Source organism: Peromyscus californicus, unplaced genomic scaffold (assembly GCF_007827085.1).
Source record: "Peromyscus californicus insignis strain IS unplaced genomic scaffold, ASM782708v3 Scaffold_9__1_contigs__length_137607984, whole genome shotgun sequence".
NCBI lineage: Eukaryota > Metazoa > Chordata > Mammalia > Rodentia > Cricetidae > Peromyscus > Peromyscus californicus.
The window spans coordinates 86374840-86601736 of NW_026294617.1; the positions used below are offsets into that span (position 1 = coordinate 86374840).

The 226897-nt window shown below is 47.5% G+C and overlaps 6 protein-coding genes, 1 long non-coding RNA gene, 1 other non-coding gene and 1 pseudogene across 18 annotated transcripts; 6 read left to right on the forward strand and 3 right to left on the reverse strand.

Annotated features, from left to right (window-relative positions):
• The first annotated feature begins 12207 nt into the window (after positions 1-12207).
• LOC128105816 (40S ribosomal protein S21-like) lies at positions 12208-15421 on the forward strand (annotated as a pseudogene).
• Positions 15422-19169: 3748 nt separating this feature from the next.
• Psma5 (proteasome 20S subunit alpha 5) lies at positions 19170-45524 on the forward strand. Its single transcript, XM_052731138.1, has 9 exons — positions 19170-19312; positions 22677-22743; positions 30817-30943; positions 33940-34007; positions 35134-35241; positions 35380-35438; positions 36860-36962; positions 39512-39598; positions 45285-45524. Exons 1-9 carry the CDS (start codon positions 19284-19286, stop codon positions 45360-45362), a joined length of 726 nt encoding a protein of 241 aa, XP_052587098.1. The 5' UTR covers positions 19170-19283; the 3' UTR covers positions 45363-45524.
• Positions 45525-49963: 4439 nt separating this feature from the next.
• Sort1 (sortilin 1) lies at positions 49964-132300 on the forward strand. Of its 4 annotated transcripts, none has more exons than XM_052731134.1 (21): positions 49964-50300; positions 75791-75850; positions 78147-78220; positions 90788-90890; positions 92139-92303; positions 94111-94184; positions 97066-97115; positions 100784-100911; positions 104313-104457; positions 105332-105487; positions 108487-108593; positions 114181-114283; positions 115022-115190; positions 115957-116147; positions 117870-118059; positions 122557-122673; positions 124546-124654; positions 126413-126511; positions 127206-127312; positions 127740-127851; positions 128310-132300. In XM_052731134.1, the coding sequence occupies exons 1-21, from the start codon at positions 49998-50000 to the stop codon at positions 128322-128324; spliced, it is 2577 nt and encodes an 858-aa protein (XP_052587094.1). In that variant the 5' UTR covers positions 49964-49997; the 3' UTR covers positions 128325-132300. The 4 variants fall into 4 exon arrangements, with proteins under 4 accessions (XP_052587094.1, XP_052587093.1, XP_052587096.1 ...); XM_052731133.1 differs by having other exon boundaries at positions 49965-50300; positions 100781-100911; XM_052731136.1 differs by lacking the exon at positions 126413-126511 and having other exon boundaries at positions 49966-50300.
• Positions 132301-134602: 2302 nt separating this feature from the next.
• Mybphl (myosin binding protein H like) lies at positions 134603-148222 on the forward strand. Its single transcript, XM_052731186.1, has 7 exons — positions 134603-135365; positions 144111-144199; positions 144738-144933; positions 145111-145250; positions 145406-145565; positions 145670-145806; positions 147262-148222. Exons 1-7 carry the CDS (start codon positions 135218-135220, stop codon positions 147499-147501), a joined length of 1110 nt encoding a protein of 369 aa, XP_052587146.1. The 5' UTR covers positions 134603-135217; the 3' UTR covers positions 147502-148222.
• Positions 142802-144876, reverse strand: LOC128105871 (uncharacterized). The gene is made up of 4 exons (XR_008216524.1): positions 144771-144876; positions 144576-144633; positions 143346-143656; positions 142802-143157 (listed from the first exon to the last, which is right to left on the reverse strand). It is a non-coding gene; the product is annotated as an uncharacterized LOC128105871 (long non-coding RNA).
• On the forward strand, positions 146848-158277 carry Psrc1 (proline and serine rich coiled-coil 1). 5 transcript variants are annotated; one of them, XM_052731184.1, is made up of 7 exons: positions 146848-147448; positions 148906-148949; positions 154304-154353; positions 154434-154491; positions 155104-155548; positions 156243-156357; positions 156508-157374. In XM_052731184.1, the coding sequence occupies exons 3-7, from the start codon at positions 154335-154337 to the stop codon at positions 156855-156857; spliced, it is 987 nt and encodes a 328-aa protein (XP_052587144.1). In that variant the 5' UTR covers positions 146848-147448; positions 148906-148949; positions 154304-154334; the 3' UTR covers positions 156858-157374. The 5 variants fall into 5 exon arrangements, with proteins under 5 accessions (XP_052587144.1, XP_052587142.1, XP_052587145.1 ...); XM_052731183.1 differs by lacking the exons at positions 146848-147448; positions 148906-148949 and adding exons at positions 157408-157501; positions 157701-158277 and having other exon boundaries at positions 152590-154353; positions 156508-156750; XM_052731182.1 differs by lacking the exons at positions 146848-147448; positions 148906-148949 and adding an exon at positions 157408-158277 and having other exon boundaries at positions 152589-154353; positions 156508-156750.
• A 2504-nt stretch (positions 158278-160781) lies between these two features.
• Positions 160782-185381, reverse strand: Celsr2 (cadherin EGF LAG seven-pass G-type receptor 2). Of its 2 annotated transcripts, XM_052730399.1 has the most exons (34): positions 182067-185381; positions 176651-177298; positions 174366-174588; positions 173905-174020; positions 173633-173721; positions 173031-173188; positions 172507-172670; positions 172221-172346; positions 171709-171875; positions 171129-171416; positions 170866-171040; positions 170517-170658; positions 170245-170365; positions 169637-169820; positions 169375-169476; positions 168603-168697; positions 168216-168425; positions 167502-167685; positions 167237-167365; positions 166973-167153; positions 166703-166870; positions 166484-166610; positions 166180-166380; positions 165683-165857; positions 165295-165407; positions 165072-165151; positions 164859-164985; positions 164640-164762; positions 164094-164221; positions 163798-163886; positions 163505-163690; positions 163197-163364; positions 162853-163087; positions 160782-162506 (listed from the first exon to the last, which is right to left on the reverse strand). In XM_052730399.1, exons 1-34 carry the CDS (start codon positions 185374-185376, stop codon positions 162479-162481), a joined length of 8760 nt encoding a protein of 2919 aa, XP_052586359.1. In that variant the 5' UTR covers positions 185377-185381; the 3' UTR covers positions 160782-162478. The 2 variants fall into 2 exon arrangements, with proteins under 2 accessions (XP_052586359.1, XP_052586360.1); XM_052730400.1 differs by lacking the exon at positions 163505-163690.
• Positions 185382-197774: 12393 nt separating this feature from the next.
• On the reverse strand, positions 197775-215158 carry Sars1 (seryl-tRNA synthetase 1). 3 transcript variants are annotated; one of them, XM_052731213.1, is made up of 12 exons: positions 214933-215158; positions 208403-208473; positions 207273-207353; positions 205550-205708; positions 204553-204696; positions 203145-203300; positions 200421-200642; positions 199823-199952; positions 199424-199581; positions 199109-199150; positions 198453-198582; positions 197775-198174 (listed from the first exon to the last, which is right to left on the reverse strand). In XM_052731213.1, exons 1-12 carry the CDS (start codon positions 215066-215068, stop codon positions 198023-198025), a joined length of 1581 nt encoding a protein of 526 aa, XP_052587173.1. In that variant the 5' UTR covers positions 215069-215158; the 3' UTR covers positions 197775-198022. The 3 variants fall into 3 exon arrangements, with proteins under 3 accessions (XP_052587173.1, XP_052587172.1, XP_052587174.1); XM_052731212.1 differs by having other exon boundaries at positions 199109-199180; XM_052731214.1 differs by lacking the exon at positions 199109-199150 and having other exon boundaries at positions 214933-215156.
• On the forward strand, positions 212465-212596 carry LOC128106796 (small nucleolar RNA SNORA70). Its single transcript, XR_008216844.1, has one exon. It is a non-coding gene; the product is annotated as a small nucleolar RNA SNORA70 (small nucleolar RNA).
• Positions 215159-226897: the final 11739 nt, after the last annotated feature.

The window sequence follows — 226897 nt, forward strand, 5'->3', positions numbered from 1 at the left end:
GCACCAAATCAGGTGGCCAGGCTTCTTGGCAAATGCCCTTGTCAGCTGAGCCACCTTGCTGGCCCTGTGTACAGTATGTTTTGAGACAGGGCCTTGCCTGGCTGGCCTAGAACTTGCTTTGTAAAACATGCCTCAAACTCACAGCAATTCTGTCAGCCTCCCACCTGCTAAGATTTCCAGACACGAGTCACCAAATCCAGCTCATCACGGCCATCTGTTTGTTTTGTTTGTTTGAGACAGTCTCCAGTGGCTCAGTTGGATAGGTAGCTGAAGATGACCTTGAACACCTGATCCTCTTGCTTTTATTTACTGAGTATGGGGATTACAGATGTACACCACCGTACCAAAACCATGTTATTAAAGAAAATGTGTGGGCATGTGGGTTTTGCCTGCAAGTATGTCTGTGCATCTGTGCACCCTGCATGCCTGGTGACCATGCCAGGCCAGAAGAGGGCATCAGGTTCCCTGGGACTGGAGTTACAGATGGTTGTGAGTCATCATATGTGTTGGAAACCCAACCCACGTCATCTGGAAGAAAAGCCAGTTCTTGTAACTCCAGAGCCATGGCCCCATCCCTGTTCATGACTTGTTATCTGCTAATGACATTTCAAAGGAATTTTGATCTTGGTATTATCTTGCTTAAATTCTTCCAACCAGACTCCTGTGATTTCACCCAAGTCTGTCCAGTCATCTCCTGCTCTTTTCCCCGTGTTTACCAAGCTGCAGACACCCTGGGTTTCTCCATTTCCCCAGCATGTCAAGCTTTTGTGCGTCTGTGCCTCATAGTATCCATATGTATAACTCCTTATTCTTTGAACATGCTGGACCATATTTCTATCTCCACTTACTATGTGACAAGAGCTGCTCCATGAGTAAGGCACAGCCTTCTCCTCTTCAGGAGTTCATATATTTGTAACCTCTCCCTGGGAAAAAAAATTAAGTGCAATATGAAAAATGCAAGAGAAGCATCACCAAAGGAGGAAATATTTAGCCCTCTGTGAGCCAGGAAAGGGCACAAAAGTAGAAGCAGGAGCGTGGTCCAGGATAGAAGAAAGAAACACAAATGATACTTCTGGGGGAATAGAGGGAGGAAGAGGTGGGAGATGTGGTTGGAAATGGTTTGCATGCTGTGGAAAGAGGCTTATTTTGTAGAATATGCAAAGGCAGGGTCCCTCACAAAACGGTTTTATGTAGAGAGCAGATATAAACAGACATCAACCAGAAGGCTATCACATTGTCACATTGTAGTAGTGGGGGTGGGGAGGAGGAATACCAAAGTAGTCCAAGCAAGTGATCACAACTGAATTGAGGTGGAGATTGTGGGGATGGAGAGAAGACAGGTAAAGAAACTTTTGAGAGGTAAACTAAGCAGAACTTGGTTACTGTGCAGCTCAATTATAGAAGTCACATCATACACCCAATAGGTGACTGCATATATGAGATAATGCCTACATTGTTATAAACTTGGGTAAATAGAGCAGAACATGCTGGGATGCAAGGCAGGAGGATCATGAGTTCAAAGACAGACTGAGCTACTTGGCAAGTTCTAGGCCAGTCTGGGCTACATAACAACACCTTGTCTCAAGAACAAAACAAAATATATAGAGCAAAGTGAAAGCATAGCAAATGGAATAGTTACTTTAGATAGACGGGTTCCCCAAGAGAAGGTGACATTTCAGCAGAGGCCTGAATGAGGTAAGGAAGTGAGCTGTGTGGATATTAGGAGAAAAGGCCTTCCGTCAGAGTGAAGAGTCAGTACAGAGATCCAGAGGCAGCCATGAGCCTGTCATGTGGCTCGGAAACAATGACACTATGGTAACTGAAGCCCAGAGGGAAGGAAGGGGCGAAGAGGAGGGGAGAAAGTCATAATGTAGAAAGAACTCTGAAGTGTGTGCTGGCTAGTTTCGTTTATTTGCTTTAAAAATTTTTTTTTGATATAGTCTTGGATGATTTGAGAAGAGCGAACTTCAACTGAAGAAATAATAATGATTGATGTAGGAGAGCCCAGACCACCAAGTACAGTGATATGCCTGTGCAGGTAGTCCTGGGTGGTCTAAGAAAGCAGGCTGAGCAAACCTTGGAGAATAAGCCAGGAAACAGAATTCCTGTGTTGTTTCTGCATTAGTTCTTGCCTTGACTTCCCTATGTGACAGACTACAACTATAAGCTAAAATAAACCCTTTCCTCCCCAAGCTGCTTTTGGTCATGATGTTTTATCACAGCAATAGGAAGCTGGGACAAAGTGTGATGCAAATCACTAGAAAACTTTGACCAGAGGAATAACACCTCCTTATGTACTGTAGACTATACTGGATGAAGAGTAGAAGCAGGATGTCAATTAGAAAGAAGGGGTACAGGAGCTGGGAGATGGCTCAGTGGGTAAAGAGCCTGCTGCAATCGCACAGAGACTTTAGGATCCTAGAACCCACGTATAAGGCAGGTGCAGTGGTTCATGATTGTAACCCCAGACCTGAGGCCTGAGGGCCCTCTGGCCAGCCAGTCCAAAAGAAATGGCAAGCTTCAGGTTCAGTGAGAGATGCTGTCTCAGAAAAAATGTGGAGAGAAATTAAAGATGACAATCTGGCTTTACATGTGCCTACACACATCAGTGCACCCACCTTCACACACAATGCACACATACATTTTTTTTTTAAAAATAAAGAATCTGACTGAAAGATGATGATGGATCAGGAGAGACACATGGCCAAGGTAGTGTGAAGTCATTAATGAGATTTGAAGTAGAAGGCAGGGCTGGCAAAATGTACTAAAGTATTCAATGAAGATATTAGGAAAATAAAAGAATTGGTAGTCCCCCCAAATTCCTGGTCTGAGTAACAAGATGAATGGAAAAACCCTTACCATATTAGATTTCTCATTGCTCTGACAGAATGCCCACCAAAAAGCAACCTAAGAGAGGAAGTATTATTTCAGTTTGCAGTTTGAGGGTACTGTCCATCATAGAAGGAACGATATCGTGGCAAGAGTGGCTGTGGCTTGGGGACAGTAGCGTGAGGTGGCTGGTCACATTGTGTCCGCAGTCAGGAAGCAAAGGCAGATGAACGTTGGTGCTCAGCTGGCTTCCTCCTTTTTTTTTCTCCAGTCAAGGACAGCAGTCCATGACTCTTACCTCCTCCCTAAACAGCTGTGGAAACACCCTCATAGACACATGAGTCTTACCTCCTCCCTAAACAGCTGTGGGAACACCCTCATAGACACATGAGTCTTACCTTCTCCCTAAACAGCTGTGGGAACACCCTCACAGACTCTCTCCTGTCCAGTCAACTTGACAATGAATAGTGACCATCACCGTTACTGAAATAGGGATGAGCAAGAGAATAAGGGTTGAGCACAGGAAACTGAAGCTCAGGGTTTGAGAATATATTCTTGATTTATATACTTTTGTGTGGGTGTACATACGTGTGCACCTGCATGCAGGCAGCTGAGGTACCAGATGAGCACCGGCATTCATCTATCTCTGCCTCCTGGGAGAGAAAAGGGCATTGGATCCCCTGGAGCTAGAGTTACAGGAAGCTATGAGCCACCCGGTGTGGGTGCTGGGTGCCTTTTCTCTGCATCAGCAGCAAGTGTTCTTGGAGGTCTTTAGTTGGCATGATCAGGACATCCATGTACGGCGGCCAGTGGAGATGAGTCGAGTTTCAAGGGACAGCCCGAGGCTGGAGACACAGACTTTTGGAAACAATGACACAAATGACTCTCTTTTAGGCAGGGTCTCTGTGCAGTCCTGGATAACCTGAAAACCACTATGTAGTCAGGCTGGTCTCATACTCACAGAAATCCATCTGCCTCTGCCCCCTCAGTACTGGGATTAAAGCTTTGTGCCATCACACCTATCTGATTTTTATTTATTTTTGAGACAGTATCTTGATGTGTATCCTTGGCTAGTCTGGAACTTCCTATATATATCAGGCTGGCCTTGAACTCACAGAGATCTATCTGTCTCTGCCTTCTAAGTGCTGGGACTAAAGGCATGCACCACCACTGCTGGGTTTTTTTTTGCTATTTTTAATTATATGTATGTGTACGTGTATGTGTATGTGTATGTGTATGTGTATGTATCTGTGTGTGGCTATGTACATATGGGCGCAGGTGACCCAGCAGACAAGAAGAGGACATTATATCCCCTGGAGCTGGAGTTCCAGGACATTGTAAGTCTCTGGACAAGGGTGCTGGAACCAGACTCAGGTCCTCTGCAAGAGCAATGTATGCTCTTAACTACTGAATCATCTCTCAATCACCTATAAATGGTATTTTTTTCTAAGAAATGAGTATAAAAATTAAGTATTGGGGCTGGAGAGATGGACAGTTCAGTGGTTAAAAGCACTGAGTGCTTTTGCAGAGAACCCAACTTCAGTTCCCAGACTGGTGGCTCACAGTCATCGGTAACTAGTTCCAAGGGATCTGATATTCTTTTCTGACCTCCACAGGTACCAAGCATGTGTGTGGTGCACATACACACATTGTAGGCAAAATCCTCACACACATAAATACAAATAAATAAATCTTAAAAAATAGGTATTAGTTCAAGAGTGGAGTACTAGAATATACACCTCACCTGCCCCCCTTTTTTTAATGTCAGGGTTTCACTGTGTAGCCTTGGCTGTCCTGAAATTCACTCTGCAGATCAGGCTAGCCTCTAACTCACAGAGATCTGCCTGCCTTTGCCTCCTGAGTGTTGGGATTAAAGGCATGCGCCATCACTACCCAGTGCAAATTCTTAAAAGTTAAGAGAAATGGGGATCTAATGAAGAGTTTGGGAAGGAGGTCTAGTGAGGTGGGAAGAATGTCAATGGACAGTGGAAGTCAAGATGTCTTTCTAGAAAGAAGTGGTCAGCAGGCTAGCTGCTGTTTGGGTCAAGTGAGTGAGAACTGGGGTAGACAGCATGCAGACTATTTGTGATGTGGATGAGAACAACCTCAGAAGAGTAATGGGGGCGAAGCTTCAGTGGACTAGAGTAAGATACAGCAGAAAGAAAGGAAGTGAGGCATCTCACCACATGAAGGGAAGCAGAGAAATAGTGTATAAACTGGAGGGCACAGGCCATCGAGGGAAAACTTCGTCAAAAGGGAAGAAATATGGTGATTTTAGGAGCGGGTGCGACGGCAAAATCCTCAAGTAGATGAGTTTTTAGATTGTGGATCTTTAAGTCAAGAGCTCTATAGAGATGTGGAGGTTGGAGACACAGGCGTTGGGATGCTTAACTTGCATATGACAGGGACAAGTGTGAGAATGAATTAAGTCATTTAGAAAGAATGTATAAAACATGGGAACCAAGGACAAGTTTTTTTGTTTGTTTAGTTTTTTTTTAAGGGTTAGGGAATAAGGGGCAAAGATTGAGGATTAAAAAAAACAAACAAACTTAAAATCTATTTTCCAGATTTTGAATGCCCATACCACAAGACACATTGTGGTCCATTCTGTCCCCCCTCCACCCTGAAAAGCCTCCCCCTCCCTGGATTTCATCTCCATCTGTCATAGTACTTTATACAGATCTTTATTAGCACTTACTTCATTGCATTTACTTTATGTATCTGCTTCTTCAAACAAAATCTAAGTTCCTCCTCCTACCTCACCCCCCCATAAACCCCTTCTATTCACCATTGTATCCAAAATATTAACATTATGCCCTGAACATAGGTGTGCTCAATAAGTGATGCAAGGGGACAGGAGATGTGAAGCCACAGAGAGAATAAAACAGAAACATTAGAGAGTGTGAATATATCTTTTATGTCTTTCTAAAAGCAGTGTGTATGTTGGAAAGAATTCATCAGTGAAGCCATCTGGAGTTTTCTTTGTAGGATGGTTTAAATTATGAATCCAATTCGTTTAGAATATAAAATTTTCTGTTTGTTCTGGTGTCAGTCCTGATAAGTTTTGTTTTGTAATCTAACATTTCCCATTTCATGTGAATTGTCAAATTGGCACCAAGTTATATATAGTATCCTCTTATGTTTTTAATGTCTATAGGACCCATAGTGATGTCACTTTCTTTATTGCTAATATTAGTAATGTTCTCATTTTTTCTTAGCTAGTCTTGACAGTTTATTTTATTCCTTATTATCTTAGAAGATGATTAAGTTTTATTTTGTTGATTTTTCTCTCACCTATTTAATAAATAATAAATATAATATTTATGTATTTTTGTTTCATTGGTTTCTGATTTTATTTTTAAATTTTCATTTATTATTACTGCTGCATGTGTTTTTGTGTGGGCACATACTACAGAGCATGTGTGGAGGTCAGAGAATGACTTTTCAGAGTTGGTTTTCTTTTCCACCGTAGGTTGTGAGGATCAAACTCTGGTTGTCAGGCTGGCTTGGCAAGTGCGTTTATCCACAGAGCCATCTAGCTGACCCTACCTCTTTTATTTTATCTGCATTAAATATGCTGTTCCTAGGAGGGAGGATGGGCCCATGAGTCCTCAGCCTTAGCTGAGGAGCTACTGACAGGTGATGCTTCTGGGGTCCCGAGAGTCAGTTTTCTCTAAGGGTGTGGCCTCTGGTAGGTCGATCGTGCTCCAATAGACACCCTCCCACCTGTGAGTATATAAGTACCACAAATTGAGTGTTATTTTAAAAAAAGAGAAAAAAGAAGACATGAGGTTGGGAGAGTGGGGAGAAGGGGGTGGTAGTGGACCTGGGAGGGGTTGGAGGAAGATAGGGGTGAATATGATCAAAATACATTTTAGGAAATTCTCAAAGAAATAATAAAATAATACATTAAAGTTGAGAAATTTCTATTATTCTTCAAATATCCCTCTGAAATCTAAAACTTATGTGTAGTTCCTAACCAAATCAGAACATTAGTTGGATCCTGAGTCTTGCAGGAATGAGCCTGCACTGGTACTCGGCCATGTTAAGTCATTAGCTAGGAATGGTCTCAATAGGAAGTGTGGTCTCAATCGCCAACACAGTGATGGATCCTGAAAGTCAGCGTCTGGGTTAATCAATTACCTGTGACCCGCAATAGACAATCTGAAAGGACTGTTTTCATATACATCACGGTCACTACCCACAGATCTACTCCATCATGCAGGTTTTGAAAAGCTTTTCCATGTTCCCATAGGTTTATCTTCTTAAAGGGAAACTTCTAGAGCAAAGTTAGTGGTATTAACTAGAACATTTGATCTCAGACGACACAGCTGATACTGTCTTTCTCTCCTCTATGACCCTCTCTAAATTCTCCCTGCCCTTAGTATCACCTTGGCTGGTCTTGGTGAACTATGTGGTGATATGATCCAAATCTTAACTCATGACAATTCAGGTCTTCTCTGGTCATATTTGTTCCATGTGCTCACTCAGTTACAATAGGCCATAAGAATAATAGGAGACATCTAAATGTATCACCTGGGCTTTGACCAGGTCTCTGTCCTCCTACTGGTCAGAGCCAGTTATCTCTGTCATGATAGTGACACCTCTTTTTACTAACTGGTCTCTGGACTTGAGTCTAGGGTGTCCCTGCAGCAGTCACTGCTTGTAGATCACTAGATACTTGCTGTGTTTCTTAATTAGAATGTAGTCCCATTGAGGGCTAGCTCTGCCAAGCCCAGGTCTGGGATACTGGAAATAGTGGGTCCCTAGTAGGAAAGGTAATTGGGGCTGTTCCAGTATCCAGTCCTTGGGTAGTGGGCATGCCTCCTTTCCTCATTTGGGTCATAATACGTATTAAACATCCTGATTCTTTCAGAGTTGCCTTTGAACAGCCCTTCACTTTCACCTTAATAAAATCACCCTAGCTCTCTATGAGGCAAAACTCTTGCATGGTATTGTATGACCAGTGGATTCCATGAGCCTACACTTGCATCTCAGCTCTTTTTTTGGGGGGGGGGGTTGGTTTTTTGAGACAGGGTTTCTCTGTATAGCTTTGGTGCCTGTCCTGGATCTCGCTCTGTAGACTAGGCTGGTCTCAAACTCACAGAGGTCCGTCTGGCTTTGCCTCCTGAGTGCTGGGATTAAAGGCATGCACCACCACCAGGCAGCATCTCAGCTCTTCCATGCTAAAGTAAAAATCTGCTTCACAGTGTTCTATGCTTGTGGATTGGGTCTACAATAAGCTTCCTGACAGTGGGAGTTATAGTAACAGTTCTACCTGAAGATTTGCGGGTAGGAAAAGAAAAACAATACCCAGAACAGGTGATTACCACTGTGAAAAGGGACCTCTGTCCCCTCCAGAATAAAAAGCAACCCAATGTAGTCAACCTGTCATTAATAAGGCCAAGCGATCTCCCCGAGCAATAGTGCCATACTAGGCCCAGAGGTGGTCTCCAATATTACTAAATCTTCATTACTGTAACAAATGCCTGAGAAAGAGATTAACCCAGTAGTCAGCCATCTTAAATGTTGAGTGAAGCATACATTAATCTTCTTAGAGTCTCTTCCCTCTGTCTTTGTACCTACCAAAGATCTGACTGACTCCTAGTCCCTCAAGAGGGAAAGGGAGAGGGACAGAGATTAAGAAAATAATTGCCTCATGTGACTATGGAAGCTGACAAATCCTAAGATCTCTAGTCAACAAGATGGAGACCCAGGAGAAGCAATGTATAATTGATTCCAGTCTAAATGCACAAGACTTGGGAGGACAATGACTCAAGTCTGAGTCTGAAAGCTGGAAATCCTGAGAACTAAGAAGAACTGATGTAACTAGCTTTCTTGGATTATCTTTGGATCACCAGCCCCCAAATAATGACAGAGATTTAATATTAATTATGAAAGTTTGGCCTTTAGCTTAGGCTTTTCCCCAACTAGCTCTTTTAACTCAAATTAACCTGCTTCTATTAATCTACATTCTCCCCATGTAGCTTGGTTACCTCTCCTCTGTACCATATGTCCGACTTGCGCTGCATCTTGTTGGCATCTCTGCTGTACCTAGAATCTAACCCTGAGTTTCCCTCTGCCAGGAAGTCCTGCCTATTCTCTCTTGCCTAGCTATTGGCCATTCAGCTCTTTATTAAACCAATTAGAAAGTGCCTTAGGCAGAGACACATCTTTACAGTATACAAAAAGATTATCCCACAACAAGCTGATCTTTTTGTTCATGCCTAAAGGCCAAAAAAAAAAAAGTCTCACCTTAAGCAGCCAGGCAGGTGGTCCCTCTTATCAATCTTTTTGTTCTATTCAGGTTTTCCACCGATGGGCTGAGGCTCAAGACAGAGGGAAGGCAAAGTGCTTTACTGAGTCTACCAATTCAAATGTTAATCTTATTCAGAAACACCCTCACAGATTTACCTAGAATAGTCTTTAATCAAAGTATCTGGGAACTCAACAGCCCAGTCAGATTAACACAAAAGCAAGCACCACAAGCCCCAAAGTGCATCTTTTCACACCTCCGACACTTTCAATATAAAGCTCTACTGGACAATGTGGCCAAAGTGGGGGTGATGGTCTCTAACAAAGACCAGGATCACTCGGACCTTTCTACAGTTTCTCTTGCCACATCTTGTAGGTCTTTATGGTAATTGGATCTCATAGAATCTGGTGACTAAACAGCACCATCTGGCCTCCATTAATGGACATCGGAGTGATATCATTCCTATAACTATGAATGAGTCCCAGCTCTGTCAGGGATTCTCCAGTTGTCAGCCCTGTACAACCGAGACCTTAGTGACACTGTTGCCCCTATTACCAGGGCATTTTTAGTGGCCTTCATAACTGCTGTTTCTTTTGGACTCTTCTGTGAAACAATGATCTGGTCTCATACAAAGTGCCAATTCTTGTCCCACATTTCTATTTATTTCTCTGTGAGGTACTGGGGCAACTCAAAAACATTTCTACTTTGCTCAGCATTGACCATAATTTCTCTAGGCTTCTATGACAATTCCAGCAGTGACTTTCATTCTCCTGTCCTTGTTAGGGTGTTAAATCCTATGTCTGAAGAAGTGCCCCCAAGTCAATGAATTTTGTCTAGTTTTATATGCCAGCCTCTTTGACCAAGCAACCTCAAAATTAAATTCTGGAACATTCCCTTGTTTTCTGCACATTAGTTAACTCATTTAGCTCTGCGATATAAAATCTCCTTTATCAGGTCCCAGCTGTGTTTTGCTTGGAGCAAAACCTGGCAGCCAGGAGAGGAGGTAAGGACAACTCGTGTGGCTCTTGTGGGAGAGTGATGCTGTAGTCACTCTTCCTACAGCTGTTTTAGAGAGGCAGACCATCTCTGCCATCTTTGAAAGTACTTGAGACCTGCAGAGCAAGCATCCTTAAGGATGCCCACCTAGACTTCCTACCCATTGTTTCAGGGTTTCTTCGCTTTTTCAAATAGGGGTCTAACTCTGCAGCTCTGTGACTATCAAGTCTATCTGGGGCTCAACTGTGTCAGTTCTTTAATTACAAGGACAAATTTCTCGGTAAACTACCAAAGAGATCCTCAGTCTTTCAACCTTGGTCATCCACCAAAGAAGACTCTGACTTTTCCACTATCCCTCTTTGGAGTCTGGTTAGCAGTAACCAGACAACCCCACTGTCCTTATAGGTATCATCTTCCAATGAATTTCAAATTCCTGAAGTTATACTTACAAGGGCTTTCCCTCTACTAGCCTTTCCCAGGTCAACAATGATAGAGCCTTTAGCAAGTGGGTTACCACCTTGTGCTAGGAACTACTCATCTTCCTTAGCATGCCATCCTCTTTCACTAGCAGGAGTGAAACAGTCATTAAACTTTTAACTTGTGTTTTCTCACATCTCTTCTACAACTTGTGTTGGTCTGAGTACACCTACAAGCAAATATCAAGTTGGAATCTGACATGCGTGCTAATTTCCAAAAGCTGCCTAAACAAAATAGTACAGGGTGTGTGACTTGGACAAAAGAAATTTGTTTCTCATAGTTGTGGAGGCTAGATGTCCAAGGTCAAGGTAGTGATGTGTTTCTTCTGAGGCTTCTCTTTGTGGTGTGCAGATAGCCATCTTCTTGGTGTATGCAGACACAGCCAGTCCTCTCTGAGCGTCTATTCCTGGTAACTCTTTGTGTGTCCAAATTTCCTCTTTTTATAAGGATGTCAGTCCGAGTGTATAGGGGCCACCCTAACTGGCTCCTTTGAAAGCCATTTTAAACACCCTACCTGTATCCAAATACAGTCACATTCTGAGGTATTGAGGGCTAGAGTTAAATTTTCAGAGCTCAGTTCAGTTCACAAGTTCTAATATATGGAGAGGGAGAGAGAGGGAGAGAGAGAGAGAGAGAGAGAGAGAGAGAGAGAGAGAGAGAGAGAGAGAGAGAGAGAGAGAGATCAGTATAAGATAAAAGGGAAGAGAACAGAGAATGCAAGAGCCTGCAGCCTATGATCCAAGTCTGACTCCATAAGAGATAGAGCAAAGCACCGGGCAGCATATGCATTGGTTATTTGTCTTCAAGCATCAGCCTCAAAAGCATGGAGCCCCAAGTTTATGAGAGCTCTCCTGCTATGCTCAGTCATCAGCCAGGACTGTCAACTACTATTTCCGGAGACACTTGCGAGAATCAAAGCTAGATGAAACTCCCAATATCTTTGCATTAAGAATGGTTATTTTTAAATATTCCTACAAAATGATTGAGGTTAAAAAAAATCTCATATAGGGAAGCAGCCAAATCTAAAATGTCTTTTTATGTAAATAACAAATTGTAGCTGCTAGAGATAAATGTAGACAGATGGATTTGCAGAACATAATATTTAAGAAGAGCAAAGAGACTTCAATTGATTTGAAATCACTTTAAAAATTCCCCACATATTTCCTGCATTTTGCCTAGGAATGTCTGACATCAAGTAATCCTATGTTACTAACAAATAACTCTATTTCTCTAATATTTATTGAGCAATCAACTTCAGAAAAACCATTTACTCCCAGTGGGATGGCAAGGCTTCTAATCTATACTTGGGAAAGTATCATGCTTTATTGTAACACAGTTTGGATCTTGTGCTATATCTATAAAAGAATTATGAGGACATTCAATTAAGGGGCCCCTTTCCTTTCTTTGCAAAAATGTCCAAAAAAGTACCAAAATGTGCTGGGCAGTGGTGGCGTACGCCTTTAATACCAGCACTCGGGAGGAAGAGCCAGGTGGATCTCTGTGGGTTCGAGGCCAGCCTGGTCTACAGAGTGAGTTCCAGGACAGGAACCAAAACTATACGGAGAAACCCTGTCTGCAAAAAACAATAATAAAAAAAAAGTACTAAAATGTTTAAGAGCTCTCATTCTGTGGATGAACATAGAACTTTATATCTAAATGACATTTCTCCAACAAGCAACAGTACTCAGCTCACAGCAGTTCACTTACAAAGGTTGCTCCTAACCGCCCTAGTTAGGTTTCCAGTGCTGTGTTATAAAACACCATGACCAAATGCAACTTGGGAAGAAAAGGGTTTCCTTTATGAAGGGAACACAGGGTGGGAACTCAAAGCAGGAACCCGGAGGCAGGAACTGAGGCAGAAATCATGGTGAAGTGCTGCTTATTGGCTTGCTCGGTTGCTTTTTTATATACCCCAGGACCACTTGACCAGGGATAGCACTGCTCATAGTGGACTGGGCCCTTCTGTATCAATCATTAATCAAGAAAATGCCCCCTTTCTGCGATCTCACTGGCCTAGTGAGCAGCCACCGCCTCGACATGCAGAACGGTGCCGACAAGTTCGACGACCTGTACGTGCCCGTGAGCAACCGCATCTTTAGTGCCAAGGACCACACATCCATCCAGATGAATGTGGCCGGGGTTGACAGGGTCACAGGTCAGTTTAATGGCCAGTTTAAAACCTATGCTATCTATGGGGCCATTCTCAGAATGGGCGAGTCAGATGATTTGATTCTAAGGCTAAGGCTGATGGAATTGTCTCAAAGAACTTTTGATCAGAAGAGATCAGGGAATATTCGTCATAAACAAAAGTGAAAGTTTCCTCTTCCCAGATAGTCCTACCTTGTGTCAAGTTGACAAAAAACTAGCCAGGACACTAACAAACTTCTGTACTTCTGTCCATTTTATTTAGAAAATACTTTAAAAATTAAAACTGGCAATATGAAATGCTGTACTTTTTCACTTCAAGTCAGGTGTGTAGCTTGCTGGTAGAGGACATGCTTAACATACACAGGGTCACTGGGCAGTGGTGGCGCACACCTTTAATCCCAGCACTCAGGAGGCAGAAGTAGGAGGATCTCTGTGAGTTTGAGGCCAGCCTGGGCTACAGAGTGAGTTCCAGGAAAGGCTCCAAAGCCACACAGAAAAAAAACCTGTCTCAAAAACAAACAAACAAACAAACAAAACAAAAATATATATACACAGGGCCCTGGGTTTGATACCAGCATCTTCAAACCCAGCACAACAAAAGCCTTCTATTTCTCCAAGACACACATTAATTTCCATGTCATTGGAGTGTTTATTAGCTCTTGTTTGTTTTTTCTCAACAGATCTATCTAGAGTCTCTGACATATTGGGTAGTATTTGGAGTACTGATCCTCAAAAGACTCACATTTCAGTCACCTTCCTTTTTAACTTTAAACTGCACATAAGATGGAATTTATCCACCTAACAAGCTTTAAACGTGTCTGTCAGTGGCACTAAGTACATCCATGTTATTGGATTACCGTCACCACTGTCTTTCTCTACAACTTTTCTTCTAGAAAAAAACCTGCCCATTCAATCATGACTCTTCATTTCTGCCTCCCTACGCTTGGTAACCACTATTCTTTCTGTGACCTTGACTATCCTAGGTATCTCACATAAGTAGAATCACATATTTGGCCTTTTGGGTCCCACTTACTACACTTAGCGCTTCTTCTTTCTTTTTTTTTTTTTTTTTTTAATTTATTTATTATGTATACAGCATGTATGACTGCAGGCCAGAAGAGGGCATCAGATCTTGTTACAGATGGTTGTGAGCCACCATGTGGTTGCTGGGAATTGAACTCAGGACCTCTAGAAGAGCAGTCAGTGCTCTTAACCTCTGAGCCATCTCTCCAGCCAAAAGTTACAATTTTTTTTTTTTTTTTTTGGTTTTTTCGAGACAGGGTTTCTCTGTGTAGCTTTGTGCCTGTCCTGGAACTTTACTCTGTAGCCCAGGCTGGCCTCGAACTCACAGAGATCCGCCTGCCTCTGCCTCCCGAGTGCTGGGCTTAAAGGCGTGCGCCACCACCACCACCCGGCACTTCTTCTTTCTTACCTCTTCCCAACTCTTTTGCACAGTGTTAGGGATCAAACTCTGGGGCCTTATGTGTTGTGGAATAATCATTTTATACATTGTGAAGCTGTGCTGCTCTCATTGGTTTAATAAAGAGCTAAACGTCCAACAGCTAGGCAGGAAGAGGTTAGGTGGGACTTGCCGACAGGGAGAGAGCTCTCTGGGATGAAGGAGGGCAGAGGTGCCAGATTCAGGGAAAAGCCAGCCAGACACGGAAAATGGAATACAGTTAATAAAGCCATGAGGCAGAAAGTAAATTCATAGAAATGGGTTACTTTAAGTTATAAGAGCTGGTTAGAAACAAGTCTAAGCTATCGGCCAAGTATTTATAATTAATAAGTCTCTGTGTGGTTATTTGGGAGCTGCTGGCTGATGGGAAGTCTACCTACTCTTATGCATGCATACCCCTAGCCTTAATATAAACATCCAAGTTGTAGGAAATATCAGAGTTTTATTTTTTTAAGTAATTTATTTAAATTTATTTTATGTGCATTGATATGACAGTGTCCGATGCCCTGGAACTGGAGTTACAGTTGTGAGCTGCCATGTGGGTGCTGGGAATTGAACCTGGGTCCTCAGGAAGAGCAGCCAGTGCTCTTAATGTGGAGCCATCCCTCTGGCCCCAGTTTCATTTCTTTTAAAGGCTATGTACATATGTACATGTTATTTTCAACTAATTTTAGATATTTTTTTGTTCGATTTTTTTATACCGAGTCTCATTATACAGTTCTGATTTGCCTAGAACTCACTATGTATAGCAGGCTGGCCTTGAACTTGTAGTGATCTTCCTTTCTTGGCTTTTCTAGTGATGGGATTACAGGTGACTACCCACACCAGGCTTTAAAAAAAAAAAAAAAAAAAAAAGACACCAGGTTTTAAAATTACTTTTAAAAGGCAGTCTCTCTAACCTCCCATTAGCTGCCCAGGGGCCCATTCTCTGCTTTTGTTAAAACCATGCAAAGTTTGAGGTTAAGTTTCAGAAACATTTCCCTTTTTACTGTATGTCTTTATCAAAAGTTATTGGAACAGTAATGCACTTTTCGGAAGCTATTTGAAAGTAAAAATTTCTCAGGATGTGGTGGTGCACATCTTTAATTCCAGTACCCTGATCTACAGAATCAATTCCGGGACAGCCAGGGCTACACAGAGAAACCTTGTCTCAAAAACAAAACAACAACAAAAGGAAGTAAAAATTTCTAGTTTACATATAGTCAGATAGACTTGCAAGTTGGGTAATTATAGTTTTTTTTTTTTTTTTTTTTTTTTTTTTTAAAGAATCCAAGTTCTTCCTAATGACTTCTTTGGGGGCAGAGATGGGCAAAGTTCAGTGGGTCTAAACCGCAATGCTGGGCACTTGAGCCTGCCTGGATTACTGTTGAGAAAAGTTGGTAGCTTTTATTTATTTTTTAACTTAAATTATATTTTATTTATTTTGCCTGTGTGTGGACACAAACCATGGAATGTGTTCTAGCTCACTCTCTGTTGTAGTGTTAAAACACTTTGACCAAAAGCGACTTGGGGAGAAAAGGGCCTGTCTGTCTTATACTTCCAGGTCACAGTCTATCACTGAGAGAAGTCGGGGCAGAAACTTAAGTGGGAAGTAGAAGCAGAAGCATGGAGGAATGGCTTGGCTTGTCACTCACAGGCTCGAGCTTAGCTAGCTCTCGCACACGGCCTAGGAGCACACAGCTAAGGAAGTTGGGCCTGCCTACATGAATCAGCAGTCAGGACAATGTCTGCATACATGTCTACAGGCCCGTCTGATCTAGGCAATTCTTCAGTGGAGGGTCCTCTTCCCTGGCGACTCTAGGTTGTGTCAAGTAGACAACAAAGAGTAACCAGGCAGTGTGTGTGTGGAGATCAGAGACAATTTGCAGGAGTTGGTTCTCTCCTTCAGCCTGGTAGGTCCTGGGGATCAAACTCAGGTTGTCAGAATTGGTGGTTGGTGCCTTTTACCACTGGCCCATTTTTCTGGTCTCCAAGTTGATAGGTTTTAGCCTATAAGAAAGTAAGAATATAAATCAAACTTCTGCATGGTTAAGGTTATTTTGCCAGGCATTCCTTGAATTCACACACATACCACCACCCCATACAAGTTTCAGATCTGATGATCCAGGCCTCAGGACCTAGGGTTCAGACTGATCATTACTTTTTCTGTTACTTATGAAGAATAAGAGTCTTTCAGTCTGCCTTCTGGTTCCTTTATTATTTTCCTGGGAGGGACACCTGGCTTCACTGTCAATGAAAGAGTTATTTATTGAATATTCATAGGCAAGACATTCTGTGAAATGTCTTTTAAAAAAATGTGATTATGTGTGTATGTGAGCACATGTAGCCCAATAGTTAAGAGCATCTGACATCTGTGCCTTCCTCTATTACTCTCCACTTTATTTTTTGAGACAAGATCTCTCACTGTACTCTGAGGTTGAGAGAAAATAAGCTTTCCCCTTTTCCCCACAATGAGCTACCTGTGAACCCCCAGTATTGCTGTCTATAGAGGTGAGACAGACATTTATCACTGCATTGGCTATTAGGAGAGGCTGTAAGTGTCTTTCATCCCCACGTTTTCTCTATACTAAAAGTATTTCTAAACAGCAGGTATGGGGAATTTAGAACCAGCAATTTTCCAATAGAAAGCTACTGACAAGCTGAAAGAAAATCTTGTCAGATAGCTGACAAGAAAACTAAAAGGTTAGCAGTCTCTTTTCAGTGACCTACAAGGACTTTTTTTTAGAATTTCTCCTCAGTTTTATTAATGACAAATACCTGATTGGCTAGAACTACAAAACTAAAATTCCCACAGGGGTTGGGGGAGGGGGGGATGTGGCCAGTAAATAAATGGTGGGGATACAGATACTAAGAACCCAAACAGACATTTCTACACTCCCCTTACTGCTGAAATGCCTTGGTGACTTATGAACCTAACACACGACCAAGTAGGAACTCTAAGTATGGCCAAGGCAGTTTAAGCACTTGGCCAGCGGCACATGCTCAATAAACTGCAGCTGCATTTGGGATCACACACCTGTAATCCCAGGAAGACTGCCTTGAGTTCTAGTACAACCTGAGTTACACAGTTAATTCTAGGCAAGCGTGGGCTAAAAGTGAGTACTTGTACTAAAAACAAACAAAACTAGAGATTTCCCTTTCAGGCAAAAGAGCCCATTACACAACTTCTTTCCTCCTCCTATGCCTTCTCTTTTATTAAGGTAGAACTGACAAGCACAGTTGCTTACATTTACAATGTACAAAATGATGTTTAAAAAACTTTTTTTTTTTTTTTTTTTGGAGACAGGGTCTCTCTACATAGTCCTGGCTGGCCTGGAATTCACAATTTAACCAGGCTAGCCTTGAACTCACAGAGATCCTCCTGCCTCTGCCTCCTGAGTGCTGGGATTAAAGGGACCATCACACCCAACCCAAAATGATGTTTTTAAAAAAGATTTTTTTTTTGTGTGTGTGTGTGTGTGTGTGTGTGTGTGTGTGTGTGTGTGTGTGAGAGAGAGAGAGAGAGAGAGAGAGAGAGAGAGAGAGAGAGAGAGAGAGAGAGAGAGAGAGAGGTGTGCAGGTACCAGCAGAGGCCAGAAAAAGAAAGGCAGTGAATCCCCTAGAGCCGGAATAAAACATGGGTTATGAGCAGCCTGACATGGATGCTGAGACCCAAACTTGGATCTTCTGGAAGGGCACACGGTGCTCTTAACTGCTAAGCTATCTCTCCAGCCACCAGAATGATGATTTGATATATGTATAGTATCACGATTAACTTAACATTCACTACCTCCTACCTTTTTTTGGTAGTGATTAAAATCTATCTTAGAAAATTTCAAGCCGGGCGGTGGTGGCGCATGCCTTTAATCCCAGCACTTGGGAGGCAGAGGCAGGCAGATCTCTGCGAGTTCGAGGCCAGCCTGGTCTACAGAGCGAGTTCCAGGGCAGTCAGGGCTGTTATACAAAGAATCTCTGTCTCGAAAAAGCAAAGCAGAAAAAAAAAAAAAATCAAGTATAAGATATAAACTTGCCACCCTGCTGTACAACATATCTCCACTAGGAATTAATCTTACCTGAAATTTTGTGCTCTGACCACTCCTTCCCCAGCCCACATCTAGAACGCACCTCCTCCTCAAGACTGGGGTTCAAACCAGGGGTTTAAGCATGCTAGGCAAGTACTCTGCCACCGAGTTACATTCCTAGACAGCCACGACTTCTTAACCGCCTATCTTTCTTTGACATAATTCATTTACAATGTTTCTAAAAAGTTCTCAAGCTGCTTTTCTAACCTTAAGAAAAGGAAACAAGAAGCACACACACCAAAAGAAGTTACTCATTCTTCACGGAAAAAGCAGTGACTAATCTAAATCTCGGGTCCTGAGCTCTGGATCTTTGGACCTGAAACTTGGATAGCTAGTGGTGGTGGTGGTATGCGTGTGAATCCAGGGACAGCTTGGTAAAATAACCTTACCTGTGCAAGAATCTGAAAAACTTCCTTGCAGACTAGAGTCTATCAACTTTTTAAACTTTTTTCAACAACAAGCCAGGCTGGCAGAAGCGCCGGGCGTGCGGGTGCAGTCTCTGTACTGAGGCGCACACATCTCTGCCCAAGTCAAAGTCCTCAGCAAAGCCGGTTCCGGGTGTCACAGAGCCGGGAAGACCGTGAAGAGCTGGGTCTGCGAGCGCGAGGAGGAAGAGACCCGTGTCCCCGGCTGCAGTTGCGAGAGCTGGCAGGACTTACGTCACGACCCCGACAACCCAACTATCAATCCGAGTCTTGCAGCTGTCCATCTCGCAGCGGGCTCAACTTCTCTGAGCGGTTCACTCTCACCACTTGCCTCGAGTCCCAGCGCCCTTAGCAACCACCGGAGATGGAAAGCGGAAGGGCGCCTTGGTCCCGCCCTCCCCGCCTTAACCCAGGTCCGGCGAGGAAGCGTGTCAGCCCAATCACCGCGGCGAGAATCTCGATCATCCAATAGAAAGGAGGCACGAGAGGCGGGCTAAAAGGGTCGCGTGCGCACGCGCAGACCGGAGCAGGGTCCCTGGTGCTGTGGCGGTGCGGTTGACTAGGGTGCTACCTGGAGTCGTGTGGCCCTTGAAAACCCCGCGTATCCACCGCTGCCTCCTCTTGTCCTCGCCATGTTCCTCACTCGGTCCGAGTACGACAGGTTCGTACGGCGGGGAGCTGCAGGGTCTAGATTACGGTGGGCGGGCCCGGCGCCCGGGCCGCGGCCTTGGTTCTGCAGTGTCATGGGGCGCTCCGGGAACCCAAGTCTGGCGGGACCCGGGGAATCTGGTTCCCGAGGCGCCGGGCGGGATTCCCCAAGCTGGACTGGAGCGGATCGGGCGCACTTGTCCTACCGCTGAGTCACCGTTAGTCCTGACTCCCTGGGGAATCGAGAAGCTGGGGTTTGTGTTTGGGGCAGGCGGTGGAGAGGGGTCCGGACTCCGACCTTTAACCTGCGGGAGGATTAGGAGGGTCACCAGCTCTGCGTTCATCTTTTCAAGCTAAGTATGACTGCTTAAAGAAAAAAAAGGTGAAATGAGGTGCCTTGAATAAAAAGCCACCAGAGACTATTGAATGAGTTTGTGGAAGAAGACATGCTGTGCTCTACATTTTTGTCTTTTCAAAAGCGCGAAGGCAGTTTCAGCTGTGCCGGATACATTGCCTGCAGTCTGGTTTTGTAGAAAACAGAATGTAGAGTGGTTCTCAGAAGAGTTGTAATATGCTGATTCCATTTGAAACCCCCCCCCCCCAAAAAAAAAGTTGAAAGCGTTATTGTAGTGTTCTGTTGAAGGCCAGATGTTTTGTAAAGTCAAAGCTGTGTGATTGTGTTTATTAAAACAATCATTAAAAACAAAAAACTTTCAGGTCTTGGAAATGCTAGCTAATACTGCTATAAATGCTGTAGACATTTTAACTTTCAGTTTCTGTTTTGGTTAGTTTTGCAAGCTATATTAACTTCCTTTAAAAGTTAGGGAAAGCAGACATTTTCTTTGTTCCAGGCTGTCTGAGAAATTGCTGGCAAGTATATATTGATCCTGTCAGAATTGTAGCACCTTGGATGGCCTTTTTCATCCTTTTGCTGACTCATAGAAGATATGTGTGAAGTTTTAAAACTACTTCCTGCTGTCAAGTAAAATGGTCGTTAACACTTGGCTTCCAGGGTATTGAAGAGAATCATCTTTAGGTGGTTCTACAGCAGTGAGCAGTGAGCAAAGTCAAGGTCCTTACTCCCCTGTTTAGAAGAGTAACTAGTATGAGAGAGAAGATGCCATTGGAGGAGTCTGAGAGTGTCAGAAGTTCTGATGGGAGGTTGCATTCATTGTTAGGGCTGGGGAGCACTTCACAAAGAAGCTGATAATTCAAATGGGTCCGGAGAAAGTAGAATCTTAATAAATCAAGACCAGGAGAGCCAACAGCTTTGTTGGATAATAAAGTATGGACAGAGGAGGGCCAGTGGAAAGGCATAATGCATATTTGAAAAGAGTCCAGTCTGGTTACCACAGATGTATGATGCATATTATGGGGCTAGTGAGTGATACAGGAAAACTGGGATGGTGCCAGATGCTGATGGCTTTAATAGAATGTTACGGATTTGGGTCTCTGTAGGCAACTGTGTGCTATTAATTTTTTTTCTTTTTCATCTTTTTAAAAAATGAATTAAAAAATTGGGGCGGGGGAGTGCGTGTACTTTTTACATGCCTGGTGTCCTTTGAGGCCGGAAGAGGGTGTTGGATCTCCTGGAACTGGAGTAACAGATGGTTTTCAGCCACTATGTCAGTGCTGGGAATCAAATCAAACTCTTCCTCTGGAAGCCCCTGGAAGCCCCTAGCCATCTCTCCAGCTCTCTTTTTGGTCTTTGTTGTTGTTACTTTTTAAAGACAAGGTATCATTTATAGCCCTGGGTGACTGAGCACTTACTGGCCAGCCTGAGCTGGCCTTTAATTTGTGGCAATCCCTTCTGCCTGGGTGTTCTGAGTTCTGGGCTTATATTCATGAGCCACTGTGTCAGGCGTTAATGTTTTCTTTAAGAAGTTGCCTCCTCACAATTGTTTTTATAAAGATTAACCGACTGGATTAGAAGAACAAGTCACCAGTTAGGCTATTGCAATAGTTAGGTAAAAGGTGACAAGGACATCGAGATGGAAGTGATGTTACCATAAAGGAGGAGTTGATAGGAGTTATGGCAGCGTGTGGTAGGAGAAAGGAGAGGGTAGGGAGTAGTGAGTCAAATCATTCAGAACATTCGGTCCTAGAGCTTTTGACCCCAGTTTTCTGTCTGTGATTTTTAGACTGTTCTTCAGAACCTTGGACTTCCTTCTGAGCGGCTTTAGTGATATTGATTGAGGATCAGATGAGGAACTGGATAGTGAGATTCTCTCCTTCTCATTTAGTGAGAAGAATTGTTAGCAACACTGTAGTAGAGTAGTTGAAAGCTTGGTGTTTGTAAGTAAGAATTCGTGAACTCTGATTCGAGTTCTGCTTCTTTCATGCCAAGTAGCTTTGAGCAATTTATTTGAACACACACACACATACACAATTTCTTTTGAAGAAAAAATTTAAAAGTTTTGGTTAAAATTTGAGAAAACTGTGCTGTATGCACACTGTTGAGAAGTTTAGAATTCATAAATTAAGGCGTGCAATCATTTGATCATTTGTATTCGTTCATTCAAACTTTTTTTTTTTTGGTTTTTCAAGACAGGGTTTCTCTGTGTAGCTTTGCGCCTTTCCTGGATCTCGCGCTGTAGACCAGGCTGGCCTCGAACTCACAGAGATCCGCCTGCCTCTGCCTCCCGAGTGCTGGGATTAAAGGTGTGCACCACCACTGCCCGGCTCATTCAAACATTTTTAAATTAAATGTAATTAATTACATTTTTAAATGGTAATTGTGTATGGAAAGCTTCTATAGCTAACAGTATGTTAGGTGCCTCTTCTCCACAGGGATCACCAACACACTGGTACAAACAAGAGGGGCATATTTGAGAGTAAAATAGTCTGGCCTGTAATCGGCATGAGTATCTGTTTAGTAAGGAAAGAGACAGGCTTTAGTAACTGTATGGATCTTAGTCTGTGGTTAATACAATATCTCATAGGTAGAGAAATGTACTTTTAACTGACTCCTACAAAAATAGCAACATCAAATGCACATAATAGGAAGAAAGGAAAGGGGGAAAAAAATGACATTTTCTTGGAAATGGCCTGATAGCTTTGGGGCATGAATTTATCAAAGGAATTGATAGGTTGGCTCAGAGTTCATTCAGGTTGATTCAGGTCACCTGCTTTCATTTGATCCGTTTGGTTAAGATTTTGGTTAGTCTTGGGAGTAGGGGCGAGGCATTCTCTGCATAGATTTGAATGCCTTGAAAACACCAAAAGATTGAAAGGCTTGCTGTGGACAGAGTGATGGGCAATTTGCACATACCCCCGTCAATCTGAGCTAGTTGGTAAGGAACTTCGTTCCACTGTCTGTATCCTTCTGACAATTTCTAATACCGTTTTTGTTTTGGTTTTTTGTTCTTTAATTGCAGGGGAGTGAATACTTTTTCTCCTGAAGGAAGATTATTTCAAGTGGAATATGCCATTGAGGCTATCAAGGTATAGTAGCAAGTAAAGGTTTGGAAATTTCGTAACAGCCCTCACACGTTGTTTGCTAGAAGGACATTTGGGATAAGTGTGTTTTAGCCGTTTTTTTTTTTTTTTAGAAAATATTCTTACATTCCTTTAACCAACTACTATTTTTGTAACAGTTTTCATTAATACTATTTTCGAGGTCCATTTTGAACAGATAACTGCTTCATAATTATGTGAGTTTTTTTCTTCAGTGAGAATGGAGGGACATGGTTTTGTTTCACATCTTGACTTTACAGAGGAATGTAGAAGTCCAGCGTTCGCCCCTGTGTTTATATGTGTGTATGAGCAGGCATGTCTGGGCCAAAGGTTGACGCTGGGTGTCCTCAGTTGCTCTGCCATGTTTTTTGATACAGGGTCTCTCACTGAACCTGGAGCTCTGATTGGCTAGACTAGCTAGACTGACAACCTCAGACCTTCTTTCTCTGCTGTCCCAGTGCTAGGATTACAGGGTATGCTCCTGCACTGGTTCTGGGACTCAAACTCTGGTCTTCAAGGCGTGAGTGGCAAACACTGCCAACTATGTCATTTCTTCAGGCCCTGCTGCCTTCTATATTTTGTTTTCTTGAGCAAATCATATAACTGATCACCTGCAGTTTTGTTGGTAAAATTATGAATTTGTAGTAGATACTGGGGACTAAAAGGAGGTGTGTCCTGTAATCTAGAAACAAAATCAAATGTAAAGGGCTGAGAGTATAGCTTGGTTGGTAGAGTGCTTGCCTTGCATGCAATCTCTAGACAGACGACAGACAGACAGACAGACTTGGTAGAGTGCTCGCCTTGCATGCAATCTCTAGACAGACAGGCAGGCACACACACACACACACACACACACACACACACACACACACACACACACCCAGACATGTAGTTCACACTAGTATTCTCAACATTAGAAGGCTACCTGTACCTGAAGTTAGAACTAAGTATGTGGAATTATGAATCACTTAAATAGCTTTTCCTTTGGTAGATAGTTAAGAGACTGTTAGAAAACCAGGGTTGTAGGAAACATGAATATCTGTAATCTTGGAATGAAGTATTGAAAAGGAATGCTTAGAAGAGAGAAAGAAAGAGATGTCCTGGTCCCAAACTAGAAAATGTGCTTTTGGTTTCTGGGGTAGCTCTACACAGTAGGTCCAATTCCTCTAACAAGGCCTGGGAACCACGGAAGTGGTTTGTCTCTTAACCGCATGCTTGCATCGTCTCGCTGTCACCAAACAGTGTCTGTCTAGTCCCTTCTGTTTGTATAGTTCTAGTGCCATAATGCTGTCTCACAAAACTGCTCCTCACTGGTGGAAGTGCTTGCCACCAAGCCTCACCACCTCAGTCCCCAAGTCGCACGTGGTGTAAGGAAGGAACTGAGTCCCTCAGGCTGTCCTTTGACTTCTGCAGTTCCCCAGCACACACTTGTATTTGCACACAAACATGACACATAAATATGATTAAAGACATTTTTTTAAGAGATAGCTCATTTTGTTGGAAACAGTTCATGATGGAAAACTATTAGCTTTCTGGAGTTTCTCCAGCCTTCTGGAGTTTCCTTCCATGGGGCTTAGTTTGCTTTTGAACCACGTACTTCTCTTTCTGTATTGAAAACTCATGAGTATGAAGTGCTAAGCTATCAGAATTCAAACTGTAGTATTAATTTGTGCTTCATCCTCGACAACAGTTCTGCTTAAGGCCAAGAGCTGTCCTGCTTTAAAAGCTCTTTAGGGCTAGTAAGCTTTAGGTTATCTAGAGATAATGAGATAGTATTTGATCTCCGTAATCCTAGCTGGGCTAGATAGTAATGTAGCCTATAGTAGTAAGACCCAACCATTATGAAAATTCAGGTGCTTTGGAGTTTAAATAACCTGCTTGTTGCTTGTTGCTTTGGTGTCTTCTGAGAAGCCTGTGAGAAGGCAGTTTGGTTGCTGTATGGCTTGGATAGCATGAGAAGACCTAGAGAGTGGGGTTGTGAAGGTAGCTCACTCAAGATGTTTGCCATGTAAGCACGAGGGCCTGAGTCTGGGACCACAGCACCTACATGAATAGCCATGGGGACACACCCTTTGCACGTGCACATCAGGAGAATGACTAATAATTCTGGCTAGAAGTGATGAATCATTTGGAGGTACTTTATAAATAATGCAGGGTGGGATATAACCAGCAGTGGTAGGGAATGTACTGTTAGAATAGGTTTCTCAAACCTGTGATAATATCAAAGTTATCATCTTAAGCATCTGACACTGGTTGCATTGCTGAGTTATATTCGAGGAATCGTATACAGATGCAGTTCAGAGGTACCCTTGTCTCCTCTACCTTTCCTCAGTCTACAAAGGTGGTTAGGAGGAGAAATTTAGGCAGAATTAGAGTATAAAGATACATTGGAGAGTATAAGTGAAAAAAATCTTGAACTTTGACACTGTGTGTGTGTGTGTGTTTACACACGTGTACACAATCTGGCGTGTATGAAGTTAGTGGACCACTTCCGGGAGCTATTTCTCCTTTTCCCATGAGGTACAGGAATTGAACTCGGGTTGTCAGGCTTGTGTGAGGGTCTTTTACCTGCTGAGTCATCTTGCCGGCCCTTGATGTATTTTATAAAATAGCTTGTCTCAGAAATAGTGACCTATTATTATTATTATTATGAAATTGGAATCCAAATTGAGTAGACTGACAATATGTGTTTGTGCTGTGAAAGCAGGTTTTCTACATGATTGAACTGAATAACTTTCCAGTGTGGGGCCTTCTGGTGTGGCCACTACTGGTTAGATGCCAGTAGCACTTGCCGGCAAAATTGTGTAGACTTTGTTGAATGTTGGTGGGGGCAAGAGAGCCCCCATTTGAGAGTTGCCCCACTAGAAAAATTTAGAAGTAGATGGGGATTTGGCTCTGTCTTGTGCAGTTGAGGATGCAGGATCCTCAATAAACAATTACAAGTAGATGCTGTGGATGTAGTCAGTGGTAGAGTGCTTGCTAGCAGATGAGAGGCCCTAGGTTCAGTCTGTGCCCAAATTTAAAAATTACGGCAATTAGGGAACACGTAAGTCTTATATTTAATTTTCTGGGCAATGGATTCATATTTATTAAAACTGTTATTATTTTAGTTTTTCAGGGTATGCACCTATGCAGTTTTAGAGTCAAAGGTAAAATGGCTGTATAAATTGTGTAATAAGAACAGCAGTCCCTTAGGCTTGTACATCTGTTCTCAGTTTCCCAGAGGCGGCACTTTAAACTCTTTTTTCTTTTCTAGATTAATTATATTTTTTTATGTGTATGAGTGTTTTTACTTGCATGTATTTGCACCACTTGTGTGCAGTGCCTTTAGAGGCCAGAAGAGGACACCAGAACTCTTGAGATTGTAATTATAGATGTCTATGAACCACCCACCACGAGGGTGCTGCCAACTGAACCCAAGTCCTCTTCAAGAGCCAAAGTGCTCTTAACTGCTGAGCCTTCTCTAGAGCCCACTTCAACTCTTTTATTTGATAATGTTCTTGCCATCCACCGTGTATTTAGAACACAGGCATTGTTAGGCATTATCCACACCTCTTTCATTATGTGAAAGTCTATTGAAGATAGACTTCGGCGATTTTCTGCCTATCTGTTCTCTGCCCACCCACAGTTGCCTAGAGGATTGGGAATAGTGAGTTGGGAATAGTGAATACAACCCTCCCAATAGATATCTTACACAAAGCAATTTCTGTAAAATTAATGAACAGTTGTGTTAATAAAACTGTTCAAAATGGTTGAGCCATTTTGTGTTCTGTGATTATTTTTTCATTCCTGTGGCCTTTACTCCCTGCCTCCTCAAATAGGGTTTTATGTATCTCAGGCTATCTTCAAACTCGGTGCCCCTCAAACTTCTGATCCTCCTATCTTTAACTCCTGGGTGCTAGGACTGTGTGGGCCATAGGATCTGGTTTATGTGGTGCTAGAGTGCATGCTAGGCATTCTATCACTTAGCTGTATCTCAGCTTTTCTTTTGAGCTAGGGTTTCACTATGTAGCCTAAGCTGCCTGGGACTGGTATCTTCCTCCCTTCATCTTCCCAACAGCTAGAATAAGAGGCGAAGATCACCAAACCTGATTTGAACATTTCTTTCTTAAGGGATAGAGCAGTAGCTATGAGAATACCTTGTCCATAGTATTGACCTATGGTTTTTCTTTTTCATGAATCTTTTTTTTTTGTTTGATAAAATTATGGTAGTTTTGTGTGGGATTATAGTTCTGATATATTTCTTAGTGTGAATTTTTGCCAGATTGTAAAAACTACTGCTCTAGAGAGAAGTGCTCATTTCAATATGTTTCTGGCTCCTGCCTTTGAGATCTAAGTAGGGAAATAGCTTGAGATTCTTAATATTGACTTCATATATTTCTACTTACTTACTTGGTTTTCAGTAATAATACTCAACCCTTTGACTAGGCTTAGAGCTCCATGATCCAAAGACTGCTTTACCTTTTCCATACAATAAACCTAGGGTCTTCTGCATGAACAGTGGGGAGAGAAGCCATTTAGCTTTTCAAAATAAAGAAGGTAGCCTGGGATCAGTTTCTTCTTTCATTTCTGGCAGTACTGGGGAATGGACTCATGGTCTATGGTGTGTATTCTACCATTAATCAATAGCCTCAGTTCCCCTTTAGTTTTAGTTTTGGTTTAAGACAGAATCTAGCTGAGTGTGGTGGTGCACGCCTTTAATCCCTGCAGTTAGGAGGCAGAGGCAGGTAGTGCTCTGAGTTTGAGGCCAGCCTGGTCTACAGGGAGTTCCAGGACAGCCAGGACTACACAGAAATCCTGTCTCAAAAAAATGAAAACAAAGAAACAGAATCTCACTAAATTGTACAAGCTGGCCTTGGACTCAGTGTGTAGCTTAGGCAAACCTTGAACAAATGACCCTGTTTACTCAGCCTTCCCAGTAGTTGGGATAATAGGCCTGAGCCACCAAACTTAGCTGGAGTCTGCTTAAAGCAGACATTAAATTGTTTTACATCTTTTAGCTCTCCCTTTTTGTCCACATGCAGAGGTCCTAGTCACCTACATCTCCTTCCCAGAAGTGTCCATGGTAAAAATCAGGTTAATTACCACTTTCTTTTAAGCGTTAGAATTTTATTACTGTTTTCCCATTCTCTTTGTCCTAGTGGGTTTATGTCTGTTTTAGAAGGCCTTTATTTATATTCACAGATTTGAGGAAGAAGTAGAGCTTATGTGTTCAGTCAGCATTAGTAAGAAGTAAGGGCATTCTCTAGTTACAGAAGAGTTTTTGGCAATCTATAGTTTCACAGGTATCCTTTGTTTAAAAAAAGGGGGTAGTGGTGGTGGTAATGAAAGACTAAGGCAGGGGAATCATAATTGTGAGTCTAGCCTCGACAACCCTATCTTAAAACCAAAACTAATTGACTAAAATGAAATAAGAAGCTGGTATACATTAATGATACTTCTAAATAAAGTTAGAATTGTATAAATTTGAGAGTAATATATATGTATGAGACATGACGTACTCATTAGTAATGATTGTCAACTTCGCAGGATCTAGAACCACTGCAAAAGCAAGTCTCTGGGGCTTCACAATAAGTTATGAGGGAGGTGGCAGTCTGTGGGCTTTGGTCTTGCACTTCATAAAAAGAGAGAGCTTGCTGAGCACTGGCAGTCATTGCTGTCCTTCCTGAAGGTGTCTGCAGTGTGACCAGCAGCCTCCTGTTCCTGTCCCCACGCCTTCCCCACTGTATGGACTGTATCCCTCCATCTGTGAGCCAAAACAAACCCTTCCTCCTTCCCCACTGTATGGACTGTATCCCTCCATCTGTGAGCCAAAGCAAACCCTTCCTCCTTCCCCACTGTATGGACTGTATCCCTCCATCTGTGAGCCAAAACAAACCCTTCCTCCTTCCCCACGGTTACGGACTGTATCCCTCCATCTGTGAGCCAAAGCAAACCCTTCCTCCTTCCCCACTGTATGGACTGTATCCCTCCATCTGTGAGCCAAAGCAAACCCTTCCTCCTTCCCCACTGTATGGACTGTATCCCTCCATCTGTGAGCCAAAATAAACCCTTCCTCCTTCCCCACTGTATGGACTGTATCCCTCCATCTGTGAGCCAAAGCAAACCCTTCCTCCTTCCCCACTGTATGGACTGTATCCCTCCATCTGTGAGCCAAAATAAACCCTTCCTCCTTCCCCACTGTATGGACTGTATCCCTCCATCTGTGAGCCAAAACAAACCCTTCCTCCTTTAAGTTGCTTCATGTCGGTGCTTTGCCAGAAATACTTTGACAACATTCAGTCTAAAGATGTGTTAAACTCCAGGCAGTGATGGCCCATGTCTTTAATCCCAGCACTCGGGAGGCAGAGGCTGGTGAATCTCTTCGAGTTCAAGGCCAGCCTAGTCTACAGAGTGAGTTCCAGGACAACCAGAGCTGTTACACAGAGTAACCCTGTCTCCAAAAACAAAAACAGACAAAGGCATGTCAAACATGCTCTGTGTGTGGATTCATGGAGGAGTTAGAAAGATGGGTCAGTGATGAAGAGCTCTTACTGCTCTTCCAGAGTTCAGTTCCCAATACTCATGTTGGGTGGCTCAAACTGCCTGTAGTTCTAGACCTTGGGGATCTGATACCTTCTTCTGGCTTCTGCAGGCATCCTCACTAAGTGCGCGCGCGCACACACACACACACACACACACACACACACACAAAAGAAAAATAAATAAAAATGAATTAATTTTTTTTTAAAGATCCATGGAATCCTGTGGGTCTCTCTCTTTTTTTTTTTTTTTTTTTTTAACAATAACAGGCTTCATCAAGTCTGATGCTCACAGTTGACAGGCCATTGTTTTATAGAACTAAGAAGATACAGTGGGAATCCAGGGGATAAAGAAAGCATGGTCTTAGGAGGCTTTAGGATAGTGGGTAAATTTGGAGAGGCAGAAGGAAGAATATATTCCACAGGAGACAGCTTTAGGAAGGGTAGTAGTGTTACTGATAATATGCCTTGAGGGTTGAGCACTTATGGGTTTGTCATTTAATAGTGATAAAGTTGGAGGTGAAAGATTATGATTATGAGAAGCTCGTTTGGTTTTTAACTTACAGGCAATACAGAGTATCAGTTCTTGAGAGAAATATAGTGAAAATAGCATTTTTTAAAATCTGTATCAATAAAAGATATATTCAGATCAAGAGACTTAAGATGAGACAGAGATGTGGAGTGTGGCTCATGATTTGGGAGGCAAAAGCAAGCCTGATCTACGTAACAAATTTCAGTCCGGCTAGAGTTACATGATGAGGCCTTTTCTCACAGGAGAGGTGTGGGGAGGCTATATGACAGGAACAACACTTGTTTATTGCGGGGTAGGCACCATTTTCTTGATGCAGCTATTATGATTGTCTTCATTTTGCAGACAGAAAATGGAGGCACACAGTGATGAGGTATGCGGGGGTGACTGGAGTGGTGATGTGGAGGTGAAGAGGTGAATTCACTGTATTGTGGACTGCTGGTGACTTGGATTAAGCTGGTACTTTACTGTGCTTATTGAGCATGGTGGTCCTTTCTCTTCCTGTTCTTTTTTCCTCTTTTTCTTTTCCAGAGATGACATGGGTTCGGGGAGCATAACCTATTGGACAGACCAATATATAGTAGAGGTAAAAGCCACGAATTCCAGGGAAACAAAGATAAAACCCAGAAAACAAACTATGACTAGAACTGTAGAATTCTTCCTCCCAGTATTAGTGTTAGCATGCATCATTTTCCAGATGTGCTCAGACCTTACTGGATACCCCACCCCATTTTTGGTACTGGGGACTGAACCCAGAGCCTTACTCATTCAAGGTAAGCACTCTGCCATGGAGCTTCCCTTGTTCCCCCAAGTCCCAGACTTCCTCTTCTAAAGTACAGAATTTTGTAAATGCCTTTGCTAGTCACAGAACAGTATAGTGTTTATTAGGTGCTCTCTGTTCTTCCTGTGTCCTAGGTATGGATGACTGAGCTGCTTGTGAAGGAGTGCAGGGATTTCTTTGAGCTGTCCGTTGTAACTGCAGCATGCCTTTTGTTTGTTTGTTTGTTTTAGCTTGGTTCTACGGCCATTGGCATCCAGACATCAGAGGGTGTGTGTCTAGCTGTGGAGAAGAGAATCACCTCCCCACTAATGGAGCCCAGCAGCATTGAGAAAATTGTAGAGATTGATGCACACATAGGTAAGTAATAGGCGAAGTTATAGGATCTGGCATGGGTTTATTATCTTCTGTGATCCAAGGGCGGTTCACATGGTAAATGGCTTATCTTCTGATTCACTGTTATTTTCAAGGCAGGAGGCCAGTGTACATAAATTTAGGCAGTAGAGCAGTCTCAGGACTTACTACGCTTAACCTACTACCAGAAATTCTTTTCATCTTCAGATTTGCTGTATTTTACTTTTTGCAGTGCTTGGAATTGAACCCAGATGCTCTCATGCTAGGCAAGCATTCTACCGCTGAACTAAAACCCAGCCTTTGGCAAATATGATGATATTTAAATACATAAAGATTGGCTCCTAGTCGAGTTCCAGAGATGGCCATGTTACCCTGGTAGTAAGCTAGCTGGAGCCGAGATAGTGTGGAAAGTTGTAATGTCCACTGAGAAACAGTAATTCTCAAAGATCTTTGGAGAGTTTAAGGTTCAGAGTGTTACAAGAATCATACAAACTTTGACCAAATCAACCCTATTCCCGTGTGTTAGATTTAATTGTTTTTCTCCTGGCCCCCTTCTTATTGTTTTTTTCCTTCTTTCTCTGGTCTTTAGTATAATTTTCTTGCTTTGGCTCTTGACAATGTAGCATTGAAAGATGTGTACTTTTACATTTTACTGCTTTGTGTTATAGTTGGCTATCCAAATTTGCTTATCTTATTTACTCAACCCAATTAATACAACATTTGCAAAATAATTAATTGCTTAAAGGCCATAAGAACTAAATGCCATGGTAGCTGTGGGAGCTTAGTATTTTCTTTCATAGCTAGAGAAGCAGATTCTACAATTAGAACATTATGTCTGCTGTATCTCAGGTCAACTGTCTTTTGGAGGTAGGTCAATGTCACGTCATTCAAAGATAGAAAACAGTATGCCAGACTCCATGGCTATAGACAGGAGGCAGACATGGTACTTGTCCTCCAGGAACAGGTGGTCTTATTTGTGGTGGTGCACAGTGTGTGTTCAGGGTGTAAAGGAGGAAAAAGAGTTTTGTCTGGGTTCAGTGGTGATGGGTATTAGTCACTTTTTCTACACTGTGACCAAATGTCTGCCAGTTTAAGAGAAGGAACCCTCCTTTTGGCCCACTCACAGTTTCAGAGGGTTCCCTGTCATCGTGGTGAAAGCATTGTGAACATCTGTGTTTGCATCATAGTAGACCTGGAGTAGAGAAAAGAGTGCTGGTGATGGTCCCTGGCTTTCTCTTTATTCATTTTATTCTACCTATGGCCCTAGCCCAGCTACCCACACTCTAATGGGTCTTCCCCGTTTAGTTAATCCTTTGGAAACACACACACACACACGCACACACACACACACGCACACACCGACACACCAGGAGGTATTGTCTCAGTCTCCCCTGTGATTCTAAAGCCTGTCAGTAGAAAGTGAAGATTAACCATCATGGTTGAGCTTGCCAAGCCTGGCATTGTAATTCCAGCTGCTGGGAGGCTGACAGCAAGACTTCAGCCAGTCAGGGTTTCAGAATGAATTTAAGGCTAGTCTGGGCAGTTTAGGGAAGACTCTGTTACAAAATAAAAAAATAAAAATAGGGCTGGAGATGGATGTAGCTTAGTGGAAGAACATGTGCTTAGCATGTATAAGACCTTAAAAGCAAAGCTATCTGCTATAAAAAGAGATGAGTCTGGAAGTCAGAGAATAGAAAGCCCCCACCCCCACCCCCCAATCCTGCTAAAGGGCTTGGACTTTACTTTTGCATTGCTAGGAAGGGATCCAAACAGTGAGACACTGCAATCCCAGTAGAATTTTAGAATATGCTCATGATAATTTCTGAAGGTAGGTTGATGGGGGCTTAGAATGGAGGCAGGGGAGTCAACAGTTAAGAACATTTTTAGTGTAGCACTCAGGAGGCAGAGGCAAGTGGATCTCTGAGTTTGAGGCTTGGTTGGTCTATAAAGTGTGTTCCATGACAGACAGAGCTGTTACACAGAGAAACCCTCTCGAAAAACTTTAAAAAAAAAAAAAAAAGGCCCCTGTGTAAGGATGACATGTAAATTCATAAAACGTTTTACAAAACAAACAAACAAAGAAAAAGAAAGAAATTTAATAGTTCAAATATTTGGTCATCAGTCAAATTATGAAATTCTTCAACCAAGGCAGTGGCCAAAAGAGAACTTGGGATCTGATTGGTTGTGAAGGCCAAGGAAGACAAGGGTTCCACAAGGGAAGTGGGTTGAAACAGTGGTATCCAACTAGATGGACTGACAGTCATTTGACTTTGTAGGTCTGACGCTTTGGAGAGAAACCCAGACTGAGATTGAGATTTGAATCATGGCGTATAAGTAGCAATTACAGCCATTAGTAGTCTTGGCACATTCAGCCATTAGGCAACTTTCTAAAATAACAACTTGCTTTGTTGGAGTAGGGAACTGAAGAGGCTCTTGATGTTTTCCCGAAGTCTTCTGCTGCAGTCCATAGGGAGATAGTTTCTTCTTGGGCTTGGCTGTAGTGTTTGCTTAGCTCAGAAGTGCGTCATGGGGCCAGCAAGGTGTCTCAGTGGGTAAAGACACTTTCTGAATAAACCTGATGACTGGGGTTCTATCCCTGGAACTCATGTAAAGGTTGTCCTGACCTCTCCGTGTGTACTGGCACATTGCACCCACTCTCATACACACTAATCACATACACACAGATAGGCCAATAAATGATGAAATAGATGTTAAGTGCATCGTGCTCTATAACATTTGCTAAGGGGATTCTTTGGCTGCAGTCTGTGGACATTCGTGTTTGTCTGGCTTACTATCTGGACTTGACTGTAAGCATGGTTGGTTTTCTATTTGTGTGATCATTATACCTATATTCGGTGGTCATCCTTTCCCGTTTATTCTGTTGGGTTGATTGCTGTGAGATTGTTGCCATGGTTCCAGGCCAGATTTCTAGTATTTACTTAGTGGATGAAAAGTTCTAGAAGGTTTTTGGCCGATCGGTCACTGTTGCTTTTACATTACAGGTTGTGCCATGAGTGGGCTAATTGCTGATGCTAAAACTTTAATTGATAAAGCCAGAGTGGAGACACAGGTAAAATCAGCATCTTCTCTGCTTTTTACTGGTGCATGCGCTCCTTGTTTAATGATGATAGAGCTACCTGGGTTACATTGCAGGTGTCTGTGTTGCTATTAGACATGGTTCTTGGGAGTATTTTGGGTCATTTCTCCTGCTACAACCCTCGGGACTTAGGACTTAGCTCTCCAGACATTGCAGCTTAAAGCAGGCTCTAGTCAGTATACCCTACAGTCTCTTGCTTCTTCCAGGTTGACCTTACATAAAGCATGCACTGTATCCCCTGATTGGCTTTCTGTGGAGCATTGTGGTGGGATGTGGTCATAGTAAAAGGCCTTTTCTGCCAGGCTTATAAAATTGTTCTCATCTGGTAAGCAATGATTTGTACCAGGTGACATTTTAAGAATGGCGATTTTCTTTAATAAAAGAACAACAACAACAAAAATACAAACAAATCCATGGGTATCTGGTTTGATTGTAGCAGGGTAGTATAAGAAAAAAAAGTGATTGCAAGGTAGAAATTTTTGCACTTATTTTCTCGCTTGTTCTCCATTTAACATAAACTTAACAGGATAAGATGAGTATTTAAGGAAAACTGACACTTGGTTACTAACATTGACTTTGTAGAAGGCTAAACTTGCCGCTTTACTTTAGATGTTAAGCCTAGTTTTCGAGGGTAGCAGCCTCTAGGTCATCTTATTTCCAGAGCTTATCTGTGTGCACATGCATGTGCTCGCTCACTCTGTCCTCTTCTCCCCTTCATTTTCCCCTGCCCCCTCTTGAGACACATTCTTTTTGTGAACAGCCCAGACTGGCCTTGAACTCATGATCCTTCTGATTGAGTGGATCATGGGCATATACCGTAGCACCTGGCAATCAGAGCTGTTCCCCTCTGATATAGTCCAGAGTATTCAGTGGCTAGTATTAATCAAGAAGAAAGTGTTGATCTGGGCAGGTGATCTGTCTAGAATCCTAGCCCTTGGGAGGATTGCAAGTTCCAAGTCTGTCTGTGACACATAGTGAGACCCTGTCTCGGAAACAGAAAGAGGCATGCGAGCCTTTGCTTTCAATTGGTAGAGAGGTGGTGAACTGTTTGAGTTTCCTGCTTCTCAGGAAGCAGTATTACTCTTTGCCCTTTTTCTAGAACCATTGGTTCACCTATAATGAGACAATGACGGTAGAGAGTGTGACCCAGGCTGTGTCCAATCTGGCTTTGCAGTTTGGAGAAGAAGATGCAGATCCAGGCGCCATGGTGAGTTAGTCCAGATGCTTGTGTTGAGCCTGCTTGCTATCCTGTAGGACTGAACGTGTTTGCCCTCTGCACATGTTTTCCTGGGCTCTCGTTCTCATTACTGGTAGCCTCTTCTAAATGAATTCTTTTTGGTTCTAGTCTCGTCCCTTTGGAGTAGCATTATTGTTTGGAGGAGTTGATGAGAAAGGACCCCAGCTGTAAGTACCATTCTTTTTCCCCCTGCTTTGGGAGTGTGTGTGTGTGGTGGGGGGTGATTATTGTGATTTGCAGTGTGGTCTACTGAAGAGCTGCAAAGAGTTAGAGCTATAACTCGATTAGAGTGCTTGCCTATTATACACAGAGCTCTGGGTGTCAGCCCATCACCACACAAAGCCAGTGTGCTAGAGCACGCCTACATTCCTAGGACTCTGAAGGTGTAGGCACGAGGATACATTTAAGCTTGTCCTTGGCTACAGTGAGTTCCAGACCAGTCTTGAGCCACTCTGTTTTAAAAAGGAGAGAAACAACTGGGTGGTGGTGCACATCTTTAACCCCAGCACTCAGGAGGCGGAGTTTGAGCTCCCTCACCCCTGGTCTACAGAGTGAGTGAGTTACAAGACAGCCAGGGCTACATAGAAACCTTGCCTTGAAAAGCCAACCAGCCAACAAACAAATAAATAAATTAAATTTTAAAAAAGTGAAAAGAAAGAAGCAATTATTAGGAAAAAGTAGGGCTTCTGAGTCAGTGTTTGTGTGCTGTTTATGTGAGAATTAGAGATCCATGAAGAACCTCTGCAGAACCAATGCTAATTCTCAGAAGAATTAGAAGTTACCTTATTGCTACTACCATCTGATCTTCATTCTCACCTTGGTGTATCAAAGATAAGACGATTGACATAAATACCGTGGTCGTTCTGTTCGCGTCTTAGGTGTGCATAAGTGCCATGGTTATGTATACTCACCCTGTCATTCTTCTCTCCCAAAACCCTGAAGAAGCCAGTGATTTTCTTAACCAACATTTTCTTCTTTTTTTTTTTTTGTTTTTCGAGACAGGGTTTCTCTGTGTAGTTTTGCGCCTCTCCTGGAACTCACTTGGTAGTCCAGGCTGGCCTCGAACTCACAGAGATCCACCTGGCTCTGCCTCCTGAGTGCTGGGATTAAAGGCGTGCGCCACCACCGCCCGGCTCATTTTCTTCTTTTTTAAAATAAAATATTATTTTAAGTGAATTTTTTGGTTAGCACACAAAGTGGGTTTCATTGTGACATTTCCATGTGTACGTGGATGTATATATCGTTAATAAGGACCTTTAAAAGAACTGTTTCTCAAAACAAAAGTTTGAGGAACTGTGCCTCTGTACTGCAGTAGCGTGTCCTGCTGCAGGGTGAAATGCTTAGACTTCTTAAATCTATTTTTTTTTTTTTTTTCTTCGAGACAGGGTTTCTCTGTGCAGCTTTGCGCCTCTCCTGGAACTCACTTGGTAGCCCAGGCTGGCCTCGAACTCACAGAGATCCGCCTGGCTCTGCCTCCCGAGTGCTGGGATTAAAGGCGTGCGCCACCACCGCCCAACTGCTTAGACTTCTTTAGGTGAGGTGTTTGTGGCATAAAATGCTTCTCTCTTAACATTGTTGTCCTTTTCAGGTTCCATATGGACCCATCTGGGACCTTCGTACAGTGTGATGCTCGAGCAATTGGCTCTGCTTCAGAGGGTGCCCAGAGCTCCTTGCAAGAAGTTTACCACAAGGTAATAAACTGTTCTCACAAATTTCATCATCACTTTTTAAGTCAGTGTTTAACTTCTCTGTAATTAAAACTATAGACCTTAAGAGTTGTGTTCTAAGTTTTGAGAGTTGGGTCACCTTGGAATCACAACCTAAAATAAGACATGAAACTGATCGATTTATTAACGTCTGCCTCTGTCTCCTGGGTGTTGGGATTAATGGCATGCACTGCCAACCCAGTTACATGTTCACTGGAATAGCACTTTGAATTACCATCAAAGCTTTTCCTCTTGGGCCTAGAGAGATGGCTCAGCAGTTAAGAGTACTTACTGCTCTATCAGAGGACCTGAGTTCAGATCCTAGTACCTATCTGGTACTTGTAAGTGCCAGTAATGCCAGCTCTAAGGGATCTGACACCCTTTTCTGGCTTCCATTGGGTACCCACACACACAAATGAGATCACTTTTTAAACAGGGCCTTTCCCTTCCTTTCACAGCTTGCCTAACTGTTTAGCACAAGAGGCCTAGCTTTCAGCCTAACTCAAATTTTGATAAACTATACTGAGCTTTATCATTTTTAGTTTTTGGTTTAAAGTGAGAGTCATGTGACTTTTCCTTTTACTGGTATCTTAGAAGTCATTACAGTTATTAATTGACCTCATTTGAGTGTTATTGCGTCTTGGAATGTAGAGAAGCCCCAGAAGAGATGGGCTGTAGCTCAGTCAGAGACCTGCTACATTTGTTAACGTTAGCATCGTCTGTGAGGCTGTGGCACTCCAGAACAATTACAGCAAGAGCATCAAAGGTGACTTGCTATGTTTCAGGGACCCTTCTTAGTAAAGTCCTTCTCTTGTAAGCGTGATTCCCCAGAACCCACATTAATAAAAGCTGGAGAGATGCCTCTGGTTAAAGAACACACTGCTCTTACAGAGGACTGGAATTTGGTTCTCAGCACCCATGTCAGGTGACTCACAGCTACCTGTAACTCCAGCTCCAGGGGATCTGACACCCTTTCTTTGGCTTCTGTGGGCCTCTGCACTCTTGTGTATACCCACACAGAGACATACATCATTAAGAAAAAGGGAGGGGCAGCCAGGCCTTGTAAGACAAGCTTGTAACCACAGTGCTCGGAGGCAGGCAAAGACAGGTGGATCACTGGGGCTCACTTGCTAGGCAGCCTAGCATACTTGGTGAATTCCAGGCCAGTGAGAGCCTGGTTTCACCAATTTTAAAGGTGTCTGAGGACTAACAGAGAAGGTTGTTCTCTGACCTCCACATGCATGCACACACAACCCTACCCGCCCCCATGAATCTGCACACACATGAACATCACACACAAAGAAAAGAGAGGGAAAAAAGGTGATAATATTGAGGGTAAACCAGGCGGTGGTGGTGGTGCACGCCTTTAATTCCAGCACTCAGAGGCAGAGGCAGGTGGATTTCTGAGTTTGAGGCCAGCCTAGTCTACAGATCGAGTTTCAGGACAGCCAGGGCTACACAGAGAAACCCTGTCTCAGATAACAAAAACAAAAAAACATAACAACAACAACAAAAAAAAAAAAACAAGAAAGAAATTGAAGTTCAAATTATTGTGAGAATTAGAAATAACACAGAAACACAAAATAATTTTCTGCTTTTAGAAAAATTTCACCAGTAAGCTTGTTGAGCACAGGGTCACCACAGACTTACAGACCTGACAAGTGCAACAAAAGAAAGCACAGTGAATGCATGCCCTTTGCCTGGAATGCAGATCTTGCCTGTGCAGGAAATTAGGTGTTAGTTCGCGTCCTAGTTGGTGCCTGTTTTCCATTTATTTACTTGGGTGTGTGTCAACCTGACACACGTTAGAGCCGTATGGAAAGCGGGATTTCAGCTGAGAGAATACCTCATCAGACTGGCCTCTAGGCAAGTCTGTAGGACATTTTCTTGATTGGTGTGGGAGGGTCCAGCTCGCTACGGGTGGTGCCATCTCTGGGCAGGTGGTTCTAGGGTCTATAAGAAAGCAAACTGAGAAAGCCAGGAGGAACAAGCCAGTAAGCAGCATTCCTCCACAGCTTCTGCTTCATTTCCTGCCTCGACTTCCCTCAGTGATGGAGTGTGACCTGAGAGTTCTAAGGTGAAATAAACCCTTTCCTTCCCAAGTTGCTTTTGGTCACGGTGTTTATCACAGCAATAGGAAACTTAAGACAGGTAAAATAAAATGAAAACTGAATTTTCTGAATCATTGGATTGCCTTTTTAGGTCGATTAGGCATTATTAGAATGTTACCCAGGTTATGTTACCTTTTAAATCAAGAAATTTAATAAACACTAGAGATGTACAGCCTTTTCCTCTTTCTCAAAGATCATTTACCATGTAAAAGTTAGTAGCTCAAAGTAGGATACTGTTCTTCTGAATGAGTATATTCTACTTGCCTTATACTTGAATATTTATATTATTATATAGTGTAGTACATTATACAAATTTAGATGTAAAGTTTACTAATACTGGCCAAGCTGCTTCTTCAGAGAGATGAGGGAGAGGGCTGAAGGAAGGGATTATGTTCACTAACAGCTCATCTCATTCTGTTCAAGTCTATGACACTGAAAGAAGCCATCAAGTCTTCACTCATCATTCTCAAACAAGTCATGGAGGAGAAGCTGAATGCCACTAACATAGAGGTACTTTCCTGCTTTCTGTGACTTTACAGGTGTTGGAGCTCCACTGGTAAAGACTGAGGAGATCCAGAAAACCAATCTGAGTGCGCTGTTCTTAGGTCATGAGAGCATTTGAGTAATAATTAGTGTTAGTGAGGTGGTGGGAGCCAGAGTACAGTGAATTTAAGAATGAAGAGAAAACAGGGTTCTTACGACTGATAACATGAGCAGAAGGCAGTACTAAAAAAAAACAAAAAGAAAAATTAATGTAGGAAGTTGTAAAAAGGTGAAGACAGTACAAATACAGTGTTTCAAAAAGTAAAATTAATTCATCATTGTTCTTGAGACCCCAGTATATGGGCCCCAGCTTTGTTTTACGTAGTATGCCAGATGCAGGGAAAGAATGTAGGAAACCCAGTCCTAGCTAAGCACTGTGCTGTGCAGTATAAGGAGCACACAGATAGTTAAGGTGTGGGCGGAACTTCTGATGCAGTAAGAACAGATTTCCATGTGAACCTGTGACAGAGTAGGGCGTTAGGAAAGCATCCTGGAAGAGGCGCTGTCTGGAGGAGGGAGGCGAAGGATAACCCAGGAAAAGAGAATAATCGCATAGGCGGTGGGTCAAAGGACTGGGACTGTGGGCACAGCTCAACAGTAGAGTGAAAAGTAAAACTCAGACAGCGTTTTCTCTTTCCTTTTCTCTTTTTGCTGGGTTGTAGAATAGAGGGGTGGCAAGTAATAAAGATTGGGAAGCACAGATCCAATTCTGTGTGATCTTCGTTAGGATGTTCAGAGTAGCTAGGGAAGGTAATGATGAGTGCACATGAGGTTTGGAGTGAATGGAGAGAGATAGCGTGTGTTTGCCTAGGGATTGCTAGGTTGTTTGCCGAGTGGGTGAATGCTGCTGAAATGAAGGAGAATGGGCGCTATTGGAGTAGAAGACGTTACAGATAGGAAAAAAGGAAGGAGGAGGAAAATGATAGCCAGACTGCACTTAAATACTAGCTTAGGCTAGAAGAGAGGTTATCCTGAGAGACATAATATATATGTCTATTTCTGTTTTTTAAAAAAGTTTAAAACGAGAGCCAGGTGGTTGTGGTACACGCCTTTAATCCCAGCACTCAGGAGGCAGAGCCAGGCGGATCTCTGTGAGTTCGAGGCCAGCCTGGGCTACAGAGTGAGTTCCAGGAAAGGCGCAAAGCTACACAGAGAAACCCTGTCTCGAAAAACCAAAAAAAAAAAAAAAAAAAAAAAGTTTAAAACACACTGGCTGTTATAACTAATACTATAATCACAAGTCAATATTAAACCAAATCAGCACCAACCAGGATGTTTGCTGGGTTGAGTGGTAGGATTAACCCTGAAGGAAGGTGGATTAGTTACAGATCAGCATGGGGAGTCTGGGAATCTTGTTGGTTTCATAGGCTGCCACAAAAGGGGCAAAGCTGGGTACTAGAAACAGGTCCAAGGAATCCAAGGGACTGGCTGTCTTTGAGTAGAAGTAGGAAGGAGCTTTAATATGGTTCTAGAATTTCATGTAAGTGGGGTTGCATAATGTGTGCTCCTTTGTGTCTTAATTTTGACTCAGCATAATTTTGAAGTTCACCTGGTTGTATCAGTTGTCTCTTAGATTTTATTGCTGGGGGGTATTCCTTGAGCCTACTTTATAACATGTATTGCTAAGTCTTTTTTTCCAAACAGAAGCTATATTCAGTATCTTGTCTCCTTACTCATTCCTTAGTCATTACCATTTATTTCTGCTTTTTATTTCTCGAGACTGACCCTTGCTGTGGTAACTCCTGCTTGTCAGTATTTCCTGACAACTCTAGAACTCTCATTTGACCATCTAATACTGTCACCCTGCTTGACAGTCCGAAATAAAACCATTATCTTTCCAGAAAAACCACTTCCCCTTCCAATATTTCTTTTTTTTTTTTTTTTTTTTTTTTGGTTTTTTTTTTTTCGAGACAGGGTTTCTCTGTGTAGCTTTGCGCCTTTCCTGGGACTCACTTGGTAGTCCAGGCTGGCCTCGAACTCACAGAGATCCGCCTGCCTCTGCCTCCCGAGTGCTGGGATTAAAGGCGTGCGCCACCACCGCCCGGCTCCCCTTCCAATATTTCTAATCCTGGTTGATAAGAAGAACCATTGTGCTTGCCATTCACAGCAGAAACCTGGAAGACTTTGACCTCCTCTCTTGTGGCCAGATCTAGTCTCTGCTGCCTTATAGGGAACTGTGTTGATGGTTCTTCTCCATCCCAGTGTCTAGAGCTTTGCCTTCTTAACGGCTGCTGTATGATTGACGTTTGGACCCAGATCTAATGTTTAAGTCCTTATACTCAGTCACTGAGTCACTGACTCAGCCCAGCTGAGTTTATAGGTGTGTTCCACCACAGCTAAGGTTCTAGACTTTCAAACTGCTGTATGCCCTCTTCATCCCCTTTGTCTAATTGTCCATCCCACCTGTCCTTACAGAAATGTCATGGTCGTGTTTGTATGCATTTGCATGTTCAGCCTGCGCTTCCTCTGCTTGTCTGTCCAGTTAATATACAGCTCAAAAGTGTCCTCGTTCTTGACTCCTCCTGGGACCTTTGGGCCTCTCCTTTCCAAACACTCAGCGTTATTCTAACAGTCAGGTGACATTGAGAGCCTCTGGCACCCTTAGTAAGCGAAGAGCAGGACTTTATCTCTAGTCCTGTTTTTTAGCACCTATAGCTAGCATTGTAACCCCTGGATTATTGATAAAGAGAGAAAACATCTGCATACCTGCCTCATGGAGGTTTTATAAAAGTAAAATAACTAGAAAACAGTCTTATTCATTATGTAAATGCATATCATTATGCGAATGATATGGGTTATTTTTACTTGCCTAGTGATGAGTAATTTCCTGAAGGCAGTGCAGGGTTCAAAACCCATTAGTGTTCATTTACCTCCTGGTTCTATAGGATTTTTTTTATTCAGTTTGCCCAGTTACTGTTTTTAGCCCCTGTAAGCTTTTGGGAGGATTACCCCTGGGACATGCATGACCTCACAAAACAATCCTGTAGTCTTTTTTTGTTTTTGTTTTGTTTGTTTTTATTTGCATTGGTGTTTTGCCATGGGTAATTGTCCCCTGGAACTGGAGTCACAGATAGATGTGAGCTGCCATGTGGTTGCTGGGAATTGAACCCAGGTCCTCTGGAAGAGCTATCAGTGCTCCTAACTGCTGAGCCATCTCTCTAACCCCCAATCCTATAGTCTTGATTCCATTTATTGATACTGCATCTCTGTCCTCACTGACATTGCTCAAGAAAAGATATACCTTAAGAGAAGTGGGAATTCTATTTATATTTATAGTACCGTTATAATAGAACTCATAGGCTATATGAACTAGAATACATTGCTTAATATGTATTTTTAAATATATTTGAAGTTCTTCAGACATTTTCTGTTATTGGATATATCTTTTGGGAGAATCTACTAGGCAGGCTTTGTGATGAAGGCATTTATTTTAATCTTTTCCCAGATCAGAATGTTAGATGTCTTTCCCCCCAAATTTTACTTATTTAGAAAGAATAATAATTGTAGAACTAGACTGTGCTAATTTTGTCTGCTAACTTCCAAATAAATCCTATTTCTAAATGCTGTAGAGTGGGGCTTGGAGATAGCTTAATCAGTAAAATACTTACAGAGATCGATTCTGGTCTTCAGAATCCATGTAAAAATGCCAGGCATTGCTGTGTTTAGGAGGCAGAGATAGGCAACTCCCTGGGGCTCACCCGCCAGCCAGCCTACTTGTTGAGTTCCCAGCCAGTAGAGTCCACATCTGAACAACAACCAGGTAGACCGCAGTCAAGGAACAACAGCCAAATTTGTCCTGTGGGCCTCCATGTGCACATATACCTGTTCACATGTACAACATACACTGTGTACAGTTTTAAAATTTAAAAAGACAGAATGGAAAAAATGACATTAAAAACAAGCACAGAGGCCTGGAAAGATGGCTAGCAGGTAAGAGCACTTACTGATCTTGCAGAGGGCCCAGGCTTGTTTCCCAGAACTCATATGATGGTTTACGACTGCCTGTAACTCCAGTTCCCGGTGATCTGACACCTTCTGGCTTCCACGAGCTCCTACACACATGTTGTGCCCATGAAATCATGCAGGCCCCCACACATTGGCTTAAATTTTAAAAACAAATCCATCTTTAACCACTGGCAAATGTGAATGGACACCTGTTTGTCAGGGCTGCCCCGTCCTGGGGTTTGTGCTGCACAGAGATGATGCTGTCACTACATCTGGAGTGTAGTGCTTGTTTGGGTTGGTGTTTGGTCTGCACTACCAGTCTGGTTATCACCGATCAGAATGATTTCCCATGTAGTGCTGCTGGAGTCTTTTTATCCCCTAAACAACCTTTGCCACAGAGGCAGCTGTAGAGAAAACATCCAACAGTGATAGCTAACAGTTGTTTGGTCTTTCTAACATTCTAAACACTTTGCATGGATTAACATTTAATCCTCACTGCTACTTTATGGATATTTAGTGTTCCCATTTTACAGGTGAGAAAATAGAGACACAGGCTGGCCAAGTATTCCAGTGTCACACAAGTTCACTTTGGAGTTTACAAATATGCCTTAAATGTATTTCTTTGGGGCTGAAATAGTTCAGTGTTAGGGCACTTACCTAGAGTATGTTGGACCCTAAGTTTGATTCCTACATTCGTGTGTGTGTGTGTGTGTGTGTGTGTGTGTGTGTGTGTGTGTGTATACACTTATTTTATTTTCTATGTGTAGTATGTGCAAAGGCAGGCAGACATACCATGGTACATTTGTAGAGGTCAGAGAACTTTTATAGTCAGTCTGTCCTTCCACAGCAGGATCTGAGGATCAGAGGATCAGACTCAGGCAGTAGTCAGGCTTGGGTGACAGGTGTCTTCACTCCCAAGCTATCTTGTGGGCTGGACTGTACTTTAAATATACTCCTAGGGCCTGAAGAGATGGCTCAGCAGTTAAGAGCACTGGCTGCTCTTCCATAGGACCCAGGTTCAATTCCCACACCCACATGGTGGCTCACAACCATCTGTAGTGGGATCCGATGTCCTCTTCTGGCTTGCAGGCATGCCTGCAGACAGAGCACTCATATACATAAAATACATAAATAAATCTTTAAAAAGAACTGAATTATATATTCCTATGTATAATGAATAACACATACATACATATTCATTCATTCCTGAAGGAATCTAGCTGAAAGCAAATGTACTGGCGCTGTGTGGTTTTTTTTTTGGGGGGGGGGGTTGAGACAGGATTTCTCTGTGTAGTCCTGGCTGTCCTGGAACTTGCTCTGTAGACCAGGCTGGCCTCAAACTCAGAGATCCACCTGCCTCTGTGTCTGGGGTGCTGGGATTAAAGGCGTGCGTCACCACCTCCGGGCCTGGCTCTGTGTACTTTGCTGCTACTTTTGTAATGTTACTGAAGTAACTTCAAGAGGTAACCGTGGTGTCAGTTTGGGTAACTGTTAGGTGGTGGATTAACCTCAAAATAGAAAAATTGGTCAATACGAATTTTTATTTTGGAGTCAGAGTTATTTTAGGGACCTGCTGCCTGTAAAGGATACCCCAGGACAGCAGATCCTTAGTTCCTAATGAACAGCTGCCCCACCAGCACTCTGACCAAGCCAGGGCCATCAGCAAGGAGCCCAGCCCAGCTTACTAACCCTTTCTGTTTGTCTGCAGCTCGCCACGGTGCAGCCCGGTCAGAATTTCCACATGTTCACAAAGGAGGAACTGGAGGAGGTGATCAAGGACATTTAAGGAGGAGCCGTCCTCAGACATCTGTGGGACACTTTCGGTTCTCCTAATCGCCCTTAAACTTGATTTCCAGCTCTTAAGTCATGGAAAATATTCAGTATATGTGTGTTTTTTTATGATGTCTGTACATAACAGCAATTCTGAAATAAAAAATTTTAAAATATTTGTTCATAGTCTGCTCTTATAATTTTAAGTGCTTAGGTTGGTAGGCAAAAAGGGTAGTGATTAATACCCCTGTTTTGTGAACATGACTGTTCTAAAATTATTGCAGTGGTTCTCTGCAACGTCAGCTCTAGCAGTTGGTGCTAGAGATGAATTCAGACTAGTCCAGCACCTCCCAGTGCTTTGTAGATGTTAATACCACTGTAAATCCATTGTGGTCTGGGTGTCTCTTAAGGAAACACACTCCTGTTGCTTCCTTTCTATGAAGACACTGCTCATTGACCATCAGAAGACTGTCCTGGGGGCCTCCCCAAAACATTGATGAGTTAGGATAAGTCATCCCTAAGGCTCTACCTTTTCTCTGTATCTTGATGGCCAGTCTGGGAAGGGTACCCTTTTTATGAAGTTAAGGACTATGAAAAAAAACAAAAAACAAAGAAATGGTCTTGACCTCAGTAGCAATGAGAGTTACGTACCTAAGCTGTATAAGTAAGAAACTAAAATTCAGAAGTAGTTTCAGTTAGACTTTGGAATGCACTATGACCTTCCTCCACTGGCGCTGCTCTCACATGCTTGGATAAAATTAACAGGCATTCCATTCTAGCCTCGGAAATGACCATAGGAACACTTCTAACAGATGAGGAACCTAAGGCTATGACAATGGTCATAGGAAATTCAACTGTTGTGGGGCTGGAGAGGTGGCTCAGTGGTTAACATCACTAACTGCTCCTCCAGAGGACCCAGGTTTGGTTCCCAGCACCCGCATGGCAGCTCACTATCATCCATAACTCCAGTTCCAGGGCCTCCAACACCCTTTTCTGGCTTCCTCAGGCACCAGGCATACATGTGATGCACAGACATGCAGACAAAGCATCCATACACATTTTAAAAATTAAAAATTGTGAGTTCCAGGACAGCCAGGGCTACAGAGAAACCCTGTCTCGAAAAACCAAAAATAAATTATTTTAAATTAACAATGAAAATCCTGTTGAGATTTGATCTGAGATTTTTAAGGTTTCAAGTCTTGAGTATCAGGCAGTTTGAGATGTGTTTGCACTGTCTGAAGCATGGCTAGTACTTAAGGGTGGTAAAGAATCAATGCAGTTCATTGATAGCATAAGAATTATTTGCTGGGCTTGTGTACTGTTTCATTAGGAAGCTGTACTTTGTTAAATAGTAATTATTTGGGTAGCTATTCATAGTGTAGTGAAAAGTAGCTTGTGCTGATGTACATTTGAAAACTGCAGTTCACTGGAAGGAGGAAGTTTTGCCCCATGTGTACACACACAATGAAAACAGAGAACTAGGTTTATTATCAACATTGCACAGATTTCTAGTGATGTTAATTCTGTTATAAAGTATGGTGTGAGATTCGTTTAGCCCCTGGACACTGTTGAATTAAATTGTAGAAGATACCATTAAAAATCCTGTATCAGGCCGGGTGGTGGTGGTGGCGCACGCCTTTAATCCCAGCACTTGGGAGGCAGAGCCAGATGGATCTCTGTGAGTTCGAGGCCAGCCTGGGCTACCAAGTGAGTTCCAGGAAAGGCGCAAAGCTCCACAGAGAAACCCTGTCTCGAAAAAACAAAAACAACAAAAACAAAAATCCTGTATCAGAGGGAAGGTGGGGTAAGGGAGTGGGAGGAGAGGAGGGAAGGAAAACTTGAGTCCGGATGTGAAATAAATGAATAAATTCAATTAATAAAAAACATTTTAAAAAATCCTGCATCCACTTACTTGTTTAAGAAATTTATTGGGACGCTGTCTACTATATGTTAAGTAATGCACTGGGGATAGATCTGTGAAAATGCCATCTGTGGTCTCCATACGGTCTATGAAAATTACATCTAGTGGGAAAAGAGGCAATACTCCCTTTTCATTTGTGTGTGTGTGAGCCTGAGTGTATGTGAGGAGCCTAAGAAGACCTGAAGAGGGCATTGGATCCCCTGGATCTGGAGTTACAGGTGGCTGTGAGCTACCATGTGCTGGGATCTAAACCTGGGTCTCTGCAAGAGCAGCCAATGCTCCTAACTGCTGAGCCATTGCTCCAGTCCCAGTAGTACTTTTTAACACTGTGATTACTGCGGAAGTGGAAACGAATATATCACTTTGAAGAGGTGAAATGCATCAATCATGAATATAAAGAGGAAAAGGAGCTAAGGAAAACAATGTAGCTCTCCCGGCTTACAGTTCTTCCATTTCCAAGGCAGGGTGTCTACACTTTATAACTGAGAAAAGAGTAAATGCCATACCAGCTATAATTACAATGTGCATTGTTCAAAGAGAGACAATTTTAATTTTCTTAAGAATGTTGAGGTTACTTGTATCCCAGAAATGACCTTACTGGGAAAAGGAATGGCTTTGTGATAACTGCCTATTAATATGTTTGCTACAAATAAATTTGGGGAAACTATAGTTTTTCTAACTTTACATGTTTGCAAAATTTACATACTCCTGGGGATAAAGATCTCATGTGTAGTATTTTCTACCTCAGAGGTGCAGCACTTGTCCAATACGGGTAAGATCCTGGGTTTAATCCCCCTTGTTGCAAAAAAGAAAAAAAAATCAGTGCATGGGCAAGTTACATGTCAACAGTTTGAGGGAATCCAGTACACTGTTAAGTATATAACTAAAAACAACATATCAAAAAGTGAAGGTTGATTCAGGAGTGGTAGGTAGCACATGCCCGAAGTCCCAGAACTTGGGAGGCCGAGGAAGGAGGATCAAAGATTTGAAGCCACTTTGGACTTCAAAAACAGACACCCTCCATTCCTCTGATAATCCGACAAAACCTAAGTAATTGTACCAAATAGCTAAAAGATGTATCTGGTGGTTTCTCCAGCAGATGGCACTGTTTAGTTAGCGTTCCTCTTTCCCCATAGTAAGACAATAGACCATTCATCTTTGTCACCCAAACAAAGAAATATCCCTTTGTAGCCCCTCTTCGCCCCTCCGTAACTGATCACATGCTACTGGAACTGACTGCCTTGTGATCTAATCCATAGTTGGCACGAATTAAAAATAAGCTGTACTTAAAAAAATAACGTGACATTTATATTTATGGAAAGAAACACATTCATCATTTTTCATCTTGTTCAGTAGCTCAGAAACCGGAGGACTTTTTCTGTTGATTTACCATCCTGCTCAGCACTCAAAGGCTTCACATCTCAATTCTTATTGTGGTTTTGGGGAAGGGAAAAAAACCCTAAATATGTAAATAGTTTTGTTTGCAACGAACAAAACCAGTACTTTGAAGTACACGCTGAGGTTGAGGGTATCATTCCTCTGTACAGCAAAACTCATTTGGGTTTACTGTTTACTTTAAAGTTAAAAGTAACTTGCAGTTTGCTTTTTTTTCTGGTATAAATTTTGCATACTTTGTATCTTTTTATTTGGCTTTGTATGTTGCTACTGAACTACTTGAAGCGTTGGGAAGAGATGAGGCTAAGGGTTTAGAACTGGTTTTACCAGCACTGCATGTTCTGGAAGTTGTGTGTGCAGCTTCTGCGGTGTAGGGAACAGTGGAGGTTTTATTTACTGGAGGTGGGGTACTAATTTAGGAGGCATCATATTCTGAGAAGGGACTGGTGCGATGCACTCACTGCAGGATTAAGGGTACTTTAATTAACTAAAATCACAATGTGCCTGTATCGAAATGATCATATATAAAGTAGGCTTTAGGCAACTTTCTGTTTACCTACACTTGATGGCAAAGTTACCTACATTTCCAAGTCCAGGGAAGCCAGTAAGTAATAAGTAATTTCGCCTTTGGACTACCTCCCTGCAGACGAGGAAGGTGACTGAGGCCAAATGTGTTGGAAAGACTTTTGCGGCTTGCATGAGTCACGAGTGTAATGATGTTCATCTGCCTCCATAGGATTTTCGCATTCACCTTCTTGGCTCCTTCAGCAGACAATGGGCGAGCCAGAGAGCCAGGGTTACAATCCTGATGCACCAGTTTACGTCGGAGCCCCTTTTCCAGCTGAGAGTAGTTCAGGAATTCCCTGACTTTTCCAGGCGCAGTTTCCACCGAAGGAATTTTTAGGAGCATTTCAGGGGCCGGGGGCGGGGAAAGAAGGCAACGTGACCCAATCTTAACCCGAGGGTCTCGGGAGGCGCCGCGAACCTGGGGGGCGCCGAGCGGGAAGGTGGGGGAAGCCCCCAGGCCAACTCCGGGAGCCCACCCCGCAGACGCCGGACGACGGTGGGGAATGACCTCAGCCGTCCCTGCCACGTTCCAGCCAATCAGTCCCGCATCTTGGCATCCGAATCCAGGACCCCCGAAGCCGGAGGCGACGCGAGCCAATGAGGAGTGGGCCGGGGAAGAAGGACAGGCGGCCAGCCTATGGGGGCGGAGAGGCCCGGCTGCGCGTATCCAAGCAGCGCCGGGCCGGGCTCGGGGGTGTGGCGCAGCGCCGGCGGGGGTGGGCGGGCGCGCCGGGTGGCAGGTGTCAGCGGCGTCTGCATTCGGCGGCGATGGAGCGGCCCCGGGGAGCTGCGGACGGCCTCTCGCGCTGGCCCCTCGGCCTCCTCCTGCTCCTGCAGCTGCTGCTGCCGCCGGCCGCCGTCGGCCAGGACCGGCTGGACGCCCCGCCGCCGCCCGCGCCGTCTCCGCTGCGCTGGGCCGGGCCGGTCGGGGTGAGCTGGGGGCTGCGCGCCGCCGCGCCCGGGGGCCCGGTCCCCCGCGCTGGCCGTTGGCGCCGCGGCGCGCCCGCCGAGGACCAGGGCTGCGGCCGTGTCCCGGACTTCGTCGCCAAGCTGGCCAACAACACGCACCAGGTGAGCGCGCGGGGCCCGGGAGCCCCCCCACAACGGTGGGGCCGCCCCCCCAAACCACCCCCGGTCCGCGGTCCCCGGCGGGCGCCCCGCTCCGCCTGCACGCTACGAGGCTGGCGCGAGATCCCCGCTGCGGAGGGCGGCGGGGCGCGGGGGTGGCGCGGGTCGGGGTGGCTGCGGCCCGCCGGGCTGTGTGTCGTCACAGCCGAGGCAATCCGAGACTTTCACTCGCCGCATTCTTTGCTTCTGCTTCTTAAGTTGTCAGAATCTTCCGGTCATCCCCGTTTCCCCCCCAGCCCCCACCCCGAATGTAGAACATCGCTGTTACCTACCAGGAAGCTGGAGGCATAATTACCCCTTGAGTGATTGCAGGAGAAGTTGGGCTGCCCAGAGGCAGAGGTGTGCCCTCTTCTGGGTCGGTACTTTCGGGGTGGTGAGGCTGGCGTCCAGAAACCATCCCACAGCAGTTGTTAGGTCACGGCTTGTGTTTCCATAGTTAAAGGAACACGCATGGAAACGAAGATGACATTGAAACCCAGCCATAAAATGACATCTCTGCTGCTCCTAAAAAAACGGTTCAAGATTGTATTCTCAGGATGCAAGCACAGAAACCTCTGACCTGACCCAAAATGACCTTGAGAAGCTTCCCGAACCAAAAACCAAAATCCTGTGTGCAGAGCCCAGAGAACAGAACAGGGCCTCTAGGACCTAGATTAGAAGCAGTTGCAGGACAGACCAGAATTATCCAGAAGTTCCATCTGGATGGCCTCACAGCGTTACCAGCTGTCCCAAACAAGAGTCAGGGTTATAACCTGTCACCTCCTTTCCACGCACCCCAGGCTCTTTAAATTCCTTTGCTCCAGATCCATTCAGGAAATAGGCTCCAGTGTGTCATATTTCCTTGTAAGTGGACCTACGGTGAGACTCTCTTTGCGGAAGTACTGGTCTGGTATTGGCGTCTGTGTGTGACCTGAGATCCTATGCTCTGCCTTACTCCTTCAAAGCTGACTGCTAACTAACCTCGTGTTGAACCCTGATCTGGACTGCTCTATCTGGTCCTGATTTCTACTAACTATGAAACATACTGCAGAAAGTCTGTCTTAAGCCTGCTCTTGGTCAAGACTTTCAAAGTTATGTTGCTTCTGTTTTGGGGCACAAGTATCCGAACCTTGACACATTGCTGCATTGAGAAACTGTTAGGAAAGTCTTGGTTCAGCACAACTAGGGCGTTTTCCTCCTCTATTTTTCTAAAATTAACAATTGTTGCAACCCACACATGGGAAAGGCATTTTTTTTAGTTCAATGTGTTTTCTCTGTTATGGCTTTTTTTTTTTTTCCAAAGACAAATTGTACACCGAGGTGGAAGTGGGTGCTGGTGTTCTGTACCTGTTCTGTCTTTGTTTACATTCCATCTCAGTATCACTGGAACCTCAGTGTCCCCTTGGACTTCCTTTTGAGATCCATACTTGTTAGTGGGACATAATTCTCCAGTCAGGGGACACCGGGCAGCTGATGAGCCCAAGCAGCAAACTGTAAGAGGGTAGTTAAGGGATGCTAAAGGGTGGGACTGGTTGTCGCAGATACAGTGGAATAAATACAGGAAAATCTTCCTATTTGATGAAAGAAAAATTGTGTAAACTTCACTTTCTCGGTAGGGTGTTGAGAAGGAATTTACGACACTGATAGTTTGTACAAATTGTGCCAGGCTTCCTTGCACCAGCCAGACCCAGCATTCTTACCCCATACCTCAGAGTCTCCTCTTGCTGCCTATGACCCATCTTCAGGTGTGCAACAGTCCCTGGTTGAATGTGTCGTTAATAATATACCAATTCCAAAGGAAGAGGCGAAGAAACCCGGTTGGAGAGACTCAGAAACCTCCTTCTTTGAAGTTCATATGCAAAGGGTCCTCGATTTCATTTTATTTAGTTCCAGCTTGTTCGTTTGTTTTTCTTCAGTCTTCTTTATTTAAAATGACTCCCTCCCCCCACCCCAGTCCTTACCCTTCCATAATTCTTCTTGAGAGAGTTTATTCTTTTTGTAATTTGAATGCCTGTTTTGTTGTTGTTGTTTTGTTTTTGCTGGCAGGGGGAGTCTTTGTTAACCACCTTCACCTTAGCAATCATTTAAGGTAGTTTTCAGAAGCTCAGCTTCTCCCGGAAATTATGAAGTAATCTCTTGAGTTTTTCAATTCTGCATTTCTCAGATGTCATAATAACAACACGCTACACTGGACTGAAGCAATCTGGTATTTGGGGCCCCTTTATAACAGGGTGAAATAAAGGTGTCAGCATCACAGAACGACTTTATTTATTTATTATTGTCAGAGACATTGGATGTTTCCAGACAGCTGGAGGAGGAAGGTGTTCTTTGGACTAATTTTTTTTTTCTGTACAATGTGAAAGAATTCAATCCCTGCTCCCCCCGCAAAACCCCACAGAAGGTCTTAGTTCTCATTTCAAATCTTACCATGAGTGTATGTGAATGCTTTCCCAAGGCATTGCCTGAGATGGGGTGGGGGGAGGGGCTGCCCAGTTACAAAGGTAATTCCAACACGACAGTGCACAACTCTAGAAGTTTTAGCGGGTCTCTAAACTGGCTGCTATAGCTTATAAGAACTTATTCCATTGGGGGGGGTGCTGGGGGTTAACCCCTACGCCCTGCTCATACTAGGCAATAGCTTGCTCTACCACTAAGCCATATTCCCAGCCCCAGCATTTAATCTTAAGAAATTTACAAAGTAAAGGGTATGCCTTTATAGTGTGCCTTTCACCCTAGGCTGTGACCTGGGCTTCTTAACTCCTGAAACCCAATAGGTCGTCCTTGTCCCCACCCCCACCCCCACCCCCCCAGCCTCTCTGTTCCTCCCAAGGTTTCCTTTCACGGTCTTTTCGATCTGGGTTTTAAGTCTGTTTCAGGCATGTTGTATTTATTTTGATGGCATATGTTGTTCACATAGGGGCCATAATGATTTGATGCTCTGTGGGATTTAAGTGAGAAGAGAAAATACTTTTTTTTTTCTACTTACAGTATTATCAATAAGTACAATAGACTGGTAGGAAAGTGGAAATAAAAAATATTGGCTGTTACTGAAACAGCAAAAAGAATGGCAAGAAATCAAAGTCGGAAGATCACTGCTTACATCTTGCAAAAGATTATACTTCCTGATCTTGTTCTGAGGGTTTGGCATGCCATGGAAAGGCACTACAGCCCCATGGGGCAGGCTCTGGGCCAGCCTTGCCTGCATTTGAGTCCTCACTATGTTATTATGTGATCTTCACCAAGTTCCTTAAGCCTCCACGTCTCATTCCTAATCTTAAAAATGGAGCTAAGCATGCCTGCTTAGGAGAAATAAACAAGCATGCATAAAAATACACTCTGTATTAGAGGATTCAAAGGCTGTGATACGTAGCACTCACTTACAAGCATTTTCCACAGACTTTCTTAACTTCAATAATCTTTTTTTAAGATTATTTATTTATTTGATGTGCACTGCTGTTTTGCCTGTAGTGTGTTCACATTCTGTGTGATGGTGTCGGATCTCCTGGAACTGGAGTTACAGACAGTTGTGAACTGCCCTGTGGGTGCTGGGAATTGAACCCGGGTCCTCTGGAAGAGCAGTCAGTGCTCTTAAAGCTCTGAACCATCTCTCCAGTCCCTCAATAGTCTTCTTTTGCTCTTAACTCCAAACTGTTGTCAGGCCTCAGTATTAAGCAATTGTTTCCTTTATGTGCTTGGAATGGTCATAGCACATATAACCTTTGTACATGGAGAAATTGAGCAGGCCCAGAGGATTTTATTAATGTTGGTTGCTAAGTTGAGTTGCTTCAAAACATTCCCCCCATAAGCACCCCTTGGAGGGTAGGCATGAAAGTCTGTCTTAAAGAAACAGTAGAAATGCCTTGGCCAGAGTCACAGCGGTGGCTGACATAATTTCCTTGCTTCTCATTCCTGTGTACAGGCCATTTGATAATTTCCTTAAAAGTTCTTAAACTGATGATTAATAGGGTTGGGAGCCGTGGCTCACCCCTCCCTCTGCTCGGGTCACTAGCTACTTCTTTACACAGAACTTCCCAACTTCTACCCGGACATCAAAGCCTCTGGTTCCTTGAGCAAACAGGCCCTGTGGAGAGGCTGTTGTGGGCCTCAGCCCTGAGAAGAATGCGAGTGTTTGTTTGCCACCCTGGCAGGGCTGAGTCCAGGCTGACAGGACTCAGTGTGTCTGCCGGCGGCGCCTTCAGAGAGCTGCTGCTCTCAGCCTGTCAGAGATCACCAGACCTTTGGAACACCCGAAAATCTGAAGGTTGTTGCCTTTAGCTGTCCCAGAATTCCCTGGCTGCCTCATTTGTCCCAGCAATTGCCCGCCTTCCTTCCGCCCTCACCCCCACCCTCCAATACTCCACTTGTGCTCTCCAGTTTATCTCACTTCTTACAAGGCCCTTTCCACTCAATTCTGGGTCAAGGCGTGGGCATTCAGGAGGCTGCCCTCTTGGTCCCGGTTGAGCAGAGGGAGCCATGGCCTCGGGAAGAGCCCTCTCCGGTACGGACTGGTCTGAGGGTGATGTTAAAATGGCACATGCTGGGCTTCCCCGAGGAACCATCAGCAGCTGTGATGAATTCTCACCTGCCTGGGGAAAGGCTGATCTCCTGAAGGGCTGAGCTTTGCTTGACATGAAGGGGAACGTCTTGCCAGGTGTGACAGATGGTTCAAAAGGAATAGCGTGTAATAGGTAAGTTCACCGCTGGCTCCAATATTTGCCCCTGTGAATTGCAATCTTTAATTAGAAGTTCGAGTTTTCTCTCTGCCGGGAAAGGTAACTGTTAGCAGCAGCTTCTCTGGTCAGTTTCTAAAGGCTCTTATCTTTCTGTAGCCATGTTAGCAACAGACTCTGCTCTGATACTCTGTTCTGCTTTTTCGTGTCAGGCTCAGGGAGGCTGCCCCCAGCTTCTTTGGAGCTCTGTCGTTTGCAAGCAGCTCTTGTCAGCGGGCATCGGTCTCCCAGTGGGTGACTGTCATGTCTGTGCTCCTCAGTTTCGTCATGGGTGATCTCTTACCCTGTGTGAATACCATATGGCGTGTAAGGCTTAGCACCACTTGTGGGCATCAGCCGGAGAACTTCTCTCCTGTTCCTCGAATCTTGTCCCGTCTCCCACTACCTCGATCTCTGTTATCAGGAAATTATAGCTTCCTTTTGAGGCAGGAGAAACGAGGCTCGGCTCTTTTATGTGATGAGGAACTAATGTTGAGGCAGTAAACCCATCCAATCTGACATGTAGCCCCCTCTAGAAAGAGCTATATTGTGTTGGCTCCAGAAATCCTATGAAATAGCTACTGTGTTTGTCAGGATCTACAGCTTCCCAGTCCTCTGCCCTGGTAACCAGAATGTCTCTTGTGTCTTTTTCCCCCTCCTTTTAGAAATGTGGCAGACACACTTGTTCATCCCACTTTGTGGCCTCAGGGTCTGTGTGTAGGTGGGTTTTCGGGGGTAATGGTCCTGGAAGAACAAAGCAGTCTGTGTGCATCTGGTCGAGGTGTTTCATTGTTGTTTAATGGTGGCTCCATTCAGAAACGGGTTAGTAAATGTAGTTTTGAGCGAGTTTGGTTGAAAGTGTTCAGACAAGACTCTTCATATCAATAGGCTGTTCGGTGAAAGCTGGGCCCGTGGGTCTCTTTAAATATTGAGCTAATGCATTCTCTCTACCCTGAATCCAGTCTCCAGAAACCACTATAAAAACAGAGCCTGTGGTGCTCTGCTGAGAAAGTCCTCTGTGATGTAGCTCACGTTCCGTTTTATGTTTCAGTCTCTGCCGCTCAATTCCTCGTCTGGGATGTTACAAGTTTTGGATCAGCACAGAAATGTTCTTAAAGAATTCTGTGGCCCACATGGAAGAGGCCAGAGGCTGTGATCACAAGTGTTTATTGGTTGATTGCAGGTCCAGAAGCCAGTGTTGGCTGTTAGCTTGCACATAGTGTGGATTTCACATCTGGAGGCGGTGCTCTGCCACTCGCTTCAGTGAGATGCGAGCGTTCCCAAAAGAGAGTAGGATGCTTTCCAGGCAATTAGGAAGGACCTTTGCCTCTTATTTTAGGGGTAGTAATGCTTTATTGTCCCTTGTTGCCTGGAAATTTTTTTTTAAAGATTTATTTATTTATTATGTATACAGTGTTCTGTTTGTATGTATGTCTGTATACCAGAAGAGGGCACAAGATCTCATTATAGATGGTTGTGAGCCACCATGTGGTTGCTGGGAATTGAACTCAGGACCTCTGGAAGAGCAGTCAGTGCTCTTAACCTCTGAGCCATCTCTCCAGTCCTGCCTGGAAATTTTAACGCTAATAAAAGTTACTAGTCTATAGCCCAAACACGAATCCAGTAACTATGTAGCAGTAAACATGGGGCTTGTTGTGGTCTGTTTTTTCTTTTTCCTAAACTCGGTTATTTGTTCTCTTTCCAGCAAACCAAGTATTTGAAAATATGTGGTAGACTTACTTTCAGCCTCTGCATGTGTGGAAACTCAATTGTGATTAACAGACTTGATTGGCTGTCATCAGAAAATGCGCATTGGTTCCGTGTGTGTGTGTGTGTGTGTGTGTGTGTGTGTGTGTGTGTGTGTGTGTGTGTGTGTAGGGGTCTCTGGCTATTCGCCCCCTATGTTGGCTTTAGTTAGGGTTTTGCTCTGTATTAAGCTCCAATGTTATGCTCCTGCCAGTTTTTGAGCCAGGTTCAACTCCCCTAAGGGCCGAGAGATTGAACTAGGAAAGGCATTTCCCTTTAACTCTTCTCAGACAAGGTAGCTCTAATCAAATGTTTGGATGGCACTTGCTCTTTGCAGGAGGGATCCAGAACATCAATTAGTTACATACAAAATGCCCAAGACATACCTTAATATGCAGACTTGAGATATGGCTCTCCTGCATTCATGGTTCTTGATCATGGAGAATTATTTTACTTCTCTTGACCTTCGTAGTTTGTTTTGGTAAACTAGAGAGACACACACTGGTTGTTCAAAGGATCAACTAGGAAGTTTTATCCAAGTATTGTATTAAATGTAATGTACTAGGTAGGTGCCCAGTTCATGAGCCTCTTACTATATGTTGAGTGGAACCCAGGGGTTGTCTTAACAAAGCTAAACTATCAATGTCTTTGTACAGATTTTGGTGTTCAGAAGTGGCTCTCAGGAGTGTGCAGGAAGGCAGAACCTCACAGAGCAGTGCTCTGGGGAGGCAAGGTGGAGAGATCTGTAAAGACACAGACAGGAGATATGAGACCGGCTCTGGGGATGGGTGGTGGAAATATTGTTTTGGAGAGCGATAATAAGACTAATGTTTCCATGAAAGCACATGGAGAAGTAAAACTGATAGCCGTTCAGGAGAGAGGAGAGGGGCAGCAGGCAGTGTGGGTAGGGTGTTTTGAAAGATCGTGAGTGAAAGTGTTTTACCTGAAAGTGCTAGATCTGAGGCCAGAGCTGGAGAAACCAGAGGTGGCATTGGAGAAGCAGAAAGAACATCCCTTGGGGACGCTGCCCATTGCTGTGGACTGAAGGATTATGCCCAGCAAGAGAGATGAATGAGAACCAGGTGGTTCTCGGGTTCAGATGCTCTAAGGAACACATTCTGACTCTAGACATTTAAAAAAAAATATTGTGTGTGTGTGTGTGTATGTGTGTGTGTGTGTGTGTGCAGGCACACATATGCCATGGCAAGCATGTGAAGATCAGAGGACCGCTCTCAGGCGTCCTTCTTTCCTGCCATGTTGTAGGATCAAGCTCACGTCATCGGGCCTGAGTGCAAGCCCTTCTCTCTACCTGCTGAGCCATCTCACCCCCCCACCCCCCCAATGCTGGATATTCTTAAAGGAGGACGGGAGCCACAGGATGAGAAACCTGGATGCCCATGACCGCATTTGTTTAAATATTGCTGGCTGCTCGAGGACAAGGCTCAATGCTGGCTGCTCATGTGTTCTGTGGCTTGGACAGGGTGCCAAGCTTGTTCATTTGTCACCACCCTTGCATCTACTGTGGAAGCCAGACGACCTGTTGAGTCATAGATCGTTAGGTCTTCAGCTGGTCACATGTGTCACTTCTACTGTTGAGGCTAGAGGATAGCTCACTGGCTGAGAGCTGGGAGAGAACCCAGATGTCCCAACGTGATGCTGTATTTGGAAGTTCACAAACAGGTTTTAAATCAATGCCTCTGCCACAGAGGTGAGGCAAGGCCGTAGACTCCATTTCTAAGTCGTGCAGTTGCGAATCTCTCTCCGCTCCCTGAAAGTCACAGTGCCCTCGGTAGAAAGAACTCAGTCTTTCTAAGGCTCCAGTCCCCCTTGCATGAAAGGTAGTAGTTACCACGAGGCTTTGAAGAGAAAGCGTAAGTGAATATATTTTGGAAACCTTTAAGTATCCTGTAAGTGTGACTAGTATAATTTCTTAATAAGCTTGTTGATGGGCCGCAGCCTCCACAGGGCCCCGTTGTCAGCTGCATGACCCTGATAAATACAGCCATTGAACTGACTCCCAGGAAACGTGTGCATAAAAGGAGATGGATGAGGCAGAGATGCATTTCTCTCTTGGCAGGGTTGGTTGACAGGCTTGGGTGAGGGTGGCACAGAGGGTGAGTCAAGGTTGGCAGAAACGTAAGAAGCATGTGTTCGAGAGTTGTTCTGTTTTTAACCTTCGTGACTGCATCAAGTTTTAACTTGTTTGAGTTAATAACTGAAGGTGGGTGTGGTACGGAATTCCAGGTATTAGACCTGGATTTGAACTTCAGTGGTAACCATGAACACATCAATCTTTCTTAACCTCAGGTGTTTTTTTTTTTCATTGATAAAAAGGGAAATCTGATATCTACCTTCTAGGGTCATTGTACAGTAACAATTTGAGATTTAGCATGAATCCATCTCTTTTTTTTCATAATTTAAAAAACTGATTTTGTAAATTTCATACCATGCATGCTGATCCCATTCATTTCCCAGTCCTTGCATATCCACCCTCCACCCTTGTAACCTTCCCCCAAAAGAAAAGAAAATCTCGCTATGGAAGCCGCAGTGTGTCACGGTGTGTCAGCCAGTCCACCCTTTTCCTAACAGCTTTCCTTGCAAGCGTTCATTGCAATGAGTCATTGGTCTGGTTTGAGGCCTCTGGCTTCTGCTACACTATCAATACTGGATCCTAACTGGGACTCCTCTCGAATACCCTGTTGTGGCCCTTTGTCATGGAGATCCTGCAGTTTTGGGTCTGCAGGACCGGCTCCTTCACCAGCTCCCACAGCTCATAGATGTGGGAGATTTAGGAGTGGGCCAGCTCAAAGCCCTGGATCTGGGTCTAGGTTAGCTGAGATGGTCAGCCCACCAGCTCTTCTGTGCCTATGCCACCAGGACCAGCTCTCCCACACTGTCCAGGCAAGGGACAGGGCCAGCTCTCATGCCACCAGGGCCAGCTCTCCCCTCTTACTGTCTCTACAGTAGAGGATGTCTCTACAAACTTCTGATGCATTACCAGTTAAACACTTAAATATTTATTTACACATTTTTATAGCTACAATATTCTTGGAGATTCATTCAGGGTACTCACAGGAGCCAACTCTGTATTAAGAAATATGTATATTGGATTCTCAGTATCTGTGGGTTCCATACCTATGAATTTAAAGTGCTTTTTCAAATTGTATCTATGGGCTAGGGAAATAGCTCATCCTGTAGAGTGCTGGCCAGGCAAGCACAGGGACGTGAGTTTGATCCCCAGAGCCTGCATGAAAAGTCAGGTATGATGGCACTGGACAGGCAAAGACAGGTTTCCTGGGACTTACTGGCCAGCCAGGCTACTTGAATGAGCAAGCTCCAGGTTCAGTGAAAAACCCTGTCTCAAAAAATGTGAAGAGTGATCGTAGAAGAGAGTGGATATCAACCTCTGGCCTCAACATGCATGTGGACACACATTTGCACCTACTCACAAACACATATACACCCGGGCACCACACACACACACACACACACACTCATTCTCTCTAGCTCTCTTTCACACACACACACTCACATTCTCTCTCTCTCTCTCTCTCTCTCTCTCTCTCTCTCTCTCTCTCTCTCTCTCACACACACACACACACACACACATATACACACATTGCATATAGAGTGAACATGTATAGACTTTCTTTGTACTTACTCTCTAGACAACATCACAACTGGTATTGGTTATTACAGACGGAGATGATTTACAGTATATTAGGGAAGAAATAGGTAAATTTTATGTTAACACTCCATCATTTACTATAAAGAACTTGAGCTTGGTAGATTTTATTATCCAAAGGAGACAGGGCAGTGCACCTGAACTAGCTTTCCTGGAATACCAATGGGTGACCATGGTGTTTATATCCTTGGACTTGGTAAAGGAGGTGGGTAAAAGAATCTATCCCTCCCTTCTTCCCTCCTCCCTCTGTCCCTTCTTCTCTCCCTTCCTCCCCTCCCTTCCTTCCTTTCCTTCCTTCCCTTGAGACACAGTTTCTCTGTGTAGCCCTGGCTGTCCTGGAACTCATTCTGTAGTCCAGGCTGGCCTCGAATGCACAAGAGATCCACCTGCCTCTCTCTGCCTCCCCAGTGCTGAGATTAAAGTCATGTGCCAATTCATTCAGGAGTTGTATCCTTTCAAACTGATTTTCTGTTTTTAAAATAGTTTTTATTTATTCTTTGGCAATTTGATCATGTATACAATATATCCTGATTGCATCCACCCCTGGACACCCCCCTCAAACTGACTTTCTTGACACTACGGATGATGGACGCAGAATAATGATCAAATTAGCAATCAGGAAAAAAGTCACCAGATACACACTTATTTCGTTAAGATGGTTTCAGGTACTCAGTGGGTTTTAAATAACTTACAATTACGTCTAAAGACTGCTTGTAGTTTAATAACGACTTTTCTTCACCTTTGAGTTTCAGTTTATTGGAGTTAGTGTCTGTGAGGAACGGGACCTTCCTTGCGTGTCTTAGCCTTTCATCAGCCGAGCAGCCATGGTAGCTTTTCACCCTACTTATGTCAGTGAGGACTAGAGAAATATCAGTTAGATATGGTAGGTACTTCTCCGGCCTGTGCTTGGTAGGGTGTTAGAAGAGAATGCTGAAGAAACTTGTTTATTATAAGCATGTGTCTTTAACCCTATCACAGCTTCCTTCCGGGCTTATGTTAATCCTCCACTCCAGTTAAAGGGACTCTGGCCAGTCTCTCTCACTCTGCTGTTCACTACCTTTGTTCTAGGGGCTCTCAGCTTGTCTCAACGCCCTCCCGATCCCGGCCGCATCCTCCTGTTCGCTCCTGTAGCGGCCACTTGTACCACAACACAGCGCTTGAAGTGTTCTGTCTTGTGTTCAGTTTGGTTTCTAAAAGCATTTCTCTCCGGATTGTAAACTCCTTAAAGGCTGTGTCATGAGTTCATTTTGTCTCAGAGAGTGTTGGAGCAAAAGCGGCGTTTAGATGTTATCTGGAGTTGGACAGATAGGACTTTGAAACCATGTCCTGTCACTTACCAACTGAGTGACTTTGGGCAGATTATTTAGCTTCTCTGAGCAACTTTCTTCATTTATAATGTAGCAATGATGCTTTATAATAATATATAGTACTGCATTAAAAATAAATAAATAAATAAATAAATAAATAAATAAATAAATAAATAAATAAATAAATAAATAAGGGGCTGGAGAGATGACTCAGCCGTTAAGTGCACTGGCTGCTCTTCCAGAGGTCCTGAGTTCAATTCCCAGCAACCACACGGTGGCTCACAACCATCTATAATGGGATCTGATGCCCTCTCCTGGCCTGTGGGCATGCGTGCAAACAGAGCACTAAAACCAACATAAATAATATATAATACTGCTCTAACATGCTCTGTCAAGGGGCAGGGCATGTGCCTCAGCTGGCAGAGTGCCCGACTGCCATGCATGAGTGAGGCCCTGAGCTTGATCCTCAGCACACACCCGTCATCCCAGCACTCCAGGGGTAGAGGCAGGAGGACCAGAGGCTCAAGGTCATCATACGACACATAGGGAACTCAAGGCCAGCATGGGACACTGAGACCCTATTAAAAAAAAAAAATTAAACACTTTTGTTTTTAATCCTCTAGTGGTTTAATGTGCACACATGTGTTAGGTATTATACCGGATCCCAGATCATGGGAGCTGATACAGAAAAAAAAAAAGATAGCCCTCTGTCTTTACATTTATATTTTATATCTGTGTGCTTTATGAACCAATGGGAAAACGGCCAACAATGTATAATTATAAATATGGTAGGAAAGAAGCAGCCACGGGAGAATAATTGGCAGAGGCCCTCTTATCTGGGACACTGAGGTCTTGTTGAGACCTTCGTTGCTTAAAACCGATACTGAAGATGAATGGGATTTTGCCAGGAGGAACACCCCAGGCAGAAAACAGCATGTTCATAAGGCCTGGGGCAAGGAAGGGCTTGGTGTACCCGAGATCTGGAAGAAAGCCAGTGTGGCGTAGCAGAGGACTTGAGGGACTCAGTCCCCACCCCAGGGGGTGAGCAGCCCGCTCTACAGTCCTGCCAGCATGACCCACAACCAGCACGTGGCTCTTCCTCATTGGCCTTTGCTTTGAGTCAGGACTTGGTTGTAAAAAACGAAATGGTAAACATTGTGAAATGTATCTCATTTTATTGGGTAGGATTAGAAATCAATTGTTTCAAGAAACTGGATTTTTAAAAAAAAAGCCTACTCCTTGAAGTGCCAAAGACTTTGTTCTTTTTAATGAAATTTTTTTTTTTTCTAAAATTTCTTGGCCTTATTAGTCTATTGTACGGCCCTGGAGCATTAAGAAGCTAGATCAGGCTACCCCAGAACTCGAGTTACCTTGATGTGATGTGTTGTTTAATGTCTACAGGGCTATCCAGAGAAGTAGGGCTGTTTTCTCTGGTATTCTCTGGCCTATATGCTCAGGCTGAGCACTGAAGTCTGCTTGCTTAAGATTTTGTTTGCTTGTTTGTTTATTCTGCAGAAACGATGTTCTCCTCGAAATATCCTGCCTCTTGCTGCTGCTGCCCCTGTCCATCTCTAGGTTCACCCTTCCCCAAATTTAATTTGTTTCCTCCATAAGCTAAGAAGACAGATTTTGGTAAACGGGATTAGAACGATACCATGCAGTTTTCTCACGCAGGTCTAATGCATAGCTTCATAACACATGCATTAAGCTGTACCAGAGGTCTGCACCACTTCCTTTCCCAGGATGTCCTGCTCCTCCGAGCAGCTGAATAATGCAGGCTTGCTCTTGTAACATGGGTATTGGGATTAGGGGGCCGGTTTGTGGCTTTAAAAACAACAATTCCCAGCTCCTTAGCAGTGGGAGAACAAGCCGAGAGGCTGGAGTATTGCTGAGTCACAGAATGGCAATGCTCTGGAGCAGAGACCTTGCCGCTGCAGCACCCTCCCCCACCACCGGGATGGTAGACAGCAGTGCCCAAGTTCACAGGGCTTCTGGCAGAGCTGAACATAAACCCCGGGCCGCCTGATTATTAGCCCAGTGTTCTCCCTATCATCCTGCCTCTCAGAGAACTCTGCATGATTGAATAGATTTTGAAAACTTGTATTTTTTTTTTAACGTTTAGGTTTTTTTCATTTCTAAGAATAGCTTCCATGAGAACTGGAACATTTGTGATCTTATTTTTGGCCCGTGTTTTCCGATGCTAGCAATGCCTCATTTGACAGAACTCAATTCTGTAAAGATTGTCTTCCTGCCCGCAAAAGGGTTGTGCTGCAGACCTTTCCTGCATGTCATGCATCCGGTCCCCATGTCCTCTTGTTGGAATTTGGAAGCTTAACTCTGGATTCCCAGTCTTGGAAGGCTCACCCATGAAAGCTGTGCCACCGGATTCCTAGCCCTGTGCGTGGAGAAGGAGGAGGAGGAGGATTCATTTTTACCCTCAAGGAAATGGATTCCCAAGAGAGAAGATGGTCTGTGTCTTCTTTCCTCACTGGCTGTTACTGGCCTCGGTGGGATGTGAGTTTGTAGGCCGTTTTCCATGCACTGTGACAGGCATCTTCCCTAGATTGTCTGGCTTGGTTAGCCCTAAGGCTTACATTCCTGCAGGAGAGAGGTCTGTTTACAGAATCTGAGGGCACAAACCCAGAGCCTGTATTATCCCTGCTTCTCCCCCACGGATTGGAATAGGCTCTAGCACCTGAGGGGTGCAGAAGAAGAGTCTGCCCTTGCAGTTCCGGGTTCTGCATTCCCAGATTCACCTAATTTTGAATTTAAAAATTTCAGGAAAACAATTTTTTGCCTGTATTGAACACATACAGATGTTTTTGTTGTCGGTATATCTTCAGTGACCCAGTGTGACTGTTTATTATATTTAGCACTCACATCATATAGGTAATCCAGAGCTGATTTAAGGAACAGAGGATGTGTGGGGGTTATGTGTAAACACTGTGACATTGGATTTAAGGAACTTGAGCATCATGGATGTGGTATCCACAGGGGTCCAGGAGCCCATCCCCCACAGATACCGAGGGCACATGGTTTGTTGAAGGAAGGCAAGTTTATGGCAGTCCACCATTGCATTCTCCTCTTTGCTTGCCAAGAGAGGCTGCTCCTGACAGTAAGATTGCCTTAGCCTACAGCCCACTCTGGTAAGCTGGCCTCATGCTCACTGGGGCAAGCATTAATTCTTTCAGTATTTGACTTTTAGATCAGGTGTAACTAGATAGGCACGAATTTCTCATGATTGAGTTTTGCCAAGTTATGTGACTCGTTGGAGCAGCGTCAAGTTCTCCGAGCTTACAGTAACGGTGACTTAATTAGGCTTCCGGTTTAATTAGATGTGAAGATGAAGTTATTTCTGTAAAGATTGCTGTGTTTTGTGGGTCGGTCTTCACCTCTGACAGAACCACGGATTATCCACATGACTGCAGAAGGGGACATTGTGTTATCCACAGTCTCAAGTGTGTGGGCCTCCGGAGCTAGGACGGCAGGAAGTGGGCGGGTGAGGCTTGCATCACCAGCTCTCAGATGGACATCTTCAGAGAATGGAGTAACAAGCTGTCCCCAAGTTTCTAGCCTGGTTAGAAATGTTTCCTGAAAACCCGTTCCACAATCAGATGATAACCATTGATGCCAGCCAGTGACTTCCTGCTGCCCAGAGCTCCTCTAGTTCCCAGAGTTCCGACAGGGTGAACAAAAAGCTCAGAAAGTGACTAGGAAGGTAGATCGGTGCTTCTGCGAGTGACAAGGTTAGGAAGTGAACTAGGCAATCTGCCTTCCAACAAGGCTGCCTATGTTCTTCGGACTCTGTGTGACAGGGGCTCTCTGACCCTGTCCTTAGCCTTCTGATGCATCCGTCTGTTAGCCAGGGTGACATAAAGAAGAGGAAACGAATATGGGGGAGGGCTGGAGAAATGTTTCGGTGGTTAAGAGCACTTGCTGCTCTTACAGAGCTGGTTGAGGTCCCAGCACTACGTTGGGTGGCTCACAAACCACCCAGAAATACGGCGCTGAAAGCGATAAAGAGGAATGTGTCCCCTAAATTCTACTGTTCATGTTTTATTTTACTTTCTATATATATATGGGTGTTTTGCCAGTCTATATGTCTGTGTACCACATGTGTGCCTGGTGCCTGCAGAGGCCAGGAGAGAGTGTTGGGTCTCCTGGAACTGGAGTCACAGACACGTAAGAGCTGCCATGTGGGTGTTGGCAATCAAACCTGTGTGTTCATATTTTAAATGGAATTCTTCCAGATATTTTTTTTTTCTGATAAGAAAAGATTGTGGGACAGATTTTCACGGGTAACACAATGTCCACTTCTGCAGTCATGTGGATAATATGTGGTTCTGTCAGAGGTGAAGAAAGACCCAGGCTGACCTTGAACTTTTGATCTTACTATCTCCACCTTGCAAGTGCTGTGATCACAGGCCTGTGTCTCCACATCTGAGATCCTTGCTTTTTCTGGTTGGTTTGAAAACTCTTAATCTAACAATATTTTGTCATAGTGCCAATAACTTTTCCAAGCTTTTTTCAACCTTCTCTTTGGAATGTTAATATATAATTTCAAAAATAGTCAAAGTAAATCCTCACGGGTTCTGGTTTGTGTATCACTTTTGGCCAAAGCCTTCTTAAGGATTATGAAGGTGTTCACTCTGTTCTAGCGTGCTGAAGCCTTTGCTCTGTTTAGAATGTGAGAGGGAAGTTAAGAATCAGCATTTACTTATCCCCCAATTCCTTTGCACTGACCGGAAGTGCTAACCTTGTCATCTGCTAAAAGAAACCGCGTCCACTCCTGCCCTACATCTGCCCCAGTGATCTCTCTTGTCTGCTCCTAGGTCAGTAGCTGAGACAGGAAACTAAGAAATCTTTCTGGGAGCTGCAATCATTTCATGTTCATTTGCTCTTAAAAGAATCAAACTGATATTCTGGCCGAATTTTTGCCTGGTGGGTCTCGTACACTGCTTTGTACTGTACATTGTATCACTGAGTGATCCATGTCACCGTCTGCTCCCCGCCTCCTCTGGATTCTGGTTTGGGGCTGTTAATAGAGAAACAGCATAGTTACAAAGATTTTGTTGTTGTTGTTTTTTTTTAATTTTTTTTTTTTATTATTCTGGCCTTTTTCTAGAGCACACATTTGGTTGACCACACAGCTCATGTTCTCTTTGTGCTGAATTATTTACCTCTTCAGGATTCTAGCTTAGACTGATAACCTGTTGTCTACCAGAAACAGTGTGCTTCAGCTCTCCTACAGTTTAGGGACTTGTGTACAATTAACATGGAACTTTAAAAACATATTTTCCCGGGGTCTTGTTACATACGCGGAGCTGGCTTTGATCTAATTCCTCCTGCCTCAGCCTCCAGAGTGCTGTCACAGGTGGGCCATCACACGTGGCCGTGACATCTTTTTGACAATACTGCTTGAGATAGACACTCGTTCATTTTTCTGTTTGCTGGCCTCCCTACCCCTAAATGTTATTATGAAGTTTGGGATTTTGCTTCTAGAATATTCACTAGAAATACTATTAGAGATTTTGAGTTTTCCTAAAAGAATTATTCTGTCTTTGAGGTTTTTCTAGCCACAAAGCTTTATTCTTTGATCTCATATTTTTTTATTCTTTCTTGATTAGAATAAATGAGCCAATGGGTTGATTATTTTCAGCTCTTTATACTACTGAAAGTCACTCCTGGTTGATAAATGATAGATGGCCTCAGATCAGCTTTCTTTGGGTCTTTCAGGCAGAAATTCTACTTCTCAAGCATCAGACAGTTTTCTTTTTCTGTGTTTTTATTCTCTTTCTGGTTTAAACTTAATTTGATTTATTCTGACCTTGAAATTATTTTACCGAGTGTTTCTGTAGCATTTATTGTATACTTAGCTCTACTTGGTGATATTAATAACATTTTGCTTGTGTTTTCTACATCAGTTATTTGTCTTGTTGCTTACAGAACACCTGACAGAGCAACTTAGAGAGGAGGGCTTGACCTTCCTCACAGTCCGAGGGCACATGCCCTTCACGATGGGGAAGTTGTGGGTGGCAGGGACTTGATCACATTGCATCCCAGTCTGGAAACAGAGAGATAAACGCTGGTGTTCAGCTTGCTTTCTCCTTGTTATTCATTCCTAGCCCCAAGTGCAGGAAATAGAGCCAGCCACATTTAGGGCAGCCTTTCCCACCTCTCTGAACCTAATCTAGAGATGTCTCACAGATAGGAGCAGGAGCTTCGTGGCCACGCCGATCCTAAACCCCATCAAGTTGGCAATCAAGATGAACGCTCCCAGTTTTCAAAGACTTGCATGTATGCCCCTGTGTGTTCTACCTGTGCAGCTGCCTTCTGGCATGTTCCCACTTCTGTCTGTAAGGTCTTATATCTTCGTACAGATCTTCATTTGTACCACATCGTGATGTCTGCCATTAAGAATTCACAGAGCAGAGGGTGTAGCTCTGTGCAGAGCGCTTGCCTAGCATAAACAAGGCCCTTTGTCCAATACCCAGCACTGGATTTAAAAAAAAAAAAAAAAAAGGAAAAAATGTAATTTGAAAAGTGGGTAAATACGTAAATAGTCTTAATACAAGAGATGACCATAAGAACTATGAGAGTAATACCTAGAAAGAGATCACACTGAGCGTTGATGGTTATGGACTAGAAGAGCTAATTATTTATTTATTTATTTATTTATTTTCAGCAAGATTGGACTTAGCTCCCTTCAGATCTTTCCCACTGGTTCAGTCCCCTTCCTTATGACTTCAAAAGGAAACATCCAGGTTGGGCAAGCTGGTCCATGCCTGTAATCCCATTACTCAGGAAGCCAAGGTAGGAGATCTGTAAGTTCAAGGCCAGCTTGGACTATAGCAAGACCTTGTCTCAAATATATGCATATTAAATTATAAGATAGCATTTTGACAGGGCTACAGGTTTGGGCTATCATGTCTGGCACCCCCACCCCCACCCCCCACTAGCTTTTTGGTTGTCTTTTTCTTTAGAAAACAAATCTACTGCCATTCTTTACTCCTGTGTATGTAGACATCTGAACATTTTCGAGATTTTTCTCCTCAGTGGCTTCAGACTACTTGAGTATGATGAGCCTCGATGTGGTTTTCATCTCCTTTCCTATGCTTAGGGTTTGTGAGCTTGTCTAATCTCTGCTTTTATAGTTTGAATCAAAACAAAGGAATTTGGTTGGGTTTTGAGACGGGGTCTTGCTGTGTAACATTGGCTGGCCTGGAGCTGTAGAGATCTGCTGCCTCAGTCTCCTGAATGCTGGGATTAAACTGAGGGCTATTTGTTTCCTTTTTCTGGTCCCTGCACCCCAGACCTTCTCTAGGTGTCTAGTATATTTGCGTAACTATCTGTGTCTGTGTACCTGTTAGATCGCTGGACGCTACCGTGTAGCTCACGCTCTGTCCTTTGCTCTACACCCTTTCTCTCTGGCTTCACCTCACTAGGGTTATACTGGTATTTCTTCAGGTTCTCTAATCTTTCCTGTATTATCTAACCTCCTTTTGATCCATCACTGTCTATTTTTTGTTGTAAACCTTCTTCTTTCTACAAATCTGGCTTGGGCATTGGCTTTTCTGTTCTCTTCTTTCTTACTTTTCTCCTCTTTTCCCGTTAGACATTGTCTCCCTGTGAAGTACAGGGTGACCTCAGAGTTGAGATCCTCCTGCGTCCATCCCCCAAGGGCTGGAGTCCTAGGCCTGTGCCACCACAGCCGACAGATTTGGGTCTTTTTAAAATACATCTTATGTGTCTTTATTTTAAATAGTCAACCTGCCTCTAATTCTTCAGCACCTGGGGCACAGTTACAACTGTTTTGATGTCATGTATACTAATTCTATTACTTGCATTTCTGGGTAATTTAAATTTTTTTTCATTACTACTGGTTCTGTTTGCTTGCTCTTTGTATGCCTGCATTTTTTTTATTAGATCTTGGATATTGTGATTTTTTTTAAAGATTTATTTTTATAATTTTTAATTCTCTCTCTCTCTCTCTCTCTCTCTGTGTGTGTGTGTGTGTGTGTGTGTGTGTGTGTGTGTGTGTGTGTGTGTGCATGTAGGTGGCCACAGAGGCCATCAGTATCAAATCTCCCTCAAGTTGGAGTTATAGGTGGTTGCCAACCATCTGATATCAGGGCTTGGACTCAAACTCAGATCCTCTGGAAGAACCGTACAAGCTCTTAACCACTGAACCATCTCTCCAGCCCAGAATATTGTGAATTTTATCTTGATGAGACTTAGGTATTTTTGTTGCTAGAGTTTCCCTGCCTGGCCCACAGTCAGGGCAAATCTCTCTCACCCGCCAGTCCCAAGCCGCTCAAACCCGATCAAGTAAACACAGAGACTTATATTGGTTACAAACTGTATGGCCGTGGCAGGCTTCTTGTTAACTGTTCTTACAGCTTAAATTAATCCATTTCTATTAATCTATACCTTGCCACGTGGCTTGTGGCTTACCGGTACTTTACATCTTCCTTGTCCTGATGGCGGCTGGCAGTGTCTCCCTCTCTCAGCTTTCCACTTCCCAGCCCTATTCTCCTCCTTGTCCCGCCTATACTTCCTGCCTGGCCACGGGCCAATCAGTGATTTATTCATTGACCAATCAGCAACACATTTGACATACAGACCATCCCACAGCAATTTTTGTATTATTTTCTTTTTTAATTAAAAATTTTATATTTAACACATGTATGCAGGGAAATCAGAGGACAGCTTGTGGGAGTACATTCTGTCCTCCCAGCATGTGGGTCCCAGGGATTGAACTTAGATCCTCATTCTTGGTGGTAAATGCCTATTGAGATATCTTGCGGTCCCGTAAATTTGTTGTCCCTGAACTTTGTTCTGGGACACAGTTGTTGCTACATGCTACAGGAAAGTTTTCTAAATGCTTCATCCTCTTGTCATGGGAAGTTTTTCCTCTGTGATTTGAAGGAACAAGACTTGTTGCTGGTTCTATGTGGGGTCCAGATACTGCCCTCTCCAGGCCTCACAGCTGACTCCCTGCTCTTAGGTATTTTCCTCACAGGTATGTGTACAGTTCATCAAAGACCTGGCTGGCTGGCTGGGAAGCCCCGTCAGTTTTCTGTTGCCATAACTCAATGTCACAGCCTGGATAATTCATAAAGAATAGATGTGTGTTCAACTCAGGGTTGTGGACACTGGGCAGCATAAGGGCCTCTGGTGATTGCTTCTAGCTGCATCATAGCATGCAGAGGGCGTCATCTCCTCATGAAACACAGCAAGCATTCTGGCTTGCAAGTTTTCCTATTCTTGGGGAGCTATGAATGTCATCATAGGCCTCTCTCAATTTTTATTACCTCCTAGAAGAGCTCTTAGGGGATGTAGTCAACCACCCGAGCCCCTCCGGAGGAGTTCTCTTTCTGTGCCTCTCCCCTCTCGTCTTCTACCCTGTGAACTCTGGCCTTTGGTTCCCCCACAGTAACATGGCTTTTTGTTTTGTTTTTCGAGACAGGGTTTCTCTGTGTAGCCCTGGCTGTCCTGGAACTTGCTCTACAAACCAGGCTGGTCTCAAACTTACAGGGATCCACCTACCCCTGCCCCCTGAGTGCTGGGACTAAAGGTGTGTGCCACCACTGCCCAGCTAACGTGGTTTCTGGTTTCCACACACTACCAGTTTCAGTTCTTCAGTTTGGGAGACCTCTGCATTCAGCATAGGTTCCCTTTCTAACACAGTGACCTGGAAATTCCAGAGAGTAAGCCGTGGACTTTATGGGACCCTCTGTTTGTCTCCTTCTGTGGGCCATTATCCTTCACCTGGTATGTGACAGCTAGGTAACTTGTCACGTGGACTGTTCCTGCTGGGTTTTCGTGGGAGGGTGATGTACCTGTCATCTTCTTGGCCAGCAGCAGAAAGCCCCATCTAGGAGCAGAGATCTTATATCCCATCCTCATGATTATTGGGGGGGGGGGGATTAAATAGATCTGGCTTTAGTTTTTACTTCTTCCTCCTTCTTAGGGCTTCTCAGAAGGCTCTTAAAGAAAATGGATTGGCCAGGCATTGTGGTGCATGCCTTTAATCCCAGGATGAGGAAGGCAGAGGCAGGTGGGTCTCTATGAATTCAAGATCTTGGCTCACAAATTGAGTTCCAGATCAGCCAAAGCTACACAGTGAGACCCTGTCTTTAAAAAAAGAAAAGAAGAGCCGGGCATGGTGTACACCTTTAGTTCCATCACTTGGGAGGCAGAGGCAAGTGGATCTCTGTGAGTTTGATGCCAGCCTGGTCTACAGAGAGAGTTCCAGGACAGGGCTACACAGAGAAACCCTGTCTTGAAAAAACAAAAACAAATAAAAATAAAAATTAAAAAAAAGAAAGAAAAAGAAAAATAGACTCCATATTTCTTGAGCACTTCCCACACACTCTGCTGCATATATCAGTTGTTAAAATGCAGAGATTCCGTCTCTGCACCAGATAAGCTTCAGCCACCGTGAGAAGACAGACAAGCAGTGAGGGGAATAAGGTGAAGAGTGATTGGGAAAGACCCCGGATGTCAACCTCCAAACTCCATACGTGCACACACATGAAGGTACACACACATGTAACACCCACGTGCAAGACAACTGATTAGATTAGTATCTGTGGCCTTTTGCTGACAGCAGTGATTTGTCCCCTGACCGGGGCCAGGTTGGCCAGCCTTTCCTTGACATGTTTCTTCCCTGTGAAGGAGAGGGACGGGATCTGCACTCGCTGCCAACCCTAGTTGGCTCTCGGTCGCTGTAATAAACACCACAACCCAAAGCAGCAGCTTGGGGAGGAGAGGGTTTATCTCGTCTTACAGCTTGTAGCCCGTGGTGGGGAGAACCGTGCAGGAACTCGAGGACAGGAACTGAAACAGACCACATTCGGCGACCTTTCTAATACAACCGGAGAACGCCTCCACGGGGTAGTGTAGCCCACAGTGAGCCAAGCCCTCCTCTGTCCGTCAATGACCAATCTAGAAGATGCCCCCACTATCCTGCCCACCCGACAATCCCATCTAGCAATTCCTCTGTTACGGTCTGCTCTTCCCAGGTGTTTCTAATTTGTGTTGACAAAAAACAACGAGCCACCACAGCCTGCAATCTCCTGGATCTGGCTCATGTGGAAACACACCACACCCCCCCACACCCCCTCCCCCGTTTGAGCTCTGGTCACGCTGTCGGATCTGATTGCGTTTTTCTCTTTTCATTTCAGAATGTAATAAATTTGTTAGAGTATGGGGTACAGCAGATGAGACACACTTTATGTAGGTAGACAAGCGTTCCGATGAGCTCGTACATTTTCAAAAGCAAATGTTAAATGGTTAATGGGAAGGGGTGGGACAGGAGGTCAAGGGTAACAGAAAACCGCAATTGCAGTTAATAAGTCTGCCCTGTATTTTCAAGGGAGCTCTTAAAAATAAGCTAGGTCAATTACCGTTTTAGTTGTTTAGATGAGGCTGAGGTTGCCAATGGCATCCAGTAACCCTTGTTCCTAGATTGAGCAGTAAGAAGATGTGGGCAGTGTGTGTTCACGGACTGAGTCATGTGTGCAGAGTATTGTATAAAAAGTGCAAAGTGCTGGTTCTTACTGTTTCAAACTAACAATACTACGGTCTAATGAGGACTACCAAGAACTCTAGTGCAGTGGTTAATGGGAGTTTTCATTTATTCTAATCAGCTGTTGCAACCAGACCCTCCCTTGTGGGGAAAAAAAAAACCCAAAACACCCTCACGTTTAAGTGATGACTAGTACAAGTGGTAGCCCTGCTTCTCTTCAAAGCACTTGTTGCTGTAATTTTGGGCACTATCTTGCCTACCAAGAGAGCATATGGTCTTGCTCTGTGTGAGACGTTTAAGGCACACTGGTGTGTCATTCTGTAAGGTTCTTGTTCCAGCAGTCTCTAGCAGCCCTGCTTTTCCCCAGATCCTCAGCAAGTTGTGTATGAATAGGCTTTCTGTCCCTCAGCAGCTTCTAGCTCAGCCCAAGCATCCGAGAGTTAACCAGCGTTTACTGAGAGGGCCCTGTGTGCAGCCCAGTACTATTTATGGAGCATGTTCAGCGGGGCCCTTTGACCTCAAAGGCACTTTCCATCCAGAGGGGAAACAGCACAGACGGACTCGGAAGCCCAGTCAGGACCACAGAGAAAATTAGGAGATAAGCGAAGCGGTTTGCCTTCCGAGTCCCTTCTCCCCCTGCTCCTCTGTTGGGATTGGCGGCTTGAGGGGCCAACTAGCTGGCATCAGACCGTTTACAGGCATGCTCTATTTTGAGCTGGAGGTTGTGGTTTGGGAAGGATATGTTATAATCATTTTCAACAAATGCTTATTGAGTGTGCACAGAGAACACCAAGAAATATAAAGTTCCCCCTCTGCTGGAAATGGGCTCACATTGGGAAGGCTGGGCATGTTGAGGGTGCATAGGTGGAGTTGGATATATCTTCCTAAGGAAAAGGCACAGTTGTCAACCTTTGTAGAAATACATACTGAGCTACTGCGGAGTGGGGCTGAGGGTAGTGGCATATGTCAGGGGAAAAGAAGGACCTTCATTTTTGTTGTATATATACACACATATATACTATATATACTATATATATATACATATATATCATGTCATTTCTGCACACTTAGAAGTCTTTTCAAATGATACCAGTGCCTCTGTTGAATTATTTTATTAGTTTAATAAGTGATAACGCCTAGAAGATTAAACATTAACCTAGAATCTCTCTGCGTGGTGAATTATGAATTGACTTTATATCTTTTATTGTACTTTCTCATATTGTTTACATTTTCTGTGACGAACGTATATTATTTTATAAATAGAAGATGGAACTATTTGGGTGAAAAATATCCCAGAGAGAGGGCTGCTGCTCTTTTGACGTGTTTTCTGTAGTTTAGATGTAATACACCATCTTTCCTTTTTGTCTCCCAGTTCCCCCCGCAGCTCTTGTTAGGTTTATTATTAATCTGTTATTGTTGACTACACGGACAAAACAGAGCCATTTGCTCCTTGCTTCTGCCTCCCTGCATCTTAGCAGTTCCGTCTGGAAGCGGGAGGAGTCTGACCGTTCACTATTCAGCTCTTCTGTGAAGACTGCTTAGCAGAACTTCAGTTATGCCTACTGGGTTATAATTATGTATGTCAGGGTAGATTCTGATCTCTTGTTTTAAAGCACCCTAAGAATACTTTGCTATCTCTTTATATTTAGTTCTGTTAGAGAGAGCAATTAGACTTCCCCCATTTACCCCATCTGGTGCAGTGAAGCTAACTCATCTGCTTGGCTTACTTTGTCTGAGAGAACTGAAGTTTCTAAGTCATCTGCAATTGGGATGAAGTAGCTAAATCCTGTCGGTCTCTCCCAAATTTTGTTCTGGGAATCTGTGTCCCCTCGTAATTATGAACTTAATTATGCAGAAGAGTAATAAAGGATTGGCTGGTCTACCAGAGAGCTCATCCGTGGGGAAGACAGATTCTGCCTATTTTAGCAGCCACCAATTGCCTGTAGCTCTTCCTCTAGGGACGGGGCCTTCTGAGGTTTCTCCCATCCGTACTGAGATTTCAACCAGTGTTGTCATTGTGGAGCTCTTGTTTAGGTGGACATACTGTTAAGATTTCATGGCGCAACTCCTTGTTATATATAGAAGATGCTATCTTGTCGCAACTCTCCTAGGCCTCTGGCTCTTTCCATGGTTCCGCTCTCTCTTCCGTGATGTGCCCTGAGCCTTAGGTGTGGGGGCTGTGTTGTAGATGTGGCATGGGGTTGGGAACTCCGTGCTCATTATTGAGCAACACTAAATGGATTCAGCAGGACACACGCACACATGAGGTTGTGATGTTAAGACGGGGTAAGGGCAACGGGAAGAGTTGGAGACGGGAGAGTATGATGGAAATGATGTAAACACAGTACTCATGAACGGCATTCTCAGAATAACAAATGTAAAACGGTAATAACGCTCTGAATATGTGAGGAAACCAAGGACTGAAGGGAGTGGATGACATCTCTAAATGCATTTCGTTTCCTTTTCCCGAATAGCATGTCTTTGATGACCTCAGTGGCTCAGTGTCCTTGTCCTGGGTTGGAGACAGCACTGGGGTAAGTGACGTTCTAAACTCTTTCAGTCACCAAGATCATGTCGTTTGGGGCAGGTGCACACTAAATACTTTCTGGACGTGGCTTCAACCTTAGTCACAGAAAATGTGTGTTTCAGGACAACCTTTCAGGAAATTATAGTTGGTTTGACTTTGCTTAGAACTGGGAACCAGTTGAAAGCAGTCTTAAGACTGCTGTTATCCTGCTTGATAAGGGCAGTGGGGGGTAGGTATTAATTAACTAATTAATTAATGCCTACATTAGTGCAGGGTACAGGACAACAATACCAGAAAACTATGGAAGCATGGTCTGGCTTAGGAAGGCAGTTGTCAGGGCTAAGGAGATGCTCACTGGTCCATAGCAGGAAAACAGACACCTTCTGTCCTTGGGCCCCCTCAGCATCAAGATGAACAAGAGGAGGAGGCAGGGAACCGCTCAAGAAGCCTCTGTGTAGAAGCAGAAAAGGAGGCGCGTGCATCTTGGCATTTTCCCGCTAGTCTGTATTTTTCCTGTCCTTTCCCATAGTTGTATGGAAGGACTGTGGTGTCTGTGGGCCCATGCCAACTCTACCTGTTGTCCCTGTCCTCACAGAAAATAGGTATACTGTTGGTGCGCCTGCCTGTGACCCAGCACTTGGGAGGCTGAGGCAGGAGGATCTTGAGTTCAAGGCAAGCCTGGGCTACATAGGAGACCCTGTCTTTAAAAAAATAAATGTACTGCTTGCTGGTCTCTATGTGGAGGATGTGGATGCATGGACCTTGGGTCTTCAGTCAGAGTTTGGTATCACTGGCTCTGTTACCTTGCTTGATAAAAGCGGGGGGGGGGGGGGGGGGGGGGGGGGGGGGGGAGAGGGGGGTGTTAGGTAGCAATGCCTACATTAGTGTGAGGTACACAATAACAATACCAAAAAACTGTGGAAGTACAGCTCTGGTTGTGGAAAGCAAGTTGTCATGGCTGAAGAGATGCTCAGTGAGTAAAGTGTGTGCCGTGCAAGCCTGAGAACCCGAGTTTGGATCCCAGCACACATGGGAAAATGCACATGGCTTGGAGAGATGGCTCAGCAGTTAGGAGCACACGGTGCCCTTGCAGAGGACCTGCTTCCTGTCCCTAACACCCATGTCAGCAGGTTCACAACCATACCTGGGACCCCAGCTCCAGGCGGGTCAATGCCTCTGAGGATGTCTGTGTACAAATACCCCCACATAGGTACACAGACACATAATTTAAATAAAAATTGAAAACGAACAGCTGGATGTGGTAACACACACCTATAATCCTATCCAGTGAGGCAGAGGCAGAGGCAGGAGGACCCCCAGAACTCGCTGGCCAGGTCATGTTGTCTAGTCGGGCAGGGAACAGGTTCAGTGAGAAAACTTGTCTCACAAAATCATGTGGAGAGCAACGGAAGAAGACACCCACGTTGATCTGTTGCCCCCACAGACATACATGAACATGGATAGACACATAAACCCTCTACATACACACATAAGCAAAGCAAGTTGTTTCTTATAATTTCCTTTTAAACTTCCAGTAGCATTTCCTTAAGTGTAACTCTGTTTTTCTCAATTTTGACATATGCCCTAATTTCTATGATTTATTCACTTAGTTAAGAGAGTTGATAACTCTAAGTTTTTTGAGTTTTGGTTTTTTGTTTTGTTTTGTTTTGAGGCACAGTCCCATGTAGCCCCACTAGCCTTAAATCTACAACATGGTTTAAGTTGGCCTTGAACTCCTGATCCCACTGCCTCTTCCTCCCTGGTGCTGGGATTACAGGTGTGTGTACTACCATGCTAGCTAAGAGTTTTTATTATGTGGATTTTTGACTCTCTAGATGCCTGTACTAATTTATCTAGAACCTTTTTCTCATGCATGTTTTTGCATAGAAAAATAATTACATACAAAATGAATTCCATGGAGAACTAGCAACCTGGAGGAAAAGACACATAGACATATGTGATAGGGTGGCCTGTGGGAGACCACCCACCCTGTGCTAACCTCTAGGGGCAGAAAAGAGAGAGTATTTTATGATTATATAGATACAAATTAGATAAACCTTCCTGTATTATGTGTATTTGAGCATCCCTGACTCACTGCTTCAAGGGTAGGCAATGGAGTGAAATGGGGACCTCACGATCCTTGTCCCTGGGTCCTTCCTGGTTTTCAGATGTGTTGCGTCACAGGTTTCTAGAAAGCAGGACTGTTACCGGTCTTTGAAGTGCAGTTCAGTGTTGACATCGATCAGCATACGGTTGCTGTGTCTTTCATTTCTTACTGACAGAATGCTTTTGTCCCTCTCCAGGTTATTCTCGTCCTGACTACTTTCCAAGTGCCACTGGTGATTGTGAGTTTTGGACAGTCCAAGTTATATCGAAGGTGAGATGGATAACTCATCTCAGGAACATGTGGCCAAGGAACCCACTGGGGTCGGGGGTTCCACCTTTTCTGGTCACAGTGGTTCAACAGTTAATTTCAATCTTAAAATTCCAGCAGATTGGGTTGCTTAGCCCACAATTGGATGACAAATTGGCAACCTAAAGGAAATGAGAAGGAGCTTGAAGGAAATGGAGTTGGCCTTGCAGAGGGGTGGAATACTGCAAGTTCAAGGGAGAGTTTGCAGGCCTGTGCGCCCATCTTAATCTCATGGATTCTTACTGGCAGGAAGGCAGTGTGGATTTTCTGCATCTATATGTTATGAATAGATTTTCTTAATATCTCTTCCAAGCAAGTCTTTATCTAATGTTTGGAAGTCTAAACAGGTTGTTTAGATGTATATAAGATGGTGGGCAATCATTTCTGCACAAGAAGGAGCTGCTTACATCACCCTACCTCAGTCTACCTCGGTTACTACAGTTCACTCTAGACGAGGGTGGAAACGTGTCTATGACATCCGTACATTTCCTGCAGCTTAAATAGTAGGCTCTTTGTCTCAGCAGGATCGAGAGCAGCTAACGCTCCAAAGTAAGCGATTATGTTCTTTATCATGTGTATCTACCCCATCTCCTTCTAAGGAACCTACGTGAATCACAAAGTCCCAGCAGCCATTGTAGAAATACCACAAGAGCCAGAGGCCTCTGGGAGCCCTGCTAGGTTCTAAGGTTTCTTCACTGGATTGTTCCACAGCTGGTCTTGGCCCAGGTGCAGGGAACTGATGTTGAAAGTCTGAAATGCATCAACCCAACTTCCCTCTCCCAACAGGTGTGACCTTTGACATCTGCCCAGGGGCCTGGAGCCAGAGCTTTCTATTCAGCATGGCAGTGTTGACTTAAAATAAGCAAATACTCCTTTAGGCCCAGAAGGAGTCACATCTTAGAATTGCCAAAAGCTCCATGAAGGTTGAGCACTGCATTAACGGGAGACTCTAGCCTCTGGCCAAGTTACTAACATGTGGTAGGCAGGCGTAAGTGTTAGTGAGTGAGTGAATGAATGAATGAATGATGAACGATTGTTTTGACTTCTGTGGAGTTTTTATACTGAGAATTTTTGTTTGTTTCTTATAGATTGGCAGTATACTGTAGAATCTGGGTGTTAAAAAGGCCCACAGCAGGTGCCTTTGTTTCTGTAATTAGAGCAGTAGCTAATTTTGTTTGGAGAGGAGAAGGTATATTTAAAACTTTGTACATTGATTTCCTTAGCTGTTTCTAGCATTTAAGAATCTTCATGATGATGAAGTCTCCCCAAGTACAGCTTTCCTCATCAGCTTATCTTTCGCTGTAGAAGTGATATCATCGTATTATAACGCACTTGGACGTTCTAAAGGGAAGAACAGCTGACCACAGCAGAGTGTCATCTTCGTTTATTTACAGTTGATTATCTTGACTTTCCCCTTCAGGCCTATATCTGTCGCACAGCTCTATTGTCTTGGGAAGCAACATAGAAAAGCAAAAGGCTGCCAAGTTTTAGTTGGCAAGCAGGCCGGGGGTTGACTCTCCAACTGTCATTGGCAAATAGAATAAACTTGAACAAGTCACGTGACCCCCTAAGACCTTTCTGTTATCTATTAAGGAGTATGATGACAGTGCTCACCTCAGGGTGGCCCTGAGGACTCTGTAATGCTCCGCATGAAGTGGGAGAGCTTGCTCTAGTGATCACGGGTGGCATGTGGCCGGCCACTGGGCTGCACTAGTTGTCAGAGTGAATGGAAAATCTTCCATAATGGTACAAAGTGATGGTCTCCCCCCCCCCCCCCCCCCCCCGATTCCTCCATTACTCTGTTAATGCCGAAGCCCCTGTCAGCAGGCCCATGTTCCTAAGCCTCGGCTTCTCAAACTTCCCATCCCCATTAGTCACTGCCCATAGGTCTCCTGTACTAGTCACCTGGTTTTTTGTCCGACTGATAGTTTACTTAATCGTTACTCTGTTGGACAGTTAGAATGTAGCCATTTTTTCACTGAAACTCATGTTTCTATGCTGCATCTCCCTATTTGTGTCACAGGAATGCTCATTTCCAGTTCATTCTTTAGTAGCAAATGGAAACCTCTTCTCCAATTATTGACGGCCTCATATTTTTGAAGGCTTTTTATTAAGCTCCTCCCTTTCCGTGTTGGGCTGTCTTCCATACATAACGCTTCAGCCAGTGTTTCCTTCATGCCTTACGAATTCTTCTCTTTTTTTGTGATTGTGTTTGTCTACTACGTTGTTTGTGAGCCATGTGGCTGGAATTGGAGCTAATGAATTCCAGCAGTGAAGCCGACCTTCTTCCTTGTCAGTAATGCGCTTGCAGGGCCACAGTCACTGTTTAAATACCGCCCACAGGCTGACTCCAGCCTTTCACCCGGAAACCCCTCTTTGCTAACACAGCCCTTATTAGAGAGCAGTCCTGCTCGTTTGTGATACGGTGTCATGTGACCAAGGCTCTTTTTCTTCTTGGCACCTCAATATTGCTGCCATGGTCTCTACCAGTCACTCTGAACATTCATTATCTCTCCTCGCTGTGAAGTGAAGTCAGATTCTGTCCCCTCTCCCGGAGTTTAGGAGGAAACCATAAATATGCCCTGTTGCCTCTCCCCCTGGGCTGGCCTGGCCTGAAATGACTCTTGTTGACACACCAGTCAAAGGGCACCTGTTGCTTCAGAAATGGAAAAGGGAGGGGCCCTTTACTCAGAAGGGGTTCTGAATATGGTTTGGTTGCCCAATCACAAATAAAACCAGAGCTGGCAGAATCCACTCTAGCGACTCCTTGGTTTTCCCACAGCTTTGATGACCATAGTTTATCGGAATGCCTTTGTTAGGAAAGTTTCATTTGGTATGCAAATTACAGGATAGGTAACTGTGTGCCTCCTGCTGGGCAGAGTTAGACAGGAAGGCTTACCAGAACACAAGGAAGTTGTCTCTGCTGCCTCCATAACGTTAGAGAAAGAATAGCAGAGAAGGAATTTGTGAAGGAATAGAATAAGCCAATCATAAGTTATAAGAGCACTGAATCATCTCTCCAGTCCCATGTGCCAGCCTTTTAAAAAGTGTTTTTGTTAATTCCTTGAGAGTTTCATACATTGTATTTTGATTATATTCACTCCCCTCCCCGAACTCCTTCCAGATCCATGACCCCGTTCCATACCCACCCAACTTTGTGTCCTCAAAAAAAAAAAAAGAAAGAAAATTAGCTTCCTCTCTTTCAGCAGTATCAGTTACCAATAGCTCCTCAGCTAGGGATGGGGCTTCATCACCACCACCACCCTCTATGCTAGGGTTTTGTCTGCCTTGAGCTGTCACAGGTCTGTGCATATTGTCACAACTACCGTTGAGTTCAGATGTACAGCTAGCATTCTCTTTTTTTACCCACCACCCCACAGCTCCCCAGAGTTTTCTTGAGTGTGAGCAGCAGGAAATATTAGATAGAAAGATTTATATTGCGGAGATAAACAGATAGAAAATAAAGGATAGCCTCGAGAGGGTCTGGAACCTTTTCCAACGGGCCCTGACTGTCTCTGCCCCAGGGTTTTTATAGAGACGCCAAGGGGTGGCGCAAAAGACCTCCTCCCCCAGCACAGCCAAGTGCAGACCATCTCAGACACCTGCACTCAGGCCCGTGGTCTAATCATCCTCTATGAGGACCTGCTGGGTAAAGCCATGAGGAACCCGAGAACAGGCTCCCACAATCGCTGCTCTAATCACAACAGGCAAGAAATGGAAACAGCCTTTATATCTGTCAGTAGAGGAATAAAAATGTTGTACATTTACATAATGGAATAGTATTCACCTGCTAGGAAAAATAAAATTATTAAGTGTGAAGGTAAAGCGCTAGAGATGAAAACAATTATTCTGAGCGAGGTAACCCAGACCCAAATGTTGCATGTTTTCTCTCATGTGTGAATGTTAGCTTTGAACCTTCAGATAGGTTTGTTTCATTAGGAATATCCACAGAAGTCAGGAAATTAGTAAGCACCATGGGGAGGGGGAGGCTTTCCAGGGAGGGAAGAGAGAACCCAGGGATAGAAAAGGGAAAGTTGGAGCAGGAAGGGTTAAATGGGGAATGCATAGGATGGAGGTAGAAGAGGGAATACAAGGAGGGATAACTAACACTAACAATCTTTTGAGAAAGTCATATGAAAACGACCACCACAGAAGCTTCCTGAAATACATAGGCTACCTAAAATTACAGCATATTGCCATTTCTCTTGGTTACCCTCCAAAACTTTATAGCAAGATCCTATTGCTAAAGGTACCACATACTTGAGTCATAAAACACAGAGAGATCAAGCTGGTCTTGACCTGGAAGCTTCCTCTGTATCAGGCAGCTTTTATAGTGCTGGGGGGCGCTATGCGTTCTACCAGAGGAGAAAAGTAGGTATCAGTCTTATTCAGTGGTGAACGCTGCACGCTACAGTAACTACCACTGGTGCAACAGTGGCGGTAATGTCACAGAAGGAACCAACCAGCTTCTAAGTGGATTTGAAGCCCACTCCTCAAGATGGAACCCACACCACACACCTGCACTGCTATTGGTGCCTAGAACTTTCGGCAAGATAAGTTGTAGGCCCTAGGGGAGAACCTACTACTGTTACTCTGCTAAATGGACATAGAATTAAGCCAATTCCTAGCAACTCACTATTAAGCCCATAGATTCGTGCATCTCCCAGACTTCGTCAGAGCTGCTTCCTTTTGCATTCGATGGCAGTTAATACAGAGACCTTCAGCTGGTCACAGTGCAATGCGTAAGAGACGATGAGGAGCTCAGCCCTAAATGGAACATCTCTGTCACACCCCCTCCCCACACCATACAGGAGTCATTGTGGAAGAGGGAGTGGGAAGACTGGAATAGCCAGAGGGGAAGGATGACAAGGAAACTGTTCTGTGCCAGCCTTTAGATGATAGGCTGTTTAGTTTTCACCACAGAAGATGGTGACAGACAGGAGACTCCTGTGCAATGCCAGCCTGGGCTACAAAGTGGGACGCTGTCACAAGTAACAGACATGTATATGTATATATATGTACACATATCAGCACATGTATGCAAAGTTCATTAAAATACATAATGGCCTATTGTTTTTAACACAATTTCAATTTTATAAAATCAAGAATTTTCAATCAAAGGAAAATAAAGCTCCCAGATACTCAGATTCCTTTTAACAGTTCTATGGTTTTATTTTCCGTGCCTTACTCTATTTTTGCATCATATTTTTATGATTCCCATAAAACACATATTTTCCCAATAATTATAAAGCACAACAAAGTATTAAAAACAAAAACATAAAGCAGCATCACACAGTCAGAAAACAGATTAGAACAGGGGGAGTTAGGTTTAGTATGAATTCAAATTCTGCCGTTTTTACCTGGCTTCTCTTTCAGGTCCATGATTCCTTTGACACATTTTAATGAGCTACATTCTCCTGACTGATATTTTAACTGAAAATTTCAATGTAATTGGTTCAGATTGGTTGTGACAGTTATGTTTTTTAAATTTTCACAAATGCTGAATCAGTTGAGTATAGTGGCACGCACCTTTGATACCAGTTCTCAGGAGGCACAGGCAGGCGGATCTCTGTGGGTTTGAGCCAAACCTGGTCTACATAGCAAGGTTAGGTCAGTCAGCACTTTGTAGTGAGACCCCATCTCAAAAGGGGGGAAAAAAAGGTAAAACCAAACAAAAATAAAAGCTGACCCAGCAAATGCTGAGTCATTGCTCCTACAGGAAATACATAGTGAGTTTTCTGTAAATATCTGTTCATAATAATTCACCAACTGATCAATATATAACCTTACTTCACTCTGTTTCTATTGAAAAATATCTAATTTAAAATGTGTTGTTGCTTCATTGAATTTGAATTTATGGCCAATAGTACTGTAACTCTTACTCAAATGAAGTTTACCTAACACACACACACACACACACACACACACACACACACACACACACACACAGGTTGCCTGCAGGAGTAACAGTACATCCACAACACACAGAGAGCAACAGAAAATTGCCAGCAAAAGGTACAAAAATGTAACACCTTGGCCGAAAAGGTTCCTTGTTTATAGTGTGAAAGTAGACACCACAAGGCAGAGCATTGGGGTGGTGATGTTTTGGGGGGGGGCACTTTACACACCTAGGCAAGCACTCTGTCATTGATTGAGCTCTATTCTTTGTCCAAATATCATGTCATTTAATTTCAGCTGGAAACAAATAACCAGGATGGGTTTGTTTTGTTTTCTTTCTTTCTTTCTTTTTTTTTTTTTTAAGATTTTATTTATTTATCATGTATACAGTGAGTGTTCAGCCTGCAGGCCAGAAGAGGGCACCAGATCTCATTATAGATGGTTGTGAGCCACCATGTGGTTGCTGGGAATTGAACTCAGGACCTCTGGAAGAACAGCCAGTGCTCTTAACCTCTGAGCCATCTCTCCAGCCCTTGTTTTGTTTTCTTATAAATGTCTGCAGATAGCCACAAAAGTACTGTGAGTACTGAATTTGAAATTACAAATAAATTTAAATGAATAGGCAATTTGCAAATGATGTATGAGAAATGAAAACCAACCATATAAACATTAGTGAAAACTACAAAACTGTAATTATTTTTTAATTAGTCATCAGCCTTACTGCTTTCATGTTAGTCATGTTAGGATCTGTTGTAGTGATTTTTTTTTTTTTTTTTTTTTTTTGGTTTTTCGAGACAGGGTTTCTCTGTGTAGCTTTGCGCCTTTCCTGGAACTCACTTGGTAGCGCAGGCTGGCCTCGAACTCACAGAGATCCACCTGGCTCTGCCTCCCGAGTGCTGGGATTAAAGGTGTGCGCCACCACCGCCTGGCTTTTTTTTTTAATTTTTATTTATCATGTGCACAGTGTTCTGTCTGCATTTATTCCTGCGGGCCAGAAGAGGGCACCAGATCTCATTACAGATGGTTGTGAGCCACCATGTGGTTGCTGGGAATTGAATTTAGGACCTCTGGAAAAACCGGCCAGTGTTCTTAACCTCTGAGCCATCTCTCCAGGCCTGCTGTAGTGATTTAATCATAGGAAAATGAGTAAAAGAGGTAGAGACTGGATAGAGGTCGAAAGAGTTTGAGGTACATTCTGGGCAAGCCTGGATTGCTGTGAGTACAATTTTTTAAGTGATTCCATTGAAGATCCAGAAAGAAAATAAGGATCGTTAATGTTCTAGACTCATGACTGAATGTTGTTAAAACATGGATGCAAAGCCACTATGATCAGGTCTCAGAAACGAGGCATGTGTTACTGGACAGTGGAAAAGGTAAGGCTGTCTTCTGCAGTGGCCAAGACTTGGCTGAGTTGTGTTCATGAGGTATTGTTATGCCGATGATGGAAGTTACTAGTGAGAATGAGATTGGAAATGCAGCTGAAGCATTTCTAAGCAAGGTGTTGAAGTTGCAGCTTGGCTTCTGACAGCTGAGAGTAAGATGCAAAGAGAGAGAAATGACTTAAGACAGAATTGTTAAGAAGAAAGGAAGCAGAATTTAAGGATTAAAATTTTAAGGGGTTGGGGATTTAGCTCAGTGGTAGAGCGCTTGCCTAGCAAGCGCAAGGCCCTGGGTTGGTCCTCAGCTCTGGGAAAAAAAAAAAAAAAAAAGACAAAATAACAAAAAAGAATTTAAGCAGAAAATCCTCAGTCCATCGGTACTGTAGGGTAAAAGGGCCAAAGAAACATACTCTTACCCTAAAACCAAAGCCGGTGAAAGAAATACACTTTCCCAAAGAAACACACTCTGCCCCTGACCAACAGCATGAAAACCAACCAATCCCTGAGCACGAAATCCAGCCAGTCTCTGAGTTTGTCCAAACTCAGGGATTGAAATTCGAACAGTTCCCACCCTGAAAATCTCCACCCTGGAAAAACTGCCCCTAAGAAGCCCTATACAAGCCCTGTACCTGTTCAGTTGGGAGCTGCCCTTTCTACCTGAGCAGAGACAGCCACTCTCCTGGATTCTTCCCTCCCAATAAATCTCTTGAGTGAGTTTTGGATGAAAACCTTCTTTTGTCGGAGTGGAGCAGGGCAGAGAAGTAACAACTTTCACCAGCAGGATGGGGAGGGGGTGTTTGGAAGTAGGGTGTGTGTGTGTGTTTGGAAGTAAGGTGTGTGTGTGTGTGTGCGCACACGCGCGCACACACAAAGCGGTGCTTACCAGAGAGAAGAGAAGTAACAATTTTTGCTGGAGCAAGAGCAGAATTGCTACATTTCTATTGGGGGCAGGCAAGTGGAACAGAGAAGTATCAGATATCTCTGCAGGGAAACTCCCTTAGTAGAGTGGAGCTGAGCTGAGCTGTATATTCCCAAGGGGAAACCATCCCCCACCAGAACAGAGCTGTAGGTATTGCCTGGCCTCTGACAGCCAGGATACCTTTCCCTTCAGAGCTGTAGGTATTGCCTGGCTTCGGACCGCCAGGATACCTTTCCGTCCAGAGCTGTAACACTTACACATACTCCAAAAATTGTAAACATGAAGAAGATGGTCAAGGGGCCATTTAATGAAGGGGATTAGTATGCATGTGAAGCGAGAGTTTATTAACCACCCGCAGGAAAACTGACAAATGGGAAGGGATGAAGGCCGACTGCTGGACTTCTTGAATTTGATAGGGTAGGACTAGAGTTATTCAGCTAATACAGACTATTCTGCAAGACCAGGAAGAAGCAGTTCAGAGATCATCAAGATTGTTTCCTCAGGTTCAAAATTGGGGGAGGGGGGTATTTATCACAGACTTAGTGGACCAGCTGTCTTCCACCTGAAGTGTGGGTGCAGGCTACTCAGAGCCGTTACACATTGAAAGCACATAGCTTGGTTCATCTCTTGGCTAGAGAGAGGTTTGTGGCAGGATGCACTGTACCTTGGGTCTCACCCATATCTGATTTAGATGGTATTTGTGATCATTTTAAATTGTCAGCCTGATACAACAGAATGACCTGAGAGGAAAGTCTGTGTATTTACTTATTTTGAGAGAGGCTCTCACTATGTAGCTCTGGCAGGCCTAGAACTTGTTATGTAGAACAGGCTGGCCTCAAACTTGCAGAGATTTGACTGCCTCTGCCTCCTGAGTGCTAGAATAAAGGCATGCCCAGCAAGAGGAAAGTCTTAATTAAAGAGTTATCTAGACTGGGTGTGGTGATGCTTACCTTTAATCCCAGTACTTGGGAGGCAGAGGCAGGCAGATCTCTGTGAGTTCGAGGCTAGCCTGGTCTACAGAGCGAGTTCCAGGACAGGATCCTAAGCTACACAGAGAAACCTTGTCTCCAAAAAACAAAAAACAAAAAAAGTTGTCTAGATCAAGTTTGCCCCTGGCAGGCCTGTGGGGGATATTCTTGATGGTTATTGATGTGAGAAGATCCAGCCCACCCTGAGTGGCACCATTCCTTAAGCAAGAGCTCCTGAACTGTATGAGGAGGGACCCAGGTAGGGAGGTGATTAGGACATGAGAGCAAAGTCCTTACTGATAGGATTAGTGGGCTCCATAGCAAGACCCCAATTATAAACAAACAAACAAATAAACAAATAAATAAATAAAAATGGTAGGAATTGGGCCTCAGCAGACATGGAACTCTCAGTGCCCTGACTTGGGTTTCCCGGCCTCCAGAATATGGTATTCCATCATAACCAAGTGACTTAGCCAAGTTCTGTTCTGCACACATTTGTGCTTGGCAATGTCTTGAGCTGAAAGCATTCGTGCCCATGTTCACACCACAGACATGGACTAAAATGATCACTTATTTTTGGCAACCAGAAGATGTGGCTGGAATTGTTATTAAGAAGACTTATTTCTAAAGCAGATGGTTTTTACAGGGTTTTCGTGGTTAGCAATCATTTGATTACTATTTATAATTATATTATCATATGGAGTTTGAGAAATAAATTTCTTTTTCAGGATGTTTTGTTAATTTCCCGTTCATGCTGATGCATATAATACACTGACAGAACCCCACTTAACTCCCAATGGTTAGCTCTAGTCCATTTTCTCCACTCGCTTGACCAGCTGAAGTAGTGGAGGGTTGTCATGGATTTTTTTGTTTGTTTGTTTCATTCACTTTTTTTCTGGAGGGCAGGGATGCGTTCATCGCACCAAGTTCTTAAAAAGCAAGCAACCATGCCAACAGCTTTGTGAAGCTTCCCTGGGGATGTTATGAAGGAAGGAAGATTATCCCTGTTTGTAAACCAGGGATAATCAAGCTGCCATAGCTCCTTGGACAGTTGTCTGAGCTGCTGATGGTATGCACCCTGCAGAGCTAATGCATGTCTCATGCTGGCTGCCTAGAAGATAAGAAAAGATCCTGTGCTCCAAAGCCAGAGATGGGACAGTAAAGGAAACTGCTGCATGGTACCCAGTCTCTGTTTTATTTATCTAGGAAGTGGAGGGGGGGGGGGGGCTCTGGGGAGGGTGGGGTGTAGAGGAGTCACCCTAGTAACTCCAAGATGAGGTTTGCTTTATCATCCTTGGAGACTGCTCAGGCAGGCACAGGCATGTCCCTTGTGCCTTGAGCTTCTTCTACTGCCAAGTAGAGACTAACAAGAGAAATGATGATTCCCAAGCTGTAAGAAAAAAAAAAAAAAAGACTCCTCGCAAATAGTTTGGGGCTGAGAATGGAAAGAACTGGACTGTGGTTTCAACTTTGTCTTTAATTAGCTGCTTGACTTTGGATAAGTTGCCTCCCCTTGCACATCCCCCTGTGAAACACAGGAGTTGCACACAATGGTCTCCTCAGGCCTTTGCATCTCTCATGTTCCTTAGTTTTTGATTATTTATTGAGGTTTCTCCCCACATCTGTAGTGTCTTATTAAATAATAAATGTGAACATTGCTGCAGATTTCTTCTGGCTCTGGAAAACTGGCTTGCAATGTCTTCACCAATGGATAACCAAAAGTTATATATATATTTCTTTGATAATTTCATATGTGTATATATAATGATCATATAAACCCCCCATTTATTCCCTCCAACCCCCCTGTACTCCTCCCAGTGCCACCCCTACTAACTTAGTCTTGTTCTTTTTTCCTTTTTCTTTCTGTTTTGTGTTTTGGTTAAGTCAGTAAGGCCAATGGTTGCTGCCCATGTGTGCATGGGTGTGAGGCCATCCACTGGAATGTTGAGAAATTTACCACTGGTCACACCAGCCAAGAAACTTCCCCAGCAGCTACCAGCTGCCAGGAGCTCCTGTAGAAAGGGTGGGCCCCACCTGTATGGAAATTCTGGCTAGCTTGCTCCTGTGCAGGTAGCCATGGCTGATGCGACTTCTAGGTGTCCTTTCCCTGTCATGTCCAGCATTTCACAGCAGTCCTCTCCATCTTCCAGCTTTTGCATTCCTTTTTGATTTTTCTGTGATGTCCCCCAGCCTTGGCAGAGGGTGGGGAGCTAATAAAGATACCCCATTTAGGGCTGAGCACTCAGTCTCTTCTCAGCCTTTCGGCTACTTAGGTGTGTCTGTATCAGCTGCTGCCCACTGCATAAACAATCTTCTCTGACCGAGGTTGAAAGTCCAGGTCCTGCATCAGATCCAATCCCTTTAAAGTAATATGAAGTTTGAGGAGTAGTGCCATTTTTAGAGAGCTGTGCATAGTGTTAGGCCTATCATCAGACAGCTACCGGTTCTGTTACTGCTCAGAAATCTACACATGGATTCCAATGCTTCCCAGAGGCTTTATTGGAATGGAATTTGGGGGGAAAACTTTGAGAAACCAAGAGTCGAAGTTGGTCATTTGCTTTCTCTAGTTGTAGTTTTTATGCTCCATGAGTTAGTAACTTATGCCTGAGTTAGGGATGCTAACCTCTCACCGGAAAACATCAAGACCACCTGCTGTACTTAAGATGGCTGGATGTGGTCTTGGCGGGTGGAGCCCAGGGGCTGGGCGACCGCAGAGGCCCAATTCAGACTAGTTTGAATAACAAGGAAATTGTTGATTCACATAACTAAAGACTGAGACGACATGCTTCTGGGTCAGTTCGGTCTGTGTTGTATGCTCTGCTTTTCTGGGATTCTAGAGTTACCTCAGTTGCCCTTTCATTGTGAAAAAAATAGTAATTTTTTTTTGGTCTGTATTCACATACCACATTGTGGGGGTTTCTCAACAATGATGCTTCGAGATTTGGGACCAGATAATTTCCTGTTGTGACATGGCCTGCGCACTGCAGGATGTTCAGCAACCTCATTGCCTAAATAGTATCTGTATTTTGATAATCAAAACTGTCCTTGGCTATCCCACAAGTAGGAGTGGGGAACAAACCCACCCCAGCTGGGAACCACTGGTCTAAAAGAAGGCTAACCACTTTTAGCAAGTGGCTTATCTGTAATGTGTTTCCTAGAAAATCTCAAGGGAAGGCCTTCTTCTCTTTTTGGCTCGACCTTAGGTAACGCCCCCTCTGGAATCTGTCACTGGCAAGGGAAGTAACATGTCCTTTAGACTAATCCCACCCTGACTGAGAAAGTCATGCAGGGGGGTAAAGGCCAAGAAGTCTGGCGGGCTTGCTCCGCTACACTCTAAACATCCTTCTTTTTTTCTTCTCCCTCTCAGTGAGGATTATGGAAAGAACTTTAAGGATATTACCAATCTCATCAATAACACCTTCATTCGGACTGAATTTGGCATGGCTATTGGTCCTGAGAACTCCGGAAAGGTGAGACTCATCCCTGCATGTCAAGTGGGTGCTCCACACCACCTGAAAGCTGTTAGTGCTGGAATGACCCAGGGGTTCACAGTATTGCATGTGTGAGGCTTAGTTTTAGTGGTCAACATGATACAATCTAGAATCACTCAGGAAGACCCTCAGTGAAAGGTTGTCCAGATCAAATTGGCCTGTGGGCATGTCTCTGGGGGATCATCTTGATTGCATTAATTGCTGTGGGAAGAAGACCTAGCCCAGTGTGAGCAGCACAATTCCCTAGGCAGAGGATCACAGACTGTGTAAGTGTGGAAATGGTGCTAAGTACAAGTAGGCATGCATGTGTGTATTCACTCTCTGCTCTTGACTGTGGATGTGACCAGCTGCTTCAAATTCTTGTCGTGGCTTCCACACAGTGATAGACTGTAACCTGGAATTGAAAGCCAAATAAACCCTTTCTCTCCTCACCTGTTTTTTGTCAGGTTGTTTTATCACAGCAACATAAATGAACTTAGGACAGCATTTTAGTTTGGTATTGCTGTATTTTAAAATCAAATATAGTTTGATACTGATTGTCTTAGGGTTTCTGTTGCTATAAAGAGACACCATGACTGTGGCAACTCTTATAAAGGAAAAACATTTAATTGGGGTGGCTTACAGTTTCAGAGGTTCAGTCCATCATCATCATGGTATCACATGGTGGTGTGCGGGCAGGCATGGTGCTGGAGAAGGAGCTGAGAGTCCTACATCCTGACCTGCAGGCAGCAGGAAGTGGTCTGAGTGTCACACTGAGCGAAGTTTGAACAAAGGAGACCCCAAAGCCCACGCTACAGTGACACACTTCCTCCAACAAGGCCACACCTAATCCAACAAAGCCACACCTCCTAATAATACCACTCCCTATGAGAATATGGAAGGCAATTACATTCAAACTGCCACACTGATCATAAAAGAATAGGATTTAGCACAGACTTTTTTTTTCTGGTTCACATCCAAGATGCACCCAAACCCTTCATACTTAGGCGGTAGTTGTTCAGTATTGCAGCATGTACTCCCTTTGAACATTGTAGTCTTTGGGGAAACTACATCTCAAAACTAACCAGAGTTAAAAAAAAAAATCATAGGTATGATGCATTGGCAGGATATCTTTCTTATAAAACTAAAACTTGGAGACACACACACACACACACACACACCCTGCAGGACCCTCCCCTGCTCTCACCGTGTTCCTCCCTAGCTCTGACCTCTCCTCTCCCTGGCCAGGTGATATTAACAGCAGAGGTATCTGGGGGAAGCCGAGGAGGACGAGTGTTCAGGTCATCAGACTTTGCCAAGAACTTTGTGCAGACAGACCTCCCCTTTCATCCTCTGACTCAGATGATGTACAGCCCTCAGAACTCGGATTACCTGCTAGCTCTCAGCACAGAGGTGAGTCCCCGTTGAACTTGTCTTCCCTTGTTTCCAGCATCATAATATACCGGCTTTAAAGGATCCTCTAGCACGTTACATTAGACTTTTCCCTAAAGTCTCCTTATGATGAAATGTGTGTTTTTTACACTCTGTTCCCATCTGGGTATGACTTCTGTATACCCTCTCTTCTAGGTATGTATGATGTATAGTTGTCATTATATGTTTTTTTAATGAATGAATGTCTGCTGCTGGAATAGCGAAGTAGAAAACAGTTTGCAATCATCATTCTCGAGCTGCAAAGGACAAGTATAAATTGTCACCCTCCTAAGACTGTCACTGTTACCAGAGGAGAGGAAGTTGAGGAGAGTAGCACTGAAGACTGATTCTGCCCGAGGAGACCCAGTCAGTGTCTACTGAACCAGGATATTTCTCTCCCGCTCCCACCGAGGCTGCTCGATGAGCTCCTGTTGTCAATATAATTGACAATGACAGACATCGTGTTCTTAATTGCTACATTTCAAAGCAGGGGCCAGTCCTCTGTTTGCATGGCTCTATGACCCTGCTCCCTTTGATCTACCTTTCTAGATGGTCCTTCTTGGTGGTCTCTTTCTTAAACTCCGTTCAGCTTACCCTTAACTGCCTTCTGTTCATTTTACATTGAGCAACCGCTTCTATTCTGTTTTCCATTCATAATGTAAAGACTCTCAAATCCGTTCCATAGGCCATCAGGTTCCTGTCTTCCTGATCCAGCGACATGGTCAGGTGTGTGTCCCTCAGGCAGCTCAAACTCTATCCCAACTGATCTTTTCTGCTCCTCTCTCAGGCGGGATCCTACAATGTTTATAGTAATTAACGACACAATGTACCCCACACCCACACCTGACGTCATTGACTTACACACATACACACAGGCGCGCGCGCACACACACACTCAACTATTGGAAAAGTCAGTTCTCTTCTGGCTTCATTTCTAGCTGACCCCATTCCTCAAGGCCACGGTTGAAGACGTCACTGACTCTTACAGAACTGACTGGCACTTACTCACTTCGCATCCTACTTCTAGCTGGGACACTCCAAAGCCACTTCCCATTCTCATCTATGGTTGTGAAGCAGTCACTCCGCTCCTAGGGTGCCTTCCTGCTGAGAGCTCACATACAGTAAAGCCAGGTTCCTCACCTCACCTCTCACCATCAGCTCCGCATCCCTCGCCTTGGGATGATGCTCCACTGATGTCCTTTGACCTTCCTGCCCCTCCATGTCTGTCCCCTTCCTGCCTTTGCTAGGCTTCACTTGTCTTTCACTAGCACTCTGTGCTTCCTTTGGATCACGCCACCCATCAATTCAGTCAGTGCAGTGTTCTTCGTCAGTCAACTGTGGCTGTGCACTGTGCCTCCCCTCCCCCTCCCCCTCCTCCACTGGACCTCATCCATAACACCACATGGTAGTGTGCCTTCTTCTCATCTGTGTCCCTTGTTAAACTGTGAGAGCCTTGAGAGACAGAATGCAATGTCTGATATGGTGCCTGGAATACAGGGTGCTTTATATGAATTTGTTGTTCTCAATTCCAAGACTCAAATGAGTCTGGGTAATATGTGTATGTGTGTGCATGTGTGTGTGTGTGTGTGTGTGTGTGTGTGTGTGTGTGTGTGTGTGTGTGTGTGTGTATGTGTACGTGTGCATGCATGAGTGTGTGTTGTGTTTTGCTCAGACTGCTCCGGTATGTGTTTCTAATGTACTGACTGATTGGATGTGAATTATTAAAAGTCATATAAACAGCTGCAAAGAATAAAGCTGGAATTTTGATAAGTCATTTTTAATCTTTCAGAATGGCCTGTGGGTGTCCAAGAATTTTGGGGAAAAATGGGAAGAAATCCACAAAGCAGTATGTTTGGCCAAATGGTGAGTAACACAAGACTCCATCTGTGTAGGGCCCTAAACCTTAGCTCTGCCAAAGTCACATGGGTAAATAGCAGGTATTTGCTGTGTGCCAAGTGCGCTGCAGGGTCCCATAAGGGAAGAGAGAGGGGACACAGGTCTGGGACACAGACTTGGCCCTGGAGGAGCTGCTTGCTGTCTGTCTTGGAAAAGAGGATTTTGCCTCAATGAATGTTATTAGGCGTGTGACTGCTGCCTACAAAGAGTTTTTTCTCCATAGCTGGTGACATCCACTGGGACACAAAATGGAGCTTTAATGTGGGGTCTGTGGTATGTCTCTAGAGCCGGGCTTACACTTCCTCGTCTAGCACTCCATTTCAGTTGCGTAAAACATAGTGTGAACTCAGGAAGAGCTGAAAGGGCTTCCAGACTGCGCAAGTGCTACCATTTACAGCAAGAAAACACTCTCTTCCGCTGGCAGTGTGCCCTGCCCCTCGGCGCCTGCCCAAAGACGGAGGACCAGAGGCAGCTCTGACTTAGGAGCAAAGTCGCTTTTGTTCCAGCCTGGCTCTGTTGCTGGTCAGTGGCTTTACCCTCTCTGGGCTTCAGTTCCCTCTTGGTAAAAGGAGGCTTCTTTGCAGAATATGGAGGGTGGAAGCAAGAATTGAAACAGCAGCTCAGACCTCCCACGTTCTGCTTCTCAGGTCCGTGTTCTGAGTCCCTTCTTTTCCACGGACTGATTTCAACAAATCTGGTGATCTGGTTTCCCAGTTCACAGCAGATAGCTGCCGGAGATGAGCTATGGGGCTGCTAGCAGCAAGCCCACAACAGCGTTAGAATTACATCCTGAAAGCTGGAAGCAGGCAGGAGAGCCATGAAAAAATAGACAAAACTCAGGACCAAATTACTGTGCCAGATCCAGGAAGGACACTTACTTCAGCAACATCTGGGAGAACACTGTATTATGGCTTGATATGATTAATGTTCCTGGTGATGACCCCAAATCCCAAGAGTTTAATGTGTTCTACTCAGGGAACCAGAAGAATAAATCATACATATTTGAAACATTTCTACTAAAATCAGTTAAAATACTAGCTATGCTACTTGAGTGAGGTGGGCCTTTTCCAGAGGCAGTCGCTCAATGAGGATTTTAGAGTGCTACTGTGCACCCACTCACCACATCTGGTTTCGTGGTACATGTTTTAATCAGCGGTGTTGGTACCGGATAGGACTTGACAGCAAGAAAGCCACTTTTATGGTAACTAAGTTAACAAATCACTTCAAGCAATTTAAGGCATGGTAATCTTAGTCATTGAAATTCATCTTTACAATAAAAAGCTATTTTTAAATGATATTTTATTGCTTATGTAAGGTTTCTTTGTTTTGAGACAAGGTCTCTCTATGGAGCCCTGGCTGTCCTGGAACTTGCTGTATAAACCAGGATGGTCTCAAACTCACAGAGATCTGCTTGCCTCTGCCTTCTGAGTGCTGGGATCAAAGATATGCGCCACTACGCCCAGCTTTACACAAGGTTTTTTACCTTTACAATTTTTTTTCTCATGAGACTTTTGTCTATGTGTGTGTATGTGCACCACGTGCATGAGGTGCCTATGGGGGTCAGAAGAGGCATCAGACTCTCTGGCATAGAAGTTACAGATAGTTGTGAGCCATCATGTGGGTGCTGGGAATTGAACTCAGGTCCTCTGCAAGAGCAACAAATGCTCTTAACTGCTGAGCCATCCCTCCAGCCCTGGTATCTTACTTTGGTATGACATTTAATGCTTAGCTCTAAACTCAAGGTAGCTATGCTACTGATGCTGATAACTCACCTTTAGATCTTTGATCTCTAGGAATTTACAGCCTGACGTTCTAAAAATGCATGCTCAAACCCAGGACCTTTTGCTGATGGTAATCTATAAGTGCTGTCAGAGGCAGGATCTCATTCCCTGAAAACTGCCTTTCCAAGTTTCATTTTAAATAATTCAACCTCTGACCTAGTTGACTATTTGAGATGAAAGAGCTAAATTATTTAGCTCATAAAAATTACTGAGCTAAATTCAGATGGGAAACCACAAAGCCTAAAACCTAGCAGCTGACATGAAGAAGCTAGTCGGTGTGGCAGAGGCAAGGGGCACACACCATGTGGTTACAACAGCCGACTAGGCAACAAAGTGACAGCCCACAGTGTGCAGTCTCTAGAAGAGGGCTTCCCGCAGGCTGGCGTCTTATCCACTGGGCTACACGGTCCTTGAACAGGGATTCTTATCTTCATTACTAACAACATACTGGGATGAGTCATTACTGAGGGAGTTGTTCTGTGCACTTTGAGATGTTTAGAATTGTCCTGACCTGTACCCAGTAGATGCCAGGAGTAACTTCTGCCTCCTCCTCTCCCCTCCTCAATTGTGGCAACCAAAAATGTCTTCCAATACTTCCAAGTGTCTGAAGGAGGCAGAACTTGCCATTGCTGAGAATCACTGCTCTAGAATTTTGCAGCTAAAAGGAAAAATTTTGCAGTTAGAGAGACAATGAGGGCCTCACAGGAGGCCTAGTTTGTAAGCTAGTGCAGAAAGATTGTGAGGTTATGATTTAGTGACGCAAGAGAGAAGCATGTAGCGAGGGTGGGGGGCGGTATGAGCCCAGAGGCTGATTTGGAGTGAAGTACATCAGTGTGACTGGAAGAGTTATCACGGTGAAGTAGATGACTGGAGGAGACAGGGAGTCCAGGCTGTGGGGAGCGTCACCAGTGGACCATCCCAGCACAGCTCAAACTCTTCCTTTTGAATTCTCACTGTAAACCTGACTAAACACAGTGAGCAGCATGGCGGCCGTTGCCGGGGGCTTTGTGACTAGGCTAACATGGTCTCTTTATCCATTCCTTATCCCTGTCTTTGCCTCCTTGTAGGGGATCAGACAACATCATCTTCTTTACCACCTATGTGAATGGCTCCTGCAGTAAGTACATTGTAGTGCCAGAGAAGAGTGTCCTGGCTGCCCATTCATGGTAGAACATTCTGGGTTGTGTGTGGTAGAAATAAAAGGTTTTCCCACGCTCCTGCAAATTCAGTAGCTACTGAAAATTCAAAACTGTTAATTACTTTTAAAATCTTGAAACTACAACTAAATTCCTTCATCATGCCCAGGTCAATAAAAATGAAACTAGACCTGGAGATGATACAGCTCATCTTGGCAATCGTATGTGTTCCTTTTCTCATTATAGTAACCAAGTACCTGACAAACACAACTTAAGGGGAGAGAGGTTATTTGGCTCCCAGTTTAGAAGGCACAGTCCGTCGTGGTGGGGGAGGCATGGAGGCTGAGCTCCCAGTTTAGAGGGCACAGTCCGTCGTGGTGGGGGAGGCATGGAGGCTGCAAGCAGCTGTCCCTGGCAGTAGCATCTTGCTGTCTGGCTTGTACACATGTTGGTGTGTTAGGAAGGAGAGAGCTCGGGTCAGAATGAGAAACAAAGATCATCCATACCATCTATAAGCAACCCATTTCTGCTAACTAGGCCACAGCCTAAAAGGTTTCACACCCTCTCAACAGTACCACCAACTGGGGTCCAGGAACTCAGACATCTGAGTCTATGGGGGACATTCCACATTTAAACTGGCACGCGCCACCCCTGGCCCCTGTTGGCTCACTGTTATCATATAATGCACACTACATTCAGTCCAACATCACAAGTTACTGTTGTCAAAGATCCTATGTCTCTTCTGAGACCCAGGACAGTCTCTTAGCTGTGGGCCCTTATGAAAATCAAAACTCGAGTTGCATGTTCCCAGTATACAAGGGCACGTGCTTCTGAGAGAGATATAGGACAGCAATGGAAGATGGGAGCTAAGGACTAAACCCATCAGATAAACTGACTCTGAAGCTCCATGCCCACATCTGGGAATCATGGTGGCATCATTGGAACTTCAGTGACCTTGAGTGGCCCTTCCTCTACAGCTCTTGTTACCTGAGGCACATGTGGCCTCTTTCTTGAGATAGCTCCGCTTGGGCCTCCAGCCTTCTTCAGTATATGTCTGTAATTCCAGCATCTTGGGATCTACATTTGTAGCTTATCCTTTACCTGCACAGCTTCATGCACTGGCCCCCAAGGGTCTCCCTGCAGAGACTGACCCAGTTTACATCGCCTGGCCTCATGGGCTCTTTCATGAGACAAATCTTGATGACCCGTCACTCTTACAGTCTGCTTACCTGAAAAAGCACCACATGGACAATGCCAAAGCTCTGCAGCTGTCTAGAGATATATCCACCCCTCCTACCTTGGACCACAGCTGCAGTGGCCTCTGAGTGCCTGCAGCTGGACCAGGTGGCCCCATTTTTTTTCTTGTGTGTACTGGAGGCTCATGTTCTCAGGCATGGCTTTGTGGGTTTTGCACTGGAGCCTTCGTCGGGTGGTGTCTTGCCTTCCCGGCACCTTTCCTGTTGTCCTGGTACAGTGTTCGGCTGCACTGTGATGGCGCCACTTGTCTCTTTCCCTGTTACAGCCACTTTGTCTCCTGTGCCTTGTTTGCAGCTTTAAACTTGCTCCTGTCCCTGTCTTCAGCAAACTGAATATTTTCGCATCCTCCTCCACTCTCCCTTTGCGTTTCCCTGTAAACCTGACTACGCACACAGGGAGCAGTAACCCTAACGCTGTCTGAATGTTAGCAGCCTGTAGATTTCGGGCAAACAAATTAGTCCCCGAGTTTTCAGGTGAGCCTCACTCAAAATTTCAAATCATAGGCTGACTACAGCCAGATTCTTTACCAGAGTGTGGCATGAATGTTCTCTAAACGGGTTCCCAATAGAGATCTGGTTCTCATCTTAAGCTGGCCTTCACATCGACGTTTCTCTCAGAATTCTGGTCTTCATGAGCTCCCATTAGAAGGGCCCGTTGGGCTGTGCTTATAGCATTCTGGTGCTCATCCCACAGCTCCAAACTCTTCCACATTCCCCGAACCAGCCAGTTCTGAAAGTCACATGGTCAGGCTATCACTACAATGTACTCTTTGATTCCAAATCTCTGTACTAAGTACTTTTCTCATCACTGATTGTCTTAGTCCGTGTTCTATTGCTGTGAAGAGACACCATGACCGTGACAACTCCTATAAAAGAAAGCATTTAACTGGGGCTGGCTTATAGTTTCAGAGTTCAGTCCATTATCATCTTGACACAGAACATAGGGGCACACAGGCAGATGTGGTGCTAGAGAGGTAACTGAGAGAGTTCTACACCTGGATCAGCAGGCAGCAGGAAGAGAGAGCGACACTGAGTCTGGCTTGGGCTTCTGAAACCTCAGAGCCCACGCCTGAGTGACACACTCCCTCCAACCAGGCCACACCTCCTAATCCTTCTCAAGTAGTGCCACTCCCTGATGACTAAACATTCAAATATATGAGCGTATGGGGGTCTTACTCAAACCACCACACTGACAAAACACCGACAGGAGCCCCTTAAGGGAAAAGGGTTCCTTTGGCTCCCAGGGCACAGTCTGTCATGATGGGGCAGACACAGTGTCTGAAGCAGCTCTGTCCCTGGCAGTGGGAGTGAGTATGCAGCATGGCTTGGATAAGAGAGGCTTATTCTCCTTTACAGTTTCTGGGGCGCAGTCCACAATGGCCAGGAGAGCATGGCAGCTGGAGCATCCCTGCATGGCAGTGAGAGCACACAGCCATTGCTCGTTCATATCTTAGTAGATCAGGGAGCAGAGAGCTTGTACCAGAATCAGAAGTAAATGCCACCTTCAAGCTCTGCCCTCAGTGACCCACAGTCCCAAACGGTTCACAACTCCCCAAATGGTACCAAGCATTTAAACACATGAGCCTGTGGGGGATCTTTCCTATCCAAACCATTACAGCGGTGTAGATACGGCAAACACTAGGATGTAAACAGTAGGAAACTCACGGGCATAGTGATTCCTGTAGAAGATGGATCACTTTCATGTTGGCCGAACTATTGGCTTCCCAATCCATGCGGCAATATCCAAGCAGGAAAAAAAAATATTTCAGCCGGGCGGTGGTGGTGTACGCCTTTAATCCCAGTACTTGGGAGGCAGAGCCAGGCGGATCTCTGTGAGTTCGAGGCCAGCCTGGGCTACCAAGTGAGTTCCAGGAGAGGCGCAAAGCTACACAGAGAAACCCTGTCTCGAAAAAAAAAAAAAAAAGAAAAGAAAGAAAAAAAAATATTTCTTTTATTCATGCAACAAATACCCGAGTCCTTGCTGTAGGCTACATGCTAGTGCAATGAGGAAAAAACACCCAGGATCTGCTCTCATGGAACACTAATGTAGGGGTGTTAGATGATAAACAAGAAAGGAAAATCTACAACAAGGTCATTTAAAACAGAATAAGATCATTTTAAAGTGTGCCACGAAGACAGTGCAGATTGTCACTGCTGCATTATACAACACTGTGTTTGAGTCATGAACACCCAGAAAACTCCCATAAATAAAACCCAAATGCAAAGTCTCTGTATGTGAGGCCATGTCACATCTATGCTGTCACTTGATCAGCACTCACTGGATTAAAAGTGCTTTTTCTGTATTAAAATAAGAGCAGTTCTGGAGCAGCTGTATGAATGGGACTCTCACCTATAAGTGAAATTTTAATCGATATTTTGTCTTGTTTAAGAAGCTGACCTTGGCGCACTGGAATTATGGAGAACGTCTGACTTGGGGAAGACCTTCAAAACCATTGGTGTGAAAATCTACTCGTTTGGCCTTGGGGGCCGTTTCCTGTTTGCCTCTGTGATGGCTGATAAGGTGAGTATTTGCCTCTTCGGGGTCCGATGTCCCCGCTAATACACACCGTGTGCATCTCTTTTACTGTGTAGTCCTGGCAGCATTTCTTGTCCTCTTGCATTTAAAATTTTTTACATTTATTTGTTTATTCTGTCCGTGTGTGCTGTGTGTGTTGGGCACACACACACCATGGCAAATGTGTGGAGATCAGAGGACAGTTTGCAGGAATCTATCCTTTCCATACACCATGGAGATCCGAGGATCAAATCCATGTATCCAAGCTTGGTGGCGAGCTCGTTCATCCACTGAGCCATCTTGCCAACCCTGTGATTCTATTTTTATTTATTTTTTATTTTTTATTTTTTTATTTACTTATTTTAGTTTCTCAAGACAAGGTTTCTCTATGTACCCACTGAGGCTGTCCTGGAACTCACTCTGTAGACCAGGCTAGCCTCGAACTCACAGAGATCTGCCTGCCTCTGCCTCCTGAAAGCTGGGATTAAAAGCATGTGCCACCACCACCCTGCTTGTTTCTTGTCTTTTGAGACGAGGTTTCTCTGTGTAACAGTCCTGGCTGTCCTGGAGCTCGCTTTGTAGAGCAGACTGGCCTCGAACTCACTGAGATCTGTCTGCCTCTTTCTCCCAAGTGCTGGGATTAAAGGCGTGGGCCACCACTGCCTAGCTAGCCCTGTGATTTTATTTTGTTTTAATTTTTTAAAAAAGATTTATTTATTATGTATACAGTGTTCTGCCTGCATGCCAGAAGAGGGTGTCAGATCTCATTACAGATGGTTGTAAGCCACCGTGTGGGTGCTGGGCATTGAACTCAGGACCTCTGCAAGAACAGCCAGTGCTCTTAACCTCTGAGCCATCTCTCCAGCCTGCCCTGTGATTTTAAATATTATAGTAAAAGCTTGGGAGAGATTTTGTCTACAGAGGCTGACTGACTCTCAGGGGCTACTGTGGATATGCCTAGTTACTGTGACTAGTCTTGTTTTTTGGACTTGAAGGCCCAGTGTTTGGCTTTACTCAGACATGAATATCTGGAGGGGGAAGAAAGCAGTTCCTCTGCACATTATTCTATAATCACAATAAAAAGATATAATGCTAGTTGAGTGTCTGTTCCATACTGGGTACTAGTCTAAATCCCACAAGATAGCAGTGAATAGATAGATACATTTCCTGCTCTCTGAGTTTGTGTTCACGTGGGGAAGCCCATGCTAAGCAAGTGTCTCAGTCAGGGTTCCGTTGCTGTGAAGAGACACCATGACCACGGTAACCCCTATAAAGGAAAACATTTAATTGGGGTGGATTACAGTTCAGAAGTTTAGTCCATTATCATCATGGTAGGAAGCTTGGCAGCACACAGGCAGACATGGTGCTGGAGGAGCTGAGAGTTCTACTTTTGGATCAGCAGGCAGCAGGAAGAGATACACTGGGCCTGGCTTGAGCATTTGAAACCCCAAAGCCCATCCCAGTGACACACTTCCTCCAACAAGGCCACACCCACTCCAACAAGGCCACGCCCACTCCAACAAGGCCACGCCCACTCCAACAAGGCCTTACTTCCTAATCATGTCAAGTAGCTCCATTCCCTGATGACCAAGCATTCAAACACATGCATCTATGGGGCCATTCCTGTTCCAACCACCACAGCAAGTAGGTCTGTCTATGAAAAATCAAAGCAGCATGGAGGTGGGGAGCAACAGGAACTGGCAGCGCTATTACAGACCCTGTGCCTGGGTGGGATCTAGGTGACCTGAGGAGGGCGTGCCTGTGTGAACATCTGGGAGGAAAGCAAGTGTGGAATCGGCATGGACGGAGACAGACCCTCAGACCTCCTGAAGACAGGGGGAGTGGCAGTGTGGCCGGAGCATGGGAAGCCTGGGACGGGGAGGGGGTGGGAGGGGAGATGGAGTGGGAAGCTGTAGTGCACGGGCCTCTCATTCTTCGGGTGGGTTGTAGTATAATTCACTGTAGCAGAATAGGTATGCCTGGGAGAAGGCGAGGGTGGGACCAGCAAGAAGAGCCGCCGAGAGGCTGTCAAGTATTCAAGGGAAGGAGCTGGGGCCAGACTGTTAACAGTGGGTGAGGGGAGACGCGGTGAGATTGCATGTGTGAGTTTCAGTATATTGCCAATTGGACAAGCCGGTGCCTTTGATGTACCTTGTCAGACAAAAGGAAAACAAAGTGAGACCATAAGAAACATTCAAGTCTTTGGCCTGAGCAACCGAGCAAATGACAGAGATGTTTCCTGTAGTAGCAAAGGCTATGGGGGAGCAGGTTTGTGGGAGAAAAACCAAGAATTTGGTGTGTTGGAGATGAAATGCCTGTTCTATATCTGAGAGGAAATGTCAAGTCAGTGTTTGTGTATACGAATCTCCTGAAATTCCATGGTATTTAAGGCCATGTGACTGGGTGCTTCTTCTGGGTGAGTAGGTAGAGAGGAAGGAAATGGGAGGATTGAGCAAGGCCCAAGCACCTCCTCACTGAAGGTCGCAAAGAGAAGAGTTGAGCTGAGAGGCCTGGGTGGGAGGAAGGGGTGAAGGCGGGGAAATCGGGACACCACGCTGTTGTAAAAGTGAAGTGAAGAAAGTGTCTGCAGAGGCGGCAGCGGTCACTTGGCAAACTCAGTTGAGTTACATGAACTCTGAGAATGACCCCCTGGGCTGGAAGTGTGGGTGTTGGCGGCCTTGAGAGAATCAGTTTCTTTGGGATAGTGAGGTTAAAGAGGGAACTGGGCACAGGAAGTAGATATGGCCTCTACCACTGAACTACAACTGCTGAGCTCTAGCAGCTGTTTTAAATCAATCAGCAGAGACTAGGACTTAACCACTTCCTAGCACACCCCATTACCAGCCAAATACTGGCCGACCGATATCCTTACAGGAATCTTGGACTCCTTGGCCTCTCCCTAGCCCGTGTATGTTCCCTTCATGGCTATGGAGAGAATTCCTTAGAAGCACGTCTCATCTTGATTCTCCTGTGGTCTCCCAACATGGATTTCACCTTCGTCTTCCTGACCATCAATTATCTAATTCTTTGGATTAATTGTCTAAAGCCAGGGTTATCTCAAAGAGACCAAACATTTAAGTGGCAGTCATTTTGAGAATTTCAAGCGAGCATGTGCAAATGTTATAAAGCCAACCTAGTCACACCGTTAGCTCTGTTGAAGGGGATGGGATGCCAGCGACTGGAAGGACCATAGGAAGGAAGGAGCTAGAGAAAGCCAAGACAGACTGGGCCGCTTCATTGCCTGGAGGAGAGTGGAAGCTGCTTTGAGAACTGGCGCAGGGCCTTTCGTTGTAGTTGGACCCACTGAGGAGATGATTAATACAACTATTTAAAAAAATGTTTCTATTCATGTCCTTGACATGACACCCTGACAATTACAAATACAGATATTGGTGTATTTATTCTAGGATACAACCAGAAGGATCCACGTGTCAACAGACCAAGGGGACACGTGGAGCATGGCACAGCTTCCTTCTGTGGGACAGGAGCAATTTTATTCTATTCTGGCAGCCAATGATGACATGGTATTCATGCACGTAGATGAACCTGGAGGTAAGACTCATTTAATGGTCCATCCTTGAATGCGTAGATTTAAGCTTTGGCCTCTGCTCTGAGCTTCCTTTTTACATGTCAAGACCTTTCCTCTTACCCCAAGAAGTTTATTACTACCCTTTAAAAGGCCACTTGTTCTGGTGCCTACGGTGGTCTGTGGGGGTGGCTGAGTGCTTCCCAGAGCAGACTTTTCAGTCTGCTGAACTCAAGCTGTGACCAGGTAAGTACAGGAAAGATTCAGAAGCTAGTGTGGTTTGTTTGATGTTTTCTCGAGACAGGGACTCACTCTATAGTCCAAGATGGCTTCAAACTCACAGTGCTCCTGCCCTAACCTCCTGGATGCTGGGGTTACAAGTATGTACCACTTTGCCCAGCTTAAGAGACTCATAGTCATTGGATAAAGCAACTTTATGTCTTTTGAACATAATGACAGAAAGTTAGAGCTGACATTTTGTCTCTTTTCAATTTCACTTTTCTAGTGATAATTTTTTTATATAAAACTATCAGTTTGTGATATATTAGAATTTTTTAAAAATCCTTCACAAAAGAGTTTAAGAAACATTCTAAAGTACAAAGATCTAGAAATGTATGAAATATGGATCTAAATACAATGCATGTGCCAGCAAAATATACCTGGGAAGAGCTTTTTTGATTACATCACGAGGCAATGCAGTGTCTTCTGGGTTCCAGCCTCTAAGTTGAGTGCTAGGATTAAAGACAAGTGTGAAGACTGAGTGTGAAATTGTGATGAACACTCAGGTCTGAGTCTTACTGTGAAGACAACAGATGTGCTGGGCCAGGCAGTCACGACTAGACTATTGTTTTGTTTTGGTTCTCTGCTTCAAGACTCAGTGTTTTCGTTTGCTTCTGTCAGATACTGGATTTGGCACAATCTTTACCTCTGATGATCGAGGCATCGTCTACTCCAAGTCTCTAGACCGACATCTCTACACCACCACAGGCGGCGAGACGGACTTTACCAACGTGACCTCGCTCCGTGGAGTCTACATAACAAGCATGCTCTCAGAAGGTGAGGCTCAGCATAGACCTGGCTCCTTCAGCTGAGCGGGTCAGGATCTGAGGTCTTGGGGGAAGCTGATGGTCCTTCCCCCAGGGATGACCTTGCCTTGCCAACAAGCCGCCCCTTCTACAAGGTGGCTTCATTGTGTAAAGATACTGTGGGGGTAGCAGTAAGACAAAGCAGAGCAGCAAGAGTGGAAAGAAAGAGGGCTCCACATCGGGCAGTGTGTGTTATGTATGAGTCTCCTGTGTTTGGAGTTTAGGCCTAGGGGAATGAACCTGAACTAGAATCCCGTCTATTTTTCATGTAGAGTGCATAGTACTAGGCCAGCCAAACTTCTTCCAGTGTTCTACCGTAGGGCTCCCCTCTACCAAGGCTCTATGCAAGGAAACACATTACTTCCCAGGACAAAAACCCTTAAAGCTTTTTTATGTGCCTATGTTTGGCAGGAGGTAAGGTAAGATATTTCCTTCTGTAAATATCTTGCAATGGCCGATGTGGTCCTAAGTGACACTGACTCCTCTTTTCCTCCCCGACCTCACCTCCAGCTCTTCGCTCTTCCATTTGCTCTGTGGCACTCAACTGCCCCCACGGCTGCCAGTCCTCAAATGTACCAGCTGCACACACCGTCATCACAGATCTGCCAGGCAGTTCCTCAGATGTCTGCCAGGCAGAGCGCTTCTTCAAGTCTTTGCTCCTGTGTTACTTTCTGAGTGAGAATTGCCTGGATAAGGCCGTTTTAAATTGAAACCTTCTCCCTTCCTCGCACACATTTCCAGTCTACCTTAGATGTCCAACAGCACTTATTTATTCCTGTCTCCAATGTCTGGTTCATCCTGCTGGAATGTGCATTTCATAAGCTTTTGCTGCTGATGGTGGTGATGATGATGATCACACACACACACACATGTAGAGGTCAGAGGACAACTTTCAGGAGTTGCTTTTCCCTCCACTATGGGTTCTGGGGCTCGAACTCAGACCCTCAGGTGTGTGCGGCAGGTGCTTTTTTCCTAAAGCATCACCTCACCGGTCCCCAACAAGGTTTTCTGTGTTGTTCACTGGTGTCTTTATTCCCAGAGGCCTACAGTAGCCTTTACACACTGGCCATTCAATAAATGCTTGCTGAATAAGTAAATTTCCCTTCATCTGCCTTCCTGGGTGATGGTCCTTGGAACCTCAGAGTGTGTTTATTATCTCTGTACTTAAGCCCGCAGCAGTTTGTCATTGAGAGAAGGTCACAGGGAGGAGACACTGGGGAAAAAGAGAAGGCCTGGGAGGTGGCTGGGCAGGTGGAAGGACTTGCTGCCGAGCCTGATGACCTAGGTTTGAGCCCTCGGACCCATATGGTGGGAGAACAGATTCCCGAAGTTGTCATCCAGCCACGTGCACACTGTGGCACATGGCACACACAAATAATTAAATAAATGCGATGTAAAGTTTTTTTTTTAAAAAAGAAAGGACATTGGAGGGATAGTGTACTGGCTAGTTTTATGTCCGCTTGACACAAGCTGAAGTCATCTGAGAGAAGGGAACCTCAATTAAGAAAATGCCTCCAGGAGGCTGGAGAGATGGTTCAGTGGCTAAGAGCACTTGTTGTTCTTCCAGAGGACCCAGGTTCAATTTCCAGCACCTACATCGCAGCTCCCAACTGTCTCTAACTCCAGTTTCATGGGGGGGTCTGACACCCTCACACAGACATACATGCAGGCAAAACACCAATGCACATCAAATATATAGATAATTATAAAAAAAGAAAATGCCTTCGTAAGATTGGGTTAGGTTATAGGTAAGCCTGTAGGACAGTTTCTTAATTAGTGATTAACAGGGGAGGGCCCAGCTCATTGTGGGTGGTGCCACCCCTGGACAGGTAGGCCTGGGGTCTATAAGAAAACAGGCTGATCAAGCCATGATGAGCAAGCCAGTATGCAACACCCCTCCATGGCCTCTGCATCAGCTCCTGCCTCCAGGTTCCTATCCTGTTTGAGTTCTTGTCCTGACTTCCTTCAGTGATGGACTATGATGTAGAAGTGTAAGACAAATAAGCCCTTTCCTCATTAACTTGCTTTTGGTCATGGCATTTCATCACAGTAATAGTAACCCTAACGAGGACAGATAGGATATGGGATGGTGAAAAAAACCCTAATTAGAAATTATATTAGTCCAGGGTTAAATGTAAATAATCTTGAAAATCCCTAAAATAAGCTTGGTGTCATGTCTTTGAGTAAAAATTAGGATCCCTGTCTTTGGTAGATTTTCTTCTAAGGCATCAAACAGTGAAGGGGAATGGACATTAGCCTATTCACACTGGTCAGGAGTTAAAATGTGTTGACTTTCATTTACTAGAACAGAAGGCCTGAGACAATCAGTTTATAAAGAGCAAAGGTTCATTTTGGCTCACAGTTTTAGAGGTTTCTGCCTGTGGCTGGCTATCCCCACTGTTTTGTGTCTGTAGAACCACATCATGGTGGAAGTATATAGTAGATGAAACCCATCACCTCAGACATAGGAAGAGAAAGAGACTAACATCCTGAGGTCCCTTCAAGGACACAGCCAGTGACCTAACTTCCTCTCATTGGCCCTCATCTCAGTCCGGCAGCCAAGCTGTGGATATCTGGGCAGTAGAGAAGAGGAAGGAATTTAAGATCCAAAGCATGAAAGAGTGCTTTTGGGTTTTTCAGTAGTGTCCATTCCAGATGGCATCTGGAATTAGCTGGGATGTCCTGTTGAAGTGGCATACTTTCTTCAGGCCTGTTACTCACCGGTGCTGAGCTGAACTACTGTGTAAGGTGCTAAGAACTCCTAGGACTCCAGAGTCAAAGTCGAGTAGGAAGGGGAAAGAAAAGGGTGCGGGGTATGAAGGGAAATAGGCTCGACGTAGAATATATAGTTCTATAAGCATGTAAGTAAATAAATGGTGTTTCTCAGAAGAGAGTTCCATTGTGGTGGGCTGACTGAGACGTCCCTCTCTCTCCTGTGTGTTGGGCTTACGTCACTCTTTCCCTGTTCAGATAACTCTATTCAGAGCATGATCACTTTTGACCAGGGAGGACGGTGGGAGCATCTGCGGAAGCCGGAGAACAGCAAGTGTGATGCTACCGCGAAGAACAAGAACGAGGTTTGTTGGCGCCAACCGCCGTCTGTGTGTGCAGAAGAGCAGCCAGTCTGCCCTGCTCTGAGCAGGGCTACGCTTTGACATAACGAACTCTCATTCTCAGTCAGGGTCCAAGGTGAAGGTCGAAGGCTTGAGAATGATGAATTCACTTAGAATTTGAGAAGTAGAAACTATATGGAGAGGCCAAGATACTACAGGTTGTCTTTAAAAAAAAAAAAATCAAGATGGAGTACCAGCCATTTATTTTATTAAATTTCTGAGTGAAGACAGAATGGACAGATGTGCTGGTTGTTGGCTAGGGGTCTGTCTCCCTGGTGATGAAGACCTTTAGAAGTCCTTTAGAAGCCAAAGAGCAGCCATTCATCACATGGTACAGGTGTGGGTCAGCACACCCTGGGAGAGCTTGCTTCAACAACAGCGAGCTGGTTGTTTCCTCAGACCTGCCCCACACAGGGCCACTCTGCTTCTCTAGCCTGGAGTTTTGGGTGGGGCTCTCCATGGCATGAGATAAAGGGCACCCACCACCCCCACCTCACACTCCCCCTTGGTAGCCATGCTTACCGTGGCTCCCTCCAGCGTCTTCACTGTTTCCTGTCCCTCTACCTCGGGCTTGCCCTGCCCCTGCTCACCTCCCCATCACCCCAGGCAGGAGTGGTAGCCTCTTCTTACTGGGACACTTTCTGGTCCTCTGCCTCTCCCTTCCCAACCTTCTCTTGGTTCTGCTTTGCCTGGGTAAAGTCTGAGCTCTGGTGAATGAAGGCTCTGTCCTGCCTGTCTCTCTCCACCCTCCCCTCCCACACCCACCCTTGCTCTCACACGCCCTTCCTCTCACACAGCCTTGCTGTTCCCCACACACCCTGCATGCTCCTCCTCTGTGGCCTCTCAGTGTCCTTGAAGGAGTCATATCTATCTCCCTAAACCCTGATTAGTTACAGTCTGTGGAAATCCTAGCCCTTAGTGTCCACCCAGTTAGGACCAATCATCATTCTTCATTCTACTAATAGTTGGCTTAGCCTTTTAGAAATACAAAAGCATAGTGTTTACTACTGTGACCATTTGAGGTTTTTTGGTTTTTGGTTTTTTGTTTAACAGGATCTCATATGTAGCTCTGGCTGGCCCTATGTGGACCAAGCTGATCTTAAGCTCAGAGATACCCTTATCTGTGAGTTCACCTCCAGAGTGCTGACATTACAAGCAGGTGTCACCACACCCGGCTCACTCGAGCTTCTTGGAGGGCACCAGCTGTTAAACTGCTTTCACACATTCACCTACTTTCTGACGTTTATTTTTTTTCCCCTCAGCGTTGTTGACTTATAATTGGTCAATTAAAATAGCACATATTTATAATGAACAGTATGACATCTTGCTTGTGTGGATACATTGTAAAATGCATGACCACACTCAAGCTAATTAATACGCACATCCATTAGCTCAGTTATCTTTTTATCGTGTGAGATAAGAGCATTTAGATCTATTCTCTTAGCAGATTCCACAGTTTATAGACTGTCCTCTCCACGTTGCTCACTAGCTCTCCAGAACTTGCTTGTCCAATGGAGCTGAAACTTTAGAACCAACGTTTAGAACTTTTGGCCAACGTTACCTCTCCCCCTCTTGCCTCCTGAGCCCTCGAAGCCACCTCTCTGCTCCCTGCTTTTATGAGTTTAGTGTTTTATGAGATTCCACATTCAAGTGACATTCAGTGGTATTTGTCTTTCATGCCTGGCTTATTTTATTTAGCACACAGTCTCCCCGGTTCATCCACGTGGTTGCAAACAGCAGCTTCTCCTTTGTTGAGAGTGAATAACATCCCGTTGGGCATATACTGTATTTTCTCTTTATCCATTCATCCATCAAAAGATACATAGACTGGGGACTGGACAGATGGTTCAGCAATTTAGATTGGGGACTGGAGAAATGGTTCAGCAGATGGTTAAGAGCACTGCATGTACTTCCAGAGGACCCAGGTTCAATTTCCAGCACCCACATACAGCAAGCAGCTCACAACTGTCTGTAACTCCAGCTCCAGGGGATCCGACACCCTCACACAGATGTACATGCAGGCAAAACATAAAGACAAAGCAAAACATATGAAATACATCTTCTTTTTGTTGCTAGAAATACACTGGTTGGTTTTCTATCTTGAGTTGAGCCACAGTGGATGTAGACTGTAGATATCTCCTTAAGATTCTAGCTTTCATGTCTTTTAGCTCAATAGTAAGAAGTAGACTTCCTGGCAGGTCTATAAATTTTAAGGAAAACACCACACTGTTTTGGGTGGTGATGGTTTTGATTACATTTCCCCAACAGAGTACAAGCGTTCCCCTTTCCTTGTGGTTTTAACCAATAGTTGTCACTGTTATATTTTTGTTAAGGCAAATGCTATTAGCATATAACAAGTTGGAGGTGATGATGCATTGAGGTTTTATGTGCATTTCCCCAATGATGAGTAATGCTGAACCTTCTTCAAATACCCCTTGGTATTTGCTGTCTTTGAAGAATAGCTGCACGTTTCTCTGCCCATTTTTAAGTCAGATATTTGTTTCTTGCTGTACAGCCCTGTTCTATGTGTGGTTTGCAGGTACTGTCTGTTCAGTAGACAGGCATTTCACTTTTCTGGGTGTTTCCTTTGCAGAAGCACTCAAGTTTAATGTGATTCTGTTCATGCATTTTTACTTTTTGTTGTGTGTGTTCTTAGGATCACTTCCAAAGTTATCACCTAGACTATGTCAAGAAGCTTTTTCCTGTGTTTTCTGCTAGTATTTTAGTTTAGAGTCTTACATTCAAGTCTGTTTAGAGCAGTGGTTCTCAACCTTCCTAATGCTGCTACCTTTTAATATATTTCCTTATACTGTGGTGACCTCCAACCACAAAATTATTCCATTGATACTTCATAACTGTAACTTGTAAATATCTGATATGTAACCCATGGGGTCACGACCCATAGGTTGAGAACCACTGGTTTAGAGTGAATTTTTGTAGATATGAAATCAGAATTCAAATCCTTATTTTGCACATAGATATTAAATTTCCTTAGCAACATTTATTGAAGTTACGCTTTTCTCGTGTGTTCTTGGTTCCTTTGTCAAATATTAATTGGCCATAAATGTGTGGATTTATGTCTAGAATGTTCTGTTCCATTGGCCTATATGTTTGTTTTTATGGCAGTATCATGCTGTTTTAATGACTGTAGCTTTATAGCATATTGTAACACCAGGTAGTGTGACCCTCTTCTTCATTCTTTTTTACTCAAGATTGCTTTGGTGATTCATGGTCTTTAAAGGCTCCATATAAATTTTAGGATTTTCTCACTATTTCCTGGAAAAATACTATCAGAATTTTTTATCTATTTTTCCCCATTTTGTTTTTTTATTTTTGTTTTTTTGTTTGTTTTAGTTTCTTTTGTTGTTGTTTTGATTTTGGCTTTTCAAGACAGGGTTTTGCTGTGTAGCCCTGGCTATCCTGGAACTCTCTCTGTAGACCAGGCTGGCCTTGAATTCACAGAGATCCACCTGCCTCCACCTCCCAAGTGCTGGAATTAAAGGCGTGCACCACTACTGCTCAGCTTGTTTTATTTTTTGAGACAGGGTCTTGCTGTGAAGCCCAGGCTAGCTTCAAACTCCCAATTTTACAGCCTCAGCCCCCCCAGCCCATGCCAACAGAATTTCAGTAGTGAAGTCTGTAGCTCACTCTGGGGAGTACACACCTTTAGCAGTATTAATTCCTCCACTCCATGCACACAAGATTTCCTTCCCATTTCCTGCATCTCCAGCTACTTTCACAGTGCTCTGTAGTTCCCGCCACACAAATCATTCACTTCCTTGATTGAGCTAAACAATTCATTTTTAAAAGTTGTTCTCAGACCATTATTCCTTGGATACTGTCTTAGTTAGGGTATCTGTTGCTGTGAAGAGACACCATGACCACAGCAACTCTTACAAAGGAAAAACATTTACTTGGGATGGCTTACATTTTCAGAGGTTTAGTCCATTATCATCATGGTGCGACTTGGTGGCATGCAGGCAGACATGATGCTGGAGAGGTGGCCGAGTGTCCTATATCTTGACTCACAGGCAACAGGAAGTAGTCTGTCTTACTGGGCATAGCTTAAGCATATATGAGACCTCAAAGCCTGCCTCCACAGTGACACACTTTCTCCAACAAGGCCATACTCCTAATAGGGCCACTCCCTTTGGGAGTCATTTTCTTTCAAACCACCACAGAGACATAAAACACAAAATAATGTTACATATTTATGGGAACCATGTGGTGTTTTAATATGCACAAACATTGTATAATGTTTAAGTCAAGGTTCACATCTCTCAAGCATCATCCATTCTGTATGGGACAAACATTTCAAACCCTTTCTTCCAGATTTTGGAAAAACATTATTATCATTATCATTGTTCTGAACAGAAGTAGAGTGAGGACATCTTTGTCTTGTTTCTAATCATGTAGGAAATGGACTCAATTTTTCATATTTGAATATAATGTTGCCTGTGACCTTTATTATCTGGAGATACATTCTCAACCTAATTTGTTGAGACTTTTATCCATAAAGAACATTGAATTTTATTTAACAAAACTTTCTGCATCTGTGGAGATGATTGTATGTTTTTGAGCCTTCATTCTGCTAATGTGGTATTTCGTAAAAATGAACTGCAGATCACTGAACCATCCTGCCATTCCAGAGAGGACTCCTACTTGATCACGGCTAATGACAATAGTGCAGTTGAATTCAGTTGCCAGTAGTTGGTGAGGACTTTTGCATCTGTGCTCAGTGAAACAGTTACACTTCTGGTTTCACATAAAAAAAGAATTACACTTGGGCATAGTCTCATGTGTCTGTCATCCCAATCACTAGGGAAGTTGAGGCAGGAGAATTGCCAGCCAGCCCAGTCAATGTAGTAAGACTTAATATCAAAATAAACGTTTAAAAATAAGGATTAGGGACGTATCTCAGTTGTAGAGTACTTACCTGATGTGGGTAAAGCTTTTGGTTCAGTCCCTGGCTGGAAGAAAATGAGAAGTCTTGACAAAATAGTTGGACCGCCTGTGTATGGAACATTATTTCCAACAGCCAAACAAATGGAAGTAACCCCATCAGTAGCAGAATGGGTTAATAAGTACACACTTCCTCCACCCCCACACAAAATGGAATATTAGTTAGCCTTATAAAGGAAGTTAGTTCTGACAAATGTGAAATAAGCCCATTACAAAAAGACAAGTTCCATGTGATTTCATTTATATGAGGGACCCAGAGTAATCAGATCTATAGAGACAGACCGTAGGATAGCAGTTTCTCAGGCTACAAGGAGACAGAAGTAGAGACTTGTTGCTTTAAAAGTGATGGTTTCAGTTTTACAAGATGAGAAGGTTCTGACGACTGGTTAAGTGAGAACATGTTTAAGCGTATATTTTAAAAGCCAGATAGTACATTTTATGAAATGAATTTTACCACAGTTTTGGTTTTTTTTTTTTAACATCATCCCACTGAGGTTCAAGTTAAATTCAAAGTCTTCTTGTGAGGCTCTGTGAAATGTAAGGACATTGTGCCTTTGGTTTTAATCTGGGCTTTGGTTTCTCTTCACAGTGCAGTCTTCATATTCATGCTTCTTACAGCATCTCCCAGAAGCTAAATGTTCCCATGGCCCCACTCTCGGAGCCCAATGCCGTGGGCATAGTCATCGCTCACGGTAAGGAGCCCCCCACCACCACCATTGTGGACAGAGGTTGCCAAGCATGGGGAGACAGTGCTGCCTTTAAGCATCACACACACACACACACACACACACACACACACACACACACACACACACACACGCCAAAAAAGTCACTGCAGGTGGCCTCTGTGTTCTGTTCGTTTCCTTTCTGTTGCTTTGATAAACCACTCCGGCCAAATGCAGCTTGAGGAAGAAAGGATTTATTTCATGTATACTTCCAGGTCAACACCTCGTCACTGAAGGAAGTCAGGGCAGGAACTCAATGCAGAGACCATGGAGGAGCCTGCTTGTTGGCTTATTCCCTGGCTCCCTCTCTCACGGGCTTGTGCTTAGCTTTCTTTCTTATACAACTCAAAACTACCTGCCTTGAGGATTGATGCCGCCCACAGTGGGCTGGGCCCTCCTGGGGCCCTCCCACATCTACCATTAATCAAGACAATCACAAATGTGAGCATGGGCCAATCTGACCTGGGCAGTCCCTCTGCTGAAGGTAGCTAGACACGATCATTGGATGGGATTTCCTGTACTATAACAATGCTTTGGGTTTTTAATAGACTCTCCTTGGCAATAGCACACCCAAGTCTTGATGGCCTTCTTTCTACTCTAACAGGCCTGGTGGAAAATAGAGCAAGTTCATTCCAAAGTCCTCTCTTGCCAGGAAATCCTCTTTGCTTCATTGCTAACATATGCCAATGGTCACTTGCTTTGCAGGCAGTGTGGGAGATGCCATCTCGGTGATGGTCCCAGACGTGTACATCTCAGATGATGGTGGTTACTCCTGGGCAAAGATGCTGGAAGGACCCCACTATTATACCATCCTGGATTCCGGAGGCATCATCGTGGCCATTGAGCACAGCAATCGCCCTATCAATGTGATTAAGTATGCATGCTCTCAGCTCCCCACACATATCTGCGTAGAGGGCAGTGATGGGGAAGCTCTTGGGCTTATGGTACAGAGAGTCGTGGACCCTGATTTACCTTATTAGATTCCACAGAACTATAGCAAAGGCTCCCACAAGGGTTATGTTTGAAGCATCCCAGATTAGGTGACACTGCTTTTTCCTCCGCCTAGATATGTATTTTATCACTTGAAATTTTTTTCCTTGGGTCAGCAAGATGACTAAGAAGGTAAAGGTGTTTGTGCCGAGGCTGACGATCAGAGTTCAATACCAAGGAAAGAACAGACCTTCCCCATCATATACCCTCACACACACACATGCACACACTTCTGCTAGTCATCCCCTCACCCCATGCTGTAGCACACACCACCACTGCTAAATGAAAACAACTGATCTTCTTTCACCCCCACCCCCAAAATAAAGAAATGCCCGAGCACTCTGAGTTAGAAATGACTTAAGTACAAAGGTTACAAAAATGTGAGGTATTTCAATTCTATCTAAATTCCTATTAATTTGGACTCATCCTGGGTCACTGCTCTCTCTCCCTTTGAAAGAGGTATTTTCTTCCATGCGTTGTAGGAATGAATCCTTTCTCATACCCTGTTCATAGAGGTATTGTCAGACAGAAAGTCACCCTCTAAATACAAGGGTTTCCTCTGGGCGGGGACCAAACAGCTAGATTGCTTCCCTGCTACCCCCAGTCGGTGCTGGTCCTCTGTCATGATCCTTCTCTAACCCTGGTTTCAGGTTCTCCACAGATGAGGGCCAGTGCTGGCAAAGCTACGTCTTCACACAGGAGCCAATCTACTTCACCGGCCTGGCTTCGGAGCCCGGAGCCCGGTCCATGAACATCAGCATCTGGGGGTTCACAGAGTCTTTCATAACCCGCCAGTGGGTCTCCTACACCGTGGATTTCAAAGATATCCTGGAACGGAACTGTGAGTGTCTCCTCTGGGAGTCCCCAGGAGAAATTTGTAAACTCCTTTTCCCAAATAACCCATTCAGAGGAATCTCTTTCAACCAGGATAATCAAATGCATATGCATATGAAAGGCGACTGGAGATCTTCTGTGTGGGCAATCCAGCAATGGAATAGCAGAGCAGTCCTGGGGCTAGTGCTGTGCAAAAGAAATGCTCAGGGCATCTGTGTAGTTCAAATTATCCTGTCAGCTACATTGTAAAATAGAAGGTGGACTGCATCTTCATGGTGGAATTACCTGTAGATGTCCAAAACATCATTGCAACATGTCAGTGGTATGGAAGATTACTGAGATAGTTTACTTTTTTTTTTTTCTTCTGAGTCAACATCCTGAGCACGTCTCAATTCAGACCAGCTGCACATGTCAGGGCTGCCGTCTAGGACAGTGTAGCCTTGCACCGCAGGAGGGATCTTTAGTACCTTTCATGAGACACTCTTCTGCCTTGTAAGAATAGTACATGTATGTGTTTGTCGAAAATCATTCTGTGACATTTTGGGGGGCGGGTTGCCTCTCTGAAGGCAGATGCAGTGGGGCTGTAGAAGCACAGTTTGGGGGGAAGTGTTCACAAGGACCGCTCCTTGATCCTGTCACTCTGAACACCGAAGGGAGGGAGGAGGTTCATGGGGAGTTTTAATTTGAATGTGAGTCTTAGCTGAGGCTCTGGAATGAACACTGGGCAGGTTCGAAGGACTTCAGGAAGAAAGTGTCCAGCACATGGTGCTCCCCAAGTCACAAACAAACCCAGTCACAGTGTCACAATGAGAAACGTGGAGACTAAAAGACAGCACTGGAGGAAAGATGCCCTGTGATTACATGTCGGCACCATATAATCAGGGCTTAAAGTGTGGGTCATTTAAGAGACAAGTGTTCAGTCAGTCCTGCAGCTCCTGTGACGCAGGGCCCTCAGCCTGGATTTGTGGTTCTATAAGACATTCACGTGTCATTGGAGACCCTTGTCTTCTAAATGCGTGAACAAGGCGGAAGGAGCTGGCTTGTGAGCAGGGAATTCTGTGTTAGCTCTCAAGCTTAAGAGCGTTAAAATGTTTGTTAGGCACCTGCTTCCCAGCAGGCTGGCTCTCTGCTGATCTTCAAGTCCCGAAAGGTAAGAACGCAGGCGACACTCTTTAGGTTCCAACCTGTGAGTCTTTTCCTAGGAGTAGATGATGTGGAACGCTAAAGCAGAAACAGATGTCAACAACTGGCATCAGAGCCAGGGGACTCTAGAGGAAAGCTGGAAAGAGGCTGTGTGTCCTTCCGCTTGAAGCCTACTCTGTGTGGTCACATCGAGCTGGGCTCTTGCCTCCTCATTAGTGTCTTATACTAAGCAAAGGGCCCCAGGATGAGAAACGTGACTGCTTGTCTCTGCCAGCTCCAGGGATGGAGTGCCCTGGCCATCACGGCAGACAAGCAGCCTCCTGGTTTGGAGAGGCTCCAGAGCTCCCTAAACAGCCACACTTTAAAACAAAGATTTCTCCCAATCCCCACTCAGAAGGCAAGATGGCTGTCCGTCTTCTGGTCTTCCCTTGCCATGGGGAACCTGCTGTGGGTTCTAGACTAGAGTGACTTTGAATCAGCTGTCCCCACCTGTCACTCCTCCTTCCCTCAGCCTGGCAGCTGCCTCTCTCTCTTGTGGGTAGGCTGTGTGTTGTGCCGACTTCTGAACATTCTGTCTGTCCTTTAGGTGAAGAGGAGGACTATACCACGTGGCTGGCACACTCCACAGACCCTGGAGATTACAAAGACGGCTGCATTTTGGGCTATAAAGAGCAGTTCCTGCGGCTACGAAAGTCATCGGTCTGTCAGAATGGTCGAGACTACGTTGCGGCCAAGCAGCCATCCTTCTGTCCCTGTTCCCTGGAGGACTTCCTCTGGTATCGGCCCTCCTCAGACCCCTCTGTCAGCCCCTGTCCCACCTGTGGGGAGGTGAAAAATAGTTCTTTTATCCAGCTAAAATATGCTGACATTCCTTTTCCCCAGATTGAATGACTCCCACCTGTTATCCACAAAAGGGAAGCAGAGAGAAAGAGAGCCAAACATTGCTAACATTTAGACAGATTATTCTATCATACCTGTTAGTCACTGGGCACAGCCACTGCCCAGCCATAGAGATACTGACCTGGACATGGTGGGAAGGACAGAAATTATATAAGATGTAACTCAGTTGGTATAGTGTTTGCCTAGCATGCATGAAGCCCTGAGTTTGATCCCCGGCAGCAAACAAACTGTGTGTTGATTTCATGCTAATAATCCCAGCACTTGGGAGGTAGAGGCAGGACAATCAAAATTGTGAGGTCTCCCTCAGCTACATAGTGAGTTCAATAACAGCCAGGGATACTTGAGACGCTGTCTCAAAGAATTAAATTTTAAAAGGAAGAAGGGTTTGGGAGGGGGGTGGTCTGCAGAATGTTGAGCCAAAAACAACAGGAAAAGTGGTTTGGGGCAGGGAGGACATTTTCAGGAAGCCTGCTGGAAGGTGCTAGGCTCTGGATCGTTCGAAAGTTGGTGGTTTGGTCCTGAGACTAGAGGTGACATCAGTATGTCCATGGTCCCTAGGTCTCACTGATGTCTAGAGGCCACCACGATGGACTCCCTAGAGTTCAGGACCATCAAGAATGAAGAGTTACTTACTCGCTCTGGTGTTGATATGAAAGAGGCCAGTGTCACTTAAATGAAGGAAGTTAAGTGGGGCAAATAAGAACTGCTTGTGACAGGAAGTGAAAGTGGGTCGGTCCTGAAGCACTTGGACAGAGAGAGAGGACACACACAGTAGTGTTGCCTCCCTGTCACATTGCCCTGAACTACGGTGACAGTAAAATGCAGAGCTGAAGGGAACCAGGTCTGACCCTGTGTGGCTCCTCCCATCTCCATTCCCACAGGAAGCACTCATCGCTCAGCTCACCTTTGGCTTACAGTCAAGCCTGAGGTTGCTCCACACGGTTGTCTGCCCTTGAGCTCACCTGCAGGTCTCCTTCCCTGAGTCGCTGCTGTTTCCTAACGTGCTGTGGTCCTGCCGAGGCTTGGTCGTGAGAATGCTTCCTGTGTGAGGAAGGCCTGGCCTCATTCCCTGATGGACCCTGCACCTGGGAAACTCCCCTTGGCCTTTAACTGTCTAAGACAGATAACACCACTTTAAAGCCTCTTCCATTTTCCCTCACCAGACTCTCTCTCTCTCTCTCTCTCTCTCTCTCTCTCTCTCTCTCTCACACACACACACACACACACACACACAGAGTAAGTGGTAGATGGAGAGAGGAGAAGGTCTCGCAATGGCCTTGTTGGTGAGTTGGCATCGAGCTAAGTGCTGATAAGTGGTGGCATTTGCCTGTGCGCATCCAGGAAGGAAGTGGATCATAGAAGCCATTGGACTTGAGAGCTTCGACACCCAGCAGCACACCAAGGAAATCAGAGTAGTCATAATACAGAGGGAAAACACTTGAAAGGCAGAGACAGGCAGATAGATCCCCAAGAGCTGCAGGCTGGCCTGATCTACATAGGGTGCCCCAGACCTGCTAGGGCTACGATTTAAAAAAGAAAAGGGGCCTGGAGAGATGGCTCAGAGGTTAAGAGCACTGGCTGCTCTTCCAGAGGACCCAGGTTCAATTTCCAGCAACCACATGGCAGCTCACAACTATCTGTAGCTTTGGTTCCAGGGGATCCAGCACCCTCACACAGACATACATGTAGGGAAAACACCAATGCATATAAAATAAAAATAAATAAATTACTTTTTTAAAAAAAAAAAAAGAAAAGGAAGGAAGGAATGAATCAGAGTCCAGGTGGAGGACATTTGAGCTAAATTTCCCTTTCAGATGGTAGGAAGAAAAGTACTGTTGTAGACAGATGTGGAGATGATGAGGGACTGGTACAGAGGAGAAAATACTGGGTTTGATGACCAATAAGCCTTGTGGGGCCTTAGACGTTCATTTCCAAGGTTGCAGAGGGCATTGAAGCCAAAATGCATGAAATAAAAAATAAACGAGGGACTAGAGATGTAGATTAGTTTAGCAGTAGAATGTCTATTAAAAGTATTCCCACAAGAAATATGGCTAGAGACTGGGGATATAGCTTGGGGTTAGAGCACTTGTCAAGCACATATCAGACCCTGAGTTCAATACTAAGAGAGAGAGAGATGGGGGAGAAGTGGGGAGAGAGAGAGTTACCCAATAAAAAAGATAAGGGGATGATTCCTAGGATAACCATATGTAGGCTGAGGAGAAGGCACTAGTGAGTGGTAGAGATTGGCTGTCCTTTCTCACACTCTGTGATGAAAGGGTGGGTGGGAAGAGCAGTACCAAAGCCATGGATGCTACCTAAAGGATCAGCCTTGGAGAAAAGGCAGGGCCTTATTTCATGGGAGAAGACAAAAAGGAAAGTGGATGAGAGGTGCTACAAAGAGATGCTGGAATGGAGGGGGAGGCTGGGGAGATGAATCAGTGGCTTGAGAATATGAAATCTGAGCCTCAGCACGCACACAAGAGCAAGGCCTGTTGGCATACATCTGTAATTCCAGTGTTAGGCACATCTGGAGTTCACCGGCCTGCTTGTCTAGTCAGTTGGTAAGTTCCACGTTCAGTGAGAGACCCTGCCTCAAAAACTAAGGGGGAGAGTCATAGAGGACACCTGACACTGACTTCCGGTCTCCATACCCACATGCATGGCGTGGGCATATACACATGTGTATATACACACAAGTGCGTACACACATACACAAAGGGTGGAGGGCAGGAGGAGTGTTCGGATTGGCTGTCTAAGAAGCTAAGAGGGACAGAAGAGAAAATATAAGAACGTACATATTCCCAAGAGCAGCAGTTAATGAATGGCATGTGGAGGTGGAGGAAAGAATTAAGTGTCTGTGTATTTAGATCTGTTGCTTATCCGCCGTGGCCCCCTTTGTCTTTGCTGTTAGGGACCCTGTCCTACTGTAAGTGGTATTCTGTCCTTTCCCTGAGCATGGGCTGGTATAGATCTCCTACCCTGGAGATCTTGGCTGTTCGTGAGTCTGCCGGGCCTGGTCCATCTCTCCTCTGTAGATGTAACCAACCGTCTTATTAAATAAGAAACACAGAACCAATGCAAAGAAGAAAGCCAAGAGGTCAGAGCTAAGAGCTAAAAACCTTACCCTTCCTCTCGCGGTGGTCCTGCCTCTCTGAAAGAGATCTACTTCCTATGTCTGTCTTTTTTTATAGAGTTTCTGTTCTGCCTTCTCATTGGTTGTAAACCCAACCACATGACCTCCTAGTCACTGCCTGTCTGTACAGACCTCCAGGTCTTCTATGGTTGGTATTGAGATTAAAGGCGTGTGTCTCCAATGCTGGCTGTATCCTTGAACACACAGAGATCTACCTAGCTCTGCCTACCAAGTGCTGGGATTATAAGCGTACACCTCCACTGCCCAGCTTTCCTATGGCTTGCTAATAGCTCTGACCCCCGGGCAACTTTATTTATTAACATACAAATAACATTTTAGTACAAATAAAATATCACCATACTCCTCATCAGTAAGCCTTCTCTGTGGCTATTCCTGAGGGTCTGTTTTCTTTCCATGACTTTAGTAAACATCCAAGCTAACTGATTTACAGGGGAAAGCCTTCATCAGGTTCTGCTGTCCTGGGCCTATGGTGAGCAGTACTTCAGGACAGAAACGTGAGGCAGAGCAAATCAGTCCCGGTGGCCAAAAAGTGACAGAAGAGGAAGAAACCAGGGCTCCTGGGTACCTGCAGCTCTTCCACTAGGCCCCACCCTGGAAAGACTCCACTACTTCTCAGTAGCACCACACTGGGGACCAAGTCTTTAACACAGGCCTTTGAGGAGGCCCTTAAGATCCACGTTCTAGCATGAACTTGCAAAGATGCCACAGTGTAGCTGGAGTTTTCTCCAGGTCCCACCAAGCCCCGGCAGTCCAACAGCCCACTTATAAAATAAACACACAGATGCTTATATTTTTTAAACTATTTGGCCTAATGGCTCAGGTTTCTAGCTATCTAGTTCTTACAGCTTAAATTAATTCATTTCCATAAATCTATACCTTGCCACGTGGCTCGTGGCTTACCGGTGTCTTCACATGCTGCTTGTCATGGCAGCGGCTGGCAGTGTCTCTCTTCCGCCTTCCTGTTCTCTCAATTCTCCTGTTAGTCCCGCCTATACTTCCTGCCTGGCCACTGGCCAATCAGTGTTTTATTTATTGACCAATCAGAGCATTTGACATAAAGCCCATCCCACAGCACCACAGCCTTCCCAACCTGTTCCTAGCAACTGTTCACACCTCAGTTGGAGCATCCTTGACAGGAATGTCAACTCTCTACTTGACTGTTGGTCATGTGCTGGCTTGTAGGCACCTTCCAAAGTGTCCTTGTTGTTGATTCTTGCAGTGACTTTGGCTACTTCCGTCCAGAAAACGCCTCAGAGTGTGTGGAGCAGCCGGAACTGAAGGGGCACGAGTTAGAGTTCTGTCTGTACGGCAAGGAAGAGCACCTGACAACAAACGGGTAAGACGGCCCCTGATGGGGAGATCCTCACTGCTCCGAGCCAAAGCAGCTTATCTCCACACAGTTCTGAATGAGCAGTACTCCAGAACATTCATGAAAGACCTACCTACTAGACCTACTGTGATGACCAAATAGTCTGTCATCTGCCATGTCCAAATGGCAGCCATTGGCCTCATGGGGCTGTTGACGCTGTCGGGACAGCTGAGGAACTGAGTTTCCCGTTTTTATTAATGTCATATTCAAATGGCCTTCACAGGGGAAGGTGCAGCCCTGAGGGGCCCTCAGCGGCTCTCTCCGCTGATGGACTCCCCGCTCCCATCCTTGTGCTACCTGTTAATGAGCTCTCTCTGAGCCTGAGTTCTGGGTGCAGTCTGAAAGCACAGACATGTGCCTGTCAGCAAAACACAGAAATTCTGAGTCTGTGCAGGCCCTGAGACGACACAGAATAAATATCCCCACAGACTGCGTCCCTCCCCACCGCCAGCCCCGGGCCCATGCCCATTTTGCCTACCTCATAGTATTTTAGTCAACACAGCAATGCATTGGCCAAACTTACAGAAATCTGAGAACAAGTTTTAAGTCGGCAGTCCTAAGGGTAGGGTTTAGCGGTACTTGTGGGATAAAGAACAGGATGAAACTTGATGGGGAAGTGCATGCCTGTAACCCCAGCACTCAGGCCACAGGGGTGGGTCACCCTTAGTTCAACACCAGTCTGCATTACACATATAGTTCCAGGCTAGCCAGCCCTGCTTAGATAAACCCTGTCTGGAGAGAAGGGGAGGGGCTAAAGTAGGCGTGAATAAATGCAATGAGAGGCCAGACTATGGGTACTCTGCACACTCGTACCTTACCCTCATGGCTCCTCTCGGGACAGGCACATGCTCAGAAATGGTGCTCCCAGAGTCTGAGGTTGGAGGCTTTAGGTCCTTTAATGTCAAAAAGTCACCAATTGAATTGTGGTGCATCATTTAAAAGGTCAGCTACATAGTTGTGTCTTCAACAAAAGTGACCATTTAAGTCCCTGAAAATTGCTGGGTGTGAAAATTGTGCACACCTTTAATTGTGCACACCTCTGGGAGGCAGAGGCGGGTCAATCTCTGTGGGTTCAAGGCCAGCCTACTCTTCCTAATGAGTTCCAGGGCAGCCAAAGCTGCATAGTGTGAAACCCTGCCTCAAAACAAAAGTCCCTGAAAATGAACACAGTCAACTATGATCATCATGACCCATGATTCCTAGTGAAAAGAACTTTCTGCAGTTTTCAAATCTTGTTTTCTGGAAAGAGGCAAGAGCCTGGGAATACATCTTTTATGTTCTGTTAAAAAAAAAAATCTCTTCTTCCCATACTCCTACTCCTTCTTTCCCTTTCTCCCTTCTCTTCTCTGAGACATTTTAGTGTGATGTGTGTGGTGTGGGGTGTATGTATGTGTGTGTGTGTGTGTGTGTGTGTGTGTGTGTGTGTGTGTGTGTGTGGTGTTTATTGCGTGATGCTTCTTGCACACTAACTAATGCAAACACTTGTATGTCTTGGAGCAGCCATTTGGAGTCTCTGCTGTGCAGAGATCCTCTTCCCTGAGGTGAGTTTAGAGCCCAGTTTGCTGACAGGCTTCATTAGCAGGCGGCCTATGCCTAGTATTACTACTGCTTCCCGTTTGTCATTTTGGGTTCAAGCCCACCTCTCTCGTAGCCATCACTGAAGACAGATTTTGGGAGACTTTCGCAAACTTGTTTCTTTGAGGCTCCATATATATACCTCACAGCCTGCTAGACAGAATGGCTGCAATTCCTGCAAGAGGCCTAGCTCCTGACTCCGTGCCTTCCCCCAGGAAACAGCACAGCCACGGGCAGCCTAGTGAACCATCTCCTGTCTTTCAGGTACCGGAAAATCCCAGGAGACAGATGCCAAGGAGGGATGAACCCAGCCCGAGAAGTCAAAGACTTGAAAAAGAAATGCACAAGCAATTTCTTGAACCCCAAGAAGCAGGTATGTTAAAAACAGATCTAGTTTCTGGGTACAGGTGGGATTTCACGTTCTGCCAGGAAATATCAAAGTTACGCTTTGGTACCAATACGGAACAGCCCACAATGCTTCCGCAGAACTTTGCACAGGATGAGGGACCCATCATGTACCCCAGTGACAAGGTCATCCTGCTAAGAGCTGCTGTGTGTTTGGGGGAAAATGGTATTATGTAAAGTTGAAAAGGTCTTCAAAGCATGGAGTTGTAGAGTTTCTGAGGCCCAGAGTTCTTCAGAAAATTTTTGTTTGTTTGTTTTTTGTTTTTCGAGACAGGGTTTCTCTGTGTAGCTTTGCGCCTTTCCTGGAACTCACTCTGTAGACCAGGCTGGCCTTGAACTCACAGAGATCCTCCTGCCTCTGCCTCCCGAGTGCTGGGATTAAAGGCGTGCGCCACCACCGCCCGGCCTCAGAAAAAATATTTAAGAGTTGTGCTCAGTGAGTAAAGGATACACGTATCGAACTATCACAATGTCCCTGCTGATATGTGCATTTATGTTAGTCAAAGTTTTTAAAATAAGGTTAGGGCTGGGTACTATAGCTCTATAGGCAGAGTATTAGCAATAATAAATAAAAATAAATAAAATAAAAGCAAGCCTTTGGGGGGGGGAGAACATAAAGGGCCATGGACTGGAGATCAGACTTCAATTCCCAGCAGCACATAAACAGACCATGATGATGTACATCTGTAACCCCACCACTTGGGCACTCAGGCAGGAGGATCAGAAGTTTAAGGTTACCCATGGCTGTGTAGCTAGTTTGAGGTCATCCTGGGCTGCATTAGACACTATCTCCAAAACAAACAAATGGTGCTAGAGAGATGGCTAGGCAGTCAATAGTACACACTGCTCTTGCAGAGGACCCCAGATTGGTCTCTGGCACCCATGTCAGGCCGCTCACTACTGCCTATAACTCCAGCTCCAAGGGATCCGACACCCTCTTCTGGATTCTGTAGGTACTGCACTCACACATGCACATACACACACACACACATACACACACACACACACACACACACACAAAACTTACAAATAAAAATAAATATTTAAAAACAAAGCTGAGTGGTGGTGGTGGTGGTGCACACCTTTTATCCCAGCACTCGGGAGATAGAGGCAGGCATATATATCTCTGTGAGTTCAAGGCCAACCTAGTCTACAGAGAGAGTTTCAGGACTGCCAGGACTACATAGAGAAACCCTATCTTGAAAAAACAAAAAGCAAAACAAAATAAAATAAAATAAAAGCAAGCCTTTGGGAGGAGGATAGGGGGGACCATAAAGGGCCATGGACTGGAGATCTGCACAGGCAGAGGAGAGCCCTGCCCAGTAAGAAGGGACTGTTGAGCTATCACGCCATGTGTGTTAAGTGAAAAGCTATTAAGTGTAGCCATAATGGACTGCTTCAGATCAAGTCATAGGAAGTATGGAGCTCTGGAGATAAGGTACCTAGGGAGGGCCTCCTGGGGAAGCAGAACTGGCAGTGTGACCGGGAGATAAGCTGAGGACCCGGTCTCCCTAATCTGTAACATGAAAGGCTGACCCTGACAATCGCAACCCCACCTGCCTGCTGTTCTAAGGGACGAGCCCCTGACATGGGTGGGACGCAAGGGCAATGAAGGGAGAGTGTGTGGGTGTGTGTATTTGTAAGGGGGTAAGTTCCTCCTTCTCTGCACCCCTGCCCGGGACTGCTGGCGGCTGTCCTCAGAGTGTTTGTGTGTGTGATTGCACAGGACTCCCGCCCACAGGGACACAGCTTGTCCCAGAATCCAGCTCCGCCTCCTCTTGGATACACTGAAAACACACACTTCCTATCTCCTACCCAGAAGCAGGTAGGTTACACGCAAACAATGATATAAGGCTTATTTGTAAAAACATGCCAAAAGTTAAGGAACGACAGAAAACTTGGTGTCCTAAAATAGCCTCCCTAGAATAGCGTTGACACACGTCTTCAAAGATGATGGTCTAGTTATAGATTCATTCAGCCTCTAGTCTCACGGTTCCTTTCCTGCTCCACCCTTGAGCTCCAGGAGTTGTAAACAAGGGACATGGAGCAGTCACAGTGACCACTGTGATGATGATCTAGGCATGTCCAACCCGTGGCCCCAGGGTTACATGCAGCCAAGAATGGCGGTGAAGGTGGCCCACCACAAAATTGTAAACGTATTTAAAAATGTGACTTCTTTATACAGTGTTCTTGGTAGCTGAACTGAGCAGTTCTCAAGCATGAAGTTTATAGATGACAACATCTTGTTGCAGTGTCAAAAGGCTGGCCACACCTGATTTGAGGCAGTTGCCAAGGCTCCCACTGTGACTTTGACCTTGAAGAGCTTGCCCTACAAGCTTCCAGGCAGCTGGAGTTCAGATTCCCTGTGCTGGTGTGCTAGCCTCCTGGAAACACTGAGACTGTTCACCTGGGGGTGGAGAAGTGCTCGAACTAAGTGCCTTGGCCTGTAGGTCACTCTTTGAATGAAGCCCCAGACTGTGTGCCTAACTGCGCCTCTGTTTGTGTTTTAATTTATCAAGAATTCCAAGTCAAATTCTGTTCCTATTATCCTGGCCATCGTGGGATTGATGCTGGTCACAATTGTAGCAGGAGTGCTCATTGTGAAGAAATATGTCTGTGGTGGAAGGTAAGAAATGTGGAAGTGGGTCAGAGGGCCTGAATTCAAACCAAAAGGCCACCCTGGCCCATGTGATTCCGTTCTCTTGGCTGAAACTAGGTAAAGCGATAATCCTCAAGATTCAGGTCCAAATCTTATATTTTATTATATCTGCATGCTGTGCAGCCATGAGTATGGAAATTGGAGGAAACCCCATGCTATAAGAAATACTCCGGGGGTTGGGGATTCAGCTCAGTGGTAGAGCGCTTGCCTAGCAAGCACAAGGCCCTGGGTTCAGTCCTCAGCTCTGAGAAAAAAGAAAGAGAGAGAGAGAGAGAGAGAGAGAGAGAGAGAGAGAGAGAGAGAGAGAGAAAGAAAGAAAGAAAGAAAGAAAGAAAGAAAGAAAGAAAGGACTCCCTACTCAGCTTGGGGAAACTAACCATGGTCTCCTCCCCAGGTTCCTGGTCCACCGGTACTCTGTGCTCCAGCAGCATGCAGAGGCTGATGGAGTAGATGCTTTGGATACAACCTCCCATGCTAAAAGCGGTTATCACGATGATTCAGATGAGGTGAGACACTTTCTCCTTGAGCGTTATCCAAAATTGAAGTCTTAAAAAATAATTTTTCTACTTGTGATCAAGACAATCTCTGGAAAGATGGCCCAGAGGTTAAGAACACTGGCTGCTTTTCCAGACAACCCAGGTTCCGTTCTCCGTAAACACGTGATGGCTCACAACTCTCTATAACTCTAGTTCCAGGGGGTCCAATGCCCTCTTCTGGACTCTGAAGGTACCAGGTGTGCTCATGGTACACAGACAGACGTTCAGGCAAAACACCCATACATATAAAATGAAAATAAGTCTATTTTAAGTTTTTAAAAAAGATACAATTGGGACCAAGTTGTGCATAAGCTAGAAACAGTGCGTAAATGGCTACAAGATCTGATAAGCTGAGAAAGTAGGCGATTGCTTTCAAAATAGATTTTTTTTTAATTTGTCAGTAATATGACACATGTCTTTCTGTTCAGGACCTCCTGGAATAGCTCTTCAGAGAAGCTGGGACTGAGCGTGGATGGAGCCACAGTACCTCCTACACTCCCAGAGGCTCTGACTTGGGGAAATAAATTTCCCATTGCGTCGGACCCAGCTCTGTTTCTGCTGCTTCCGTCCAAGCCCAAAGGACCTACACTAAAGAACGCAGGGTGGGGGTGGGGAACCCTAACTGATCTCACAATTGGCTCTGAGGGGGGGGGGAGATTTTAAATTCTTTAACTTTTTGTTTCACGTTCTGTCTTTTGTAAAAGTGTGGGCTTTAGGTTTCTGTTGCTTTGTTTGTGTGTTAAGGGAAATGAAATGGGATTCAAAGGGATTGTTTCACTGACCCCACTCTTGTGTGTTCTGTGTGGTGCCCACCCCAGGGCACCTGCCAACTCCACCATCGACTCTACTCTCACATCATACCTGGTGCTGTCCCTGGGCTCTGCTGGCTATGGGAGGGAGGCAGCCTCAGAGAAGGAAGCAGAGGGTGCGGTGACTGGCCAGCTTTTCTCCATCTGGGACAGCCCTGCCCAAAGCACACTGTTCGCCAGCCCTGCTGCATCTCCCCTGGCCCCACCTCCCCCATGCTGTGACCACAGGCCACAGTGATTTTTCTGTTCCCGGTTAATTAGGCAATACCCTTGTTAATTGCCCTTTGGCAACTAACTTAACTGCGTGCTTCCAAGACCTTAAATCAGGAAAACTTACAGGGCAATATTTTTTTTAACTTCTGGCAAGGAGGAGGGAGCGACAGAGAATTGACTAGATCTAACTCCTATTAAAGACGAAACTCCGGCCGCCTCTGAGCTCTCTCAAGCTGTGCTTTGTGTGTACGCGGTGGACCTGCTCAAGGACAGGATGCAGGCTTGGCCATCCTTTCCTGGAGTTCATGGTTGAGTGCACAGTGCAGCCCCAGGACTGACAGTCACAGCCTTCCATTTTCCTCATCATCCATTGTAAAGGCTCCGTGTTGAACGACTACCATGGCTGTTTATTGCTTCCTCCTACATCGCTACTGTTCATAGAACCAGGACTAAGGATGTTTTCAGATTGATGGACTTTTTAAAATTCAAAGTTATATCACCAGACCATCCTTCTCACCCTCCCCATAGTTTCACTGATTATTTGCTGGCCCCACTGAAGGCATGCTTCTAGGTGATGCCATGTGTGATTACATCGCTTTTATGTTTTAAGGACGTTTTCTATCTGCTATTTTTTCCAAATTAAATAAGTTATAGAATATGGTCGGTGCATTTGGGGAGGCCATCTGGGAGTGGAAAGCTGTAACGACCCCTCTTAATACAGCTTAATATTAGCCACACAGGGTGATGGTATGATAGGTCTCTGGTCTCCCTCTCCGCTTCCCTCATCACAGCTCCTCCCAGTAATTATGACTTGGACATTCTTGAGTAGATGCCATTTTGCTGCTACTTCATTTTGTGGCTAGAAAGTCAGTAGAAAGTAAATGTGCCAAACTTTTGTCAGAATGTATGAGCAGATGGCTAACTCCTCCCCAGAATGCACAGCAGCAGGAGAGAGGGAGGAAGTGGATGAAGAGTCCTAGAGATGCTGAATTGCAGCTAAATGAGTCAGGGAACTTCTGTTAGAAAATGAAGTAAGGGACTGTTTCTGGGAGGAGAACTGATATTTGTTAGAGCCAGAATGTATGACTTTGTGTGACTCTAAAATTTACAATAATTCCAAAGATATACCAGCTCATAATTTATCAGAGTTGCTGTCCGCTCACTCCTTGTCAAAAGGGAGAGCGCGGCTTCCACCACATGCTATCCCTCCCAGCACAGCCCCAGCTGAGGTGGCTGTCCGCTGTTCTTGCCACAGAGCTCAGGAGCCAAAACTAAGTCATTCGCCCAGGGTCTTCAGAACTCAGAGACATGGTTATACAGGAAGGTGCCAAGTATTTGGAGTGGAGCTCCTTAGAGGTGACTTGCTGGATTCGAGGACAGATCAGTGGCATTTCTTTCAGAGCATTATTTTGGCCCTTTTTCTCTTTAGAAAACATTTTATTCCCCTGCTTCATGGCTGAAATAAAAAGCCATGGCAATCCGGAGTGTCCCCTCACCCTCGGTGGATGGTCACTGTTGGGAGCACAGGAAGTGGGTCTCTGTGGATGAGTCTTCCTCTCTACCCTTTTGCTTCTGGCTCTGGAGGCTTGGGGACTACCCCTATGGTAGCTCTCAGAATCAGTCACACTCAGAAATATGCAACCCCAGTCAGAGGTTTAAGACCGTTAAGTTCTTTATAGCTTTAAAAAAAAAAAAAATCTGATTTGGTTTGTCCTGCTCAGCCTTGGAGCATCATTGGTGAACATACCATTTATCCTCAGCATTGTGGTGGCAGAGAGGATCGATTCTGGAGACTTGAGCAGTAGGATTTAGCATTGTTAGGTAGCTCAGACATACCAGATAGTCCATAGTGGCCTGAGTTTTAAATCCAAAGCATCCTTTTTGCTTGAGACCCTAGGGCCTTGGAGTTTTCCTGAGACCGGAAGCCAGGGCTGGCTGTGCCTGGAATTGGAACACTGCTCAGAGGAGCAGAGGCCTCTGGAGAGTGATGATGGCATCTGCCCAGTAGGCTTAGGAGCTTGGTCATTGTCAGTCTTGACAACTGAGCCTCGAACCCACTGCCTCTGAATCGTCATTCTGGTGTGCAGACCTGTGCTCTTGGGCTCACCTCCAGTCCCCCATCTGCCCACACTAGCTCCTCGTGCAGTGTAGTATTATGGGCCACCCTCAGCTCCTTTGTTGGTCAGGCCTATAAACCATGGCTGGACACACTATACTGAACCATCCCTCCATCGGGGTACCAGGATGCACAGGGGCACAGGGCCATTCCACCGAGCCCCACAATGAGAGGGCTGGCGGCATGGCATCACTCATTTTATTGCTCTGAAGTAAACCATATAGGCAGAGAGTCTTTCTTTTCTCCAGCGCTCTGAAGAACCCTGCCCCTGTGCACGCTGGCAAAGGGTTCATCCACCTGTCGGCCCAGCCCTCTCAACTCCACAGTCAGCAGGGAGGCACAAAGATTGCAAAAACAGGATGCGATGCAGCTTCTCAATTTTCTATCACCTTGCTACCAGAGGGAGAAGTAATGTTAACTTAAATGTCTTTTGGAACAAAACCAAAGTTTAAGATTTGCCATATGATGCACTGACAGGGAAGCCCAGAGCTGGCAAGCAAGTGCCAGACTTCCATCGGCCAGTGCTTTACCAGGATATGGGTTGCTGTGGAGTCACTGAAAGCACAGGTGCAGGTTCATTTCCTGGTTCCATGCATTATAACAGTAAGAGTTGGAGCATTGACTTGAAATCGTCTTCAAGGACTTGCTGCGTGCACTTTTTCACACCGGTACATTCTTCTGCATCTGTTTATATGGAATAACACAAGCTGACCTGTACCTTTATATATATGTGTGTGTGTGTGTACATATATACATGTATAAACTGTATAGTGTACATGTTAATGATTTATCAGTATGGCCCGAATTTTTAATGCAGTTCTTATCCTCTGCATGCCCTCAGCTGTGGTCGGGTGACTTCTTGTCCCCTGGTGGTTCCGCCATTTCCTGGTGTTTTGAGCCTCCAGGGAGGAGGGTTTGGGCTGCACTGTCTTTATCCTCGTGCACAGAAATGCTCAGGGTCCCCACGTGCCTGTTGTCCTCCCCTCTTGACTTCTGTTCCCTTTCTGAGCATGTGGCCCCTCGCCCCGGCTGTGAGGGGCAGCTGCCTTCCTGGGAAAGTGTAAAGCAGGATCGTGATCACCACTGCATGTACACTGAAAACTCCAGACTTCTGTCCACTTGGGACAGAACATTGCATGTGGGAGGTGGGATTATCAAGTTTCAAAGACCCGTGTCAATGATACAGCAAAGCCAGACCCCATAACGAAATCCCACAAAATGAAAATAAAACGCAAAATTTCTTTAGCAGTGTGTAAATAAATCTGGATGTGTTTAACTTTGTACCGGCAATTTTCTGTATATTTGCAATATTTGGGTTAGAAATAAAACAGCCTGGACTTGCGTTTTACCTAACCTTCTAAGATGAGTAAGCTATGGTTTCTTAGTGAGTTTTTCTAGCTTTCTACCTTCAAGAGTCAAAACTCCAGCAACCAGAGAAGCACCAGTTAGATGCTTCTAGCTTGAAGCTAGTTAGTACACTTTGAGCTGCAAAGGTGGCGGGTACTTTGAGGAAACGACTCCAAACAAACGGGTTGCTTGCCCCTAGGTTTTCTAACGTCCTTGTCCCTTCATTTTCTTGATCTTGATGCTCATCAAGATGTACGGGACCATCTCCCTTGTCACCTCCTGGAGTCCTACAGCCCACCACACACATCCTCCAGTGTCTGTTCCTACACTTCTGGATACAACATACAGTTCCACTCCTGAATGTGGAGTGTGTCCCTGGGGGTGCACCGTCACATGATCACTAGGTCAGCCAGCCGTGGCAGTTCCCATGTGCCCCACCTTCCCTTGCTCCCCTCACAGTCCTTTAGAGTCTCAGCCTCGTTTACAAGTATCGCTTGAAGGAGCTTCTTGCCCACCTGCCTTCAGCCATAGCCATCCCACCTTACCGTGGGACAGTTTTCTTGTTTGTCCTAGAACTCACCCTGTAGACCAGGCTGGCCTCAAACTCACAGAGATCTGCCTGCCTCTGCCTCCCGAGTGCTGGGATTAAAGGCGTGCACCACCACCGTCCGAGTGGGATAGCATTTGAACCAGTATTTCCATTCAGTGCTCCCACATAATGCTCTGGAGATGTCAGGGACCAGGCCTTGTTCTTGAAGGGGCTACCCCTCAGGCAGGAGTTTTTACCCAAGGATGAAATCAGTAGTTCCAGGGATTCTAACATACTCTAAGACTGGGACCAGAAAGCCCAGGCTGCCCTACAATTGATGGTAATCCTACCTCTCCCTCCAGAGTGGACTTTCTAATGAGCAGACCTGAGGGGTCTCTAATCTTTAATTCTTTATACAATTTTCTACATATGAAGGACAAAAAAAGGGCTAACACTGCAGGCTTAGATTACTTTTTCCATAAAAACATGGCTAAGTATGGAATAAAAAGGGGTCTCCCTAAGCAGGAGAGAGCAGTCAGTGGCATGCCTGCCACACAGGGGGCTTGAGTTCAGTCCTCAAGCCCGTCTAACAGTCCCATAGATAGACAGGAAGATTCCTGGAGCTCACTGGCCAGCCAGCCCAGCCTGATCAGCAGGCCCCAGGCCACAGTAGGAGACCTCTCAATAAACAATATGGGGCCGATAAGATGGCTCAGTGGTTAGGATGCCTGCCACCAAGGCTTAACCCCGGGGACTCAGAAGAGAAGGAGAGAACTGACTCTCAAACGTTGTCCTCTGACCTTCAAGTGTGGACGCAGCATGCAGATGGCTTAGCAGTTAAGAGCACTGACTACTCTCTCTCTCAGAAGACCTGGGTTTGGTTCCAGGCACCCACATGGCAACTCACTTAGTCCCAGAAGATCTGACACCCTCTCAGAAGCTCCAGGAATACACATGATGCAAAGACATCTGTGCAAAACACTGATACACATAAAAACAAAGGGACATGTTTAAATAAATACAGGATTGCTGGCCCCCGAGTTAGGAAAAAGGCGATGTGATGGGAAACCAAATAATTTGGGCGGAGGGTACAACGTGAAGCCGAATGGTTGAATGCGCCCAGAAAATGAGCAGACTTCCGGGTGTAGCTCGCACTGAGTGTGGGCTGGCCATGAGCCTGCGTTTTGATTGTATCCCAGGCATTGCCCTGGCCTCAGCATCCCTTGTTACATAGACCTGAGGTGCACAGCCATCAGCTGGTGGCTGAATGGTACAGCCAGCTGTCACTCATCCCTGTCCCCGGGGAGCTTTCCTCCATGTACTAGGCCACCTCTCACTTCATTTGTGCTTTATCTCATAGGAAGAGCCATTGACAAGCTTTCGGAGGGGGAACCGCTGGTCTGACCTAAAAATAGCTCCCATTTATCCAGCACTTAGTCAGCTACACTCTGCTAAGCACTTTAGAGAGATTACCTCTTTAATCCTCATAACCCTATGGTTATTATTACCTCCATTTCACAAATGAAACCCAACTTATGAGAGGTTGGGGGTGGGGTGCTAGGGGAGGGCTGGTCTAGCAAGCACAAGGCCCTGGGTTCAAGCCCCAACACATAGAAGAGGGGGTTGGGGGGGAGAGAGGGAGGCAGGGAGGGAGGGAAAGGGGTAGAGGAGAAGGTGGGAGACAAGTCCCAGTACACACATCAAACATACACAGAGGAACAGACAGACTATGGGGTGTCACTAGTCACATAGCTAGCTGATGACAGAGCTCAAGTGTAGCCAGTGTAGTCAGGCTGCAGAGGACTGACTGTCCTCACCCTTGCCCTAGCCTGCCCTTGGGGGCTGGGACAGCAAAACCCATGAAGGCCAAGGTGTGGAGACCTGCTCTTCAATGCATGTGGGAACAGCTAAAGGTGTGCCTGAGAGTTCACTGGTCTTGGGACCATAGGTCCTGTCGAATGAGCTGGAGGTCAGGAGCCGACCGACGACGTTATCACTCAGGCCTCCCACCGAAGACAGAAGTCCCTCTCACATCCTCTGTGCTCCAGCTCTCCCCTCCCTCCTAATGCTGGAGGGGTGTCATCTCACTCCCAAGATAACAGGGCCACCTCAGCCCCCCTCCTGTGGCTATTCTGGGCTGTTCTCTGATCCTCCTCATCCCCTGGCCCCTACTTCACCCTTCAGTGGGAGTAAGGTGGGTGGGGAAAAGTCAGCCCACTTACATAAGCCTGTGGCTGCGGACCCCAGGGAGACCAGCCTGGACAGCAGGTGCTCGGCCCCTCCCTCAGCGGCAACAAAGAAAATCTTCAGCTGGAGCCCAGCATGGAGACAGCCACCACACCAGAGACAGCCTCGTGCTCCCAGCGGCAGGTAGAAGCAGCTGCTGACCCAGCGGATGCCGCAGGACCCCGCGCTTCACGTCAACGGGAGGCAGACAGTCCCTCTCAGCAGCTCCTGCCCTCTATTGAAGGTGACCTATGGCAGTCGGTGAGGGTGGGGGCTGCTGAGTAGTGTGGGAGGGGAGAACTTCCTACTGCCTTGAATACACTTTAGGGGTCCACCCACCCGTGTGCAGACTTTAAGAACTTTAGGGACCTGCTACTTAGGGTAACGCAGGAATACTCATGGGAGCCCTCACACTCCTCAAATTGTGACTTGCTATTCAAATCTCTCTGTTGTGGTTTTGCTCTTTAGCTGAAAAGTCAGTGAATGATGTGGCGCTTTACAGTGACTAGCAATGATCTGTTTATATTTTTGCCATCAAAAACAGTCACAGGTCCTGGGAGGACCCAGGAGACTAAAAGCCAGTTGGGAAAGGAACAGGGTGGGAGGATGGGGGTGAGATAGCCAACATCTGTAGCAGAAGAATGGTTCCCAAACCATGGCTATGAGGAGGTTGAGTATCTTGGATGGCGTGATACCTGGCCTCTGCCTGGTCATGCCACAGCATCAGGACCTACCTAATGCCCCACCCTAGCTCACCTGGCCATGGCCTCTCAAAGTCAGAGCTCTGTGGAAGTAGAGCCTTTTAGAGAGAAGTACTCCATTTCTACTTTCTACTTGGTGCCTGCTCCAGCCCCATCACCCTCTACCTGCCCCAGTACCAACCGTCCTGGCTGTCTGAGCCCCCTCCCCCAGCTCACCTGGGAAACTGCTGGGAGCCGAATCAAAGTGTGTCTCCACTGCACCTGGGTCTGCAGACCCAGGGCATGAGAAATGGCCCTCCCCTTCTTTGTGACAGTCTTTAGCAACGCTGTGGCTGTGCTAAACATTTAGCCCAACAAAGGCCCAGTGTTATACCCAGTTGACTTTGCAGAAGATTTGAAGACCACTCACAAGGAACCCATGAACTCCCAGGAAGTGAAGAGGTAGGAGAAAAAAAAAAAGACATTCTAGGCTGACAGGCAAAGTCCCAGGCTCCTTTCCCAGGGTGACCTCTAGCACCGCGGTGACCTTGGACAAGTCAATTTAACTGCTCCGTTTCAGTTTCTTCTCTGAAAAATGACTTTAAAGGTCTCCCAAGCAGGGCAGTTAAAGGATCGCCGAGGTGACCCGACTTGCGTTGGAAGAGGCTACACCAACATGGGGACATTTCCAAGAAAGAGATGACAACCAAGTTCTGTCTCCAAATAGGGCCCGAAAGCACAGCTGCCCGCTCTTCACCCTAAAGAGGTTCCTCATAGGAGCCGCCCGAATGTCCAGGGCGGAGCTGGTGGAGTTTCTCTCACTGAAGAAGAGCTGGAAGAGGCGCTGTGAGCTAGGATGAGATGGGGCCAGAAACCCAGTTTCTTCCCCTAAAAGGCCAAGAGCAATCAGGGGCAGAGGAGATGGAGAGCCAGAACTACTGACTCCCTGACGCTCCTGGTCTCCACTCTGCAGGGGTTTACCTTCTGCTCAGGGGCACTGTGGGCAGCTCACTCTGGCAATCCCTGCCCACCCAACCCAGGTCCAGCCAGAAGCCCCATCCTCCTGTGCACACCCTGTGTGCTGCAGGCCTCAGGGCCACAGCCGGTGACTCAACACAGAGGTGAGTGACAATAAGGACATCCTTTGACCCATTGCAAAGCCTGTGTGCGTCTGTTAGCTTCTTGAAAGACGACAACACGCGTTCAGATCTTAGCTCTATCCTGCCACCACAGAGGAGTCAGGACACCTCTCTGAGCCTTCGTGGTCTCCTCTGTAGACGGAGAAAGCTGAATTCGAGCAACATCCTGCCCCTTTGATTTCTGTGCTCCCCCACCCCCCGCCCGGAAACCTGATAAAAGCTATGGACTCCCAACCCTGGAAAGATCAACCAAAAAAAGTTCCTTAAGTTCACAGAGTCTCTGAAGCCCATCTACCAATCTTGAAGGATGCCTGGAACAGGACCTATGACTCCTAACTTCTCTGAGCGTTCCAAAGACTGTCTGCCTCCTTACACCGCCTGTTCCTCATAGAGGGCACAGGGTCTGAGGGGTCACGCAGAGAGCGTGTGAGAGCAGGGCGAGCCAGGCGGGCAGAAATTCATTGGCACAATCACAACTGCCCAACAAGGGGCATGCAGTCCAACTACATGGCCAAACCAGCAGGACGACACAGGTGGTATTGGCACCATTTATCCTCAGCGCCCCACCAAGGGAGTGGGTCCAGGAGTCAAAACCTGAAGGAGCTGAAGGGAGGCGAGGAAAGTTACACCCTTGAGTTGGAGAAGCCTTGAGGCAGAGAAGGTCAGCTGCTAATTTCAACAGAATTGCTCCGAGCAGCTGTGGCCCTGCATCTCATCTGAACCTCCCAGTGTCTCCCAGGCATGGGAGCTGATCTCACGCCCCGGAGGAGTCAGCCTGTCTCCGTGCTCCCCTTCCTCACCCTACAAACATTGACTTCCTCCTCACCTATGATACGCTAGACAGTATCCTAGCAGTATCCAGCTACAAAACTAAACAAAATGAGTTAAAACGATGCCTTCAAGGTATATTCCCATAGAAGGAAAGAGACAAGTGAAAGACTGAGTGGGCCAGAGGGTGTCAAAAGTAACTACCGCAGGGAAGGAGGCCAAGTGCCAGAGGGAGAGGGAAGCAAACTTCAGGTTCCAAACAGATGGTGAGCAAAGGCCTTACAGACAGGATGATTTGAGCTGCAATCTAGTAGACGTAAGTGGACTATTTTTTCGGTAGACAGAACAAGTGCAAAGGTCCTGAGGCAGGAATGTACTTCATGGGTTGGGCCACTGAGGCCACAGCACAGTGAGGGAGGACGGAGGGGCAGAGAGTTATCAAGCCACAGCACTGTGAAGGACAGATTGATTCTGGGACGATGGGCAGCCAATGCAGGGTTGTAAATGAGGACTGACATGATCAAGTGCGTGATTCAGGGATTTTTCTAGGCACTGTGTTAAGAAGACAGTGGGTGTTTCTTAGCCACTAGGACGATCATCTGCTGCTGAGAGAGAGGGAGAGCTGACAGTGAGCTGAGGCCATGGGACAGAACTGCCAGTTCATCAGGAATGCTGGTAGTGGTATAAGCCTTTAATACCAAGCACTTGGGAGACAGAGGCAGGTTGATCTCTGTGAGTTCAAAACCAGCCTGGTCTACATATAAGTGAGGCTCTGTCTCAAAAAAAAAAAATGTATCAAAGTCCATGGGGAAGCAGCATCATAATAGTCAAATCAGCATATTTTTAATTGCTTATATAACCAATTCCATTTTAATAGATCATTTACATATTGCTAGTCACACTTCACATTTGGATTCTCAGGGGCTGAGGGAATTTATGGAAGGGAGGGACTTTGATGTCACCTTTTTTTCTTGGTTTTTTGAGACAGGGTTTCTCTGCGTAGCTTGATGTCACCTCTCTAAGGTGTCACATCTCATACATACATCACTTTATTTGTCAAGAACTCCATACACGTACGTATACATTGTGTTTTGACGTCAAGTCAGCAAAGCTTCTGTTTCCTCCTGCATGCTTGTCTGGGCAGACCCAGACTCTGTGTGGGTGGAAGGCTTATTTAATTAGGATTAGGCGCTGCCAAGAGGGTGTTAGGAAGTGAGAGAGGACTGAAGGACCGGGGTGATTATGCAAGAAAGTGGGTGTTATGACCGTGAACTCCAGGCTGCTGGGGAAGAGTAGGATAGGCAACAAGGGATGGGTGCCACGGGGTGGGGGGTGGGGGGGTTGGGGGAGGTGCCACGCCTCAGCGGCTCGACAGAACTGCAGTACTGGCAGCATTGAGGAGGAGAGGCAAAAGGAGAGCCTGCATCAGTCAGGGGCTGCCGGCTCAAGAAACAAGCCCCCCTTGAGGACAGCGTGAGCTGACTGCTGGTGCAGGACTGGAAATAAGTGTCCCTATTAGGTAGCTCATTCTCCACAAAGCAATTTAGGGCCATTTTCCTATGGGGGCTTTGCCACTTGAGGGGGCCCTATGATCATCTGCCTACAGATAGGAGTCGGGGGGGGGGGGCACAGAAAAGTCACCTGTTACGAGCTCTGGCACTGAAGCAATTCCCACACTTTCTACTCACACTTCCTTGGAGAGAACTAGTCCCTGGTGTGACAGCCACTGCCCAGATGTACTGTGACATCAGGTAACATCAGAGTTGGTGGTCAAGGAGCTGTCTTTGTTAAAGAGGTGTGGAGTGAGTGCAGCACCCTCCAGATCATGGAAAGGTTGCAGTTTCTGGGTCTAGAGAATGACCACAGGATCCAGTGGCTGAAGCAGGCATTGAATCGGTGAGAGTATCAGGTCCAAACGAAACTGAGCAAATGGCTAACTGCAGTTCCTATCAGCATACCTAGGAGGCACCATAGCAGACATGCCATGTCTGGGGGCCTCCAGGCTCACTCAGTACCTGTGGCTCCTCTCGGCTTTTCTCACCCCGCCCTCAGCCCCCCACCGTCAACTTCTCCAGCTCCTGGGCCTCTCTTCCTCCAGCTTCTCATCCCTATATAACCCTGCCCATTCGGCCATGCCCTCTCTTGGTCCTCTCTTGTTCTCGGTCCTCCTCTCGTGGCCGGGTCCAGTCTGTTGGTCATGTTCAGTCCACCACTTTCTCTCCCTGCTCCGCACTCTTTTACAATAAAGACCTTCCCCTTTAACCATATCTCAGAGCTGCCAAGTCCTCACTTCATATATCTGGTGCCGAAACCCTCACTTTATACAGTGAGCCAGGGTGTGAGAGGAGCTGCAGGGGTTAGAAGGACGGACACTGGAATTACCAGGCCTTCTGAGTGGAGCAGTGTTGACAGAGGCAGTAAGCAGGGGCCAAAGCCACCAACTATGAGAATAAGGGATGAGGGGTCTTCGTCACAGAGAACCGTTATTTCTGCTTCTATATCCTTTTGGTTTTCCTGATCCTGCTTTCACTGTCTTCAAGGAGGTGACACTGTTGGCCTTCACAAGGAGGTTTTTCCAAGGTCTACCCATTCTTTTCCAACCACACTCTACCAAACAGGTTTCTAAGGCTACGCCTTGGGTAGCAGTAAACGTTTCTCTAAGAGAGTCCGGTGCTTACTTCTCAAATCGCTGGCAATATTTACTTTTAAATCCACAGATGGCTTGAACTTTCTGCCCTTGTTTTGGTAAGCACTTACTCACACAGGCATATGTTTATGTTTGTATGCATTTCCACATGCATGCATACACACTTACAAATCTACACATTTACATACACACACACACACACACATGCGTGTGCGCGCGCACACACCATTCTCCAATGCATCTGCACTTTTCTTCTCTCTACAGGTCATAGATAGTAGCAGTGTATGAATCATACAATCTTAGGAGAGTACTAGAGGAAAATCTCTGACCATGTAGAAGAAAATTGTGAGCGGATATGGCCAATTATTTCCTATGAGAATAGGGGGAAAAATGAGCATGAACTTCAGCAGTTTAAAATTGGGGTAGAGGGGCTGGAGTGATGGCTCAGTGGTTAAGAGCACCAACTGCTCTACCAGAGGACCCGGGTTCAATTCCCAGCACCCACATGGCAGCTCACAACTGTCTGTAACTCTAAGATCTGACACCCTCACACAGACATACATGCATGCACCACTGCACATAAAATAAAGATAAATTGTTTAAAAAAATAAAAAATAAAATTGGGGTAGATCGTAGATCTTAGGACTCAAAATAAATTACATTTTTGAGACTTAGACAACATTCTATTGGAGAAAAAATGCTGAGACCAACCCAGCTCAGAGGTCAATGTTTCTCAAGGGAAATAACAAAATGCTTTCGCCCCAGGAACACAAGGGGAGAAAACCAAACTGTGGCCATCGGTCCTGGCCTAAGAACACTGAGGCTCTGCCTAAGAGCTCTGGGTTCTGAGTCATGTGGCTCCCTGACATCTGAAGAGGAAAAGCCCTTGGGTGTGATGGGAAACCTCCCCAAGGTCAGTCCAATTTACACCTCACTTGACTGGAGGTGTGAAGAGAGATGTCTCCAAGGAGCCCTCAGTTAACATTCTGAGCAAAGAGTCAGGTTGCTGACCAGGTTGAATTTGGGAGGTGACAGAACTCTGCTGACAGGGCACCTCTGGCTGCCAGACCCTCTCTACTAACCGGCATGTGGTCACTCTCAAGACCTTCTGCGGCTCTTCCCTGGGGAGTCTCTTCATCCACTGCCCCAGAAAGTCAGGGACACCCTGATGACTTCATGGTCATCTTGTCAGGGGCTCCCTTATAAATAAAGAGCTTCAGGGAGGGAGACCCTCCCTCCCTCCGCATCTCCACTGTGCCCTCCTTCCTCCGGCTGCCCCAGTGGGCTCCCCTTGAGACCTCAAAGGCTGCTCCGGAAATCCTCCCAGCTCTGCACTGCTTTTTCTCTCTAGTGTGGCTGAAAGAAAGCTACCGTTTTACGAGAAAATTGGTAAGAAATAAGAAATGCCAGGTAGAAACAGATATTAGCTTGCATCCATCAGTAGAAGTCCAGATCTGATTCTTGAGCGGAAACCTTGATGAAGTAGGGATCAGTTAATGTGTCTCTCAGCATGAAGCCTGATTCCTATCGCCCTCAACTCAACCCTTCTCGGTCCCTGAGCCTAACCAACCTTCTGCCTCCCTTCCTCCCCCTCTTCCTGAGTCACTGGAGGTCACAGCAGGCCCTGAGTCAGGCACCTTGGTCTAGAGAGACACGATGAGGGTGGGAGACTGGATGGAGGAGCCATGCTTAGAAAATGGGCCCTTTGCACGTCTGATCCCAGCGAGGGAGGCAGGAGTCCTGGGTGCCAGGCACAACTCCACACCTAGCCTGGAGCTCAGCAAGTCAGTGTCTCTCTGAGCCTCCCCATCTCCAGTTGGCTTGTTTTTCTAGGTACTCACTAAGATCCTTTTAACTCTGATACCCTGTAGACAGCACAGGGACAGGGGAGCCTGTTCCTTGGAAGTGTGAAAGGTTATTTCCTTGCCCAACAATGGAAAACCAAGGTCAACAAGATGAGGTTTTTTATTGTTGTTTGTTTGTTTGAACCTTTTTCAATTACTTCCCTCCTTTAAAAAGAAAAAAAATTCTCTCACATCTGCCTGTGCTCAGCCCCTTGGTTACTTGCCAAGATGGCCACAGGAAAGGAATGCATCATACAACACTTCTGTTGTTCCTACCCGCCCCACTCCACCCCCCCACCTCCCACCTCCCTACCCCCCACCCCCCCACCCCCACCACCAAAGTCAGCAGAGAGCAGACCGAGCAGGGTCACTGGGAGTCTGGGCGCCATGCCTGCCCTGTTCTTACTGAGAACACTCATGTCCACTTGGCACACAGCTTCCAAAGGGTACAGACCAAATCAGGTCCAACCCAGGGGAGAACAGCAAAGTAAGGGGACTAGATAAACGACACGGTCCCAGCAAGTGTTTCGTATTTGTATTAACTTCTAAAGATAAGTGGTTTGAGAGCATGACGGGGGTGGGGGGTGGGAGGGGTGGGGGTGGGTAGTCTACAAATGGAGGCATACAAAGAACACAGTCGGACCTCTGTCTCTTTCCTCTTAACTCTCTCCATTTGAAGGGTTGCTTTACACAATGTATGCATTTAAGCTGTTCAGTCTATAAGCAAACATACTTATGTCGGGATGAATGCACAGGAATGTACTCTCAGGGAAATGTGGACTATCAGCAAACCTGGAACGCCTTGTCAAACACTCATGCCACGGGAATGTACCAGGGCTGGAATTTCTTCAACTCTAGGAATAAATTTTGGCAGGAAGTCTTGGGTTGTCGTGGGAACTGAGGCGGTATCACAGTCTACTTAAGATAAAAGCCCTTGAGAAAAGAGGAAACAGCAACCCTGGAAAGGTAGGAGGAAAAAGTGGTCCTCAAGTGAGCCAGGTGGGATGTCTGCACATCCACAGTCAAGGTAACCCACAGCATCCTCCCGAGAACAGGACTTCCAGGCTCCAAACCCTGCAATCCCCTGAGCACCTCCTGCCCCCATCCTGGAAGGCAACAAAAGATATCTAATCTCCCAGAGCTTACTGGAGCATGTCTGGAGAGCAGAGGCAAGTAAGGAACGGCCCCAACCTCCTGAGTTTGCTTGTATGAAGTGACGGAAGAACAGCACACAGTGCTGGCAGCAGGGTGGACGTGAGGAGAAAGGACCCAGACGCTGGCTCCCCTGGGATGACTTCAGCACTGCCTCCATGGGAGGACAGGGTGTTGACACTCCGCAGAGCAGAAAGCCTTCTCTCAAGGCCTGCACCCAACTGGGAGACAATTCACTTTGACAACAATGTTATGATGGACCAAGCAAAAACCACTGAAAAGACAAGCTGTGGAGACGGAAGGGTCTGCACATGGAAAAGAACCAAACTCACATAGACAGAAAGCGGGTGGCTGAGAGTTACAAATCAAAACAAGCAGCGGTTGAGAGCCCAGGTTTTCGGGGAGGTCTCACCACACAGTCCATCCAGCCCCACTTCCTAGGTGCTAAGGTCACAGGTGGGCACCACCACATCCAGCTCCCATGGAGACTTTAACTTTAGCCTTTCCTGGGGCTCCTCAGCCAACTGCTCCCCAAATCCCAGCACAAAATGGGAAAGGCATTAATGGTTTAATGACAGAACACTAGAATGACTGAGATGGCTGGGTTTGATCCCCAGCACAACGGAAGGGTCTAGGAACAGTCCCTATGATAGGGGCTTAATCTGACGGTCACTTGGGCCACTACCCACAGAGTACTACTGGATGCAGCACCCACTTTCTCTGAGTATCCATTTCCTATTCTCTCTTTCTATCACTCAGAGCACCCCAAGATCTGGCTACCTCGGGCCCTGAGACAGACTTACATCCGGAAGGTTGGGGACACAGTGAATCTACTAATCCCATTCCAGGTGATCACACCAGCCCCATGTTGGGACCAGGTCAAGGTTTGACTTGGAAACAGAACTAGGACTGAGGCAGTCTTTCTGGCCTTGAATGAGAGGACCCACAGTACCAGAAGTCTGAGGCCAGATCACCACCTTCCAACACTCCCAAGGTTGGGTTTCGCTAGGACAGATATGTCCCATGAAAGGAGGTAAGGCTAAGCCAGGCCCTGCAGTCTGCAGAGGTCTAGGGGCCCTCAGTTTTAGAGGGTTCTTAGGAGTCTGGGCAGCTACCTAGTTACCCTAAGTATCCATGAAAGACTCAAAGCCAGCTCCCCCTGTCTCTTGAGACTACCCTGAAAGGAGGGAGTTCCCTGGAGAAGTCTACAAAAAACAAACAAACCTCTAGCTTAAGGAATACAACTCCATGTCAAGATACCCTGTGGGTCTGGGGTAGACTCCTGCAGCAACAGGAGGAGAGAGGGAGAGAGGGAGAGAGGGAGAGAGGGAGAGAGAGAACATAAAAGCCTCTTGGGGATGCTCAAGCCTTATCCCCACTGCTCAGGGCAAACCCAAACCTCAGACCACCTGGACTCACAATGGCTCTGCCCTGGACAACAGCCGTGTGAGTGTGCGGAACGGGGAGCAGGACTCCATCCTTTTCATCAGAGAAGCCCAGCGTGCTGATTCAGGATGCTACCAACTCTGTGTGCGGCTTGGTGGACTGCAGGCCACTGCCACCATCAATATCCTGGTGATCGGTAAGTTTGGGTAATGGAAGAGGTGGTCTCTGGGGTCTCTGGGATGACCAGGAGCCCATCTCTGAGAGTCCCTGGCAAGGTGGCAGGCGATGGGAGAGAAAGGAGCCAGGGGTCCTCTCTAAGTGAGATAACACATGTGGGTGGCACAGTGCCCACGCCATGGCTTTGCCCTTCCAGAGAAGCCAGGTCCTCCTCAGAGCATTAAGTTGGTGGATGTTTGGGGCTCCAACGCTACTCTGGAATGGACACCTCCACAAGATACGGGCAATACGGCACTCCTGGGATACACGGTGCAGAAGGCTGACAGAAAGTCTGGGGTGAGGCCCATCTGGGAAGGGGGGAGGGAGGCAGGCATTCTGGAATGATCTTCTGGCAGCTCCACATGGGGTGAGATTAAAAAAAAAAAAAAAGAAAGAAAGAAACCCCCAAAGCCTTGGTGTCTCACACATGACATCTCCTGGGGACCCCACAGCTGTGGTTCACGGTCCTGGAGCGTTATCACCGTACCAGCTGCATTGTCTCCGACCTCATCGTTGGCAACTCCTATGCCTTCCGTGTCTTTGCCGAGAACCAGTGTGGGCTCAGTGAAACAGCTCCAGTCACAGCTGACCTCGCCCACATCCAGAAGGCAGGTAAGGAAGCTGAGACCACGGGCTGACAAGACTCAGAAAAAGACGGAACTGAAGCAGGACAAGGCTCTCAGATGCCACATCATGCTTCCTCTTGGTACCCACAGCTACTGTTTACAAGACCAAGGGGTTTGCCCAGCGGGATCTCTCAGAAGCCCCCAAGTTCACCCAGCCTCTGGCAGACTGCACTACCATCACTGGCTACGACACCCAGCTCTTCTGCTGTGTGCGCGCCTCCCCCCGGGTGAGTAGGGAGCTTGGGGGACGGGGGTGTCCTGAGCTGCTTCCTGCTGCTGTCTCATCCTAACCTGAGCTATGTCACAGGGCATTCTAATTGAACATCTGCTGCCAGAGGCACCATCTGCCTCCCCAACAGCAGGTTACTTGGGAACTGTCAGGGTGTCTGTAATTCAAGATGGATGGATGTAAATGATGTTTCCTTTGAGTGTGGGGTCCTCATGCACAAAGACATCACTTCCACTTAGTTATCTGGCAGAAGAGTCTGATTCCCACTGGCTTCTCTTTATTCACTCCTCATGTCTGTGCAGAGCTACACACATGCACGCTGCTCTGCATGCAACCTGGTCTTTGTACTCCACACCCGTAGCAGCCTTTACCAAGTAACTTGGATTACAAGTACAGGTCAACTGTGTGGAGATAACATCTTAGTAGGGGAATTGTGATAAAACCACCCTAGAAACCACTTCCGAAAACAGAGGGGACAGAAACCACTCATAAACAGTGGGGATAGGATATGAATGGATCACAATACGTACATAAAAAAATGGAGACCCTGAGCTGCAAGAGGCTCAGGGGGTAAAGGTGCTTGCTGCCAAGCCTGACCACCTGAGTTTGATCTCTGGGACCCACATGGTGGAAAGAAAGAAAGCTGGAAGTTTTCCTCTGACCTCCACACATGCGTTATGGCACCAGTGTACCCTTCAGCCTCCCCCCCCACACACAGATGGTATTTAAAAACATTTTCAAGACAGGGTTTCTCTGTGCAGCCCTGGCTGACCTGGAACTCACTCTGTAGACCAGGCTGGCCTGGAACTCACAGATCCATCTGTCTCTGCCTCCCAACTGCTGGGATTAAAGGTGTGTGCCATCACTGCCCAGCTTTAAAATATGTATTTTTTGTGTATTTATATTATATATAATTATATATGTGTGTATATTTATGCGTATAAGTATGTATGTATATACATACACACACACATAATTTTTAAGTGGAGCCCATAGCTCCACATAGGTGTGGTAATGCATACCTTTAGCCCCAGAACTACAGAGGCAGAGGAAGAGTGATCTCTGTGAGTCTGAGGCCAGCCGAGCCTAGTCTACATAGGGAGAACAGCCAAGGTTACATAGGGAGACCCTATCTCAAAAAAAATTTTTTTTTTAATTTAAAAAGTAGACCTTGATGCCCAGTCATAATACATGATGGCTCCTTGAGCAATTTCTTCCAAGTCAGGGACATTTGTTGGAGTGGACTAGGGTTCAGTCACTGTATTCAAACACAAGGAGGAACTCCAGCCACTGCTGAAGGTACTGAAAGGGGAGTCCAATCCCACAACATCAGGGGCAGGGAAACTGGCAGACAGCCATCATCTACAGCCTTGAGGGCAGAGTCCCAGACACGGAGCATGGAGAGGATGATTGGGTCTTACCTGCTCTGCTGCCCCTCATCTTCATCTTCCAGCCCAAGATCATCTGGCTAAAGAACAAGATGGATCTCCAAGGCAACCCCAAGTACAGAGCCCTCAGTCACCTGGGGATCTGCTCCCTGGAGATCCGCAAGCCTAGTCCCTTTGATGGAGGCATCTATACCTGCAAGGCCATCAATGCCCTGGGGGAGGCATCCGTGGACTGTCGGGTGGACGTTAAAGGTAAAGATGGAGAATTAGTGCCAATGTCCCCTCCTCCCACCATCCAAGAATGACACAAGCTGAGATGGAAAAGGTCCCTGCTTTGTATGCGTTGCCTGTTGCAGTGACCAAATACCCAACAAGAAGCAACTTGCCGAAAGACCGATTTGGCTCATGGCTTGAGGGCACAGTCTGTCAGGGCAGGGAAGACCACAACAGGGCAGGGGTGGATCTCGGTAGCAGCAGGAGGAACATGAGACTGCTTCCTCACATCTGGACTCATCAGGAGGCAGAGAGAGATGAACGCTGATGTCCATCCGTGTTTTCCTTTTGCCTTTTTGTTCAGGCTCCCAACCTGTGTGATGATGTCACTCATGATTGGGGCAGGTCTTCCCTCTTTAGTTAAAACTCTCTAGGAACACCCTCACAGACGTGCCTAGAGATGATCTCCGAGGTAACTAAATCCAGTCAAGAGAGCATGACCATTAACCATCACAACTGACTGGGGCCTCCGTGTGGCTGTCACCATTAAGGATGCACTAGAAGCCCATCACCCAAGAACACCCAACATTTCATCTCTGTCCATCGCAACTCAATAGTGTAGGAAGAATCACTATTTCCTTTTTTTTTTTTTTTAAGGACAAATGTGAAGCATCAGAGGTTAACTATTTTGCCAGTGGCAGTTAGCACTCTAGAAGCAGGAGCCCAAGGCCCCTCGCTCAGATCCCTGTTCTTTAAGCCCTGTGATCTTTTGTCCCAGCCCATGACGCTGCAGAGGCTTTTGTTTTTTTTTTTTTTTTTTTTTTGGTTTTCGAGACAGGGTTTCTCTGTGTAGCTTTGCGCCTTTCCTGGAACTCACTTGGTAGTCCAGGCTGGCCTCGAACTCACAGAGATCCACCTGGCTCTGCCTCCCGAGTGCTGGGATTAAAGGCGTGCGCCACCACCGCCCGGCTGCAGAGGCTTTTATTCTGCTTTCCCCTCTGGCTTGTTTAGGTAGCACTGCACTCTCCTCCTGCCTGAGATACCCATTCATTTGTCAGAATCCCCATCACTAAACCTAGCATATTATCGGGTTTGGGAGGGGGGTATTTTTTTTTTTAATTATTATCTTTCTTTAGTCTTCAGAATCTCATACCTATATACCTATATATACCTATACATAGCAAAATGATATCATCCCAGCACATTACTTTGTAATTTTCTACTTATAGATTTGTCTTCCAATAAACCACCAGCTGGGAGAGACCGCTGTCCCCAGTGTCCAGCTTAGTGCTGACACACAGAAGGCCGTAGCTAAACGTTTGTTGCATGAATCATGAATGAGTGGGCCTTTATATATCCTGTTCTCTACGTATAGACTCCCTTGTTAGCATCACAGACGCCGCCGAAGCTAAGTAGGACATCCATTCCCAATGCTCTGAGAGGTTTTCCAGAGATGTCGGCAATGCTAACATTGAGAAATGTCTGCATTTTTGTAGCTCCTCATTAAGGCTGCCCTATGAAGACAGGAAATTCAAGGAAGGTAAGGAAGGAGGGAAATGATGTCTCAATGGATTATTTCATGCTTGGGGCGAATGCTGCTGAGTTTGGGATGGATGTAAGCCTTTCAACCATGTGCCCCTGGTGACTTTTTTTTTTTTTTTTAAATTCTAACACTGTCAGCTCTTTGGAGGGAACAGCTAGAAATAAAGCCTACTTTTGTCAGATTCTGTGCATTTCTACTCAGGTCAATGATAGGGAAGAACCCTAGTAATCCTTGGAGAATGTAAGCTTCTACCCAGTCAGGGGTTCTGTGGGAAGAGCTGGGTGGGGACTGTAAGAGAAAGAGACCAGAGTCTCCACCGGCACAGACCCTCACTGTAGGTAGGAACAGTTCTGCTAAATCTTTCTACCTCGCTATCATAAGCAGGGTAAGAAACAAAGCAGCTTGTCTATATTCTTTTAAATTTTATGCATTTCTTCCTGTTCAACAGAAGAAAATCATTTTTGTTAAATGTCAACAATAATTTAACATTTGGGTATGTGGTTTCCAAGCCGCTTATCACTGGCAAAGGGCCGCTTGGATCATTATCTAGAATGTGGTAGCTGCTTCAAATTCCCCATCATTCACAGGGGAAATGCTGTATGTATAAACTGATGGGTACGGTGAAAGACCTAGCTCCCAACATTCCCTCTGACTTTCAGCTCCTGGCTGAAAAAAACTGAGCATGGATTCAATCCCCCAAGCCATTTATTTAAGCCCATCAATGATACATAGCAAATGAAAACCCTATGGGCTGCATTAGACACACAAACTCGCCTCAGGAGAGCTTCCTCTGCCAGCTGGCTTGTGAACATCTTTCTCCTTCCCCGCCCTCTCTATCGATACCATATTGTGTCAGGGTTGATCTTTCCTGTCCTTGGTTCCCTCTGTCTCCCAGAAGTAGTGCATGGTGGGCAGTCAATCTATAGCATTGGATCCAGGGACCATGAAGGGAGATGGTCTCAGCACATCCTGGATGTGCTCTGCTTGCCTGCTAGGATGGATAACACGCCCTCTCTTTGCAGGGCCTCCTGGGAGCACGACTCTGACAAGACTATGTTCTCAAGAAGCCTTAGCTGGCTTGGCCTAAACTAAATAAAGATATAGATCCTCAGTTCTTGATATGTCCTCTTTCTGAGCCTTTCTACATAGGGAAACCTTATGAAGGTTGCAGTCCTTCAACCAGACTAGATGATCCCAGAACCCTAAGATTCCTCTTTTTCTTCTGTTCTTTCATATTCACACACTCTATCTTACAGAAGTGGCCCCCCTCCCCTGCCCGTCTCCTTTTTGAGATAGGGTTTTATAAATTCCAGCCTGGTCTTGAACTCTATACGTACGTCTTGAACTTCTGATCCTCCTGCCTCTACTTCCTGAGTGCTGGGATTACAGGCCTAAGACTCCAGTTTATGGGATCTTAGGGACTGAATTCAGGACTTCATGCAAGCTAGTTAGGCAAGCACTCTACAGAATGAGCCACATCTATGCACCGAGGCTTCTGACTCTGTCATTTACCCCAGGCCCTTTATCAGAACTGAATTCAGTTCTACACAGCAGGAGGCACTGGAAAAAGATGAAGATGGCTTGCTGTCTTCCTCCACCGGTTTCCCTCCTAAAGTGATGTAAAAGGATGCACACCTATTACAAAGCAGTAAGCAGCCCAACACAATCAATCCCATGGAACTAACTGAAGGCAGAGCCCCAAAGACCCGAGCCCTGGGAGGTTGCTCCTCCTGCTTCTATTTGTTCTCATGCGTATAACAAGTCATATATTGAAGATATTCTGTGAAGGGATCTGTAAGAGATGACAACAGTCCCTCCCATTCCTATCTGCCCACTGTACTCATATCACCAAGAGCCATAAACTCAGGGCTGGAGAGATGGCTCAGCAGTTAAGAGCACTGACTGCTCTTCCAGAGGGCCTGGGTTCAGTTCCCAGCACCCACATGATGGCTCACAACCACCTGTAACTTCAGTTCCAGGAGGTCAAATGCCCTCTGCTGGCCTGTATAGGAACTGGCACACACGTGTGCACATGCATATATGCAGGCACACACACATACACATAAAGAAAATAATTTTTTTTTCAAGATCCTCAACTCAAGATTCTCCTACCTTGATCTTTCAAGTGCTGGGATGGCAGGCACGCAGCACTACCATGCCCAGCTCCTAAGCCAGTTCTTTCTGAAGTGGACTGTTACATACTAGATAACTGAGGCCACTGTGTTACAGAACAGACCATTGTAGCTCGGTTGCGGAGCACTAAACTTCAGCAGCTGCCTTGGTTTCCTTCAGCATTTTTTTTAATGATGTATATGTTGGCATTGATGTTTGCCTACATGTTCATCTGTGTAAGGGTATTGGATTCCCTGGAACTGGAATTACAGTTGTGAGCTGCCATGGGGGTGCTGGGAATTGAACTCACATCCTCTGGAAGAGCAGCCAGTGCTCTTAACTGCTGAGCCACCTCTCCAGCCCCTCCCTTCAGCATTAAGGCCCTGCTCTAGTGAGCAACCTCCTGAGAGGCCCTAGAGAAGTTTGTCCTGTCCTGCCAATCTAAGCCTGCACTGTGGATGGGTAACTGTGAGAGTCAGCCCTGGAGAGTGTCAGCAGAAGGACAGGGTTCTTATTAGCTCACAGGGCCCTCCCTACTGGTGCCTGAAGCTGCCTTCTGTCTCTGCGGTGCCCTGGGTTCCCAAGATCCTTAGTGAATAGGTAGAGGGAGCAAGAGAAAGCAAGAACAGGAAGGGGGTCAGGGGGCGAGAGACTGTGTGTGCAAGCATGCACATAAATAGCCTTCTATGCATCAGGAACTAATGAAGTGATGCCTTTCTTTTAATCTTCATGTTACAAATAAGAAGATTAAGTTCAAAACCCCTCAAGTCATGATCTGGTGGTAAGTGGCAGAGCCAGGGTTTGACTGCAGGCCTTCTCCATTTTTCCTCATCTATTTCACTCTGAGTATGGTTGGAAACATGGGCTTAAAAGAGAAAACATTTCGGGGTGGGGGGGGCGCGGATATAGGGCCACATTTATGAGAAGGAAAGGGACATAGGTTAGCTGAGAAGAATCCAAAAGGCTTTCTTGTTTTTCAAACCAAAGAGATCTACTTTCAATGAAGGCTGAGTCTATTCCAGCCCTTTTCTGGAGTTTCGTGAGACTTAAGATACCTACCCTATGCCACAAATCAGCTTCTTACCCAACTAAAAAGTTACTACTCACCTACCAGCCTTGGGAAACACTGAAAAAACAATGAGCAAATCTAATGTCCTTATGGAACACCTGTTTGAGATTGTAGGCGAGAGCCAGGGATGGTGGTGGCTGTTGCTAAAAGTTCTTCCCTGGGAGAGACATAAAACAAGGTCCCAATGACAAGCAACAGTAGGAGTCCACCAAGGTTTACCCAGAGGAACCAGCAAACTCAACAGGCCTACTTACAGAGCGGTGGCTGGAGGTCACAGGCAGGAACACAGATGACCTTACAGTTGCTGCCCTCGAAGGTCTGAGTCCTGCAGAGATGATGGCTTCTCCATGGCAGCCGGAAGAAACGCCCTCCCCTCCCCCTCACTTAGATCTGTAGCCCCGCCCCCAAACCACGTGCAATTAGGACAGATTGCATACACGTGGTTGAGAGGGATGGCCGCATACTCAAGTCCCATCCGACCACACCTCTTCCTTCTATGAGGGAACGTGAACAGTCCTCAGGCCCAGCCGTGATGATCTTTCCAGAGCAGGTAGGACAGAACTCCTGAAGACGGAGGCAGCTGGCACACAGGCTAGTCCTACGGTACAGTGGCACAGGCCTTTCATCCCAGCGCTTTGAGAGGTAGAGGCAGGAGGATCAGGACTTCAAGATCATCGCTGGCTGCATGGTGATTTAAGGCCAGCATGAGGCCCTGTCTCAGAAAACAAAAAACAAAGGGGAAAGAGACAGAGATGGCGCGTGCGTGCGTGCACGCGTGTGTGTGTGTGTGTGTGTGTGTGTGTGTGTGTGTGTGTGTGTGTGTGTGTGTATTAATGAACGGAGAAAAGAGGTCAGATCATAGCGAGGCAACAACGTATACAACGGCAGAGGCCTCCTTCCACCTGAAGCAGGCCTAGGACAGAAGGTGGTGGGATATCCACAGTGACTGGGGACTCAGTCAGACCTCGGCCTCCGCTATTTGCTCTACTATTCACAGGCCCGCCATTAAAGTTCACACATCTCCAACATCCTGGCAAAGAAAGAAAATCTTCACAGGGCAAGATCTCTAGCTTATGTAACCCTTCTGCATTTAAGGAGCACTGCCCTGAAATTCTTTTTAACTATTATTATTTATGAATTTGACACTTATGGAATACCTTCTTAGCAAAGACTTACTGTGTGCCTGGAAGTATAACTTTTTTTCACTAATTCATTATTTAAACTCTTAAGTAGTTGTTCATACACGTCATTTGGGGGTTAAAGCAAGGAGAAGAAATATCAGCTATCTCAGAGAAACGGCCTTATGCTAAGTTTAGAATTCTTGTGCCTCGGGGCTGGAGAGAGTCTAGTGGTGGTCTCAGCAAGCAAGTGAAGCACCCAGCCACTAAACCCAGGGGAACCTGGACTGCAGGAGGTGGGGGCGGGGAAGAGGCGGGGCTCCAAACCCTCATTGGTCGGCGGGTTCTCCCGCTGTGGCCGCTCCTCACGGGTTCTGGCAGGCAGTCAGAAGGAGGCGCTCCCGGGCACGCGCGCGCGCGCACGTGCGGCTCCGCCCGCCGCCCCTCCGAAGCCCCCCGGATGGAGTCTTTTTGGGAACGGAGCTTTGCTGCACCCGACAACCTTCTTCTGCAGACTTCCCGACGGCTCCCGCCTCAGCCCCGCCCCCATGAGCTCGCCAATCGCTGTGCGCGTGTGGCAGGGGTGGGTGGAGCCTAGGAAATTCGAAAGAAGCTCCGCCCCTCGGGAGCCTGTTCCCGGGAACTGGGAGGTTGTAGAAGAAAAGCATCCTGCGTGGACGGTGAGGCGGGGTGGGAAGTGGAAACGGAGTGTGCGCGCCGGAGGTGTGGCGGGGATGTGGTGCCGGGAAGTGGAAAGGTGGCGGGAGGGGCGGGGGAGAGAGGAGGGAAATCCCGGATAATAACAAGGAGGGGGGTGGAGTGCGCAGACTGCCCGACTGAGGAGGGGCAGATCACCCATCAGGTGTTGGGGCACGAGCGCTCTGCACCTTTCCCGAAAATAACGGGCTAGTTTCAGGGGCCCGTGCTGTTCCTGGGATCTTGCTTTACCACCACCATGCCTCCCCACCCCAGATAATGCACCCCGAGTCTAGATGGGGGCCTAGGGCAGGATGATAGATACCTGAGGTAGGCATGTTGTCTTTCCTGCTCAGGTCTAAGCTGACTCGCTTCTGCTGGCTGGGCATGGAGGATTTGAAAGAAGGTAAGGAAGCCACGGAGGGAGGAGGGAGGCCCTGAGAGCCTGCAGGGACTGATAGATGGCGTTTATTCTCATCCCTTCAGATGTCAAGTTCATTGCGGATGAGACCTTGGACTTTGGAGGGCTGTCCCCATCTGACAGGTACCAGCCCCTTTATCCTACTTACTATTTCCCTCCAACAATACATCTTTAGCTGTAACCTTTAGTGTTAACTTACTGGCCTCTAGAGCTGGGGTTGGTAATTTAGCAGGGTACAGTGCACTCTGATGCCAGCAGTCTGGAGGAATTGGGTCTCTAAGGACACAACTCGGATGCTGGTGAGGAGAATGAAGAAGCCGCAGTGAAATGTAGGGTTCAATGTAAATGAAAGGAAAATGTGCTGGGGCATGTTAAGACATGCCCGTGGAATGCGTCGGGCGTGCAGAACCCTCCCCCCCCCCCCCCCCCCCCCACACACACCAGAATAGACCAGAGGAGGATACCCACAGAGGAGGTGGAAGCAGAGAGGATTTTGAATTTGAGATCATTCTGGTCTACAGAGTTGAGACCTTGTCTCAGAAAATGGGGAGTGGGGACGAAAGAAAACAAGAGATGCTAAAGGCTTGCTGGGCCTCAGTAGAACCAGGTCTCTCCTCACCTAACGGCAGTTCTCACGGCCAAAATGGAGTCAGGGTTTGGGATTGTCCCTGGCTCCACTACAGGAATGTCTTCTGCTGTCTTTTGTGGGGTATGGCGCCATATTTGTTTTCTCAGTCACGAGGAGGAAGACCCGACAGTGCTGGCGAGTGCAGAGAAACCGCTTCGAAGGGGCCTCTCTCACCGGAGTAACCCGAACCCGAATGCGGTCGCCCCTGCTCTCCAGGGTGTGAGGTTCAGTTTGGGCCCTCTCAGCCCAGAGAAGCTGGAGGAGATCCTCGATGAAGCCAACCGCCTGGCAGCTCAGCTAGAGGAGTGTGCCCTGCAAGATCGTGAGCGGGCAGGGGCAGGCCCTGGGAAGCCCAGCCCCAGAGGGAAGCCCAGCCCTCGGCGGGAGACGTTTGTCCTGAAGGACAGCCCCGTCCGAGATCTGCTGCCCACTGTGAGCTCTTGGAGCACGCCATCCCCACGCAGCCTCGCTGGACCCCGAAGCAGCGATAAAAAGGGGTCAGCCAGGGCTGTTCGGGTGACAGCTGGAAAGAAGCCCCCCAGCACAAAGAAGGTGAGTGTGGAGAGTGGGATTGCATGTCTGCCCGAGACACTCAAGGTCTCGAGGTGGTTCCCTCACCGGCCAGAGGCAGAAAGCTGTTCTACCCATGGAATCGTTGGGATTAAGTAAATTGGGCTGGAGGTGGAGCCGGGTAGGTAGAGTTTGCCTAGCATCAACAAAGCCCTGGGTTTGATCTCCAGTATCACGTCAATGGACGTGGTAAACGTAAATGTATAAGTACATACTTTGATCCCAAGACTCCGGAGGTAGAGCCAGGAAGATCAGGAGTTCAAGGTCATCCTCGAGGGGCTGTGTGCTGAGTTTGAAACCAGCCTGGGCTACATGACTCCCTTGTTTCAAAAAATAATAATAGGCTGGTGAGATGGAGGGCTCAGTGAGTAAAAGCACTTTCTACCAAGCCTGATGAACCTGAGTTCAAAACCCTGCGACCTACGTGATGAGCACTGACCACCCACAAGTTGTCCTCTGACCTCCATGTGTATGTCACACACAATAAATAAATATAAAATGACTTAAAAAAAAAAAAAGAAAGAAAGCACCTACCCCGGATCTTGTTGGCAGCTAATCTCTTCCTCGCTGGTTCTAGACAGCGGCCTGCTTCCTACTTCTTTCCCTTAATGCCTTAAGCCAGCAGAACACATGCTGCCTCCATTCTAGTCCCTTTCTGTTCCTTGCTCTGTTTCAGGAATCGCCCACTTGCAATCTGTTCCCTGCAGCCAGAAGCCCAGCACTCTCTCCTCTGGCACAATCAGCTCTTCCACCCCGGCGGAAAGCTGGGCCCAGTGCACGGACAACAGCGAGTGAGACCCCGGGCAGCCAGGATGTGGGGGAAGCCGGTACGGGGGGGGGGGGGGGGGGGGGGGGGGGGGGGGGGGGGGGGGGGGGGGGGGGGGGGGGGGGGGGGAGAGGAGGTGGGACTCACCCTGAAATGTCGTTACTCCTCTCCACAGGCCCGCCAGTCCCTGTCAGACCAGTCCTAGCTCTACAGCCCTCGACTAGCAACTCTCAGTGTTCATCCCGACTCCAGGGAGCGGCTGCTAAGTCTTCCAGTCGATTACCGGTCCCCTCAGCCATCCCCAAGCCCGCCACTCGAATGCCACTCACTAGCCGGAGTGTACCGCCTGGCAAAAGTGCCCTACCCCCAGATTCTCTCTCCACCCGGAAAGGGCTTCCAAGTGCTGCAGGGCACAGAGGTAAGATAGAATGGATGCATGGTCAGGCTAGGCATGGTGGCCATGTCTGTAATCTCAGCACTTGGAAGGTAAAGGCTGGAGAATCAAGAGTTCAAGGCCAGCCTTAACTATATAAAAACCACATCAAACCAACAAACAAAAGAATTAGAGCTGGGCATGGTGGTACACGCCTTTAATCCCAGCCCTTGGGAGGCAGAGGCAGGCAGATTTCTGTTCAAGGCCAGCCTGGTCTACATAGTGAGTTCCAAGACAGCCAGAGCTATAGAGAGAGACCCTGTCTCTAAAAAACAAACAAAGCCGGGCGGTGGTGGCGCACGCCTTTAACCCCAGCACTCGGGAGGCAAAGACAGGCGAATCTCTGTGAGTTCAAGGCCAGGATGGTCTACAGAGTGAGTTCCAGGAAAGGCGCAAAGCTACACAGAGAAACCCTGTCTCAGAAAACCAAAAAAAAAAAAAAAAAAAACCACACACAAGAACAAAAAGCATTAGGTGGAGGAACATCTGCATGGCCCAGCTTGGCCTTACCCGCTCCAGCTGTGCTACCGTCATCCTTGCCATTCCAGCTGCGGACAGGGAAACCGGGGCTGAGGAGGCCCATCCTTTGGAGGAGGTCAACTGAACTTTGCTCCTCCTTATCTCTTCTTAATCCCCACCAAGCTCCTGTTCCCCAGAGAACGAATCTTCCAACCACCGGTGCCCCTCGAGGCAGGATGCAGCCCCTCAGGAAAGCTGCAGTCCCTGGACCTACCAGGTAAGACTGGTCCCTCCGCCCTCGTCAGCTGGGATTCCACGCCGCTGTGCACGGCATCCTTGAATTCTGTGTGGAGTGGGCAAGAGAGGAGCGAGAGGTTCCTGCCTTTTCCTATCCTGGGGGCTTGAACTTGGCTGGGTACCAGATGGGCGTAGAGGAAGGGCCCTCTAAAGCAGTTTCCCCCCTTCTGTCTCTTCAGGTAAAAAGATCAGGCAGCAGGCACGTATTCAGTAGAGAACCACTACACTACCATCCTAGCCATCGGAGACTGGACCCTCCCCCAGCAGTCCCTGACTCCAGCACCTTCTTGCCCAGGATGGGGGGAAGAGTTAGTGCCTCCGGGGTTGATCTCTGAAGTGGAGACCACGGAGGATGGGGTGGGTTGAGCTTGAGGAGACTCAAACTCCTCCCACCCCCGCCCCCACCCTGGCTGAAAGAAGAAGAGAGAGGCCGAGGTCACTTCCCCGAAGACAGAGTGACTTGTCTCCCCGTGTGGTCAGCCCGAGAGAACTTGACCTTCTTCCCAGACCGTGGGTTGCCGGCCCATTTACACGTGAATGGCCTGCAGAACCAGCCAGCCTTCCTGGTCTCTAGGAGAGGTCTTCCTGAATCGTTTCCTCCACTGGATTCTGGCCTGTTGGGAGAGGCCATGCAGGCACCTGGCATGCAGGGCTTCTTGCCTGTGTATTCTGTGACTCCTCACAGGCCAATCGATGATAAGGTTACTCACCAGTCTGCATTTTTTTTCTTAAATAAAATGAATTTTTTTATATATACTCTTTCTGCATATCTAAAAGTAGATCTTAATAGATTTGAAGTAAACCTCTGTGTAATTGTAAGGAGAGCTGTGATGGACCACTAGGTCCTAGGGCTTTGAACCTCCTGCTCATCCAACTGCGACTAGTCTGTTACCATTCAACTGGGATCAGGCCGCCTTTCTACAATTTCATGTTTCCGGACAGTCCAGATCAGTTAACTGTAGCTCCAGCCCCAGTGTCCGAGCTGCTAGGCTAGGACCTAAGTCTACTGTTACTCATATATCTTCAAGTTGAATATTATTTCTGACAAGATGATGGAATCCCTTAGGGGATAAAGAGGCCCTTTGGTGGTGTTCAGCTTCCCTGGTCGCCTCAGCCAGAAGATACCAGAACGCTTAGTCGGATCTACCTCACATCATCAGGGTTGCCCGTCCTTCCCTCTCCACGCCCCTGCTGGACTTGACGGCCAGCGTCAGGATCTAGAAATGTCTACAGTGCTCTTGTGTTGTGACTTGCATGTGGTGGAGCACTGAACTCATTTAGAGTGAGCACACGGTGGGGTGGTGGGTACTTGTTGAAAGTCCCGCTTAGGCTCTCCCGGGTTCTGTGGCCTTTGACTCTTGCAGTCAGAACTAAATCGATTTCCTATGAAGAGCAAACAATTGACAACAGAAGAGGGGACTGCTGGCGACGATCTCACCCAAGCCTATATGCCCACAAGTGCCCCTCTTAGGCCTTGGGTGCTCCGCCCCATCCCCACGATCAGGGACTCTTTCCCCTTTTATGGCTGACCTTCAGATTCATTTAACACACCTGTAAGCACACAGGGCCTACACACACCGCGGTGGCTGCCTCTTCTGCCTTCTCCTTTCCCTGAATCTTGAGCACCAGCTCCTACAGCCACTGAAATTCTAAAAACCGATGTGGGGGAGGGGGGCAGATACCCAGATGCCATCTATTGTGTTCTGGAGGACCTTGGCATGAGGCAACAGAGCCTCAGGCGTGTTCCCCAGCCTCCTGCCTTCCTCTTCCTTCAGTCAGCCTGGCCCAGGGCTCTGTGCTAATGAGACTTTGGGGGAGTTCTATTAGGTGGCCCACAGAGACGGCAAGCTTACCGACCAGTCAGTAGCTGAGTCCCCTTGATCTCCTGGGGTCTTCCAGGCTTTGCTTGTCCTTTTTTCCAGTCTGGGCCTCCATCCTCTGAGTGGATAGGTCACCACACAGAACTCAGGGAACAGGGGGTAGCTGGTGACCTCCTGCTCTGACTGGCATCTGTACTGCCAACAAGTCGAAGAACACATACCTAGGCATGGCCAGTAGGTGGCGTTTTTTTTTTTGATCCACGTCCCTGTGGGTGGTGAAGAGGCAAAGCCAGCTGCAGACCCCTGTGTTGCTGCCACCTGGTGGCTGGAGCCGGCAAGGCATGTTCCCCTCTCACACTGGGTCAGTCTTGAGTTTCTGCCTCCACCCAACATTGCTCCAAAGCTGCTGAAGTGTCATTCATCTGGTAGTGCCTACCTGCCATAGTTGCCTTTCTTGTTCAGCTAACTGCCTGCCTCCTTTCCTTTGGCCTGGATTTCCTTTTTTATTTTTATTTTTTAAAGATTTATTTATTTATGTATATGAGAGCTCTCCTTGGGTGTAGTGCCTGCGTGAGAGAAGAGAGCCTCAGAGAGAAGAGGAGGGCATCTGATCCCATTATAGATGATTGTGAGCCACTGTGTGGTTGCTGGGAATTGAACTCAGGACTTCTGGAAGAGCAGCCAGTGCTCTTAACCACTGAGCCATCTCTCCAGCCCCTGGCCTGGATTTCTATTTTCCTGTCTGTGTACTCTCTGTCCACCACCCCTTCCCCCCTCCCCAAGCAACAGCTGGGGAAGCAGGTGTTTGCTGGCCTCTTGCTATGCACTGTGAACTGTTTTAAGCACTTTGCATGTGTTAAGTTATTTAATCCTCATAAAAGCTCAATTAGGCGAAGGCTGTTACCACTGTCCTCATTTTGTAGACCCAGGAACTAAGGCTCAGGCAAATGAGGCCACTTCGCCTGCTTCTGGGGTTTGTTTATCATTTCATCCCTATGCTGCCCCCACGGTGAGTCCTATTTTGTTGGATGGACCTCTGACAAGCAAAAATGTGGGACTAGAAGCGCTGTTGCCAAGCACACACTTATCCCCAGAATGAATATATGCTTCATTCCCCAATAGAACAAATAAAAAATGGCCACAGATTCCACCTGCCACTCATCTCTCCCTCTCTACTGAATTCTGCCCCAGAAAATTCGTTCCTGTCTGGGTATCAGTCTGACAGGTGGAGGCTCTTGGGCCATGCCAGTCCTTTATCCTGGGGAAAAGGTACCTTCCTACCCACCCACCTTCTCTTCCTTCAAACAGCCAGGTTCAGGGCTCTGTGCTGATATGGCTTTAGTCTCTCTGTCCTCCTCGTGGGAACTTCGAGGCTCTACCTGTGCTGGTCCCCAAATCCAGGCCTCCACCCAGATTGCAACACAAAAGCCAAGGCTATGGCACGGTGCCTGCACAGAACTAGTTTATTCAGTAGTATGGGGAGGAAAAAACAAAAACAAAACCCTACCATATTTACAGCAACAATCAAGCGGTACGATCCGACGGTTAGTATCAAGTTAGCATCCAGCATCTTTGTATTTTTTTTTTAAGTCAAGTCATCAGTAGTTTTAAAAAAAAAATCCAGTTAAATTTTTAACCCTTTACAGGAATTGCTGGGGGGAGAGGGCAGAGGGCAGGTGAGAATCCATGGCAGAAAGGCCAGCCTTCCCAGTGAGGAGCAGGAAAACACCTTTCCCACTCAGAGCCTTTGCTCTAACCACCTGCGTTAGAAGGGGATCGGTGACAAGTCTGGGACACATGCTTCGAGAAGAGGGTGACTCAAATGAACGGCGGCTGTCAAAAACTGAGGGGAGCCATAGAGGAAGAGGAAGGATGGCAGCCCCCAAATCCAGGTCTGCTAGACACTCACCCAGCCTGCAATGGCCACATCGGACCCCCTGGGACTGGACACAAACCCATCCCAACACAAAAAGCAAATAAATAAAAATATATATTAACTCTCTCTTCACGGGGAGCTGGGGTCGAGTGGGGACAACAAGGAACAGGACCTGGTTCTTTGAAGAAGAGAGCCAATTCCAGGAAGGGGTTAAAAATAGAACATGTCTCAGAGGCCACAGCAGGTCAGACAAAACGGCATTTGTCTGATTTGGGAGGGGCGGGGTGGTGGTGAATGGGCACCAGAACCCAGACTTGAAACCTGTGCCTGAGACCCCTTCAGGGCCACCAAGGCAGCTCTGTGCTTGCTCTTCCTCCCGGTGGGTGCCACACACACACAGCAAAGAAGCCCAACTGAAGGGTGACTGGCCCGCCCCGGAAGGTCGGGCAGGGGAAATGAAGCACTTTGGGGTCAGCAAACGGAGCGAACGCCTGGGCTGTAGCACATGGCCAGAGTCCAGGAGAAGGAGAAGGGGCCGGGGTAGTCATTCCCCACGTGGGGGCACAGGCTTCCCCTTAAAACGGTTCATGCAGCATTTGGGGGTCCAGGGGCGATGAGTCCTTCTGCCCCTAGCCGGACAGGGCTCTTCAGTTCCTGGGAGAGGTGGAATTGGCCGGTGGCAAGTGCCTTTTTTGTCCTGACCCCTCGCCAGCTGAGGCCTGTCCGGTGCAGCCTTGTGGGGGCTCATGCCCCTGGTCCGTGTGGCTTTGTCCATTCCTTTTGGTGATGGCAAAGGAGGGGCAGGCCCCCTAAGAGTCCCTCTCCTCCCAGAGGCACAGCAGATGGGAAACTGAAGAGAGGCTGGGACACGTCCTGGGAGGTCCTATCCTCTTTGGGAAGGGAAAGGGGAGTCCATTTCCAGCGTATAAAAAAAAATTAATCCCTGAAGTCATGAAGAGTAGAGATCCTTTTTTTTTTAATTCTTTTTTTTTTCTTTTCTTTTCTTTTTTTTTTTCTGAAAAACTTTGTCTTGAAGATGTTGGCCCCAGGGGTCCAAAGTGCAGTGAGGGGGAGGTGGGGGAGGGACTTGGCACTAGATGGCCTTAGGTGCAAGGCCCAGGCTCCTCAGATGGACGTTTCATCGCTGCTGCTTCGGCAGGCAGTAGGGAGCAGGGGCAGGATAAAGCAGAAGACAGGATGGGGCATGAGCGCAGCAGGGGGAGGGAAGGGAGCTTCGGGATGAAGGAACACCGGCCCAGGGTTAATGCAGGAAGTTAAAGAAGAGAAATCTGGAGAGGCAGGAGAGGAGAGTGGCAGAGAAGGCAGACAGAGGGTTAGCCGGAGCAGCAGAGGAGACAGGGAGCAGCTTCCACCAGAGAAAGAAACAGAAAAGCAGCCCCAGCGCCCACCCTCGCATGCTGCCCAGGACTAGGCTGCAGCGCTTAAAGCCCGGGGGTGGGGGGGTCTGGGATACTCCCCAACAGAGCACCATGGTGTCTGGGCACACAAGGGAGCTGGACTCCACTCAGCCCATCTGTCTTCCAACAGAGTAGCCGGATGGAGCTCAGAGCCAGCCCTGCCCCAGCCAGGACCTCTGCAGGTCACACCCTGTACCTCCCACCCAACCCGACTCACTCGGAGCCCGATGAGTCCTCATCCACCGTGCCTGCCTTGATGCTCATGGCGATGGGCATGACCCCATTGAGCTGTTCCTGGAGACTCTGGCGTGGTGGCGGGCGGGGAGGAGGTCCATTCCGACTGCCATCGCTGGCTGTGGAGCCCCGAGAAGACCCCGTGCCCTGCTCCAGGGGCAGCCTTAGGAGGCTGCTCTTTTCGCTGATGGTGGGAAGACACTTCTTCTTGAGGATGCCTGGGGACAAGGAGGTGGGTACCCTGGGCTGTGGATGGGAAGCGCTGGGGCATCCTAGAGAACCCCAGCAGGAAGTTGAGAGTGAAGCAGCTGGGCGAGACTCACTCACCTTTGTGAGGTTGGGTAGAAGGGCCTGGAAGGGGTCCCAGAGACCCTTCCCGAGACAGGGCATCTCCATTCTCCCGTGGCCGCTCTTCCAGGGCCCCGCCGCCACTTTCCTTTGTTGTAGTCCCAAAGTCTCCTGGCCAAGGGACCTTCCCAGACCCTGGACCCACCTCTGTCAAAGAAAGGAAGTCTATGAGTCCCAGAGAGGGTAGGCAGCTAGGACAGCCACCACCCCAGTTCTGTTTTCCAAGAAGCCCTAGGCTCTTGGGCTTCCAATGCCCCCCAAAGGCTGCAGCCCTGGTGCTGGCCCACCCTTGGGGGTACTGTGCAGGGGCAGTCTCTCAGCTCCAGGACCCAGCAGGCTGTCCCAGCCCTGCTCGCCAGGGAAGGCGGCCTCCTCCTCCTCCTCTTCCTCGCTGTCTGATGAGTGGGTAGAAGCATAGGAACCACTCTGGTCATCTTCCAGGGACAGGTCACTGTCAGAGTCCGTGTCGGGATCTGGGAGGTCAGGGAGGGATCACAACTGTCCCACCTGCCCAGCCCACCCTCAGCAAAAGCTAGGCCCCTGTCCTGCTAGGCAGCCAGCCAGGGCTCTCTGTTCTCACCGTGTTGCTGGTCTTGACCTTCTAGGAACAGGCCACCTGGGTCCCCTAGGCCAGGGGGACCCTGGCCAGGGTTCAGCGTGGACTCCTCCCTAAAAAAAGACAAGGACACGCTGTAGGGGTCAGTCTGGCCTCTCTAGTGGGATTCCCATGTCCTACCTTGTGTCCCTTACTGCTTCTAATCTAAGCTGTGACCTGTGTTGGCCACTGTCTGAGACAATTCCTAGCAGCTGGTTGGTCTTGGTTCGAGCATGCATGGTCTTTCCCTCCTTCTCAGCGCTCCCATTTCCAGGGCTTACCTCAGCAAGAAGGGGATGTAGCTGGGCTGGCTCTTGCCTGAGCGGCTGGCACTGTGCAGTGAGCCAGCTGAATCTCCGTAAGGCTGGTACAGCCTTCCGTCGGCATAGGGGCTGGGGCAGTTATAGGACTGGGCGGGGAGACAGATAGGTCAATGAGAGGGAGAGTTGGAGGGATGGGCCCCAGGCGAGAGAGTAAAGGGTGCCAGGAACTTGCCCCAAGTCCTACCCCCGATATGCCCAGGTCTTAAAGTGGAAGGCTCCTTCTGTGTTGCCTTCACCTTAGGGCCTACCAATGGTCACAGCTGTGCAACACTGAAGACCCCCCAAGTGCCCTGGATTTCCTGTGACAGCCTTCCAAGGCCACACACACCACTTCACCCTTTCCTCCTAAGAGGAAGGGATGTGGAGATAAGGATGCCCAGGTCAAACGCACGCACGCACGCACGCACGCACGCACGGAGAACCAACAGGTTCTGTGGGCCTGCTTCCCCCACCCCGCCCCCACACACATCGAGACACCTTGTGCTCAGACCCAGGCTTCCTCACCGAGGTCAGGGTGGACTTAGTGGTCAGAGCAGGGTCAGGAGTGGGCTTGCGGCTGCAGGCGAACTTCAGTGCTCTCCGGACCTCCTTGCTGAGCACCACGTAGGAGAGGAAGATGAAGGGGCCCTGGCCGGCAGACAGCAACGATTGCAATGATTGACGCACTCAGCTAGCCCACGCCCAGGCATGCTCCCTCCCACTCCGTGGGGTGGGGCCGGGTACCTGGACACAATTGCAGGCAGCGAAGAGGTAGTGGAAGAGGAGAGTGTCGCTGTTGACGGACAGCAGTGCCAGCAGCCACGTGGCACTCAGTAACAGGAGGACAGCAAAGGAGGGCCGCAGGCCTGAGCTGGAAGGCAGGGCAGCGTGTGAGTTCTGCCGTGAGACCCTCCACACCGGTGCCCACCCTGTGCCCAGCCGCCTGCCCGTACTCACACAGGGCCTTTCTTCTCGAAGCCCTGCCTTTGGGCAGCACAGGAGGCTCGGGCGGCCAGGATGTACAGGAAGACACTCATCTGGGCCATAGAGAGGAACATGAGAGGACCAGAGAGCACAGACGCACGCGTTCTGCCCTGCCCAGAAGCCTCAGCTCTTCCTAAACGGGGATCTGGAGGACACACTCATCCTGCTCACCCCAACTCACTTTTCTGGCACTTACCGAAACAGCAAAGGCCACTGGTCCAGCAAAACTCCAGATGAGCGTATCGTAGATGGAGAGCCAGCAGAAGTCGGGGTTCCCGTAGCCTTCAGGATCCAAGCCCACAGCTAGACCTGGAGCATGGAGACAGTAGCCAAGCAAGGCGCTCAGCGGGGAGGAAATAAGCTGCAGTCAAAGGGTCCCAGAGCCCGATGTGGAGCCTCTAGAAGGGCCGGTAGTCCACTCCCCTCTCCAGGAAGAAGCCCCACCCCTCATACCTAATGCCAGGTTGTCCAAATATAGGGGGGAGGGGGGAGTCTCAGGACGTGAGCTATGGGTTTGGGGTACATGGCATGGACCCAGGGCGTAGGGACATGGGCTCTCCAGGCCAGGAAAGGAGGCAGGATACCTGTGATGAAAGCAGGAACGCCCCAGCCCAGCATGTAGTAGAAACGCATGGGGCTGGCATTGACGTCTCGCACCTCTGTGAGTGCCCGGTACAGGTGTAAGGCCTCCAGCAGCGCCCAGGCGAAGGTGCAGAGGTACAGGAAGTGCAGCAAGATGGCTATGACTGTGCAAGCAAACTGAGGGCCAGGACACTGGTCAGGAGCCAAGACGGCCAGTACCAGGAGCATACCCAGGGGAGGTAGGTGGAGGCGGCAGGGAGGCCTGGTGGGTTGTGCTGCCTCAGAGGAAGCCCAGGCTCTACGCAAGAACATCTAGGATGCTGGAACATTGAGAGGGGACTAGAGAAGAACAAACTGTGGGCTGGGTACCGCACTGGGCCCTTTATCAACACATTGCTGTGGGAGCAGGGACGGGAGAAGGCTGGAGAGGGGTGGGTCACCCAGGGAGCCTTGGTGGGGCCGGAAGTGGGGAAGGTCTCTGGGAGAGGAAGTATCTTACAGGGAGGTCAGCCTGGTTGATCCCCAGGAGAAAGACCAGCTGGGCCAGGCCCAGGGCAGCTGTGAGGTTGCGTCGGATGCCATGTTGGTTGGAACGCAGGGCACGAAGAAGGGTGAGGAAGAGGAAGGTGATCATCAGGGCAGCTAAGGTGACTCCAAGGGCCACGTATGTCAGAGTCTTCAGGGGCAGGATCTCCCCGTTCTGAGGGATGAGTGCCAGCGGGGTCAAGGAAGAGCAAGGCCTAGTACCCAGCCCCTCAACTCGGTTCCCACCCACAGCTCCGGGCTACCCCCGTGAGTCCAACCTCCCGTCGGGACACGTCCATAAGCACGGCAAAGCTTGTCATGTGGTTGCACTGGCAGCTGACGTGACTCTGGTTGCGGAAGATGACTTCGCAGCCTCGGGCAGACCAGCCACCTGTGCCACTGACCCTGCAAGAAGGAGGCAGAGTCAGGGAGGCCCAAGGGCGGGCAGTCCAGGCTCTTGGCCCGAAGCCACGGGAATAAGGGTGGCGGAGGCTCACAGGATCGAATGGTTCCAGAAGACGCAGATGGGCTTGGTCCGCTCCTCGGTCTCCAGCAGCCGGAACTGCACTGTGACTGGCTTGTCCAGAGCACGTGGCAGGAGCTCCTCATCGTCGTGGACACTGATGCTTACCACAGGTGTGTTGATGACTGGGCGTTTGGGGACTCTGATGATAGAAAGGTACACACAGTCACCATGACAGCCGTGAGATACCCTTCACATTCGCCGGCTTAACCCCAGCCTCCCAGGCCTTGTCCTAGCCACTCACCGCAGGCTACGCTTATCTGGGTCATAGTTGTGGGGCAGTAGTCCAGCCAGGGTGTGGTAGATGATGACGCTGGCCACTGCCTCTCCCTGACTCAGTTCTGGGTGCCGCCGCTGCCTCCGTGCCAGCTCCTCAGTCTCCTGGGCTTCGCCAGGGCCTGCAGGCCTCACCATGGGAGGCATCTCTGCAAGCAAACGCTGCTACACTCAGCTGGCCGCATGGGTACCCCAGGCCAAGCTGGGCCCCCCATCCGTGTTCCCTGCTGACCTCTGAAGACAGATTCTGGCAAGATGACCGTGGTCTCAAGATCTGGGGGGCGCTCCCCACGCAGCGCCTCATAACGGGGAAGCTTGGTCCCAGCGAAGTTCCCTTTATCCAGGCGCACTACAGAGATGACTAGAGAGGAATATGTTCACAAGTCAGACACCAAGTGGGGCAGGCAGAAAGTCCCCCCCCCACCCAGCATGGTGGCCCTTTGGAATGGGGGTGGGACCCTCTCCACAAACCCCTCCCCAGCCCAGCACCATCTCACCAATGTTGGGTGTGACGATGGTGAAAGGGCTTAGGTAGGTGTGCCGCATATTCTGGGCGAGGGCGCTGGCGTAGGCCTCATAGTGCTGGAGCAGCCAGGCGGTGCCACCCTCTGTCTGCTGGATTAGCTCCCAGTGCCTCTTGTTGGCGGCATCCAGGAGGGCACTGCCCACCCTCAGCAGATTCTGGAGATGGGCATGGTCACGGTGGCATGTGCTTGTGGTCAACCTCATACCAAGTTCCAGCCCGTGCCTGGCCCAGACCCACCCACTATGACCCTTCCTCAGCAGTCCCCACGGCCTCCCCTGGGAAGCCCTGTGTATCATGCTGCCCACTCCCACCAGGGTACTCTGCCTCTAACCCTTCCTTCACACTCTAAATCAGAGCTCCCAGTGTGTCCTCCTACGCCTCCTCCTGTTACATGCCCTTTTGGCACCCTGAGAAGACTAAGCTCTTGGTATAACAGGCAGGGCTCTGCTTCAGGTCAGCCCACACCTCAATCAATACAAGCAGCCTTTGCTAGGCACTTGAGTCCTGACACTGCAAGAGTAGGTACTCTGAATCACCTGTGTTGCACCATGGCTTATAGGCTTTCACGAAGGCCTCGTGCCAGGGGTGGGGCTCCTTACGGTAGGGAAGTATCCCCTTCTGTCCCCTAAGATCGCCAGGAGCAGGATCTCTCACTGGGCCCCACCACGCCTACTTCAAGCCCCACCTCAGTGAAATGCACATCCTGAGTGGCAGACAGCCCAAAGCCCCGCTGGGCACTCTCATGAGCCAGGAGTCGTGTGGCCAGCTGGTAGGCCACCTTGACATCACTGCCAAAGTAGCCGGCGGTGTGCTGTGTGGCATTGCGCAGGAGCAGGGCTAGCCGCTGGGAACGTCCTGAGTCCAGGCCTGACTCATTCCTCTGCAGCCGCTCGGCCTGGATGGAGGGGCAGAAGGGCAGAGGTTCAGACAGGATGGTGGGGATTGGGGATCTGGTGGGGAAGAGGTGGCCCCTGAGGGTAGGAGCCTCAGGAAAACAGGAGTGGGATTCAGAAGCTCCATTTCCCAAGACAGGGGTGTTGAAAAAGAGGAGGAGACGAGGGGGTCAACTTACAAAGCCCTTTAGCTCTGAGAAGGTGACTGACGTGCAGTTGAAGAGGTTTGGGGGAAGCCATCCCCTGTGCTCATCACAGTGGCGCACGGCAGTCCCTGGAGGAAAGAAGTGAGAGGGTGGAGCCTAGGGAGACACAGGAAGTCCCGAGATCCACTTGGAGCACCTCATGAGCCACACAGGAACAAGCAGCCCACAAGGAAAGAAGAAGACAGGTGTATATAACTCTAGAGCCCAAACCCTCTGCAAAATCAGTACAAGCAGAGGCCATGGGAACAGAGGCTTGTAACCTCCCCACCACACCCCCAAGGTATCACTATCCCCCTCCACTCAGCTCCCACCCTGCACTCTGCTACTTTCTATGGATTCTGCTCATTGCTAATCTAAGGGCCAGCATCAACCCCCATTCTGTGGCTGGAAGAGTACCCAGTGCTCAGTATTCTTCAGGACTGCCTCCCTTTAATGTGACAAAACTCCAGTACTAGGTAGTTGGCCGAAGGAAGGGGGGTGTCCCGTGGGATTCATCTTTGAGTTTAGCACCCAACCCTGTTGCCAATACACGAAGGGTTTTCAACAGTTCTGTTCAGTCTAGGATATAAGCACTCTTGGTCAGCCTAGGTTGAGGGGTGAATGAAGGAAGGTGACCTGAGGTCTCTAGGAGCTAGGAACCAGAAAGCGGGGCCCCAGGATCTACAAGCTACAGGCTTGCTGTCTTTTTTCTACCAACAGTAAAGATCAAGTCTTCAATATCACATCGTAGTCCTCTAAAACCTACCAAAGGAGCCTTTGGGGCAAGGGGCAGCAGCAGGTAGCCCGAAGCGTGTACGGGGCCACCAAATCCCAGCCTCTATGGCCCGTGGGCAGCTGTCATAATTCACTGCAGAGAAGAACACAAGGTCACCTGTGAGTAGCTCTGCCCAGGCTCCCCAACCTTCCTTCAACATCCCCAACCCACTGCCAGCCTCATGGGTGGCCTCCTGGAATGCAAGCTCTTGGCATACAGTGAGGAGGGAACCTATCTGTCCCAAGAGCCCTACCTTCACAGCCATTGGTGGTGACCTCAGCAAAAGGGTTGTCACAGCGATCACATTGACGCCCAATGACCCCAGGCTTGCATGGACACTGGCCATCCTCAGGGTCACAGACTCGGGACAAAGAACCGGTGGGGTAACAGTCACACAAGAGGCAAGTAGGGCTGCCAGGGGGCCGGTAGTGGTTCTCCTGGGAGGGGAGAAGGGGGTCATATTGTATCAAGATGTCTTTCCTGGATGCTAGTGGATCCTTCAAGCTGTGGCCTCCCTAGAGAGCATCTCCCTACCCTGGGTCCTTGTGGAAATAGGATTCAACATTCTCAACAGCGGGTAATGACTTGGAGTTGAACTCTTTACTGAGAAGCCAAGCATTCAGAACAGGCTGCAGACAGCCCAGATAGCTATTCCAGGGCTCGGTGATTCAATATTCATCCTGGGTCCCCTGGTACTCAGATAATGGGGACGCACAGCCACCTGCCATGCCCAGTAGGGCAAAGGCACAGGGCCCTTGGCTCTCTGTAGGAAGGCCTATCTCCACTGCAGTCAATGCAGGGCCAGAAGCTGCAGGATAGAGGACAGGGTGGCTACAGCAGGGGCTTATCTGGGACTGTCACCTTGCAGTGGCACTCGCCACTTGTCTTGTTGCAGTCCGGGTCAAAGCCTTTGCTGACATCACAGTTGCACGGTCCGCATGTGGGGTGTCCCCACCAGCCACGGGGACAGGGTTGGTCAATCCTGAAGAAGGGAACCCAAACAGGCATGAACCCCCTCAGCCACAACCTCTCCCACTTGGTTCAACCACATGGGGTCCTTCCGACCTCTGCAGTTCAGCCTAAGGACTCCTAAGGCTCAGAGTGACACCAGAGATAAGCCCTGACCCACCTACCTGGTCTCACAGTATGGCCCAAGATAATTTGGTAAACACTCGCAGACGTAGCCAAGGGGTTCGCTGGGTTTTCGGGTACACACAGATTGGTGTTCACAGGGGTTCAGGTCACATACATTAGTACAGTTGTCACCATAGTAACCTGGGACGAGAAGGATCAGAAAGGATCAGTCCCTGTCCTCTGCTGGCATTCTCTCCCACCTAACCTCTTCATCTACTTCCTTACGCTCCAAACATTGCACCTTTGATGTGCAGAAGATGGCTCAGAGATGGGACTGGCCCCGGGTCACACGTCAGAGACAGAGTGTGAGCCCTGGCACAGGCCCATTCCCTGGCATCCTTAGCATACCTGTATCACAGCTGCAGGAATAGCTGTCCCAGTCGTTGCTGCAGTAGCTGTTGGCAGGGCACGGGTTTGAGTCACAGGGATCTGGCCAGCTACAACCTGGCTCCACATTGACGGTCTCCCCACGACTGGGATCCAGACTGCTGATGCCCTCGGGTGTCTCACTTACCCGCACACCCTGGGGGGATAAGAGCAACACTGGCCCTCAGTGGAGTAGGGCTCCGGGTGGAGATGGGACGGGAAGTCAGGGGAGGAGGCTGGCTCACCTGCAAACAGCCCCGGAAGCCTCGGGCCACACCATTGGCTGGACCAGGCACCCCCCCGACGGTAATATTGCTCAGGTGCAGCCCATGCAGCCGAGGGCCCAGATTACCCTCTGCCCTCTGTTGCCCATAGTCAAACGACAGGACGGCATGGCCAGGGCCCCCACTAGCTCCCAGTGCCAGCTGTGCGTGATGCCAGTCACCATCATTGGTCCGGCCTGGCTCCAGACGCAGAGATGAGGCCTGGAGCCCTGTGCCCTCCACACTTAGCACAACGTGGCCTTCCCGAAGCTGTACAAGAGGGAAAAGAGATCAGCTGACCACCTCAATAGGCTCTTCTTCCAGTCCTCTGCCCTGCTTCCTCCACACCAATCGCCTACTACTGCCTGGCTGTGGGCAGAGGAAAGACTGCTTGTTTCCCTTACGCCCAATAGATGGCAGTACTGATCCACCGAACGGGCCCGGCCGACTTCTCACTTCCCCCAAACCCTGCCCAGCCACCTGGGTCCAACCCCCTGAAGGATCCTGCAGCCCGAGCCGAGCCAGGCCGGGGCTTGCCACACTCCCACGTGCCCTGCATCACCTGCAGGGTGATGGTGCTGCGCCCCCTGGTGACGGCCTGTAGCAGGACGCCATCCGCCTGGCGTGTGCGGAACATGAGGCTGAGGTGCCAGGGTTGAGAGATGGGCAGAGAGAGGCCATGCCAGGCCACAAGGCTGCTGCCCAGGAAACGCTGGGGATTGGCCATTTCTGGGAAGGCAGATGAAAAGTGACTGAAGGGCAGAGCAGTGTGAAGTAGGAACTGTAGTGGCTCCGTGAGAGATAGGGCTTTGGCTCTCCCCGTACCCAATCCCCTCCCTGCCCCGCCCTCCAGAGCATTTACCTGTCCTGGGCCCGCCCTACATTGTGCCCAGGGCCTGTCTCTGACTAGGTCCTTTGTCTCCTGCCTACCTTTTCCTAACTCTGCCCAGACACGCTTTTCCGCCCACAGCCCAGCTCCCCGGAGCCCTGCCCAGAGCCTGCCCCAGCCCTGCCGGTGATCCCAGACATCTGACAGCACCCAAGGCCCCAGCCTCTGGCGGCGGCTGCTCCTACCCTGGGCACAGCTCTTGCCCCCGAAGCCCAGCGGGCACTCGCAGCTAAATGAATCCCACTGGTTCACGCAGGTGCCGCCGTTGCGGCAAGTGCTGCTGTCGCACACGATCTTCTTAGTGGGGCAGCCTGGAATGGAAAGGCAGGGACTCAACGACCCCAGGCCTGGGCTCCGAAAACCTGCGGCAGTGGCTGGAAGACCACACAGGCTGGTGTTCCCATGCCATGCCCAGCCGCCCCTCTCGGCACTTGGCTCCCAGCCCTGCCCCTACCCCCCAGGTCTCCGTACCAGGCACAGTGCCGTTGTTGGCAATGAAGTCGGCCATGTCTACATGCCGGCTATCCACTTGAAGGTTCCTCATACAGCCCACGAAGTGCCGCATTCGGACAGGGAAGTTCTCGGGCAGATCTGGCACCCCACCCAGCAACAAGGGCCCTGTCAGGTCCAGAGACCTAGGGATGAAAAATATGGAGAGACATGGGTTTAAGTTTATGGTTCTCCCCACTCCCAGCCCCCATATCCTGCCACTAGGCCCAAGAAAAGGAGAACTTGGGCAGAGGCCCTGGAGGACAGGAAGTGGAGGTACTTCTATAGACCCCCGATATAGATAGATGAGCTCTCAGCTCACACTCCTTCCCCTCACAGCCCACCAAGGCCGGATACTAACTCCCCAACACTGACCAGCGTAAGGAGGGGGCACATCTGATTGGTTCCCACACCAGAGCCTATTCCCTTGAGCGGCACTACCCTCTCCCTAGCTACTGGCCCGCCCTCCCTCCGTTCCCTCCCTCCCTCCCTCCCTCCCTCCTTACTTCTTGCTGCCTCCTTGGGTGCCCTGGGCAGCACAGGAGTAGTTGCCCAGCGTAGCTCCAAAGCGCAGAGCCACCCCGGTGTCACAGCCGTCCACAGTCACCACAGCTACCTTCTGCTCGGACGGGCCTTGGGGAAGCCCCGTCTGGCCCAACAGTGGCTGTGGACAGAGAAGGGAGGTAGTGGACAAGGAGCCCAGCACAGACACCAGCATAGAGTCGCACCTCTCCATACACCCACACCCACCATCAAGGACTACCCAGTGGGATGGAAAAGCCCCAGCAAATGGCACAGCCCCTCCCTCTTCCGAGGCACAAGAGCTATGACCAGTCACAATATCACCCAGGCGGTGCAATCCCAGTACTTGGGAGGCAAAGGCAGGTGGAGCTCTATGAGTTCGAGGCCAGCCTGGTCTATAGAGCAAGTTCCAGGACAGCCAAGGCTATACAGAGAAACTCTGTCTCAAACAAAACAAAACAAAAACAAACAAAAAACACCAACCAACCAACCAAACAAAAACAAACAAAAAACCCCAAACACACCCAAGTCTAGGTAAACACACAAGCCAAGAACAGGGCCCTCTAACCTCTCTGTGCTCACTCACCTTATTGTAGTACTTGAGGTGTACTGTGTGCCACTGGCCATCACTGACCCCTCCAGGCACAAATGGAGACACAGTGGTAGTTGACTCCCCTAGAGAAAGGACCGGGTAAGCTGGTCACAGGAAGAGAGTTGGGAGTGGCAGAGATGTGGGCATGTCTAGGGATGGGGGTCAGGTCCAGGTTGGACTGGGAGAGAAAGTATGTGACTTGAGGTCAGGGGTTGGGAGACCTGAGACCTTAGGAGATGCGCAAGGACGTGAGGCGTCGGGCTCACCTGCAGAGAAGGTGAGCTGGACCTGCTCCTGGATCACCTCGAGAGCCACGAAGTCATGTTTCTCATTGAAGCGCCCATTGTACAGCAGGAGCCCATCTCGTTCCTTGGTAGCAAATCTGTACAGGGGGTTGGGCAAGGATTGGGGCACCCACTTGTATGCTAGCACCCCACCCATCCAAGCAACACCAAAGCTGACACTTTGGCCAAGGTTATGGAGTCAGAATGCAGATGATGAGCCCAACAAAGAACCCTGGCATGCTGGCTCCCCATCCTCAAGGGCTGGGGAAGGGTGCCAGGCAGCTCCTGAGAGTGAGGACAGCCCGCTGGCAAAGCATAGAGGTCACCCCAAGTGCTCTGTCAACAGCTGCTTAGTACTTTCACTGCCTGCTCTGCTACCCCACCTCCCAGGAGGTACCCCACATGCTCACAGTGCCCTGCCACCCCGGGGCCTGCTCACTCACGAGAGGGCCAGGCTGAAGTGGAAGCGTTGGCGCAGCCCACGGAAGGTGATGAAGGAGCGGGCAGGGAAGCTGCGTGTGGTCACCTGGCAGAAGGGTTTCTCAAAGTCCCCGGACGGGCAGTCACATTTGAAACCTCCCACCAACAGGTTGACACAGGTACCCCCATTCTTGCAGACACCTGGAGTGCAGCGGCCTGAGCGGGCACTCACTTCACAGTGCTCACCTGGGGAAAAAGGACAAGCAGGGTGAGACCCTGAGAAGGCAACTGGGGGTCCCGCTACTATGGTTTCAATATGACCCCCTAAAGAGCTCATATGGTAAAGGCTTGGTCCTGGCTGATGGGGCTGTTTTAGAAAGTACTGGGAACATCAGGAGAAGGAGTATAGCTGGATGAAGTAGGTCACTGGAGGGATGCCATAAAAGGCTAGATCTTGTCCCAGGCCCCTTCTCACCTGGGCGAGCTGCTTTGCTCTACCCCACACTCCTGCCACCATGATGTTCTGCCTCTCTGACTCGCTTATAGCAAAGGAGCCAGCCCCTAGAACTGAGACTGCAGAGACCGTGAGACAAAATTAACCTTGCTTTAAATTGTTTCTCTTGGATATAGCCAGTGGCAGAAGTCTAATACATCCCTGGTGATGTCTCCCGTGACCCCTCCCAGACTCTCACAAGCATTCCCCCTTCCTCTTGCACGGCTTCCTCTCCGGAATCCACCATCCATCCACCGGCGTCTCAGGTGTTCTTATTGGCCCCTCAGAGCGCTCTCACTACAGTTCCAACATACGCCCTGTTGCAAGCTCCCTGAAGCTCTCCAGCCCTTCCCCACACTTGTCAGGGGCCCTGGTCCCACGGCTCTGGCCCCTGCAGAGGCAAATGCCTAGAAAGGAAGGACCTGGAGAACAGGCTGGGGGCTGAGGCAGCCCCCACGCTTCCGCCTTTCCCGCTGCTGGAGCTTTTGTTCCTGTCAGGTACGGAGATCAGTTTTCTTCCCTAGAGATGTGACCAGCTCTCCACTTCTATTGGAGTGATGGGTCGGGGTCCGTGGTGTGAAGTAAGTCGGGGCCTCTCTATGAACAGAACTTTGGGTCTGAACTAAGGCTCCCTATGCACTCACACAATGCTGAGAGAGTGGGGCCTGAGCCTGAGGACAGATGAGGAATCAGAGGGGTGAAAATTCAGACATCAGATGGGAAAACCCACTCCCTTCTCTCCCTCCCCATTCTGATTCTAGAGATAGGTTCTCAGTTCCTGTGCCTAGTGACTGGCTCTTGTTTCCATGGAAACTGTTATTCGCCTACTCTAAGCCCCCTTCCCCATCCTCCCGGACAAAGACTCCCCTCCCTTCTCCCAAACTCACCCTCCCCTCTCCCCGCACCTCCCAGCAGCAGCACAGAAGAGTCAAGTCTGGCGAGTTCTGGGCAGGCGGATACAGCAGGAGGCACTGAGTCTGCCTACGCTACCAGCAGAGCCAGGGAGCCAGCTGCTGGAGGACCTGAGGCCTGGGAGTCCGGGAGGGAAAAGGAGCAAGTGTGTGGAGGAGCAGCAGAGCCTACGGGAGGGGCAGGGTGTGAAGAGACCCGCAGCCACCGGCCACTAGGGAGGCAGAAATGGAGCCGTTCTGTTCAGGGCTACACAGTACAGCGTCCTGGAACTCCCATGCCTCCAAACCCCAGCTCCTGGTGCCTTCCTCCAGTGCCTGGGTGGGGAAAGTCTGGCTGCAAGTTAATGAAGGGATTCACTCAGCAGTGTGAAGTCCTGGTCCTAGGCCAGCAACACCTTTAACTGGATCAAATCACCTCACCTCAACACTTAAAACAAAAGCCAACACTTTCCACAAGCCAGCTTTCTCCCCGCGTCAGATTATTTACATGAGCCCTCACAAGCAACTTTTGACCTAAATAAATTAGTTATCTCCATCTTAAATACTGTGGGAAGAGGAGCTAAGTAACTCTCGTTTTCACACCATTAGTGGCAAAGCTGGAACACAAACCCAGGTGCAGGACTGACCTCAATTACACAGTCTCGGTGGGTATGTGTGCGGGCGTGCATGTGCCGGGGTGCGGGTGGGGGTGTGGGCTTGCACAGTGAGCAGAAGGCGCCTCATTCTGACTTCCTAAGCAGGCGGTTGTCAAATCTAAGAGTGCCCGGTGCAGCTGGGGTTTATACTCTCGGAAGGAACGAGGCAGCCCCATCATTAGCCTAATTTGTGCTTGGACCAGAGCGTCGTAGGCCCTGCAGGGCTGCCCCCATGCTGGCTGCCCTCATGGTCCCTGCCCTGGGCTCACCCGTATAGCCATCGCCGCAGAGGCAGGTGTAACCGCCCTCTCGGCTGCGGCAGTGCCCGTGGGGTCCACAAGGCCTGGAGTAACAGAGGTCCACTTCAGTCTCACAGTAGTCGCCCGTGAAGCCAGGTGGGCAGCGACAGCGCAGGCCCCCGACAGGGTGGATGGGACGGAAGAGCACGGACGAGGAGGCGATGAAGGGTGCGGAGGAGTCGAAGCGCAGCACGGACACACAGCGCATGTAATTCTCGCAGGGCTCGCGCAGGCAGATGTTGTCGTCGAAGGGCAGCACGCGCTGTGCCGAGATGGCGGTGAGCAGGCTGCGGTTGAGATACAGGCGCTCCTGCAGGTCCTCTGAAGGCAGGAAGGGTGGCCCACCGCCAGGTCCTGGGGGCTGGCCCACTGACAGGCTCACGTTGAGGATGTGGCCACCTGGGGCATCAGTATCCCTTTGCACGTTGAAGACCACCACGTGGTCTGGAGGTGTGGCCAGTGTGGCTGCCACAGCCTGGATGAAGAGTCCCAGCAGTGGTGACAGAAAGCGCTCTGGGGACATGTCTTCCAAGCGCAGTGTGATGCTGTGTGTGAGCATCTCATCTGTGATGATGGTGACACGGAGTGAGCACTGGGCTGTCACACTGTGGACACCATCTGAAGAGAAGCAACATGGATCAACATTAGGCTTGAGGTAGACAGAGTAGACGTGCCAAGCCACAGAAGTGCCAAGCCACAGACCCTGGCTTTGAGCAGAGGAAGGAATAAGTTTGTATGACAGACCCAGAGGAGGAGTCAAGAAAAGGGAGCAAGGAGGAGGGAGCACCAGGAGCAAGAGGGAGTACCAGGAAGAAGGAACATCATGAGGAAGGAGTACCAGGAGGAGGGAGCATCAGGAGGAGGAAGCATCAGGAGGAGAGAGGAGGGAGCACCAGGAGGAGGGAGCATCAGGAGGAGGGAATGTCATGAGGAAAGAGTACCAGGAGGAGGGAGTACCAGGAGGAGGGAGCATCAGGAGGAGGGAGTACCAGGAGGAGGAAGCATCAGGAGGAGGGAGCATCAGGAGGAGAGAGGAGGGAGCACCAGGAGGAGGGAGCACCAGGAGGAGGGAGCATCAGGAGGAGAGAGTACTGAGAAGAGGGATTGCTAGGAGGAGGGAGCCTCAGGAATAGAGGGCGCGCAAATAGGCTAAAATCCAGCCCACACCCTACAAGGTACCCAAGAAAACCTTTTTCTAGATGGCATAAAGTTGGCTAGTGAGATGTGTTGCTTGTGGGCAAGTCACTCCTTGAGGGTCACCCCATATGTGCTTAAGAAAATGATTTTTCAAAACCGTTCTCTGCATATTTTCCCAATACTCTCTGGCATGATGCATGAACTGCCTTCCCGTGTTTGTGCCTTTTACCCTACTCAGTATTAGCCCTGTCCCCTGAGACCGGTCTCTGGGTTCTCTCCCAAAACTGTGTTTTGTCCCTTGCTTACTTTTCTAGAGGGCCCAGAGTACCATGAGAGACTCCCACACCTTACTCTGTACATCTCAATTCTGCTATAACCCTGCCTCTCAACATGCTGTAGCAGCTTGGGCGTGGAAGACGAATTGGGTCAGTGGGCCATCAGGTCCCCCTTGCACTCAGCCCCATGACTGACTGCTTCCATGCAAGCCTGCTATCCCCATGGCAACACCTCTCACACAAAGCCTTCTTCCCACCCAACTCTGGGTTGTCTGGGGGACCCCACCCCGGGAAATCCAGCTGAGCCACCTTAACCAGTGAGGGCACCACCCCCTGCTCCAAGCTGGAGAAAGGAAGGGTAAGTGGGGGGGTGGGGAATCTGAGCAGAAGTAGAAGAGCCGGGGCAGCTTCCAACCTGAGACCCACTGGGCTGGTCTCTCCTCTGGCACTTGGGCCTCTTAGTTACTCATCACCGACTTGGCTTACCAAGTTGTACCCAGAGGTCTGCCTGCCATACCCCCGGGGCAGAACACTCACTTATAAGCAGCTAAGTACTAACACATCCCCTGTGTCTCACCCCACCCACACACCCTGAGCTCAGAAGGGCCATACACAACTGAATGTGCATACACATGGGAATGGACTTTGTTTCGATTACAAATGAAAACTGGGCTGCAGAGAAAGGGACATGGGTTGGAAGAGTTACAGGGGCTTTCCTATTTATTACAATGCCTTACACAAAGTGCGTCGTGTTCAATAAAAACTAAGATGCTGATGAGAATCCCTGGGACATAAAAGTGTCTTGAAAACACAGCAGCAAGCTGGCGGTGGTGGCACATGCTCAATCCCAGCCCTCGGGAGGCAGAGGCAGGTGGATCTCTGTGAGTTTGAGGCCCGCCTGGTCTACAGAACAAGTTCCAGGACAGACACCAAAGCTACACAGAGAAACCCTGTCTTGAAAAAAAAAAAAAAATCAAGAAAAAAAAAAAAAAGAAAACATGGCAGCAGACACTCCAATCAGATGCCAAAAATTGCACCCAGCTGGGATGGAGCTGGAGCCAGTGTTGCTGGGGCAGAAGTAGGAAAGACATATGGAACTCTATTTCGTACATGTCACACTTCCTTCAGGCGGCTGCTACCTCGGGGAGTTAGTTGAGCCCGGGCAGACATCCACCTCAGCTATGCCCTGGGCCCACCGCCTCCCCGCCCTCCAGCCTCATCGCTGTGATCTCTTGCTGTCACTAAAAAGCCTGCTGCCATGCCACAGTTCACCTCTGCCCTCCTGCTTTGCCCAGGGTACCAAGACAACAGCCCACAGTCCTCCAAGCCCTCTAGCCTGCCCCTAGGTCCCCATGAAGATCAGATTCCTTTGCCTCCTGGCAGAAGCCTGCACTGGGGCCCAGGGCTGAGCAGGCGCTGATGTCACAGCCCAGTGTTTTCTGAATGGGAAGTTCCTCCAGACGAGAGCAACACAGGCCTCTCCATGGTGCTCCTGGACCATTGAGCGAGAGAAGCTCTGCCATCCCCTGGCCCTGGGAACCAACACTCCTGCGTGTCCTCTCCACCAACCCAGGCCTGTCTGTGGCCCTCTCTGCATGCTTCTGTTGATCCCATCTGGCCCACCATCTGTGGCCACCTGCCCCTCTGTTATTGTCCCCACCCCAGCAACCAAGCCATTGCTCTTCCTCCTTGCTCTTTGTCCTTCTTTCCTGCCTTGTCCTGGGTCTCCCCTCAGGTGCAAAGGCAGGTTGGGAATAGAAGTGGCCAGTGCGCTGCCTGAGTCGTTTCAGACAGAAGAGCTGGGGTAGGCTCTGACCCAGGAAATACCACCTGGGTCTAGGCCTCTGCCAGCTGCACCTGGGGAGGATTCCAGAACCAGACTCCCCAGCCTTTCCTCTTCTGGCAGAAGCTCTGCTGTCTGGAGGTGAGCAGGCCTGGGGCAGGTTCTCCGGTGTGTCTGAAGAAGGCAGCAGCAGCCTGGACCATTTCGGGCTGCAGGGAGCCACGGAGCCCAGGCTGGGGCAGCTGCAGCCACGGGGAAGAAGGGAAGAGAGATCCAAACACAGAGACCAACAGGGAAAACAAAAGACCCTAGGAAAAGAGCCAGCAATGGAGGAGACGGGGAGAAGGAAGGAAAGCAACGGAGCTGGGGAGGTGACAGACAGGCAGTGCCGGAGGGTCCCCACGGGCAGGGTGGGAGGGAAGGACGGGACAAAGAACCAGAGAAGGAAGACAAAGCGGCAGTGGGCGTTAGTTCCCCTCACCCAGCCTCCTGAACTTTGGGGTTGCCTTGGTGACTGCCTCGAAGGGTCAGGGCCCATGGGGGAGGGGGGCAAGGGCAAAAAGAGACCAGCCACAGTGGCACTAGGTGCTGCCCCAGCTTCCCCTCTAGCCTGGAGGGTTGTGGACTTGGACTGTGTGCCTTGGTAGGGAAGCAAAGCTAAGTGGGGCCGGCCTCCACACTGGCCCCGGATGTCTAGCCAGATTCACTCCAGAAGGCTCTGGGTGGAGGGCAGGAGGGAGAGGCCCTTCTTCTGCCTCCAGTGCCAGGCACAGATGGGGGTGCTCCTAGCGCCCTCCTCCTAGAGGGGAACTGAAGCCTCAGGTGGCCCGAAGCCTGATCCATATAGGCTTTGAGAGCTCCTTCTCCCGGGTCCTTGCAGCCACCTGAGGGGTGGGACCAGGAAGTGTCTGTCCAGCCAGAAGTATGAGCAGGAAGGGGTCTGAGGCCATCTTCCCTTCCCTGATGTGTGGAAACTGCCTGGAGTGGAGCATCTGTGCTCACCCCTGGGAAAATCGCTAACAGTCTCTTCCTCCTTCACCCCGAGTCCCAACTCCCAGACTCAGGAAGGCACTTGGCTACTGAGTCTGCCTCACCCCCACCTTACTTCTCAGCCCCAGAACTGACAGTAAGGATGAAATACTGTCACCCAGTCCTGCTTGTCTTCTCCAAGTCCTGCTGTCTGGGGTGTCTGCAGGCTGAGCGCTTGGGCAAGCAGCAGGAATGCCCAGTCTGGGTTCCGGCCAGGCTCCCACGCCCCTAGAATTCTGTTCTCTCCCCACCAGATCAGGACCCCGGAGTCTGCCCTCAACGCTCAGTGGTCCTGGTACAATCTAATCCCCATGCCTGTTTTCTTGAAACTAGGCCTTCATGGTCAGCAAGGAAGGCCTAGCATCCCAAGAACAGCCCATGGGGAGTCTTGGGGCCAAGAAGGTCCATCTGCCCTGGCTTCACCACAGCCCCTCCCCAAACCAAGCCAGATCTCAACCAAGAACTCAGGACAGTGAGGTCTGTTTGGGCAGAGACAATGAGCCCCTGGCTTTACTTCCTGCCTGGAGCTCTGAAGGGGCAGCCAAGCCAGGCCCTTTCTTCCTGGAGGGTAAAGAACCCTCTAGACAAAGCCATGTCAGCCGATTCTGCAGCTCTGCTGAGAGACAGAGGGGGAGAGAAGAGGACAGCAGGGTCCTGACCCCTTGGAGGAACCCTGTGTCCCTGTAGCCCTCTGACCTGCCAAAGGCTGTGTGAGATCACAGGGCCACCCTAACGAGGGTGACAGGGGTGCCGAGGGGCCAACCTGCCTCCCCTCTCCCAGCCAAGGTCTTCCCTCCCCCTCCCCCAGCTCGGTTAGCCTTCCAGTCTTCCATGCACCTTTTTTTTTTTTTTTTCCACAATTCTTGGCATCCATAGTCAGGGCAGTCTCACAACACTTCCCCCACCACGTCACAGTCTGGTAGGCAGGGGGCAGCCAACCAAAGCAGCCCGGCCCAGCCTGGGGCAGCAGGCGGGGCCTGCGCCAGCTGCCAGGATTCCTGGGGTTTCTTCTCAGCCTGGTTCCTGATCTCTCAACCTCTGGGCTCTCCACCTGGTAGAGTTGGGTCACCAGCTCCTCCTTGGATGACACTCCACCTCCAGTGGCTGTCCAGGCCGCTCCCAAGGACTATTCCCACCCCAACACCACTGGGCACTTCCTTACCTGACACCAACACACTCATGATGGCTTCCAGGGGCCGGTTGTTGTCCAGCGCCCGGCTCAGTCTCAGCTCTCCTGTGGTCGCATTGAGTAGCACCAGGCTGAGTTCATTTCCTCGCTCAAAGCTGTATGTCAGGCTGTCTGAGATGTCAGGGTCATGGGCAGGCACGCGGCCTATAGCACCCCCAGGGAAGCTACTTGAGCGGTTTGTGACATAGTTGTTGAAAAGAATCTCAAAGTTGCCCAGCACTGGTGGATTGTCATTGCGGTCAAGGAGGCGGACATGGACGGTAGCCCTGCTTACCAAGGGAGCGGATGTAGCCTGGATGACCAGGATATATTCAGGACGGTCCTCATAGTCCAAATCCACCAGGGCAGTCAGCTCCCCCGAGAAGATGTCCAGCTGAAAGACCTCGGGGATGTTGCCCTCTACAATCTGGTACATGATCTGTGCATTGGTCCCTTCATCTGGGTCAGTGGCTGTGACCCGGGCCACGGCCAGCCCAATGGGGCTGTTCTCTTCCACAAACACATCAAACTCATCTTGCTCAAAGACAGGGGGGTTGTCATTCACATCCAACACAGTGACTGTCACTTCCATGGGTGTGCGGGCTGGCGGCATCCCCTTGTCCACCGCATAGGCTCGTAAGATGTACTGGGCCACATTCTCACGATCCAGCCTCCGCAGGGTCCGCACAATGCCCGATGTTGACTCCACAATGAAGTCACCGTCTCCATCATCCCCTCCTTGAAAGGTGTAGAAAACCCTGCCATTAAGACCGGAGTCGCGATCAGTGGCCGAGATCTGCAGGACACTGGTGAAGGGTGGCACGTCCTCATAGACACTCCCCTGGTAGGAATCCCGCAGGAACTGGGGGGCATTGTCATTGACATCATTCACCAGGATCTCCAGGTAGGTGGTGTCAGACTTCTGAGGAATGCCATTGTCCCGAGCAGTGATGGCCAGGGTATAAGACACCTGGTCCTCGTAGTCCAGCTCAGCCTGGGTGGTGACAGCCCCGGTGTCCGCATCAATTCGGAACTGGGGAATGCTGTCCTCCATAAAATAGGTGATTCGGGCATTCTCACCCATGTCCTCGTCTGTGGCACTGATCAGTACCACGGTGGTGCCTGCTGGTCGGTCTTCATTAACATTTACCGTATAGTGGGAGCTCTGGAAGACGGGGCGATGGGTGTTGGCATCAGTGACGTTCACCACGATCTGAGCTGTGTCCTGCCTCGTGCCGTCAGAGGCAGTCACCGCCAGCACATACTGCCGCTCAAGTTTGTAGTCCAGCGGTAAGGCGAGGGAAACCAGTCCCCCTCCGCTCTGGCTGGTGATAGAGAAGCGGTTCCGGGTGTTGCCACTGGTGATCTGGTAGGTGATGACACTGTGAGCGTCACGATCCACGGCGGACACCGTCACCACACTGGTGCCCACAGCTGCATCCTCGTTGAGCCGTACTGTGTACTCTGGCTGGGTAAAGGTCGGGTTGTTGTCATTGACATCCAAGATGGTTACGCTGACACTGGCTGAGGCGGTGAGTGCTGGGGTGCCATGGTCTCGGGCTTCTACACCAAAGCTGTAGAAATCAACCTCTTCCCGGTCCAGCTCTGCGGCCACAGAGATCCAGCCCGTGCCATTGTTGATGGTGAAGGGGAAGTCATGCCCAACTCCAGCCAGGCTATACTCCAGGCGGGCATTGTCTCCAGCATCAGCATCAATGGCCTGGACATGCAGAACTAGGTAGCCTAAAGGGACGCTCTCCAGGACAGTGGCCTGGAAAGGGGTGCTGACAAAGATGGGGGCGTTGTCATTGATGTCCAGGACTTGCACCGTTACTAGACCAGAGACGTTGGAAAGCGGAGGCCGGCCACCATCCTGAGCCCGTATCCGTAGTGTGTATTCTTTGGTTGTCTCGTAGTCAAGCGGGCTGACCACATCCAGGGCCCCCGTCTGAGCATCCAGGTAGAACTGTCCCCGAGCATTGCCACTCATGATGCTATAGTGCACCAGGGCATTGCTGCCCTTGTCTCTATCCGAGGCTGTGACGCGGAGAACTGGGGCTCCTGGGGTCACATCCTCCCGCACCTGGACCACATAGCGCTTCTCACTAAACTGGGGTGCATTGTCGTTATCGTCTTCCACGGACAGGAAAACAGCAGCCGTGGAACTCCGTGGGCCTGGCTCCCGGCCCTGGTCACTCGCCTCCACTGTCAATTTGTAGGATTCCACCTCTTCCCGATCCACAGGGCCCCGGGTTCGGATCACCCCAGAGCGAGGATCGATCTCAAAGACTTCTGAGGGGCTGCCTCCAGCCCCCTCCAGCAGGCGGTACAGAATGTTGGCGTTAGGAGGGGCATCGCCGTCGGTGGCCCTGACTGTAAGCACCTCATAGCCAACCTCCAGGTTCTCCCTGAGGCTCTCCTTGTATTCTTGCTGCTCAAATACAGGGTCATGATCATTGGTGTCAGTCACTAAGATGGTAAGTGTGGCCAAGGCACTCCGTCGGGGCATACCATGATCCTGTGCAGTGACCCTGAAGACGTGGGTGCTTTTGGTCTCACGATCCAGCTCCTCAGCTGTGGTGACTGTACCAGTGACTGGGTCCAAGGAGAAGAAATGATTGGAGCGGCTATCGAAGAGGGCATCCATGGTGTACTCAAGTCGACCTGCCTCACCCTCATCTGGATCAATGGCTCTTAAGGACGCAACAGAGGTACCAGCTGGCTGGTTTTCAGGCACTGTGGCCTGGTAGCTGGGAGGCTGGAACTGGGGGGCTGTATTCACATTCCTTTTCCTGCGCCCACCCATAGATTCCTCTGGTAATCCTTCCGCAGCCCTGAGCCCTGGGGCCTGTGCCAGCTTGCAAGACTGGCATCTGAGTCGTGGGGCCTTTAAGCAAGGGTGCTCTTGAGGCAGGGTCAGCTTGCCTTGTGGGGAAAGGTGTCCTCCAATACCCAGGAGACGACAGCTCCAGGGGCAGCTTTCAGGGGATGGCGGAAGAGGGATATGGGCCCCTGATTCTGGACACCAGACCCTCAGGCCATCGTGGTGGGGGACCAGGTGGCCAGTCAGCTCAATACCCGAATCTCTGCAGCGGCTGGTGTAGAGCCAGAGGTTCGAAGCGGAGGCTGGGCAGAGCCAGCCCACGGGGGCGCAGGCCCCAGAGGAGCCGCGTCCCCCGGACCCCAGAGAACGACAGGGCCCCACTTGATCTCCCAGTAGTGGCGACGGCGGCAGCAGCAGCAGCAGCAGTAGCAGCGGCAGCAGCGGCGTTGGGAGGGGGGCGCTGGCAGCCCGGCTCCGCATCTCTCCCTGTTCCCGGCCAGCCGGGTCAACAGCCGCGGCGGCTCTTCCTCCGGCTCCTGCCGGCCCCGCCGCGCCTCATGCCCGGGCCGGGGCGCCGGTCCCCGGGGGCCACCTGTGCGTCCCGCAGGGCCTGCACCTAGATGGCTCGGCGGGGCCGCGCGCTGAGCCCCGACGATGCGCCGGGCTACACCACTCTCGAAGCCCGGCCCGCTCCCGAGTCACCGCGACCACTGCGGGCTCGCGCGCGCGGCGCCTCCACCTGCGCTCTGGGCGCTCGCCACCTGCGCCCGCGGGCCGCGAGGACCCCTGGCTCTGCCGGGTTCCCCGGTTCCCGAGACCTAGGGTGTCCCCTCTGCCCGCGTGAGATCGCCCACCTGCGCCGACGAAGCCGCACGCTCCGGCCCGGGCCTGGCTGCCCACGACCGCCCTGCGCCACCCTCTCGTGCCCCGCGTCCTCGCCGCGGCTGCTGCTGATCGCCGCGGTCCCGGGCCCAGACCCGCGTTCCCTCGCCTCCCCGGCGGGCGGGCAAGCTCTGCAGAGCGGCGGCGGCGGCGGCGGCAGCGGCGGCGGCGGCTCATTACCATAGACCTGCTCGCGCCGCGGCCGTCTTAAAGCGGCGACGCCCAACGCGCCGGAGGAGGTGGGGCCCACCCAGCGCCCTCTTCTGCACAGATGCTCTAAGTAAGATTCCCGCCGCCGCTGGTAGCACTTTTCTTCCCAGCCCATCAGACATGCTTCTCGGCCAGTGTTGGATCCCTACCACAGCTTAAAGACGAATGAACCGTCAGAACCGTCAGAAGCCACACAGGGAATGATAACTCTACAGTTAGTGCTCTTTCCAAATATTCTGAAGGCTTTCGGGTATGTGGGGGTGGGGTGGGGGGTGGTGGATGACACACAAGGCAACTTTCCAGTCTTACCATACATGAGAACCTTCGTTGCTACCTCATCCTACAGGCCCCAGGTCAGACTGCACTAAAAAGGTTTCGCTCAACACTACAAAGTCTCTCCCAGATCCCGGAGGTTGTGATCTCACTTGGATGCCTCTGACAGACCGGTCCTCAAGTCTGTCTGTTTGTTTGTTTGTCTGTTTGAGACAGGGTTTCTCTCTGTAGTTTTGGTCCCTGTCCTGGAACTCACTCTCTAGCCCAGGCTGGCCTTGAACTCACAGAGATCTGCCTGCCTCTGCCTCACTGACAGTTGGAATTAAAGGCCTGTGCCACCACCACCTGGCCCAAATTCATTTTGATACATCTTGGGTACCACTTAGGCAGTTCAGGAGAGGTGAGCTAGAAGGTCCAGAACTGTAAATACACTAACACCACCAGATTCCAAGGCCCACGGTGAGTTGGTTCCAGAGACCCAGGCGAGACGGTTCAGCCAGTAAAGACTGCCGTGCAAAAATGAGGACCTGTTTGGACTCCCAACACCCACGTAACAAGGTGGGCACAGTCATGACTGCCTAAACATGAGCAGAATAAGGGCAACAACATGGACATGCCAATTGGATAGGAGAAAGACCAGGAGGCCTCAACCCTACACCAAGAACTACAGGCAAGTGAGGAATTCTGAGAGGGAGAAGTAGTCTTTCCCAGGGAAGAGTACCAGTTGTTTATTCAATACTAAATGGATAATTTGAAAACTACACACAAGTAACACTCACTATACAGATGGAGCAGGTAGTATTTGGGAATATATATGTGTATCTAAACACATATAACAATTAATGAAAAAAAGGCCATGAATTTGAAAGAGGGCAAGGAAGGGCATGTGGGAAGGTTTGAAGAGAGGAAAGAGAGGGAGAAAGGAGGTAATTATAGTCAAAGGCTGGGCACCGTACTCTACACCTGTCATCTCTGTCAAGGAGGCAGAGGCAGGAGGATCCTAAGGGCTTGTTGGCCAGCCAGTCTATCCTACTGAGGACCTGAAGGTTCATTCGATTCTGTCTCAAAAATACCAAATATCAACTGCTATACTCCATAGGCAAGCGCACATACAGACACACACACAAACAAACAAATAAAAGGTCTAAGTTGAGGCTGGTGGCTCAAGCCTGTAATCCCAGCACTTGGGAAGCAGAAGCAGGTAGACCAGGACTTGGAGGTCATCCTTGGCTATGTATTGAGGCTGTATGAGATCCTGTCTCAAAAACAAGAACAAAAGTGTATTTGGCAGGCTGCGGATATAGCTCAGTACTTGCCTGACTAAACAAAGCTCTAGATTCTACCCACTGGGCTGAGTGGGTAGGACAGGTTATAGTGGAAGATCTTTCTTTAAAAACTTTTAGGGGCTGGAGAGATGGCTCAGTGGTTAAGAGCACTGGCTGTCCTTCCAGAGGACCCGGGCTCAGTCCCCAGCACACACACATGGTGGCTCATTACCAGCTGTAACTTTAGTCCCGGGGGATCCGATGCCCTCTTCTGACCTGCATAGGCATGGTACAGAGCACATACAGACAAAATAACCCTATACATAAAAAAAATAAATAAATAAAATTTGTAGCCAGGCATGGTAGCACACAGCTTTAATCCCAGCACTCACCTGGGAGGTAAAGGCAGGTAGATTTTTGTGAGTTTGACGCCAGCCGAGGCTGCATAGTGAAACCCTAGCTAAAAATTAACTAATTAATTAAAATTTGTTATATTACATGTATGTTCGATGTTCTAAAATTTCTTACTAATTTGTTTTATTACATGTGTGTGATTTTTTTTAAAAAAAATTTTTTTGTTTGTTTGTTTTTTAGGCAGAGTCTCACTATGTAGCCTTAAACTCACAGAGACCAGCCTCCCTCTGCCCCTGAGGATTAAAGGCATGTGCCATAACCAGATGCAACTTTTGAGAATTGTTTCTTTTCTTCCATGGAGGGTCCCAGGGCTTGAGCCCAGGCTGTCAGGCTCGTACAGAGAATGCTCTCACCCGCTGACCCAGCTCTGTGGCCCAAGTCTTCAGATATAAAGCAGAAGAATGGAACGCCTAGGATGAGTATGGAGTCGGTGTCTTGCCCCTTCTCCTGTCCTCCAGCCAAGAATCCCTGGGCTGCCCTGAGGAACTTCAGGATCCTTAGGATCTATTTTAAAAATCATTGGATCAGATGCTCTCTTCCATTGTTGCCTCTGGTCACAGCAGGGCCACTTTCAGTTCGTCACAGTAAAGGACTCCCCACCTTTGCTCTAGATCAGAGAACCCCCATGTGGCCTCACAGCCATGCCCAAAATGACAAGCCAGTTTTTCTTTCTCTGCAGGGGAATATAAAAGTAGCTGGGCAGAAGGGTTATGTGAGCCTATTTTCCGGGTAGTGGTGGGTGGGCAGGGTTGGAGGAGGACCCCTGGTTGCTGGAGTGACTTACAATCTGACCCAAGATGAACGTCCTTCCTCTGGACAAAGTCACTCCAGATAGAGGGGTGGCATAAGTGGTCTCCACAGGGCTAGGCCTCTCCTGACTTCCTCAGATGCTATGGTTTGGGAGGATCCAGGGATTGTGTGGGCATTTTGCTCTTCATTTAATAGCCATGTGGTGCAGAGAATGCTTGGAAATTATACTGTCTGTTAATTATCCTTTGAATTGGGGTTGGGTAATGAGACTCGTTTTTGATGAAGGCCCAAGCCAACGCATGCAGAAACTGTAGCTCTTCCTTCATCTGGCTCCCTGTGCAACTGAAATGAGCCTTCTGGGTAGAGGAAAGAGCAACTTTGACTCTGGAATGTGGCCATGGTTCTGAAACCCAGCCAGGAGGCCAGGGCTGCCAGGGAAGGCTCGGGCCTCCAGATCCTCCTCCAAGCAAGTGGCCTTTCTGCTCAAGGTAGACAGGCTGGGGGTGTGTAGGGAACCCTCTTTCATCTCCAGACACAGTCGGCAAATAGTACTTAATCTCCTCCCAGCTTCACCCCCTTAGGGGGACAGACAGTTGCCTCCTCTCTCATCCCCTCAGCTTTTTCCACCTCCCTGGAACAGGAGGGAAAATTCTAGTCTTACATGCATCACTGGGAGACTCGAAAAGGGGTGACCCTGGTGTTGAGCCCCTGGAGGAGCTGCTTGCTTTATAGAACTTTTCAGCTATAAGGAACCTTGGGTCTCTCTCCTACCTGTTCCTACCCCAGGTCCAACAAAGTCTTACAGACTTAAGGGAATATACTGTATGCTTGTAAGATCAGCTGCTTTGGAGGCTCAGGTAGGATGCTCAGGCAGAAGAATCGGAGTCCCAGGTCAGCCCATACAATATAGCTACACTAAAAAGGGTGTGTGTGGGTGGTGGTGGTGGGGATGTATTACTGTATTGGAGACTAGTCTCTAGAACTATGGCAAGTACACACTGGGGTAAGGTATGGCCCTGGCTCTAATGTAATTTAGGCAGGATGTTTCTGAAGCAGCCGGGACAGGGAGTTAAGCGGGTAAAACGCTGGCCTTGCAAGCACGAAGGCTTGGTTTCCATCCCAGGACCCACATGAAAAACAACTAAGTGTCGGTCTGTTTACTCTTGCGCTCCCAATGCTGGGAAGGTGGAAACTGGCAGATCTAATCAGCAACTTGAAAAGCTTGAACCTGTGGAAGGGACAGCTGGGCTGTTTTCTGACTACTGTGTGCACGTGTGTGTGTGAGGAGGCATAGGCACACGCGCGCGCGCACACACGCACGCACTAAGAATAAAACATTTTTACAAATTAGTTCTTGAGAGTGACCTGGGATGTGAAAGTGGTGGGGGTGAACACTGGGGTCAAAGGTTTAAGTGAGGATGGGGGGAGGGGACAGATGAGAAGAGAGGGTGGGGCATGGGTTAACCCAAACCCTTATGGAAACCTACTAAGCTACTAGAAAATTAAATGAAACCTAATTTAATTAGAGAAATGTGTATGTGGGCTGGAGAGATGGCTCAGCAGTTAAGAGCACTGGCTGCTCTTCCAGAGATCTTGAGTTCAATTCCCAGCACCCACAGGGTGATGCACAGCCATCTGTAATGGGATCTGATGCCCTCTTCTGTCATGCAGGCAGACAGAGCATTCATGTACATAAAATAGTAAATAAATCAATCTTTTCTAAAAATAGAAAGAAAGGTGTGTTTGTGCATATTAAGGCGGAGTTTGAACACAGTACCCTGCATGGGTAATAACATGTCATTAAATAACCTTTTCCGTGCCAGGTGTGGTATACCTCTCTCTGTGGGTTATTGGTCAGGAAGGCCATAGTTTCCCCAAACAACTCAGGCTCTTGCCATGGCTCTTGGTTGCCCACCAGAAGTAGATGGTAAGACCCTATTGTTGCTGGCGCACGCCTTTAATCCCAGCACTAGGGAGGCAGAGACAGACAGATCTCTATGAGGCCAACCTGGTCTACATAGTGAGCCAGCCAAGGCTATACAGTGAGATCTGTTTCAAAATAAAAAGCCAACAAAAATGGAAAGACCCTGTTGCTGAGGACACAGCACACTTCGGCTGCAGGACGCAGAGGATTCTGGCTGGAACTGACCTACCTGAAAACTTCTTCCCTGCTGGCTAGCTTTCATAGTGCCAGAAGGTGCTGTACAGGCCACTGGGGGAGAAAGGCCAGTGGTCTTACTCAGCAATAAAGCCTGAACACTACAATATTGATCTGCCAGGCAAGATGTAGTCACTGGCAAACAGTGGCATGAAAGTTATGGGGTAATCAACTCATTTCTGACTGGAGTTGAGGCCCCTTCCACACTAGCAAATTCATACCGGGTACTGTAAAACTGGTCAAAAGCCCACAACTGGGAAGGACATAGGCCCAAGGGGAACCTACTACTTGTTTTGCTAAATGGTCACATTGTTAGCTGCCTTCTAAACATTCATGTTTATATCTGTGGGTTAGTGCTGCTCTCAACTTTGGCTAGAGAAGTTTCTCCAGAGTTAATTCATCCAGAGACTCATAACTGGCCAAACTGCTAAAATAAATCACTATTGAGTGCTCAACCTTAAATGGGATGTCTATACCACCCAAGGCTCAGGGAACGATGCCAAAGAGAGGGCAGAAAGAATGTAAGAGCCAGAGAACGGGGGACAAGGGTGTGGTGGCACATACCTTCGATCCCAGTATTCTGTGTTCAGGTCAACATGGTCTACAGAGCAAGTTCCAGGCTAGCCAGAGCTGCACAATGAAACCCTGTCTCAAAAACAAACAAGCAAAATAAAACACACACCAAGAGCTGGGGACGTCCCTCAATGGGTAGAATGCTTGTCTAGCATGCCTGAAGCCCTGGTTTAGTCCACAGCACTGCATAAACTGGGCTCAGCACTCAGGGGATAGAGGCAGGAGGATCAGAAAGTTCAAGGTCATCCTTGAAAGATCAGAACCTCAAGATCAGCCTTGGCTGCATAGGGAGTTTAGGGCTAGCCTCGGATACACAAGAACTTCTCTTAAAAAAAAAAAAAAAAGGAGAAGAAAAAGTTAAAAGGATGCTATAAGAAACCCTTTCTCCCCAGGTTCAGTAACGGTTGACATTGCTTTATTTCTCACAACTTTTGGAGTACCTCTACTCAAGGCCCCTCCGCAGGCTGAACCTGAGATACACAGCCCTCTCCTTTCCCCTGCTCATCCACAGGGCCTCTGCCATGGCCAGGACCAGGAACAAGAATGAGAATTCCTAGGATGATCTCATACCCAGTCCAAGCCAAACTCCTAACTAACCTTTGAAGTTTCTGCTTTCAAACCAGATTTTTGTGCACACCATCTAGTTATATGCTGCTTTTTAACTTATTATTATGGGTATGTTTGGCATGTATCAAGTATTATGTGAGTATGGTGCATGTTTGCCATGATGTGCCTGTGGAGGTCAAAGGTCATCTTTCAAGAATCAGTTCTCTCATCTACCATGGGATCTGCAGCTCAACTCAGGTCACCATCGCTTGGCAAGCTTTACCCGCTGAGTCATCTTGCCAGCTCACAGGCCACTTTCCCTTTCTCTCTGTCTCTCTCTCTCTCTTTTAAATGATATAGTCCAGGCCTTTCCTTGTTAAGGTGCCACACTTTGGATTTATCTGTTTTTTCAAATTTTGTGAAACAGGGTCTCTCTACATAGCCTTGGCTGTTCTGGAACACACTATGTAGAGCAGGCTGGACTCGAACTCAGAGAGATCTACCTGGCCTCTGCATCCCAGGGTGCTGGGATTAAAGGTGTGAACCACCGTGCCCTCAAAGGATTTATCTGATTTAAGGACCCTTCATGGTGTCCTTCACAGAGAGTAACATTTCACACTGAAATCTGAGTATGCTGCTTTCCTTCTGAGAACCCTGCCCTGTTGCACACTGGAAAAAAACCAAAATCTTTAACAAAGCTCCATGGGAAGTGGCCTAGCCTCTCCCTACGCCTCAGTCTGTTCTGGACACCTGGGCCTCCTCCCAGATGCTGAACAGAGAAGTCTTAAGTGCCCCGTTCTTCATGTACAGCAATTTGCCATTACACAGGGTATGCACCTGTCAGTTTATTTGGTTCCTAGCTGTTATCCACAGACTAGGGAGAATGTGTCCCCAATCCCTAGCATCTAGCATGTGACCTGACACAAAGAAGACACTCAGTAAATATTAATCAAATGAATAAGTAAATGAATCAATAGGTGGACAGCACAGACGTCTGTCGGATGTTTCTTCATGCTTGGAACTTCCATCTTGAGCCTCAAAACTGCATTCTCATGGCCAGCTGTACCTAGGGACAGTAGGCCCAATGCCCCAACTGTTAGACTTTCAGTGGGGCTCAATTAGATGGCATGGATGCCTTCACCATGGCAGGTTCCAGCCACAGTGCCAGGGATACTTGTTAGCGATGGCTTAAAAAGCTAGCACTCTGAGGCTGGAGAGATGGCTCAGTGGTTAAGAGCACTGGCTGCTGCGCCGGGCGGTGGTGGCGCACGCCTTTAATCCCAGCACTCGGGAGGCAGAGCCGGGCGGATCTCTGTGAGTTCGAGGCCAGCCTGGTCTCCAAAGCGAGTTCCAGGAAAGGCGCAAAGCTACACAGAGAAACCCTGTCTCGAAAAACCAAAAAAAAAAAAAAAAAAAAGAGCACTGGCTGCTCTTCCAGAGGACCTGGGTTCAATTCCCAGCATCCACATGGTAGTTTACCAGTCTGTAACTCCAGCTCCAGGAGTTTCAACACCTTCACACAGACACATATGCTGGCAAAACACTAATGCATATAAAATAAAAATAAATTATATATATATATATATATATATATATATACACATATTTTAAAGCTAGCATTCTATAATAACGAAAGGTCCATCCCAAATGCAGCTGAGGTTGTATGTGGTCCCTGAGCACAGCAGGATAAGATAAGATGGAGCCCAGGGCTGAGGCTTGTGCAGAAAACCGCAAAGCTGTTAATAACTTAGTTGTTAAGGTTGTCAATGGAGACAGAGGAGGCAGCGCACAGGCAGACAACACAGGTGCGTGAGGCTCTGGCCAGACTCTGGTTCTGACTAGCCAGTCTGGTTTGGACTGAGACAGCCGCTGTTATCAGGCCATGTTTGCTAATATTTCTGTATGTGAATGGAAAAGGGAACACCTCCCTTCACTTTACTGTGTGCACGTGTATGTGTTTTCAGAGGTTAAAGACCAACCTGCAGGAGTTGGTCCTCTCCCTCCACATGTGGGTCCTGCAGATCCAACTCTGCTCACTAGGCTTGGTGGTTAAGTGCCTTTACCAACTGAGCCACATCACCAGCCCTTTACTAAAGGGGGATCTACTCTGGTACCCTAAGGAGGCTGTGCCCGCAGGGGGTCTGTGGTCTGTGGACCAGCAGATGAGCAGATCTTATGATGAAGGCTCAGGGCAGAGTGGCCTAAGATGCGGCTCAGGGCAGAGTGGCCTAAGATGCGGGGTGTTTGCGGCAGGGACACTTGTGGACATATTGTGGGGACAAGGAGTCGGTCAGGAAAGGACTTGAGGCTTGTGATCCTAGAGAGGTTCAGTCTGCATGCTTGGGAGTCCCAAGCATTACTGAAGATCAGGCATATGGGAAAACAAGGGCCCAGATGCGTATGGAAACAACACTGAGAGTCGGGTGCCATGTTTCTTTCCCAAGCTCCTTCCTCAGCCTCACCCCAAATCTTCCCTTTGCAATTCAAGCTTTCTTCTATCTGGGACATTCCACATTCCCTCCAGGTGGGCAGACACCAGAGGGCTGGGGATACTGATGAGGTGCTAGGATTCCAAGTCCCTTGATGGTGAATCTTTGAGCAAAGGGAGACAGATAAGATGCTGTCAGATGGGGAGGGCAGTGTAAGCAGGTTGATATTGAGGGTGAGAGGAGGCAATGGAGAGGATGAGAGGGAAGAGAGGAAATTTAAAAAGCTAGCTTAGGAATAAGACCCAGGAGACAGAGTATGAAACCCTGGGCACAAGGAGATAGGGCTGGTTTGCAAGAATAAAAAATTGTTTTCTCTGACACTAGATGGAAGGGGTGGATGCTATTCTCAATTGGAGCTTAGTTCTTCAGTTTCAGGATTTAAAATCGAGTCGTCCCTTAAGGGTCATATCTTCTTATCAGCAATTTACACCTCAGCAAATGTAATTTCCCAGACTATTTCTGACAGCAGGCTTCTGTAGGGGAGAGGGTGGGGGCCAATCTTATGAAGGGATAGGAGACTCCAAAACGCAGGGGTTTCAAACCAGCCAGCTAGAGATCCGTCCCTCCAGAACAAGGAGTCTCCTCAGAGACCATGGGAACCTCTGCCTCTGACCAGAGCCTTGAGAACCGGGATATAGGTCTTTCCAGGCACCTTGGTGGGGGAGCTGCACAGAGCTGGGGTTCTGCAAGACTCTGCCTGCAGTACCCCGCCCCCATTGGGAGGGCTCTTAAAAGGGCAACGTCAGAGGTGGAGCTTTAAGCTCAATCAGGCCCTGGTGTAGGTGGGGGCTACCAGGTTGCACCCCTTTTGTGCCTATCAGGGAGGGGCTGTTGAGGAACCCCAGGCTGGGAGATGACTGAGAGCAGTAGAGGCCCCTCATCCTGGCACAGGCTCTGACATGTAACACATTTCTTTGGGGCCCATCCTAGCTCTGCCTGTCAGATTTATCCTGGGAGCTCAGCCAGGACTGCCCTAGGCCCCCCTAGGAGTATGGGGGATGTGGGGGAGGTATCCTAGGGACCCAGCATAAACCGGAAAAGCTTCAGGAAAGGTAAAGCAGGGCAGACTGCAGGAGTCTGTTCCCAGGAATGGGGTGTCAGCCTAGGGGAGTGTATGCTTGGCTAGGGGTGCTCAGCAGGCTGAGCTCAGGATGGTCCCTAGGAAACACTTGCCTGACCTCTGAGACTCCTCCAGAAGCCTGGCTTCTAGTTGACTCTCCCGTGGTTAGGACAAACATCAGGCCCCAGCAGCTTACTTGATGCACCTGGACCTGCATCTTGGAACCTGAATTCCTGGGTGTGGGAACCAAAAGCTACTAAGGGACCCAGGGTTCTGACTCACTCCACAGGCCTCTGGGGGTTGTTTGCTGAGGTAACCTGGGTAGCTGAGGTTGGAGATGGGGCAGTCGAGGTGCCAGGGATGAGGGCATCCGCTGTGAGCTGCGGAGGCAACTACCAGGGTGGAGTCAAGGTTATCTGGGCTCACTCCCAAGTGCTCGGCTTCCAGGTGGGTCAGCCCATCCTAAACAAGGCTTGCATCAGCCAGGGCTGCTGCTCCAAGGAAAGGAGCCTGGTTGGCTCTGGAGGAGAGTAAGCCACACCTTCCCAGTGAGTGAATTCTGAGAGCAGGGACTATGTCCCTCTCTCTGTAAACTCTGCTCCCAGGGAGCTTAGCAACAGGGTGGAGGGCATGGCCCCCTGCCAATATGTTCTGGTGTATGACCTGAGCAGAAGAACTCTGCTAGTTATCTTTCTTTTTCTCTCCTCTTGTTTCAAGAAGGAGGAACACATCTGTTAACAGGCCATTGGCAGTTGGGCGTGGTGGCACACACCTTTAATCCCAGCACTGGAGAGGCAGAGGCAGGTGGATCTGAGTGAGTTCGAGGCCAGCCTGGTCTACAGAGCTAGTTCCAGGACAGACCAGTCCTGGGCTACACAGTGAGACCCCATCTCGAAGAAAACAAAACAGAACAAGAAACAGACCACCTGGCTCACACAGGGGTGGGGATGTGGGAAGAATGACTAGCTATTCAGCTTGTCCGGAGTCCAAGTCCAGCAGCTCCAGAAAACTAGCAAGGTAGAGAGCAGGTCAGTTAGTGCAGGGAGGCAAGAGCGGATCCAGCAAGACCAGAAAGAAGGCACCTGGTGTCAGAAGGCTGGAGGCATCAGGAGACAGGGTCCAGGAGAGGGGAAGGCAGCTGTGGAGACCTAGGTCAGGCCTGAGACAAACACAGGGCCACCTAGACATTCCCAATAGACTTCTAAGCGGGCAGCTAGCCTCCCAATCATGGTTCAAGCTGCTTGTCTTCAAACTGAATGTTAAGGTTATGGGAATGTGAATTTCTGGTCCTGAATCACAAATGGGAGCAGCCCGCTCTTTGGTCCTCTGTCCGGGCTTTGTTCTCTGAGGGCTGAGGCCAATGGGCCTTGGGACCCGCCTGGGGGCCCTCAGCTGGCACAGCAGGCAAAGAGCCTTGGTGGTGGCCCTCGCAGCACCTAGTTTTGATAGGTTAATAGGACCAGAAGCTGAGAACATCCCCTGCTTGGTACTGAGCCAAAGCAGCAGAGGTGAGGTGAGCTAAAGGCCTGTCACAAGCCAGGTCACACTCGAGCTCCCAACCTCCCTAAGAAACAAACTCAGTCACTCTGAGCCAGCCTCCCACCTGGCCACAGCACCTCATTCTCCCACTCTGGGACAGGTATAATCACGTCCCCACCCTACCTTCTGGGACCATACAAAGATAAAAGGGGCATCTACAGGAGGCACTTTAACCTGCTGGGAGACAAGCACTAGACTGACCGAGGGTGTCATTAGTCGAGGATACAGATCACAGATGAAAGGGAGCTGGTGAAGGAAGAAAGCCTGACCACCACCTTCCCCAGGGCGCTGGGGCCCAGCTATGAGGGCGTTCAGTAGAGCACAGTGGGAGTTCCTGAGCACAGAGAGCCTCCCTGCACCCTCTGCCCTGCCTCTGACACTACCCGGTTTCTGCTAGGCAGGGAGTCTCCCCACATGGGGACAGCCATAAACACAGAAGCCGCTGTTCATAACCATAGTCATGCTTTTGAACCTAGGGTTTGAGCTGAGTGTCAGCTACCCTGACCAGCCTCTCTCCCTTTCCAAGGAGTCCCTCCTAGGGAATGTAAACGCTAGCAGGCTTTTCCATCATACTGGTCTCTAAGATTCACTGCCTTTACAGAGAATCCTGATCCTTTAGAAACTTGTGTTTCTAAAAAGCCTTCACTAGTGGGCTGAAGGGCTCTGCACTACTCAAAGCCTTATTTGGGGGAACGGCAGAGACAGGGTTCAAGTCTGGGGAGCTGACTGAGGAGGTCACGTGCCCTCCCCAGAAACGCTTTATTGCATGGTTCAGCAGTCAGTGAGGAGACCCTTGGCCCATGCGAGGAGATGGGGCCACCTGCTTGGGACATGGCAGATGGCTGCCCGTCGGCTGTGCAGTCTGATGGGACAGGGTGAGGAGTGGTACTCGGCCTCCCTGCTCCAAGGCAGGCCAGAGGTCCCAGCAGACAGAAAGTAAGTCTGGCAAACCGGGAGGAGGCAGTGTTCAGGCCTCGGTGACCTCCATGTTCTGCAGCTGGCTCTCCAGGGAGACCTCCTTTGCTTTCTTTTTACCGCCCTCATGCTGCTTCTTCTGTTTCTTCGATGGCTCCTGGTCAATGGGTGCAGGCTTCACAAACGGGATCAGTTCCTGGAGTCCTGCGGGGGAAGAGCACACTAAGTGACCTGTCATTTCTGTCAAAGCCACAAACCTCAGCGAAGACTGTAGACATAATCCTTTCAATGGAGGGGTACCCCCGATGGAGGGACTTCTCTACTCTTTTTCCCCAGTTGGAACTGAGGAACTGCGTACGACACCCACACTACATTCCCGGCACCATGGGGCAGGCGAAGTATGGGGACTGTGTCTCATATGAAAATGGGGTGCAGTCTGCAAAGGGCCTATTCAGAGAGGTGTGGAGATGGAGGAGCTGTACCTGGCGGCATGAACTCCCTCAGCCTCTCCGGCACAGTGATGCCCTTCTCTGTCTGGTAGTTCTCCAGGATGGCGCAGATGGTCCGGGTGGTGGCACACATTGTGGCGTTAAGCATATGCACAAACTCCACCTGGGAAGAGCAGGTTCCACAGGGAACATCAGACTCAGCCCTCAGATGGTCTCCTGATGACCAGGACCTAGTCACCCAGCCATAACTTCCCCAATCCAAAGGATGCCTTTACCCCATCTCCAACTTTCACAACTGAAACTGTTTTCTAGTTACTGCCTGTAAGGGAACTCTAGGAGGATTCCACCTGCTGGCATGCGTGACAAGTAGTAGGTTCCGGTATTTTCAGAAGATTGGGTGGGAAGAGCAAACCACCAGTGTGGTCCTCCCAAACCCAGCTCAGGACAGATCAGGGCCTGAAAACTGGGTTTAGTTATTTAATTATTTGTTTGTTTATTGAGACAGGGTTTCTCTGTGTAGTCCTGACTGTCCTGGAACTCACTTTGTAGACCAGGCTGGCCTCGAACTCACAGAGATACACCTGCCTCTGCCTCCTGAGTGCTGGGATTAAGATTAAAGGCATGCGCCACACGCATGTGCCACACACTCAGCTCTGAAGACTGTTTAAGAGATGAGCTTACAACCTGACCTTCTTGGGCGAAAAGAGGGAAGAGACTGTCTCCAACTTGTTCTGTGTAGAGAAACGGAGATTATTCTTTTTCTGGAGTTAAGGAAACAAAGCCAAAGAGAGAAAAGCTGGAATTACCTCATAGAATAGAACTAGGCCCAGGTTTCTGTCTCAAAGAACCCAGTCCTGACTCAGTAGAAGTCATTTCTAGTTTCTTTTGGGTCTAGACTGAGCTGATTTTCTCATGGTGCTGGAAACTAATAAACCCTTAGGAATGAGAAATGGGAGGAATGGGCCCTGTGCAGACGGCTGCCCACTTCCCTGGGGGCGGACTACCTTGTCCATCATCTTCTTGGTCTGCCCATATCGGATCCGGAGCCGGCGAGCCTGGTAATCCGTGCAATTAGAACAGGAGACCAACTCACGGAAGGCGCCTGAGCCTGGGAACCAGGCCTCCAGGTCGAGCTTCTTACTGGCAGCATGATTCAAAGAGCCTGGAAAGAAACCCCTAGATTCAGGAAGGGCCTGAAGAAGCCTTCCCTTCACATCGTATCCCCAGAAGGGAAATCACACTCAGATCTCATCACCAAACACTCTCCGCAGAGAAGGGTGTGATATTTTAATGAATGTGGGTAATGACTTGAACTGAGAGGTATCTCTGTGTGTGGTGGCTCAGCTGGTCAAAGTGATCGTGAGATGCAGAAAAGGGAGCATGAAGGGATGAGGGTTCCGTACCTGAGACAATATTCACGATGTGGTAAGGGATCCCCAAAGACTGGTAGAATTCTTCTGCGGTGGCGATCATCTCTTCAAACATCTCCCATGACTTATTGTCATGGGGTGATGAGTACACGAACTGTTCGATCTGCAGAGAGGGAGCCAAGGAGACAGGACAGCAGTGAGGGTGAAGAAACTGAAGGACTGGAGTAGAGACGCTCTAGCAGTGAACTAGTCCCACACCACTGGAACAGGCCGGGCTGGGTCCCAAAGGCCATCAGTGCTCCAACAGACTGGACAGCAACAGCCAGACAACGGAGTCTACAGAGTCACCCTCTTGTGCTAGTGGTGTCCAGTCAGTCTAGGGAGGCGGTGCCGCCATCATTTCCCCTTCCACAGGTACACAGCTAGTCAGTGGTGGGACTGGCAGAGGAGATGTAGGGAGCTTTGCTCTAGTCTGTGCACAAAGCCACTCACGCATTCTCTAGGCTCTTCCCCACAAAGATATCAGCAATGGGTGGAAAAGCTGTAGCCAGTGGGGCTCTGGGACCACAGATCACGCCCTCCTGTGAGATCTGGACAGGGACGTAGAAAGAATCTACTCTCATCTACTCACCTTCTCAAACTGATGGACTCGGAAGATACCACGAGTATCACGGCCATGCGAGCCCACCTCCTGACGAAAGCAGGTGGAGAGGCCAGCGTACTTGATGGGCAGGTCCTCGGGCCGCAGCCACTCGTCCCGGTGCAGAGCTGCAATGGGCTGCTCTGAGGTGGCGATCAAATATTTTTCATCATAGGAGTTGTCATCAGACTTTTCACTGCCTTTGCCAATCACCTGTAGGAGGAACGCGCATGCTAGTGACTGTGTAAGATGCCGCAGCAGAGACACAGTGGTGGCCAATCACCTGCAGGAGGAACGCACGCCAGTGACTGTGTAAGATGCCTCAGGAGAGACACAGTGGTGGACACAGGACTTTCCTGGCTGGGATGAATGTTAAAACAGGGATGCAACGGGTCTTTCTGAAAAGGATCCCCTGCTAGGGGTGAAAGAAATGCATGGTGCATGCCCACAATCCCAGCACTCAGGAAGCTGAAGCATAGGACCTTGAATGTGAGGCCAGCCAGGGCTATATAAAACACTGACCAAACTGCTGGGCGGTGGTGGCGCATGCCTTTAATCCCAGCACTCGGGAGGCAGAGTCAGGCGGATCTCTGTGAGTTCGAGGCCAGCCTGGGCTACCAAGTGAGTCCCAGGAAAGGCGCCAAGCTATACAGGGAAACCCTGTCTCAAAAAAAAAACCAAACCAAACAAACAAACAAAAAAAAAACATTGACCAAACCACTTCCGCCCCCCAAAACAAACAAACAAAAAACAGAAAAAAATCCAACAACACTTAAAAGAACAAAGAAATGAAAATTAGGGCACCTAAAAAACTTTTTTAACAACTGCAAAATACGTCACGGTATGAAATGGTCAATGCTGGCAGACGTGCAACATCTACTTATGCACTCAACGAATGTTTCTTAAGTCCTTCTGCCAATGAACAAAACCAAGTCTGAGTGTCAGGCAGACTGAAACTGTATTTAATGTCAGAGTCAGCTCATCAGAAAGACATTCTGAAATTCCACTTGAGTCTCTGGCTGTCCCGGGTTCAGACAGAAACCACAAGGATTTCAGGATCTGTAATCTTGTACCAGGACATTTCTAGTCTGGGGTAAGGAGTGAGAGGACATGGGAAGAGGACTGGGAGATCAGCTCATGTTTCTAACTTCCTTTTGTCTACGTACCAGGAAAAGGGCTTCTCTTATAAGCGCCCAGTGATAAAGTCTGCTCCATTTAGAGATGCTACACAGCTTTCCAGGGGGACTCTACGCTAACTAAGACGTAGGTGATAACTACACGTGACTTTTAATCCTGAAATTAACTAACATTAAAAACCTGCTGGGCTGGTGAGATGGCTCAGCGGGGAAAGGCACCTGCCATCATGCCCGGTAACCTAAGTTCAGTCCTCCAGGTCCACATGGTAGGAGAAAATTGTCCTCTGTCCTTCACGCCAGGGAACTAACTGCATAAGCCTCCCCAACCCCAAATAATGTAAAGTAAAAACTGTAACAACAACCCCCACCCCACCCCACCAAAACACAAAAGAAACCCAGACAACTCTGCAAACAGCAGGTATGGTGCCATACATACTCTGGAGGCAGAGCAGGGGAAATCACAAACGAGTGAGGCCAGCCAGCACTACATAATGAGACTGTCAGAAACAAGCAAGCAGGACACAGTGGCACATTCTTGTAACTCCAGTATACACACACACACACACACACACACACACACACACACACACACTCTCTCTCTCTCTCTCTCTCTCTCTCTCTCTTTCTCTCATTTTCTTTCTCTCTCTTTTTTGTTTTTTTTTTTTTTGAGACAGGTTTTCTCTAACAGTCCTGGCTGTCCTGGAACTTGATTTGTAGAGCAGGCTAGCCAAACTCTCAGAGACCTCTGTCTCCCAAGTGCTAGGATTAAAGGCATGTGCCTGCCGCCACCACCCAGCCCAGTATTCTCTTTAAAAAGACCAAAAAAAAAAAAAAAAAAAAAAAAAAAAAAAAAAAAAAAAAGCCATACCTCTTGGTGCAAACCTACAAACCTTGCCACTCAGGAGGCTATGGCAGGACAATTTAAAATTCAAGGCATGCCTGGGTCACAAAGTGAATTCAAAGCTACCCTGGACAACTTATTAAGACTGTCTCAAAATAAAAAGGGATGGGACTATATATAACTCAGTTGTAAGTAGGCACTTGCCCAGCCTTTGTGAAGCCCAAGGTTCAATCCCCTGCCTACCAGTACCAGATAATAGACAGAACAGACAACAAAGCCCCCAAACAAATAAACATTGTGATCAGAAATACACAGAAGACCATTTGAGAACGTAGTGAGCAGGTACAGTGATCAGGTGGCTGGCCATCTGCAAGCCAAGGACAGAAGCATTAGAAGAAATCGACACCTTCCTTTTGGACACTGGCCTCCAGAACTGCAAGAAAAACCATTTCTGTTGTACTAGGCATGGTAGCATGAACCTGGAATTCTAGTACTCAGCAGCCTGAGGTAGGAGGTCCAGGAATTCAAGGCCAGTCTGGGCTACACACAGCTCATGGTCAGCCTATCTACTCACAGAGACCTTGCCCAAGGGGGTGAGGGGGGTGGATTCAGTTTGGCAACTGCTTCCTTGGTTGTCCTGGCACACTGAAAGTGCTGCACCGTGGCACAGAGCTGTGCTGGAGCCTGAGTCATGTCACCGCTGAGCCCCACACCTTAGTCAGTCTACCAGTTACTTACCTTATAAAGTTCTTCATCAAACTGGCTGAGCTGCGCCACCTCCTGCATGACCTCTTTCCTCATGAAGAAGGGGGTGTAAATGGGAGTGTAGCCTCGACTTCCCAGAGTGCGGAGTGCGTACTGGATGAGCGCCTGCTCCAGGAACACCAGGACCCCCTAAGGAGCAGACACAGCACCTGGGACTGGCTCTTGTCACCAGCCCACTCATCTGACACTCTACTACAGAACCACCACTCAGGCACAAATGGGCAAATCCAGGACTCCATCATGGCACAGGCAGGGAAATTAAGACCACACACTGCAACAGCAGCCAGGAGATACTTGTTTTCATGTGGTATTTTATTCAGCTGGTCCATTAAAGACTCATATTTGGAAACATTTACAACACTCACTTCACTAACAGGACTTCCTCTTACTACCAGGATGGCATCTTGGTAAGATGGTGGAAACCGACTTTTGCTCTTGCCCAGAAGAGCAGTTTAATGGGCTTCGTTCTTTCCCTGGCTCCGTGCACTACCTGCTTGGCCCCCTTATTGCTATGGTGATTGGTATGTACTGTTATTTGGAATTAGCATGATGAGCAGCTCTCCAGCTTAATCCCACTCATACAATCACAGATAACCATCAAGAAACCGGAACGGAAGTATACAGGGGGGTCTTAACACCTAAGGCCAACAGCAGCCACCCAGTCCAGAGACCTCTCTGTAGGAGACTCAAGTAGTGGGCCGCACTAGTAGTCTTAGCACCTGGCAGGCTGAGGGAGGACTGCGGAGAATCTGGAGCCAGCCTGGGCTACTTAGTGAGACCTTTTCTCCAGGTCCTCCCACCTCTACTCCTATCTCCATGAAAACAGACTGAAGTGAAGCAATTATGCAGGCAGGATGCATGGATGGGTGTTTTTGTGTGTTAATTCTTAAAACATCAGACTCATTTGTAAATGCAGAATGCTTAAGGGCACAACATTTACAAAATTATTTTACCATTTCCTTTTGGAAGGAGTCTCTGAATTCTTATGCCCTCTGCCCTGGTTAATCTGTGCCAGATGCCTCCACCTACCAGAGCTCAAAGCACGCTGGGTCTACTCAGACCGCAGGCTTATCACACTGGGTTTTGATTCTTTGTTACTTGTCTGACTGTCCAATTACACTGAGCTCCTCAAAGGCAGAGACTGTTCGGATTCAGTCAGCAAAACATATTCATTATGAAGGATCACTGAGTGGCTTTTGTTCTATGGAATCTGGGTAAGCACTCTCTTGCTTCAGAAAGAGAATTGCATCTAATTGCTACACGTTCACAGGCAGGCATCGAGTACAAGTGGAGGATTTGTGAGCCTCTTCAAGTATGATTACGATTTTCAGTGACTTTTTTTTTTAAGTTCCTTTATTCCCTACTGGTTCTCAATTCTTACCTTCAGGAAGTACCCTCGACTACCAGCCACCACGGCTCCCTTTTCGCCTTCAAAGCCGTCGACCATCACCACCAGGTCCACGTGGGAATACTTCTTTCTGACTGTGCAATCACCCCAGATGCGCTCTACTTTGTTGTCTGCATCCTGAGGAGATACACCGAAGAGATCCATGGCAAAGAGCGCAGAGCCTGTGGGTGCATCACTTCTGGTCTCACACACAGCCAATGAGGAAGGGAATCTGCTCCTCAACAGACAGGTGACTTATAAAGTCAGGAAAGCAGTCCTAGTCAGCAAACTGTGACCTAGAGTATATTCTTTACCCTTTTAAATGACTCCTCAAAAATCCTGCACGAGACCCCGCCCCTGGCGATCGGCATCACCTGGGGTACAGAGGAGAATGCAGGACTTTTTTTCTTTGTGGGCTCTCACTGGTCTCTGAACCACATGAGGGTGGGCTCCGGGGCCCTGACCTCAGTCTGCTCAGACTCCAAGGCCTCCACATACCGCAGCCGGCAGTGAGTTTAGTGTTCACAAGGGAATGAATGGAAGAGGCACAGATGGGCCCTGCCACTGCTAGGGTGTCTGGGAACAAAGCCTGGGCTCAGAGCAGCTTTGTGTTGGGGAAGCTCCCGCTCGGCAGGAAACTTTTATCATGCAGATTTCCCTTCAACCTGCAGCTTCCCAGCGGGGTGTGGGTGAGGGGGTTAGGTTGATTTAGCAGGTCCCTCCCACAGGACTTACTGCTACCAGGGGCAACACGCAGTGGAGGACAGCAGCCCCATTTAGAAGAGATTTCTGTGCCAGGAGTCTCCTCCTACCTGCTGTCTCTGCCACTTCCCAATCAGGCAGGGATCTGACTCCTGCAATGCTCAATTGGTGGGCAGAGGGAACACACAAAAGCAGGCTTTTCTGACAGAGCGCCAGTGTTGAGCAGCTCCGTCCACATCGCCCGACAGTAAGGGAGGGGAGCCCCCCTGCACGGCCCAGCCCCACCTACCTCATCGTTACTGATGGGCACAGAGGGATGCAGAAGGTTCCCAATCTCTCGGAGGTTCTCAAACCGCTCTGCCTCCAGCTTTAACCGCTCCCCATCACACTTCTGGATAGCTTCATCAATGAGGAGGCGGACTTTTTTAATTTGTGAGACTTTCAGGGCCTGCAGAAGAACAAGCCAGACTCATTTATAGAGTACATTAGGCAGAGGTAGCGCAGCAATAAAGTATCAGCATCCTAAACTGTTGTCCTCCATAGAGTAGCATTTCTACTTTTTATTGGAGGGGCAGTGTATGAGGGATCATAGTTGGGGCCTAGAAAATGCTAGGCAAGCACTCTATCCATGACAGCCTTTTTTGTTTGTTTGTTTTTTAAGACAGGGTGCTGGGGGGCTGGAGAGATGGCTCAGAGGCTAAAGAGCTCAGGCTGCTCTTTCTTCTAGAGGACCTGAGTTCAATTCCCAGCAACCACATGGTGGCTCACAACCATCTCTAATGAGATCTGGCGCCCTCTTCTGGCATGCAGCCATACATGCAGACAGAACATTGTATACACACACAATAAATAAATAAATAGAAAAAGAAAGAAAGAAAGAAAAAAAGGCAGGGTGCTGGGATTAAAGGCATGTGCCACCAGAGCCCGGCCATTCCCCCCACCTCCCCCACCATGGTAGCATTTTAAAAATGGACAAGGGAGCTGGGCGGTGGTAGTGCACACCTTTAATCCCAGCATCTGAGAGGCAGAGGCAGGCGGATCTCTGAGTTTGAGGCCAGTTTGGTCTTTAAATCAAGTTCCAGACCAGCCAGGGCCACACAGAAAAACAAACAAACAAACAAACAAACAGATAAGAAATAGTACCCTGAACCTTCTGATCCTAGCAACTAAGAGGCTAAGGCAGGAGGATTGCAAAATCCAGGCCAATCTGTAAGACAGCATTCAGTGGGTGGAGGAATCAGGATTAACTCTGAATTACATAATGAGTCTGAAGCCAGCCTGGGCTCTATGAGACCCTGTCCCAAGTACTGAAAATGAATGCATTTAAAAACACAGGCTGATTCTACAGGGCAGACAGTCTTGCCTTAGAAGGCTTGAGCATTTTCCTTTTCTTTGGCAGGTAGGTGAGTGTGTGTGCGCACACACACGAGATTGACTTTCCTTGTACTTTATATACATCCCAGGAGTTTAATCCTGTGGTTCTAAGAGAATTTGCCCTCAATCTGCACTCATTTGTCCGACTGAAGAGTTTAGCGCTCTGTTATGCATTCCCACTCAAATTTCTCCAGGAAGATAACAACTTTATTAGGAAAAGAGACTTCGTCTACGTTTGTCTTGCATCCCTTACTGCAGGTGTTTCCAGCTGTGCTCGGATTTCTCAGGGGAGCCCTGCCCAGCCCTCCACGCACAGCAACTTTGCTTCTCTGGTTTATACTCTTGCTGTGTGTTCAGGGTTTCAAAGAACAGCTTGGTGACAAAACCAGAAAGTCACCATCCCGAAGCCCCTGCTTAACTGCAGTAAACGGAGGAGTTCCCTGCCTCTGTGAAAGGAAGTAACATATAACTAGCTCGGTGCCTTTCCTCTTCTCCCCTTCCCACTCCGTCCATCTCCTATGACTAGTGAGTCTCGGGGACAGATAACAAAAGCAGCTAGGAACACAGTCCGGCACAGGAAGTCGAGGCTGCCACACTGCTGCATGGACAGTGCCAGCTCTCCCTGTCCAGCAACCTACAGCTAGCGTGTCTGCAGTGAGGTCATCGAAATTCAACGCGTCCTCTGGAACAGACTCGTCATCTCCCACGGGCTCTTTTTTCTGAGGAGAGAAAGAAAGAAAGAAAGAAAAGGCAATTTAATTGGAATAAGGATTCTGACATTGTTTTAAGACGTGCACACCAAATCATCTCAAATAAACTAATCAGACTGCACTGCATTAAGTAAGCTGGAACATGCAGGGAAACACGCTAGCCGGAAGAAAGCCAGAAGTCAGCTCCAAGTTCTTTTCTATCACTGCCTCCTTTCTTACCCTGGACAGGTCAACACATCTGGCAGGTGAGGGAGTTAACATCACGGAAGTGAGAACAGCTCTGCCCACATACAGAACAGTCAAGAAACCAAGAACATGTTTGAAATGCCGGGAGACAGAGGCAGGAGGACTGCTGTGAGATCAAGACCAGCTTGGTCTTCAGGCCAGCCGGGGCTATATAGCAAGACCATGCCTCAAAAGAAAAACGAAAATCAATGTGGTCGTCAAAGGCAGGCCCCGAGGACGGATCTTGTTCATACTCTAGGAACAACCGGGCAACAGGCTAAGGGTTACAAATGGATCCGAGGGAAGGAGAGGAACAATCAAGGCAGAGTGACAAAACGCAGGGGCTCCCCAGCCCCGATTTCTGTGCTCAGGACTTGTCTGTCTGCAGATCATCATTTGTGGTCCTTATACACAGTGAAATGCTCGGCTTGGCTAGCCCCGGCTGTGTAGAGGATCTGAAGGATACTTAGGTAGGAGTACACACGGACATAAAGTACTAATGACTCTGGGATCTGTGACCTGTAGGTGATTAATCATCACAAGTCCCACAGGAATAAAACTTAATGATATCCACTTTCACAGCTGAAAGTATAACAAAATACTGTGTGAGGATGCAAGCTATCAGGAGGTATAATGTGCCAGCATTCCAAGTCGGACTGTGTGCTGCACGCGTCACTGGTTCTGGTTCATGCACATGTGTATGTGTGAACAATATGACACCCTCTTCGGGTCTCCACGGACACCGACATACACGGGGCATTCACCCAGACACATAACAGTAAGGAAGGACCGAAGAGCTCTCCTCAAGCTCTCAAGCCTGTCAGTTCTCTCACCTTCATTTTCTCACCAATAGTCTTGCTGCATAAGTTCTTCAGCTTGTTCAAGTTGTCGGCTCGAAATCTGCCTAAAATCGAAGAAGCCGAAAATACGTCAGAGAGGCTGGTCATTAAGATACTCCCTGGCCACCACGCCCCCTCCCCCAAACGGGCTGTGCTACGTATTAAATAAAGGCTGAGTCTTCAGTCTGGCAGAACTGGAAGGTGGTAGATTTAGCATCATGCACCAAGGGCAGGGGATGGACATATCTTGCCTCTCTGTACTTCGTAACTGCTACAAGGTGAATGGCTTTTTTTTTTTTTTTTAAGACAGGGTCTTGTTACAAGCTTTGGCTGGCCTAGAACTTGCTGACAATCCTCCTGCCTCTGCTTCTTAAGTGCTGGGATCACAAGCAGGTACCACCATATCTGACATCTTCCATCTTTTTTTTTTTTCTGAGACAGGGTCTCTCTACATAGTCCTTACTGACCGGAACTCGCTCTGTAGACCAGGTTGGCCTCGAACTCAGAGCTGCCTGCCTCTGCCTCCTGAGTGCCGGGATCAAAGGCGTGCGCCACCGTGCCCGGCTCTTCTATCTCTGAGTCATCTCGATAACCGTTAGTAACAAAGAGCTGATTAACCCTGTGCTGACTCTGCTTTCGACCTCCAAAGTCAGCTGACAGAGGCGGACTAGGTATCCCCAGGACTGGGTGATAAGGACAGGCCAGTCTGAGGGTGAAACGTAAGTATCAGAATCTGGGGCTGCAGAGATGGCTCGGAGAGAAAGAGCACCCAAGTTCAGTTCCCAGCACCCACAACAGAGCTCACAACTGCCTGTAACTCAGGTCCAGGGGGAGCCAATGCCTCTGGCCTCCATAGGCACCTGCACTCGTATTCACAAACCATCCCACAGATGCATGAGCATGTGCACATATACACAAAATTAAAAATACAACTAAACCTTATTAAAAAAAAAAAAAAAGGTATCATGATCTATACATCACCACAGAGCAGTACAACCGAGCCACCTGGGAGACACTTCTCTGAAGCCTGCCCAATTAATCTTAAAGTTCCTTTAAAGGAACCATGTGATACTTTCCCAACCCCTATTTATACGAACAAATAGCACTGATTCTGTTTATTAGATCCAGTAGCCTTGCTAAAGTTAATGAGTAATTCCAATTCTGCATGTTACAATCAAGTCATATGCAAATCATGAGTTTGCTTTCTGTCCCAATCTTTGTTTCTTGCATCATAGAATATGGTCTGGAACCTCCACCATGAAGTAATGATAATGGCCAGGCGTGGTAATGGAAACCGACTAACACAATGCCCAGCTCTAGTTATAGTCAAAATGGAGACAGGTCTGGGAGTGGTAGTACCATGGGAGGCTGTGGCTGGAGTTCAAGGCCAGCCTTGATACTGCTCACAGAACACCAATCCTTACAATTACTTTGGAAAGCTGTTTGACAGTATCTAGTAAATGTGCCATCACTGATCCCGTTTCCACTCTTGGAAACACACTCAGCAGAAATGAATGCTAATGTCTACACAAGAGTGGACAAACTGGAGCTCTGTTGTCAAAGTGTCCCTGAGGCTTGTGGGCCAGCCAGCAGAGCCCAATTGGTGAGCTCCAGTTTCAGTGAATGACCTTGTCTCAAAAATAAGCGGAGAAAACCTGGTGTGGTGGGGTACACACCTTTAACCCCAGCACTTGGGGAGGCAGAGGCAGGAGATCTCTGTGAGTTTAAGGCCAGCCTGGTCTACAGGTGAGTTCCAGGACAGCCAGTACCATCGAGAACCTGTCTCAAAACAAACACCCAAAACACAAACCCAAATAAGTGGTGCCGGGCGGTGGTGGCGCACAACTTTAATCCCAGCACTTGGGAGGCAGAGGTAGGCGGATCTCTGTGAGTTCGAGGCCAGCCTGGTCTACAAAGCGAATTCCAGGACAGGTTCCAAAGCTACACAGAGAAACCCTGTCTCAAAAAAAAAAAAACCAAAACACACAAAACAAAACAAAAACAAAAAACAAAATAACAACAACAACAAAAAAAGTGGAAGGTGAATGAGACACCCATTGATGTTCACATGCATGTGAACATATGTGCACCTGCACACACATACACACTGCATACACACATATATACTTCTAATCCCAGTACTCTGGAGATAGAGGCAGGCTGCTAGATCTCTGTGAGTTTGAAGCCAGCCTGGCCACGTACATAGCCTGTTCTAGACCAGCCAGGGCTACATACATATCTCAGAGAGAAAGGGGACAAGGAGAGCAAGAGTGCAGAGAACATTCAACAAATGAGGCACTGTCGTGGAATCAGGGTGGGTAGCAGACACGGAATAAGCCACAGAAGTAGAAGGTGTGAGCAGTGACCGGCAGAGCGGGGTCATCTGCGGGGAAGACTTGGGGGTTAATGCTTTAAGGCTGCAGGGTTCACTGTGTAGAGCCTCGCTCTGTGTGACCACTGAGCATCGGAAAGGTGGTAAGCTAGAAATGAGACTGGGTAAAACACACATTAGATTTGGAAGACTTGTTTAAATTAATGTGGATTTTAATATGGATAAATACACTAAAAACACAATTTTCTTATTTAGTAGGCTTAAGAAAGACTTTGAGGAAACCAAGTTGTTTAGAAAAATCTAAGTGAAATTTGCTCTGTACACTGGGATATAAGAGGGGTGAAGTGGCCCTTCACACCTTCCATCTTACTTCTTATATCCTGGAACCCTGGGGTGAAGAAAATATCATTTTCATTCTTCTTCTGGGGTTGACTGCCTCATAGTGACAGAGAATGACCAAAGTGCCATGCCCAGCATGTTGGTAAAGATGGCATGTTTCTGACTGTCCAGACAAGCTCCAGGCAGCTCCATACTGCCGTGTACAAGCTTGAAGTGAGAGACCTAGGCGCGACCTGGGACTCACTACCTCCAGCCCCTTAAGTTTTGTGGAGTCCGTGTTGCAGCCATGACTCACATTCCAGCCCTTCAGGATCTCTGAGAAGCAAGAGCGCAAGACTCAGGCCTGCAAACCCAAGGGTGAGGTCTGCAGTGCAGAACCCTGCCTGCCTGAAGTAGGACTAGAAGAACAAGGAAAGCTGTCTCAAAGCTCTTCTAATGGTGGAGAAAACACAGACCAGGGCCAGGGCCTGCCTTCAACCGATAATAAAAAGAAATCTTTCGCCGGGCGGTGGTGGCGCACGCCTTTAATCCCAGCACTCGGGAGGCAGAGCCAGGCGGATCTCTGTGAGTTCGAGGCCAGCCTGGGCTACCAAGTGAGTTCCAGGACAGGCGCAAAGCTACACAGAGAAACCCTGTCTCGAAAAACCAAAAAAAAAAAAAAGAAATCTTTCTCCAACGGGGATGGACAGTACATTCTAGAAGACAGAATTCTTGTGGTTGGCTGCATATTTCAGATCGAAATCAATCAGTCTGGGGCCAGCTGAGACAAATGTCCCAAATATGGCCTTGTCTCAGTACTGTGAATTAAGAAACTGCTGCTCAGCATGAGGAGTTACAGCTGTGGTCATTACAGACTGATGTGTTCTCCCTGGAAACAACAAATGGGGATAGCTGTTAATACACAGCTTGCATGGAAGCTCATGACCCGTCAGGAAGCACGGTCTGAGCTCTTCATTGATAGTGCTTATAAGTTCCTGTTGTCACTAATGATGGAAGAAACTCCATCCTCTAATCTCTCAGTGTCCTACATGGGCAGCCAGGGACTCCTGTGATCCTGGCTACTTGGGAAGCAGAGACCTAAGAGCACAAGTTTAAGGCCTGCCTGGGCTACAGAGTGAGTTCAAGGCTACTTGGGTTCCTTGGAAAGACCTTGTTAAAATTAAAAAGTGTCTATAGGGCTGGAGAGATGGCTCAACATTTAAGAGTGCTCATTTCTCTTTCATGACCCAGGTTTGGGTCCCAGCACCCACAAGGCAGTCACAACCACCTATAACTCCAGTTCTAAGGAGACCTGACACCCCCCACCCCAAGCTCTTGCATGCATGTAGTATACACATACATACACTTAGGCACATACATATATATAAATAAGTATTTTTAAAGATCTGCAGCCGATTAAGCCAACCAGATTTCTTTCACAGGGACCTGGTCTGCAATGGCTGCAAACAGCATCCTCCTTGGGAGTGTGTGCAGTCTGTTGCTTGTTGGATTGCTCTAGAGAAACCGAGTTCTCTGGTGGCTAGTCATGTCTCTGATCTCATGATGTCTCCGTCTAGATTCCAGGTAGGTCTGCAGAGTGTATTGTTAAGCCTCGGGGGACAGCGGCCAGAGTTCACATTGGCCAGGTCATCGTGTACATCTGCACCATCTCGCAGAATAAGGCACGTACGATGGAAACCCTGCACAGGGTCAAGTCCAAGTTCCCCGGTTGCCAGAAGATCCACATCTCAAAGAAGTGAGGCGTCACCAAGTTTAATGCAGATGAATCTGGAGAGATGGTCGCTGAGAAGCAGCTCCTCCCCAGTGACTGATCCCTTACAAAATGACAGCTGTCCCACTCCACCTATCACGTTCAGCGGCAGAGCACGGGCCCAGCCCGTTGAAGGCCTGGCTTTAATACTTAGTCCAGCAATAATACTGATGAAACTGTCAATTTGAGGTCACACTGAGATACACTGTGTGGAAACCTCGTCTAAAAAAATAAACTAAAACAACAAAACACAATAACCTTCCATAGAGAATTTAAAGTACCCTGGGCACAGAAGATCTTCATGCATGGGACAAACCTTTATCACACCCTTACTAAGGATGAGGCTCACTGCTGAATACTGGGACATTGTGTATTTTTGCGTATGTGTATACGTATGTGCATGCTCCTAAAAATTACGGGAGGCCACTGTTTCATAGCTCCAACAAACCATACTAAAAATCAAAATGGAGGCTACCCATGTTAAAGTTCCGTATCACCCACTGAAATCATTTCCTGTTTCTGTTAAGTTTGAAATGACTGATCTGCTTTTTGCTTTTTGTTTCTACTTTCTTCAACCAGGCTCTACTAAGCCAACCTCTTCTGCTCAGTTCATTGAAACACTTGTTTTATAGAATGAAGTACTACTGCTGGTTCTAAAATTGACAATTGGGTGTGGTTCTTTATTTTTATTATTTTATTCATTTATTCATTTATTTATTTATTTTGTTTTTTTTTTCAAGGCAGGGTTTCTCTGTGTAGCCTTGGCTATCCTGGAACTCATTCTGTAGACCTGGCCGGTGGCCTCAAACTCACAGAGATCCGCCTGCCTCTGCCTCCCAAATGCTGGGGTTAAAGTTGTGCACCCCCACCGCCAGGCGGCTTAAAATATTTTTATCCTAAACAAACAAACAAACAGAGACATTTTCAGTTTGGAGCAATTCAAAACTTTAAGTTGGAGCGCAGACTCTTACAAACTATCCCAGTGAGAGTACCTGAAACATACTGAATGAGTACACAACTGTAAGGGAAGCATATACTTTTTGATACTCAAGGACATTTTTAACAGTAAAATCAATGTCTCCAAAAGATTAAACCATAATACTCAGTCGGACATGGTGACACACATCTTTCAGGCGGATCTCCGAGTTCGAGGCCAGCCTGGTCTACAGAGCAAGTTCCAGGCCAGCCAGGGCTACATAGAGAAATCTGTTTCGAAAACTATAAAAACAAGCATGACACTCTTGGATCGAGACCGCCTTTGCAGTGTTCTGTTATAAACCTGGCTCTCAGCTGGTTGCAGACCTATTGCATCAGACAAAACGAGTCACATGCCACTCACAACATCCGGTCTGCCAGCTGATCGTTCCGGAGGCACACTCGGAGGCAGAGGATTCCGGGGCTTTATTTAATTTTATGAATGATGCCGGGTCACTTCTACTCTGCCAACGTCTTTTCCAGAAAGCTACCACAAAGCACAACCATCCTCAGTAATTACAAGCCTTTTCTTGCCTTACAGCACCCCTCCCTCTTATCTGATCTAGCACGGAAAAGCCTAATTCTTAAAGGTATGCCCACAGGGTTAGAGGAATGTTGGCCATCCTCAAAGCTTTGGGATCACTGCTTTTAGCCTAGAGCAGCCTCTAAAGCCCCCGAATGGTTCGAATGGGATCACTCAGTCTGAGATAGCAGCCTTTGATCCCATCAAAGCCGGGAAGTCCACGCGGGCTTTGCTGAGGATGAGAAAGCACTGAGAACGACCAAAACGTGAGGAAGAGAAGTTTACACCCGCCCTCAACCCAAATCCCCGCTCTGGCTAGTTTCCAGTTACCCAAGGGCCTGACAGCTCTCCCTGCGCGTGCGCGCTGCTCCTTCCAGCGGCGCTGGGGGCAGTCAGGACAGAGCACGCGCGGGAGGGCTCTGGGGCCGCCGGAGCTGCGGGGCGAGTGGGACGAGCCGGGTTCCCAGCCTGTGCTAGCTAGGGACGACAGGCTGCGCTGGAGCCAGCCAGTTCGGAGAGCATCTGACAAAAGGTGTAAGCTGTGGCCTCGGAAGCGATGACTGAGTTTGGGATTCAGGAGAACCCGCGAGCATCCAGGCACTTACATCGTCGCCACTCGCTGTCTGCCTTCACCAGCTGGTCCACCAGCCCCGGGTCCTTGAAGCGCTTCTCCTGCGTCTCTCGAATGAGGGCTGGGTCCCCTCCTTTATCCACCCGAAACAAATCCAGGTCCAGCACCATCCTTCTGCTCCCCGAGTTAACACTAAATGGAAGTGAGGAGTGGACCGCAGCAAGCAGCCGGTGAACGACGCACTGCGCCTGCGCGCTGACCTGGTCTCGCTGCGCAGGCGCGGGGCGGCACCCGAACGCTCTTTCCCAGCCGGAAGCCGCAGTGTTGGGCGGAGTCGGGAGGGAGCGGTGTTAAAGAGAAAGGGCGTGGCCTTCTGCACATGGTTTCTTCTCTCGCGTTGAGCCCTACTGTAGAGCCGTGTGATCGCCCCATGAAACAGTGAATGCCTCAGTTTCCTCTTGTTGAAGGGCGGATCTCGCTGTGGACAGAAGCCTGCCCCTGACCTGGAAGCCAGTGCGCCTTGCTGATGCAAGTTTTCCTCTATCTTGACATCGGAGGGACAGCTCCATATTTTGTTCACCCAGTTAACTGATCTCAAGATTCTTGCGCTCTGAGGCGTTTTGTTTTGATACAAGGTCTCACCTATAACTATGTAAACCACAATAGCGTCCAACAGAGTGTTGGGATGAAAGGCGTGTGCCACTTCTCCCGCCATCGGTTTTTCTTTTTATATTAGCCCCACTCTCCAACAAGCCTTTGCCAAGCCCACTGATATATCGGACAAGGCTAGGGATAGCGATGAACTTTATAGAGATCCTGAAGGAGACTGGAGGAGGCAGGGTAATCTGGGTTTGTCCCTTCCTGGTCTCCTGCAGTTTTGGCTACAGTTTTAGGTCTAAAACCAGGAAAAGAGCTGGCTATGTGTCTGGAGATGAATCAATGTGACAATCACACGTGTAAGAAGCTGTGGTGCATATTTAGGACTGAAACTGGCTGGGTACTATTATATGTTTACTTAATTTGAGCATTGCCAAGTTGTTCTATAAACACATCCATATTACTCGTTTGTTTTGTTGAGAAGGGATCTCTCTATGTAGACCAGGCTGGCCTCAAACAGCCTCTGGCTGGTGGAGATCACCACCATATCCAACCTACACACTCACCATTACTCTTAAAGTAAGAAGACCTCATTTGAAACTACCTCCCTTGGTTAGGTGTAGTGGTGCATGTCCATGATTCCATCCATTGGGAGGTAGAGCAGCAGGATCATGAGTTCAGGGCCAGCATGTGTCCAAAAGACAAAACCCAGTCGGGCTTGGTAGTATATGCCTTTTATCACATAGGAGGCAGAAGCAGGCAGATCGCTGTAAAGTCAAGGCCAACCTGGGCTACACACTGAGTTCCAGGCCAGCCAGAACTATATAGTAAGAATCTGTCTCAAAAACAAAACACACATGCAACCAAACCCCAAACCTACTACTTTTGTATAGTAGAAAATATTAATTGACATAGCTAATATCTACTAAAAAGATCAAAACTGACCCCCCCAAAAAAAACTACTCTAACCTTCTTATGTCCCCTCCTAGTCCTAAAACACACATTTCTCTGAATATCTAGCAATCAGAATGCTAGAAAATGGAAATCAATAGCCTACAGGAAGGAACACATTATCTAGCTAGATGCAGGCTGCTGACGCCAGCCAGAGGTACATCAAGATAGACAATGAAACTGCTTGCTCCTTGATGCAAAGCAGGATAGATAGTGGTTGAATGCCTGTGCTGTGCATTGTTCTACCTCTGTCCTTCAAGACTGTATATAAGCTGGCTGTGAAATAAACTCGGGACTGTTCAGCAATGACCTGCAGTCCTCTTGGAAAAAAAGAAAAGAAAAGAAAATGGAAATCAAATGAAAAATATAAGAATAAATGTTGCCAGGCAGTGGTGGTACATGCCTTTAATCCCAGCACTTGGAAAGCAGAGGCAGGTGGATCTCTATGAGTTCAAGGCCAGCCTGGTCTGCAAAGTGAGTTCCAGGACAGGCTCCAAAGCTACACAAAACAAACAAACAAACAAAAAAGCCTGTGAATGCTTGTGCTAGGGCTGGCTGGTGAGATGGCTCCCCAGATAAAGATGTTTGCTTCAAAGCTTAAAGTCTTGAGTTCGATTCCTGGGACTCACAAGTCGGAAGGAAAAAACTGACTCCCATGTGCACACACCCTCTCCCAACAAGCAGGCATAACATAAATAAAAATTTGATAAGATTAAAATACTCATTCTGCCTGGTAGGTATAAGAAGTAACATAGTAGCACAGTGCATTTATCAGTAAAGAATCAGGATTTTTGCCGGGCGGTGGTGGCGCACGCCTTTAATCCCAGCACTCGGGAGGCAGAGCCAGGCGGATCGCTGTGAGTTCGAGGCCAGCCTGGGCTACCAAGTGAGTTCCAGGAAAGGCGCAAAGCTACACAGAGAAACCCTGTCTCGAAAAACCAAAAAAAAAAAAAAAAAAAAAAAGAATCAGGATTTTTAGTACGGAAGGGAAACTAGCTATCTCTTCTTTCTCTTTTATTTTTATTTATTTTTTTAAAGATTTATTTATTAGGTATAGTGTTCTGCCTGCATGTATGACTGCAGGTCAGAAGAGGGCACCAGATCTCATTATAGATGGTTGTAAGCCACCATGTAGGTACTAGGAATTGAACTCAGGACCTCTGGAAGAGCAGCCTCTGCTCTTAACCTCTGAGCCATCTCTCTAGTCCTCTCCTTTACTTTTCTTTTCCTTCTTTCTTTGTCTCCTCTCTCCCTTCCTTCCTTCCTTCCTTTCTCCCTCCCTTCCTTCCTTCCTTCCTTCCTTCCTTCCTTCCTTTCTCCCTTCCTTCTTCTCGAGTCTCACTGTGTTCTGAAGCGATCCTCAGACTGTGACCCTGTAAACAAATGCAATGGGTCACATCTTGGTAAATGCAGAGCCAAAAACCACAACTAAGAGGCAGATTTGCTACCTTCAGTGAGTAAGAAGAGCCCTGGCGGTTACTGCAGGTTTGTGTGAGAAGCCTGTGCATACTCAGATAGGAGGGCACTTTAGGAACATTCCCCAGTGTGCTCACATTACTAAGCCAACGCTTCAGGAGCCCCCAAACACTAGCCACCCATCCCTGTACACCAAGGAGACAGTAGTCACAAAGCACAGAAAATGGAGGCTTTTAAACAACACGATCACTTTAGGAAGGACAGAAAAAGGGATTCAGTGACCCCCAAGACTGACAGGAAGAGGAACAAAGCTCATCTGTAGAACCCTTGCTTCTCATACTCAAGGCCCTGGTTCAGATTCTAGGACTAAACGAGAGGTGGGGGGAGACATTTGAGATTTTTCTAGAAGAGGGAGATAAAGGAGGGGCTTGGGGTCTGTATAGCTGACAGAGACGGAGCAGGTAGTCCTGGTCAAGCTCATAGCTTGACTGGACAGTATCTCAATTCTGGTTGCCCTAGGTCTCTGGAGAGGTTGTTATGGCTGTTCTCACTTGCCCCAAACAGTCTGGTTCTGATGGCATGATGAATCCTCCTATCTGAAGCAGCCCTATCACTGAGGGAATCACCTTCACTGGGTGGGGTGGGGTCTGTTCTATAGCTTTCCACTGCTGCTTGGAAGTAGTTTTGGTCATTTGTCATAAAGATGTTAATCATTTCTATAATTCCTGGAACCCAAGGAAGAAGAAACTCAGGGGGAAAAGGTTAAAGTGACAAAAACGGAGCCTGAGATGATGGTATGGAGTTCGGCCAGTGACAGGTGCTCCCCGTTCAAACTATTTTTTATTTTATTTTATTTTATTTATTTATTTATTTATTTATTTATTTATTTATTTATTGTTGTTTTTGAGAATAGAGTCCCAAACTCATTCTGCAGCTGAGGATGACCTTCCACTCCTGACCATCTGGCCTCCATCTCCCAAATGTGGAGATTATAGCTGTGTCCCAACACATCCACCTCTCCATCACTCAGTTTAAGGCAGTATTCTCAGCCTGTGGAGTCTCATGTCAAATATTTACATTACGATCCACACCAGTAGTAAAATCAGAGTTATGAAGTAGCAATGAAATAACCCTGTGGTTGGGGGCCACCGCAACATGAGGAACTGTATCAAAGGGCTGCTGCATTAGGAAGGTTGAGGACCATTGGCTTAAGGAATATATTCCTGAGCATGCTTGGTGTGAGGTCACATTGTTCAAGAAGGAAAAATGATGTACACATTACTAGGCATTCTTAGCTGAAGGTCATGGATCATGTTCCAAAGTTAAAATGGTGAACACAAAAAATAGCAGAAATAAGTACAAATAAGAGAAAATAACCTAAAATAGAGTGCTTTCTGGGAGTGCTCTGTGTTTCCCAAACTAAGGAGCAATTTGAAGGTGCATCGCTATGCGAGTGTGTCCCTGTCCACCTCTGCCCACATTAAGGGCTAAAAGAAGTCAAGGAGTTCTCCTGCTTCCCAAGTAGATGGGGCTACAGCTGCACATCACTGCACCAAGCTAATGTGATTGAAAAGAAATAATAGCTTACTGTCCTTTATTGAGTTAGCCAGATGTGTATGGCTGCCAAAAGAATGCTAGTCAGCAGGAGATAACCAGTGTCACTCCAGTGAGTAATTCTGACTAGAAACAAATGTGGTAGCACAGCTTCCCATAACCCTGGTACTTGAGAGACCTAAGGAAGAGGATTGGCAATCAGAGCTAGCCTGGTCTACACAGTGAGTGTCTAAGCTAGGCTGGGTAGCAAGATTCTGTCTCAAACATAACAAAATAAACAAATGAGTTACAGAGTGATGGTGTGAGGCCATAACTCCTTCACAGTCATTTCCATTAGCCCTTATTATTACAAATACCTAGCTTTTGGGTGTTGCTGGGACTCAAGGGTTTAAGAGCCCTTAGTGGGCTACGCTGAGGCCTTTCTTCAGCTTCTCTTTGCGTTCCTTTTCCTTTCCTGGATTCAGAGTGAGAGTCCTCCATGTTTGACAGACAGGTCCAGTCCTGTCACTTTCCTGCTAGAACACCTGCTACCCTTGGGAGATTGTCCAAACATGGCGCTCACTGTGCCTGCTGCCTACCAGCTCCTGGGACGTGTTTACCTCCTGGGAATGCCCTTTCCTCTCTCTCTGCCACACAGCACGCTCTCCTTGCCTTGGAGCCTTCTTCACACAAGCTGCTTTTACTTGTTCTCTTCCCTTCTTTGTTCCAACTGACTTTTCCTTCTCCTGGGCAGCCCTTTCCATTGCCCTCTGTCCTGTCTCCCAGGTTGGTTAGGCATCCTTCTGATTTCCCAAGACATTTGGGTTTTATCTTTTAAGGGGTGTGTGTGTGTGTGTGTGTGTGTGTGTGTGTGTGTGTGTGTGTGCGTGTTTGCTCCACTGTGGTCAGGACTGGGTATTGGATCCCCTGGAGCTGGAGTTACACATGTTCGTGAGGCACTTGATGGAGGTGCTAGGGTTCAAATTATGGTCCTTTGATAGAGCAATAAGTGCTCTTAGCCATCGAGACCATCTCTCCAGCCCACATGCTAGTTTATTTGTGGATTTTGAGACAAGGTCTCTCTCTGCAGTCCTGGCTATCCTGGAACTCTCTATGTAGAACAGTGTGGCTTCAAACTCACAGAGATCCACCTGGCTCTGCCTCCCAAATGCTGGGATTAAAGGCGTGTGCCACACGCTTGGCTCCATGCTGGGTTTTATTGTACTGTTTCTAGAGTCGTTTTAATTTTAGGTTTCCCATTCCCTTCTGTGGGAGACACTGTCACAAAGGGTGAAGCTCTTCTCCTCGGGTGGCTAGAAAGGAATTTAGAGATCTCCTGGATCACAGAAAGCTACCAGAGCTGGGGGAACTGAGCCAGGCTCTCCCTCTGATAGAACTGGGGTGACAAGTCAATGCTCCTGTCACACTGAGCCATGTGAGAAGTTGCTCTCTATGTGGGATTGTGAGCTGTTTAATTAAATTACCCGAACAGGGTCGCACTCCATAGCCCACACTGACCTGGAACATGCTGTCTTAGAATTCATGGCAGTAGAATGCTCTACTCTCTGCCTTCTGAGTGCTGAGATGTCAGTCAGAGGTCACTATATTCCACTAGCTGGGTTTCTTTGTTGTTTTGCTTTGGGTTTTAATTGTAGTTTTGAGACAGTCTCACCCTGTAACCCAGGTTGGCCTTCAACTCATGTCAATCCTCCTGCCTCAGCCTCCCAAGTGCTGGGATTATAAGTGTGACAACCACAACCTGTTGGTTTTTTTTTTTTTTGGCTCTTTTAGGGGGGCTCACCACCCAACTCCCAAATAAATCACACACAGAGGCATTATTACTTAGGAATGCCCGGCCTTAGCTTGGCTTAGTTCCTTGCCAGCTTTCCGTGACTTAAATGATCTCATCTATCTTTTGCCTCCAGGCTTTTCCCGTTCTCTTACTTCTGTAAATCTTACTCTTCTCTGTGGCTTGCTGTGTAGCTGGGTGGCTGGCCCCTGGAGTCCTCCTCCTTCTCTGGCTCCTCGATCCCTGCTCCCAGATTTCTCTTCCAACTTATCCTCTCTGCCTGCCAGCCCCACCTATCCTTTCTCCTGCCTTGCTATTGACCATTCAGAGCTTTATTAGACCGGTGTTTTAGGGTGTTTTAGACAAGCACGGTAACACAGTTTCACAGAGTTAAACAAATGCAACATAGACAAAAGTAATACACCTTAAAACAATGTTCTACCCCAAGCAGCTTTTGTTGAGATGTTGTGTTGTTGTTTAGGGTGGTGTCTCATACAGCCAAGGGTGGCCTGAACTCACTCAGGACCCCCCTGCTTTCAGCTGAGACGCAAGGTTAGGGAATTTGAAGGGACTCTGGCCAGCTCTAGTGTGGCCGCAAGCAAGGCTCTGGCAGGCCTTGCCCTTCCCCCATTCCTTCTGCCTTGCTAAAAACTGTTAGATTACATCCTAAAGCTAACCACCAAAGTCCCTTATTTGGCCACTTCCTCGTGAGGCTGACTACCCAGGTCCAGGTATGGAAGTACTGAAGTCCACCAATCAAAAGCCCCCTTTTAGCTCACCTAATTAACACGCCCAATTAAAATTAACCCCTTATCCTGACACCGGGTTTTTTCCTTGTACCTTTATAAACTGCCATTTTCCTATATGCCCCGTCGGTCTCCTCTCTATCCACAGGCAGTCCTTCATTCCTCCGGAACAAACATTCCCTTCCCCCTTTCCTTGTCCCTTGTCCCTTCTCCCCTGTCCTCTGCCTCCTGTCTTTGTCTCTTATCCCTGCCCTCTGTCCTCCTGGGGCAAATACATCTCCTTTGTGCTGAGAACAGGTCTTGGGGTTCCTGAGCCGGTACTTTTCCTTTCAGAATTAACTTTAGCAATAAGAAGAAATTATGTTTCAAAATTGTTTCTGTTTTGTTTGAGAAGGTGTTTCATTCTTTAGCTGAGGCTAGCTTTGAATTGATGGCAATCCTGCTTCTTCAGCCTCAAGTATTGGAATTACAAATTACATTTTGAACCACCAAACATAGCAATTGAATGCCTTTTTTTTTTTGTTTGAGACAGTGACTCATGTAGCCCAGGTTGGCCTTGAATTTGCTGTGTAGCAGAGGATGACCACAAACTTTTGATCCTCCTGCTTCTGTCTCCCTAGGGATTTCAGGTGTGAGTGAGTACACCCAGTTTATGGTACTGGGAATTGAACCCAGGGCTTCCAGGATGCTAAGCAAGTACTCTTATCAACAGAGCTGCATCCTCGGCCCTTAAATATCTTCTTAAAGGTTTAGACAAAGTTGTAAACCAGGCGGTGGTGGCGCACGCCTTTGATCCCAGCACTCAGGAGGCAGAGGCAGGTGGATCTGTGAGTTTAAGGCTTTTGAACTCTCAGAGTGAGTTCTGGGACAAGAAACCTTGTCTCCAAAAACAAACCAAAAGAAAAAAAATGTTTAGACAAAGTAGTAAGCTATCTTCTTCCCTGGACAATCTTCTTTGCCAGTGGAATCCTTCCAATTATCTGCATAATTCTGCCCCACCCTGTGTAATTTCAGGCTTGGTTCTGTCTGTAGTTCTTGTCTTCGGGTCTTACAGTTTATGTTACGTTTAAGAAGACAAACAGCAGCACTATTGTGTGGTTGTGATACAGCTTTGGCTGTTGTGTGTCCGTTGGGGGAGACAGAACCTTTCAAAGTTGGTAACTTTTAAGCTGTGTGAGATCGGCCAGGAGTGAGGGAAGAGAGGAGCTTAGGCGAGGGAGGGCAGGTGCCTCCAAGGAGTGTCTCAGGAGGTAGGGTTGCTCCAGGGAGAGCGGAGGAGGGTGCTGGGGATCCTGCGGGCCAGGGCCACAGTTACTGGAATTTCTCCCTCTGTCGTAATAAGGACAGTGCCTGCTCTAGGCTTTTCTGAGAACAAGGCAACTTCATCAAGGCATTTAATCTGGATTTAACAGATAACAATTCATGTCCTTTTCTACTTCTTAGAGTTTTCATTTTATCCCACAGGTAGGAGTGATGTTTGAAATCTTTCCCTGCCAGTACTACCCAGTTACTGCAACAGTCTGATTGAAATGAAAGCATTCTAAAGAGACACTGTGCCTCTTGATCTTACTAGTGAAACAAAGGACCCCAAAGAGACAGCAATTTGCCCAGGAACCCCACACTGAGAAGGAAAGAGGTTTCACACACTTCTATCCCAGGCTGAGCCTGAAGCCCACATGGTGGACAGGACCACACCTTTACTGGGACCACTTAGATGTGTGTGTCTGTGGCCCTCTATTTAAACTTCGATCTCACTTCAGGACACTGAAGACAGACTCGGAGAGCTCATGGATCCCTTTGTCTCTCTTTCCAGCATGGTCCCATTGGGTAAAGCTTTTTCCGCTTCCCACGTTTTTGATTGTTTTGTTTTAAGACAGGATCTTAACTCTGGCTGTCCTGGAACTCCTATGTATACCAGGCTGGCCTCAATCTCACAGCGATCCGACTGCCTCTGCCTCTAGAGTGCTGGGACTAAAGACTTTACCACTACACCTGGCTCTGCTTTTCACTTTTGTTTGTTTGTTTGAGACAAGGTTTCTCTGTGTAACAGCCCTGGCTGTCGTGGAACTCCATCTGTAGACCAGGCTGGCCTTGAACTCAGAGCTCTACCTCTGCCTCTCTGCTGCTTTTCTCTTTTAGTTTGGCTCTTTAAATTAGCCTACCGAGGATGGCCAGACCTGAGTACCTGAGTTGGGATGCAAGTTGTGACCCCAAGTTCGGTAACAGCTATCACCCAGTCAAAACAGAAGTAGGTCACGTACAACCAGCTTGTCCTGCCTGACAAGGAAGCCACAGAGACTTTTTGCTCATCTGAAGGTCGCATGAGTTAGAAAAAGGACACCAAGGCAAGCACAGGGGTGGGTGCCTATAATTCCAGCACTCAGGGAGTAAGGGTAGAAGAATCTTGTTTGAGGCTAGCTTGGACTGCACAGTGAGTTCAAGACTAACCTGGGGCTGCATTCTGAGACCTTGTCTCAAAAACAAAACAAAACAAAAACAAAAAACAAAAAAACAAAAAAACAGGCAACCTGAGCCTGGTGGCGGTGGCGTATACCTTTAATCCCAGCACTCGGGAGGCAGAGGCAGGCGGATCTCTGTGAGTTCGAGGTCAGCCTGGTCTACAGAGCAAGATCCAGGACAGGCTCCAAAATTACACGAAGAAACCCGGTCTCAAAAAACAAAACAAACAAACAAACAAACAAACAAAACACAGGCAACCTGGCAAGACAGCCTAGTAGGTAAAGGCCAGTGGCTAAGCCTGAGAACCTGAGTTCAATCCCAGGGACCCATAAAGTGGAAAAAGAGAACCAACTCCTGCAAATTGTCCTCTGACATCCATAGGTGCACCATGGCAATTGAGTACCCACTCCCCACTGTTACTGTATAAGGGTCTTTTCTCTGCCAGTTACAGAATTAGAAAGCAGGAAAAATCTCAAGCACAACAGGCAGAGAAGTCTCAGACAGCAAACAGAATCAAACGGTAAAGACAGACTTTTGCTGGGTGGTGGTGGCACACACACTCAGGAGGCAGAGGCAGGCAGATCTCTGAGTCCAAGGCCAGCCTGGTCTACAGAGCGAGTTCCAGGATAGCAAGGACTAGCTTGTCTTGGAAAACACACTAACAAACAAACAAAAAAGTTAAGAAAGACTTTGACTACCCAGCAAGACACACAGAAGACCCTCTGCAAAGCAGGGGGAAGCCAAAACTTGGTCTGTCCTTGAGTGGGTGGAGTGAGGTGAGGGACTCAGAGGGGATTGGGGGCTGCGGGGGTGCAGGGTTCCGGGTGGGAGAGGTTAAGGGTCTTCGAGAGAGTTGTCCTCTCCCAGTTTAGGCTTGGTCAGTTTGGACAAAGGTAGGGAAACAGGTCCACAAACACATCCTGGTCTGGCCTTGAACTTGTCTGACCAGTTCACAGGCAGGAGGCCCTCCAGGCAGAATAAAAGGCCCCTCAGGCCTTTGTTTTTAAGATGCCAGGCATGGGTCTCAGGTCAGGAGGGTGAAGAAGAAGCCAGCCATCTTGAAGTTCAGCATCCTTATTATCTAGTCATGGCCCCTCTCCCTGTCTGCCTGTCAGGGAATCTACCGAACTCACACTCTAGAAATGGAAAGTAGAAGGATCAGGAGTTAAGGTTGTTCTTGGCCCAGGCTGGAACAAATGAGATCCTATCTCACAGCAGCGGCAAAGCTGTCCTTTGAGCATTTCTGCTTTAAACAGGAGTTTTAGTTATCTGAATAATAGAGTGTGAAGTATGAATAGAATGTTAGAAGAATGTTTAAAATAATCATAATTTTGAAATTGCTGAGAATTCCAAGAAATATTAATTTAGTGTTTAGCCGGGCGGTGGTGGCGCACGCCTTTAATCCCAGCACTTGGGAGGCAGAGGCAGGCGGATCTTTGTGAGTTCGAGGCCAGCCTGGGCTACCAAGTGAGTTCCAGGAAAGGCGCAAAGCTACACAGAGAAACCCTGTCTCGAAAAACCTAAAAAAAAAAAAAAAAAAAAAAAAAAAAAAAAAAAAAAAAAGAAATATTAATTTAGTGTTTCTAAATCTCAAAGAGTAACCTACAAGAAATTTGAGGACGCTGAGGAACTTGTTTTTTTCACTGTATAATTCTACAATGCATCATTGTTGCTGAATAAATGTACTTTTTGTTTTGTAACCAAACCAAACCAAAACAAAAAAAGTCACCACAACAACAGTGGGGCTGGAGAGATGGCTTTTCAGTTAAGAGCACTGGCTGCTCTTCCAGAGGACCTGGACTCAGTTCCCAGCAGGCACATATTAGCTAACAACCCTCTGAAACTCCGGCCCCAGGAATCTGACAACTCTTTCTGTCCACCTTAGGTTTCAGGCATACATGTGACCCACAAGTTTGTGCATACAGACTAAACACACACACACAGCAAAATTAAATGAGTAAGAATTTAAAAACACAGCCAGGCGGTGGTGGCGCACGCCTTTAATCCCAGGGAGGCAGAGGCAGGCGGATCTCTGTGAGTTCGAGGCCAGCCTGGTCTACAGAGCAAGTTCCAGGAAAGGCGCAAAACTACAGAGAAACCCTGTCTCGAAAAACCAAAAAAAAAAAAAAAAATTTAAAAACACACACAACAACAACATGACAGATCTATACATGCCCACAAAACCAAAACACACAGACAGGCATGCGAGACTGCCATGAGTTTGAGGCCAACCTGGGCTACATAATCAGTTCTAGCCAGCCTAGGCTACAGTGGCTCAAAACCAAAGCCAAAACAAAAAGAGGAGATAAAGAGGAGCAAGAGGATACAAAAGACTCTAATGACAGGCCGTGGTGCCACATGCCTTTTGTCCCAAAGCCGGGAGGCAGAGGTAGGCAGATCTCCAGGCCAGCCTGGTCTACAGAGTGAGTTCCAGGACAGCCAGGGCTACACAGAGAAACCTTCTCTTGAAAAAACTAGGAAAAAAGAGAGAAGGTTCTAGAGACAGA

Bases quoted from the DNA above. Each gene is read 5' to 3' on its own strand.
- Psrc1 (XM_052731181.1), top strand. From the start codon at position 154,284: ATGTTGTCTTTCCTGCTCAGGTCTAAGCTGACTCGCTTCTGCTGGCTG. The intron at 154,354-154,433 runs GTAAGGAAGCCA...TCATCCCTTCAG, and splicing joins CATGGAGGATTTGAAAGAAG to ATGTCAAGTTCATTGCGGAT. The intron at 156,358-156,507 runs GTGAGACCCCGG...TCCTCTCCACAG, and splicing joins CAGTGCACGGACAACAGCGA to GCCCGCCAGTCCCTGTCAGA.
- Psma5 (XM_052731138.1), top strand. From the start codon at position 19,284: ATGTTCCTCACTCGGTCCGAGTACGACAG. The intron at 22,744-30,816 runs GTATAGTAGCAA...TGTTTGTTTTAG, and splicing joins ATGCCATTGAGGCTATCAAG to CTTGGTTCTACGGCCATTGG. The intron at 35,439-36,859 runs GTAAGTACCATT...TGTCCTTTTCAG, and splicing joins GATGAGAAAGGACCCCAGCT to GTTCCATATGGACCCATCTG.
- Mybphl (XM_052731186.1), top strand. From the start codon at position 135,218: ATGGAGACAGCCACCACACCAGAGACAGCCTCGTGCTCCCAGCGGCAG. The intron at 144,934-145,110 runs GTAAGTTTGGGT...TTGCCCTTCCAG, and splicing joins CATCAATATCCTGGTGATCG to AGAAGCCAGGTCCTCCTCAG. The intron at 145,807-147,261 runs GTGAGTAGGGAG...TTCATCTTCCAG, and splicing joins GTGTGCGCGCCTCCCCCCGG to CCCAAGATCATCTGGCTAAA.
- Celsr2 (XM_052730399.1), bottom strand. From the start codon at position 185,376: ATGCGGAGCCGGGCTGCCAGCGCCCCCCTCCCAACGCCGCTGCTGCCG. The intron at 168,698-169,374 runs GTAGGTTTTAGA...TCTTTCCTCCAG, and splicing joins TTGCCCCAAAGGCTCCTTTG to GGACTGCCGTGCGCCACTGT. The intron at 165,858-166,179 runs GTAAGATACTTC...CCTGGCCCTCAG, and splicing joins TCAACCAGGCTGACCTCCCT to TTTGCTTGCACAGTCATAGC.
- Sort1 (XM_052731133.1), top strand. From the start codon at position 49,998: ATGGAGCGGCCCCGGGGAGCTGCGGACGGCCTCTCGCGCTGGCCCCTC. The intron at 100,912-104,312 runs GTGAGTATTTGC...TATTTATTCTAG, and splicing joins CCTCTGTGATGGCTGATAAG to GATACAACCAGAAGGATCCA. The intron at 104,458-105,331 runs GTAAGACTCATT...TGCTTCTGTCAG, and splicing joins GCACGTAGATGAACCTGGAG to ATACTGGATTTGGCACAATC.
- Sars1 (XM_052731212.1), bottom strand. From the start codon at position 215,068: ATGGTGCTGGACCTGGATTTGTTTCGGGTGGATAAAGGAGGGGACCCA. The intron at 204,697-205,549 runs GTAGGTGGGGCT...GTATCTCCTCAG, and splicing joins TGCCCATCAGTAACGATGAG to GATGCAGACAACAAAGTAGA. The intron at 198,175-198,452 runs GTACAGCTCCTC...CTTCCCCCGCAG, and splicing joins GAGGGAGTTCATGCCGCCAG to GACTCCAGGAACTGATCCCG.